The 288,358-nt window shown below is 38.1% G+C and overlaps 2 protein-coding genes and 1 long non-coding RNA gene across 5 annotated transcripts; 2 read left to right on the top strand and 1 right to left on the bottom strand.

Annotated features, from left to right (window-relative positions):
- Window positions 1–25,645: 25,645 nt before the first annotated feature.
- Window positions 25,646–39,791, top strand: LOC115597920. The gene is made up of 4 exons (XR_003987253.1): window positions 25,646–25,884; window positions 37,082–37,193; window positions 37,867–37,993; window positions 39,684–39,791. It is a non-coding gene; the product is annotated as an uncharacterized LOC115597920 (long non-coding RNA).
- Window positions 39,792–56,775: 16,984 nt separating this feature from the next.
- On the top strand, window positions 56,776–137,241 carry ZNF236 (zinc finger protein 236). Its single transcript, XM_030446023.1, has 32 exons — window positions 56,776–56,840; window positions 68,749–68,891; window positions 70,128–70,292; window positions 74,330–74,508; window positions 78,015–78,139; window positions 81,434–81,606; window positions 84,038–84,184; window positions 91,576–91,779; window positions 93,344–93,572; window positions 95,420–95,692; window positions 97,753–97,956; window positions 100,797–100,941; window positions 103,506–103,766; window positions 104,020–104,270; window positions 104,944–105,045; window positions 111,096–111,247; window positions 112,346–112,446; window positions 112,541–112,692; window positions 112,806–113,018; window positions 113,498–113,777; window positions 114,195–114,298; window positions 115,880–116,245; window positions 118,142–118,287; window positions 119,462–119,705; window positions 120,128–120,307; window positions 121,428–121,580; window positions 122,942–123,123; window positions 124,749–124,880; window positions 128,514–128,711; window positions 131,781–131,910; window positions 136,470–136,646; window positions 137,073–137,241. The coding sequence occupies exons 1-32, from the start codon at window positions 56,780–56,782 to the stop codon at window positions 137,198–137,200; spliced, it is 5,700 nt and encodes a 1,899-aa protein (XP_030301883.1). The 5' UTR covers window positions 56,776–56,779; the 3' UTR covers window positions 137,201–137,241.
- Window positions 137,242–141,377: 4,136 nt separating this feature from the next.
- Window positions 141,378–254,475, bottom strand: MBP (myelin basic protein). 3 transcript variants are annotated; one of them, XM_030444068.1, is made up of 9 exons: window positions 254,286–254,475; window positions 227,606–227,680; window positions 201,062–201,152; window positions 163,602–164,032; window positions 149,063–149,167; window positions 147,343–147,378; window positions 146,755–146,787; window positions 145,655–145,780; window positions 141,378–143,175 (listed from the first exon to the last, which is right to left on the bottom strand). In XM_030444068.1, exons 2-9 carry the CDS (start codon window positions 227,654–227,656, stop codon window positions 143,119–143,121), a joined length of 930 nt encoding a protein of 309 aa, XP_030299928.1. In that variant the 5' UTR covers window positions 227,657–227,680; window positions 254,286–254,475; the 3' UTR covers window positions 141,378–143,118. The 3 variants fall into 3 exon arrangements, with proteins under 3 accessions (XP_030299928.1, XP_030299929.1, XP_030299930.1); XM_030444069.1 differs by lacking the exon at window positions 254,286–254,475 and adding an exon at window positions 253,803–253,919; XM_030444070.1 differs by lacking the exon at window positions 146,755–146,787.
- Between the last annotated feature and the right edge of the window lie 33,883 nt (window positions 254,476–288,358).

The raw sequence follows: 288,358 nt of genomic DNA, 5'->3' as shown, positions 1-288,358 counted from the left end.
CCAAAAGATGTATGCCATCTCCTGGGAACTGTAGAAACTGCAAGCCCCTTGTATGGAACCCCCCCTGTAAATTCTATTTCCCTCCTGTTGGAGGGTATTATACAAACCAGGAGAATAAAGTCTGCATAGCTAGGACTACCCTTCATTTCTAAATTTGCTGAACCTTCCACATTTTACATCAGTAAAATTCACATTATATTGAAAATTTAATAATTTATTTTGTGTATCGGAAGATTTGGATGTATGCCAAATATTATGACAAGGTAAGATTAATCAATCTATGATACTAATCAGCTAAAAAGTAGTGGTGGAAATTACCATACAGTGACATGATATTTTAATGCAGGGGTATGAGTGCTGAAATGCAGCCCATGACGTCGGTCTGATGCATTTTGTCCTACAGAAAACACATTGGAAAAATCTTCCATAAAACATCATTTGATTCCTTCAGCACAAGAAAAACTGTATTTCTCTTAGCTCATAAACCGCAACATGCGTGTGTCAAACCACAGATTCATCTCTGCATCAGCCTTAGACTTCTTACTTGCTGCTAAAACACCATTAAGCTTTTCCATGTCAAGAAGACACTACAGGTATTATCCATGGATACCAAAAAATATATTTTTGTATTTTTATGTGTATGAATATAAAGGATGAATCCTTTGGTTTTTTAACTGGCTCTTAAATCAGGCTAATAATTTTATGTGGACAGGTTCTTGAAATAATGTATGTAAGCATGGACTGATACATAAAATTACTTTCTGAGTTATATCTATTAAATATACCAGCAAAGGACATAAACATAACTTTGTTTTCATAAAGATAGCACAACATCTACTTTCAGATTACTAGGGATGATACACTATGCATATTAAATTCATTTTTATCTGGTAAAAACTAGATTTAACAATAAATTTATAAATTTATCTTATTTCTAGTACTTAAAAATCTTAGTATTTTTTAAATCACTTTCTGTTTCTTCCAGAAACCTGAGGTATTTCAGACAAGAACTGAAATGAGACCTTTTTATGCAAAAAATACAGTCTGCAGCTGCAACCAGCAACATTACATAACAGCATCAAAAAGCAAGCACAGTCCTCAAACAAAGCACAGTATGATGTAGATCATAAACTAATGTCACTGTTCATCCTAGCATCCTTTCTGGGAGACACCAAGATTCAGTGGGAGATTGGGATTGGCAAAATTAACATTTAGGTTGCTGGTATAATGAGAGGCCACACTCATTTTGTAATTCACCGTCATAGGTGTGTAGCTTCTTTTGGTTGATTTAGTAAAGCACATGCACTCTTGTAGACACATCCTCTTCTAAGGAAAGCCAGTGTTCATTACACATACTCTTTAGACTGAACCGAAGAGACTAAAAAAATAGAAACCAGCAGTGACTTGGGAACAAGAGCTGACTTTGTGAGGCAGCCCCATTGATTAGCAGATGAGCTTCAGCAGAGGTCATCTCTTAACTCCCTGAAGGGTCAGGATACTCCAGTCCTTGTCACCAAATTCCCTTCCTACTTGTCTTCCTGGGATCTGCCAAGTGCCTCCAGCTGCCATTTGGGATGTCCTCACCTATGCTGGGGAGCAATGGACAGGGTGGGAGAATGCTCATTCTGGGCAGGGTGCCAGAGATCACTTGCAAAAAACAAGCAGGCTTTTCCTCAGGGTGGACCACCATCCACCTACACAGAACTTTCAATAAACAATGCTCTTTAATTTACATCCAGCTGATTGATTAATAAAATAAATTTTAAATCTCAAACCACAGATAAAAAATACTTATTTCACAGTATTCGTGGAAGTTGCTGCCCTGGGAAGTGGAGGCAGAACTTCACCAGACCAGATCAAAATATAGTGAAAGGGACCTGTGTCCCCCAGAACAGAGCTGGGACAGCTCAACACTTCTGTGCTACCCCCTAAACACCAACACAGGATTCTACAGTCTAACTCCCAGTTCTCTGAAATCCCTTTGGAACACTTTCAGGGACTGAGGTACAAAGTACTTACTCCAGCATGTCTTAAATTTTCAGTTTAGCAAGTGGAAGGAACTCTTTGCATGAGCAGGAAACTGTCTAAATTTGGGAATGCATCACCTCAATAATTCTAATAGAAGAATCACTAATCAAGAAGGAAAAAAAAATTAAGCAGGTCAAAATCCTGTAGTTCCCAGCTTACATCAAGATTTTTAATTTTGAGCAGACAGAACCTAGCCATAGTTAGGTGTCCAAAGAGGAGGTACCTGGCTTGCCTAAAAGCTGCTGATCTCCTCAATGTCCATGGCAACTGTGTGATCCTCAGTTTTGAAAATCTGATAGTTTTTACACACCTTTAGTATACTGTGAAGAATCTGCCTTTGGGAATTGACATTTCCAAGGTCTGGGCTTACCCATGGGAGCACTGCTCTGCCTGCCTGCTTATTCTGGCAAGGTGCAGAGAAAATTAATGGAAAGTTAGTACCATCTAAGTGGATTTCTGCAATGTGTTTGCTATGTGCTGTAAGCATTTACTTGTCTTTTGAGACCATTCATTTTATACATGTGGAAAGGGTAGCTGAGACAATCCACTCTTTTATAAACCATCAGCACGATGCAGGACACTGTTCCACGAGTTCTCCTTATAACGTCTGCATTGTTTGGGATGTCTCAGAAGTAGAATTTTGGAGAGTGGCCAAAACCAGAGGGAGAGTATATTTCTAAAGAGATATTATTGCTATGCATACTCCATCTCTGACTTGGACTTTTCTTTCACTCTCTCTAAAGCTGCTTCTCTCATCAATGCCCATATTTAGAATTACAAATCTTTAAATTAAGATTCTGTATTAGTGTGGGTGGTTGATGTATCAAATTCTGTATTGTGATTAAAGAAAAGCTATTTTATTTTATCCTGTTTTAATTTAGTTTGCTTTAACTTCTCATTTGCAAACTTCACTTGACAACTTGAAATGAAAACTCTTTCTGAAGCAAACAAACTCCTACAGTCAAAATTTGGCTAATCTTTTTGGACTGAGGCAGGATGTAGAATACTCTGGGTTCCCCATGCAGTTGCCTGGAATAAAATGCACTTCTTAGGGTGGTTTTACTTCAGAAAATTTGTTACACAGCTACCAACACCAGTCCCATCAGCCTAGGACTATTAGTGGACTATGCAATTCATAACACAGTATCTTCTGATTTTTGTTATTGTAATAAAGATAACCCTAGATATATTAAAAAGTGATGATATGGAGTAAAAGGGCACTGTTTCTATAGTCTGTGTTCTCATTGGATTTTTTTTACACTATGCAGGGACACTGTAGACAACAAGCTACAGGTGAGCTCTGCCTTGCACAGAGGAGTCACCATTATTTATGTCCCCACACCAATTCTCCCATACTGCATCCCTGACCTATTGAAAGATACAAATATCAGCTTAAAAAAATACATATTTTAAAGGTGAAAACTAAAATCACTAGGGCTGGACTGGACTGAACACTGAAATAATAAAAGATAATAGATAATAAAAGATATTAATAATAGAAAATCAGAAGAAAGCCCTCTGTCTTCATATCCTAGTGATTTGAACTAACAGTCATCTGAGCGTATTAAGACTGAAGAAGTTTGGGGTTTTTTATTATTATTTTTTTTCCTCTTCCTGTTTAATCCCACAAGCTGTTGACTGTTAAGTTCAGGCTCTCCAGGCTGCCGTGGTAAAAACTGGCAGGCATCATTACAGACATCTTCCTGCAGTGGACTGCAATGGTTAAACTTGCCCAGTGTTACCCAGTAAGGAAGCTTGAGCACTGGTAACATCAGCTGGAATGGCAGCAGAACTCAAGAGAAGGAGGTGAAAGGAAAGTTTGAGATATTGCAGGCCATTGAGATAGATACAGAGCATGGAAACAAAACATGTTTTATTTATTTAGAAGGTCAGGGCCCTCAGCTGGAAAAGAGGTTTTGGAAATGTGTTAGAGGAAAAGTTTAATCTATCACAAGCTCTAGCTAAAGCATGTTTAAATTCTGTAAATGAAGCTGTTTAAGTAAATTTGGGCAATTGGAGTTTGGAAATTGTAACCACATTTGTCTCATAGACTGCAGCAAGAATAATACCAGACAAAGTTTAGGCATAATCTTTTCAAAAAACAAACAAACAAAAGCAACAAAAAACCCAAACCAAACAAAAGAAAAACAAACAAACAAAGAAAACCCCCACAAACCTCTGTAAAAAGTAACACAGACAACATCCCAATTCCCAGATCACTTAAAATGCACATATTGACTGTTATGAATGGTGATGTAGATGAGTTACTTGACTTGAAACAACTATTGTCATAAGCCTTTAACTTAAATCTAAAAAGCCTGTGTGAAAGATGCAGGAGTCAGGCTTGCCACATAGCAATAAAATAAAAGGCTCTTTCTCTATTGTGTGTCTTTGATTTCCTTTTGATCAGCTTGGTTCAGTCAGGTGATTCTGTTCATAGTTATATGTATTTAGCCTTGGAGTAATGCCATCAAATTCAATGGCATTATACGGAATTATATCGCTTAAAGGAGAGGAAAGCACGTGTTACACCACTGGAGTTACTCTAGCAGTGCATTTGGCCCAAAAGATGCAGGTAATCTGCTAGATTATTTAACTGTTACTGAGATGAGACAGGTGCTGAGGCCATAATATAGCAAATATTATTTTACTTTTCAATGTTTTCCATATATGACTTTGTTCTCTTCCCACACACATGGGTGGGTATCCCTGAGGCTACAGTACATCCCATGCACACAGCATCCATAGTCAGTGCTCAAGAGGGTTAGGCAGAGGACATTATTGTGTGTTTAATATTAAAGGGGGAAATGGCACTTCAACCTGATGTTTTTGCAGTATGTCTTGCAGACTGCACTATCTTCTTCTTTGTGCAAGTATGCACTTGCTGTGCTTGTGTTTTCACACTCACTTTGGGTGCCAGGTGGTTGAAACTATCTGTGGGTTTATTACACCTATAGCTTGTCAAAGTGCACATGAATCAAGGAAAATAATGCAAATACAACAAGCAAAGAATGTATCCACAGATTCTGAACACAATCACACAAGCCAGGTTGGCAGTAATAAATTGTTTAAACATTCCCCACCATTCCCCATGATGGGGAAGTAAGAGAAAAGGCCTCCCCCACCAGCAGCAGAAAGTTTTCCCCCAGTGGCAGCTAGATTGTCATAAGGAAAATCTTCTTCTTCTGTCATAGAACTAACCAGTATTTTAAAAATACGCAGAATGAAGTAATCTGAAATTATTCTGATGAGTCAGAAGTGGCTTTTGAAGCACATCTAATCATAGTGCTGTTAGATTGATGATTTACAGTCACTGCACCTATGTGCATGGTTAGGTGTAGTGAAAATAGAAGTGGCCTGGTATTATAATGACAGCACTGAGTTTCCATTGTCTCCCTAGTGAAGGAAATTGGCCAAAAAAACCCCCCCACAACCCAACCAAAATAAATTAGCCCTTTAGGGAAAAAGCATAATTTACAGTAAGATAGTACATTATGAACATCCTGTAAGGTAAATTGTCAGTACAAAAATAGTATGTATGAAAATTGAAACTCCTCATGTTTACTTGTATGTATGAAAAGAAATAGGTCAGTGACTTTGTTTCCATGGTGACCATTATTGAAATAAAACAAACTGACACCAATGCTGATTTATTTTCCTATTCTGCACCCTTTTTAACAATCACTTCAGTCTGAGGTTGCTACTGAATGTAAACAGGACATCAGAGTGAACTTTCACTGTGTGATCTTCTGAGCTTCATTAAAGAAAAGACAGACATAGAGAAGGACCCACTTCAGAACAATTCAGCTTTCTGAGCAGGTGGCAATTCCTGCTACCCTGCACTAACAGAGCTGACATGCTGTAGAGTAAGAGCTCATTGGGAATTATTAGACAAAACTAATTTCAAACAGATTCATCATATCCAAAACATTTCCCAGAAGGATGGCAACATTTTCTTCTTAGGACATTTTTGACCGAACAGATTTGTCTGCTCTGTATTTTCCAGTCAAAATTGGACACAGAGGGATGGACTTGAGATTCAATAATTTGGCAACTATGAATCATTCCTGGATCTGCTGGCAGCTCAACCTCTGCTTTGAATTGGATGGGTGCTTTGAATATTCTGTGCTCGTGAGTGCAGGAATATCTTAATAGCTTTAATAAGCTTGGTCTATGTGATGCTTACTTTCTAAATATATAAAATGGTAAGTATAGCCATTACCTATTTCACAGAGGTTCTGTGAGGTTAGATTAATTTCAGATTTTGAGATGCGACAGGTTCATTAGGCACCTAGAAACATAATCTTGCAGGTTTTCAACACGACCTAGCAGACCAAGGATATCAGCCTTGTTATCTTACCATAGCACATGAGAAGTAGTAGAGATACCTCTACATTTGTTTGGCAATGTCTGTGGCACATGGATTGTCATGGATATAGAAATGGATGAAAAGAACACAGTGCAGTAACACTTGTGACAACAAATTCAGTGAATGAGTGCACATGGTTTATATTGTTTACCAATGTAATTGTTTTGATCTGTTATGGACAATAAACTTATTTAGGCAAGGTAACCAGCGAGGAGCACCCCAAGTAAAAGTTTTACTGGTTTTAACCTCCATATGGTATCACAGCAGCCCTACTGTTTCTGTTAACACATACAATAAAACAAATTATGAAGGAATGTATAAACTTGGGACGTGAGCCTGTAAAAGCAAAAAAAAATACAAAGAAGTGCATGTCAGAAAATGTCTGCCTATCTACAAGCACCTGAGTATCCAAGAAAGAGAAACATTATAGCAAAAGGAATGGCTCTCCCCCTTGAGCTCTGAGTTTAAAATGTCATTTCATTATATTTTTGGTCCGGATAAGTTTTTTTCTTTCTTTTATATCTCCTTTGTGAAAGTCTTTTCAGTTGGTTTCAAGTGGAGATCATAGAAATGGTTTTGGGTCAGAAGGGACCTCAGAGATCATGTAGTTCCAACCCCCCTGCCCATGATTAGGGACACCTCCCAATGGACCAGGTTGCTCAAAGCCCCATCCAGCCTGGCCTTGAATGTTCCCAGAGAGGCAGCATCCACAACTACTCTGGGCAACCTGTGCCAGCGTTTCACCATTCTCACAGTAAAGAATTTCTTTCTAATATCCAATCTAAATCTACCCTCTTTTAGCCTGAAACCATTCTCCTTGTCTTATCACTGCATGCCCTTATACAAAGTCCTTCCCCAGCTTTCCTGTAGGCCACTTCATGTACTTGGAGGCTGCTGTAAGATCTCCCCAGAGCCTTCTCTTCTCCAGGCTGAACAAGCCCAACTCTCTCAGCCTGTTTCCATAAGAGAGGTGTTCCAGCTCTCCACTCATCTCCCTGGCTCTCCTCTGGACTCAGTCCAAGAGCACCATGTCCTACCTGCATTGGGAGTTCCAGAACTGGAATCCAGGTAATTTTGGAGATCTGGATGCTGCAAAAGCAAAAAGCAGTGACAGATGTCACTGCTGCTCAGAATCATACTGATGGTATCCCAGTGCAGTTTTTATTTTTTTTTTTAAAAGAGGACCACCGATTGATCACATATCAATTTTATAGAGAAGAAAATTTATCTTTTAAATTCATTAAATACCAAACTGTACCAATCAAGAGCAGGCTATTGAAGTTCTTGAGTTATTGAACCATTCTTCAAGTTATTCTCTGAGTAAGTTGATAACAAAATCACAGTAACAAGAAGAGGTTGGTTTTTTTTTTTCCTATTCTCAATTCAGATACTATGTCCTGAATATTTCATGTGATGCTGTAGCAGTTATCTTAACCTCCAAGGCCTCTTCTTCCAATCTATTTTTTAAAGATCTATCTCATCCATTTTATTATTTTGGCTAAATACAGATTTCTATGAATTCCAGTAATTTTTGACAAGTTATTTTGATGCTAATGGTAAGCTAGATAGCTAGGTCTCTTTCTTAAGACCTCCTATCTCCTATAGATGTGTTTTCTCAGGAGATATCACCTTCCTATTGGGGAAGGAGGTGTACCTCTTGATGTGCAGCTTTCTGGGAGCTGTTGTTCTTCCACCATACTTAGGCTCACTCTTTTCCCTTTACACCTGTATCTCTTTGTTCAACATTTACTTGGATTCCTCTGATTTTGTTTCTACATGTCTTAAAATCTGGAAATTTTGATATAGCTAGAACTAGAAAGGAGTGAAGAACGGTCAATCTGGATGCTCTTTTCTTCAAGTTCAACCCACCAAAGTCAAGAAGCTAACATGAGTGGTTGATTGTGATTCATCTTGTAGCTCTTCACTAAGTCCTGCCTTTTGGGCAGGCAAGGACATTCCTTTAAATTCCCAGTGTGTATTACAGTGATAGGAAACTGTAAGTGTCTACAATTATTGGATATATTCAAGACAAAATGTCAGAGCTGTGAAGAGAAGCAGATGTCTTCTTATCAGGGATAGCTTCAGAAACATTAAATAAATTTTGCCACAATACCAACACATGGATGATTCATCACTGGTCGTTTACAACTGTAAATGTGCCATAAAGAAGTAGATTAGTTTTGTATAATATCCTTAGGTTCCCACAGTTCTTTCTTAATTTAATTGGCTTTTCCAGACTAAGACAGATAACAAACAAACCAAACCTCAGAAGATTATATCTTTTTTTCATTATTAAATTCTTTCCTCAAGAAGCAAAAATTCTTGTGAGCTGAGGAACGTTTCACTTGACTTGAAAATGGATCATTAATACTCTTCAGAGGAGTAGAGTGCAGAATAAGTTGAGAAGAAACACTTAAAAGCAACCTAATCAAAGTCTTTGAACCATGAAATTGCAATGGTTCAACTGATATAAAGATTTGGCTAATGGTTTTCTGATATGTGTATCTGATTTCCACACCTACATAATATCTGTCACCAAATGAAAACAGGGCTAGGGATGCCTCTGCCTTCATGTCAGAACTCTTCATGTATTGCACAGTGTAGCTTAATATTTTTAAAGTGTACTGCATTTTTTGTTATCTAATTACACACCCAACTTCTGTAAATAGTGCAGATGCACTCTTTCCCATTGTTAAAATTAGTTAGAGGACAATTTAGCTTAAAGAATTCTCCATATCTCACTTAGGGATACAAAAAGCCATTTTTTTCCTTGAAAACTTCAACTAAGCTATATAAAATGTAGGAAACATACAATAGAAAAGCTATGGAATTTGCCCACACTATAGTATGCTTTGTGTTCTAGACTATAAAAGTATAGACAGAATTAGGCTCTAGGTAAATGAGATTAGATGTTTTATCTCTGGTGATTTGTGATGATTACAGCACTCTCCCTTACCTGGAAGAAATAGAGGCATGATTTTCTAAACCTTGCCCTGAAATAAACCTTGGTCTGTACCTTGATACTGCAACTATTCTATTTGTACATAAACAGAGCACATACATAGTAGGTGAGAAGTTATTTAGGAACATTAAGAATATATGAAAAATAATCATTCCCATACTTGTCCATATTTGGCCAAAGAAAGAAAATAGCTCCTAGTCCTGCTGCAGGGCTTCTGGAGGAAGACACAGCATGGACACCTGCGTTTCCCTGAGCACCATCTGAGTGAAACCAGTTCAATGTGCAGGGCAATATCTCATCCCTCCCAAAAATGTTTTTGAGTAGCCAAGAGTATGACTAAGCCACTGTAGTGTTTCTGAGTTTCTAGGCCCAGGTGTGCCTCTTGGCAAGGTATGGACCCCATCCTGTGGTGAGGCATATAGATGCCTCAGACCCTCCTGTCTCAGTTTTTGGTCCAAAACTTGTGTGTCTGGGCTAGAGGGCACCCCAGCAGCATCTCTAGGGTCTTGCCTGGCAGCAGGTCCCCCTTATTTTAGCTAAGGGCAGCCCTACACACCCCAAGCTCTGTCTGCTTTCCCTCAGTTCACATAGAGAAAGGAACCCAAAATAAGTCCTGCTTTTGTAGCAAGTCATTAAGAAGGCTGTGAGGTGAATTGCACACTGTTTAACAGCTCCTGTGCTGTAAAGGATTTTTTGATTGAAGGTAGTTTCTAATTTAGGGGGGGAAAAGGCTCAAATAAACCATGAACCAAGGAGCGTGAGCTCCAGTGCATGTACACAAACATTAAACAAATGCTGACTAGAAACACACAAATAGTGATTGCTGAGGTTCATTAATTGCTAAAATGACTTGTGTAGGGTGAGCTAGAGTCAGAACAGGGTCTTCCTTAAAAACCCATGCCAGCTCAAACAGACATTATGTGCTTGGTTTGTTATTTATTGGATGAGGTAGTTTAGCCTCTGTTATGAAGAATATGTTACCAAAACCTATTAATTACTGAGCAGATCCTAGGAGGATTTCAGACTGCTTCTCCCACACTGCAGTGGGAAAACAACACTGTGTGTACCTCTTTACCATTTTAGGTATGCAGATAAACTGAATAATGCAAGTAGTGATGTATATTGTTTTAGACAACTTATAACTACTTCGGAGATATTCAGTAGCACTGACTGGCTCAATACACTAGTGTTTTTCATATTGCAACTCTAATTTTATAGTGGCAAACAGGAACTGTGTTTCAGCAAGACGTGATGCTTTTGCTCACATGGGTAAGTAGTTACTCACCTGAGTAATTGTAGTCTGATCCCAATGAGGTTGAGGTAGGGCAGAGTTCTATCTTTTCTGTGAATGCATCTATAGCATCATCTCATGAGGACATAATTCAACCATTTTCTTTCAAGTGCTTCTTTTCAGTATGGTGAATTTTTCACATGGTTTTCTTTCTTCCGTATGCCTGGTGCCATCTAGCATTTGGCCCTGAGGGTAATGAGCTGAGTGTGCAACATGGATGACTCACATGGACTGCCAGTTGAGTTGAAGAAGTCTGGATAAAAAGAAGGCCTTGAAGTGAGAGACTTGAAAATAAGTGTGGATGTGTGTATACAACAGAGGTGTATACCTGCAGCTTTATGTGATAGCTGGAAAGGGGGTGGGGATTCTTCAAATACACTTACAGTAATTGTCAGAACATGAAGATTAAGGCAAGGAGCTAAATTATTTCATTCAGATGTCATTTAGTCAAGAGAAGCTAAATAACCTACCCTGTAAGCCACCTGAATTAAAACTGTGGACCTCAAATTTCTCCAAGAGAGCTTGTGTCTCAGACACAAGCCAGCACTCACTGCCCAAGGCATTTGCATCCCTGTAGAACAGCTCTAGAACTTCTCCTGCTCTGTCTTCCATCCTTGCTAGCAACAACAGGACATAATCCAAACATGGACTGCACAACCTCTTGTTAACTGTGAGTCTTCAAATATCATTGGGAGAAGGTTCTGTTGCGTGGAAACAGCAGAACATCAAGTGCCAAGTAGTCTTGGCGCAATATTGGGAGCACTGGGTAATTTCTGTCCCAAAACCCCAAGGTACCTGTCCATGATGCCAACTGTATGGGGAGGGGAGGAAGGAAACAGCATGTGTCATTCCTTCCTACTGCAACACTTTGTTTTGGTTTTTATTACCACACTTCACTGTTAAAACTAAGCCAGGAACAAGTAGAAGGAGCTTACAAAGGTTTAAAAGCTCTCCTTAATATTTTTTTCTCTCTTTTTTTAAAATTTATTTTATTTGAATGTCTTTTTCTAAGCAGGCAACGTGTCCTATATTTACTAGGGACCTATTTTACTAGGGAATATTTTTACAAGGGATCTAAATGTGCTTCTTCAAAACCTAGTTTATTTAGTCTCCATATATCCTTCTGAAATAGATAAACCTTGCTTAACAAAAAGTAAAACCAAAGCACACAAAGGTTCACTGACCTATTCTGGTACAGCGTCTGTCAGAGCCATGAGGAGTATCTTTCCTGATTTCTGGTACTTTGTCCTAATCAAAACAGCACTCCTTCTCTCTGCATCAAACAAAAATCAGAAGACAGGTTTCTTTTACCTGAAAATGTGTTTCTATCCACAGAGAGCAGATATAATTTTTCACTGTGTTTGACTGATCAAACTATATATATTACATGCCTGCTGCCTTTTCTTTTCTTTCTGGTAGATTTCACAGGAGAGCCCAAAACAAATATATTAAACACAGAAGGTGTTAGAGTAACATTGACCTGTTTCTTGTGGGAATATTCCATAACAATCACATATACTGGCAGAATCCTCTGTACATCTTGAAAGCTAGCAGTGAGAAGGCCTCAGCTGGTTAAAGTTTTTCACAGTTGTCATTGAACAGAAAAAAGAGTACTATTGAGGTAAAACCAGCCACAAATATGTGACTCAACCACTCACTGTCACATCCTTATTCACACTCCGTGCTGTCCCTAAAAGGCTCCCTGAGCATAGGGAAGGTTGTGCAGTAGAGCATGGCAGCTGCTAATCAAATTGATGCTAAACAGAGAAGCCACTTTACTAATTTAACTGGAACAACAATATTACCAAAAAATGCTACTTTTTTGGCTGTAAAAAAGGAGAAGGAATAGAACACATACAGTTATAGTACAATTATAGTATTTTTAGTAGAATAGCACTTTACCGGAACTGCCTATTTCAGTTGTTCCATTGCTAAAATGAAAACTGGGACAATTCCCTCTATATATAACTGAGAGTTTACTACTGCCTTGGTATTGCTAAATCAATAAGAGAGGCAATTTATTCCTGGAACTGCTACAGGTATTTCTGAATGATAATTTTGTTCTATTTGGGAGAAAGCAGAGAGAAACAAATTTCAGGTATTCCCAAAAGCCACACTGGGATTGGAGACTTCAGGAATTGAATGCATGAATTTTTTTAACTCCACTCTCTTTTTCTGCAACAAAGCCCAAATGCAGAACACGACCTCTAATTGCACTAGATACCGTATTCTCTCAAGAGCTGGATATCTCATGAGAATTACAAGCTTTTTGGGGGGTTTTTACTAGTGGAGATTGAGGCATGTTGATAGCACAGCATGAAGAAAGCCACCACAGCACCTCCCTCCCACCTGCATCCTCACTGTTCTGTGAGCTGAGCTGTGCCATCTTCAGGCCCTCTCAGGTTTCCTCTTTGTTTTTACTCAGTAGAAGGGAGAGAGATGGAATTACAGCTGCTCATTGCAGATGAGTAAGGGCAAAGCATAATGTGGCATTAAGAGGTAGCAGTAGGAGGTGGCATTAGGAGGTGGCATTTGCCTTCTCCCAAAATATCTCAGAGCTGGGACTGAGGTGCATCACCTCTGAGTTTCTCATTAGCTGCCACACTGCTGCTGCTGTGTTTGGGCTCACAAGACTGCAGGAAAACGTCTGATTTAATATTTTTTTAATCAGGTTTGTACCTGCAATATTTAACAGATTCTCTTCACATCAGTCATTCAAAGGAAGCATATCAGCTAGTTGTATAAAATTTAAAGGTGGGTTTCAGCAGAGGAGATGAGAAGTGGGTCAGTTTGCTAATCTGAGTTTGAGGATTTTTGTGGGGGAATCTGGCTTGCAGGAACCTCTGGTTTCCAAATGGACTTTGCATCTAGGCAGTCAGAAAATCAGATAATTATTTCTCTGAAAAGAATGCCTCAGTCATTTGGCTATATACTGGCCATCTACATGGCCACTCAGAGAATTTTTTCCTCAGGTAAACTATCAATGCATAAAAAAAAATTTGAATGGAGAATAGAAAATAAGCATTTTTGTATTAAGCTGCTATAACTTTCCTTGTGCTGTGGTAGGCTTCAAGATAAATAACAAAAAGTGGGTGGAAAGGCAGAACCCTACGTTTTTAGGAAGCATGAATGACATTAAGTGTTGGCAAAAACTGGAGGGTGAGTCAGTGCTGTTAACTGCGACACATTATGTCCATCTTGCAGTCATATGATAGAGAAGGAATGCTGCTCACAACACACACTGAAATTACTTGTCTTGGCAGCACCAGCAAACACACAGCCCCAAGACATTACTGTGTAATAATTTCCCAAGCAGAGGAACAAAAACTATGACTGAAGCTTTCCCTGACCTTAGAAATTGAGTCAGTTGGCTAAAGTTGACCTATTTTGGACTTCCATTTTCAACTTCTTTAACTAATAGCTTTTTTTGTTCAGTGACATTGTTTTTTTATTTGGTTTGTGGTGGTTATTTTTGATCTAGGGAAGAGCAGTAGATCAAGGATAAGGTTTTCAAGCATGGAGGGAGAAGGATGAAGTTTTTCAGTATAAGTGGAGAAGGATTTTCCTTTGCAGATTGCATGTTTTCATATACCATGTTTATTTGCTGGTGAATTTATTCTGAAACTGGCAAGCAACACTTTTCGTTTATAACCCATCAGATATTTTTGTGAATCATAGTATCTATAATTATGAATCCTTAAACAAAGAAGAAAAGAGGATTACCACAATGTTATTTTGACAACATAGAGTGCCTTAGGCATGGACCAACTAGGCATTCTACTGACTCCAAAGTACTAATCTTTATTATTTGTTCTTATGGATTTCAGACTTTCTGTGAAGAAACAGGAACATTATTATTTACTCTTTCCAAGACAGAAGACTTAGGGTAGCTTACTCTGTACAATAGGAAGTAGTATTACCTGTGCTTTTTGCTAACCACCCAAGGCAGCTGCAGGCAGTCATCTTAGCTATAACAACAGGGATTTTCACAGAGCTATAAAACTCCCTCTCTGGCTAGAGACAGAAGATAGAGTTGCATTCCTCATCCATATGGGTGGAACCTCTACAATTACTCAAGGGAACTTTTACACAACACTACTGTTTGGCCTTTGGAAATAGGAAGACTTATGCTTTGGGTATGAGACTCTCTGGCTAGCCTTTTGCCTCCCACACATCCACGCTGGGACTTCATCTGTCACTGGCATCCAGTCAGTGACCCCCTAACCAGCTGCACCTGGGGCTGAAGGACATCACTGTAGTATGTTGCACCAAGGAGCAAGTTTTCTGGCAGTTTCGGTGTAGTAAGGAACTCTTTCTGAAGGCATGACTTTCAGCCATAGTCTCATGCCAACCAATAACTTGTTTAAAAAAAAAAATACTGTTTTTTTTTGCAACCAACTTAATCTACTCTGACTGAATACTTTTCTTTCTCATACTTCCTCCCTTGTTTGTGGGAACCAGAAGACATTCCAGAAATGTCAAGGTATATAAGAGCTAAATACATCCCACTGTACTGTTCTGACTTGATTTCCCTAAACACAGAGGCAGAAATAAAACCCAACACCTACCTACCACCATAAATGCTGGACAGTGGAAGCAAATTATTATATATTATGTATATGAGGCTGGCATCTGAGCATGAGAATCATGCAGACTGCCAAAAGAGGGGGAGGGCTGGCATCTGGCATAGGCAGAGAAACACTGAAAGTGAGCAACAATAGGCTCCTTCTTATGGTAATCTGAGTTACCTTGAGCAACACTGGAAGACACTACGTAAATATTTCTGTTTGCAGTATACTTCATAAGGGCTAGAAGTCTGAGACTGATTTGGAGCCTGGACATCTGCTCAGAAACTCTGTGCTAGAAGTGGAGCAAATTCAACAGTAAAGGTGCTTAACGAGCCAAGTGATAGTTTCTCTGCATCCTTACAATCTGCCAGGCAATTGCTGGCTGGGAGACAAGTATCTTATTGGGTGCTATTAACAGCCCAAGGTAGAGCAATCACAAACATCAAGTTTCCCCAGTGCTGGGTTCCTACAAAAGAAAGCAAAACTACTTCTACTCATAGGGAGCTGCAGTAAGCACAGGCAAGCCAGGTCCATGCTTCAGGCCAAGACATGTCTATTTTGTCAGAACTACACTACTTCTTTGGATACTTAGGCCAGATACTGACACCTTCAGAGCATACCACAGTGTTATATATTATGTATGTAGTAATCCTAATATTTCCAATTGGACTATTTGAGAGCATCAAATCCATATACAATATTACCAAGTATAAACTCAGAAGTCAAAGGATGTAAACCAATTTAAAACAGTTGAAAAACTTTTCCAAAATCTTTGTTTTTCCCTGAAGCATGTATAAAGTTTTAAATAATAATTGCTTTTGCTTATTTCATTGGGTGAGAGAGAAATTCCAATAAGCCTCAACAGAATCACAAATACAGGACCTCAGGACCTTTAGAATAGTCTGGAAAGGGATCTTAGAGGGCTGATTTAGAAACACTTTACTTATAGTGTTTCCTTTGCAAGGATGAAGAAAATGGTAAAGGGTGTAATGCTTCTCTTCCCCAAATAAGATTTTTTGGCTGGTTCCTGCTTTAGGTAGCATGGATACCATGTCAAACATCCAACAGATGATACTAGTGCAGCATTCACCATACCAATAGAGACTGGTTTGTTTCACTGTCTCTTTTCTAGAAAGAACTTAGATCTTTCCAAAAGAAGGACTATTTTGCAAGTAAATTAATTTCTATAGCTAAAGACATGTGTTCTCACTTGCTGCATTATCACCAGTCTCACTAATTTAGAAGACCTAAATTCCCATGCAATTTTGTAGAGTTTTCAGATTTAGAAATAAATAACAGTGTTCCATCTGAGACCTTTTTGTCCTATAAAGCCTGAACACACTCTGTGTCCCAGCTTTCCTCAGTCTTCACTCCCGTGCTTCATGACACCAGTGATGTTCATCAAATGAATAAGACTTCATGTACCCCAGAGTCTTCTCTAATCTTGTGTAGCCTGTGTCTCATGAATGAAATTATGAAAACCAGAAAGGAACAGAATACAGTTGTAGTGTTTACAAATTAACAAATTAACAAAAAAATTAATAAATTAAACAAATTAACAAATTAACAAATAGTTATCTGACTACATGGAAAATACCTGCTATGGCTTCTCTTCTGGCTTCACTTCTGGAACTGCTCTCTTTACTGCATGGATGGTTTATTTCTTAAGATATAATTTTATTATAAATCTGTATAGAAAAATATTCAGAATAATTTATTTGAATCAGTGGGGTAAATTCTACTCTTCTTTAGTTTGGTATTAACTCATCAATCTACTTCAGTGTTGCAGAGGTTCGAATTTGCCAGAGAATATGATTTTTTGTCACTCTAAGAATAGACTAATATAGTAATATATTTACTAGATTAATTAACCTAGTAATTAAAAATCTGTATAGAAACAACATTTCATTCATTCAAAGACTCATATTAAGTAACACATTTTTTAAAAACATATCTGAATGTTAAAACATTTTGTACCTCAGGAATTTTTGAACCTGTTAATGAGACAGGTTTTCTGTAGAAACATGGAGTAATGCAGGATGGAAAGACCCCTGGAGATCACCTGATTGAACTCCTTTCTCAAAATGGGCCAGCTGTGCTTGCTTCAGCCAGGATCTCAACATCTCTGCAGACTGACACTCCACAGCTCTGAGAAACCTCTTCCAGCATTTTACTATCATCCCTGTGGAAATATTTTTCCAGCAAGGCAAAGGATTAATTTGAACTTTTTAAGCATTAAAAAATCTACAGTAGAAATGGGAGAGTTCCATTATGGATAGCTGCACCATGGAAAAAACTCAGAATCTATTAGATCCTCAAAGATGCAGTTGCATGACCATTCACAAATCAAGCTTTTTGAATTCGGCTGACCTCAGAAAAACCTGTGGTGTTTGTTTGTTTGTTTTGGTCTTTTTTAAAGGATTTTAAAGTTTAGCAGCAGCATTCTCCTACAGCTTATAAAAGTCCTTGAGCAAGATCAACAGGACTTAATAATTTAAAATAATACGTACAACAGAATACAGGGCAGAAAAGAATTCCCCTAGTACCCTGGAAGTGCTAATACGTAGCAATGTAATGAGGACAGAGGGGTAGCAGGTATCCATATGTTCCTCAGCACTCTTCTCAACAGAGTACAAAAGGAGACAAAGACCCCACTGACTCATTACTTATTCTCCTCATGCAGGCAGGCAAGAGCAGGCAGATAGAGATTAAGGCAGGAGAAAGCTTTGCCAGAATGCCAGCCAGCCTATCTTTGGGTGTTTTGCATAGATTTGTTTACTCTTTTTCTGAACTGCAGGGAAGGGGTTTTCCTAGTTCCTTGCCCTGAGCTGCTTTCTGGAGCCCTCAGTGCTGTGTGGTTATTGGGTGGTCCCCCCAGCCAGTGGGTCCCAGCTTAATGCTGCAGTCACACCCCAGCTCTGTGAAGGTCAAGACCATATTTTCCTATTTTCCTTTCAGCTTTATGTTTGTGGAAATGAAAGCACGGTACGTGGTCTCAAAGTGTGGGGAAAGGCACCTACCAGCTTCTTTCCCACCTTGGCTAACTGGGATAAGCACACCTTCCACACAGCTTGGATGTCACTTGTGTAATCCTAAATTTACAATTGCTTTTTCTGACAATAAGCAATATATTCCATACATTTCACCAATCATTTACACTTTGTTAGAACTTTGTTGAGATACACATATACACGAAGGCATAAAGGAAATAACAGTGTGAAAAGAATCTCCATGCAGCATTATAGGGATGCAGAGGTACAAAACAAAGTACTGTAAAATTCAGTGTTACATTGTAAAACTGAAAAAAGTGTTCTTTTTTTAACACTGAAAAAAGTAATTCAGTCTCTTTAGCTCTATTCAGTACCGTCTACACCCCTTTCACATGCCAAATATAAGCCCTAACATATTCTTGTAAAACAAAATGGATATTTAGTGCAGAAGATTTACTGTGGTTGGGAAAAAAATTCCCTTTAAGGATCTCGTAACCACTAAGTGTGTGACCTTACATGTCCTACTTCACACCAGCACTAATTTTTCGCATGCGAGGCTCACTCTTGCAGATACACTGTATGGAGACTGACAAGTAATACTTTGTTTTAGGTTTTCAGCAACAAGTACTTTCTTTATTACTAAAGGACATTTCACAGAGTCACTTCAGAGAATGCAAATGAAATCACAGAGTAAATGTCTTTCATCCTACTCCATGTTGGAGGAAAAGTGCAGTCTTTCTAGAAAATATTCTATTTTGGCATCATTTGAAAAGAAAGCTTTAATTAATAGTACGTTCAGTTTTCTGATGTTGAGTACTATTCAGAAATGTGGGCATCTGCAGCCAGCTAGAGGCCATTAAACATGCTTTTGCACTCTGTTGACAGGGTTTTGCTTCAGTACAAAAAAAGCTCCAACAAAAGTCTCTCCAGCAGCTACAGAAAAGTGAAAGAGTAGAAGAAGACTAGGAAAGCATGTTAATATATCAGATAATGCACACAAGACCAAAAATGAAATTGTGAATCTGTATACACATGGAATTAAAACTTTATGTGAAATGGGAGCTCAGTGACTAATTTCTTAGTTTGCCAGCTGAACAACAAGTTCGCTCCAAAATAAATGTTATGTGGTTGTTATATGTAGGATGCATAGACAGAAAGCAAAAGAAAAAACTAAAACAATCCAACTTGACTCTTAAGTCAACTGAAATTGCTGATATGCAAGGGCATATTTCTAAAAACATAGTATCTGGAATAAAACATAAAAAAAAAAATTATACTTTTACATTGCAGCTAGTTCCATTTCTGACAATTTTGACTGGTCACTTTCAAAACAGGAATACTAATGTACTGTGAACTTGATCTGTAAGGTCCTATTATCCCTAAATTTGAAGTGACCTATTTAATCCATCAATAGACTGAGCACATTCTGAGCATCTGCAGGCACTTGTACAGTTGCATAATCCTCAGGAAAGAGATCCAGAAGGGAAGAAGGAAAATCTCTATGCTACATGTTCAATAATGTGATTTCTAGTTCTGTATTTTTGTAACAAAAAACAAAAAAAAAAGCCCAAAACAAACAAACAACCACAACAAACAACTAAATCCTTCAAATACTTTCACTTTTAACCTTGGTATCCCTGTCCATCAGGTGCTTCACTGTCTTCCACTGAAATGCTTTATGCAGCAACCACTGGAAAACTCCCCTGCAGGACTGATTGATCCTATTAATGCTGATGCATCTGCACGGTGCAGGGCTGGCACTCGGTTGCTAAGACGTCTTTGCAGATTCAGAGGCAGTCAGGGAGGCATTCACAAGATAGCTGATTTCGTTGCTACGCCTGCCAACTAGTGGACAGATGAACAGGAAGCCCCTTAACTAGCAGAATCGATGTTAAGTGTTTATTTTCTATATCTTCTTTCTGCATATGCCTTAGGTTGATTCAATACTAGGTAAAAATTTCTTCTCTTTATGCTTTCTATCTTGAAGTTGCTGCCCGTGCCTTGTTAAATCTCTGCTACTGAACTTGATGGGAACTGCAAGTGCTTAATTGTATGAAAACCTGGCCATTTATTTAAGTGCCTAAAGCTAGATCTAAGAATCTAATTTGGAGTAGTGGTACATATTGTAATGTTTTAATTTTAAATTTGTATAGCATGAAATTCACACACTGTGTAAGATATAAGCTTAGGAAAAAACCCAAAGCCTTTTGATGGTTTTAAGAATAGTAAAAAATTAGTCTGAAATGGGTCATATGTAATAACATCAGTCAGGGTGTCCATGTGTCTTCAGTGTCATCCAGTAACTCTGTCCGTGCCAACCATTTTTCACAAGATATTTTTTTGAAAGCATTAGATCAGAAGCAGCTCTTCAGTAATACTGGGATCAGAAATAAGATTTAAATTAGTTCCAGCTGGTTCCTGAAATGCTGGTTTATCAGTGGGCCAACAATGCTGATGTTGTTGATAGATGTGTTACAGACAGTTGGCACAGGGTGCAGAAGCACCCTTGGGAGCCCTGAGGTTTTCTAAATCTGCAAGGACATGTAAACACGGCTTCAGTGACCTTGAAGAGGCCTACAAATATATAGAAAGTGGCTGTGTCTCTACTCCAGCCTCAAAGCATTCTTCTTTTCAAGCCCGATCACAACTTTTAACACATACTGTTCTGGGTTGGTGTGGTGCTGGCTTTGGAAGCTGGGGAGGAGCCCCAGGGGCGGCTCCTTTGAGAAGCTGCTGGAAGTTCCCCCAGCTCCAAAAAGTTCAGCCCTACCTCTGGCTAATGTTGAGGTCATCAGTGATAATGGGTGCATCTCTGCGGTTATCATAATAAAGAACGGGAGCTCCTAGAAGACCTCAGGGAAGAGGATGGGAAGAGGCGAGAGCAATACCAGAGGTGAGAACAATGTCGGAGCAGAGATACCAAGCTCGGTGAAGAAAGAGGGGGAGAAGATGTCTGAGTAGAGGTTCCCCAGCATCCCGTGGAGAGGGGGCAGCTGTTCCCTGCAGCCCATGAAGGAGCAGCTTGTCAAGGATCAGAATGGAGCAGATGTGGACCTGAAGCCTGAAAATAGTGGAGTATATATGGATCTGCATCCATGTAGGACCCCGTGCCAGGGGAGGTGGCTGCCCGAAGCAGCCGCGACTCTGTGTGCAGCCCAGGCTGGAGCAGTCTGTGCCTGAGGGACTGCACCTGTGGGAGGGACTCGTGTCGGAGGGGTTGTGAAGGACTCTCTGCCATGAGAGGGACCCCGCGTTGGAGCAGGGGAAGGCTGTGAGGAGTCCTCCCCCTGAGGAGGAAGGAGCGGCAGAAACACCGTGTGGGGAACTGACCCTAAACCCCCCCTGCCCCTCCCTGTGCCCTGAGGAGGAGGCAGCAGGGAAGGGATCTGGGACCGGCAGAAAGGGAGGGGTGGGGGGAAGGTGTAAAGATCTGGCCATGTTTTCTCTTTCTCCTTGTAGATTAAATGAGGATTTTTCTTCCCAAATTGAGTGTCTCTGGTTTTTGCCCATTACCAAAAACGTCACTGCCCTCGTCTCAATTAAGGAGCCCTTGGGTGGGCTTTCACCTCCCTGTCCCTCAGTGGGGGGTGAGTGAGGTAAAGCATGGTTGATACCCACGGGGCCTAAGCCACGACACTCACAGAAGTCATCACCAAGACCAGTCACTTGCACAGTGTAAATACTGGCACTGAGAGCCATTTAGAGATACCATTTCAACTGATTCAACCAACACCTATAGCCATGCATGTGGCCTGAAGGGCAGCTTAAAAGGACCAAGATTGCTGATGTTGCATGCTGCTCCTTCATATGGAGCAGGGGCAGGAGCCCACCTGACTCTCTGCCATCCTGACATCTCAAAAGAGTTGGCAGCAGAAGGCTCTTTTGGCCTTTCTTCTCCACAGATAGTCCCTGCTGGCTGCTGGCATGTAGCACACACCTGCAGCAGTCTAGAGAATGGTAAAAAAATTAAGTACTCTAGGAAGTACAGAGCAAATCCACCATGGCCAACAGTGATGAAATTCAGATATATCACCACACCTGTTTGGAATAGTTGAAGGATGTGAAGGAGGTGTTCAGGACAGTTTTATGAGCTCGTCTGACTGTGTGAAAACTGAGAAAGTGGGCAGATAAATATGGATGAGGTGAGTTATTTGGAATGTAGGATGAGAAGTGGTCAGATCAGACAGCAACAGACTACACTGGGATCTAACCTACCTAACAAACACCAGCTGAGGACTTCTTGAGGATATTATTGCCTTTCATGGTAAATATCTACTTTACAGTTGCCCAAGACCTATACTAAAAGATCAGTGAAATTTTTTTTCTGTTTGAGAAAATACATGAGATGATCTCAGACCATAGTGTCTTGCTGGGAATATTTCATTACTTACAGTGTGTGTACCATCTCTAGAAATATTTATTTGAGGTTGACCATTAACTTTGTTTGAAAAATGATCCCTCCTGCATGATGTAAAACAAAAAACTTCTGGAGCAAGCCACTAGAAATAGACGTCTATAGCACATGCCTTGTGATTAATTTTGTAACTGCAATAAAATTAAGTTAATGCAGGACCATCCTTCTTGTTTGTATCATGTCTACTAATTTTTGTTTTCTCTCCTATGGACAAAAGAATGCCACCTAAACGTATTGGATAATATTATTGCACTTCGATCACACAATAACTGGGGTTCACAAACCAATACCTATTTTCACAGGTCTATTCTAGACAGCACTCTATTCAGCTATGTGATAACTGTCCCTTGCCAAAGAAAGTGTCAGAAATCTCTTTCTGTGATCATACATTCATTTTGCTCATGTAGCTGACCTGTGAAGGCCTTATTTGAAGCTAATTGGAATTGTACTTGGAAAAAAAAAAGGAAAAAAAATCAAGCTCAAAGCAATTTTTTTTCTAATACATAAAATTTCCAAAACTCAAGTGAGCATCCCAGTTTTTGTTCAAGCAAAATGTTTAGTAACACCACAAGGAACATGAAAGTTGTGCAAAGAACTGTAAAAATAGGAATACTTGCTTATCACAAAGGCAGTTATCTGCCCTATGAATTAAAGAAACCTAAACATGCCATTCCTGATAACATACACAATGCAGCACTTTCTCCTCAAATATACAAAGTGGTTGCAGGTGAAGATGGCTTTCTCCAGGAATTTCAAATATTTACAAAAACTCAAGATTAATTTGGGGGAGAGAATGAGAATACATACAGCTGCGGGGTTCTGCTGCTGATCGACATTTAGAGCAGCTTAAAATTGTTTCTTTAGCAGAAAAAGCAGTGTCTTTGTATGTTTTGCTTGAAGCAAACTTGAAATAAAGCACTCTGGAATGGTCTCCTCTCAATGCACAGAGGACCCTATACTCACACTGAAATATAGATACACTACTGAAAGACACACACTTCATTTCTTTTTCTTTCAGATTTTTTGATAGAATTTAATTTTGATATACTGAGATTTATGCCTCTGTAAATTACACATGCAAATCTTCCATATGTCAAGATGGGAAAATTTACCACTTGTATGTTGTACTTTATATGTCTTTCTCCTGACTAAAGTAATTTTATCAACATAATACAGGCAGCAGGGCAACACTTCATAAGCCAGATGTTTATTGACCTATGTGACCCCCCAAGTGTTTTCCTCCTGATTATTTGTGGTATGAACATAACAGATAACATCTGAAGTAATGTGGGAAAATGGGCCTATAAACCCAGTCACTTTTGATTTTTGTTTCAGCTCATTTTGATTTAATTGGATTTTGTTTCCTAAAGGTAAGAAATCATAGTGAAAAAGAAAACAATTGATCTGACTCTTAGAAAGTTCCTAAGTTCCACTGACAAATGCTGTAAGAGAGCACTAAAAATAGGATGAAATGAGAAAAAGGTCAGTAACTTGAGTCTACAAGAGAATTATATAGCAAAATAGATGCTGCATATTGTATAATTAACTTTTTAGTGCTAATTATGAAGTGCAATATATTGGCATAGTAATTAAAATAAGGAAAATAATTATTCTGAATAAAAAAACCTGAAATGCTTATTGGTAAAATGCATCTGAAGTTAAAGATATTACAGAAGAATTTTAGGTCCACTGAATGTTAAGGAAATATAAACAAGCAGGATAGCCCTTTGGAGAGCGTTGTGCCAAACACTAATTAGCTATGACCAGAAAATTATGTTTTCCTTTCTGGATGACATTTGAAACCTTAAAGTTCCCTTATATTACACGACCCCAGCAGAAAGCAAAACCAAGAGAAAGGGAACTCAGAAAGGAAGATGGATCCTCATTCTCATCTTCTTTTTCTCAATGAGCAGTGCAGAGCCTTCAGCTAAGAGTTTCCCACTTGTGACAAAAGCAATTGTAGAAATAACGGCAGCACCTGCTCCTCATCCCCCATCCCCAGGTATTTTAATGACTCTTCACCAGGAAACTATTGGCCATACAGCTGATTTAGTGAAAGAATCTGTGCACACCCCTCATTCCCTTCAGTGCCTACTCACCCAGATGCCATCAGCTATCATCAGCTAGGATTTAGGGCAGCCCAGCTGGTTTTATCCTGAAATGTTCAAGGTAGTGATTTACCACACCTGATTCATCTGCCTCATCTGAGGGGGAAGTAATCATGAACAGAAAGATAGTGAGACACAAATATTCCTGATCATGATAGGTATCTCTGAATTTGGCAGGGCATCACTCCTCATCTCTTTCTCAAGAACAGAGGGAAGTTTAATGTTATTTGAGTGTTGGCTTGTTGCAGAACAGAACAGTCTAATGAAGTGACCTTTCTGCTCTTTGCTCCTACTTCTGTTTAAAGAAAAGGAATTTCTGCATAATTTTTCATTGCACAAATTATATTAGTTACATAAGTGACTTGTCACTGATGTCTATTTCATATGAAAAATTTCAGCTGTGAAGTTCTGAATTTTGCTACTACTTAGCAAAAGAAGTCTGTCTAAATACTCAACACTGAATCAGAATACTTCATCTTCACTGAAACTAGCTGCCCTCAAACACTATTATTTTTCATTAATAGAGAACTGAGGATTAGGCTATTAGCTATTTAGTTTGCCCTAGATCTCATGGAAAACTTGTAAACTGATGAACAAACTGTTCTAATAGTTATATTCCCTGGACCAGAGAAGATTTTGATGATTAATTTCAAACCGGATATGAAAAATACCACCAGATTTACAAAAGTGGTTTCCAAGACAGACTTCACTAATTCTAACACTTTACCTTTCTTTGGTTGCCACAGAGACTATGGTTGAACTCCTGTCCAGTTCTATCCTTCATTAAAGACAGTGTTAATGATTATGCTACCATTATGCAAGGATTTGCTGAGAATTGATTTTTCAGTTCACCATCAAAATAAATTGCTGTGTTCATTAATCTGCCCACTTTTAATCAGTAGCTCATGGCCCTCACCCAGAACATGAGACTGGGTTTGACATCAAGTGCTTCAAACATGAAGAGCTGTTCTGATATAAATGGGCATTTGAGTAGGTTATACAAAATCAGGCTTGGAGAACAGCGTGGTGGAGGAAGATTCACTCTTAAGCAGCCAGATGAGTGACACTGAGGCAAGATTCAGAAGATCCAGACCAGTGAATGTTTGCCTGTTTATACAAAGAACAAAGAACAAAGTAAGACGAGGAGACCAACAGTAAGTACTGGCTCCTCCATTTTTGCATACTAAGAACTGCAGGTTTAAAGGTATTAGTCTGGATAGATCAGGCTTAAAACAATGCAAATCCAACCTCATTCTTAATGGTTGTTTCTTATTTCATCTTCAAATGCTTCACACATATTACCAGTGTTTCAGTCTTTGATACCTAAATTGGATATAAAAGAGACTATATTAAAAAAGCAACCATTTATCTCAGTTAATTTCCACAGATCACGGTTACTAACGTTTCTTAAATGAAGCATTAGAGAACTTTGCCTGGGGTATGTTATTTATAAACGTCTTCAGCCAATAAAGCTAGGATTGAGAAAGCTTTAAGTGTATAAATAGAAGTAGTAGTTGGAAGTCTTATTTTAGCATTAACATGTTTGAAATGAGATTATAGATAATATGCCGAGGAGTATAAACACAAAGCACTTCTGTCTGTGTGTGTATGTAAGGAATCACAGTTCCTCACGGGCTGCCCCAGCAGTGTAGCAGCAAAACACAGTTGTAACAGGGGCCTGAAAATGCCAGATGGACTCCAGAAAACTGATCTTAAAAAGGATTTTAGTAGTGTATGGGGGAGGGGAAGTATCTAGTGGACAATAACAAAGATTACAGTGGTGCCTGGTTGTGAACACAGAATTAACCAGCTCAGGTAGCATAACTTCACCTGCCTAAAATCCAAATGTAGAATACAGATGTAAGAGATGAACAATAATTATATTCATGCAGAAAATGTAAAATACTGCAGTGATTCTTCATGTAGGGAAAACAACCTTTTTCTACAGCCTCTTTCATGTTTCAGTTTGATGTCAATTGTTTTGAACAATAAAAGGGAAAGGAATAAAAATTTGGACTAAAGCCCATAACATTTAAAGAAATTTATGTGTAGGGAGGTACCAAAGACACCATACAGGAAGGTTTTTTAACAAAGCTGTAATGAAAGAAACAAAAAGTAGAAAAAAAGCATATTTTGATTTTTTCCACATTTCTTTACAACCTGATGGGATTTAGATGTCTGTATGACATATATATTATCTATCTCAATGACAAATCCCCCTTAATTCACATTCTATTTGGGTATTTGGTTTGGAAGAAGAACATAAAACATTACTGAGTGGTGATATACAAAATATATAAACAAGTAATTAGGTATACGTTTGTACAAGCTGGAATGGTGATTATATATTAAGTATTTGTGGATTACCATCTGTGTGTGTATTTACTACAAGCTTCCTGAATAAGGGGAATAATATTTTGTCCATTCTACAAACAATCTACCATGATGTTTGTCTTAATGTAACCTTACAGGACCAAATCAGCTCTGAGACAAATCCAGTCTTTTCGAAAGAGTTACATCTGTTACACAAGGTCTGATTGTGACATACTCCTCCAAACTTTCCTTGCATTTTCCCCTTTGCCCTGTATTGCTTCCTCCATTACAGCAATGTGTGTATAATGTTTAGTTTGATCCTTGAGACAGTTTACCTCATCTGTTTAGGAAAAAAAAATGTACAATTCATAACAAAATCAAAGACTTTTTTTTTTTTAATTGTAGCAAGGAAACACAATTTAATCACATCTAAGTAAGGTAAAGTTTTAGGATGACTTGTTCTTTAGCTCTCTTTCTACAGTCTCCTTCAGTGGGACATTCCCAATGCAGATACAAGAAAGCTTGCCTCAGGCTGCACTTCTGATTTACCTTTGCTTTACTCAGTTTGGCCACTTTCGGGTGTTTTGTGTGTACATTTATGGCATAGAAGATTGCATACAGCGTTTTGAGGCATTGTTTTAGTCTATTGCCTGTATTCAATCTACATTTACTCACCATCTCCATCATCAAGTCTGTGTCTCACACACTTCAGTTTCAAAGGTTGCTTGAAGAAGACCCTTATGTGTTTCATTATGCAGCTTAAATGTGTACTTCATACCTTCTCTCTCCTGAACAATGTAAGGAATTCCCAGAATTTCTGTAAGCAAATGCACCTAATTTGCAAATAGTGGAAATGTCATGCTTTGCCTCCACTACGGTCTAGGGACAGTGGAAGTTTTGGCTCCCAAAGTTCCTTTGCATATACAAAAAGATAATGACAGCCCCATTCTTTAATGGGCTGTCAGGGCTATTTACAGTACTCCACTCTTCTGGCTTCATCAGATCAAGGCATCCAGAAAGTCTGCTGTAATAGCCAACTACTGGGTGGCAATACAAGGAGCACAGTGCAAAGTCTTGTGAAATTAGCCTTGAGCCCACATTTAATTTTTGGCTCTCAATTTGCTTGGAATGTTTCTTGTGTGTATGCTTGGATCATTATCCTTTAAGTTAGTAGTAAAACAAACAGATTTCTATCAGGAATTTGTCTTTTTGTGCAACCAACAAATGAGCTTTTTCTTTTAAACAAGATTCTCCTTTCCCACAACTTTAGAGGCAAGATTTATCCCTCCACAATTAAAAGGAGCAGTGTTTGGATTCTCTGCTGCTCGAGATTTTTCCTTTGATATATGTATATTTATAGTAATGCATTTAGCTTTATTTATGGTCCTTCTCTATATGTTATATTTTTAATCAAGCCATGTATTTCATTCCTACTAATAATATTTTCCCCTGTAATTGCATCAAACATGCCAATAGCAATTACATTTGATTTTCTTCATTTTATATTTCTTTTACTAAATAAGAGTCCTCAGCTGTTTCTGTTAAGATCATTAGAGTGAAGAGCATTTAAGAACTGCCTGCTCTACAGGCTGATCATTAACTCAGTGTGAAGATATTCTCTCATGTTATAACATATTTTGACTTAACATTTACAACTACATCACTTTTTCAACAAACACTGAAGTAAATACTACAAGCTCATGTTCCTCCTTTTGTATGTTCCTCATTTGTGTTTATTTTGGGCTTCATGTGTCACAGTTATTTATTTCCCTAGAAATTTTTCTTTAACTTACAGTTATTTATTCTCTACAATTTCTTGTCTTGCATTGACCCTCTAAACAGGCACACAAGCCCAACATACATAAAAAGATCTGCATTTCAAGGAACAGGATACATGATGGTTTTTGTTATTATTTAACATTTCAAATTCTTTTAGCAGGAGAATACAATTAACCCTGTGTTCTCTAAATCTGTCTTTTTCACAAATGTATGTTCATCAAAACCCTTTTCAAACTCTGTGATTAAGGCTACAATTTATTTGGTATCTTCAGCAGGGCCTCAGAGTCCTTTTCAAGCTTTAAGCTTTTAAGCCTTAATTAAGACAAAATGGCAGGGAAGACGACAGGCCTGGCTGAACAAGGAGCTTTTACTGGGACTTAGCAAAAAAAAAGGAGAGTTTATCTCCTTTGGAGAAGGGTCAAGCATCTTGGAGTGAGTACAGAGATCTAGTTAAGTCATATAGAGAAAAAAAAATAAGGAAGGCAAAAGCCCAGGTGGAGCTCAATCTGGCTGTTGCCATAAAGGACAAAACAAAAAAGGTTTTTTTATCATCAATAACAAAAAAAGAGCCAGACAGAATTTCCATTCCTTATTGGATACATGGGGAAACATTACAACCAAGGATGAGGAAATGACTGAAATACTTAATGCCTTCTTTGCCTCCATCTTCATTAGTCAGACCAGCTACTCCCAGGTTATTTAGCTCCCTGGGCTGTAAGATGAGGACTGAGAGCAGCACAACCCCCCCATAATGCAGGACGAATCAGTCAGTGAGCTACTATGGCACCTGTATAGACAGAAGTCCATGGAGATGGATGGGATTCACCCAAGAATATTGAGGCAGCTGTCAGAGGAGCTCACCAGGCCTCTCTCCATCATCTGCCAACAGTCTTGGTTAACAGGGGAGGTCCCAGATGACTGAAGCCTTGCCAATGTGTTGCCCATATACAGCAAGGGCCAGAAGGAGGATCTGGGGAACTACAGGCCTACCAGACTGACCTCAGTGACTGGAAAAATTACAGAGCAGTTCATACTGAGTGCACTCACATGGCAAGTGCAGGACAGCCAGGGGATCAGGCCCAGCCAGCATGGATTCAGGGAAGGCAGGTCCTGCTTGACCAACTTGATCTCCTTCTATGACCTGGTGAGCTGCCTAGTGGACGAGGGGAAGGCTGTGGACATTGTCTACTACCCTGCCTGGACTTTAGTAAAGCCTTTGATACCATCTCTCACAGCATTTTCCTAGAGAAGATGGTGGCTCATGGCATAGACACATATATTCTTTGCTGGGTTAAAAACTGGCTGGCTGGCATGGCCCAGAGAGTTGGAAGTCACTGGAGTCAAATCCAGTTGATGACCAGTCACCAGTGGTGTTCCCTAGTGCTCAGTTTTATTTAATGTTTTTAAACTAATTTATTTAGTGCTCAGGTCCTATTTAATATCTTCATCAATGATCTGTTGGTTCCACTCACTGGTGGAGATCTTCAGAAACCACATGATGTTGCTGAGTCACAGAATCTCAGAACAGTTAAGGTGGGAAGGGATCACACCTTTTCCACCCCCACCTCCCTCATCCCTCCCAAAGCAGAGGCAACTATAACAGGTTGTTCCAGACTGTGTCCAGTTGGCTTTTGAAAAATGATGGCTCTACAATCTCTCTGGAAAGTTACAGGGTTCAACTACCCTAAGAGAAAAAAGTCTTTACGTTCAGGGGGAGTTTGCATATTTCATTTTGTCCCAATTCTTTTTGTCCTTTCTCTAGGTACCACTGATAAGACTCAAGCTACATATTCTTTACTAGTGCTCATCAGGTATTTATACACACTGATATGATCCCTCTAAGGCTTCTCTTCTCCAGGCTAAACAGTCTCTCAGCCTCTCCTTCAATGTTCCAGTCCCTTAATCATCTCTGTAGCCCATCACTGCACTCAGTCCTGTATGTCGATGCCTCTGAGAAGCCTGTGACTACACACAACACTCCAGATGTGTTCTCACTGGTGCTCAGTGGAGGGGAACAATCATCCCTCTTGACCTTCTGACAATGCTCTTCTTAATGCATCCCAGGACACTGCTGGCCTTTTTGCTGCAGGAGCACTGTGGCTGGTTCAGGGTCAATTTGTCCACTAGCATTCCCAGGTCCTTTTCTGAAAAGCTGCTTTTCAAGCAGTTGGGCCCCAGCATGTACTAGTGCATGGGTTTATTCTTTCCCAGGGACAAGACTTCACATTTCCCTTTGCTGAATTTCATGAGGTTCCTGTTGTCCCCATTCTCCAGCATGTGGAGATCCTCTTGGTGAATGAACCACTCTCCCCAGTTTTGTGTTATCTGCCAACTCGCTGAACATGCACTCTGTTCAGTCATGCAGGTCATTAATGAAGAACATTAATGAACAGTACTGGCTCCAGTAATCAACCCAGTACTACACTGCACACTAATGACTGGCCTTGAGATGGACTTTGTTCCACAGATCACAACTCTTTCATGCCCAGCAGTTCAGTCAGTTTCAATCCACCTCACTCTTCCCTTTATCTAGCCCATACTTTGTCAGTTTGCCTACAAGAACACAATGGGACACAATGTCAAAAGCTTTACTAAAGTCAAGACAAATCACATCCACTACTTCCTTTATCCACCAAGCCAATCATCTCATCATGGAAGGCTTTCAAGATGATTAATCATGATTTCCCGTGATCTTCTGATCACTGTCTATAACCTTCTAGTCCTTTATGTGTTTGGCAATGCTTCCCAGGGACTGAAGTGATGCTGACTTACCTGAAGCTCCCTGAATCCTCCAACTTGACCTTCCTGAAGACAGGAGTGACATTTGCTTTCTTCCAGTCCTCAGGAGCCTCTCCCAATTGTTATGACCTTTCTGAGATTATTGAGAGTGCCTTTGCAATGACATCCAGTCAGTGAGTCTTTGTGCCAAGCCTGTTGGGCAGCCCTTTTTCTTTTCAGCTTCCAGCTTGATCTGTAGATTATTTGTTTTCTTCTCTTGGTTCCTTTCTTTGATTACTTTATTACAACCATGAACTGTAGTAAAGGGCAAAAGTTTAGTACTCCGTATCAAGTACTTCACTGCTAAGTGCTCAGTCATTCCTCCTGACATTGATTAATAAAGATACACTTAATTCACTGACTGCCTTCATTCCCATACGTGATGCAAGCATAAAGTAATATTAATATGATATTGTTTGCCAGGAGTGTTATTTATGGCAATACTAATTTGACAGTAATTTAGGATATGAGTGGTGAGGGTGTGTGAGCTTTCTGGTTAATCAGGAACTTCTGGGATCTGAGTGTTACTTGGCTAGCTATAAAATAATCATTGCTTTGGCATGATAGCATCACTGCAGTATCTTATGCCTTGAGGTTTTTATTACAAGTATTTATACTCAGCAGCATGAAGTTTTATTTCAAAAGGTTTCGAAGTCTGGATTTACTGTGACCCTGACTAATTTTGTGCGTCATATTCACAGGATGCTGATAAAAAATTGGAAATGTTTTAGGCAAAAACAAATGCTGGTCAAAAATGAAATGCAGCTAAGTACAGGCTAAATGCATGCTAGCATTGGTGGACACAAGCTTTGCAGACATTATGCCCTGTCAGAGTACATGTAAATCAGTTTTGTTGCAACTTTCATCATGAAATAAGTAATTACTAACACTCATAATTCTTCCAGCAGTCAAAATCTCAAAAGGTCATCATTTTATGTTTTGCTGTCTCAGAGGTCATTATTTGATGTTTTGCTCTCTCAGTGACTTCAAGATACAAATACATGATCTGTTCAATGCAGAGAGTTAATGAGGAAAATGTAACAAAATTGTTGTGTAACAAAATGTAACAAAAACTGTTTGAAGTTATACAGCTTTGACACACCAACAAGGTACCATGGCTTAATGAATTGTTATGCATCAGTACCTGTGAGGTAATCATCCATACACACATTCTTTCTCTCCTGCAAATGTGATATTATCATAGGTAGTTTTCCTCTCAAATAAAGGATAGGCTACTTCACTTTTACTCAAGGTAAGAGAATGCATGCAGAGAATTCAGCATGAATTCTCAGGCACTTTACTATCTCCCAATAATTTGTCCATATTTTCTAACATCCTGCAGAGCACTAGCCAGCAGGTTTCACCCAGAAATCTCTAGAGTGATCTCAACAAATTCTTGATCTAGACTAAATATCCCACTATAAAGCACAGCACTTAAAAAATTGATTTGAAACACCTCCTAACGTGGCATTGGTTGTCCATTAAAAACTTATGTATTTTGCTGAACTGGACCTCAAAACAGCAGGGAATGAAGAATGACAACTTTCTTCATAAGGTTTTTCAAAAATTGGTTCACTTAATTTCTATTTTGAGTTCTTCTGGTATTATCTTGCAGGTATAATCCATCCTCTTTCTCTTCTTTATTAGTGCTGGAATTGCCGTAATCAGACAGATCAAAAGTCCATCTGTCCCTGTGACAGAAGGTCAGAATGGTTGCTTAGTGAGGCTGTTCCACCAGAAACATATCATGTGTAGGGCAACCTTACACAGGAATATTCTCACATATTTCCATGTAGATCCTGTATCAGAGACTTCTTTGGGGCTACTCTATTGAAAATCACAATGGACCTATCCTTCTTCAGTTTTTCCAGTCTCTCTTATTTAACTCCCTCACCCTCCCTGCCACATACTCATTTCTTATTACAGCTGACGGAGAAAGCTCAGCAGCTGTAAAGCTGGCACGATTACCATGCAACCCAGTAAGTTAGTTGGACAGCACTCCCATAAACAGGGAGTGAATGTGTGCTCTATCCTCACCCTGCTCCAGCCCTTGGGACAAGGCTGACAGTCACTCAAATGTAAATATGAGAACAATAGGTCACAGATTAGTTTTTTACAGAGCAGAATTTTAGCGCTTTTGGTGCTGAGAATAGATGCTGCCTCTAATTTATGGACAAGCAAAATGAAAAGGGCAATAGGAACTAGCTTTTCAACAGACTAACTGGAAGGAGCACGTAAAGGGCCCCTTTGGGGAGTGGTAACTAAGTAACTAACTAAATAGGTTGCAATTCAAGAAGATGAGAGAGATGGAGAAGGTCCCCAGGGTGCTGGGAGACTGATTATGGATGCATACATATGAGAGGAGTAGAAACCCAGAAGAAAGCAAGAGATGTCAAGGGCATACATATGTGAGCAAGACATTCAGGGCTATTTGGAGCAAAATTTCTGGAAAGCCAGACAGATTTTGATTATTGAACAAAGAATCTGCCTCATAATTATTATTTTGAGTGTTTCCTAGAAAACGGGATGCTCGGTATATACTTGTAAATTTCCAGGATTGTCACTATTGAGCTGTTCCCCATTTCTCTTCCTGTTGCAGAGAGGCTCTAAATATTGGCTAACCACTCCTACCAAAGGCAATCAATCTCTTCTTTATGTGCAAAACTGAGAAATTCCAAACTTTTATAGAGCTATGATCACAGCACTACTTTACAGCACAATAAAAAATATTTTTGTCATGAGGTACCAAAAACTGATGTGATAGATCAGATATATATGGAGATGTTAAACCCCGAAGGTTCACTGCTTGTGCTTTATTAGAAAATGAACTATGATTCAGTCTTTCCAGGGCACTATTTAAAAAACAATGAAACAACTACACTGATAAAGTGAGAAAGTATAATGATAATATGACTTTATATTAACAGGTTCAACTGTGATATAATAACTTCCTTTACTAGTAATTTAAAACCATGCCTTTTTAAAAAGTGTCATGCTAACTACTTTCAGGAAAAGTCGGCCCCAGTCTGGACACCTGTGGGTATTTCACTCAAAAGGGTTTATTCTGTCTGAAAAATGACTAATAATCTGATTAGGTTTTCCCACCAACCAAAATTTTCTTTGGAAAGTGACAACTGTGCCAAGCCTAAGACAGACATGGGAAAGTATTCACTCTCCAGATTAAAAATGGATGGCTGAAAGCCCACTTTGCCTATCCTCTCTCCTTCAAGGAGGTAATGTCATATTTATATTTATCTCAGTAAAAGCAGATGTGGAGATGCCAAAAATCTTTAGTTTCAAGTGCCTTGTGTTACATTAAGTATAAGGTTCTACTATCTGAACAGAATAGTATTATTTGATAAGAAGTTGTCTGTCGCCCTACACCCCCACTACTTCTACTGAGATGCAGTTTCAAAATAACACTACTCCAACAGTCAGAAGCCTGTTTCTAAATTCACAGCTTAAATCTAATTATGGTCACTTCACAGCTATTTGTTATTCTGCCAGCATTGTCCCTTAGCTGAACAGCTCTTTTATTCGTCTCGTGTTTTGCTCCCCCATTTATATATATAAGTCCATAGTGGCTACTAAGGGTGGTAAAACAACAGTACTAGGGTAGAAGCCATAGGGTAGTGCCTGTATTTCTCATCAATATTAGAATTTTACTTTAATGGTCATGACACAAGCAGCATCAAATATGTTGATGTCAAATACTTAGGAAGCACCAAAAATCCAAACCAGGACTGGAATATCATATAGATGTATAATTGTAAGCAGTGAAAAAATACTCATCAAATGAAATGCAACAGCTTAAAATGCAAGATGTTGTCTTTAAACACTAACAGCAGAAACTTTTGCTCTGGGAACTTTTGCTCTTTGTAGTTGTGGTTGGAAATAACTTTTTGCACATATTGATCACACATGAAGCAATAGGCAAAGGGAACACAGAACACACTGGGAAAGGCACTGCAGAGTTACCGTCCCTGCCACCCCCCAGCAGCACTCAAATGCTCCAGATTTGAAGGGAATGCTTAGAAGGACTGGGACATAAGTTAATGAAGAAGCCATTTTCTGAGACATTTGTTTGTTTAGCCTCAATCTGTGTTTTATTTTGTAATTTCCCATGCAGTTACAGCAAAGTATTAAATACTTTAAATCTTCTGAAAACTGAATGGGAGGACAGTGGGTGAAGATGTGGTGATTTCATCTTAGTTCTTCTAACCAATTTTTTTTTTCCCCTGCACTTTTGCCAAGTGTGGAAATTAACATGAATATCCATGGCAGTTTTCCCTGCTATGCAAGCAAACCTATCTTGTGCTCCATATTGCTGCAGCCAGGCTGCTTCCAAGATGTGAAGTAATCATGTGCAGCTACACTACATTTTAAACAGTGCTGTAAATATGAGAACAGCTTAAAGTATTTATTTTAGAACTCCTCTTAGTCAGGCAGAAGATCAGCACTCCCAACATGAAGTGGAGGCCATTTTCAGAGCTTCCTCTTCTCATAAAAAATTCTAAGTGGCTGTGACTGAACCATTATAACCAAAATTTTCCTCCAAAAACAGCCTTTAGAATCTGTTTTACTTTTGTTGGTTACAGAGACCACTGCATTTCTTCTGAAAGGATCAGAGATTTCTCTGTGTCCTTGTGGTGATGTAGGCTAACCTCATCTGTACTGGGGGAAGCGTAGCCAGCAAGTCAAATTAGCTGGCTTTTGTTCTTAGTTTTGTACTTATGAGACCCCATCTAATGTACTGTGTTCAGTTTAGGGTTTCCCTGTAAAATAAGGACGTGGACATACCATAATGAACCCAAGAGCCACCAAGATGACCAAGAGGCTGGGACATTGCATGCAAAGAGGTGATGGAGGCCCTGTTTGTTCAGCCTGTACACAGGAAGCTAAATGGGGGCTCTTCTGCTAATATAACAAGGACAGCTTCTTCTCGGTACACAGTGAAAAAGTAAGAGGCAATGGTCCTAAGTGGCAAAAAAAGGAATTTTGATTGAATCTTAGAAAAAATGCTTTCACTGGGAGATTGGTGAAACACTGAAACAGGTTGTTGAATTTTCATCTTTGAAGATATTTAAAACTTGTCTGGATAAGACCCTGAGAAACCTGATCTAAACTCCAGGTTAGAGTCAGCTTCAAAGTTGGCCCTTCTTTAAGAAGAGTTCAGACCAGATATCACCCAGAGGTCACTTCCAATTCAAAATAGACTTTGGTTTCAGCACAATCTGAGTTTGCAATTTTACCTTGTCTTTTTAATCCTTTGGAAATGTATGAAAGAGTCTACCAGTGTTATTTGTTCTAAAAGAAGATGAAGAGATTTTCACTGCCAGCATCTTTCCTCTGGGGAGACGTTTGGTTTGTTTCCAGGCCTACTCTTGTGACTCTTGCGTGTTAAAAAGGAAACTTCACTCATTTTGACCTGCTTCTCCCAGGTGTTAGATTTAACTTTCTGCCTTTTCCTTTAATATTTAGGTCACTCTGTAAGATGCCATCTGAGGGTGACAGAGGATGCCAAGTTGCCTCCACTGAAGAAACAACTGTATGCTCTCATCAAAATAGAACAAATACTGGGCTGTACTAGCAGGTGAGTGGTTAGAAGATCAAAGCAAGTTATTACCCTTTGGTTGGTGTTAGTAAGGCTATCTCTGGAACATAGTGTCCTCCTTCACTCACACAGTGGATCAGAAGGAATGCTGAGAAACTTGAAAGTTGAGAGCCCAGAAAAGTGGTATGAAGACAGAAAGGAGCCATGGGCATATCTCCTCACATATGTGGGGAGAAATTGGTTTGGTGAGGAAGAAAATAAGGTGTGAGCTAATACTGGCCTGCCACTATTTGAATGGGAAATCCAGAGGTGACAAACTTTTTGTGGTAGTTGCAGATAGTTTTGAAAGGGGCAGTAGCAGCAATCTGCAGTGTGAGAAGTTCCAACTGGACATTACAAAGTCTGGTAAGAGCATAGTGCAGCACTGGGGGAGAGAATCTGACTCTATCCTTGAAGTTCTTCAAGACTCACATAGATAAACCCATTGCTGACCTGATCAGCTCTTGAAAAGTCCTCCTTCAATTAAGCAGGTGGACTGGGTGATTTTCAGAGATCTCTTCAACCAACACAGTTATATTTCCTATATTTATTACACTGTTATCTCTCCTGCTATGTTCCCTGGCTAGCTGCATTTCCCCTCTTTTCTAGAGCAGTAACTCCTGAAAACATTCCAGAAAAGGAGTCTATTTCTGTCTGTTCTTGTGCATTTCAGTGATTTGAAGATTTTCCAGATCTGCTTCTCCTCCACTAGATCTCTTCTTCCATTTTGACCTGCTGACATACGTTTTTTTGGGTCATCCAAGTCATTCAAGCATCTCTTCTCTACGTCATCTCATTTAGTAGGTGTCTATGAATTCCAAATGCCCTCACTGCCTCCTCTCTCCCTTTCTTTGCCCTCTATTTTCATATCTCTCTTTCACCAATCCTCCAGCTGCAGTGCTAATCCTCAGATCTTTTCTCCTGTCTGGCAACACTTCATCAGAAGGTAATTCCCATCAGGTACCTATTCGAGATTAGAAAATACCCTGCAGCTTCTGCATCAAGTCCTTTTCATGCCTGTTCCATTTTTTAGTCAGATTTTATGCATTAAAGAATCTGTATTTCTCTGTCCCTTCCCTGTTTTTAATAGACTGTGGAAGTTTTTTTGCATGTCATATGGAGCCAACAACAATCTGTGCAGACATTAAAATACATAGTAACTTATGAAGACTATCAAGTTTGAGAAATATGATTTTGCTTGACCTTTTTAAAGACATGTGGTGTTTAAATTAGTTCTGTGAGCAAAAGATCAATTCAGATCAAATTTCCCTAAATTTAAAGAGAAAATTGTGCTTCCTTCATCTCACCCTATAAAAACATTTTTTTAAATGCTCTTTATTTCTTCACTTTTATAGTCCCTGGACTTTCCTCAACATTGGTTACTTCCATTGTTCAGTCTCAGCAGTTAACTGTCCATCAGCTGTGATTAAAAGCAGAAAGCCTCAGCTGGCTCAGCTGCATGCTGTCTGTGTAACACAGCTCCCCTGGAGAAAACCATAAACTACAAACTGCAGCAAACCACAGATCCCACAGACTCTAACCAAGCCAACCGAGTAACTCTACCACCAACCATTGAAACCTTTTCTTTGATTGGAAACTAAATGGGAAATGGAGAGAACATGCCACAGCTTTTGGTATTTAGTTGAAGCCCCCTAAATTATGGAGATTTAATGTGACCAGGTAGCTAGGACTGGTATCGCTGGTTTGAGATGTGACAGCAGGTGAGTAACTGATGCAAATTTCTAGTACTGTGAACATGTCAGTGTGTCATGATTGTCATGGTATTTGGTGATTTTCTTTTATACACCAGTTCCCAGAGACATAAGACAAGAAGAAAACATCAAGCTTTGCAGATTTCACACAACAAGGACACTGGCTGTGGTCTTTTGCTTGTTGTATAAACAAATTTACCTTGGTTGAGTCACTCCCACTGCTAAAGATCTGCCTATTGAACTGCTCTGCTCATTAAAATTGGTAATCATAATATTTGATTTATGCACAGTAGGTTTATATATATATATATATATATACATATAACAAAACAAAAGACAAAAGGTTCATGCATCACACTGTCCCAGCCTATATTTCTGGGCTCTTACTTTTGGAATACAGGGCTTGGAAATAATTCAGATCTAGATAAAACATCTAAAAATTGAGTATCCTATTCATCATTCCTAATTTTGTTGGCTACACAATTTTATGTCTCCTTTCACTAACTTTACATTAATAGTCTCACAATATTTTGGAATAGTGCTAGAATATCATGTCACAACATGGACACTGTGTTATTTGTAGAAGGAGGAAGGACTTAAATGAATTAGTTATGATGAAATAGAGCAGGAGGAAGAGTTTTAGTAACATTTTTTCAGTTGCTGGTAGGATATAGAATAACTGCATATTTCTGTACCATATATAATGTGTTTACCTTCAGTTTTCTCTTATAAAATCACTTTTCTTGAGTCATATTTACTCATCCTTTCTGTGTATCAGTAAATGAAGCCCTGCACAAGCAATGACACCACCTCATCTAATGCTGCAGATCTTCCCTGAATGCTGGAAACCAAAAGGCTTGTTAAGAACACGCTGTAATAAAAGTTGACATTTTCTTCCTGTTCTGACTTCTTTATGTTGCTTTATCACAGTTCTATGTGCTAATGTTCTGTAAATCTTAAGTCTTTGAAATATGCAAACATAATTTCATCACAAAAAGATAGAACAATATCCTATAGTATACCAATCCTTAGTTATCCTCATAGGGCCTTGGTTGTTTATCATCCTGATTTGGAAAAACTTACATAAAAATACAATGAAGGGCACTAGGGCTGTGACAGAAGCTTTTGTCTGACCTTTTGTGGGCTCAGGGGATTTAAATTACTTCTGTAAGTAAAGAGCAATTCAGATAAAGATACTTGAATGAATAAATAACTTTAAGAAAAAGGGAACAATTCTGTTCAGGTTAAAGCTGAATTATTTATGCTTGCTTTATGATGAGTTGATTTTCTTTTCCAAGAGAAAATATTATTAGGGAGTAAAAACCCCACCTTTTTTTCTCTCATGAAAGATCTGCAATCAGGATTGTAAGAAACAGGAAAAGAAGTGAAATTAAAGGTAAAGGCAAGTCAGATATTTTTCATGTGATAAGTGCTTTTAGTTTTAAAATTTCCTGGGGACTGTATGTTCCTTTTTAGCTAATTTAACATAGGACACAACAAGCAAATATTGTGAACATCAGAAAGTGGGAATTACGAGATTTAAAGGTGTGATAATTGATAAATTAAGATAATTCAAATAGGCAGTCTCTGCTCATACCCAGTCATCAAGTTAATATGGAACATCATTGTATTTTCACTCAATTCCTATACAGCGAGTGCAGTTAATTGCACAAAAGAAGTAAGCAATATTTTGCAAAACCTGAAAGTCTATTTTTCAGGGATTCTCTGCCAGCCTAGTATCATTATATAACCCAATCATACTTTTTAACCACAGGTGCTAACAACAGCTATAGATAATATGCTACCCCATGCCCCATATTAAGCTCTTCTAATTATAGTTTTAAAGTTACATCATCTTCTGAATATGTAACTGATATCAAAGGCAATAAAAGGTGTTGGGGAGAGAAGACTTTGCACCGAAGACTGCATCTGTGTATTAAGAACAACACAAAGCACTTTAAAGGTAGTCATCTACTCCTAAATGTGCCCCAAAGTTTACAAAACAAATTCTAAAACCTATAGGCATCCACAAGATACTCTGAGTTACTATGAGTAATTAAAATGTTGGCTTCACTAACAAGATAAATGCTACAAGATCAGAAATCCAGAGACAAATTATATACATGTTTCAATAGTTAAAAGGTTTGTTAAACCTGGTATTTGAGACAGGGTGAAATTTTAAATGTTTCCTCACCAATAATCACGAGTCTTTATTAATCTTTGTGATGTTTGAAAAAGAGTTTGTGGAATGCACTGGTGAACCTAGGGCTATGTCTACGGTAGGGAATTAAATAGTGCTTGTGAGCTTTCCCAGACACTGGAATATGCCTGCTCTGAAATGATTGGAGCGGTCCCTGGCATGCTTTTGGCCTGTACCAACTAGCAGGCTCCCAAGAAATTCCCAGGCATGGCTTGGGAGTTAAAAAGTCCCACAGACCATTACCACCAAAGGATTTGCATCCAGCCACCTTGTTCTGGAGGTTGGCTGAGTTTACTGCTGTGCTTGTCCATGCCAGTTGGCTTCCATGCCTGGGAATATTTTTGGGAATGATTTTATTGCCTCACATTGACATAATCCTATCCCCTTCCCACTAGTGATGAGGACAAGAAGGCAGCTTCAGGAAAGAAAAGACCAAATCAATAACATTTAACTCAGTTGAAATCACTTTTGATAGTCAAATCCATACAAATGGGCTTATGTCCATTTTTTTTTTTTGACAAACCACCTTCCACTATTCCTTTAATCCCACTGCGCCAGAGGTGATCCAGCATTCATCTGAAGTCAAAAAAAGTTTGAGAAGCAGCTTGTTTTTTCTATAACTTGATTAATCCCATGCAGCATGTCAGCCTGGAGTTACATTTTAAGGTAGAATATGTCAATATTCGATATTCTAAGTAATCAGAAATTAGTGCTTGCCACCTCAAGCACTGTCCTGGAATACAAGAGACCAGGCACAGAGTTGCTATCTTGTTTTGGGCAAGGCATTTACAGACCAATCCCTAATGTAAACTTCTCTGCCTCCATTACAATCCATTTTAGCCTGTGATAAGATGATGCCCTGAAGTAAACCACCAAGTACCCTCATGATTAAGGCACCCCTAGAGGGATGTAGGTTTTAAATTCTTCCAGTGGAAGAGAGACAAAATGGAAAGACCAGCATCTCCCATTTTGCAGGCTAAGTGCTCTAGTCACTAGGATGCCGTATAGAGGGTATAGAACAACCAAAGTTTACTTGCTCTCTTTCTAATTTTAAGCATTTATTCTCAGAGGAAATCCAGCTTTTTACCTTGCGGTCTTGATACAGATATGTAACTCCCAAGGAAAATGAGTTTTTGGACAAGCCTACATATTAACAGTACCCATGAGAGAACTTTAAGTAGCTTCTCAGAACATGATTTTATTGGGGGTTATCCTATCTTGGTCTAGTTCCCAAATTCTTAGCTTGGGATTCCGCTCTCGAGTCCCAACCTCATAAAACATAGCTGTGCTGAAATTACGGACACCCAATCACTGTAATAGCTCCAGCTTTCAGATCTCTGCTGCATTCACAACTGTCTTGTTACTTGGGGCCAGAGTCAAAGTACCTGGGGGAGTGCTTGCATGTTGACTATCACTTTGATTCTCATCTGGAAAATCAAGTACCTCTCCAAAAAAGAAATCTGAGGCAGAGAGCAGGACCGGTTCATACCTGAGCTCCTGCTCCTCCGGGCCAAACAGACATAGCTCAAGCCATTTGGTGCTTTGAATTCAAACACAGATTTCAAAGTAGGTAGAAATAAAGCACAGCCTTAATTCCCCATATATAATATAAGGAACAGCAAAACTTTTCTACCTTACGAGGTTTGGGAAGATAACACATTCCCACTTCAGAGTCACTCAGGCACCATGGGAGGCATACAAAACAGGCACCCAAAAAAGGTGTAACAACTTTGGTGCTGCAGAGGAGGGTGATGGAGGCAGTTATGGATCATTCATTCTCAGGACAGACTCCCACTGTCCTAAACTAAATGCTGGTGAAAGCTTCTTGATGCTGAGTACAGCTGAAGGGCAGGGTGCTTGCAGTTCTGCAGCACAGGAGCAGAGTGGGGCAGGAGCCAGGGAAGGAGGCTGCATGCCAGCTGAGTCCCTCAGTGCCAGGGGAATTCTCAGCTGGGAGAACCTGGCTGTCTTCCAGTCTTGCTCCTTTGAATATATACATAAATACATAAATATATGTATCTATCTATGTATGTATAGCAGAACTTTTAAAGGAATAGTTATCTTCAAATGTCTTCTAGTTTTACTAGAAGATTTTAATCTCATTTGTATTCTGTATCTGCAGCTGCCTGATCTATGATTACCCTCAGCTTTCACATAAACCAGATTTTTAAGCAGTCATGTTGACAAAAAATTCTATGCCTCTCAGCTCAGAAAAAAAATGAAGATGAAATAATCCGAAAGTGTAAAGATGGGAATACCTGTACTGGAGAGGAAATACAGGTAGGCAATCTGAAGATCTGAAAGAACAGAAAATATCTTTTCACACCTAGCACAGAAATATAAGGGTAAAGGCACTGGCTAAAAGCAGAAGGGAAGAGGGAATACCTACATGGATTTCAAGATGAAAGTAAGTGTTCATTGCTTTCACCATAATAAAACCCCTACTTTCCTAGTTACCAGGTGTTTCTAATTTAATTCATTTCATTAACTTCTTACAACTTGTTCAGCCAGCTCTGCAGACAATTGATTTTTATTATGATGTGCTTCAGTGACTTTCTACACCAGATTTTTTTTCCACTGACTATACAGTTCTTCAAATCTCTTCAAAATGATATTTTTTTTCTGTCTTCTCAGAGTGTAGTCTGAGACTTCTATAAGGCAAATTTCTCTTATATGACATAAAACATTTACATATATGTTTGCTACTTTCAGAGCTGTGATTGCAAATTTTTCATTATGCTGCTGCTGCTAGTGAAAATTCCAGACAAGACAGAAAAATAGCCTGATTATGATATTGTAACTATTTGATATATATCGGATATATCAAACATTAGTATTTGGAAAGTACTTTTGAATAACAGAGGAGCTTTTAAGATCCACAACTCAAGTTATCATGTGCTGAAACTTCTTAATCAGATTGTTTTCAATCAATTATAGATGCAGAGTTCATACTGACACCTGCTGTTAAGATTGCTTAACTTTTCCCTTTGTAAGACCTTTTCTCATTTCATTGTCAGATTAACTGTGTGAGCTGCTCTTTTCTGGGATGTGTGTCATCTGATTAAAATCAAAGGAGAAAAGGCAGTGATTGAGATTAAATGATTTTGTGATTTTCAAGAATCAAGTGGAGGATACGAGCTCACTTCATATGGACTCTAAGTGACTTCACTTCAAAAAAATCAGTTATCCACATCCCTTGGAACAAGAACTTGAAAATCAGCATAATTTCTCTTCCTGAAGTTCCTTAAAAAGTCTCCATAATTGGTCAAGTTAAGAGCCCCTAAAAAAATCAGATATTACACACTGATATACATTGAAGGGTATTAGAATTTTGTATAACAATTCCAAAACACCCTTTGTGAAGTTTACTTTTGTTTAAGTTACTGGCATCCCTAAAATTGTTATTGTTGAGTTTTCATCTGCTAAGACCTACATACAGATGATTTTACACTTTCTTCTTCTACTCATCCCCTCTCGGAGAATTTGAAATCAGGAAATTTGGGTTTCTAACCCCAAGTTTGCCCCCAGTTTTCCGTATGACTCTTGAAAATCCAGTACACTTATTTGCCTTGGCTACCCACAATGTCATTAAGATAGATATGAATACATGTGACCTGCCAGCAACTTACAGGGCTTCCCACATATACATTGGCAACCACAGTCTGGCCCAGATAACCAGATGCTAATGTAGCAAAGACTACAAATAACATCAGTAAAAGGCAATCTGCACTCTCTGTCTTTGACATAACACAGCTTGGCACTTACACTTTCCTTCTCCTGTACTTAGTTACACAACCCCAACATTTAATGGGCATCTTGCCACCTATCTAACACTTCATTAAGTAGCACACCTGCAGTGATTTTAATCACAGTCCATGGTATTTTAGCCACTAATGGTCTACATTACACTAGCAGTTGTAAACAGGTTGGAAATTATCTGGTTGTCTCAGTTCTATAGGGTGTTAAGATAGAAAATAGATTATTCAAATGAGGAAGAACATCATAATAAAGATTTGTTCTGATCCTGTATTTCTGGGCTAGTATATTCTTCAAATACTGATAAAGGTTAAAGAGAAAAAAAATCATTTGAACATGATATCAATTGAAACGTAGGAGTTTAATTAATTCAGTTTAAAACTGAACTATTATTAAACTATTATTATTATTAAACTACTATTATTATTAAACTAACTATTATTAAAACTTTAAGCTAATATTAGTCAGTATTAGCTTAAAGCCCCAGAAGGTGATCCAAAAGCTTTGTGTAGTGTTGGACTCTGAAATAAGTTAAAGGTATGTGTTTATAAGTTGGATTTTAAGAAAATAGTTCCAAGAGCAGAAAAAGCATACAATAACTGCAAAAAATGCAAATGTAAAATAAGTATTGAAATAATTGTATTTGGTTGAAAAAAAAAATTACTCAGTCCAGTATTTTGCATGCAGTTGTGGTCATATGCCTTGCAATGCCTGTGTGCACAGAACTGCTGAGCTGCATTCATCAAGATTTTAGATGCCCTCAGGGACCAACGGGTGCTATTAAGACGTATTCTGCTTAATATCTTAGTATCTCTATTTCTCTATTTTTATGGTTTTTAGCCTTTGGCTTTTCCTTCAACTCTTCTTAATTATGATGACTATTTCTTTTTTGCCCCTAGTGTTAATTTGGTTTCTTCCTGGATCCTTTATCTGTAGCTACCTCTTCTAACAGAAAACATCTCTTTTAGACCCAAACATCTGTAGTTTAAGTAATTTCTTATACTGAAGTTATTCTATATATCTGATCATTCTTGTGAATCTTGACTAAATCTTCTCCAGTCCCTTGTGGTTTTTTTAGGTGGTAGGGAAGGACAGGATCAGAACTGCACAAGATACTACAGGTATGTTAAAACCACAGATTTACATAATGGCAGAGTGATGTTCTCTCTTTTCTTCTTCATTCCTCTCCTAATGGCTCCTAACATTTGATTTACTCTTCTGATCACTACTGAGAACTGGGTGAAGTTTCTGTGTGACTATCTATGATAGCTCCCAACTCTTCAGTCAGCTCAGAGCTCATGTAAGTGAAATTAGGATTTCTTCCCCTTAGGTAAGTCACTGTACTTCTATCTACACTGAATTTCAGCTGTCATTTTATTGCTCAGTCACTAGGTTTTCCTATCCTGAATAAATTAATATCATCAAACTTGATTACCCCACTGCTAGCATGCTTTTTATTCATTTATGAGCATGTTGAACAGCAAAGGCCTTAGCACAGATGTTACAGGACCTCATCTGTCACCACCTTCCACTGTGAAAACTATTTATTCCTGTTTTCTAGCCATTTAACCATACAAGGTTCTTCTTTCTCATGATGAGGTGCTGGTCCTTCAAACCAGGGTCCCAACAACCCTCCAGCAGTAGAGCTTTGAGGTAGCCCCTGGGTGCTGCTCTGAGCCAGAGCTGCTCATGGGCTGCAGACCCTCCTGAGCTCCTCCTCACCATCTGCCCCACCACACAGCTACTGGTGGTGATCTCTGTGTTATGGTCTGAGGTAGAATTGCCCAGTTGCTGCAGGTAACTGTGGAGGCCCATGATTTTTGTATTTCCTTCTTTGACTGCTTCTTTGATGGAGTTAGGATACCGGAATCAGTATTATTATTTTTGCTGAGCAGTTGAAAAAAGCAAACATTTATTTTTTTTTTTAATTTAGGCTTCAAATTTCAGTCCATGTGGATTCATAAGGTTGCTTGATGAAGTGAGGATTTTCTTAATTAGATTCTGTTTTTTCAAAAAAATCTGTAACATTACATCACCACCAAGAAGGCCTACTTCATCTTCTGATATATGCAGTATGCTACTCCTTTCACTCAGGGCTAGCCTCATCCTGGATTTCAAGCACCTATTTCTGCCATATTTCCACTTATTCTTCTATGTCTGCTGGCTTTCTCATCACTTCTTCATTCACAAGCTCTTTCATGATATACCTTGTTTCAAGTGCCAAACACCCAGTTCCCTTACGAACCCTCTTCTGTAGTCTCACTGTCTCAAGGCAATGTTCCCAATTCCCAGTAAATCTGACTGATTTTTGCATCTTCAGTGACATAGAATCCTAGAATAGTTTGGGTTGGAAGAGACCTCAAAGATCATCCAGTTCCAACCCCCCTGCCATGGGCAGGGACACCTCCTACTGGACCAGGTTGCTCAAAGCCCCATCCAACCTGGCTTTGAATGTTCCCAGAGAAAAGGCACCCACAGCCCCTATGGGCAACCTATGCCAGTGTCTCACCATTATCACAGGTTAGAATTCCTTCCTAATATCCAATCTAAATCTACCCTCTTTCAGTTTGAAACTGTTCCCCCTTGTTCTATTATCCATGCCCTTATGGAAAATCCCTCCCCAGCTTTCCCGTAAGCCCTTTTCAGCTACTGGAAGGCTGCTATAAGGTCTTCCCAGAGCCTCCTCTCCTCCAGGCTGAACAACCCCCAATTTTCTCTGCCTGTCTTCATAGGAGAGATGCTCCAGTCCTCTGATCATCTTTGTGTCTCTCTTTTGGACTCGGTCCAAGAGCTCCATGTACCTCTTATGCTGGAGGCTCTGGCACTGGACACAGTATTCCAGGTGGGGTCTCATAAGAATGGAGCAGAGGAAGAGAATCCCTTCCCTTGACCTGCTGGCCATGATGCAGCCCAGGATGCAGATAGCTTTCTGGGCTACAAGTGCACATTGCAGGATCATGTTTAGCTTTTCATCAGCCAACACCCCCAATTCCTTCTCAGGACTGCTCTTGATCCATTCTCCACCTGTCTGTAACTGTGCTTGGGTTTGCCTCAGTCTGGGTGCAGGCCCTTGCACTTGGCCCTGTTGAACTTCATGTGATGGTTTGCATAGTTCCACCTCTTAAGCCTATTTGGCTGAGGAGATTATATTTGTGTTTGGTACCAGTATTATTGTGCTTGCTAAAAGCACAGCAATAGGTGGGCTTTAAAATGGGGTCAGTTCCATGATCTATTTCTATCATGTGTGTGGGGGGGGTTGTGTGTGTCCCAACAATCCTGCCAGCATAGCTCAGAGTGACAAGCACCGGGGAGAGGGAAATCAATGGCAGAGACAAAGAGAGGGCACTTCCAAGTGAGAACAGCAACCAAACATTTTACAACGTGCAGCTACATCCTCAGCAGGACTCTGTATACAGTAATGCTCTTTCACATGAGTTAACACTATAAACCCCCAAAGCAATTCATTATGTTGTATTATTTGCTATCACATGAGGTCCTGAAATCACTATACTGTGAACATGAGCATTCACATAAATAAACTGGCTTTAAAAATGCCAGGCTTAAGTTTAAAATAGAAACACCTTTATCAGATTTTTCTAAGAAATGCAATGTTGTTCAGGGTTCTGTAAATGCTTAATTTCTTACTCTCACTCTACCTGCAAGCACATGCTTCTTTTTGTGCTTTCTCACGATGGGCTTGCTTATACTAATGAATACCTCTGTGTGTGATACATCATAACAGGCTGTCATCAACAAGGAGGAAAAATTGATGCCTGTGAAATTACAAAAATCCCTTAGCTACCTATATATACAAAGTATGGATGAGCATTGATTGGTTTCAGAAGATCTCGTATAGCTGACTGAATCTGGAAATCTTTTTTGTTTTCTTCTTCTTCCTGAGGATCAAAGCATTTAGCCTATATTTCTATTTTAGGGTAACTCCTATGCATAGTTGAGTTCTAAAGTCAGTAAGTTTGTGTCCATTTAAATTCTGGGGGGCAAAACCAATTCCTGTGCACTTGAGTTGTCAAATTCTACAGTCTCTGCAGAATCCAGATAGCAGAGCTCAGTAGTGTGTCCAAATATGAGCAAATAAAATATATTTGAAGAAGTACAAGTAGTGTGATCAACTACAAGGATTAAATGTTATGATTTTTTCTGTTAAAAAAAAAATAATTCTTCATGAAATGGCCAAATTTCCAAACATAGTCTTCACAGTTAAAAAAAAAAAAGTAAAGGGTAATTTCTTTGACCAGAAAGCCTCATTTGTGAACTATTTTGCAGGAGTGGTCTTTATTGGTGGAGGGCTGAACAAAGCCCCAAGCCTGTACTCTTTCTTTCAACATTTGAAACCTGCATATGTCAGAAACAAGTTTACTCTTGCATGTACGTGAAATCACTGTAGACACAAAGATAATATGTGTAATAATTGAGTGTTCTTTATAACAAAATGAACATAGGAATCCATTTGAAAAGGCGTGTCTTGGCCATTCTTTGTAAAGAATGCTGCATATTCCTACAGCATCTGAATATATCAAGAGAAGACCAGGGTACTTCCATGTTTTAGAGGCCTAGGATTTTGCATTCTCTCAAGAACTTGTACAAGTGTTTTATTTGTTTAACAACAACTGCAGTCACGAACGTCGGACCTGTGCATTTCTAATTTATGTAAGCTAGCTAAATTTTTTAACTGTCAGATTAAAATCTTTATAAACAAGAAATATGAATAAAGGTATTCATTCAGAAGACTGAATGGAAAAATGCAAAAGCTCCATGTTAACATTATGAAGAGATATAAATAAGTGCAATATGAACCACATATCTGCAACTGAGCAGTCTCAGACATAACTTGACATTGTAAGACAGGAAAAGCACAGAAACATGGACAACAGCCTGCCCAAAACCTACCCCCAATACAAAACAGCATCAGAAAGCAACACAAAGAAGCAAATTACCAGACCACATAAAATTCCTTACGGTCTATTATGAAGGAAAGTCAGATGATGGATGGACCTTCTGTCATACACTTGTAGCAGAAGGAACTATCATAGCAAAACTTGCAGACAAGGTAAAAGGGAAGAGAAAATGACAGGGAAGGAAGAAGGAAAGAGAAAAAAAAAGGCCACAGAAATCCTAAACCTCAGGCTAGCATAAGATGTCAAGGCAAGGTAGGATACAAACAGGAAATTAAATGCCAAGTACACAGTAAGGCATCAGTGAATCCAGTAGATTATGAAGACTGCTATACTATTACTTGAGAATAGAGAGCAAAATTACACCACAAAACCAAACAGATTAATATTACACAATGCCTGATCACAAAACAAGGATCAAGTAATTAACCCCCCAAAAAGGGATACACAGACAAAACAGAGAAAAAGGCTGCAGTTTCAGGTAGTACAATCAACACAGAAACAAATGTCACTAAAATAAATCATGAAATTTAGTAGATTTCTGACAAATGACTTAAAACAGATTCAAAAGCAAAATGAAACCGATGCCCCACACCATCTAAAGAAGGCAACATACTATGACACCCCTGCAGCAAAGCTGCTGAAAGATTTGCAGGGTACATTTGAAGAACTGGAATGTCTTCCAGGCATATTACACCCACAAACAGAAAGCAGCTCAGCCAGTAGAGCACCTGTACCATAGGGCATGCATTACATTAAGAGAAGAAAAATGGAAGTAATAAATGCAAGTGAAAAGACACGAGTCATAGAGCCTCAGACTGATCACTGTAATAGCAGTAACTACATTCAGAAAGATGAATGACCTAAAACTCTGGTACCTGTGTAAAGTTTTGAATATGAAATTAGCCTTAAAATTCCATGGTAGGACCCAGCATAGGTAAAATGGTTTTGTGGGGATCCATAGCTATGCAATTAGGACTCAAACAGCAACAACATATGTGATTTTTATCCTTTAGATGATCAGTGTGGGTCAGTGCTCAGCTGACAGCATGTGAAAGTCACACAGACATGAGATCTACATTTAGTGATGATTATTAAAAGAAGCTGCTAGACTTGGTGCTGTTCTTATTAGATGAGAGGTCTTGGCCTCAAAATACAGTGGGATTTCACCTGTAATAAAGCTGTACTATCTCAGTATACTACAGTACTACAATATACTACCTCATTAGTCTAATGAATTTTCTCTCAAAATACTGAACTGTAAAGGCAGCCTTATGGATGAGAATTTTAGGGATATTATTAAAGTGGCTAACAGTAATTCCATTTACTTTTTAAATCATTACTTATTTTCTTTTGTAGTGGGTCTAAACATTAGTTTTTTACAGAGTAGTAATTTTCAATCAAAACATTGGTTTCCACTGGAATAGCACCTTTAGTAGCATGTTGGTTGACAGGGCTGGAAACCCCAAATACTTTATCCATACAACAGCAAGCCAAGAAAGAGTAGGAGGCATCCTTTCTTTGATAAATTAACAAACCAACCCAGCAAAGCAGAAAACATTTATTTTTCCTTGAAAATTAGTATTTTAACATTGGAAAACTAGTTAAATAATTTATACATATGTATACTGCAGTTTTTACAATGCATAATTTCAACAATTACATGCACACAAAATATTTATCAGGTTTATTCTCTTGCTATTATTGTAATACAAATTCTAATATGTAATATCACTGTTTTCATTGATGTTGCCACATTACTGCAGGTTTTAGTTCAGGTTATGTCATGTAAGAATAAAGTTGCTCCTCCTGGTACATCTTACCTCATTTTGGTAACAGTTGCAAATCAGTCCTAAGTGTATTTACTGTTCTATGCCTTCAGCAGGCAAATGTCCTGCTATAGCTATTGAAACACTCTTGCATGGAAGCCTGACTATGTTGTGAACATCGGATATTGCTGTGGCCATTATTTCTCTCACCTCTGGCTGAACACAGAAATACTTCGGTGTATCAGTACCCCCATCATGCTGGAATAATTGTGATTTTTTTTTTCTCTAAAGTGTCATTTCCCAAAGGCCAACTAAGATGAAAAATGCGTTCATTAGAAATACATTAAATTTTAGTTTACGAGCATTGAGACAGAAAAAAATTCAATTCATCAAAAGCTGAACCATGAGCTTTCAAAAGTTATACTTATTTCAAGGTCACAGTTTTAAGCAAACTGGGGAGGGATCTGCCAACCTGGACTTCTACACGCCTACAGCTTTAACTCAGGGAAAGTACTGTGCTGCCCCTGCTTGGAATATGTGGACAGAGAGATATAACGTGTCTGTTCCTTAAAATGGAAATTATTGAGCACATTCTAACCCAATTTTTTTAAACATATGTAAGAAGAGTAAGTTCGAGGTTTTGTTGGGAGAGAGTAATGGACTCATCGTGACTTAAAATTCATGTTAAAGTCAAAGTTTTCAATCACTGGTTTCACAAGTGAGTGCAGCAAATAATCTTTTGTGTTGTCTTAAAAAGAGGTTGAAACATACTCTGACAAACAGAAGGAGTCTGTTCCATTTGACCAAACCCAAAATGAAGTGATACAGCTGGCACGGGAATTTTAGTCCCAGCCATTTAAGAGCAGCAAAGCCATAAGCAACTAAAAATAGCATCTACAAGACTAAGGATCTGGCAACTGTAAAAATAAATAGTAGCCTATGTAGTAAGTAGCTTAACTGAGATGGTTCATCAGTTTGCCTTAAAATCCAGTAGCACACCTAGTACTACCAGTTGGTAGCAAAACCTAGAATTCAATCTGTTCTGTGGCCTTGTGTTAACCTTACTCTGTCACTATATTCTTCATCCCTACAAAAAACCCAAACATAACTCTTAAAGTTGCATATTCTAAAGGCTGACACTTTAGCTGCTTTTCTTCCTATAAATTAGTGATACCAGATAAAATTAATGGTGGAAAGAGTTAAAAGGCCAACCATCTAGCACTCTCTGTATTACATTACAGATTCCATCTGGAAAACAGACCCATGTTTCTTTCACATGGACAGCAGAGCATGAGTAATGGTCTGCTGCTCTCTAATCCAAGAAAGCACTGGGTTGCAACACCCCAAAATGGAGAAGTTTCCTGGGTAGCACCTCTAAAGTAGTGCCAGGGACTTGAAAGAAAAACTGTAGTAGGTTAGGTTATTATTGACAAAATGCAACAGGTTCTATTTATTTTGAAACATAAGCATCTCTGCAAATATAGACAACAGATTCATTAACAGGTAGAGCAATAGCTTCAGCTGTGCCTTTCTTCCAGGAGATACAAAGTGCAGGTGAAATATTATGTCAGTCACACAAAGGGAAATTACACAAGGTTTAATCAGTTTCAATAGACTGAAAATGACTGTAAATCAGAAGACAGTACTTTCAGCATATAGTTTACCCCTGGATTTCCCTATTAACAGGAAGTTATTTTCATATGTTCTTCAATACCTTTTCCACATACTCTTCATAAACTTCTGTCTCCCGGTACTACAGGCTTCCTGAGGACCTGAAGTAAAATCTGATGTCTTTTCCACTTCTAGGCTGAGCTAGTTTTGTACAGAATGAGAGTGATGCAGAAATGTTAAAAGACTGATAGGAAACCACAAACGTACCACAGAAATTTGGAACAGATGATGCACAGACTTTTGCACTACAAAATGAAGTATGATTGTATGTACTGCTGCTGGGAACTGAAAGGCATGTACAAAACAATAATGTAAAAAAGCCAGAGGAGAAATTAAAGTTGTCTTTCATGTTAGACTTGAAAATGAGGTATAATTTTCATTACTACCAGTACAGACAGAAGCTGCCCGCACACACAATCCCACTTCCATCCCAGTAAAATGTGTATCATTTTTTTATAAAAGAGAAAAAAACCTCAGATTTGAAGTTCATAATGCTAATGCAGAAGAACTCAACAACAACAAAATATCCTGAAAACAAAGTTACAACAAAATCAGTAGTTAACACAATGAACTTCCGCAAAGTATCTCCATGTATGTTTAGTGAGGGTTCTCTGTTTTTGAGCCCTGTGCCTAAAGTCTAACCTACATCATATTAACAACTGTCACCTCACCTCACGCACTTCTTGGTTTCGTTTACTGCTGAAGTGACCACCAATCTCAATTTTCAGCACAGAAGCAGCCTATAACCACCAGAGGCCACTGCTGTTCTTTGCCTTTTCCTTGCCTACAGCCGAGCTGAGGCAAGCAGGCAGCTGAAAAGCAGCTCCAGGCAAGGGTCACAGACCACCTTTCCATTTTTATCAGTGCTGCACCTCTGCAGAGTAAATTAAATACGGTACTTTTTACCAGTAGACAGAAAAAGAAGAAAAAAATCTAAATGTTGCCTACCCAACCTTAGCCTTCAGGAAGAAATGGAACCCTGCATTCCGAAAACTTGATTTCATTCTTCGACATGATTAAATTTGCTAGCTAAAGGCAAGTTTTTAGATGTCATTTAATTAGTTATCTGAAAGGCATTTTACTTGGAACTCATGAAAAAAAAAATAGCTCCATACTTTTCCAACAGAACAAGATATATGAACTGACAAAGCGGTAATTAACACTAAGCTATGAAAAACCTACCAAGTAATGTTTTGTTACTACAGTTTACAGGTACCAGTATGCAGCCTGCCATTATTTTTAATCAGTCATCTTAAGTATCTGCTTAATATGATGTGCAGAAACTACAGAAAAGGACCTTAATGTGATAATGTAAGGACAGGGCCATCCAGCTTGCTTAACCAAGCCTACATCATATTAAATGTGTTTTAATACACTGAAACACTGTATGGTTTGAACTAAAGAAACCAGCCAGGTGTTGGTCCTGTATGACCTGGGGACAAAAAAAAAAACCAACCAAAAAAGAGCATACCCTAGAGAGCAATGCAAAATTCAGCATTTTAACAGCTGGCAACTAAGCAGCAACCTAGCTCAGTAGATTTTGAATCACTCTTTGGGTGTGCAAAAACAAAGCCAAAGAAGGTGGTCCTAGCGCTGTAAGGCAGTTCTCTTGGTACAGAAATGCACACTTTGTACAAGGTTATTTAAAAATTAAGATGTAAAAAGCAAATGTAACTCAGAAGCAGCTATGGAATCCTAAAGAGGTTAACTACTGAGATAATGAAAAAAAAGATTCATCAAGTCACTCATCAAAAGCAAGTGTTTGATAATAAAAGTTTTATTGAGCAATAAAGAGGTGCCATTAAAATCTCACTTTAAAAGCTGAAACCCTGTGAATTCAAAGGTAACAGGCAGAAGTGCTGGGAACAAGCTATAAATAAAAATACCTCTATCTTTATACAGAGGATATCCAGAAGACATGCTATACACAAATTACAGGCAAGAGAATCATAGAATCATAGAATTGGCTGGGTTGGAAGGGACCTCAGAGATCATCGAGTCCAACCCTTGAACCACCATTGCGGTTGCTAGACTATGACACTGAGTGCCACATCCAGTCTCTTTTTAAATATCTCCAGGGACGGAGAATCCACTACTTCCCTGGGCAGCCCATTCCAATGCCTGATCACCCTCTCTATAAAGAAATTCTCTCTAATATCCAACCTAAACTTCCCCCAGCACAACTTGAGACCGTGCCCTCTTGTCTTGCTGAGAGTTGCCTGGGAAAAGAGCCCAACCCCTGCCTGGCTACCCCCTCCTTTCAGGGAGTTGTAGAGAGTGATGAAGTCTCCCCTGAGCCTCCTCTTCTCCAGGCTGAACAGCCCCAGCTCCCTCAGCCTCTCCTAATAGGGTCTGTGCTTGAGTCCCTTCACCAGCCTGGTTGCCCTCCTTTGGACCCGCTCCAGGACCTCGATATCCTTCCTGAACTGAGGGGACCAGAACTGGACACAGTACTCGAGGTGTGGCCTCACCAGTGCTGAATAAAACATCACATTTTATGATACCCGGAAAACCTGCTATTAATTGATCCAGCGATGGATGGCTACACGCACACACCCACCCACCACCTCCACACGCAGTACGTAACCCAGGCAGGCCCCAGGCCGCCGGGTTATTTTTCAGCAGCAACCCCTGACAGGGACGAGCGCCGGAGACAAAAGCGCTTCTGTGATGCCGGTGAGCATCCTATGGATCTCGCCAGCTAAACCCAGAGATCCCGCAGGACGGGAAGGCAGGGAAGGGCACACAGACAGCCCCGCCACACACACCCTTCCAGGGAAGGGCGCCCCGCCTGTTCCTATGCTCCGAAAGGAAACTTTCATCCCTGGAGCACCTGCACACAGACTCGCCGCCCCGGCTCTTACAATCAGGAACCCCGGAGGCCCCGAGGGGCTGAAGGGCAACCCCAGCTCCACCGCTAGCCAGACGGACGCCTCCACGCCCGTTCATCCCCCTCCCCGCAGCTCGATATACCCGGATGTAACCCCCCGCCCCACCTCCGGCACACGCAGCTCCCGCCCACCCACTACCGGTTCCCAGCGCATGCGCTGCAGCCTCCCCGCCCCTCCGTCTCCTCGGGTCCTCCCGCCCCCGCTACACCAACCCCCCCCCACTCCATCCCGCGTTGGCGAGGCGCGCTCATTGCGCCTGCGCCGCCGGCCCATGCCGTGAGTTCCCTCCTTCCCCTTTCGCCCTTTCTCCTTCTACCCCCGCCCAGCCCCGCGACGCCTGCACGGTATCTCCCGGCGCGCCTGCGCCGGCCCTCCGCCCGACCCCGCTCCCCGTTCCCCTCCCCGCAGCACCGCAGCCCCGGCGGCCCGTGTGTAGGGCCGGGTCGGCTCTCCCGTCCCCGCCCCCTCATCCACCCCTTCACCAACCGCCGCTTCCTCCGCCGTTGCCAAGTGTGTGTGTGTGCGCGCGCTGAGGGGGGGGAGGGAGGGGAGGAGGAGGGAAGGGGGGGGGCAGGGTCTGTGCGGGGGAAAGGGGGGAGGGTGCGCGTAGGGGAGGGGGGGGGAGCCGAGCTGGGAGGGAAGGAGAGGGGGAGGGGGAGAGGGAGGGGGCAGCCATGCCGAGGGGGCGGCCTCCCAAAGCCGGCAGGGAGAGTAGCGAGGCCGTCACCGAGTCAGGTAAACAGCGCGGCCGGGAGAACGCGATCTGCGCCCGGGGGAGGAGGGTGGAATGCGAGGACGCGGCGAGGAGGCGGAAAGCCTCCGCGGGCTCCGCATATAGTCCCCGGATATGGGGGAGGAAGGCCGGGTCTATTGTGCGAGTGTATAGGCGAGAGGGCGGAGGGGTGGGAGCCTGGCCCGGCCCTGCGGAATGATACCCGGCGAGGCTGCTCATGCCGCCATCCAGACGGAGGAGCGGGGCCGGGGAGCTGCTTGGCTGGATGAGCCCCGCCACCTGCCCGCAGCCTCTCGCCTCCCTTTGGGGAAGCGGCGCCTCCAATGGCTTCTCGCCTGCAGAGGGTGCGGGGGCAAGCTGGCCGCGGCCATTGCCTTCGCTTGCCGCCCCGTCGTTGGGCGAGGCTGCTGGCGGTGAGGGGTTGCTGGGCCCAGGCCCAGCTGCCTTGCTTTCCGTTTCTTCCGGCCGTGGTGCAAGTGCTGCGGCCGCAGGGTTCGGCGCCGGACTGGCTGGAGCTGGTGAGGGCCGGAGGAAGAGCCCGAGCGGGCTTGCGGCTGGCAGGACAGGAAAGCTCCCGAGTCCTTCTGTCGCTCTGTTACTTCCCCTCGCACTGTTCCCCCCCCCGTCTGCCTCCCTCCCACCCCCAGGCCAAATTAATGAGAGCTTTCAATAAAGGATGATCAACCGAGTGAAAATAAGGTTCAGTTCTTCTATCTCTCTGATTACAAGAAGGAGGGCTTTCTTTTTTTGAGGCTTTGGAAAGCACCCTTATAGTCGTTCTCTTTGTTGAGTATATGTGTACAAAAGAATTGGGCTTTTTTCTAGTACTGGCCTGTCCCACACTTCAATTTTTAAACTCTTGCTTGCATTTTAGTGTCGTTGATGTCTAGAGAGTGTTTCAGGGCAGCGTTGGTTTGATGGCTTTGGGTTTTTTTGACAGCAGTAAGTAGCAAGTGAGTTTTATGGCTCTTTTGTGCAATTCATTCCTGCAGTTGTTACTGGGGAGGCATGAGAAGTCTCCGAATAAAGCTCACAAACTGCAAAAATACTGTGTATTCGGTAGGTCTGAGGCCCTTATCAGTGACTTCTCTTTCCACTCAAGCCAGAGCAGTTAAGATACTTTTATTTTTTTACCAGATAGAATGGGGAGAGATTTCATAAAACGTTTGAATACCATGGTTCTTTTAGTTGCAAAAAGTCAACCAATTAATATTTGAAGTATATATTTAAAAATTCTGGTATTCTAAATGCTTTCATATGAGCTTTGACTGCTCAAGGGTAATGCGTAGGTGAGCCTGCTGTAGAATACTTCTTGTAGAATTGAAATGTGCTGCCACGCAAAGGAAAAATAATGGTGTACTGTTACATGAGTGTTGAGAAGTTGGATAAAATGCTTTCTTTAGTATGGAAAGCCAAATGGGCCACAGGTTCCTACCAGAAGTTTTTATTATATTTTGTTTGTTTTTTTTCTGGAGCTGTTGATCTTGGCTTTTGAATGCTAAATAATAAGTATTTAAAGAAGGCCCCAAAGAATCTTTGTCTGTTTGCATTTTTGAATGCTGAGGGTTTTTCAAGAGCTTTTTTCAGTTAAAATGTCTACTTAATTCCCTACTAGTTCTTACAAGAGTACACATGTATCACACATGTAAGCTCCTGTGATAATGGCACATTGTGTGAATGAGAAAAAGAAGAAGACTGAGACAAACTGTCCATAAAACATGCCTCGTAGCTGTATCCCTTTTGCTTTTAGTTGGACCTTGATCTTAGATCCTGTGACAGGTAAGAGGTGTGGCTGATAGGACTTAGTGTGAGTTTGACCATAGTTTGATTTTTAAAATACCTTTAATATTTTGAAATAATTTTTCTAATTTATTAACAAAATCATTTCATGGAAGGAGTTCGACTGTGGACAGCAGTTTAAAATAACAGGTTCTAGGGCTACTAGGGAGGTTCAGAGACTTGAGCAGTCTGCAGTTGAAAGGACTATGCCCTGCAGAGGCAAATATTACAGATTCTGGAGATCTCATCAGTTTGGAAAAGCAGCAAAGTCAGTGTTGGGAAGGATCATGTTTTCTCCTTCACTTAGATGTAGGTAAAAGAACATCATGAATTAATAAACTCTGCCTGAGCAGGACAGCTTCAGTCTGAGAATTTTGTTCTCAGGACATTTGCCTTTTTGACCCATTCACATACAGGCTGGCAAAATTTGAAAACTGGCTGTGAATTCCTTAGGTTTCACCTTTAGCAGGAGGGATTTTATTTAGAAAGTAGTGGTTCACTACAATACTTTGTATCTTTTGCTTGCTTTCTGCAGCTATACAGTCTGTATGGTTATGCTAATAAAGCTCTGTTTGGAAAAAAAAGGTGGATCAATCAGTGTTCTGTTTGGCATCTTCCTTAGACTTCTTTAACCAACATGCATGTCAAGTTAGTAGAACATGTTCTTTGTTTTAGGAAAATTAAGTAAGTTAGGTAGAAATCTCCACTCTAGGCACTGGTAGCCAAAACAGTATCTTGACCTCAGATGTCTGCTATTTAAGTTAGGTTTTTTGCCTTGCTCAGATTTTCCCAAAATTGTCTTCTTTTGTTTGTTTGTTTGGTTTTTGTTGTTTTTGTTTGTTTGTTTTTTAGCATCATCAAACTGTTCAGATTACCCTCTGAAAGATCAGAAGGTTCTGACTGAAAACCAGGTTCTGGTTGAGTGTTAAGGAAACACTTTTATACTGTCAGGTTGCCTGAGCACTGGATTTGGTTACGGAAAGAAGTTGTGGAGTCCTCTTCCATAGAGAGATTGGAAAATGATCTATATGCAGCTGCCTTTAGGTAGTCCTGTTTGAGCAGAGAGGTTGGACAAGATGACCTCCAGGGGTGCCTGTCCTGTGATTCCTTTGAGGTGGATGAAGTATGCAGTATGATCCTCAAGAAGCTTAAAAGAGCTAATCTTCTGTAATGTGGGGTTTTACTGCTCCTTGAGTCTAGCTCTGGCTGGTTACCTGTTGTATAGCAAAACATTTTATGGAGGTTCAGCAGATCATTGGCTCTTGACTTTTTGAAAATTTGGGGATGAGACCTTAGAATATGTATATAAAGCAAGGAGGATACATTGGAAAAAAAATGGTTCTTCTTTACAGGTGCTTTTAAAGAACAAATGGACAAGCAGCTCTTAACACGTAGTTGGTGTTAACGCACTAATAACGCAGTTACACAGGTCCTTGTGAAATAGCCTCTAAGCTGAGAAAGTAGTTAAAAAATAATTATTCATGTCTGTGCCCTCAGAATTTCCAGTGTGGCTGCTGTGGTTCTAAGTAAATCCGCATGACAGTATTTGAACTGTCAAGAGTTTTAGGCCATGTGAATTTTCTGTAGTCTCTTGAGCCTTGTTGCCCACATTGGAGGGCTGAGGGGCAGGTCTGTTTACTCGGTTCCCTTAGGAGTCTCTAAGGCACTAGGAAGAGAATTCCACTGCTACTGTGCAGCAAGGTAGCACAAAGAAAACATACTGGGGAACATTTGTTCTGTTCAGTTTTTATTGGTGTATGTTCTCTCATGTCCTTTTCCAAATACTCTTCTCAGATTTAAGTTTGGATATTTTAGTGATACCATCTTAGTAATAATCCCTCAAGCTGTTACATGCTGACTTTGCATAAAATATTCTCTGTATGCCTTCTTTAAGATACTAGTGTAATTGAAGATACTACTTTTAAATACGTAGGAAAAGTGCCTGAAAAATGAAAAGATAAAGAAAAACCCACAATTTTGGGAGTTAGAATATGATTTTGCTTTGAGAGAAGTTTTTAAAAATATGGCAGACCTCATATTGTAAGGGTGTTGTTATGAAACATCTTACTCAACTTTTTGATTTAATTAGAATTTAGCAATGAACAGATGCGTTTAAGCTGGAGTTGAAATAAATACCATGCTTTTACTGTTCAATTAGATAGCCAAAGAAAATACAGTGTTTGAAGATATTCATTATAGCTCCAGAATGATATTTTGGGTCTTTGTGGCTACTTTATTAGCTACTGTAGTGGGTAAAGGTTTACTGGTAGGTCCTGTGAAAACTTGAGGCTTTGTCACTGGTTCTTTCTGATAATTTGTGAGTTTCCTTTTGTCTCAATAAACATGTGGTTGTTACCATGAGTTGGTGGGTGCTGCTTTGCTATTTCTGTTATTTCATGTGTATGTGAAGGGTTTTGAGGACTCTGATACTGTTCTTGCACCCTCAGTTGTCTTCTCTTGCCTTAGGTTTTCTTTCCCCATAGTGAAGGCCCTTATTATTTAGTACAGTACAGCTTGTCATTGTTTCAGTAGCAGCAACATGAAATTACCAGTGTTCTACTTTCACAACTGTCTGGTCATTTTCAAATAGCAGAAGAGGAATTCCTTGAAGAGCAAACTGAAATATTTGTAGCGTGTACTGAAGCAGTTTTTAAGCATAGAGTGTATTTCCTACATTTAAATGCAAAGGCTACTTTTGCACAAGTTAAAACTGAATTTCTTTATGAGTTCAAGTAAAGCAGTATTTTGTGGCCATGAATTTTAGCAGAATTCATATATGAAGATTAGTAAATATTAAATACGCAAAGATAAGAAACATAGAGAAAGCAATACAGCTTTAAGTCTGTATTTTGTATTTAAGGATGTATTTTGTTTGCTGTCTGTCAGTCCCCTAGCATCAGTTAGGCTGTGGATATATTAAATTAGGGAAAAGTAACTTCTAAGTCTTTAACATTGCAGTTTTGTACCATTGAGGAAAAAATGCCACTTGAACTCACCAGTTTATATAAATTCAGGGAAGACTTACGTGGATTATTTTATTAGTTGTATACTAGGATCTTACATGGTGACCTCTGACTGACATGTAAAAGTATAGGTCAGTGATGTTGCATAGGCAAGAATGAAGAGGTTGTAGTGCTGCTTATGCAATATGGGCTAATTTTTTTCAATATGACACATATAGGTAAATTCTAAAACATATGGGGGGGGCAACTGCTGAAACTTTTGCCTGAGGAAAGATAATATTGAAGGTTTATTAATAGCACTTATGTTTGTACATCCCATGTTTTGCAGTAACAGAATCTAAGCTTATGAAGGAAGGGTATGTTGAGTCTCAGTGAGAAGATAGATTTTCACTGATTTCACTGTTCTTTAATTCCACGTTAGTTCCTCCATGTACTTAAAATATGTCTATACTTTTTCCCCAGTAACCTATACAGTTAAATAGCCTGTATTTTAGTTCTAGTTTTGTGAAAACTTCAGCCTTATTCTGTCCTTTCTCCTTAGCTTTCTACCAGTTGCATGTCTTCATTATTTTTGCTCCCTGTAGCAGTTGCACTCATACATTCGTACCTCAGTTATTCCTTTGCGTTTTTCCCATATATAAATAAATTGCTATTTGAGACCTCTCATGCCTTTTTCTCTTTAATTTTTCTGCTCCAGCTGGGCTTTTTTATATCTCGAGGGGGGGGAAGTTATCTGGCAAATCAAATAATATGAGTAATTCTTAAATTTCTGTTAACAGCGTAGTGAAGGCACAGGGAAGGGTCGAGGTCTCAAGCATGAAACATGCAGATCGTATGAAAACTAACAGCTGGAAAATGTTAGCTTGTTATATTGATGTGCAGCTGTCAAAAAAGGGTAACTACTTGGGAATATTTAGCAATAAATATAGCAATATTAATTTGAATGCTAAAGTAAGCTTTCTGAGTTGGTTATGGAATTGCCATTGTCACTTATTTTGTGTAGATTAGGATGATGTGAATGGTGTATCTATGTGGTGGGTTGACCATGGCCAGCAATCAAGCACCTACTGGCCAGCCACTTTTTTCTGCAGTAGAGTGGGAGAGAGAACTGGAATAGCAAAAGCAAGAAGTAGTTTGTGAGTTGAGATGAGGACATTTTAATAAATGAGGGGAAAAAAGTATAAAAAATCAACCAAGTGACGCAAAAGCAAACATTCCCCACCTCCCACAAGCAGAGGGATGCTCAGTCTGCCTCTGAGCAAAGGCTGCCTTGGAAGGACTACCCCCAGGTTCGCATTGCTTGAGCATGATGTTGCGTGGCAGGGAATATCCCTGTGGTTCATTTGCGTCAGCTGTCCCCTTCAGTCACTCACCCACCCTCAGCCTACTCCTGGTGGGGGCAGAGTGAGAAACAGGGCCTCCATGCTGTACCAGCTATTCAGCAATAGCTAAAACACTGGTGTGTTACCAGCATTGCTTTAGCCACAAATTTAAAACAGCATCACGTGGGCTGCTATGGAGAAAGTTAACTCTATCCCAGCCATACCCAGTAGAATCTGTTCAGGATCTAGCCAGCTACAATGGAGCTATTCATTCCATGTCCTGTCAGGCTTCTCTGCTGCCTGCAGTGTGTTGGTGTGGCTGTGCAACATCTTGAGTCATCTATTGTCCAGGGAGGACTGCAGCTGCTTTGTGTTGGCAACTGCTGAGCAATTGGCACCTGAACATCCACCTCAGCAGCGTGCTCCTGGAAGCTGAGTGTCTGAACTGGTACTGTGTTAAATTCCAGATTGATTATTGATGAAAACGTAATAAAACTACTTTGTCTTAGATTAGCAAATCTTGTTTGATTTCTGGCTTTTGGTCTAATACATGAACTGAGAATTGAGTCTTTCCCTTGCTCCTCCCATTGTAAGTCCTGAGCAACGAGTGTTTACTGCTTTGTTTAAGAGTGCTGAGCTATGTCTAGCCTGATTCTTTTAAAACTGCAGAACTAAGCAAAATGTTTTAATGATTTATAACCACTTGTGTTCTGTGACTTCAAGTGTAGTATGAGGAAACATCACTATGGCCGTCTTTGCTTTGTTCTGTTGTCCTACCACTTTCTATCCACCCACAAATTACTGAAGAGGTTTTGATAAGGTCAGGCCCTTTTGTCCTTAAACTTGCCCTTTAACTTCAGTGACAAGTTTGATCCGTGAATTCCACAAGCTTGAGTGCTGTCTTTGCAGTGTTCTCTGAGTCAGATGTGAAGTAGGCTATTTAGGATCTAGTAAGACTCTGCTGCCTTTATGGCTGAACGAATCCATCTGCATCTTGCAGAGAGGATCGCGGGTTGCCATGAGGCACAGTGCTGCTTACATAAGGAAGGAATGGTTGGGAGTGCTCTAATTCTGTCCTCCTTCCACATTGAGTTGTCATCAGTGGCTTATAGCAGAGAGCACCTGCTTGCTGACTCAACTCCTGAGGTCAAGTTTGCATGAAGGCTGTAACACAGAAATCTTTAACACAGAAGTCTGTAGCTGAGGTGACCAGAAGTTCGATTGCTGCTGCTCTGTGACGGACAATTTGAAAAGAACTTGAAGGTTATAGCTTTGAGAGTATGTCAATAAGTCCATCTTTAATTTGAAAGTCTGTTAGTATTGATAGCTAGTTTGCAAATCTGATTCTGATATTTTGGAGCACTTTGAAGAATACAGACAAAATGTGTGTTTGACAGTGCATAATGAGCTAAGTGCTCCCTCTCTAGTTGTGTTTATACTTGGTTGTCTCTCTCAAGCTGTGATGGAATAGGGTTTACTTATGTTACAACTAAACAAATAGGCAAATTGTAAAAAACAAAAAAAAAAGCTTTTACATTTTGCCTGTACACTTAATAATGGTAATATTTTAAACTGCAGCTGTTCAGTGAGGTTTATCATTTGCTGTAGTGTGTAGATCTGAAACTTTACAGGGGGTTTTCCAGTTCTTGGAAAACTATAAACAGACTCAATGAATGAGATCCTCAATAAAAAAAGCTCTTAGTAATGAACAAAAAATTGAAAATATTTGTGTTATTTTAAGTTTTATTACTCTGATCCTACTTTTATGTATTCTCTTTGTGTGTGTTTATGGATGCCAATTTTTGCCAGTGATTTTGTTAACACTATATGATTAGCCAGTTAATGTCTTCTGTAACTGAAATCTCAACCTCTTAATTCTGCATTGAGTTGAGTGGAATTCTTAGTTCATTAACACATACCAGACTTGTGTTTTCATCTGGACTGAGTATATCTGACACCAAATAGATTGCTTAATCCGTGTAGCTAATACCTATTTTTTTTTCTGGGAGCTTTAAGCACCATGTTAGTTATTTATGATTGGGTTGCTAACCTGATAAATGATGAATTGGGACCATCAAACACTATGTCACTTCTGTCAGTATTTTTTTTGCTTCCCTTTGGTAGACAGTGAAAGTTTGGAGATGGTTGTTTTTTTAAATGAACAAATTTGCAGGTATAAGTACAGGATCTGTATCCCATTGCCAGTGTCTTGAACTGGCATCATCTGCATGATTTTGAGCAATTAAAAATATTGGCCTTTAAGATAAATTAGGTGTTTTGCAGACCTTTGCTTGTTTCATGATCCAAGCTGATTCACCTAAAAGCATTTTTTCCTCTGGTATAAGGAAAGATGATTGTGTAAATGGGTTTTATTGCGAGTTTCTCTGAAATATGGTAATACAGGTTAACACTTTGACTTGCTATGATATAGAGGTATCAAAGTAAATAGTGTCTTTGTCTCATTAAGTCTGTCAAACTTTAATTTGACAGTTAAAGTCATAGTTCATGAGTCTGTGACACCTGCCTGAAAAGTCAAAATATAGCTCACTTGAGTTGAGCTGTATTTTGTATATGAGTTGTTACTTTTTTAGTTTGACATTGTCTTTCCTGTTTTTCTGCCTTGGCAATTCTAAACACAACATACCAGTTTTGTCCTTGCTGTTAGCCAACTGCATGATTTCCGTAGGAATATTATTCTGAATGCTCTCCTTGTTACTGGAAGAATAAAATAAAAAGTCACTTCCTGGATCTTTAATAGAAGGGAACTGTGCAACTCAGAATTTGGCTGGGCATAGAGGACCAAACTATTTTAATGGGAATAAAAGTGAGAAAAGTTTATTTAGACTCATTTTTCCCTTAAGCTACTTCAGGCATCATGTTAATGACTAAACAAATTTGTTTTAATTTTAATCTGTGTTAGGTCTCAGTCTTGCCCTTTGAGTGAAAGTGAAACAACTGAACTTTCAGATTTCTTTTAAATCCAAACTAATCTGTTTCTCTATTCCTACCTGCTGTAGCTACTTAGAGCAGTCTTCAACCTGATATTCCAATAGTTGAGCATTTAAAAATTGCTAGACTCCAAACTGAATGGGTTTGCTGTGCCTTATCCTTAAGAATTTAATGTAGGAAGAGTCCCCTGCCAAGTTCAGCTGGACCTCACAGTCCAGTTGCTGATTCTAGGGTGCAGTCCTCACTCCCAAAAGTTTTTTGCTCTTTAGCAATAGGGAAGATAGGATGAAAAAACTTGTAAGATTTGGCTTTGGAAAGAGTTACAAATTTTTGATAGAGTAATTTTTAACGTGTTACAGTCACAGGCAATGAATTTTGTAAATATGTGCCTTCTGTTTCTTCTTCCTTGGAGTCTGAGGGCCTTTAGGAAGGCAGAAAGGCTTGCAGGTAGCTCAGGGGTTATGGCCACCCATGGATTAGTCTTGAGAATCTCCTGATGCTTCAATACAAGGTGTACCATGTACTGAACTCCTCATTTCCCAAAGTTTAGGGAATTTCTTTCTTTCTTTCATTAAGATACATTTAATATAAACATTTTTTAATTCCGGAAGAAAATTCATAGCTTGTAGATTAATCAGTCTTGCAGATGATACAGATCTGATACAAGTTTCAATAAATAAATAAATAAGTAAAAATATGTTATTGACCTAAAACTCACTTGGTGATGTTATTCAGACATGAGTGAACATGTTACTTGTTCTATGTTTCAGATTTTAGGGAAGGGCTGCCTCTTTGATTATTTCATAGTTACACTTTCACTATTTCAGTTGCTTAGGCATTGTTTTTCTATGTTCTCTGGTGTCTTTGATCTCAAGAGTGAAAGTTTAAAGATAATAATCTCTTTGGTTCATGGAGAAGATTTAAAGGCCTTTCCAAAGTAATGGATTGGATCATTTTTCAGTTGTCAGTATCAAGTGAGAGGTCAGGCCTTGTTGGGGTTGAACAACTACTCCCTTTTCCAGGGGAAAGGAAAACTTCTTGCATTACGTTTCATATAGTCCAAGTATTAGAATAGATATTTTTTTCCCTGCTTTTTCTTGTCATGCTGATATTTACAGAAACTGGGGTGGTGCCCTTTATTCTCCTCAGACACATTTATCACAAGGACACTTAAAGGACGGTGTCCTGTAATTAAAGCTTTGCTTTTCAACTCTTGAAGAACTGTGATTGATTCAGAAGTGTTATTGATAGTGTCTGCATACACTATGAATTTACAGCTTTTAAAGAATGCAGTAGGTTGAAGTTTACATGGGTAAAGATTTGTTTATACATGTTAAAGATTGTGATACAAAGTATTTCTCTCTAACGGAAAGGTGTATTACCAAACTTTGCAAAAGTTATTGAGTGACTTTGTCCAGAATGGGAAGTGTAAGTCCCCAGAGCATTGTTTTTAGTTGTGATTTCTCCCACAAAATATCATGTGGAGAAATGTTTCCTAGGTCTTCCTCAACTACAGGCTCTTTACGTTTGTTTATGAAAATCTTATCAGGAAAAAAAAAGGTAGTGTGGATGTAAGAGAATGATTTTATTTTATTTTTTTTAAGTAGTCTGTTAAATGAGACAGGACTTTGATTCAGATGCTGTACTGAGCAAAAATACTGTATGAATCATAATCTTCGGTATCCTCTGAGGAAATGTAAACAGGATGCTGTAAACTTCTAGCTGTGTTACTTCCTGTGTCTAACTCTTGAGAACATGGTGAGAAGTCCTCACTTTCTTAAAGGTAAAAATTGGGCCTTGCATGTCTGGATAATTAAACAAATATTCCAATATTCCTTTTCCTTTTTTTTTTTTTTTTTTTTTTTTTTTCCCCATCCTGTAGAATTCTATGGTTAATGTACTTTTTTGAGTTGTTGCAGTATTTGAAACTGCATTCTATGCTTTTTTTTTTCTCTTCATCTGCAGCATGAATCAATTTTAATTTTGTTAATACTGTTTTGGGTGATATTACATGTTTTAACCTTTCCTGCTAATTGCTTTTCTTAAAATTTTTCTTAAAGATTACTTCCTTAGTAATACGGTATCTTCTCAAGTGAAAAATGTATTTAATTTACTTGGATTAATAGTTTCCTTGTATCTTAATTATCTTTATTATTATTACTTTATCTATTTGAGCAGGAGGATATAGAGATGCGCAACTTGTGCGTCGGAAGTTGTATGACTGTAGGAATTCAAAATGAGAAATCTTTATGGGCTTAGGCTGTGTCTGTTTAAAAAAAATACCTTTTTTTCCATTGAATTTATGTGCACTCAGTTTGACTTGCAGTTTATTGCATATCAATTGTTTGAAATGTTGATGTTGGCTTTACAACTTTAAAGGTAACTAACAAAGACTGTACATTGTCAGAAAGAGAAGATGCTGAAATTTTTCTGAAAAAGAAAAGAGAGGAGTGTAGGACAGCAGAAAATCTGTGTAGTGAGAACTGCTGACTGTGCTGTGTTAAAAAGCTTTTTTTAGAAACAGGCAGTGTAATGTTATGAAAGTAACCCCTGTCAGTATCTCAGTCCTACTAGTGTATTTAGTAGCATTTTATTTTGTTGCAAACTTGATGGGTGTTTATTAAACAGAGAGAATTTATTTCAAATTACTAGGAAAAGGTAATTATTTATCTCTTTAGTGACTGGCAGTTAGAGGGATGGATGCACTCTGTTGATCTGTGTCAGTGGAAGCAGTAATGTTTATGGCCAAGTTCTTCAAGATCATGTGAAGTTAGAATCTAGTATAAGGCAAAATTTACAGGAGTTTGAATAGTTTCTATTTGAAAGAACTCTGGTTTTTAGAACAGTAAGTAAACGGAATGTGACTTCATACAAATGTTTCCATGCTTGTTTTGCAGATGATGTTCTGACACCAAATAGAGAGAAGGCTAATTTTCCCTGCCAAGTCCCTAACTCCCGAAAGTGTGAGATCTGTTTGCTGTCTTTTTTAAAAGAGACCCAGTTCCAGCGCCACATGAGGGATCATGAGCAAAATGACAAGGTATGATATTTAGTAGATTTTTAATAGATATCACCTTAGAAAATGACAGTGTATAGTGATATGTTCATATGCTGACAAGTAAATCTAACACAAGACATCACTTTAAAGTTTTTTTAATTGCATCGCTAATCATTACTACTTGGGAACCTCAGAATTTAATGAGGTTTCTCTTTCATGTTTTCTCATATTTTTTGATGCCATTTACCATTTTAAAATTTTCTTTGATTTATAAAATATTCAGGGAAATGAGGAAATATATGATTTTTGTTTAGTTTAATTTGCAAACTGATTCCACACATAAGCAATAAAAAGAAAGTAATGCATATATCTATTAACTGGATATATATTATATATTTGTCTCATAGCTGTTTTCAATAATGTCAGACAACCTAATCTAGTTGTGTAGTTATAAGTTAGCCGATGATTGTGACCACTTTAGCAGCTTAAAAATCAAATTAGTGAAAAAATTAGAAAAATTGAGTTATGTGATTAAGACTGGACAAGTCTGAATTTCTGTTCCTCTCTATTTCACAAAGCTAAAACTATGTGTGATGGGTACATAGTTTTATTACTGTTTGAAGTAGCTGTAGATACAGATCAGTTTTTACAAAAATAATAGGATGTTCAGATGAAATTGAGTATATACAAAAAGATACTTAGACAAGTTTCAGTCTTGTAAAGTTGATATATAAAAAATGGAAGTGAATATTGTTAAAACCATTTTGTTGCACACTTAAGCAAGAGTGTTTATATCTAGTAGTGAAGGTGCTCTTAAGGAATGAAAACTGGTGGTGCAGATTAACAACTGAAGAGCAGTCAGTCCTAGCATAAATTAAGCTCTTTGCTGGTTTGATTATGGAATTTGTTTAAGGAGAACTCACAATCTCAGGTAAAGTAGGAAAATTTATTTCCATCTCTTGCTCATTCCTTGCTTCTGCTAACTTGACTCTCCTCAGACAGTGTCAGTTTGGAGTCTCTGCTTTCTTTTAATTCTTCTGCCAATCTTCCTTTATATGGTCCTGAAATGCTGTTATTACCATTTTCAGTAGTGAGGTATGCAGAAATGAAAATAATTCAGACTAGTATTATGAAAGGTCATTATCATATGTAGGTAACTTAAACTGCTCGTTTTTATTTTGAGCATTTTGGTTTCTGAGGTTATGTGTGTCACCTAGGGTATATGTAGCTTGTGGGAAGATTAAATTTTGTCTTTATTTTTGTGATTTAAACAAACAGCCTCACCGATGTGACCAGTGTCCAATGTCATTTAATGTTGAATTCAACTTGACACTTCATAAATGTACTCACAATGGTGAAGATCCTACGTGTCCTGTGTGCAACAAGAAATTCTCCAGGGTAGCCAGTCTGAAAGCTCATATAATGCTACATGAGAAAGAAGAGGTAATTCATTAAATCTCATAATTTGAATTTTGAAAAGACATGTCATAATGGTTGTACTTAATCTTATAATTATATACCCCAGAATGGAGAATTGAGTAAATGGTCTCATTCAGAAGAATGAAGTGAGGAGTCTGTTTTACTAATGGTGACAGAAATTAGTAAACTGGATATAAACAAGTGTTCTCATCCTGTCTTTACTAATGAAGAGAATCTGTGTGTGTTTGATAGATGTTGTATCATACATGTGAACATTACCTGACTGACTTTATATACATTGATAAGCCCAAATGTAGTAGTTAGGGTAATCATTTTTCAGTGGCAGATGTCATGGTGAAACACTCTCACTATCTATTTCTTGCATCATGAAATTGTTTTCTATCTAGAAATCCCACTACTTGTATGAATGGTTATTTCTCTTGAGAAGACTTCTTGTTCCTTCTCCTCTGAGAATTTAATTTTCCATTTTTTTAAGGCATTGGCTAAATTCTTATCTGTCAGTCAGTACATAGTCTTATTTTGCACACTTCATAGTTATTACTGCATTACTACCCTTGCCAGACTTGATATTAGTGCCCAAAATACCAAATTTTCAATCATGCAATTGTCTCATGTGTGAAGGTTTTTATAAAATTGCAGTTTGCATTGGAGAATTGGAGCTGAGTCAAGAATGTACTTTTATCACCAGAGCTCTGTTCATAACAGTTGTTTCTCCATACCAACTGCTGCCAGCTTACAGCAGCTTTGACCAGGAGGTTTGAGATTATAGTCCTGCTCACATTTTTCCCTAAACCAGGCAGAGAATGCCATCTGTAGAGAATGTATTTCTTCTTCAATCTTGTTATCAGTTAATTTTTTATAATCTACACAACCAAGTTAAAATGAGAATACTTGAGTACAATTTTGTTGCATGTTAATGTATCTATGATACATAGCTTAACTGGTGTTTATTCAGGGAACTTGATTTATGATTGCTAAAAATGTCAGAATAAGGAAACTGAGCATCAAGAAAGATTCCTGAGAGATTTTAGTATTAATTTCTATCAAAAAGTGATTTTCCATACACTTCAACAGCTATGATATTGATACTTGGTGCAGATGTCAGAAGAATAGGTTGTTTGATGCCTTTCAATTTAAAATTGAATTTGCAGCTTGAAAATGAAATTTATGAGTATGAACACCTTTCAATTGCTAATGAATATATTATTAAAATACCCTGTAATCCTGGATAAGATGAAGGTAACAGTTCACTCACAGAGAGTTTCAGGAAAGGCTTTCCCGGTTGTTACGCATAGAGCCTGTAGGAGAGCTGGAATTTGAACTTGAAGCAGAGGGTCTGCACGATGGCACTAGCTTTCATTCAGGAGTTTTTCATAATATACAGGGTAAGAAGCTAAGTTGTCAGTGGAGTGCATTCTCACTTCTGTTTGCTTTTCTTACTTTTGCTGTTAAAAGGGTTGAAAATCTGAAAACAGCAAAAAATAAGTACTCACTTCGGGGACATACACAGAATTTGAGATTGCTGCACGAAGCTGAATTTTGGGTAACTGCTGCATCTACATCTACAGATGGTTTCAGAGAAACTTGTGTGGTTAGCTTCTTGAGCTCTCCAGTTATGTTTGGGAGGGTGTATGTGTCTGTTGAAACATAGATTTTCATGACTGGTTGCTCCTGTGAGAAGATGCAGAAGGAATATTTGGGGCTTTTGAAATCAAGCTTACATGAGACTAACTTTTCTCCTCACTTTCTTTGGTGATCTATATATGAAAAAAAAGTGTAATAAAAAAAACCAAACCACAACAAACATGAAACCCCTGCTTTTCAGGTAGCTCTCTCTTAAGAGGTGATAAAGAACATACCTTGTGTAAATAGGTAGCATCTTGTAGAGGGTTCATGTGTCCACTGAGGAAATGGATGATATATCCACTGCCACTTTTTGACCTGGTGAAAGAGGAATGCTAAATAAAATGTTGAAAAAGATTAATTTATTGCATGTGATCTGCTAAGGTATCTTTCACCATGGGCATGAGGGTTTTTTGGGCTTTAGGAAGATGTTACTAAGTTTAAAAAGTTAAACATGGTATTCTGTGGACACAAGGTGAAATTTTTGTGGTTTGTTTTGGGGTTTTTTGGGGTTTTTTTGTTGTTTTTTTAAGAATGTTCACTGATAACTAAAGATAGTTAATGCAGTCAGATTAGATAAACAAAGCTTTAGAAAATTATTTTTTAGTTTGGGAATACATCTAGCAATATATGAAGAGCCCCTTATGTCCAGTATTAGAAGGTGAGTTTACCCAGTTAACAGTATGCAACTTGTTCTGTGTGTGCTGCTGGACTTTTTGTTTGCTTGGGGGGCAAAAAAAATCCATCTGGTACTGCCTATTCCACAGAGAGGCTATTGGACTTGATGTATTGCTGGTTGTTTTGTACAGTTTTTCTTTTTTGCTATGACTTTGCCTTCCTTCAGCAAATTCTGCAGTAATTAATAAAAACACATGAATTTCAGTGTCTCAGATACTTCTTGGACTACTCTTTTTACAACTTGATATCATAGAAATGTGTCTGAAAAGTGTCTGAGGAGTGATTGCCTAACTCCCAGTTTTGGGGTCCATGACCTTGGTATATTATGCATTGTAAGCTTCAGATAATTTTTCCCAACTTGTATGAAACGATTGTCATAAACAAAATTTGTTGTGTAGTAATTCAACAAGAAGTAGTCTTACTCAGATTTGAATGTAGATCCTGGAAAAAAATTAAGATTTAGCATTCCACACTGTACCTTGAGTCCCATTATAGTGATCTTTAGGTTAAGCTAAACAAGTCACTTCACCTCAGAATTTTAAGGGTTTCTGTGGAAATGTCATCTGGCAAAATTGCATATTGCAGGGGTTTTATTTTTTGGTTTTTTTAACTTTTTCAATAAGTTTACTGTCAATAATTTAAAAAATTATACTGCTTAGATGTATTCAGCTTGATTAAATGATTCTGGACAATATCTTTATTTAAATGAATGTTGGTTTCTGTTTTTTGTTTTTTTCTCTCGATCATTCAAGGAGGAAAATAAAGGGAGTAGGATAAAATGTTTCCCTGTGCAGTGATAATCACAATTACTGCAAAATGATCCGAGAAAAACTGGAGTTCTGCACAGCAGTAAGGAACATGTAACAGATGTATTGCCAGAGACAGTGAATATTTTTAGACATTTAATCCTAATTCTGCTTAGATGTTGTAAAATAAAGGTACACTGAATACTAAAACTAATGGTTTTGAAAAGCAATAGGAAATAAAATAAATGACGAGTTTATAGTTCTCATTGAAATTATATTTGACTTTGATTCTTTCTATGAATTTCAGAGCAATGGCAATGCTTTTGCAGTAAAAATTACAAGTATAATTTCCATTCTAAATGGCATGGTATGCCAATATAAATGGAAAGAGACTTGTTTAAAACAGTAAAATTAAGAGATTGAAGGAATACCTGTCAAAAACATTGCATCCATATTTATTTTTTATGTCTTCTCTGTGAAAATAACTTGAAATAATAACTTCTGATTATACTGAGGTGGGATTACTGTGAATAAATAAATTACCATCTATATAATTGTAACCAGTAGAAGTGCAAAATCCCTAAATCTACAGCTAAGAGCGTTTTGATTAGGAAGTATTATTTTTTACAAATGTGTATATAGACCATAGTGTAATGGCTTATGAGTAAGTTCATGAATGTACCAAGGAAATAAGGAGCAGTGGTAAGGATGTTACATAACTGATTGGTTCTGCTACCGTATATAAACTTTTTCAGAATTCAGTTTCAGTGGAGTTTCTTAAAATATAAATATTACCATTAGCTTGCAGTTATTATTGCTCATGATTTGTGTTATGGGGCTCATAAACTTTTTTCAGTTGTATATTTCTGTTGCTGCTAGCTTCCAGCTGCCAGTGTCCATAGAAGGATATATTCAACTCCTTGAGCAAAGTTTGTGCATGTGTACTGCTGTTTGGGAATCTTTTGAAAAATCAGTCTCTATTCTCTCTTTCAGAATCTTATCTGTTCAGAGTGTGGAGATGAATTTACTTTACAGAGTCAGCTGTCCATACACATGGAAGAACATCGTCAGGAATTGGCAGGCAGTAGGGTCCACAGCTGCAAGTCTTGCAAAAAGGAATTTGAAACTTCATCACAACTAAAGGAACATATGAAAACTCACTATAAAACAAGGTGACAATCACAGAATTGTAACAAAATGAGCAGATGTTACTGTTATGGTGATAGTTGGGAAAAGGAGTAGCATTTTCAGTCAGCAAAGTACCTTGATCTATGCAGATTATTTATTTCCTTTGGAATGCTGTTATGAAATGTTTTTTTTTTTAAAGAAAAACAAACTTTGCTGTAGTGGGTGCTTATTTTTGGAGACCTTTTATTTGCCCTGTGTATTCACATTTAAGCATCCATACTAAGCATAGTTCTGTCTGTGAACTATTTGTAAAGTCAGGTTGTTTGGATACAAAGTGATTTTTGGTGTGTTGATTTATGATTTTAAAGGCTAATGGCAGTACAGTGAAAAAAATTTATATTAACTTTACAGAGCATTTCCTGTAACTGAAGTCCTAATAGTTACCTTCTGCAAAGAGTTAAGTTGTTACTTGAGGTTTAATTGCATTTTGCAAGTGGTTGTCTTCACAACCTGAAATGAGTTTCTTGTAAATCTGACAAAGCACAAAATAAAGGGAAAAAAGAGGCCTAATAACTGCCGTTCTTATTTGTAGTGAATATTTATTCTTTCCTTCAGCTCTCTAATTTAGCTATACGTTTAGGAAGGTAAAAATTACTTCTAAGTCAGAAGAAGGAAAGAACAAAATTCTGCTGGTTTAGTTTATACATTAAGAAATCCTAAAGTTTTGACAGCTGATATATCTTTTAATCTTTACACTGTTTCCATAAAAAATAGAAATATTCAGTATTTCCATTGTTTTTTACTAGTAGATGATACAGATTGTAAGATCTTAATTACTGTGTTCCAGAAGGTTTTAAAAAACTTGTAGATTTCTGTTTGCAAACTGAAAATTGAGGGTTTGAAGTATACAGCTCTATTTGTATTGAATTCTATGAACATATACTGTTACACACAAAAATAATTCTTGTTGTTCAAGTTAGGGTGAATAAATAAAGAATATAGGAGTGAATATGTCATGGAATAGTTGGTGGGAGAACCTGTGGGAGGACCCCAGACTGAAGCATGGGAGGATAGGAGGACTCCTCCCTCTGAGGAGGAAGGAGCAACAGGGCAGGAAGGAGATAGAGAAAATGGGAACTGAAGTTGAGCCCAGGAAAGGGGAGGTGAAAGCAAGGTGTTTTAAGCTTTTGCTTTATTTCTCATGTCCTTCTCTGATTTGATTGGTAATAAACCAATTTCCCCAAGTTAAATTTCTTCTGCTCTTGATAATTGGTTAGTGATCCCTCCCAGTCCTTGTCTTGACCCAGAGGTCTTTTGATACATTTTCTCTCTGCTGTCCAGCTGAGGAGGGGGATTTGATTCAGCAGGTGTGGTAGGCACATGTTTATTTTCCTAAACATAGATTGATTTTGGGTTTCAGAGCTTCCTTATGCGAGACTGACCTTGTTTATCAGAAGCATGTTATGTTGCTGCTGTCCATAACAGTGCTTTACTAAGGAGTAATGGTTTTAAATGGAAGGAGGGTTGATTTAGGTTAGATATTAGGAAAAAATGAGGGTAATAAGACCGGAATAGGTTGTCTAGAGAGGTTGTTGATACCCCATCATGATGCCCCCACCTGTTGAGGCCAGGTTGAATGAAGCCTTTTGCAGCCTGGTCTAGTGGGAGGTGTCCTTGCCCAGGCAGGGAGGTTGAATCTTGATCTTTAAGGTCCCTTCCAACCCAAACCATTCGATGATTCATGCATGTGAGCCAGGTTAATGAATTGCATAAGTGATCCTGCTCCTCGTCATCACAAAGCTAATGTAGCTTAGACTTTGTGTTTCAGTAAAAATTATCTTGAAAGATGTGGATATTTGTTTTGGTTTTTTTTTAAGTTGACATTTTCTTGTATTGTTGAATATGGAAAGACGAATTGATGAATTATGAAAAGTTAGTGTTTGATCTAACTTGTTTGACTGTATACATTCTATTTAAAGTTCAAAGGCACACATCAGTTTGATTCCTGCTTTTCAGTTTAAAATAATTTGCAGATATTTTTTAGGTTTTAAAATTAGGAAGAGCTTTTTTCCCTTACATTTTTTGAATAGACTGGTTGTGCTTTCCCTTCCCCAAAAGGTGCTTGTTCTGTCTCTGAACTGTTTGAATGGAAAGCTATTATGAAGTTAGAATTTAAAATTTGGAATCTACCTTTTACTAAAAATAAAATTGTCATCATAGCTCTAAATGATTAAATCCTTCAGAAGGTGATCTGATCTTTAAAGGTTGTCCCTGCAATTGCTTCCAAATTACATATAGTGCTGCAGCTATAGTTGAAACAGATGATGTTGCTCATCAAAGAATGTATTCTGACAGTCAGGCTGGCCTAGATCTGTCCTGAGATAGGAAGAAGGGGTTGTAATATTTTTACTGTTCTTTTTCCTTTTTATTCTTCTGTCAACTTTACTCTGGATACTTAGTGAATTTTAGTAGACACAGTTTACTTGTAAACCAAAATCAATTACCCATGCTCTGTGCTCCCTCTGCAAGAGTGTAAAAAGAGTTTAAAAATGGATGTAATGTTTATTTGAAGTACCTGGCAGGGAAAAGGTGCTTTTCTTTAAATATACATTGAATATCTCTGTTCTGGGAGTATATGCAGCATTTGAGCAGAAGTTTAATGATTGCCTGTGTTACAGAACAGGCTGCCACTTCCCTGCTATTTGTTACATTGCTACACCAGCTTGTTTTTCAAGTTGGTGGTGAAGTTTGCACATGTACCCCACATTAGCTAATTCTTTCAGTTGTTCAGTAAAACACCAGGTATCTAAATTTGTGTAGTATCAGTTAGCTCCAAGCAATACTGGATTACTGTATAAGTGTAGATAATCAGGCACTGTGAAAAATGTGGAGTGTTCCAGATACCAAAATAGTTTGCCTCCTAGTCTCTACTTGTTTAGCTGTGTTGGGGTGGTCTGTAAGGTCTAGGATTTTGGTTTTCCTTCTTTGCAGCATAAAATCAGATGTTACTTCTCCACATTGCTGTTGATGTTTTTCAGCAGTTATTGAAATAATTAGCTTGATTTATAGATGGTACTATGTCTCTGTGGAGATTGTGGTTTGTGTTTGAGGGGAGTGGTGAATATTTGGGCTGTTGAATTCTTGTCCTTGTTAACTTCAATAACAGCATTGGTACTCTAGTTCATGAGATCTTGATATTCTAGTTAAGAATGCGAGTCTTGCTACATTCAGGCAAAAGAAATGGAGTTACACAGAATTGAAAATTCCCATTAAAATAGAAGTTATGAAATCATTGTATATTTTTGGAAAAAAAATTTCCGTGAAAATGTCCCTAGAGAGCCTTTAAAATGTGTCAGTTTTATTACAGAAATGACTAAAATTCTTGGTTCTTGTACCTACTTAGTATCATAAAAGACTTTGGTTTTAACTGTTGCAGTTGTTACTATATTTTGTCATCAAATTTACACTGTATGGGGTAAAATAAGCCTCCTCACAATGATGTTTAATAATATTAATGTTATTTATTTATTTATTCATTCTTAAATGGCAGGGCATCAAGTACCAGATCTTACAACAGAAACATTGACAGAAGTGGGTTTACCTATTCCTGTCCTCACTGTGGAAAGTCTTTCCAGAAACCGAGTCAGTTAACACGACATGTTAGAATACACACAGGTAGGACTGTGGAAGTAATTGTTTCAGTTTGCATTTTTTTTACAAAATTCAGTTAACCCATGAAATTTTCCCCACTGTTAGTACTTGAAATATTTGGCTCATTAGCTGCTGTTACTTGTTTTTTAAAACAACTGTTAAGCAATTCCTTTGCTTGGGAAACTTACATGCTTTTAAAATTTCCAGATGTATATCATTAGAAACAGTTTAAGAAAAAAATAAGTACGTTACAGGTCTAATTTGTCTCAGTATATCAATTTTGGTACTTAAAGTTTCAATTCAAAATTAGAATCCCTAGATAAGGTCCAAACAGCTACTCTAGATAAAGTCTTAAATACTCTGGAGAACAATTTCTAAAATTTACAGTCCCCAAAAGAGTAGAAGTACATGTGAATGAATAATACTTCTAACATAAGTGGGTTTGCTTTTGTTTTTAGAGTGATTTATTTGAAGTTACTGCCATAAATTTTCTGTACTTACTGTAACTGCCATTTTCAGGATGTCCAGAGTGACCTTCGAGGTGATAAGTCATGACTGTAATTTTGATACTTGGAAAAGTATAGGTGACTGTTCAGATTTGCAGAATAAATAGAAAGTATTTTTTGCTGAATTACTCTAATAAATATGGGTATATCTAACCCTTAAGCAACTGAAAGAACTGAAAAATGCCAAGCATAAAGTAATTCAAAACTTTCTGAAGTGTACAAAGAGCTATAAGAAAAGTTCTTAGGTTTTTAACCAGTTATACATAGAATGATAATCTTTGGCTTTAAACAAAATCTTCATTGGAGGTGCTCCAGTGTATGTATGTACTTTGCATCTTGTGAATAAATTAATGTTTGCCTAGTTTTTAGGGGATTCAAGAAGTCAGTTATCTTAGGTGTGCCATGTTGTTTGCACCAGCAGTCTGTTCAGACAGTGATGTGATGAGCTGCCATTTACAAGAATGACTTAGTTTAACAAGGGAGAAATAAAAATTCCATTGCGTGAATAGGAATCTTTTGTAAGTTTTATAGATCTAGTTATTGAACAGGATCACAAGAGGTCACCCTTGTACCTGCTTTAAAAGTTGCCTTAAAGTGATATCCAAAAAAGTAGTTGAAAATTACTGTACTTATTTTAGAATCTTGTCTCTACTGGAGACATTATTTTAGTTTATTCTAAAGTTGAAGAAACTTATTCAAAGTTGAAGAAAAAAGATCACAGTTGAGGACACTTTCCTTAAACCTTCAAAAAGGTTAAACCTTCAAAAAAAGTTAGAGTTAAACTTTATAGTTACTTTAAAGAATAAAAATACATTTGTTTTTTGGGAAACCAGAGGCAGAAAATGCAGTCCCAATCTGCTCATGATGGTGGGTCGTTATAAGTTCCACATAGCTAGCAAATACTTACTTAATTTGTGATGTATGTTATTACTCTAAATCCGCAGACAGCCTGTCTGGCATCCAATTGCTTGAGGTACTGTATAATATGTAAGAAAGAAGAACTCTGCGTTAAAGAATTTAGTATACTTAAATCTTTAACTGTCTAAAGAGCATGTCTGTGCTACATGTACAGCATTATGTTAGTGTCTTTATTGCTGTGCTTCTTTTATTCATAGCTATTAATTTCAAGCACTTAGCACAATATGGGATTGCAATTCCCATATTAACAACTAAGTAATGAACTTCCCATTCCTCCTCCCAAATCTGTATTTTGTTGTTATACTCCAGAAATACAAAAATTCCAGTTTTCCACACTAAATTGAAATTGTTTTTATAATGAAATTTACTTAAAGAGGCAAACTTATCCTGAAGCAATACTTCCATGCAACCACCAGCAGCTATTAGTGGAAGCTAAGCATTTTGCTTATGAAAGCCAAATCAATGTTCTGATTTTTAATCAATATTAAAAAAACATACATTTAAAACTTGCAGACCTTAAAGTATCTTCAAAACCCATAAGCAGCAGAACAAAAAATACACATTCTTTCAGAGCTATATGCTCCTGTGTGAATTATATGCATGTAATCTATTTCAGAAAATAGCTATTTTTATTTCAGGCAATTTGAATTTAATTAAGAATTAATTATTTCAAACTAGCTGTAATTGCAGATATATGATCAGAAGTTGCATAAAAACATTTTAGTGTACACTGCTTTAGTGCTTTAGTGTTCAGAATATTTAGCACATGCTAGTACTCACTGATGTAGCAGACAGCTTGGTTATAATGCTTTTGCTATAGAAATGCAGGAAGGCAAAGTGTGAAATGTTTTTAAGGTCCTGGAGTTACCACAGCTGTGGTAACTGTTTACTAAAAGAAAACTAAGAGAACTTACTAAAAGAAAAAACAATATTGAGTTAAGGGTAGAAATTTTCTGTAGTCAGTTAAGACACCTGGTTATAAGAAATTGAACTTTGTTTTTGTATCTGTGTGTTTAAAATAGGTAGCTTTGTAAGATCTTAATTGAGTCCATTATGTTTTGTTTCTGGAGAGTTTTTCACAATTAATCTGTTCGTGTACAAATAACTAAGTATGCACATCACAGAGAGCCCTGAAATCAGAAAATAATGACTGAGCATTCCTATATCACTATTGTCGAGATTTTCTTTAATATTTTGTTGTAATATAAACATTCAAGGTTTTAAAATTATTTTTCAGCAATACAGTACCTCGCATAGTAAAAACATTTTATTGCACATGTTTATTAGTTGGTTGTAAAGAATGGCTATTCATATTATCTTAAAATTCGAGAGCAGAAACCAAAGACCAACTTTTGCAGTGTTTGCAGCAGAAGTTTGCAGAAAATTAAGATTTTACACTAAAGAAGAGGTCAGATTTCTGATTGCTCGTTATTTATTACAGTCCATTCCCTCCTGTGCTCCCCTCTTTATGTCTGTACAGGTATACACATTTCGTAGAATTTTGTGTAAATGAGTGTTTTGGTTTTCTTTTCCCGTTTTTCTTTTCCTCCAGTGGTTTTGCGTAGCAGCTGTTGAGATCTTGCAAACCACAAGTTAAGGGAACCTGTTCCAAGTAATTTTGTCATACAGGTTTAATTTATTTTACCCTTTTTAACCAATAATCATCAGCTAGGCCAGAAAACATTTTCATCGGAGTAGATGCTGAGATTATTGATCAAGGTAGACAATTAAAATTGTCAGAATACCTACTGACGTTTATTTCTGTGTTTATGTGTGTAAATACAGATATGTATTCACAGGATTTAATTTAGCTGATACAGTTTTTCATTTCAGATACAAGAAACTGCTAACGTTGGTTTAAAGCCCCTCACCCTGCAGTCCTCCTTCCTTTCAGGTGAAAGACCTTTTAAATGCAGTGAATGTGGAAAAGCATTTAACCAGAAGGGGGCATTGCAGACCCATATGATCAAGCACACTGGCGAAAAACCCCACGCTTGTGCCTTTTGTCCTGCAGCCTTTTCACAGAAAGGCAATCTTCAGTCACACATACAGAGAGTACATTCAGAGGTAAATACAATTATTCATAAAGTGGTTGGTGCTAATATACTGCTTGTTTCATTTTCAGCATGTGACTTGTCCTCGTTGCTATTCCTGTGCTCTCTTGTGCTTTCTGCAGTCACTACGGATTTACCGCTGTGGTACAGCTTGTAGTTTTTGGTTTTACCTGCTAATTCAGCTTTCCTAAAATAGCTTAACGTCAATAAACGTATATAATTAGCAAAGCCTTAATTCACCATTGTATTTTCAGGACATTGATGGATTAATAAATTATTACTGGGTTTAGGTGGATAAAAATGTATCTGTGTCAGTCGTGTGAGAACGAGGGCTAGCATCAGATGAAAGTAAACCAAAAGCAGCAAAGCAGAAAATGGTGAAAAATTTAAAGGCCAAATAGCAACCCACTAACTCTTATCATAGAGCATACTTGGCAATTTATCTTTGAAGTATGTATCTTACAGCCTTTTCAGAGGTTTTTCAGTTACAGTGAGAAGAAAATTACAATATAAGATAAACAATTTTGGTTCAGACCTCTTTATGCTGATTTTTTTTTCTTTGTGACAGACAGTTTTTTAAATTCAGAAGGTACTGCTGTGGTAATGCAATATAATCTTCTGAGCAACCTTGGCTATGCAACTTTATTCTAGTAATTTCCTTGCTGACTTAAGTGATTTGTGGTGGGAAATACCTATAGAAAGAGACCTAGTTGTGATTTGGAAGGTGTAATGTGATAAAGGCAGCTTCTTTTTTCCTTGTTTTCCCATGCATACAGAATATCATCTCTGCTCTCATTCTTTCCTCCAGTTCTGTCTGAGATTTTTTTCTCGTTTTCTATTTTTGTGTTACAACAATATCTCTTTATTTTTTGGATTTTTTTTTTACTAAGGTCTTTTTATTGTACTAGAGGTTTTTACTTTTAGGATATGGTACTTTTTTACATTTCATATGACTGTATGGTTAGTCTTCCTCACCATTTTCATCTTTCTACAGGATAGCTTTTGCTACCAAAAAAAAAAAAAGTAAGCATTAATTTCATCATTCACATTGTTGTTTTTTTCTCTTTTCCAATATGGCAAGATTGGCGGGCATAAAGCCAAAAATATTTTTCACTTTTTGGTCTTTTACTTTTCTGTAAGACAAAAAAAACGTGTAATTTGTATACTTATATATATGTATATATATACACTTATGCTTACGTATACTTATATACTTAAATATGTATATGCATATATATGTTATATATATATATACTTACAGAATACTGCCTCTTGATCATGGCTTTTGCTATGTTCTGTGATGCTGAGTGTGTGTTTTAGTTATTCCCTTGCATGATTTGTTGCTTTTTTTTTTTTCTTGCTGTCACAGTCTTTACTTGAAGACTGCATGCAGAGCCCTGTGCTTCATTCTATCCTGAGGCGGTGACAAAATGTTACAGGCAATAATGAAACATATTCATTTTCACTTTGTAGATCACTGCTCAATTGAATGAATGCTTTATCAGTTGATGATTTTTTTTCTGAAGGTCTTGTTACCTGTTTAAGCTAATGTAAGAAAATACAAAATTCCATACTATATTACAAGCAGTGCAGTGGCTTTCTTCTGAAGACTTTGTTGTTTCCCACATAGTGGAAATACTGCACTGGAACTCACTGGTATGTGATAGACTAAGGAGGAGGGAGAGGTGAGGATGGTGGGTATCTGCAAATTCGTTTGCTTTAGTTAACGCAACCCCTTAGCCTGAAAGTTCCACAGAAATTGCTGCTTATCATTTTCTCATTCTTTATTTTCAAATATAGGTCAAACTATACATTAAACTTCTTTGTTCTTGACTGTGTTGGTTCTTTAGTGGATTTTGTGGGGTGGTGTGTTCTTTTTAAGCAGTACCTGTGGCCCAGTCTATCTTACGTTCATTCTACTTTGACCCAAAAAAAGGTGGGGTTTTTTTAATGGAAATTTATAAAAGATACGTTTTAAAAGTAAACAGAAAAGAGCCAAAATTTGAAGAAAATTTATCTGTTTGGTTGTTTTTTGTTTTTTGTTTTTCTAATTTCCAAACTTCCGTTTATGTATGACGTTACATCTTCAGGCACACCCTAATAGATAAAGTTGCATTTTGGTTGTGCTGCTAAGTGTGTAATGGTAGGAAATTGTAAGGAGGGAGAAGTCTGAGGCCTCACTTGCCAGATGACATTTGTTTTGCTCTCTTGTGCTTCCTAACACTGAGAAGTAGCAACAGGATATGACAGTCAAGCACGTAATTACAGTTGGTTTGATGTGTAAGAGATACCAGGCTGATTCCATATATCAGTAACTTGGAAATAGAAACCATTTTATTTCTCATAAACCCCAGAGTTAAATGTTACATGGATAAATAATGGAAAACTTAAAATTTGATAGATTTAGGGAAAATGCACTCTTCTGTTTGTTTGTTTTACTGAAGGTGAAGAATGGCCCTACATACAACTGTACAGAATGTAGCTGTGTCTTCAAAAGCTTGGGCAGTTTAAATACACATATCAGCAAGATGCACATGGGTGGTCCACAGAATTCTGCAAGCTCTTCAACAGATGTATCTAATGTCACAACGGTAAGCTTTGCTATTATGAAAATGCATTTATTAGTTTAAATAAATCTTATTAGTTTAAATCTATATCATGATTCTGGTAAGTCTTCAAATAGGTTAGAACTAAAAGACCTCTAGCTGTTTTCTGTATATTTAAATTTCTAAATTCCCATTGATAAACAGTGGCAGAATGTAAATTGGTCATGTATACGCAAAAAAGGATTTACAGTTTGAAGGTTTAGATGAAAATACAAAGTTTTATTCTAAAATTAAGTAAAATATGATTCTGGTGCTTGCAGATTGTGTTGTGGAGGAATGCTTTCATCCCCAGATAACAAAAATAATTGTCAAGTTTTGGAGGAACAAGAAAATCTAGAAATATTCAAATTATATATTAGTTTTAACTTATTTTCAGAAACTGTTTATATAATTCTTGCTGATATAAAGATATAGTGCATTATTCTGAGTAATTCTTGTAACTTTTTTTAAATATTAGATTTTTTTTTGACGGATCATAAAGAAAAAATCTTAGATTTAGTTGAAGCATTGAATATTGTTACTTTTTTTGGTTTTTGATTCAAGAAGCTACATTTCAGAAAATTCTTCTGGTTTCATAAGAGCCAGTGGATGTTTAATGCATCATAGTGTTTTTTATTCTTTTTGACTAGAACAAACTCTTCCACCTTTATGCCATGGTTTCACATAATTTCCAATTTTTATACTTTAAAGATCAATGGCTAACAAGTAATATCAGACTTTGAAGCAGATAGTTATAATTTAGTGTCTCAGTTTTACTGTGCAAACCTATCTTGTTGAAAACAGGCATCTAGTTGTGTTGTTTGAAGAACCATTTTTCTTTTTTAGATTTCATAAAGATTTTTTTATATGGCAGATGCTATATGCCTCTTCAGGTGAAAAAAAAAAAGAAGACTAATGTGGCCTGTTTGTTTGCAAGTACATATAATGCCCACGTCTTTTTATACACCTCTAAATTCACAAGCCTAATCTTAAAAAAGTAGAATACTATCTCATGTCTGCTTTCCCTGGCTAGCAGTGATTTTCTTGCTTTGTTTTGCTTCAGTACTTTGCATTTGCATTGCACACTGATATTGCAGAAATGTGTTGTCATTATCTTTGCTGCATGCATACTTTCGTGCTTGCATCAAGGAGGGGAAAAATGAAGAGAAACTCCATACAGTAGTATTAGCAAAACAGGAGAAAAAATGCTCTTTCTAAAAAAAAGATGCCAAGAAGTTTAGCAAGGAAGAACAAAGATGACTGAAAAGGCCATTGGATTAAGAGTTTTACACTTCAGTGTGAAACTTCAGAGAATTAATGATTGATGGATTTTTATTGCCATAACAAGATATTACATTCTGAGATTAGCACCAGCTTTTTTAGATTACAAGTGACTTCTTCATTCTTCTTACAACTTCCAGAGCTTCTTTAACAACAAATCTCCAGTATAATAATAATCCTGCATGGAAGTTTACAGTTTCTGTTATCCCTGGTTATGTACCTTGGGTATGAACAATGGCTATGTCCTTAATGTACGTGTTCCTAAACTTGAGGTCTTCTGAATTGCTGTGCTACCTCAGAATGTATTCTTTTTTGATAAACAAATATATCTTGTAAAATACGCTTACTGTGCACCTGCTGTTTGTCTTTTGCTTTACCAGTTCTTCTGGTATATCTAAGATATCAGTTTATGTAACTTGTGTTTATTTAATGTACATAAAGTATGAAGCAGTATTAGTCAATCTGTGTACTTTTGTATCTCTCCCATTGTCTCAGATTTTTATGTCCCCAGTCTCTGTACTGTGAGAAAGTTAACAGTGCTAATGTTATGAGTTATAATAGCCATGCTTTTCTTCTTTTTGTACAAAGACTTGAAATACTTTATATCTTTGTAGGATCCTGTCAGCCAGCCTTTAACTACATCCCCTGCTAATCTTTTGCAACCTGTTGATAACAAATGGAAGAATGTAAGTGTAGAGTTTTTGTCCTATTTTTGTGTTGAGGCTAAAAATGTGAGAAACTACATGGAATTTTGTAAGCATTCATTTAGCTGGTGAAAAAGGATATCCAACAGTTCACTGTGATAAGTTGATCAGCTAACATATGAAGGCAAATTTGTTGGTGAATGCTGATGGTTATTTAGGAATGCAGCAGGTCTTGAATGGCTTCTGTTTTGTCACTCATAATACAGTCATGATTTTGTATATGATTCTGTTAATTAGGCTTTAAAAATGGAGGCATATATTTTCCTGCATAAAAAGACCAGAGGAGAGTAAGAACTCTAATAAATAATAGATTATTTAACCTTTCTCACTTTACTTCAGAGATGCCGTGGTTTGTGTGGAGAGGGACGGAGCGGTGTTGGTGCTGGTTCAGTTGATTGGAACTGAGGCAGTAGGGGAACTGTGGGGCACAGGACAAGCCTCTGGAGCTGTGGAGGGAAGGATGATGCAGAGCTGGCTTTCTGGCACCCCCCAGCAAGCAGTCTTGATATACAGACAAATCAGGTCTTGATATGCCAGCCACAGTGAGAGCACTGGTGTGTTTTGTTGCAGCCATGTGTGCTTGCGTTGTTGCAGTGTGTTGTCAACCATAGGCTGCAGCATGGTGTCTTAGTGACAGACTAATTGACTTGCATTCCCCTCTGTCCAACTTCAGCCAGTCTTTGTTTTCTCATGTGCTACAATCCTCAAACCCAAAGGCTTGGAGGTGCTGCAGTATTGCTTTGAAAGTCATCATTACTAGTCTGCCCGCTTTGTTTTTATCTTTTACTGTGAATTCTCTCTCTCCATGTGTACGTGTGTATCTGAAGAGAAGATAATCACCAATTGTGCCACATTGTGTGGTGCCTTGTTCTTGATTCAGTGCCAGGTTTTTCCCTAGTGAGAGGTGCCAGCTGGGAGCAGTGATCCTCCCAGAATTGTCTGGTGCTCTTGACTTTGAGTGAGAGAAATGGCCCAGTTCCATACTTAGTCTTAGCATCTTCAAACCTGTTTCCTCTGCATAGTGACAAAGTGACTGCTAAGCCACTAAAGCAATTAGTACCTTTAGAGTCAGCTTCAGCTTGGATATGGCACATCTAGGAAATCAAGCAAGGAGAAGCCTGACTTTCTAGTCTACTAGCTAGAGCAGAAACCTGAGTTCTCCTACTGCTATTTTTACAGTAGTAACTATATATGGTAATATATGTATGGGAGTCTTGTGGAAAAAGGAATGCGTGGCTTCACCTCAAAACTAAACCAGATAGACCCCATTGCTAAGGTCAATCATCAGTTCTGTTTGGTGTTTTCAGATAGTCCTCCTTTGATGTGCTATGTGCTTATTTCCGTGCCTTCAGATGCACAGCCTGCTTGCTCACGTGCAGTTGCTGTTCATTTGTTAAACTTGGATATGTGCTCAGATTCATCATGGGACTGTACCATGGTTTTAAGAAAATGTGTAGGTATTTTTATTTAATGTTAGCTTTTTTGTAAGTAGAGCTAGTGGCGTCCTTAATGATTCTTTTCCTCCTTTTAATGGAGGTAATAAAAAGCAGGGATATGATTTGTATTTCCAAACAGAATGACATATTAAAATTAATGTGAGGCACCATAAGTTTTTTTTAAGATTTTCAGAGTGAACTGGTAAAAGAGGCACACAAAGCAATAACCATTGTTACCGTTTTCCTGATGGAGTACCTAGGAAATTCAATCTTGAGCCCGTACTACTTAATATTTTATCAGTGACCTGGAAGAAAATGTAAAATCATCACTGATCACGATGATATGAAGACTGAGGTAATTTATGAAGAGTTCAAATCACATTTGATCTGATCTGATTTTCTTGGTGAGCTTGGTGTACCAAGCCATATATGTTCTGATATGTCCACGAATATAATCGTGGATTCAAGAAAAGGAAAATCAGGCCATATTCATAAGATAGGAGTTTTCAAGGACTGTAAATTCCTCTTGTAAAGAGGGATGGAAGGGGTAATAATTGATATATCAGATAAAATTTAGGATTTCATTGCCTGTAAAGTTAATTTTGGTCTTTTTATTTATAGAAGGAACCTTGTGTAGAAATGAAATGCTTGTATGTCCTCTGTGTTTGATTCTGGAAGTTTTTTCTGTTGTGAATCATTTGTTTACTGTGTTCATTAGTCATGAACTGTATTCAGAGATAGAGGAAAAGCCATCAGAATTCTTTAATTATGATATGTTGTGTTTTATTGTTGGAGAGATTCTTGGTACATTATCTTTTTGCCTAGCAGATAAAATATTCAAGGATGAGTCAATCTACTCTTTTGAAGGAAAGGGACAGATCTCGTGTCTTTATTAGAGAAAAGTCTTGAAGGTTGAAGCTAGACAAATTCATGCTCTGAAATAAAGCATGGGTTTTTAGTGTGGATAATTCACTTTGAAGTAACTTATTGAAGCTGGATAGTAACAGAAAAAGTTAGCACAATAAAATATTTGATTTAAAGAGCTGCTGTTGTTTCTGTGCACTTACTTGAAGGAGTAATTGACTCGGAGCAGTCATGTGGTCTGTGTTACACAGCAGATCAGACAGACCAAGGGTGATCACAAGGTCCACTATTCTAACTGAACAAATGTGAATTTATGAAGTAGTAATAAAACACTTCATTCTCCAGGCTATTTTAAAAATCAAAGATTGAAGTGAGACCTAGAAAGAGACTACTGAAACTTTTTATAATGAAAAGGGTACGTTAACAATAATGGTAACTAACTTCACGTGTGTGCGTATTAAAGATGACCTCTGTGAGACTGTATGTAAACTGCTATGTAGTACATGAACAGCTAAGTACATGTAGTACTGTGGTTTTCATGACAAATGTAATGTTGAACAGTTCCTTCATTAACATTTTTTTTTCTCTCACTAAATCTTGGGAGAATTTTATAGACTTAGTACTGTGGACTCTACTAAAGAATGTTCCTGCATTCTGTTGTAAGAAACTGAATGGTCTTCGTGGAAAACACTCCTCTCAAAATGCTTAGCTTCAGTTCCTGTTTATTGCCATGTAAATTGGCATATAGTGTGTTTTATTTTGTAAAATCACTAGTCACTAGTGGTGTCCCCCAGGGATCAGTGTTGGGCCCGGTTCTGTTCAATATCTTCATTGATGATTTAGATGAGGGGATTGAGTCCATCATTAGCAAATTCGCAGACGACACTAAGCTGGGGGGAAGTGTCGATCAACTGGAAGGCAGGAGGGCTCTGCAGAGGGACCTGGACAGACTGGAGAGTTGGGCTGATTCCAATGGGATGAGGTTTAACACGGCCAAGTGCCGGGTCCTGCACTTTGGCCACAACAACCCCATGAGGAGCTCCAGGCTGGGCACAGAGTGGCTGGAGAGCAGCCAGGCAGAAAGGGACCTGGGAGTCTGGATTGACAGGAAGCTGAACATGAGCCAGCAGTGTGCCCAGGTGGCCAAGAAAGCCAATGGCATCCTGGCCTGTATCAGGAACAGCGTGGCCAGCAGGTCCAAGGAAGTGATTCTGCCCCTATACTCAGCCCTGGTGAGGCCGCAGCTTGAGTACTGTGTCCAGTTCTGGGCCCCCCAGTTCAGGAAGGATATCGAGGTCCTGGAGCAGGTCCAAAGGAGGGCAACCAGGCTGGTGAAGGGACTCGAGCACAGACCCTATGAGGAGAGGCTGAGGGAGCTGGGGCTGTTCAGCCTGGAGAAGAGGAGGCTCAGGGGAGACCTCATCGCTGTCTACAACTACCTGAAAGGAGGTTGTAACCGGGTGGACGTTGGTCTCTTTTGCCAGACGACTTTCAACAAGACAAGAGGGCATGGTCTCAAGTTGTGCCAGGGGAGGTTTAGGTTAGATATTAGAAAGAATTTCTTTACGGAGAGGGTGATCCGGCATTGGAATGGGCTGCCCAGGGAAGTAGTGGATTCTCTGTCCCTGGAGATATTTAAAAAGAGACTGGATGTGGCACTAAGTGCCATGGTCTAGCAACCGCAACGGTGGTAAAAGGGTTGGACTCGATGATCTCTGAGGTCCCTTCCAACCCAGCCAATTCTATGATTCTATGAAAATCCACGTTGAAGTGTTTAGAACACTTCTGCTAAATCTGAAGAGAATCGAGTCTTTCCATCTGTCCCCTTGGTGAGGTCAAAAAAGACAGTGATGGCTAAATCAGCAAAACAGCAAGTGCTGTTCTTGCATGCAAGAGAAATGAGATGAGGGTTTTATATCATCTCGTGAGAAGATATTAAGAATACTTTGCCAAATTTGCAGGGTATAATTCGAGTGTAACTGATTTTTATTAATGTATTTCTTTGTTACTGTCCTCAAATATGGCAACAGTGTCATTTTAAGTGTCTGGTGTAATGTGTCAGTGTAAAGAAATTCTCATAGTAATTTTCATATTGGAAGAAATATCCTTGTGAATCCTAAAATTATTCTTTGGTACAAATAAACAAAAGTAAGATAGTGTTTTATATATGTGTGCACGTGCATGCACACACCTGGAAGGGATTCTTTTTAGGGAACAGAAGCGTACATTAGAAGCAAATATCCAGTGTGTTTTAAGAAACAGGGCCAGCACCTTTCTGCGGTGGAATAAATGATTGAAAACACTTTTTTCAATAGTGGTTTCAACTTAGAGAGTTTATTTGTTATAAAGAAGTTTATAAATTAAGGAGAATGGAAAGAATCTTTATTTCTGATTCTAAAAAGACATAACAAGGCTTTTTCTCACTTTCTTTTATTTGTTACTAAGGTAGCCTAAGATATAATTATCAAATCAAAGGTTAAGAAATTTGATTTTTAGACTTAATTTTTTTTCAGTAATTTGACACAGCTCCATGTGCATTTACATTTTTAGAGTACTGAGAAATTATTCTAAAGCAAAGAGATTTAGAAGATTGAAAGCTGAAGGGGAAGAAAGTTAGGAGTTTGATTGTTCTGAAAGGTTTTAGTGTAGCAATGCAAATAATTTTATACAAGAAAATCTTGACTGATAGAGGGTTATTTTTTCCAAAGGTCTTGCCTTAGTTGAATGTAAACTTTTTAAAAAGACAACCATGCTAGTGGCGTTTATTTGTTTTGGAATTACTTTTGGTGTGGCCTCTATATGTGGAATTCAGTAACTGATCTCCATGATTTGTAGACTGGTTGAAGGTCCAGTAGTTACGATAAACTTAATTCAAACTGTAAGCTTAAAGTTATACAGCTTGGGAAAGACTTCAGAAAAGTGATATACGAAGCAATTCTTTAGTGGAGTCAGCAGACCCTTAATGTAAAATAATCCTTGTGGCTTATAGTGGACATACAAGTAAACATTCGTGCAGTGGGCAGATAACTGACATTTCAGATAAGGGAGATGAACAGATCTATTTCTATGTATTTTTCATCTTCCTTTAGATATGTACTGCTGTCTTTTTCAGGCCACACATTTTCGGTCTCCACTACTTCAACAGACAGAAAACCAGGTGTCTGCAGCTACTGCTCACCAGGGCCAGCAGTCTGTAACTGATGTCATCCAGCAGCTTCTTGAATTATCAGAACCAGGACCTGTAGAAAATAACCAGCCTCAACAACCTGGTCAGCAGCTCAACATTGCAGTGGGAATCAATAGAGATATTTTGCAGGTAAGAGCTGTGTGTGAGAGTAGCTTTACATTTTAGTGGATTCTTTATTTTAAGGAAAATTGTTCTGAGTGTTTTGCAGTTACAGCGTTCATTCTGCATTTCTAAAGGATTTATCAGTTAAGAAGGAAGTGTAAAGGTGTACTGAAGAACTATGGAATGCACCAAGTTACCTTGGTATACTACCTTTAAGTTTTACAAAAGCAAGGCTGTATCAATTAGATGACTTAGAGGAGAGCTTCAAGTGTATGCACTCATACATGGACATTTTATTGATCCATTTTTTTTCTTGTAGCCTAGAAGCAGCTTGTGTCATTACTTTAAGTTATGACATGCTTAAAACATGATGACATTGAGGAGGGGTCTTTTTTTTAGAGTGTTTTGTATGCTTAAGAAAGGAGACTTTATGCAGGGCCCTTATCCTGTTCTATTTAATTATGATGATTTGAGGATTTTCTGTTGGTTCAAAGAAAATTTCTGGATCAGGCCAATGTTGTCTAAATCATTACATTGTTCTTCATACTGGCTGGAGGAGATGCTGCATAACACAAGTGATAGAGGCAGTAATTCAAGTGTCTCTGCTTGTTCTGCAGCATCCACTGCATAGTGGAACAGGTCAGAGAATATTATTCTTTAGCATTGATGGTGGCCTGCTAGTCTTTAAGCTATTTTTTTCATTTTCAGTCTTTTAATTGCCATTTACATTTCTTTTTGGAAGTCTCAAATGTTACATGGCTATGTGCAGGTTCACCATGTTACCTCTTCTGTGTTCTCTCATGTTGGGAACATGATGTGCAGTTGCACCAAATTATAATGCAAAATGTAGATATTTTTGTGATAATTATTAAAAAAAAAATATTTAAAATTGTGTTTGAGGTTGGTTCTTTAACTTACTGTATAAGCATTGCTAGCCATATTGTTGTACAAATTAAAAATAAAATGTAAAATTTTTCCAATAAAATATTTGCACATTCCTACTTAAATGAGTGTTGAGTTCTTAGAGCCTTTTTCAGAAACAACAGTATCCATAAAGATGCTTATACTTCAGTCCCTTCTATATGTACATAAAAGTGAGTGCATAGCTTTCGCTTCAGTCTGATAGTTATCAGTGGTTTGGTCAGAGGGGCTTTTCAGCTTTCCTGAGCCTTTCAGTGGTTGAGCATTCTTCCTTTTTCTTGTTGATCTTTTTTTTGGTTTTACTTTTTCTTTCTCATCTATAGCTTCTCTACAAGCTGACTGGCCTCAAACTTGACCTTTTAGGGGAGCTATTACCTCATGCAGCAGGCATAAGAGATAGCTATATATTCCTGGCAAATGCTTGATCCTGGAGAAACACTTGGCACTTTTCTGACAGGTAGTTGTTGGCACTTGCGTTACTTCAGGAAATCCAACTTCAAACCTCACAGACAATCAGAAGCCAGTGTTGTGTAAAGATGTTTTTGCCAATTTGAAATCCAGCTAAAATTCTAAGATGATGAGATACTTAATTCCCTAATGATATTTTTATTATATCTTCTAAGTTGAGCCAGCTGTGGAATGTTAATCTAGTTTTTTTGTTCTCTTTTAGCAAGCTTTAGAGAACAGTGGGTTGTCTTCAATTCCTGTCTCTGCACATTCTACTGACTGCAGCCAGGCAAAAACCCCTGGGGTCCAGGATCAGAACCAAGACATCTCAACTCTCTCAAATCATCAGGCTGACTCTAATAATGCAGAGCAAGATAAGGAGCAAGAGAGTACAGATAAACTGGATAAAAAAGAAAAAAAGGTTATTAAGAAAAAATCACCGTTTTTACCTGGTAATGTTGCCACTGCTTGCTACTTTTTGTGCCGTAAGGACAATAGTATTTTATGGTTTGTTGATGGCATTATAAAGGGATTATCCCAAAATGTATTGTGCATAGCTTAGCAACTTTGTTTACTCTTACTTAAAAAACCCCCATGTATGTAAGTTATAATTGATAGCATTTTAAATATTATACTAATACAAAACAATGTTGGAATGGCATTAAATGGAGTTATATTGTTAAATCTTCTGGATTTAGATCAGCAGATGAGGGCAAAAAAAGAAATAATATGACTTTTTTCCCCCTCTTTTGCATTGTCCCTCTCTGAGAAGGGTTGGGTTTCATGGTGTGTCCCAGAGCACACAGTTCTTGCAAGCACTACTCTTCCTCTTTGGAATTGAGGCCTCACAGAGGCAGTGCTGCTGCTTCATGCAGCTCTTCACTGATCTAGGCTATGAAGGTAGGACGAAGGTTGTGGATCACTTTGTATCACCTGTGTTTGAAGTCACATGTGTATGCTTTACTGGCTAGTCTGGTAGAGATAGATCTATAATAAGCAGTTACTGCGTTCTGTCTGTGCTACCTTTATAGATACATTGATTTGCTTATTTTTTTACAAGGGATTCACAAATTGATCTAAAGTCAAAAACTCCTCTTGACCAGCATAACAATGGTGAAAATCAACATTAGGGTTTTTTTCCTAGCAATAATAGGGGTAATAGTTTCAAGCTTAAAGAGGGTAGATTTAGATCAGGTATTAGGAAGAAGTTCTTTAGTGTGAGGGTGGTAAGACACCGGCACAGGTTGCCCAGGGAAGCTGTGGATGCCTCGTCCCTGAAAGTGTTCAAGGCCAGGCTGGATGGGGCTTTGAGCAACCTGAACAAGTGGGAAGTGTCCTTGCCCACATCAAGGGGAGGTTGGAACTACGTGATCCTTAATGCCCCTTTCAACCCAAACCATTCTATGAATAACTTTTTTTGTTCCTCATGTGGAACAGTGACAACTTGCTCAGTCTAAATGCAAATAAAAATAAAAGGTCACTGCTGTACTGTCAAATGCAGCTGCCTTTATTTCTACATAAAATAACAACCTCCGTGAATCGACATGGTTTATGGAGGAAAACACTATGGCAACGGATTTTAATGAGTGAATGTCTGATTGTGGGTGAGACATATGAATAAAAAAAACCTTTTTAAAAAATTCTTTAGTAATTTTTAAGAAGGGGTCTGCTGTTGCTTTAGGACAGAATTTAGGGTTCTTTCATCATAAAACAACTTCTGTGAAAAAGTAGTCTTAAATTGTAAATCTTTCAGATAGTCTTTTTAAGAAATTTTTCCTCCTTAAAAAAATTTATAAATTGCAATTTAAGTTTGAATTTGGAGAAGAGAGGCCCATATGAAGTACTATATCCTGTGAGTTAGATGAGTGCTGCTTAAAATAGTTTGGTGTGGTTATGGCTGAGGAATTACATTCACTGATAAGTTTGTATCAGATGTGGTATTTATAAGTTAACTGGTATATTATATTGCATTACATCTACATTCCATATTTCTGAGTGGTGTACAAATTGAGTTCTCTCTGTTCTGTGTAGTCAAGTTTCTTAGCTTTACAGTAGCATACAAACAATTGATTTTTCAACAAGATTCTCTTAGGTTTTTGGGGTTTTTTTTGTTAAGTAGACCGTTATCTAATAGAGAACTAAGTTGTCTACAGAGTGTGTTGTAGTGGCATCTATTTAGCAAATAGATGTTATTGTAACTTTGTTCACTGCTTTATATAATGGTGTCAGTGTAGTGGAGTTTTGAAGGACTGTTAAAATGTCTCCAACACCTTCGTTTTGTTGTTGTTCCTTATTTTAGGTTCTGTACGTGAAGAAAATGGGATCAGGTGGCACGTTTGTCCATATTGCTCTAAAGAATTTAAGAAACCCAGTGATCTGGTGCGCCACATTCGCATCCACACCCACGAGAAGCCGTTCAAGTGTCCCCAGTGTTTCCGCGCCTTTGCTGTGAAGAGTACTCTCACAGCACACATAAAAACACATACAGGCATTAAAGCTTTCAAGTGCCAATTTTGTATGAAATGCTTTTCCACCTCAGGGAGTTTAAAAGTTCACATTCGTCTACACACAGGTAAGGCCTCAAAATTGCTTTTGTATTTTCTGTGCTGCAGATGAGACCTTGAATAACAAAAAAGGCATTGTGAAATGTTTAAATCGTGTCACTGATATCTATGAGAAAAGGAACTGGTTTTACTGTCTGCTGTGACAAATTTAAATTTTTCTCATAACTTTCTAGTTTTTCATGACTATGAAAATGTTTTGGCTTGTGTAAAAGCCATGGACATTTATTTTAATGATGATGAGTTAGCTTTTTGCTCCCTTTTAATATTGCTATTGTGAGTGTATTTAATTTTGCTTACTAAACAGTCATACTGTTAAACATTTGAGTTTTGTTTTTACTTATTCCCGGTCATCTTTCATATTACTCTACATCTTTTCTTCCCCACATTTTTGGTAACTTCACTGTATTGCACAGGACTATTTCCTCTGTTCATAAGGTCCTCATTTACAACATTTATGATGTCTTCAGTACCTGTTTTTCTGTGGTTGAGCTTGTATCCTCTGCATAAAGAAAAACGAATTTTCCAGTCTTGTGCACTACCTGGTTGGTTTCCACTTTTTCTTTCTTTGTTCTTATCTTTCACCAAGATGAGCTTCTAAATGTGGTGCTCTTTCCTTTGACTCCTGTTTATATAAGAGTGCAAAAGTATCATTCATAGGTTATGTGCATTTGTTTTTCAATATGTGTTATAGTCAGATACCTTTAATCCATGAGATATCAATATTGGATTCCTCTCCAGAAAGTTTTTTGGGATTTTTTTTCTATTTTTGTAATTTTGTAAGCTAGTATTTTGTTAAATTTATAGCCAGCCTTACTTTACAAAGTCAGACTCATTCAAAAAGCACTAGGTGGCTTGAAAAATAGGCATCCCAGTGTTTACGAAACTCCAGCATGTAGCTAGTCTTTGTTCAACATGCTTGGTTTTCCTGTCAGATAGTTACTAGCAGGTTAGGGTCACCAAGTCAGTTAGACATTCCTCTAGCCCTATATGCTGTCTCTGATGGCTGGGTGTGGAGGGGGAGCATACAACGAGCTTCCACTGATCTTTGGGTTGAAGGCTTTTGGAAAAGTGCTGTGCCTCTGCTCTAAGCAACACTCTGTTGATTTTTCTTCCAAAGAACTAAGCTAATTGATTTTGAACAATCTAGTGCAATTAATTCAAATGTTGAGCTTCCTGTTGATTAAAGTGTTTTCTATTACTTTTAATATTCTACTGGGTGTCATATGATGATTAAGTTACCACTCTGGTGAAAAATATCGCATTTTATTTCTTGTGCATTTTTTCCACCTGTGATTTTATAGAGCTTTCTTCATAATATCCAGTCAAATTTCCTAGCCTTTGAAGTCCAAGGTTTCGCCTTGAGCAGAAGCTGAAAGTATGGCAGCCTTGCCTGTGTCTGTAACTTAGAAAGTTCTCCACTGTCCTTTCCAAGGGAGATTGCTACCAAATTTTGCATTGCAGAAGTCTTTCTTTAGTAATTCCTGTTGGCATACTTCTTGATTGCCATCAAGCAGTGCTGATATTTTCAAAGACCTATCTGTAATTTGTTTAAACTTTATCAGATCACTGTTCCTCTGTCTTATCTTGATATATCTAATTTGTTGGTGTGTTTCTGATTATTTTTTTTCTCATAGTTTGTTAACGGTTTGTTTTGGAAGGATGTGTGACCTGCTATCTGCAATATTTAGGATAGCTTCTGAAACCTTTTGAAAATTGCTCTAATTTTTGCATTACTGAGTTTCCTGATCACAAATTGCTCACAGTGACGTACTGCAGCCAGTTAGTAGTTCAGCAATTTGATATTTACCTTTGATTGGATTTTATGGATCTGTTTTGAAAATCTAATTAACAATAAATACCCTGAGAAAAAACCAAAATCAAACCAAACCAAAAAACAAATACAAAACAAAAAATAAACAAAACAACAACAACAAAAAACCCCACCAAAAATAAACAAACAAAAAAAAAACCCAACAAACCAGAAAAGAGAATCTGCATTCCAAAGTAACATTTCTACGCCAGTGGAAATAAAATTACAAACTAATATAGTTTTTAAAATCTTTTTCAGGTGTTAGGCCTTTTGCTTGTCCTCACTGTGACAAAAAGTTTAGAACATCAGGCCACAGGAAGACTCATATTGCTTCACATTTTAAACATCCTGAACTTCGAAAGCTGCGACATCAACGTAAACCTGCGAAAGTTCGAGCAGGAAAGACGAATGTTCCAGTACCAGACATTCCTTTGCAAGAGCCCATACTCATTACTGATTTAGGTAAATAGAGAATAAATCCATGCTCTCTTGAAATTTAAATTTCTCTGAATAACAGAGGTTGCTGTTTAATCAAACAGATCCTGAGCTTCCTCAGGAAGATGCTTTTGAAATAGTTTATCAAACATACTCAGGCTTCAGGGAAGTGCCATATTTTATAGTTCAGTTGCACTAGAATTAATATGAAGTCTTTTTTTATTTATAGAGAAACTGTACAATCCTTACCAGAAAAAGATATGTGCATTTTTACATTACATAAAGAGAGAAATTTAATTTATCTTTTGTTAGACCTTTGCTGTAGAAAAGATGGCAGACCTAGACTCTTGTAATGATCATGTTAATTCAGTTTACATATATTCATATTTGACTTAAGTGTATTTGGTATAATTGTGACCTCAGCTGAATTAGTCATAATCACTAGTGGTAACATTTCAAAAAAGGGCAGAATAATTCCAAAGCATGCTATAGAGAATTCATACAGTTATTTTAATTTTGTTATAGAATAATTGGTACAGCGTTATATAAAACCACTATTTGGAAGAAGACAAGTTGTACAGCTCATTCAAGGCAATATTTATTGTCCAGTGGAGGTCAATGTCATGCACAAGGCATTTACACTTCATTGTTGTTTGGGTCACCAGTCTGCTAACCCCTGTGTTGTCCTGTAGTCACCTTTATAAAGTAGAATATTACATTGATAATATAGTTAGACTAAAATCTTTATCACTCTTTAAAAAATCCTTTTGCTTTTACTGCTTCCAATAGTTACTGTATGGGAAAGTAATCCTTATTTTATTGTGCGTTATAAGAAAACTCAATTTTCAGAGTAGCACCAAAATTGGCTGACAGATTCAGATCTTCAGATCACATAGTATTTCTTTGAATGAACCCTGGAAACAGCTCTTACTCCTAGCTTTTGTTTTTAAAGAAAAAAACCCAAGGTTTTCTGTTTGTGGTTTTGGACTCTTTTTTTTTTTATTTATTTAAGAGAAGTGTTTTTAGTAGGTGAAGGAATTTATGGCATGTAGTTTTTTATAATTATATATATACCATACATATACACACAAACTTTCTCAAGTCTGAGATAGATAAGCTTTTTCTTTTTTCATTTTTGCCATCTCTTTTTAAAATTGAGAGAATTACCTCTCCTTCACTTTTGCTCTTTTTAATTACATTTGAAAGTCAGCAGAAACCCTTAGATCTTTCCATTCTGAGTATGAAACCTAGCATGCTAGATGAAGCAGTCTGAAGCAGGGAAGGAGAGCATAGAAAGCTTTTGTGGTGAATATTTAGGATCATAAAGGGATCTTTTGCATATTTGCTGAAACTTTGCTATGTATGTTAGTATTGCTGTAGGTACTTTCAAGTTCAGAGATCATAGATTCATAGAATGGTTTAATCTAGAAGGGACCTCAAAGATCATCCAGTTCCAATCCCCCTGCCATGGGCAGGGACACCTCCCACCAGACCAGGTTGCTCAAAGCCCCATCCAGCCTGGCCTTGAACACTTTCAGGCATGAGGCATCCACAGCTTCCCTGGGCAACCTGTGGCAGTGTCTCACCACCCTCACACTAAAGAATTTCTTCTTAATATGTAACCTAAATCTACCCTCTTTCAGTTTGAAACTCTTCCCTTTGTCCTGTAGCTACATGCCCTTGTAGCGACTCAGGTTTTTTTGTAGGCTCCCTTCAGCTACTGGAAAGCTGCTATAAGGTCTCCCCAGAGCCTTCTCTTCTCCAGGCTGAACAACCCCATCTCTCTCAGCCTGTCTTCACCGGAGAGGTGCTCCAGCCCTCTGATCATCTTCGTGGCCCTCCTCTGGACTTGCTCTAACATCTCCTTGTCCTTTTTTGGGGGGCTCCAGAACTGCACACAGTACTCTGGATGGGGTCTCAGGACAGCAGAGCAGAGGGGCAGAGTCAGCTCCCTTGACCTGCAGCCCAGGGTACACTTGGCTTTTTGTTCTGCAAGCACACACTGCTGGCTCATGTTGAGCTTATCACCAACATACCCGGTTCCTTCTCAGGACTGCTCTCAGTCCATTCTCTAACCAGTGATGATGAGTTTGTTTACCTGAGAAATCAGCTACTCTTCCCACTCTGTCATGGTGTGTGGATGATACCTGTCTGTTATCTGCTCCTGAGACAGCATACTATAGCAGCTGACCATTTTGTAGTAGGAACTTTAAACTGATTTTCCAAAACATCACTTGACTGACTTCAGGGACCAGTGTATAAATAATAGTAGTTCAGAAAATCTGCTTTGGGGTTATTGGGTTTTTTTCTGAGGTACTCAGAGAACTTAACTAGCAAGGCTGACTTATTAGCCAAAGTAGATGTTGTACAAATGCAATAATTTTAATTTTTTTTTTATCCTTTAAACAAAGGCATGCATATATATATATATATGATAGATAAGTTGTTTTGCACTTTTCACAAAATGCATATTAAATATTTATCAAGTTATAAATCTGGGGTACATTGATTACATGTTATTTGGTTAAGGTAGAAGATGAAAGCAAAATATTCCTTGATGAGCAGTGAATTTTGAAGTGTCAGCTTTGTAAAAGTTAATAGTTATTTTACACATATTTGAAGCTTAATGTAATGGGATGGACCTGTGGATAAAAGACCTATCACTAAAATAAGCTGCATGTGCAGTATAATATGTGTAATGCTAAGTGGATGCATGCATAATTTAAAATAAGTGCTGAAAACATGCTCATTTTTTTATATTGTTGTATACTATAAATTTATTTACAATACCAGCTCTTTGGACTACTGCCACTTTGGAATAACATTACCAATTATTTTTTCCTTTTTATGTTTGTGTTCATGTACAGGTCTTATTCAGCCAATTCCAAGGAATAGCCAGTTCTTCCAAAATTATTTTAACAATAACTTTGTGAATGATGCAGACAGACCATATAAATGTTTCTATTGCCATCGAGCCTATAAAAAATCTTGTCATCTTAAACAGCACATAAGGTAAAAAAGCACAAAGAAGAAAGGAATTGTATGTAATAAATTTATGGATTTGGTGTTCAGTGAAAAGACTTCTTCTGTTACTGTCTCTTAAGGAGTGATAATTTCTTTTAAAGTTGGAGAGGCTTTGGAGAACTTGTACTGCTTTTTCGATAAATTATGTATAGCCAAAGAAAAATTTAGGTTTGAGGGGAAGCAGTGGGGGTATCTAATTCAACATTGTTTTCAAAGCAAAGTGTAGATTCAAAGATCAGGTTACAGTTTTACAGTCAATAAGCTTTGACATTTACAGGAGTTATCAAACAGTATTCCCTGGCTTATAAATTAGAAATAGTTGGAGGAGAAAATTTAAAAAAAAAAACACTTAAAGTTGCTTAATAAGATATAATGAAAGCACACAAGCAGGTGGCAATATGCTTGTTTTTGCAATGTAAGTGCTTTACCACTTTTGGTTGTGGTGAGTTCCTCATATTCTCCTTACAGATCAAGTTCTCAAACTGGTTTCAAACAGTTCATTGTTTCTGTGTGCTGTGTTAATGGGAGATGGGGAAGCCTTGCAGTATCACATCTTGTCCTTTTTTAATACCCCACCAAGATTCTCTCTGCCTTTGTAGATACAATCAAGCTGGATTGATTTAAATCAAAATAATTTCAAATTATTAAGAATTGCTGATTTGCATCTTTACCACCTCCATTGTCCTTCATTGAAACAGTTGATTTCAAATGTGTTTACAGTTGCCTTTTGATTTTCCTAAAGGGAGTGTAGCTGTCATTGGTTGGTTACCATCAAAATGTTAGTTGCCACTAAAGAAGGCCTTACCTGCCTATGGATGGACTTAGGTAGCCAAAATAGAAGCTAAATTTATGCATATTTTACTGAAGCATTTATGTAGTTTACAGTTTTATGTATATTCATAATTTTTCATCTTTCTTTTGTGTTAGAGAAATGTAGTTGGCTTATTTTCCTACTACATTTTTCTTTTATACAGTTTTGTCAGGATTCTTTGAATGAAAGCTGAAAGTGTTTTAATGACACAGAACATGAACAGGTTATTTCTCACACACTGGTTTACATGCACTGAATGCTCACAATTATTTTTTTTTCTTGTCAAAATACATTTTGCATTTGAAGATTCTGTTTTTCAAGTACCTGGGCTTGAATTCATCCTGTTGTTTGATACAGATGTACTCCAGCTCAGGATAAATTATCTTTAACAGCCTCATTACTTATTATGTGAATCTTTGGTTTTTGGTTCCTGTACTGAAAATACAAAGGTGTGATGGGGGGTACCAGTCACTTGCCTCTGTGCTTCTTTCTGCTTGGTCTTTGCAACAAGAATATCGAGTGAAGCTTAGCCTAGCTTGGGCTTTGTAGAGAAGTTAGAAACCTTTCTCTTTTTCCATGTTTGTTCTTTGTAAGTTGGCATCTAAACTACTGGACTTGACACCTGTGTAGTCAGCCTGTCTTCATGGAATGGTGTTGATCATTGCTTAGAAGGCTTCCCTCTGAAACCAAGGGAAATTTGTAGTAGGGATATGTTCAATAGAGCAGGGACTGAACAGCATGGCAGATTCTCTCAGAAGCACACCAAGAAAGGACTGGGATACCCTATGGCTGATTTTCATATTGGTAGCAAAACAGTAATCTTGAAATCTGTAACACTTCTTCACAATTCTGAAGAAGTCAATTGTGACTTCACAGAAGTCACAATTTTGTCACTTCACCACATCTGTTGTGGTGGTCATACACTTCTAAGGATAATACAATCATAAGCCATCCCTAACTTTTCTCAATTAAGTTATTAAATTCTTTCTTTATCTTCCATTTTCTAGCATTCACATTGCCTCCCTCCTAGTTCTTACTGCTGGGATCCTATAGTCATAAACCTTAAAATTTTCACTGCACTTTGCTTCATTTCCTAACCTTTCCTTCAGCTTGTTTTGTATCTTGATAAAGTCCTAAAGGGAAGGTCCTCTAGCACCTCTGGAAGGAAGGACATAGTGAATGGGATGTATTGGTTATATAGGTGAGACAGTTTCCCCACCTGAATATTGTTTTCATATACAGTCTGAAAAGCTAGTTGTACTGTGCCTTCTCAAGGGCTATTCAGGATAGGCACAGTTCTTTTTCCAAAAGTTTCATTATTAAACGTAGTAGTAGAGGACCATACATTTTTCTCCAGCTTTGATAGACATTGTTTTAGTTGAATTGAGGAAAATACATGTTAATGATAATATATTAGTCTGAAGAATTAGTATATTATGTGGCATGGAAAAATTTGACCCAGTTGTTTTAAATGAAGCAGAGTATGATCAGAAAAGGAAGTTGGGCTATAGAACATGATTAAAACTGCCAGATGGTATTGTTTCTAGCCCTGCCAGTGGCAATATGCAGGTTGTTAATAATTTTGCTAAATTTTAATGAATTTTCTTAAGTGAGGCCTCTACCATCCATATAGCAGTTAACATAGTTTGGTCTATTTTACTCAATTTAAAAATTTAGTTTTTTAATAACTTTGTAAATCAAACTGTTAAGTCTACTTCAACTTCTGCTTTCTCTTAAAAAGGTCACATACTGGTGAAAAGCCCTTTAAGTGCTCGCAGTGTGGAAGAGGTTTTGTGTCAGCTGGAGTTCTGAAAGCACATATTAGAACACACACTGGATTGAAAGCTTTTAAGTGTCTTATATGCAATGGGGCCTTCACTACTGGTGGTAGCCTCAGGAGGCATATGGGGATCCATAATGACCTGCGACCATATATGTGTCCATATTGTCAAAAAACATTCAAAACATCACTAAACTGTAAAAAACACATGAAGACTCACAGGTATGTTTGTCATTTTATATGAATCCTTCAATGTATTTCAGTGTCCCTGCCTTAGAAATACTTGGAAAGGTATTTTTTCCCTGTAGCGAATGCTAATAACTGGATAAGGATGTTTATTTATGGGTAGCAAACATTTTGGTACATCTTAAGTTACAGTAAATGATAGTGTATAATAAAATTTAAAAACTGTTCATGGAAATATGGTAGGTCTCTAGCTGAAACCATAGAAAGCCCTTCTTACCTTTCTTTGCAGATATGAGCTTGCACAGCAACTTCAGCAGCATCAGCAGTCCACTTCAATAGATGATTCTACAGTAGATGAGCAGAGCATTCATGTTTCTACACAGATGCAGGTGGAGATTGAAAGTGATGAGCTGCAGCATTCAGAAGCTGTTGGAACAGATCAGCCAACTATTTTAGAGCTAGATCAGCAGCCAGTAGTAGGCACAGAAGAAACAGCATTAGAACAACAATTGGCTGATCAGCCTTTAGAGCAAGATGAGGGTGAGTATTTGAAATGTGGTACTCTTTATAATAAGGTGATCTTACAGTTCTCAGATAACTTTGTCTTCACAAATTTCAATGATTTGGGGTTTCACAACGATGCACATAAACAATCAGAAAAATGCATGAAGTAAAAGCCAGCTACCTAAAATATATTGTTTAGTTTCTTTCATTCATTGTTCAGTTTTACCATTAAAAATATAAAAAGGTTGTTTAAGATTTGCACCATTTAGATGTATCAGACAAAACTACTAAACAAATATACAGAAAAGTAATACTGTCTGCACAAAACTTTACCACATCACATTTATTATTAATAAAAGCACTGCTGTATAGTCTGCTGGGAAAGTTTTGAGGTGGGACAATACAAAATATTTCATATACTTATTTTATGAGTAATTGTGGAACAAAGTATTCTGCCTTTGCTTATTTGTTCTTTTTCATGGTGTAATGAGTTAGCAAGTTATACGGTGGAAAATAAATAAAGCCTACAAAAAGCAGAGATTTAAATATATATATTCAACTAATACATTTTAATATATTTTTAATGCAGTAAAAATTTAGAGGACCAAAAATTGTTTTTGAGAATAACTGAATTACCTAGTTAATTACAACTTTTTTCCTTGTTTTATTTCCTTTTTTTCTTTTCTTTCCCATTCTTTCCCCCTTGCAGATAGATTTGTGACATCCCAGCATGCTTTACAGGAAAACATCACGCAGTTTGAACAACAGGCTATAACACAGCAGCCATTTGATCAACAGGGCTTATCACAAGGTTAGTAATAAATAAAAGTTTTTCAAGTGATTTTTTAAAAATCTGTCTTTGCAGCATAGTTATCATAAAGTATTTTAAAAGTGAGCATCCACACAGTCCAAGTAACTGTGATGCTGAGACCTCACAAAAACTTTTAAGTTTCTATTTAACTCCAGTTTCTTAAGTTACTCCTATTTGATAGCATATTTTGAATAGTTAAATAGAAATAGATTTTGCTTTTATGAGCTAATGTTTGGCCATTACAGAATGGGGTAAATAATCAGTCATTTCTTATTCTTTCCTTGATTGTGTTTGAAAATGCTGTGGCTGGAGTCAGTTTATACCACTTGTCCTCTAAATATATGTGCTTATGGCCTTAGGTGATCAAAAACATGGCCTAGGATTTGACTGACTCTCTATAGGGATCCATTATGGAAAAAGACAGTGCAAAATACAATTATGTTAAAATTGTACTTTCACCTAACCACAGCTGTTTACTTTTTTATTTTATAAAGCTACAGAAGTAACAAATTTAGAGATTGTAAGCATTTGGAAACATTTAGGTTTTGGGTTGTTTTTTTCAATGTACAAAATCCTGGTAAATGTGTCTAAGGCTTATGTAGCCTGGAGAGAATTAACAACTAATTTCTTTGCTTTTCATTGCTAGATTTCTTGAGTTGTTGCTTGATTTGAAAACTAATTTTGGTTTGGGTTTCTTTTTTTTTTTTTTGAGGGGGTTGGGAAAGGTTTGCATTTATTTTGGGTGGGAACATACCTCAGTGTCTGACCAGCTGATCTCTTCCTACTTGTTTCTGACTCCAGCAAATAACATCATATTTATATGATTGGTAACCAGTAATTCCATCTGCTTAAACTTTTCTTACTTTCACACTCTGTTGAACTGTATAGTACCTTTTTAAAAATGTAATTGACTATGCTAACTTGCATGACACTGTGAAGAAGTAGTATATTTTGTTTCAGGTTTTAATTCTCTAGGTTGTGCTTCTTTGTATGTAAACTAAAAAAAATGTATCTGCCTTTATTTAAGAAGACTGAAACAGGTCCTGTTAAAAAACTATGGATTATATTTATTGATTACCCTCACCAGTTTTCCAAATGCATAAAAAGAAACTACAGAAAAAAGTGCAACTTTTCACTCTTCAGGGTGGTGGTGGGGTTTGTTTGGATTTTTACAGCTCCTTTGAATATGAAAATCCAATCCGTAAGCCTTGTTTTGTTATCTTATGTAGACTTCATTTTCTTCTCCATTAAATAGATATTGAATACCGAATGATTTCTTGGGCAGTGAGACAATTCTAGGTCTCACGAAACAAGTCTTTCATCATAAGAAATCTAGACTTATAATCGGTACATCATAAAATTGGTACAGAGAATCAGGACATATTTGGTGTGGATTTTTTTAAAGTCTCATTTGTATAAGATGTCTCCTATTCTACTTGGAATCTCATCCACAGATTCCCAACTCTTTGAAGTTTCCTTGAAGATCCTGGAGCCCTTCAAAATTTTTGAATTTCAGGTAGGTAAGCATTTGCGCGGATGCATGCGTTAAATTGGTCGACCCTCTCCCTATGTCTGCATCTGTGCTTCATGCTCCTAATTTCTTCTTCCTATTGGCTAGGCAGAACATTGAAGCTGAAAACACTGTCTTCTTTATCCTTGATATTTATAGGCTGTATTCTTGTAAACATATTTTTACTCAGTGTTTATTAATAAAACAAAGTAGGAGTTTCTAGTAATCTTCAGTATTGTTTTTTGGTTGGTTTTTTTTAAGAAACAAAATCCTTGCATTTCAGACAGATGAGGCTGTTCTCTAGGTCTGCACAGACCTGCAAAAACTTAACTTTATCCTTTCAAAATTTTTGCAATACTTCTACAGAATTTCTGGTTTGTTCAGTTTTGGGTTTTTTTATTATTGATATGTTCAGACTTGTTAAGAAGAGATCTTATGAGGATGTATCATAATATATTATTCATTTGAGCTAGATTTTAAGACTGAGGAAAAGTGCTTCAGTGTTCTCTATAGTTTTACATATTGACACATCTTCACAGAACCACAGAATTGTCACAGTTTGAAAAGACCTGAGGTCACTGAGTCCATCCATCAACCCAGAAAAACTACCGAGTTCACTGGACCATGTCCTGAAGTTTCCACATCTTGCACCATTTTTGAGTACCTACAGGGGTGGTGATTCCTCCACGTATCTGGGCAGCCACTCCAGTGCCTGACTACTGGACTACTCTTTTAGTGAAGAAATTCTTCATAATATCTAGTCTAAACCTCTCCTGACCAGGCCATTTCCTCTAGTCCTAGTGTTACTTACTTTAGAGAAGACCAAACACCCACCTCACTACAGCCTCCTTTCAGGTAATTGTAGAGAAGGATAAGGTCTTTCTCTTCTCCAGACTAAACAGTTCTGGTTCCCTCAGTTTCACCTCACAGGACCTGTTCTCCAGACTCTTTATCTCCTTGGTTGCCCTTCTCTGAACTCACTCCAGCATCTCAGTGTCTTTCTTGAGGCAGAACTGAACACAGTACTCAAGGTGCAGTCTCACCAGTGCTGAGTACAGGGGCACGAACACTTCCTTTCTCCTGCTGCCCACACTGTTTCTGATACAAGCCAGGATGCCCTTGACCTTCTTGACCACCTGGGCACATGTCTGGCTCACAGCTGGGTGCTGACCAGCACTCTCAGGTCCTTTTCCCCTGGGCAGCTTTCCAGCTATTCTTCCCTAGCCTGTAACATTGCTTGGGGTTTTGTGACCAAAATGCAGGAATCAGAACTTGGCCTTGTTAAATGTCATAAAACTGGCCTCGTCCCATCATCCCTGTCCAGATCCCTCAGCAGGTCCTTCCTCCCCTCAAGCAGGTCAACATTCCCAGCCAACTTGGTGTTTGCAGACTTGCTGAGGAAGCACTCAATTCCCCTCATCTGGATTGTTGATCAAGATATGGAACAGGACCAGCCCCAAAACCGACTCCTGCGGGACACCATTGGTGATCACTTGAATTTAACTCTGTTGACTACAAGTCTGGGCCCAGCCATCCAGCCAGTTTTTAACCGAGTGAAGTACATACATGTCTATGCTGTAAGCCACCAGCTTCTCTAGGAGAATGCTGTGGGAGATGGTGTCAAAGACTTTGCTAAAGTCCAGGTAGACAATGTCCACATCCTTTCCCTCATCCACTAGGCAGCTCACCTGGACATAGAAGGAGATCAGGTTGGTCAAGCAGGGCCTGCCTTTTCTGAACCCATGCTGTCTGGGCATGATCCCCTGGCTGTCCTGCACTTGCCAAGCGAGCACATTTGAAGACTTTTTAGTGAGGTCAGAACAACTAAATGGATCTTTTATGAGATTATGTCTTTGGGCTATATCAAATATGCTTTCATATAGATTGTCATGTTTTCTTCCCTTAAAGTCTCCCTGTAAACATGAATGAATGTTAATAATTCATTTAGTCATAATAAGAGAAAAAAACCCTACAAGAAGTCTAAAACCTGTTATTGTGTAGCCTATATAAGTATACCCTTGCCAACAGACTGCTCTGCTTTCCTGAGAAGTTCATCTGCAGTCTCAGGATTTGGATTCCCATTCCTTCAGTAATTATTTACACATTTATTCCAGTCAAAACTGTTTAATTGGTTCCAAAAGTTGCCCAGTTGCACATTTAATTGTGCTAGTCATTGACCCCCACTGAGGTGCACACATGCATATAGATATGCTTGTAATGTTAGAAGTCAAATGGTCCATTGGTAAAGACTTCTAGTTTTGTTTAAATGGAAATGCTGTATTTGCTATGAACTATCATACTGTTGTTTTCTCATTCTCATTTGCAAGACACATCTTTCCACTAGTAAACTAATTACCTGAGTATTCTTTTTTCAGTATATTTTGTTAATGTAGAAAAGAGTAGGCTGGGTGATGACCTAAAACTAGGAAAAAAAAATCAATGCAAATAATTAGATGTATTGAAATGACACAAAATTCAGTCCCAAGTTTGGAGGACTGTAGTAAGAGACTCCCCTCATTGTACAGAGCTCAGATTCTCTCTTTTCTAGGTGATGAAGGAAAAGCTTCTGGGAAATGATATATAATGATAAAAGCAAAAGCAGAAAATAAAGGTTCTGAAATCAATTTCTCTTTCAGACTGAATGTCTGTTTTCTGGTGGTTTTCAGTTGGTTTTAGGTTTTTGTTTTGGGATTTTTGTTTGGTTTTAGTTTTGTTCTGTAGAAATGTTACAGTGGTAGCAAATGCCTTTTGCTTATCAGAATGGTCAGATCCATTTAAAATTTTCAGTGGAAATCAACCTACTTATTCCAGAACTATTTTCAGAAGCAGTGTTTCTTTCTTCAGTTTGTCCCAAAATACCTCTAAATTCAGAACTTTTCTTACTCAGCATTTTGCTGCATGATCCTGGGAAATTCTTTAGGATGTCAATAATTGCCTTTATTAAAACACTGAAGTGAAACAGATCATGGTGTGTAGTAACATCTTTTTTCCTTCTTAGCTATTAAAAATTGCTTACTGATTTAAAAAGAGATTCCTTATTTTTTCTTTGTATGTGTAATACTTCTTTTTATTTATGTAGGGTGTGTAAGTAGCATCACTTTTTCAGTTTCTTGAGGCTTGTTTTTTTTGCTGTTTTCATCAAGTGTAACAGGAATACCATTTTGCCATAAAGTTCTTTTCAAATATATTTGAAAATAGAAATTAACAGTCCTCGTAGCATTGTAAAGCTTTTAATTGCTGGTCTTCAGGCTACTTTTTAATTTTGCCATTTCACCAAGTATAATGGAAGTGCAAGGTTCAGCTTGTTCAATCTTCTTTTCTTGTAATCTTGGTAGTTCTAGAGAGAAAACTAATACACAAGCTGCAGCATTAGGTTCTGGGATGTTACAGCTTTACTAGTAATGCTTTCAAGATATGTTAGTTTTCAGTCTGTGGTGTTAGCGTACAAATAGGTTTTTTTCCTCTATCTGTAACAGTATTCTTCTGCTGTGAAGAGTATCTTTTGGGAAAAATTGTGCTTAAATTTAACACATCCCAGTTTTTGATATATTGTAATTCAAAACATTCTTAAGCCTTGCTTTTTGGCCTTTGATGCTGTGATCATCTGATGTGGGTTTGTTTCTACCCTGTTTTCATCCTTTTTGTCCACTAAAGGCAAACTGCACAGAAATAGTAAAATTGCTGCCCTTAATTACCGATACTTGTGGTTTCATTTTTTTCCATGTAACAGTTCTATTTTTTAATAATACTTGGAGTATTAAGGCTTATAGAGGTTGATAAAAGGGCCTCTCTGATTTCATTTAGAAACCCTGCAAGCTGAGCTATGCTTCTCTGGCTCTGAATCATGGCTACTACCATTTCATTCAATGATTTAGAAAAGGAGATTATTAAGATCTTGTATTTCAGAAGAACAAAACTGAACACAAAAAAATTCAGGTCTTGATACTGGAAATATGAATAAAAATACTTTTACTTTGCAGTTTGTCTTTGAGAGGCTATACTATACTATTATCTAAAGAGTGGGAATATGTGGAGGAGATCCAAAGTAGGAGAAAATGGGGTTACTTTGTCAGAAACTGGAGTTCTCCTATTGGGTCATCTCCTCCACTCACCCTCCATCCTCCCCACTGAGCTTTGCATCCTTGTGATCGGCTTCCAGTGTAGTTAAGGGAGCGTGGTACCAACATGGATAAAGGGAGATGGGTCAACCTGTTTGACACATGCATGCTTACATACAAGAAATTCAAAATTTCAATGGCTCTAAGGTAATTGTGGCACCCTGAAGAAACTTCAAACAGTTTTTCTGTGGAGGAGATTTTCCAATAGAATTCCAGCTAATGGTAAGTAACCCTATTCTGCATATTACATAGATGCCAGAAACATTTTTGTATTTTGACACTCAGCAGTGAAGAGTATAAAGTGAGTATTACTATATGGTAATACTCCTTAATCACTTTGAAGGTAGTCTTAAGAAAAGAGTGGTGTTACTCGAAATCCAGTTCAGTGTGTTTTCTGTTCGTGACTGTTCAATTTCTGGCAGGTTTTCCAGTGAATGACAGCTACAATCAACAGCCTCAGTTTCCAGCTGTACAGCAGCTGCAGGATTCAAGCACACTTGAATCTCAGGCTCTTTCAACGAGTTATCATCCACCAGCCCTTCTTCAGGTTCCAAATACAGATACTATTAATGTAGTAAGTACTGCCAGAAATAATTGTTGTGTGTTCAGTGATGAATTTCTTTAAGCTACTTAGTTGGTGATTACGTAAACTGACAAGTCAGAGAAGTTTAATGATTTCTTATTGCTAATGTTCTACAAACTGAATATAGAAGGGCAAGTGACCTGGCTGCACAATTCTGAGAAAGAATTGTACATTTTGATTCTCTACGCTTGAAAAGGATAAATTGCTATAAAATTGGATTCTAAGTCTAAATCTAAGGAAAGCATCTAATGATATAAATTAACTTTACATTACTGCACTGTATTCCGTAGTAAGTCTTAAATTTCTATGGATACACATATAATGAAGCAATAAAAATAATGCTACAGATGTGTAGTGATAATGCGTGGAGCTTCCATATTGCAGTTTATGGTTGTCATCTGGTTAAATTTGTAAAAAAGCTTAGTAGATGAAAATAGAGTCTAAATGAAACTTTTTGTAACGGTAAGAGTAGATAGTATGAAAATCATTTCTTATAATGTGTTTACCACCATGACCTTCATTAATTACTGTCCTTTCATGCTTGTTTGCAAGCGTCAGAGAACTGAGGTGGTTTTTAGATCTGGAAGAGTTTTGAGTAATTTCACCCTACAGGCTTTGGAGTTTTCCTCTCTCTTCAAATATTCAAACATGTTGTCACTCTCAAGAATTATTCTGTGTTGGGTTTTCCTTAGATGAAAAGCCTGTGCAGTAAAAACCCTCTGGCAAAGTCTGTCAGTACCGCTGTGCATTTTGCAATTCAGGTTGGGGCTCATAGTGTTTAAAATGGCTGCTCTAGTCTAGTTTAACCCTGTAAACACCAGAAAATCTTCAAGACTTGAGACACATTTTTGTTGAGGTTCACAGGGAGATGCCAAGTCTGTTTGTGCCAACTCAGTAGGTGCAGATTTTACTGCTTTCCTTCTCACTATGAAAGAGTGAGGTATCACTGCACTCTCAATTTTTTGTGAAAAATTTCTGAAAGCATACATTTGGTCTGGTGTTGACTGCAAATTCTGTAATATTTTCTTGCCTATTTGTGTGACTTTCAGTTTTGTGTTACTGAAACTTACTTGGGGCTTTGATTTCTAGACTACTCGCTTGATACAAGATCAGTCATCACAAGAAGAACTTGAATTAGAAAGGCCTAATTTTCTAGAGGATAATGAAGATGAGAGCAAGCGTTCATATAGGTTTGTTGTACTTTCAAGTTCTGTCACAAAATTTCTTGAATCTTCTAGGGCTAGTAGTTATGTGCAGCTAATCAAAACAATTTTCTTACAATAGATGTGAATATTGCAACAAGGGTTTTAAAAAATCCAGCCATTTGAAACAACATGTACGATCACACACTGGTGAGAAACCTTATAAATGTCAGCTCTGTGGCCGTGGCTTTGTGTCCTCAGGAGTTCTTAAGTCACACGAGAAGACACATACAGGTAACAGTATACCAGCTCTGTATTAGCTTAACTCACATTTGGGTTTTGTAAACGTCCTGTGTAAGTAAACTTAAACAAATGGCATGCTACTTATTTGTTTCTGTTACTTTAAGGAGTAAAAGCATTCAGCTGTAGCATTTGCAATACCTCCTTCACAACTAATGGCAGCCTTACCAGGCACATGGCAACTCACATGAGCATGAAGCCTTACAAGTGCCCATTCTGTGATGAAAGCTTTCGAACAACTTTTCACTGCAAAAAACATATGAAAAAACATCAGGCAGTCTCCTCAGCTGTAGCAGCAGCTACAGAAACAGGAGGGGGAGGTAAATTATTTCATTTTTATTCTTACAGTCCTTCTACGTAATGAGTACAGATGTTTCAGTGGATTACATGAATGCTATAAGAGTAACATTATAAATTAGCCTTCCAGCATGGATAATGTCTAATGTCCAGAGCCACTGAAATTGCTGTTATCTAAATTGTTTAAAGAAATCAGTCCTCTAGGAGTCTATCCAGTGTATTCAAGGTATTGTATGTTACATAATTATTTTAGTGTGTCACTAAAGTAGAACATTTTTTTGCTTAAATTACTTACATGCATATGTAATTACTGTAAAAATGAGAATTGTAATTCCAGCTTTATTTAAAAGTACAGACATGAAGTAGCTAGACCTCTGAAAGAAATGGAAGTCCAATCTTGTCGTGTACTGGCTATGTGTTTAAAAATAAACCCTTCTATTTTTGTATTTTCAGCTGACAGATTAAACTAAACAGATGTGCATATTGGGTTTTTTTCTTATAGTTGCATGTGTTGAAGAAAATCGTGAAAACTCTCAGAGGCCTTCCAGAAAATCTCGTCCTGGTGTCATAACTTTTACAGAGGAAGAAACAGCAGAACTGGCAAAGATTAGACCTCAAGAAGGTGCCACTCTCTCAGAAAAAGTTCTTGTCCAGTCTGCTGCAGAGAAAGACAGAATTAGTGAGATGAAAGATAAGCAAGCAGAACTGGAAGCAGAGCCCAAATATGCCAACTGTTGCAGTTATTGCCCCAAAAGCTTTAAAAAACCCAGTGATCTAGTCAGGTAAGGAAAAGTTTTGTCTTTTCAGTTTTCTTAAGTTTTTCATCAGAAACTTAGCAGAAAGTTTTTATGCCTAAACTGGAGTTTGACTCATAGTTACCTACTTTTTTTCTTTTTCAGAACAGTTTAAATATACATGTCAAAATGTTACATATTCTGAACATGACTCAGTTAGCCTTTTTGAATTTTTTTTTCCACATAGTATTAAAATTACTATTATGGAGTTTCAGAATAAATAATTTTTTTCTCGCTATAGGCTTTTCTTATAAAAACATGTAAAGATTAGTTTGAAAAAAGGCAAATGGTTAAATCATCCTTACTATTTCTGTTTAATGCTAATATAAGTATTGCAAAAAATAAATACTTGTGCAAACTGACAAAAGTAGAAATTCACATGCGTTTGTATTTTGGAATTACTAGACATGTTCGTATCCATACTGGGGAGAAGCCATACAAGTGTGAAGAATGTGGAAAGAGTTTCACTGTAAAATCCACGCTGGATTGTCACGTTAAAACACACACAGGTCAGTGAGATTTTGAATGTCTTTGTTTAGAAGCTTGTTACTTACTTGAAAAGTCTGTTGGAACTGAGGATTTTGCAAGGAATCATCTGTGTCAGTATCACCCAGGTAATGGTGGTATCAATGGCAGGGCTAAGTGAAATTTGGTACTTAGGCATTACTACCTGAATCATACTATGATAGTTTTAATAAACCATATTATTACAGCCTTCCTTATCAGTAGGCTTATAAAGGAATCAGTCTTAGCACATGGGAAAAACTGTTTATGTATATAATATTTTAATTTCAAATCTCCTGTAGCCTTTCAATGCTATATTATTATCCTGAGCATGAGGGTGGAGTTGGAGGATTTTAGAAAATAAAGTTGAAGAAACAAGCTATAAATGTTAATGTTTGTGCTGCAAAGTAGATTGAAAAATAAGAATACAAAAAAATGAAGTGTTCAGCTATTTGGATTGTGCAATGTCAGTGTAAACCTTTCTGTAATTTACATTTGTACCATAGTTTCTTTGTATTCCTGAGAGGCCTGATTTTAATTTAATTAAGTAGTATTTTTCAACTCCAATTTAGTGTAAGATAAAAAATTAAAAAAAACAACTCTAATACTTTCATACTTTTCTTCTTACCACGTAACTTATGTAATAAACCAGTTCTAAAATAATTAATTTCTAAAACTAGCTACAGTTTTGCTAAGGTACATGATAAGTTCCTTTTAAAAAATGAAAAAAATATATTACAGAAAGCTTTTAATGCTGTGATATATTTATTTTATATAATATGTGATATATTTATTTTGCTTGTGGGAGCTCCTTTCCACATCTGTGTATTCATACTTCATACTGTTATTTACTACAGTTGTGCAAGCAGTTAATGAAATTAACTCGGTAGTCAACTGTTGTTATTTGTAGTGTATTAAGGATTCTATTTGAGATCAAGGATTTTTTCAAATGTTATGTACTATGAAAGGAGGTGAGAGAAAGAGGACTGAAAGTGTATAGCCCAGAGGACTGAAAGTGTATAGACTGGATTTCTATACTTCTAGATTACTTTGAATGTGGTTGGTATTTGTTTTTTAGCATACTATCTCAGTTACAAATTTTATTGGTTTCCTACTCGTAATTTATTATTACTAGTCAGTATTGAGGTAAAGGCTGAAACAGTAATTCTGTGACTGTGAATTGAAGAGAAGATTGGTGGCTAAGTAAGGGAAAAGACAAATGTTGAAGAGGTTGATTTCAAACTTTTAATTAACCTTTTATATGAGCTGTGTAGTTGAAACAACTTGATTAGGTAGGAAGGGGAGATGAGGAAGAGGAAAAAGGCATCAAAGTGACCAAAATAAGGTTCTACATGGAAGTATTAGCAGCATATTGAGTTTTGAAGTAGGAAAAGAATTAAGATCCTCTTCATTTCGATTCTTAGATCATTTGAAAAGCAGCCAAAATTGTTAAAAAAAGGTAGGTTATTTCAAATTTAGTTTTTTCACATTAGTTTAGAATCTGTATTTTTTTTTTACTGTTGGTACAGTGCTATTGATTTTTAGAGGTTTCATCACTTATCTTTTTGTTTTTGAAACATTTCCAGGCCAGAAGCTCTTCGATTGTCATGTATGCAGTAATTCTTTTTCTACGAAAGGGAGTCTAAAGGTCCACATGCGTCTGCATACAGGAGCAAAGCCCTTTAAATGTCCACACTGTGATTTACGGTTTCGTACTTCAGGGCGCAGAAAAACCCACATCCAGTGTCATTATAAAACAGAAACAAAGAAATCTAGGAAGCCTGCCACTCGTACTTCAACTGAGGCATTACAGCCTGTCAATCTTCTCAATTCATCCTCAACTGACCCGAATGTTTTCATCATGAACAACTCTGTTTTGACAAGTCAGTTTGATCAAAATTTACTTCAACAAGGACTTGTGGGCCAGACTATCCTGCCTGCTTCAGTGTCAGGTAAAAATGGGTGACTTTTTAGTGGTGGTTGAGAAAAGTACTGAACTTTGCTTTCTATTAGAGTTCAGAAAATTATGCCAAATATTACTTCCAAGCAAGTAAGAGTTGTACTGAATTTGATGACCCATGGTGACATGAGTAGAAATTTATTTACTTAAAAATGAAGGGAAAGCTTTATGCAGTTCACCTAAAAGGATCTCTTCAGTTCTGCTGTGGTCTTACATTGCAGGAAGGACTAAAAAACATGGCAGCTAGTAGCTGCAATACTCATATTCATTTTGATACTATGCCTTTCAAGCATTAAATCATAGAGCAAGGAAATGGTTGCATACAGTAGCTATTTACGCAACTAATGAACAGAGTGTTCTAAGGGCATGTTTTCTGATGTACATTTGTACATAGTCCAAAATAAAAGGAAAAAAACCCACATACTGCAAAAAAAACTAAACAAAAACTGAAACACTTCAGCAGCATAAAAGCCTACTGATGTAGACATGAAAGTTAAATAATTAAATGCCTAGAATGTGAAGTCTTACTGACTGACAGTGACTACATCTGCATTAGCACATTGAATGTGCCACAGACAGTTCTTTTACTCTTAGGCTGTGTGACACAGAATATCCAACATGCTTCATGTGGTAAAAAAATGACCTTATGAGAATCTTCCTTGCTAATTTCTAAATTGCTTTCAGGATTTGTTTCCGTAAGTGTTAACCAGGTTCAGGAAAGTCGGGACAGAGATGGTTTTTGAGAGCAGAATAATGTTAAGGTGCTTGTGTTCCCTGGTGTTAATGTACTCCTTAAATTGTGGATCTTGACCTGTCACTTCTGAAAATGAAAACTTGATTTTCTGTGTTTGTTTGGCACTTCTTTCAGTACATGTCTATGATTTTGAAGGCATGCTCACAAATTCACAGTTATATATCAGTATTTTATTTAACTGTAGCCATTCCAGCTTATCTAATTTGATCTAAACTATTGTCCAAAACCAACAAAATTATGGTTTTTCAGGAGACACTGGTAAATGTTATTTCACAGGCACAAATAGTGATAAATTTGTGCTTAAAAACTGATGTTTGCTTGGATTTTTGAGTGAACACATTAAGGAGGAGTCTTCAGCATGGTCAGATGTCCTAGAAAGTGGCTGGTTCCTTCTTACATAAAGATTAGTGTTGTGGCTTTTGCCTGGAGGAGGTATTTCTTGGGTACCTCATGGAGCAGATTTATTATTCAAAAGGATTTTGAAAAGGGAAAAATAGATGGTTTTGATACATCAGACAAAGGAAACTGATAATACTTAAGGTGTTTGGAGAAGAATGTACGTCAAACAGAAAGTGACTTTTTCCTTATATTCTCTCAAGACTTTTTGTAGAGATGGTCTCTTTAACTTCTGAAATTAGGAGCTTTCTAAGTTACAAAGATTTTTGGATTTCAAGTGCTGATGTATCTTTATTTCCATCCACAAGAGTACATAGGATGAACTTTGATACCTTCTTGAACAATATTTGTGCTGTGTGAAAAATGTGGCAGCAGCTTTCATGTGTATATTTAGATTCAAAAGGTATATATCACGTGTGAGCGCTGCTTGTATTTAGGTGTGACATGCTCACCAAGGAAATATATGCCAAATTTCTCCAGCTTTCCAAAACGACTCTGGAGAGTGATTTGTGATTTGTAAGATGCTAGCTAGTGCTTAAAAACTAACAGTCCTGAAAATACATAGATTCTGTGAAGCTTTGAAATATTCATCATCTTCAATTTTTTTTTTTTTTTATTAACAAATATGTATGTGTGTATAGCTTGTGTATTGGTTAAATTTATAAAAATAAATAAGCTAAAAGAGGCAATCAGTAATGATAAAGAAAACCATCATAATATAATTGTTTTCTTTGGTAGCTGGAGGTGATGTAACTGTGTCCTTGACAGATGGTAGCTTGGCCACTCTTGAAGGAATACAGCTACAACTTGCTGCTAATCTAGTTGGACAAAATGTTCAAATTTCTGGAATAGATACCACCAGTATTAACAATATAACATTGCAGGTAAGTTGCTTATAGTTTCTTGCTTTTAATTTTGTAGTCACAATGAGGGCAAGGAAGTTTAAAGACCATACATAATTCTGGAAGAGTTCCCTTGAGCTGAGTAAGGCACAAAGCAATACCATGTTTTATCAGTTATACTATGTTAGAGGACTTAAAGAATAGCTGCACAGTGGGGCTTTTCCAGGTTTGATTTCTTTCTTTTTCAGTTTTTTTACCCCTCTGGGATTTCTTCAGATGGCTTTAGAATCTGTGATTTTTTTTTTCCTTTTAATTGATTCAAATCGATTAATTTGAATCAAATGATTCAAAATCATTCTAGGCTTGTCACACAACACCTCAAAAGAACACCACCAACACCCTTCCCTCCTCACTCAGTGCCCTACCTCCATCCCCAGAAAAAAAACCTGAATTATTACACAGAAGGTTCTTTTCCTTAATGTAAGACACCTGCATTATTTGGCAAACTTTCAATATTTTGATTCACAATTTAAATTTCCAATGAGTTTGTGAAACGAATAACAGATAAAGGTGAGATGATTACATTTAAAATTCTATATTTGAAGTGATGTGAAAGAATGATTTTTGTGGTCTTTTTGTGACCTTTGGAGATCACCAGGTCCAACCCCATGCTCAGGGAAGGGACATCTTAAGAGCTGTTGGGTTGCTCGTAGGCTCTACACAAGGAGTTTTTTAGCATGGAACAAAGAAAGCTGTATTCTTCGATTCCTCAAGCATGCCTAAGGTGTAAAATGTATCTTCAGTTATCAAGACTGTCTGTTTGACTGAACTGGGCCCTACATAATTTCTGGTGTCAGTCTCCTCTCTGTTCCATGTCTTTTCACTTTGAAAGACCTGAAGACAGCGATAAGCATGAAATTCATCAATAAGGCAGTACAGAATGCCACTAGTGTGGGTAGCTGGTGCCCAGCATGCTCATATGTAACTGTAATAATTTCCCAAACACTTGGCTGAGGGAAGATAGAGGAGAATGTACAGGTGAAGCTGAATAAACTGATTACACAGTGACTTTGGAGACTGGCTATGTATGGACACTTAAAAAATAAATTTATATTCAAAATGGTTTATTATGATGTTTTATTCTGGATTTCTTTTGAGAATATTCATTACACTTGACCTATATTTGTTGACTTCAGATTGATCACTTACTTTTCAGATTGATCCAAGTCTTCTACAGCAGACTTTACAGCAGAGTAATTTGCTTACACAGCAGCTAACTGGAGATCCCAGTATGGCTCCACAGAATCCCTCTCTTCAGACAGCAGAAACTGCAGTGCCAGCGAATGTGGTTATTCAGCCTATATCAGGCCTGTCTTTGCAGCCCACAGTAACATCCTCTGCTAATATGACAATAGGATCCCTATCTGAGCAAGAGTCTGTGCTTACAACCAGCACTAGTGGTAAGTAGTGTCAATAGTTTTATTGTGTTTTTAATTTCTTAGTTTTACTTAGAGTATTACCTACAGTGAGAAAATCTCACACCACCACCCCCAACCAAATTATCTCCTTTAATAAAATAAGCATGCAGTTCTTGTATGAGCATCTTCAGCAAATTTTACAACTTTGTTACCTTTTAGAAAGTGGACTATATGAAGAACATACTGAAGAATATGTATAGTCTTTAGAAAAACAAAATATTTGTTCTTAAGATACCAACCTGCAGAGAAATAATATGGACATGACATTAATTCTTTGTTGTGTACACATTTTAGCATCTGACTATTTCTTACAGCAATTCAGAAAATAATATTAATTGCTTTAAAAGTTCTTACTATTATAAGGAAAGGTTATTAATGATTTTTTATTTTCTGCTCATATTTAGGTACACAGGACATCTCTCAAGTCATGACTTCACAGGGTATGGTATCATCTTCAAATGGACAACATGAAATAACATTGACCATAAATAATTCCAGTTTGAGTCAAGTTCTAGCTCATGCTTCAGGTTCTCCTACTACAAGCGCATCAGGGAGTCCTCAAGAAATCACTCTTACAATATCTGGTTGGTATTTTAAAAGATCTTTATTGGTACCAGTTCTCTATTTTATAAGATAGCTGTACAGTAGCATTAGAGGATATTGTCACAGTCTGCAGCTTTCTCATGTTGTATTTTTTTTATATTTTCATATTGACATTGTTATATTTTTTTATATTCATAGTTTATATTATGTGTAACAAGTTCCTACTTCCTGGCTGTGCCTCACTTGGGGTGGTGCATCTCCTCAATAGTACTGGCGTGGGAACAGACAGAGAAAGCATTTGGAATGAGTTTATTTAATCTAGTTTTCTTTAAATGCCTGTGGAACCATGTTCTAATAGATGTTATAATAATTTTTGGAGGTGGACTATTCAGTCTTTATAATACATATAATCCATAGTTAATATTAAGGTCTGAGTGAATTTCAACTGAGTTTCTTATTGCCTCTAAGAGACTGATCCTATATACAATATAAATGTCGTTCTATTTCCCCCAAAGAAAGCTTGCATTTTGTATCATAACATTTCTTTAATGGATTCAGTATAATATTTAGTGCTTTTCTCATTCTTTTCCTTTCTTTTTTTCTGTTTTATTTTCCTTTTTTTTTCTTTTTCCATTTTCTGTACTATGCTTAGTGTTCTTAACTGTCATGAATGTCTGTCTTAAAGTGTCAAGGTCCCCCATCTCTGCTTCTCTGCTTGTTTATGGCTTTTTTTTCTGTATGTTCTATGTTGTTGACTGTTCCACAAATTTAACAAGTGATGTTTTTACAAAAGAGGACATGTTCAGTGCAATTCATTATACATATAGTAGATATAAAAGATAAGATTTTAACCATTAGCCTTTAGTTTGCTAGATTTTTATAGTTTCATTAAATTTGGTGCCTTGAATCTAGAGAGGATCAATATTTGTCTAAATATTAATAATCTCAGTTATTTCTGTACATGTTAGTATCTAGGTATGCATAATCACATATGTATTAAGAACCTGCCGAATCTCTGCATAAAATCTTGCATGTGTAGAAATGAATTTTGTTTTTTAGTTGTATTTTCTGCTTTTATTACTTTGTGATCATGTGTTTAGAATTCTAAGTACAGTAGCAGAATAACATTGAGACGTTTCAATGGGACTAATTTCTGTTCAGGCCAAGATCTTATTCAGCATAATTCTGGAAGCAGTGATCTGAATAGTGGCTTAAGGCTGACAGCCCCAGCCATCAACAGTCAGACTACAGGTGCTACATTAACTATCAGCAATGATCAGCTTCTTTCTCAGACCACTTCACTAAATGCTCCAGGTATGCATGCAGTCTTTTTTATAATTAAAAACAATAGCATTTTTAAAAAACAAATACTAGACTGGGTAACAGAATTTGAAATAGTGTAATCTTGCACACTATGATTCAGGAAGTGCACAACTTTTTGGGTTTTCTTACTAGCTTTAAGTTGTTGAAAATGAAAATGAGGTATCTAAAATTTGTACTTTGAGGCAGTTACAGGAATATTGAAGGACTGTTTCTCTAACTTGGAGGATGAAGAAATCTAATGTTTGCTGCAGACAGATGATAAAATACCCTTTATATGAAAGTTGCTGCAGTGTTTAAATGTTGAGATGTTAAAAATGTATATGAATTTCTACCTGGATCTGTGTATACACACAAACAAGTGTGGCTGTATCTAGTTGTTCATACTTTCAACCAGTGCAGCAGTTGCATTGGTTACACTGATTGCTTACAGCAAGTTGCACTAATACAGACTTATTACTGGCATGTAAATTTTTTTTTTCAGTTTTACGACACTAAATTTTCTTTTGTCTTCCTTTTCCTTTTGTCAGTCTCCGTTCATAGCTTCCTTTAGTGCCCATATGTCTGTAAAGCAAATCTGCTTTAATAGTATACTTAAGGAAGCCTTCCCCAGAATATCCTGTAACATCTGAAGTTTGAGGCATGCTCTTGTGTAAACGAATTAGTAAATGAAATACTAATAACAGACAGTTGTATTGTAGTTTCTGTATCATTTTAGGTTTTCAAGGCATACATAAACTGAGAGCTTTGAGGCCCTAGTAACATGTTGAAGAATTTATAATAAACTCTTATGCAGCTGTTATAAGACTGTTATGAAATACATATTAATAATAAACTGGCTTTTCTTGCTATTATGAATTATCAACAATGTTGCAAGGATAGGGTGAGAGCTAGCAAATTTAGGTTTTACTGCCATGAGTCACAGTAAATTTCATAGAGACTACAGGAACATGTAACCTCCACCTATTTCAGGTGTTTTTTAGTAACGAGTCATCTCCCAATTGTCAGGTTACAAAGTTACTGGTTTGTAGTATGATGTCCATCAAGCTACATTTAGATGTTTTTCTAATTATCATCTGACTGACAATTTTTGATGTGTGCTTAGCCATTTAACTGATTTATTTGCTTCTGAAACAGTAAGGCCTACTAATAGTGTCATATTCCAAAGGCTGGATTCATGGAGGTTCTTGTTCCTGGCCTCTTCCTGAGGCTTTCAGATCATTTGAAACAAACGCATAACTTGCTATGCCCATTATAATGAGAAACAGAAGTTAAGTTCAATTAAAATAAATTTGCAGCTAAGATTTTACAAATGTAACAGGTAGGGTTTTTTTACTATTTTGCATATGTTCCAGAACTTAATACAACAGGTGGAACAAACCTTCAGTCCACAACACCCATGTCTCAGTCTACAGTTTCTGCCCAGAATTTGGTGATGTCTTCTTCAGGAGTTGGTAGTGTCACCTTGACTCTTGCTGACACTCAGGGAATGTTGTCAGGTGGTCTTGATGCAGTTACCCTTAATATCACTTCACAGGTAAGAAATGTTTTTTCTACTGAACTGACAGATGAACTGATGTTGCTGTTTTACAAGGCAGGAGTTGGAGATTGAGCTTAAAAAATAATTTTGGCCTTTAAATACATAGCATTTGAGAAGTCGGGCAAATTTCCTTCTTTCTGCCAATAATGCGTACAGAGTGCCATCTAGAAGCATAAACTAAACAGAAATGCAGATATATTTTGCAGGTTGTTTGGGTTTTTTCTTGTAGTGAACAGATAGGTTCTACCACTGAGATCAGTTTTTAGTAATAAACTCAACTGTGTACTTAATCACTATTCAACAATGCAACTTCATATTGCTAAACTTTTGTTGTTTAACATGGTAAATTTTTCTTTTCTTCTTTGTGAACATGAGAACTGAAGAGCAGTTGTGATCATTTCTTGCATAGCAAATAACAGGACAAAACCTAAATTAAATTGACTGTCTTTAATAACAGATAGCATTGTAAGACATCCAGTAGGAACCTGTTGACTATCATCTCTCCAGTAGCTTTAGCATTACTTTTGTTTTAATCATAATTTAAGACTTCTAGTGGTGTCATCAAGAGCCAAAGACATGTTGATAAGTAGAATGCATTGAATGAGGAGAAAAAAAAACCCAAACAATCAAAAAATAGTATTAGAAGACTGGAAAGGGAAAATTTAGGATCGTTGTGTGATTGGCTTATCAGTGTGGGTATGACATCTGAAAACTTGGGCTGTTTCTTCTACTTTCTTCGGTTAACTGGATTTAGATTGATTTTATTTACTTCTTGACCCAAATGAAAATGTGTAAAAGTGTATAAATGAAAGACTGTTTTTCTAGCATATGCTGTGATTAAACCTGGCAAAGTCTGTGGGGATGATTGTGCTGCAATCTCTCTGCAGTTATGCTCAGGAGAGAAAGAAAAGACTTCTTAAGTAGTTCTTACGACACATTTGCAATTTCTGGCATTACAGAATAACAGAGCATCATGTCTTTTCCTTTCAGACTTAGTAATGTATGCTTGACTTTAAGAAAAGAATAAATAAAAATGAAACAGTGTTTTAAGGACTGTATAAACACAGTTTGTGTTGCAGGAATCTATAAATAGGTAGTACATAAAGATACTGCCTTTCCTGGGGAAACTGTAAAGTCTTCAATATAGAAATAGAAGCTGTGTGGATAGTAGTTGTGTATATTAAGAAGTTATTTTGTGCCTTGTTTTAATGTATTTTGCTAGTAGGTTAATTAAGAGATTTTTTTAAAAGGAAAATATTTTGATAAGACTAGGAAAGAAAGCTAAATAGAGGGGTTTAAAAAAGTATCAACTGAAGAGACAAAGATGGGGAAGGCTGAGACATTCAGCAACTGATGCAAGTCTAGGAAAAATTAATCAGAACTGGATATATACTCTTACAGAATTCCAACTGTTGTTAACCTTAAATTGGAAGACTTAACAAGGAAAGAAAAAAGGAAAGAAACAGTACTATTTCAGATAGGAATCTGGAATGGACTTTTTCAAGGGGAAGAAAAAAAAAAGTAGTTTTGAGGTACAAAAATAATTTACACTACTGCAATTAGCTGTTTTAATATAGTTACTGTACCTTGGTTTTTTTTTTCTTTTATCCCCTCTTTGACAGGGTCAGCAGTTCCCTGCTATACTCACAGATTCCAGTCTCGCCAGCCAAAGTGGGTCAGGCTCACAGCAAGTCATACTGGTGAGCCATACACCCCATTCAGCATCTGCAAATTCTGATGAGATCACATATCAGGTAGACACAATATATTTCTGTATCTTTTGTGAGTAGAGTACATTATTAATACAAAATACTGAAATGATTCCTCTGTATCCTGAAGTAAGAAGGATGATGTCATTTGCAAATGAAAGTTTTGAGAAGAGGTTCATTGTGACTTCCTAGTCACCCAGCTTCTGTTTTAAGTTTTGAGTTAAAAACACTTTTCATATACAAAAAACAATGCAATTAATAGTTCATGTCTGTATACAAATTACATAACTATTCTCTCAATACTGACTGACTGCTCAAAAAAATTCCAAGTTTGTAACTGGATAATGAAAACAGGCAAAATTCAGCTATACCTCTCACCTTTTCTGTTTGTATCAAAATTGCTAAACATAAAGTCTTTTCAAGTTCTTATTTCAATAGAAACTTTAATATGTGTCGTATCGTGCTAATATTTGAAAAAGTAGTTCAGACTTCCCTTGCTGAAGGCAAAATTAATGTTTTCAAGCAACCTGGTAAAACAGGAAAAGTGGGAGGGAGAGGTGATGACCCGCAATCAAGTGAAGAAGCAGTGGACTAGATGAGCAGTATGTCGGCAAGTTGTCGGTGATACAGACAAGAGAAACTTCAAAAACAGTAAGGGCTGAAGAGAGTGGGCCTACCTCAAGTGTACTGTAGCAAAGGTGCTGAGATGACAATGCATTAGAGGAAACTTGCAATGCTCTTCTTGGAAAAATTTTCACAACGGTGTGGCTCTCTGAAGTGCCCATACCCTGGTGCATGCAGTATGGGGAAGAAACGGGAGGAATTAGAGGTTGCAGGGCTGCCATCTCATTGGAATCAGAGAGAAGGTGCTATACCTCAGAAACTAAAGCACTGCCATGGCTGGATTTAGGATCTTTGGGAAGGACAGGCTGGCAAGACGGGAGCAGGAATGCATGGAGCTCTGCCTGAATGGTTAGCTAACTGACACCCTGTGGGTACAGATGGGCAAGCAGACCAACATGGGTGAATACTAGCCATCAGCTACAGATAGTCTGACTGTGAAAAAAAAGAAGATGAGATTTTCATCTTGGTCTTGGGCAACTTGCTTAGCTGACCCTTCTTCAGTAGAGGAGTTGGACTAGGTGATCTCAAGAGGCCCTTTCCAACCTGAACAAATCTGTGACTGTAGTCCACATGGGTTACTTCCACATGGGTTACTTCTGCATGCTTAAGATCTGCTGGAAGGGCAACAAGGAATTGGGAAAATCTCTGGAGAGAATTCATGATAACTCCTTGAGAAGACTGAGAAGCCAGCAAGCAGAAGCATTCTTCAGAGCCTGGTAATTGCTAACTACGAAGAGTTGATTGAGAACGTGATGGTCAGGGATGTCCATTGCTGCAGTGACCATGGAGGCGTGGAGCTCAAGGATCCTGAGGGAAGAAAATGAGGCAAACAGCAGGCTGAGAGAGTTGGAGTTGTTCAACCCAAATGAAGATGGCTCTGGGGAGACCTTATAGCTGCCTTCCAGTACCTGAAGGGGCCTACAGGAAAGGGAAGAGACTTTTCACAGGGGCATGTAGTGGTACAACAAGGGGGAATGGTTTTAAGCTGAAAGAGTAGATTTAGATAAGTTATCAGGAAGAAATTCTTTAATGTGAGTGTGGTAAGACACTGGAACAGGTAACCTCCTCATAGGTAAGCTGACAAATAATGAACTAAATAAGTTGAGGTGGATTGAAAACTGACTCAGCTGCTGGGCACGAAAAGGTTATGATCTGTAGTACAAAGTCCATCTCAAGGGCAGTCATTAGTGGTGTTCCCTCAAGTACAAAAACTGGGACTAGTACTGTTCATTACTGTTCCTGATTAGTGACCTGCATGATAGAATAGAGTGCATGTTCAGCAGGTTTACAGGTGATAGAAAGCTGGAAGGAGTGGTTTGTGGACTGAATGGGTGTGCTGCCATGCAGAGGGGCATCAACAGGCTGGAGAATGGGCCAACAGGAACCTCACTAAGATCAGCAAAGGGAATTGCAAAGTCATGTCCCTGGAGAAGAATAAGTAGACTACACTGAGGGCATCAGGAAAGCAGCTTTTCTGGGAAAGACCAGGGGTACTGGTGGAGAAGTGGTTGTCTGTGAGCCAGCAATGCAGCAAGAACGGTGAAGAGCATCCTGGGGTTAAGAAGAATTAAGAAGAGTGCTGCCATCTGTCCAAGTGAGTTGATCCTTCCCCAGTGAAAACACAGTGTTGTCCTGGGTCCAGTCCTGGGGCCACTAGTACAAGAAAGAGATGGATATACAGCAGTGGAGGGCTACAGAATTGATTGTTGGAACATGCAACATTGAAGGAATGGCTGGGAGAGGTGGGAATGTTTGCCATAAAGGAGAGCAGGCTCTGCCTGGGGCAGTTATCAATGTGCATAAATACATGATAGGTGAAAGTAAAGGAGATGGACCTGGAGTCTTCTCAGTGATACCCAGTGAAAGGACAAGAGGCAATGGGCACACATTAAAATAAGTCAATCTGAGCGCACAGAAACTCTTTCACTGTGAGGCTTGTTGAACCCTAGAGGAGGCTGTCCAGAGAGGTTGTAGAGTCTCCATCCTTGCTGATACTCAGAACATGTCCAGAATACACCCTGAGAGTGTGCTCTAGGCATACTGGACTGGATGATCTCAAACCATCCCCTCCAACTGGAACTAATACTGTTTTAAATAACATCTTGTGGGTGTGAATTTCACATTTGCATATGCTTATGAGTGTGAGCTTTTAACAATGTTAGTGTTCAAATACTCTGCGAAGATAGATGTTTTCAAATTCAACATGAACATGTTTTCTTAGTCTTCTGAATTTAAAAACAGATTGTGTCTTTCAGTATAAATGCTTTCATAAATCAAGGTGCCATTTCTTAAGGCTTATTATAGTGACACTTGTCAAGTGTGACTTTGAGTAGTACTATTGTAATAACAGCCAAAATGTAGCACTAATGGTACCCTAGTTTTCTGTCATTCTCTTTTATGTTGCTTGTGTTAGTCATGCTGTGTTGATTGACCTTTCAACATTAATTCTTATATGTTTATAAAGCTGAAGGATTTTGTGTTACTTTATTTGAAGAAAGTGAAATTTTTCCACAGACTCCTCATTCACTTAAAGCAAAAATGCAGCACAACCATATGGCAATTCTCTCAGCTTTTCATTGTGTTTCAGTGATTCTGGAACTTTATGGTACTAGCTAAAAGCTTAACTTCCCTATGAAAATAGAGTCCCCACTGAAGAAACTTAACAAGCAGAAAATATTATTCTCTGTAAAGTCAGAGTTACACATTCTTTTTTGTCTGAAATGTTTGGTCTTTGAATTTTGTTCAGTGAGACATTTGAGATGCTCAAGAATATAAAACTGAGTGTAGGAAAATATTAATACAAACATGTTCTATTTAAAATGTGTAAACTTAATCTGTCCAGAGTTATATCTGTTTTCTTAAACTACATGTGTCATTATTAAGAGAAATTAGATACAAACTCATATTTATATAAAACTTACCTTCTTTGTCCTGGTAAGTTGCTTGCAAGTGCTGTCAAAAAATCAGTCACGTTAAGATGGATTTTGAAAAATCAACCACTGTTGTGGATGTGCCTATGAAATTATTTGACAGTGTTTTTTTAAATTGTTACAGGTGACCCAGGTTTCTCCTAATGTGACTAAAAGCAGTCAAGCAGAAAAAGAAGGTCGTGTCCACCAGTGTTTTGAGTGTAATCAGACCTTTGCTTCAGCCACCACGTTGATGCACCATAGTAAAGAAGTTCATGGCAAAGAAAGAATACATGTTTGTCATGTCTGCAGTAAAGCTTTTAAGCGAGCAACACATCTCAAGGTATTTGGCAATAACTGTTGATTGCTCTGTGAACTCATTCTTTTGGATTTTTTGCAATATTAATGAAAAGGACCTAGTATCTCTTTACATTTCCTTTCCTTTTACAGTATGAGAGGTGTGCATCCAGGAGAAGGAGTCTAAGTGATAATCTATACACAGATAAGAGTATTATTTCCTGGACCTCAGAGATAATTTTAATGCATATATTGACTACAGAATGAAAAACTTGAATGCCTGTCATGGAAATAATAGTACTTTAAAAAGATTTTAGTTAATATGCTTATGTATGTCATCATTGCTAATCCTGATTTCCAGATGAGCTTTTGGAATCATAGAATCATAGAATCATAGAATTGGCTGGGTTGGAAGGGACCTCAGAGATCATCGAGTCCAACCCTTGAACCACCATTGTGGTTGCTAGACCATGGCACTGAGTGCCACATCCAGTCTTTTTTTAAATATCTCCAGGGACGGAGAATCCACCACTTCAGTGGGCAGCCCATTCCAATGACGGATCACTCTTTCCGTAAAGAAATTCTTTCTAATATCTAACCTAAACTTCCCCTGGCACAACTTAAGTCCATGCCCTCTTGTCTTGTTGAAAGTCGTTTGGTAAAAGAGCCCAACCCCCACCTGGCTACACCCTCCTTTCAGGTAGTTGTAGAGAGCGATGAGGTCTCCCCTGAGCCGCCTCTTCTTTAGGCTGAACAACCCCAGTTCTCTCAGCCTCTCCTCGTAGGGTCTATGCTCGAGTCCCTTCACCAGCCTGGTTGCCCTCCTTTGGACCTGCTCCAGGACCTCGATATCCTTCCTGAACTGGGGGGCCCAGAACTGGACACAGTACTCAAGGTGTGGCCTCACGAGGGCTGAGTACAGGGGCAGAATCACTTCCTTGGACCTGCTGGCAATGCTGTTCCGGATACAGGCCAGGATGCCATTGGCTTTCTTGGCCACCTGGGCACACTGCTGGCTCATGTTCAGCTTCTTGTCGATCCAGACTCCCAGGTCCTTTTCTGCCTGGCTGCTCTCCAGCCACTCTGTGCCCAGCCTGTAGCGCTGCATGGGGTTGTTGTGGCCAAAGTGCAGGACCCGGCACTTGGCCGTGTTAAACCTCATCCCGTTGGAATCAGCCCAACTCATATCATAGGAATCATAGGAAGCTATCTGCTTTGTACTCTATAGTTTGATTTTTAGATGATCTGCCCTGTGAATAAAGTAGCATCTGCTGAGGAGCCATTTGTTTTAAAATATCCTTATATTAATGCTCTCATCTAGTGATAATTTCTATGTAGTTTTCTTTAAGTTATAAACAACCTGATACTTCCAGCTGTTTTCAAAAAATTGGTAGTATGCTTACGTTTTTTATGAGATTATAAAATATTCTTGTTAGGAGTATTGGGCTACACTAGACAAGGGATAAGTCTAGGCCAGAATCATATGTCTGAGAGATAGAAAAAAATAAGTGTTTTGAAGAAGTGTTTTACAAAAAGAGCAAACATATAGTATAACTTGGCCAGAATTTACCTAGACTCCCAGAATCTATAGCAAGGAATTTCTGGGGTGAGAGGCAATGCCTTTCTATTAAGTAGGTCTTAGGACAGATTTTCAATGCATTTTCTTTTACTTTATTAATTGTAATTTTAGGAATAGACTAGAAATATTCATAATTTTTATGAATAGACTAGAAAAGAATATCCACACGCATTTTGGTAAGTGGACAATTACTCAGTGCTGTTTCATGTACAGTTCTTGATTACATTTTCAAATCAAATATGCTTGTATTTGCTTTATTTTGTGATCTGAACTGTATCTTGGTATTTACAGAATCACAGATTCACAGAATTTCAGGGGTTGGAAGGTACCTCTGAAGATCAAGTTCAATGTCCCTACCAGAGCTGGACCAAAACTGGGGCAGGTCACTCAGCAATGCATCCAGATGGGTGTGGAAAGTCTCCAGAGAAAGAGATTCCACAACCTCTCTGGGCAGCCTGTTCCAGGGCTCTGTAACCCTTACAGTAAAGAAGTTCTTCCTCATCTTGAGGTTGAACTTCCGTGGCTCTATCTTGAATCCATTGCTCCTTGTCCTGTCACAGGGCACAAGTGAGAAGAGGTTGTCCCTTCCTTATTGTTGCCCAGTCCTCATATATTGATACACAATTAATTAGATCTCTCAGTCTTCTCTCCAGACTAAAAAGCCCCAGATCTCTCAGCCTTTCTACATAAGGCAGGTGTTCCAGTCCCTTAGTTATCCTCATAGCCCTCCATTGTACTCTCTCAAGTAAATCCGTGCCCTTGTCTTTATAAAGAGGGTTAAATGAAGCATTTAATAGGTAACATAGGACATGCCTTTAAATTTATAAACCTTCTGGGCCCAGCATTAGTGAATTAAAAACACTGAAGTTAAAACTGTTACTAATACTTATTCATAAACATAAGACAACTTGCACTTTTGTTCCGCTTCCTTACCTATAATGAATTTAGTGATTTTTATTTTTTGCTTAACTTAAGACTTTGTTGTGAAGTGGTTCCATTTGCACATTGACATTGTGTGGCTTCATGTGTTATGTTGTGATAGTCCCCACTTTGAGGTCTCTACAGTTTTAAAAAGATAGTTATGCAGGCACTGAATTTGAATACCTATGGGTATATCAGGCAAGGAACGGAGATGAATACTGAAGATAGGAGGGAAAAAAAATTCCAGTATTAACTTAAAAAATCTACTGTTGTCTGAAATCCATATTTTTAAGTGAAAAAAGCATTTCACAAGCTCTTTTGCTTCATATGAATAGTGAGGTGACTAACGTATAGAAGAAAAACCACAATGCATGTGGTTATTGGACAGATTAATGCAAAGATATTGATTCATCAGCCTTAGGAAGTCTGGATATACAAAAACAATTTCTCATTTAAAAGGAGAACAAGAAAAAAGCAGATTGCCATCTTCTTTGAGCTTGTTTACTAATGGTTAAGATCCTCTACTTTTGTCTCCAAAGTATGAATGTATTTCTACATTAAATACTGAAGGTTTTTTTAATGGTCTGAAATGTATTTTTTTCTTTACGGGCTTAGGAACACATGCAAACCCACCAGGCTGGACCTTCACTGAGTTCTCAGAAGCCTAGACTGTTTAAATGTGATACTTGTGAAAAAGCTTTTGCTAAACCGAGTCAGCTGGAGAGACACAGTCGCATTCACACAGGTAACACTGGAAATTATTTTCATCCTGCAAGATTTTCTAACTAATGTATAGATAGGTGTTCTTTTCATTTGAAGTCCTTGCTCATGGTTTCAGGTAATGGCATTTGAATATTAACTTACAAAAAAAAAAAACAAAAACGTAAATTTCTAACAAAAAGTATTTAGACATTAAAATGAGAACCAGCAGACTTGAAATCTCAATCTGTGATTTGTTTAGAGCCAGAACATCATGCTTAGTGGTGTGACTAAACTTCTCCATATTTTGGCACTTTCAGTACTCTAGGAGTAATGTGGATGCATGAGCTTCTATCTGAAAGTCTTTTTTAATCTCTGAAACAGATTAATGAAAGCAAAATTTTAAATATTGTTTAAAGTGATGTAAAGAAACAGGATATGATCTTCTTTAAGCGTATAGGAGAATGTTTAAATGAGTGGGTGTGTTCAGTGAAGTTAAGTAAGGGACAATCTTGACTGCCTATACAGACTGCTCTATGCAGTGCTTCCTTGTCATTGAACTATTAGGTAATCTATTTCTAATGCCAGTACTTCTAAATTTTTTTTATGTGGTTTTCTGCTTAATTATTATCTTCAACTTTTATTCTATAAAAAGACTATACTGACTTTTCCCAGGGAGCATTTTCCCTAAAGTGCAGGTTGCAGCTTCTGCGCTGTTACAAATTAAAAAAATTAACAGCTGTACTTTGATAGCCCAGCTGCCCTCCTGTGACTCAAGAACGGTGTTCTTAAGAACATGAATTCTAAATATAGGAGTCAATTCTTCTAAACAACAACTCTCTTTTCCGTACCACTGCTACCAATAAAAATGGCTGTTAGGGTTAAAAAGTACAGGGAAAAATTAACTGTGCTGCTAATAAACTGGAGAAGACCAGGGAATTTGACTGGTTGTGCTTGTAGCAGGAGAAGACTTCTGCAAAAGATTCTTTTCCAGAGAGTCACCCAGAGGTTTCTGTTCCCCCAGTATCAATTTCTGGTAGTTAGCTTTTGGCTGCTTTTCATGTATTTAAAGCAAGATTCCTAATCTCTTATTCCAGTTATCTTGTTAACCCTGTCATTTTTTTCTTGGTTAGCATCACTTGCCATTCTTGGGTTATGTAATTTGGGCTTCATCTTTGAATGAATCTTAACTTTGCAGCTTCATATTCAGTTTTTAATAATAATAATTATGTAATTATATATAATTATATATTATATTAATAACAGTTTTCTGAATTATGAACTTGCCTATATATTTAAGTGGGAATGTTGTCATTTCATACATCAAAACTTTTTTTCTCTGGCTTTGAAAACTGCAGTCTTATATAAACACACCTATACTCTCACATGCATTCTACCATGCTGTATCAAATGTTTATTCAGTAGTATATTTGAATTCTTTTTGTGTGTCTGTATGACATCTGATAGGATGTTGATGTCTTGGTTTCACAGCCTGTATTGCTAATTTACATTATTTTAATGTGTCTTACATACTGGTCTGTCCATTAATTTATTTTCTCTTAGTTTTATAGGAAGTTCTTTAAGGTAGAGTTTGCTCTTTTTTATGAAGCAGCTCATATAGTGGAGCTTCAGTTTGTATCTAAGGCTGTGTACTGCAATTTTATGAATAATAAATGACAAAAGGGCTTTTAGGGAAGACAGAAAAAAGTAGATGAAGCTCAAAACATGTTAAGATTGGCACAGTCTAGGAAGCTGCTTTAACTTCTCATATAGCAGTGGTCATATAGAAAAGTCGTTGTTAGATGATGTGTTCATACTTACTTTACCATTGTATGCAATCACATACTTGAGACATAACTAGTCAAGACAAGGTCATACTTATTCTGTCTGTGCTTTCTTACTGTTTTCTGCAGTATATCATGAGGTTTGCAAACAGATTAATGTAGTCTGAAACTTGTTTTACCATGGAAAAAGAAGAAAAACTATTCCATAATTCCAAATGTTGGGGGGTGAATTAGATGAGGCCTATATGATGTGTAGCCTGCTGTGGCATTTTTTTATGTGTTCTGTTAAAATGAATTTGGCTTATTTCAGATGCCTGATTCAGCTTACGATATGTATACTGGCAAAGCTAACGAAGGAAGAGTAATTACAAGAGCTGTTGCTCTTTTAAACTTGAGTATTTCAGCTTTGAGTTGTTGGAGTTTGCTAGGCACCTGAAAGGCAGGGAGATCCCAGGATCTGACCGTGACTTCTTTTCATATTTCATTCAGTTGCTGACAACTCTGTAGCAGGGAAGGATAAAAGGTTTGACAGAGAGGATTCATTAACTCAGTGAATTTACTGTTTGAGTTCTTTTACTAGGGGAATCCTGAAATCTGGGAATCCAGGAGGTTTAGAGATCTTGCATTGAGGGCATGGATAGATATAGGAGGTACTGGGCATAAAAAGCAATTGAAGAATGTGTATGTTCAATAAGCTGGAAAGGGATTACATCCCTATGTATCCATTTGTGAAGTACTGTAGTGTGAGTGATATGTGTTAATTATGACAACCAGAGAGCATTGTAGCAGGGGGAGATGTTTTCAGTGTGTATGAAATGGGTTAGACTTTTAATATTGGTGGGGGTTGTGTCATTGACTTTCAGCAAAACTTAACTCCTGGTAGGTAAGCAATACCTTGATAGGGGTAATGGGTATTTGTAGTTATTTGTCAGCTAGTTGCATTCATGGCTGATCAATAAGTTGCAGTTACTGTAGTATGGGTGTGTGTACTGATTGAAGGCAATTACTCATCTAAGTATGAGATGAAACCGATCTGGTGTACTGGAGCTGGTTTTATGTGTTTGGGGTCTCTGCTGACCCTGTGAATTGTCACCTAGTGGGCTGACTGCTTGTACTTCTCCATCCCCTGCCCCATGAGAAGTGGTGACTGCTCTTCCTGAAAGTAAAACTGAAGAAGGGGAACAGCTGCTTTGTGGTTATTGTGGTAGAAAGAAACATTCTGGTCATATTTGGGGCAGCAAAAGAGCAGCAAGAGTTACAATCCAAGGAGATAAAAAGGTTTTTAGAAATTCCCCAGTAATTTGCTTTCTGCATAGCTGACTGAAATAATACAGACTTCCAAAAAAAAAAAAAAAGGCAATGTTTTACTTAAGAGTTTCATAAAATAATCTGAAAGGAAAGAAGGCCAGTTTCCTTTTTCCCTGCTTTGGTTCATGGTGCTCATTGTAATGGGCATAGAACACGTCAGGAATTCAGTCTTCTCATGCATCTGTTTCTCATAAATCTGCACAAGGATAAGAAAAGTTTTGGAATTGTAATTTTCTCAGTAAATCTTAATATTTTGGGGTTTCTTGTATTTGGGTGTGCATGTACTGCAACAAACTCTATAACAATGCTGCTATATTTATATTCCTGTTGTCTGACATTGTTGAAACAGCTACTCAATCCACATGGTAGTCATTCTTTTAGAAGACAATGTTATAAAAATTTCCGAAGACAAGAAGTGTGAAAAATTGCTGCACAGAAGTTTTCAGATAGATGTTCAGATTTATTAGTGAAGAGAAGTTAGGAGAAGTGTTGCTGAAATCAGAGGGAAACAGATGCTTCCAGCTTTACTGTTCATCTTAACAGAACAGAAAACCTGGAGTCAAAAGTACCTGAGGAAATGTAGATTTGACTTCAGACTAGTGAAATCATTAATAACAAAAAAAGGAAGAACACTTCTTCATATTGAAGGACTTTGTCTGAGAAGTTGGATTTAGCATAGGAGTTACAGTGCATATGGGGACACTAACATACAGGTGATGAAGAGAGAAATTGGTCATTCTTAGGAGAATTGTATAGGAGTGTTTATACTGCTGTGTTCGTGCTTTATTGTGCTAGTAACACCATGTTTCTTTACGTTCAGAAAGTGCTTTTAGAAGTCTTTAATGACATACAGCAATGCCTCTTGTGTTGATGTTGGATGTTGTGGTGTTGAGTGTTGAACCAAAGGTCTGCTTTTCAAAGTAGATATTATCAAATCTTTAAATCTGTGTTCTTGAGTTTATATTTAGAGATGAGTAGTATTCTTGAAAATTTGGAACAATATGCCTGCTTTGCTAAGAGACAGGAAACACTAGTAGCTATTGGAAGAGAGGGCCACAGGTACCATGTAGAATTACCAGAACTTTTTTAACACATTTGACTTCCTAGTTTCTTGTAGACATCAGCTTTATTAGTTCTAGAATATTCCTTTACATGCATTATTCTAAATTATGTAAAAAGGTGATGTTTTCCTTGAGTACAGAAAAGCCAGCTGATTTTTTGCAACTGTATTACATAATTTACTTAGATAAAAGTTGGATAGGAAAGATAACAATATCCATGGTTTAGGACTTATGTAGATGCGCTGATGTTTTTATTTGGGATGTTTTGCTGATCATATGGAGACATAGCACTGTTTGGAGAGAGTCTCAAGGGAAGAGATCATGTCTACTTAGTTCCTAGTTCATCCTGATTATTTTTCATAGAATGGAATAGAACTAATTTTTACTGAATACTAAATTGTATTTTCATGTTGAAATGAGAAATTATTAAATATGTGTTTGTCTTTTATAAGGGGAACGACCATTTCAGTGTACGCTATGTGAAAAGGCTTTTAACCAGAAGAGTGCTCTTCAAGTCCACATGAAAAAGCATACAGGAGAGAGGCCTTTTAAATGTGATTACTGTACAATGGGATTTACACAGAAAAGCAATATGAAACTGCACATGAAACGGGCTCACGGTTACACTGGTACGTAGCATAATAGTAGTAATGCTGAGTGCAAAAAGACAGAGGCTTTAGTAGGAAAGCAAAAAACACTTCCCTTAAGTTATTAAAGGAGTTAGGCACCAAGATCAGAGTTGTTAAGCTAGTAGTCAGAAATGCAACCCAAAAAACAGTTTGAAACAGATTGGTTACTTCTTTTGGTATGATGTTTTCCATGTGGAGCTTTGTAGTGCACAAATAGACAGTTCAAAAATTATTGCAGGAAAACAATTGGTTATATTAACTATTTTTAAATTATTTTTCTAAAACCTTCTAATGAATTTACAGAATCTGAAGTAGATGTGTAGTACTTTTTCCACGGCCATTCCTTTATTCACAAGTACCTTTGCATTTGTCTTACACCAAACATCAAGTCATACTCACTCATCTTTTCCTCTTGTACTTTGGTAGGTCCTGTACAAGAGCCTGCTAGTCATCAAGAACAAGAAGGGGAAGATATTAGTCGTGCTCTGAATTTAGAAGAAGTGGTACAAGAATCTTCAAATGAATGGCAAAGTATAGGCAATGTTTTTCGATGACACCTTAAAATTTGGAAGCTAAGAATGTTTCTGGGACTCAAATTTCTTGAAAGAAATTTTCAGAAAAGTAAAAGATGATTTTACATTTAAAGCTTCAAGCATTGGAAATATTAATAGAATAATATATTATAGGGGTTTTTTTATTATTATTTGCAAAAATTACCTAAAAGAATCATTCTTTTTTTCTAAGCTTGTTGAAGACTATTGGGAAAACATCGTTTAATCTGTGCTAAATTGTCTGTGAATCAATGAACTCAGGTAATACTGTATACAGTTTCATCTTCTAATTCACAGCCAGTTTATCTATTTGAAAAATAAACTGGAACTTTGTATCAGAATAGAATGATTCCCATTTTTAAAGGAGATGAAGAGTAACTTAATGGGAAAACTATGAAACTGTCAGCTTTCTTTTTTACATGTTTAAAGAAATAATTGAGGTTGGAAAAAAAATGTTACAGAGTAGATGCATGCAGTATAAAATAGTTTTATGGGGGTTTTTTGGTTGTTGGTTTTGTTTTGCTTTTATTTACAAGCCACAAGAAAATGCTGTATTTCTGTTTAAGTTTGTCAAGTACATTTTGAGAATTTGTTGGAAAAAAGTAAAATGCCATGAACTTACGGCTTTTCTTGGCTTAAACTGTTCAGAGGGAGCATGTTCATTTCCATTCCAACCACAGAGACAGTTAGTTAGCCTTTGCATTAGAAGTCTGAGGTTTTAAACTCAGCAATAATTATTTAAAGAGAATCCAAACTAGAAGAGGTTTCAATGAAAGCCTCTTCTTTTATGTTTGCTGTATTGGATCAGCAGGTACATATCTCAGTATCTGTGGAAAACACAGCCATATACTGAATCTGGGAAGTAAACTTCAAATTTGTGTTAGCAGTAAGAAAGTTAGATGCACACTAGGTCACCTTTATTACACAGTATTCCCCACTGCTGTAAACAGTTATCATTACAAATCTGTAAATTCCTCATTATTTTCTTTGTGAATTTTGGAAACACTTTACTTTTATTTGTTGTTGCTTAAGTCATTGTTTCAGCAAAACTACCTAGTAGACTAAAGAATGCTTTGAAGGGTGTCACTTAAGTATATTGGTAACAAAGAAACACTGGAGTAAAAACAGTCATCTTTTAGACATTCCAAAGACAGCAGCTCTTATTTTTACTTTTTTCTTTTTAATTTTATTTATGTTACATATATATAGATATATATATGTGTGCTTATATGTATATATATATATATATTTAAAGTTCTATGAGCCTCTGTGTGGCTGATCAGTATATTTTGTAAATACTAATACCAGTTGCAGGATGTTCATCTTTTCGGTTTGCTGCAAGTACTTCTAGATTGGTGGTGGATTTGTTGTACTATAATACAGAGCTGGATTTTAATTTACCTTCTGAAAGATAATTGCTCTCAGATCCAAAAAGCCCTTTCTGTAAATATTGTCTATACTTCGTGTATGATACAAACTAGTTATTTCAGAATGCTGAAGCAAGAAATCACTGTTGGTTTTCATGGGGCATCTCTTAATTCTTTTGTTAACTCTTTGGCATATGTATATAAGTAATATAGTTGGTGACATGAAAATAACACTTTTGTTATGTGAAATATTTAATTCAAGAATATGTTAAATAATATTACTTTTTTCCAAACTCTGTTTCGTGTGGTTTTTTTAAGCATTTGATTCCAGATTCTAGGAAATTCTAGAAGCTCCATTTACTGGAAGTGCATGTCTCAATATTTTATGTAAAGAATGAATGTGAAGTTCTTCCAGCAGCGCCTTTTCCTCCCAACAGCCTGTCATAGAATCACAGAATGGTTTGGATTGAATGGGAACTTGAAGATCATCTCATTCCAACCCCCCTGTCATGTGTAGGGACACCTCCCACTAGTCCAGGTCGCTCAAAGCCCCATCTGACCTGGCCTTCAACACTTCCAGGGAGGAAGCATCCACAACTTCCCTGGGCAACCTGTGCCAGTGTCTCACCATCATCACTCTAAAGAATGTCTTCCTAATATCTAACCTAAATCCTACCCTCTTTCATCTTAAAACCATTACCTCTTGTCCTATCATTACATGCCATTATGAAAAGCTCTTCCCCAGCTTTCCTTTAGGCCCCTTCAGGTATTGGAAGGTCTCCCCAGAGCCTTCTCTTCTCCAGGTTGAACAAGCCCAACTCTCAGCCTGTCTTCACAGGAGAGGTGTTCCAGCGCATCTTTGTGGCCTTCTTCTGGAGTCCTTCCAACAGCTCCAAGTCCTTCTTATGTTGGAGACTCAAGAACTGGACACAATACTCCAGGTGGGATCTCACAAGAGCAGAGTAGGGGGGCAGAATCCCCTCCCTTGGCCTTCTGGCCATGGTTCTTTTGATGCCACCCAGGGTACACTTGGCTTTTTGGGCTGCAAACACACACTGCTGGGTCCTGTTGAGCTTATCAACAACCAGCACACCCAAATCCTTTTCTCAGGAATATTATTCAGTGTTTCAGCTGTTCAAGACACACTATTTTGCAGTTGTTGGAAGGCATGCCAGCCCCATGGCATAGTACTCAGTTTAATAATATCATATAATGTGCTGTGTTGCATGTAACGTATAAAACCCTCTCCCTCCTCTTGCAGAGAATGCGGTATAAATGCAAAGCAAATTTTCATAGACTCCTAGAATGATTATGGTTGGAAAAGACCTTTAAGATCACCAAATTTGTTAGAGTTTCTTTGCAGCCTAGAGGATGACATTTTTCAGAGGCTGCCAGATCCAGTTTGACAGAAGATGATTGGCAGCTGGTCACATCTAGGTACAAATACATCTTTCATAATGGAAAGTCCCCACTTCTCAGAGTGTTATGTCTCAGTTAGGGGCATTGAGTGTGTGCTACAAGTTCTGGAAGTGTTAAATAAGCACAGAAAGTTATGGAGTCAGCTGATGTTTTTCTTGAATTCCTTTTTCTATTCTAGCACTTGGAATCCTGTCAGTTACAGTAAAAAGACTCTTAAAAAACTTTTTTGTAATGTGGTATTTGATTTGTTTGCCTGCATCCTCCCCCCTCTTGAACTTCAAGAATAATACACTCTTGAGTATCCTGACACAGAAGCTTTCATTGCCTGGGTTCCTTAGTAGGATTGAGTTGGAGGTTTTCAAAGCAGTGTATCTGTTGATTTCAGTACAGACACTGTAAACAATAGATTGGTATTTACAAAAGCAATGTTGAAGTAAATGCATTTTCTTAGGAAACAGAAATAACTCTTCTTCAAAGGTTTGTTGGAAGAGTTATATTTTGTGGTGGGTAAGTGAATAATGCTTGGGAATGTCTCCTTCCTGGTGTGATACAGTAGTAGGCTTACAGTAGTAGCCTCAGGCTTTTTGACTTGTGTCTGTTCAAGTATTTCTTTTGTTTTACATCCATTCCTTCAGTACAAGAAAGGACACTCCCAGTACTTGTTGTGCATTCTTGTTTCAGGAAAAAATCCTTTGCTTACAGATCAGATAGCTATTTTAACTGAATTTTTCAGCAAAAGTACTGGTGAGTAATTTAAAGCATAAGTTTCAGCCTAAGTTCTAGTCTCTTTTGGGAGACTTGCATTGGTAAAATAATGCTTTAAAGTATTATTTAAAGACCTTTCTTTCTATATGAAATACATTTTAAAATGCCACTTCCAGCTTCCAGAAAAGATGACAGAGGGGAAGGCAGTGATGATGGCAAGCAAGAAGTTTTGGTTAAGTTCTGTAGTCCTATAGTGCAGTATTTTGAAATCTGTATGTATGGGGGTTTTTTAACCATAAATATTCTTTCCCATTTTTGAAGCTGCTTTAAAATTAAGATTTTCAAATACCCAGTTGATAGAAGATACTTTGTGCTACACTTTGTTTACAAAGGGCAGGATTCAGTTGGCTGTACATAGGCTAAAGACCTTCTGGCCATTAGCTGCCACTCCACAAAGGCACTGGGCTCCTGTGTGATCCTGTCAGCCTTGAGAGCAATGCTAAGTCACCAGCAATGTCACTGGGAGCCTCTGTGCAGGCAGCTGGGTCCTGGCTCCCCAAGTGTTGTTTTCTAGTATCTGAGCATTACTGATAAATTGTGGGGAAAAAAATAAGAAAACCAAACAAACCACCTCAGAACTTTAGATATATCATGATCTTCTCTGTTGTAAAAGACAAAACTGGTCCAAGTTTCATTTCCAGTTGATTACTTTATTTCAATAATGAATATTTTTAAAAGCTATGTTCCTATAAGAACAATACGTATTCAAATTAAATCAACTACTACGTTGCAGAGTATGCATCTGAATGAAGCTACAATAGAAAAATACACATAGCAACCAGTGTAGGTAATAGAAGTTGTAATACGTATGTGTACGCTTAATAATTTTGGTGGTTTTGTTTTCTTTAGTCTATGTACTTTCTATCTTCTCATTTTTCATTGCTTCGTATTAAAGGATGCTGATTTAAACCTACAATAGATATAGATGTGAAATACAATTAACATACATATTTATAGGTAACTTGTACTGGGCACTTATTAGGAATGCAGTTTCAAACTGGGAAGCATTAACTGTAGTCTACAGTACATCAGCTAAAACTAAAAAAAGAACACAATTAATCAGACACTTAGATGACAGCTTGAAGAAATCGTAAGTTTCAGTAATAAAACAGTGCAATTCAGAAGAGCCTTTTATTTCCCTAAGTGTGGTTGGAAATTCCACTGCCAACACATTCGTTTTAGTAATTTGTGAACAATTAATACCTAAGTCTAACTCAGCTTAATTTCTTTCTATAAGGCAACTACAGTACAACAGTTAAATGTTCACAGTAGTTTACTATGAGTTTGCTTTGGTGCACTGCCCTTCGTAGGCATCCAGAGGTTACTCAGACAAAAGATGAGCCTACTGACTATAACACTGCTGCAATACCAAGAGAAAGGTTTGAAATTCTAACACGAGATGTGCAGGCTATCTGAGATACCAGTACTGAAGGGCTCTCTTTCAGAAATTAGACTTATTTGTTTCTATATTCATTTACTTATTTATTGTACTGCAAAGTTAAAGCTGTTGCAGCAGAGTTTGTGTGAAGCACCAGTGACGTCCAGTGGTCACTTGTGCGACCTTAGATGTTTCTGCTCTGGGAATATCCCTTGTTTCTTAACATTAGTCTAACTCAAATTTGAAATCCTCATTCTCTCCCTCATCTACTCTTAATTCTAATGGTTTGGATGCGATGAGCAATTCATGGTATGGACAGAATTTCCTTATAACTGTTGCTCCGCATCATATTGATTCTACAACATCTGCCCCCTCCCGCATTTCACATACCTTGAACTCCCAAAGTTTGGTGACCCTTTCCATGACTGCCTAATCCTGTTACAAAAATAAATTATTCTGTGAGTGAGAGAAGGAAGATTAAAACAAACAAAAAAAAACCCAAATAAAAAAAAATATTTGGATAAACAGTCCTTACAACTTCTGCACATGGTGGTTTTCTTTTTTTAAACAGCAGTGTCTGAGAAATTCACTAACAGCAGTGCTCAGTATCCAAGACATTAGCTCTTTATTTATAATTCTGATGTTCACTAAAACAAAACCAGAAGGCTTCAGCTTAAATTAGGTGCTCGGGAGAAGTAATGAAGTCCAGCATACAGTTAGGGCATCCTGAAGAAGAATGAGTAAAGTCAGAGATCTTGTTACTTCACATAAAATAAGGAAAACATCTAGTAAAGCTACTTCTTGTGTTCCTTTCATTCAACTGTTGGTCAGGGATTGCCAATAGAAGTTTGTATCACCTACTGCATGCATAACCTAATTGGCATTAAGGTAATGGATTGCATCTATCTAGATAATTGTTGTAGTTGTTATTCATTTTAAGGCAGTTACGTTATGAAGCAGAGTACATAATCCTTGGGTGGCATCTTGGAGCTTCAGCGCCTAGCAACCGGGGAACCAGACCGAGATCCAGGTCGGGACCCAGAGCCTCCCTGTGAAAGGAAGAACAGAGTTAATTAAAAGGTGCTGGATATTTGGGGCTACACATTGAAAAACATTAATCTGGAGTACAACACAGTTTTACATTTTAAGTATTATCCAATAAAAATGGCTTGCAGTAAGTTAACAAATATTAATGGAATTTTCAATTCGAAGAGAGGATTGCTTTTCATGTATTTTCACATAGGAGTAATTTACTCTTGCCCTATTTCTACAGGGCTAGGCAGTCTCTTGTGAATTATTTGTACGTGCATGTTCTTATTCAGGCTTCCCTAAAGAAAGCAATTTATTTACTTGGACAACTTGGAAATTTTCCCTTCTGTGGCTGTCCCTGAACTGTTTGTATACTTAAAAAAACTGAAAACTAAAAACACCAAAACCAAATCTCTGCAAACCTTGCATACAAGGAGGAATAGTTTCACATCTGAAATAATTGAAATGTTATAGTTTTATTCAGTAATATTTATCAGGGCAAATTGTTAATGTGGTTATGGCAATTTCAGCCTTGTATGGACAGCTCGTATGCAAATGTAGGAAAGAAGAAAAGATAAAGGGCTGAAACCTTGGCCTGTTTTTACAGGAGGAAATAAGAAAACACCAATCTAGGAAAATAAACCATGTGGCAATTCATAAATCTGCCCTTAAGCAGGTGCCCTAAAACACTACTGCAGTTTTATTGCAAAGATGATCCATGCTGAAATTTTGCTGTTTCATTTTCGGAAATTATGGTTGGGCTAACTGGGTGGGTTTTCCTAAGGCTTTAGCAATTTACTAGGCAAACATGTATTGGTGCACTTATGAACACAAATGTGAAATATTGAGGTAATTGTTACTGTAATCTGCTGATAACTGAACTGTTCACTTTAAAAAAAAATAGCTTTATGTGTCCTTTGGGATTTCGTTTGCTTTATTTATATTCTTCTCATGTTTCAGTGCTCCCTCCTTAGTTTTACTGAATGATTTCAAGGAAAATTAAGCATAATGATTAGGGAATTGGCTTTTTTCTTTCAAAATTGTCTTAAAGTGTGTATAGCTTCTATGTGGTAAAGACTGGAAAACTATATGAAGAAATAGTTATGAATGTCTCCTGCTATATCGGATCAAATGAGCCAGAATAAAACTGATAAAGACCTCAAAAGTTATAATGGCTTGGGAAAGGCTATCTGAAAAGTAGAACAGGTATATAGATATCATCTGACACCTATAAATCCAAGCTAACATGCTTGTGATGGATATGTAAAAAAGAGAATACTGTTTTTTTTGAGAGAGATTATTGTGTGACATTGTCAATGTTTGAAAACTTTGACAGTATATATATATATATATATATATATATAAATGTCAGTATATAGCCATGATGGTTTTGATGTATCTGAACTCCACTAAAATGCTACAAGTGTGCACCATGAAAATTAAACTTAGGAGGAAATGTTTATTTTTTTACCTGGGCCTCTGAAAAGTTCATTTCCTTCCCTAAATTGCATCATAAGAATTCTTACTATCTTCTTGAAGTTTGCAATCTGTCACTTGCTGTTGCGTATGTTTGAAAACCAGCTCTACAATGAAAGGCCTATACCCTAAAGGATTTAAAAGTGAAAAATGTGGGTTTGCTACAGGTGATGGTGCTGCTTTGTCTCCTGTGGAAGGTTTGTGAGAGCCTGTGAAGATCAGCTCTGCTAATGGGATCCCTGACCCATTTTGGGGTTGCTGCTAATTGCATCATTCATGTGCAAGTAAGTATACTAGATGATCTTTTACCTTTGAGGAAAGAGTGTCTTAGTTTAAAGCAGCTGCCAGGGGATATGATGTCCTTTCAACATGTCTTTTTCCTGATACAGACTGTGAAAAATCATCATGACTGACTTTTTTTCCTGGTGTGTTTTCACTCAAAATAGTGAACTCAATCTGACCAAATGTTTCTTTTTCATATGAGGCAGTTCCGTAATTTGCCCAGCGATGCAGTGTCACAGCTCCCTGTACTGACATATTGTAGGAGTTCTCCCACCTGGGGTGGGAACAAGCAGGGACTGTTCAAGTCATTGTTGCGCCTCAAAGAAGTATTTGTCCAGCACTGCTTTGAGCAACCATTCTGTAGCTTACCAGTTCACATTCCTTTTCATTATCCTAAACAATTTAGCAGTGGCAGCATCAAGTGTGTCACCTCATTCATCTTCTGTGTTCCAAGTAATTTGCAAGCTCAGTAACAATCCAGATCCTGGTGTGAGGTTCTGTGGGTCTTGGACTTACCTTCTTTCCTGATGGTAACTGACTGTATTTTTACCTTTGTTTCCTATCATGTAAATACTTGTAAAGCCATGAGATAACCTTCTGGTTTATCCATGCAAGTCTAGTTCCTTCAGAAGCCTTAAGGAAATATGGTTGTTTCAAACAAGGCAGCTTCTGGAAAGGTTTGGGTTCTCTTTTTCCTTGACTCAATTTTTTGTACTTATAGTAAGTTCAGTTGTACTTTACCAGTTTAAAGATTCTGGAAAGAGTGCCCTGGCCCTCATGATAGGATCCCTTATGTCCCTTATGAGCAGATTTATGCTCATAGAATTTTCCGCTTCCTCCATATCCTGGCTTGTGTCCTTCACCACCCTGCAAAGAAAGATTTTCATATGTATTGCAAATTACCACATTCAAATTATCAAATGCACAAAATTGTAGTCTTTGTTTGTCATCACTGAAATGTAACGCTCAAATGAGAAATTTAGAGGTCATGCAAACAAGTAATCTTTTACATAATAAAGAAGGATGAAGAAAAGTGTCAGAAATTTATCTGAATGTACTCATATCTAAGGGAAGCACCAATCTGGAAAAGAGGAATTAGTAATAAAAAAAATGGATATTCAAAAGGTTAACCTGCATGACAAAATTTTTCAATTTTATGTGGTCTTAACATGTCAAACACATCAAATAATTTGTGTTCTTCCAATAGTGAAAGAAATGCGTAATGACTTTTTTGTCTTAAAATGCAGGTAATTTACATGTCCATCTCACATCAAATCAAACCTGTGGTAGAGAAGCAGAATTTAATTAGTTGTGAGATATAACTGTGGGAAGAACTTCTCTAATAAGTGTTTAGGTAGGTCACTTCTTACTGAAAGGGGTTGCAAGGCAAGGAGGGACAAAAATACATGAATTAGTGAGGGTGTTAATAATGCAGACTTTATTGCATAGGAACCATGGGAGCTGTGAAATAAGTACCCTTCCCATCCCGGCCTTCCCTCCCATTTTTGTCCTTTCCAGGAAAAGAAAAATGCAGCAGACGAATCTTCCAGGAGTCTTTAAGGGAAGAGAGCTTTGCCATGCAGCAGATTTTGCTCCCTTCCTGCTAAAGCAAAAGAAATTATGGCTGCAAGGCTGTCAAGTGGCCGGATAAGAGCAAGCAACAGAATTGCCATCTAAAATGCTGTGGGAGAAGCAAGGAAAGGGCAACAGGAAAAGCAAAATAGCAAAATTGAGACAAAACAAAATTATCATGTTGCTGCAACAGCTTGAGGCAATAGAGCAAGGTATGCTTTGGCCTGGTAAATAAAATGGTTGTTACTGAAAGCACAATCATCACCTACCCAGCTAAATCTGGTGAGGGATAATCCTCTTCCCTGTACATGCAAGAAATAGAAACAATGACATGATGATCACTATGGAACATAGCATCTGGGTCTACTATAGACAGAAGAAGATGAAAATGCAAGAAAAATAATGAAATACTGGCTGGATAATGAGGAAGGGGTTGAAAACAACAGTCAGTGTACTGTCATTCCATGAAACAAAAAAGGCAAAAATCCTTATAATTACAAGAGCTAACTTCACTAGCCTTGGTTTGTTAAGTATTATGTATTTGGGAAGCCAGCTGAGTTTATGGTGAAAGGTTAGGACAGTTTCTGGTGGGTGAGGCTTCTTTGAAAGCACTACCTATTATTTGTCTATCACATAAAGCAATCACAATATAAATTGAATTTAAATATCTGTGTGAGTGGCTTGCAGCAAGACAGGAAGGGCATGAGGAAGAGAGCTATGATTTTTCTGTCTTTGTCCCTTGCTTTAAATATTCCCAATGGTAACTTCAGAAAATGGATCAGGCTAGCAGTTGAACTGATCTAAATTAGCCCAGAAATAAAATCTTGGACATTGAAAGAGCCCCTGAAAATGCTTACCTTTGCTTGCATTGGGGGAGGTGTACGAGGTGACACCTAAAAAAACAACACAAAAAAGGTTTTAAAACCAAGGCAACAATATATGTAAGGATTCATCAAGCCTCATGTATATTATCTATGAGTTAATAGGCCTTATGTATCAGTTACTGTTTAATTTCATCTTCTTTATTGCCACCTGACTATTTCAGAATGCTCATTAAAAAATGAATCAGAGGATGGGCAATTTTCCCATCATAAAAATGTTCTCATTATTGATGATTTTTAATTTTAATTTTTTAAAGCTATGGCAGGTGCTACACTTCAGATCCAATGATGCCCAAGTTCTACTCCAAGCAGATAGCATGTTCCTTTCATTTTTTTGTTATCAACCTTTTGTGTAGGTGGTTACTAAGAAAGACTGGTACTTTATATACTTCTGTCCTGTTAAAGTTACCATTGTGTTTTGGAGGTTCTTTATTTAGCATTTGGACATCAAATTACTGAGGCTTCTGTTTCAGGAAAAAACAACCAAAAAAACCAATTGACAAATAAATTTGGCAAGGCAACCTGTATGAATCAAAACAGGAGTATGGCAAGTGTAATATGTAGAGTCTCTCTTTCTGGATAGTCACTGTACAGTGTTTTAAATAGAATACTACATGTCATTATGTATTTACACAATGCTCAAGAATTTAATATCTGAGGAAATGCCATATTTCCTGGATATTTTCTTTGAAAACTCCTTATTGCTGTGAAACCAGCCTATTTCAGAGCTTAAATAAAATTGCTGTTATCTCTAAATGAAATCATCAGGGAAAAAATGTTGGGTTGTTTTGCTTATGCTTTCAAATTATATCCAGAAGTATATGATGTTTCATATTTGGGAGTGAATTTAGCATGTTCATTAGGTGCTATATAAGTAATTGGACTGAGAGGCTCCTGTTAGGTTTTGCCTAGAACACAATGGATTTTTGTTTCTTTTTAGTTAAAAGATGTACCTAAATACAGACACAGACACAGACACAGAATCCTAGGGGTTGGAAGGGACCTCGAAAGATCATCTAGTCCAACCCCCCCTGCCAGAGCAGGGCCACCTAGAGTACATCACATAGGAATGTGTCCAGGCGGGTTTTGAATGTCTCCAGTGAAGGAGACTCCACGACCCCCCTGGGCAGCCTGTTCCAGGGCTCTGTCACCCTTACAGTAAAAAAATTTTTTCGAATATTCAACTTGAACCTCCTGTGCTCCAATTTACACCCATTACCCCTTGTCCTATCACTGGTCACTACTGAGAAGAGCCTAACTCCATCTCCCTGACACTCACTCCTTACATATTTGAAAACATTGATGAGGTCACCCCTCAGTCTCCTTTTCTCCAAACTAAAGAGACCCAGCTCCCTCAGCCTTTCCTCATAAGGGAGATGTTCCACTCCCTTAATCATCTTAGTAGCTCTAACAGCCAATGCTGTTGACAAACCCTGTGAATGGTGGAGCTGTATAATTGGAGTGGTTCTTGTTGAAATTTGTCTGTGGTGATGACCTACTTCTTTGTAGCATTTCAGTATTGTTAGTGTTTCCAGGCAAAAATTATTTTTGTTTCGAATGGCGTGACGAGCAAAAAGGCACAGTACAACTTAGGAGGATCAATATGATGGCTAATGATTGGCAGGGTATTCTGTTACTGATGGATCAAAACCAAAATATTTCAGTCTGGTACATAATGAGAGGAGAGGGTACTTACAATGTTCTTGAAGAAGTGGACTACAGGGTTGTCATCACCGGGCCGGCCATGCTGAGCTCTCTGGGGGATGGAGCCTACGTGGTGAGCTCTGGCTGCATGTATATCCTGCAAAGCAGAACAGATCTCAGGTCAGCTGGGAAGGAAAGGTAATCTGTGACTGTATGAAGAGACATTTTCACCAGGAATGAAAAGAAGAAAAAAATGCTTTGGAAGAAAAAAATGACAGACTGCAATCTGAAGTTGTCAATGCGGTGAAGTAGTCAGTGGCACATACACAGTATGTACATGGACATATGTTGTGCATATATATATATGTGTGTGTGTGTGCATGTTTTTAAAGTTACTGTGGAATTAAACCTGTTATTGGACAGTTCTGGTAACAGAAACCTTACAGTTTTCCTTCTTTCATAAGCATGATCATAGAATATAATTTTAGAAATGAAACCTAAAATGGAGGAAAATGTTGGGTGATTTTCCATGTGAGAACAGGAATGGACCATAAGTAATTATATAACTTCCTCAGTTCTCAAAGACTACAAAATGCAGGTAAACTGCAAGAGCAACTTTTTTTTTTTTTTTTTTTTTTTTTTTTTTCTTAGAATGGGGGAATCAAATGAGACAGAGAATACTTTGTATTTCAGTGGTGCTTCCTGAGCTGTAGTGAAATGAGGCAACCAGTTGCCACTAATTGCCAGGGAGTGGCATGAGCTTGTGTTAAGCCCACCTGTGCCTGATTAGGGTGGGCCCCCACTGCGCATGAGCAGGATTAGGGGGGCAATAAACCCTAATTAGGCACAGGTGGGCTTAACACAAGCTCATGCCACTCCCTGGCAATTAGTGGCAACTGGTTGCCTCATTTCACTACACTGAGCAATACAGAAAGTCCAGTAAGCGAAGGAAAAATAAATAAGCAAAGTAACATAGTGAAGAGTGAATCCTTTGGTACTTAAAGCATGATGGATCTGTTGCAGTAAAAATAGTATCAAAAATGCTGTGTGGTTACTCCGATCTGGACACAGGATGACAAAGTTTCAGAAAGAACTGTCATTTATGACTGACCCAAATTACATATGATTGCCCAGCATTGCACATGCAGAGGCACAAGGCTGCACATTTGGCACAACAGATCCTAAGCATGTTCTATGGGGAACAGAGAAGGGAGGAGAGAATTAACAGTGCCACAATGGTTCTCTTAGTGTAATGAATTCTCTGAGAATAATGGGAAGCATTGTGTGGATATTAAAAATTTTTATTGGGCTCTAAAGATGAAATAGAAATCCATAGTGAGACAGTAGCTGTCATAAGTGCTTCCCTAGCAGCACAAACTGAATAAGTATTTGACTATAGAGCAGTATGAGTAGTTATTTTAAACATATTTTTCTTTCATCACATGTAGAAAACCATCGATCAGCTTGTCAGGGAAAAAGCTTAATCTGATTGTTGGAGTGGGACTCCTGGCTCATAAGTAGTTGAGTAATTTTTGACAAATAAGTTAAAACCCATAGCACAGACTTGCAAAGGTTTGAAGAGTCTTTTTGCATTTTCAAGTGAAATCTGGTGACATCAGTAGCTTTCAGAATGCCCCAACTGCCTCAAGCTATTTCTACTAAAAAAGGCTGTGCAGAGATTTACATGTCCTAAGACTCTTCACTAAAAGGTTTCATGAAACCATTAAGAGCTCCTGCTCACAGCTGCTGCATGGAAGTTTTATTTTTAAGCAAGTGGAGTCAGATGTAGTGATCTTGCATGAATTAAATGGATTTATATTCTGTTGGATCATCTGAAAGGAGAGTCAGAAGTATTCAACTTCATGTGTGGCCTTTTAAGTTACATGAGAAGAAATGAAATTCAGATATAATATATTATAAGTTTAATTTCATTGGGGAAAAAAAATGAACCAATGTAGAGATGTACTGTTTAAAAAGCAGGATTTTCTGAATTCTACTAGATCTCTGAGATTTCCATAGTGTTGGGCAGTCAGTCCAGCTCCTACTTCTGCAGCAGTTTTACTTTTTGTCACTAGTTCCAGTATTGCCAAAATATCCTCTGCTGCTGTAATTAGGAAAAGGGAGCCAGTAAGGTATTGAGTCTGTTTAGAGCAAGTTAGTTTAGCTGTGTATTTGTCTTTTTAATCTACATTCAAATGAAGCATAGCTCGCCCTTTGGAACCAGCTGACTGCCTTGTCTTTAGGATAAATAACAAGATAAATACCATGGTGTGGCAGATCTAAATGTCTCCCATGGACAGGAGAAATTGGTCACTGTCTAACTGCAAACTGTTCCAGTATGTAAAGCAGCAAACTTCAAAATTAGGTTTGATTGCATGTAGCCTCCAGCTCTGCAGTAGGCTATGGATTGCCCCCAGGCACAGAGAAAAGCTGGGATAATAGGTTTTTACAATTTAGATGAGGTGAAGTTTTCTGAAGTTAACATTCTGATCAATTATTAGGTGCTAATAGGTTGGCTCATTGAAAAGGTTACCATGCAGTAAATACAAAGTTTCCTCTGCCTGTGGGACCAAATGTCAGCGTGGTCTTTGGGTTCCCTGGGAAAGGGTATGAAGCAGCAGCGAGTCCAAAGCCATTTTTTAATGATGGTTCTCTCAGAGTTTAGTATCATGTGTTTCCTTTTATATTATCATTTCCCTCTGGTCAGAATCTTCAATATTATTCTCAGTTTGTGGCAGGTGATTACACATTTCCTTTCAATTTAATGTTGGAATTACTCTTACACCTGCAGTTTGTCCTATCAATTTTGGGGCTCCTAGAGGCAGGGAGCAAAATCTGCTGGGGTTTTGTGCTGAGATTGCTCACATTCATGATTTCTGAAAACTTTCTCTCAGAAGAGTAATAACTGATATCTATAGGTATTGAAAGTTAAATTTCAGTGGATTCAGATCATGCTTTGCTGAATGAAATAGAAAACAAATCTGGTTTATTCTGTTAGGACAGGGGTGCTGAGGTGGTGGTTTATAATTGGACTTTTTTGAGTGAGCTTATCTATCAGTCATTGCACATTTCACTAGTATGTTCTAAAGACCACCGTTTATCTTCACATATGCTTTAAGCCATTGATGTTAAATAATGTTAGTACCAAAACCTAACGAGAATACAACAGAGCAACCCTGTTTTAGGAAGGGCTGACATTGCCTTGTTCTTTATTTGTGTTACAGGTCCCTATTGCCTGGCAGCTGCAGAGAGCTCTCCCCACACCTCTTGAAATGTGGTCAGAAATTTCAGTCTTGAGAGCATTGCCTGTGAAAAGCAAGGGTGGGTTCTGAATCTATGTATTATGAAATGTATTTGCAAAGTATGATCCTGAATTCAGAGCCCTTGGGTACTGTTTGTGAAGTTTAAAAGAGAAGTGCCTCTGTTTGTGCCCTTAAAAAAATTTTAATAATTAATTCTAGAGTAACTGAATAGTTTGCAGTCATAAGTAGTCTTTCTTAAAAAAAATAAAATAAGTAATGATAGATGAGAACACTCAGCCTTTTCTGTTCTGAAGTCAAGTTTATGTTTGAACTTAAAGGATCCCTGCTGAGCCAACTTTGTACTTTCATAAAAGCCAAAAAGGAAAGAACTGTTAAGCTGAATAATCTTAATTATTAGGAAATGTTTGTCAATACAGGAAATTCAGGTGGTATCTGGGAGAACTGATGAGACAGATGCAGTCTGCAACTTCACAGTGAAAGTAATAGTTCTGAGGATTAATAGTGCAAATGAGAACACTCTTAAAACCATATGTAAAATACCTAATTATCCTGTGGTAGGGAGGGATTCAATATTAGAATGTTTTGCAGTTCTTTCTGGTGGTGCACAGGAAAGCTGCATTGTTTGACTGTGCCACTCTCCCTGTGTGTGTTGGCCACTGAGACAGAAGAAAGGGAGTGACTTTCAATGTTGTGCAAAGAAACCATACAGGTATTTTAACTATTAACTGTAGCTAGACACTGGCACTTCATTCCCTGTGTTAGCCATGTAATTCCACATCAAATTCATTAAATTTACTAGCACAACGTGTATTCATATTTTGAAAGGGCTGCTGGAAAAGAAGATTGCCACTTCTCTAGCGTGGTAACAAGAATTCATTCGTAACTCAGTGTTTGCTCCATTTTGGGTTTTGTGCAAGATTATTCCATTTCTAACTGAGGTGGAGATACCCAAGTATTTGTACTCTTCAGTGTTCTGAGACAGCAGAACTGACTGAGTCTCTTGGTGTGTTCTGTGGCACTTCAGAAGGGCTAAGGGGTGCTGCTAGCTGTGCTGTAGCTCTACAGAAAACTAGAGAAGATGGAGACTGTGCTTCTGGCTTGGAAAATCATAGACTAGAACCATAGGATCATTTTCAACCTTTAAGGTCATTGAGTCCAACCATTAACCTAACTCCACATAGTCTGGCTCTAAACCATGACCCTTAGCACCATGTCTACACATCTTTTAAACATCTCCAGAAATGGTGATTCAACCACCTTCTAGGTAAGCCTGTACAATGATAACCTTTCTGTAAGAGTAACCCTTTTGTACATTTGGACACCAGGTCTGGTGATCCAGGCTAGTGAGCATCTCTGCATCTAGCTGCAGGTCTGGTAGAATTTGGGGGATTAAATTAATTTTCATATAAGATACTTTTTATATAAGTTATGTATTTTATCTTTTCTCCTCAGCTTTCAGATTTGATGCAAAAGTGTAAAAAATGTGATTAATCAGTAAGAGACATTTTAAAATTATATTACGGGATCCCATATAATACGTACCTGACTTTGCTTGATCTTGCAGCTCGTACTCATTAAGGGGGACTTTCAAAATGCATGTTATAAGCTCTCACTGAGAGCTCTCATCCTCCACAAGGGGATTACTTATAACTGAGGATTGCTTATACATGTAAATATAAATGTAAAGCTCTAACTCTCAATCAGTAGGTGATAATAATAGCATTAAGGTATTTTTGGTTTGTAGTGCTGAATTTACAGCTTTTCCCAATTCCTTTCAGTACCATTATTAATGTAGTTTTGTTGCCTGCTTAGGATGTGAGCTGAAAATCTGAAGAACATCACATGGTTTTTTTCTATAAAGGTAAAAATCCAAATGCATACAAAATATAGAAATAGCCAGTTTAAAACTCAATCCAAGTAAGTATTTTTGACATTAGTAAAAATGAAAAACCATTTTAAAAATCCCATGGGTTTCATGGTTTCAATCAAGATGTCTGATGGGCTGCTCTACGTGAATTTAAAAGCAATCGTTCAAAATATACAAAGTTCAAATTCATATATATACAGAAAGTACATTTAGATTGCCTTAGAAAACCAACTGTTCCACAGCCTACAGCATTTAATCCTTGAGGTGATGGTACTGTTTGTGCTGGTTTGTGGGAAGAGGAAGATGAAAGAGCAATAGGCAATTTGTAAGGCCCTCAACTAATTTTGTGTGGACTCCTAATCCAGCATCTAAGGAAATTCCGACCCAGGTTTGAATCTCTGTAGCTAGTCCCATTTCCAGGTAGGAATTGAGACACATCCTTTCAGTAAAATATATAAACTTGATTTTGTTTTACACAGGAAAACTTATTACATAGGGTCTGACTAGAGCAATCACGGGAGATCTGACAGGTACTTGTATACAGCGACTGCTTCATCGTGGGATTTAGAGGTGCTTTGTCCTTGGTATTTTGTGTCCCTGGGCATAGCTGACACTGTGTCAGATCTTTCCTGTGCTGTGTCTGATCAGGCGGCAACAGAACATAGAGCACGTGTGTAGTGTGAGGATACATTTCTACACACTTACATGAGTAGTATTATACCTACTGCAGTGATGTGCTGCTGAACCAGAGCTTTGTTATGCTGGTGATGTTGCTTCCATTTTCATTCCTGTACAAGCCAAGTACTGAATTGCTGTGGGGGTGTTTGGTCCAGATTACAACTTACTGATCTGTTACAAAAAGTGATGGAAACGCTGATGTCTTCTCCACTAGCTCGTCTCATGGTGGCAATAGAATTAATTAGCTAATTCAGCAGGCTTTTCTCATTGCTTCAGAAAGGATAAATTTTACCTTTCTCTCTAAAGGTACTGTTAATTTTTTCTACTGTGGAAATTTAGACAAATTAAATTACTTGCTCAGAGTTACAAAGGAGAATTGGTGGGAAGAGGGATGTAGTGTCCAGGAGATTCAGCCTTCTGGCATAGTGCTTAGATGAATAATATAATTTTTGTCCAAAAATAGGTGAGCAGAAGAAAGAGGAAGAATTCTTAGCAGAAAGATGGGAATAAAAAACATGGGAAGAAGGATTAGAGATGACTGAAAAGTAAGAAACCCAAGGAAAGTGAGAAGAAAGAGGAGGAAACAATGCAGAACACTGACCATCAAGAGAGGTAAGTGTTAACAGATAAACCAGAATGACAGTTCTCCACAACCATCTTACTCCTTGGTGCCTTGATAATTAGGGTTCACAAATTAGGTGAAAGAATTACTGGGGAAAAAAGAAGAATCAGGATACTTGTTCAGGACAGTAGTTCTTTTATAGTTCTTTAGTCTCACCCTAATGAGAGACCAGGTCCAATGTACCTCCTTGGGTTTTTTTCTGTGTCCAGTTTATTCTATTGCTGCAGTAAACAGTTTGAGAGGCAAAACATGGTGCTTTGATTTCCCTTTGCTTTTTGGAAGTATTTTTCTGCTTGGAATTAATAATTTTAGTCAAATATTCTTTGTAAAAAAGGTTCTTTATCTGCTTGGATATAGTCTCTCGTGCATATGCAATGTTGTCCTCTGTGCTGTTTTATCAGTTTGGTACCAATGACGCAGATTAAACCTTGTTGAAATGATCCACCACAGAAACTGAATGCAAGGCTTTGGGGTTTGGGGTTTTAGTTTTTTATTTTTGGAAAGATCACTAGCAAAAAAGAGACTTGGGCTAGTATGTATTTTCACTGTAGTTTCTGGGGTAGCTTCTGCTACCAACAAAATTTACAGGCTTAGATGTGTATTCACAATGAGTAATAGATGAGTATTCACATGATAAATTTCTACTACATTATAGAAATGTTTGGGTTGGAAGGGACCTTGAAGATCATCTAGTTCCAACCCCGTGCCATGGGCAGAGAAACCTTCCACTAGACCAGGTTACTCAAAGCCCCATCCAACCTGATCCTGAGCAGTTCCAGGGAGGGGGCAGCCACAGCCCCTCCAGGCGACCTGTTCACACCTCACCACCCTCACTCTAAAGCTTTTCTCCCTAATATCTAACCTAAATCTACTCTCTTCCAGTTTAAAGCCATAATCCCATGTCCTATCACACCACGCCCTTGTAAAAATTCCCTCCCCAGCTTTCCTGTAGCCTCTTCAGGTACTGGAAGGCTGCTATAAGGTCTCCCTGCAGCCTTTTCTCCAGGATGAACAATCCCAATGTTCTCAACCTCTCTTCTTAGGAGAGGTGCTCCAGCCCTCTGATCATCTTCACAGCCCTCCTCTGCACTAGTTCCAACACCTCCATGTCCTTCCTGTGTTGGGGCTTCAGAACTGGACCCAGTACTCCAGGTAGGGTCTCATGAGAGTCACCTGCCTTGGCCCCCTGGCCATGCAGTCAATTCTGGGCTGCATGTGCACCTTGCTGGCTCCTGCTGGGCTGCCCATCAAACAGCAGCCCCAAGTCCTTTTCCACAGGGTTGTTATCAATCCATTCTTTTCCCAGCCCATAATTGTTCCCTGGTGTATTTGGTAGAGATGCATCTGTTGGTGCTGCTACAGCAGAATGTAACATCGTGGGTATGGCTATCAGTAAGAAAGCCAAAATTGTTAAAAATTTTTGAAAAGGCCTGTTGTCTAGTATTTTCATATATTCATGAACCTCATACAAGAAAGGAAATGATAAGTATTTGGAAAATAAAGCTATAAATACCAGGTGTACAGTATTGCTTAACAGCTTCTGACCAGAAATAAAGAGGAAAAAAAATGTTACAACTTTAATTCTCCAAAATCCTTAATCTCTCAAGTTCAACACACTCACCTACCTACCCACCAACTATTTTATAGTTTATAGTTCTCATCTTGGAGGGTATGGCCCCAATTTTATTTCTTTTCCGCCTTTCACAGGTAAAAAATTACAAGCTAAATTATTGTACAGGTTGTCAAAAGGTATATTATCTATGTGAGCATAATTTATGATCAGAATTTAGTATTGCAAAATAATTAGACATAGCATGGTTAATAGCTTACTTCTATGAAACAAATTCTACCACTCAGAGGTATAATTTCCACTCATGTAGTCAGTATAAAATGTAGCTGTATAAAATGGGGGCAGAAGGCAGACAGACCACCCAGACCTAGATGTCTGTACAGCTTCCAAGGCACATTAATTGCATAATGCATCAGAAATAAAAACATAGATGCATTACAAGGAAAAGGTGAAACACAGCTAAGGCTGACCTTGGGTCTGTATCAGTAGTTCTGCAATATTATACAAATATTTTAAAATTGGTTTGCAAGAAATTCAGTAGCAGCACCTGTAAATGGCAGTGGAGGATTTACTTTTTGTGTGTGTGTAGCTCAGAAATGAAACCAAGTAACTGTAGAGTGAAATGAGTAACGGGAGGTGTCTAAGTGTAGTCCATTTCAGGAACAAGGTGAAGTACCTTGGAGCAGTACACAAAATAAGAGCCAGCAATTTTTGCTAGTAGTGTGTGATGGTGGAGGTACCAAATGAGGTCAGGAAAAAAAAATAAATTAACTTCTGCCTCCATTTTGTATTGGGCAGTGCTTACCATTGTAGGTTATTAATTTTGACACTGTAGGGTGGAAATAATAACAGTGTATATTGAGCGCAATCTCTTTATACATTTGTCTCATCTGCAGAGAACTAAGCACAATGAGAAAACAATTAATTTTAGAGAAAATGTTCAGGCTGAAGTTTAAATTCAACTATTTTTGGCTTCTTTATGTGAGTTTTAGGGTTCCTGCCTGCCCTTTTCACTTGTTTAAACAAACACTGCCTCTGCACTGCCATCACACTGGGGCTCTGGCAAAGCCCATAAGCAAGGCTGTGACTTCACCAAGAGCTCCGAAGAATCCTTGGAGCTCTTCTTCTGAGCACCCTGTTGGCTTCCTCTTAAGCAGATTACGATTATGCCATCATACCAGGGGACAGAAGAATCTAGAAACAGTCCAGCAAAGACTGAGCTGCAAAATACTGCTAGAAGCTTAATGGCAAGGGGAAATCTTTCGGAGGAGGTTGATTAGAAACAGTGATCTTTAAAATGCTTCTGGTTGGTTAATTGGTATTTTAGCCTGAATGTGTTACTAAATACAGTTCTGAACTCAAAAGGCAAACCCAATACCATATAAAAGACAGTAAAATCAGTGAAGTGCATAGGCTTTTCCTGTCTACCCAGCTGAGATGTTTTTCTTCAACTTCTAACACAAATGGGTGAGCCCTGGCTGCTTCATCCCATCTCAGAATAAACCTTGCCATGCACCCACAGTCAGGCTGGGCACAGAGCATCAGTAATTCTTCATCAAAACTGCTTTCTCTTCTAGGTGGCCCTCACGTGGCACTTAACCTTGTCTGACTTCCAAATTCCTCTTGTAGTTTGCAATAATTGCTTCCAGATATAATTTCTTTGCAAATATGAGATAATTAGTTCTAGTGTTAATTAGTGTTAATTAGTAAGCATGTATAATGTTGCATAGAGTTACATGTGTGCTGAATGAACATGTCAGAATTAATCCTATGTGATGCTGGCTCCTAAGCTTCTCACTCCTCATGGGCTGTGCAGTACTCACCTGTACTCACTTGTTTTGTACAGATGATTCTTTTTTTAAAACAGACACGTGAAGCTCAGTGAGGATTACCATACAAGCAACATGTGCTTTAATCAAACTGGTAGTTCCAGTATATGATTTCATTTTTAGGCTACTCATTACTATCTGCTATGAAAAATAGAGGCCAGATTCAGTTCCCATTGTCATAAAGCACAGACACGGGATTTACCAGCTTCAGATATTTAAACCCCAGCCATTTCCTTACAGGAAGCAAGCCTCATCCATTTCTGTCCACACACTGCTTTAGCTAAATGCTGTAGGATGCACAGACTCTTTTAATAATCTGAAACCCTATCAGGTACAACAAAGTAGTTTGTTGCAATGTCTGTTAATGGATTAAAGTTTTTAAAACAAATTAAATCATTAGTACACTGGTTTTGTGATGAAAACAGTTTAATGAATACATAAAGCACGTACAAAGCAAAAGATTAAAACAAAAGTATTGTTACAACCACCAAAAAAGATATTTAAATTTTTTTTACAAGCATTCTGCTTGCACAGCAAGTTTTACAAAACAGTATACCACGAGCAATACCACACCCTGAAAACTAAGACCTGGAAATAAAAAAAATCACAGTAAGTGTTTACTTAAATCACATCATATACTAGTTGGACTAGCACTGATTCAACTACTTCTCAAAGTCGTTGTGATGCTGCAGTATACATTAAAGCTCGCACAGGAAATATGAACACAGTTCAAGTGCAAAAAGAAAAAAAAGATGCCTGGATATTCTGATAAATATATCCATCCACGTCATTATTTAAAACTGTGGCTCTTACACTTTTTGCCTTTGCATGTTTATTGCAACCCTTTTTGTAGATGCCCATTACAGCAACTGCTGAACTCTGGGTAGGTTTGGAACTGCTCTTTCAGAAATGCTGATCCAAAACCCTGGTTCTACTCAGCTTGAGAGGAACTTCTGTCTAGTGCTCCTCATATCTTGTACCTGTGTGTAGGAAGGAGAAGTCCTCTGTCAGCCTTCTGTATTCCTTGCACCCAACCACATACACATTGGGAAGGAAGCACAGGAGCAAAGCTTCATACAGGCAACTAGAGAACGGTGCAAGGTTGCGTACAAAAATGAAGCAAAATGTAAAAGAAAATTGGAAAGGAAAATTGGATTTAATCTTTCAATGAATCTTGCTCAGCCTGTATTTGCTGTCACTCACAACATTTTGGTTTGTTGCTGCATGTGAATCACAAACATAGTTTAAAGTTTAGTACGTTAATGCGTTATGTTAAACCACAATAGAAAAAAGTTCTTGTTTCACAATCCAAACTTTAGTAAGAAAAAAATCATAAAAAAAAAGAATTACAGAAGCATAAACAGCAGCAAAAAAGAAACAAAATGGCACTTAGTACATTCTGAAGTTGAATAGAGGCTAATATCTAGGAGGCATGAGAAGAATTTGATCATTTTAACAAATTTGCTTGTAAGCTTTGCAGATGTTTAGATAAATATTTTATAAAATCAGAAAGAAAATAATTTATAGTCACACTACCGTCTTGCATGCTTTTTAAAAATGTCTGCACTGCAGTTTTTTTTTTCTTTCCTTCACCCTTTTAAAATTTCTTTAATACAATTAAATTTAGGCTGTACACAACAATAGTTTTGTTTGGAATATTCTAACTTCAAAAAAACCCAAACTCTTAAAAGTACAGAACGCAAGCTGATTTTTACTGAGTTTCAGTAATCTAAAATCTTGATGGGGCAGGGATGGGGGAACAAGATCAAATGCATTTGCTGCCCCTTAGAAGAGAAAGAGTATTTCTTTACATTCCAGTATTTCTATTTTTATTTACTCCCATGGAACTCCCACACACTCTTAATTTAACTTCAGAATTCCAGCGTAAGGGAGAACCTGCTCCACAGGAGAAAAGGAGGCCACGAAACAGTCCCTGCTTTGTTCCTACCCCACCTTTCTGTACACAATAGTGAATATTATTCATTAATGTACTTTTCAGTTGGATGGACACAAGATGAAAATGCCTCCACAAAGAATTTATAATGTGTTTTGTTTGAATGTCAGCCCTAAATCTGTACAAAGAGCAAGTGTTGTCTTTGCATTCCAGTGCTTGCTGGTGTGGGTAGTTGAGATACACAGTCCCACAGGGGCATGGGCTGGCTGCAAAAGGAAGATTGCAAGGAAGGCAGCTGCAGAATTGCTTTGAAATGTTTCAATATTTAATCAGAAAGAAGTGCAAGCAAATAAACAGCACAGCCCCCAGAACTTTTTAATTTAAAGCCTTTTGAAATACATCCTTTAAGGTGCTTATCATGCTATCTTATTTACCAAAGACCTGTTTACTTAGATGGAGTCTGGAAAACTGCCAAGGGACTTCATTCTATTTCAGCTCATCCATGAACACCTTCAACATCTATCAGTACTCTGACACTCTACAAAATTCAGCAAGTGACGACTATTTAGGTTTTAAGCACAAATAAGACTAACAACCATTTGGGTTTCCTCTGTATACAAATGTATATAAATAGAAGACACCACAAGACTTCCTTGATACAAGAAACTGAAAGGCATTGATTCAAAGGCTAAAATAAATAATAATTGAATTAACTGTCTGTGCCACTTCCTCAATATTTCCTGCACTGAAACCCTCCTACAACAGAGCTTCCTAGGGCATGTTTTCATGCATCGTATTGTCACCATGTGAAATACAGTGCTAGAGATCCTTTGGCACTGGAAGTCCTAACATCACAGACTTTTGCCAAGGTAATAAAACTTCCAGCTGAGACCTGCAAGTCAGAACTCCAAAACATTACATGTTATTGTTATTAAGAAAAAAACAAAACAAAACCACTACAAAAATATTAGAACTGTCCATAATGCTATACTGTTTTGCAGACATTTAAGTGCTTCAAAGGAGCAGTATACTGAACAGCAGAGAACACAGCTGATACCCTTTCCTCTGATACATCATTACATAGAGACCTGAAGAGAATCATAGTGATCACGTTCATGCCAAAGGACAACATACAGAATCTGTACAACTTGCATTTTTTAGTAATCGCTACTAAAAAGTGAGTTGGTTGGTTTCTTTTATTGCTAAGCAAGGATGTACATACCTCTGTATATTCTGTAAGCAGAATCTAAGTTTTTGGTATTGATTCCTTGGTATATAAGGAGCATTTCATATACTAGTTTTCATCGAGTAACACAGCATGTGAATAACAGAGCAAGAGTTGAGCTAGCCAACTTGGTTCCAGAAAACAGCAGTCATATATGCAGTAAAAAGTAAGAAAAGTGATTTGCTTCCTTCTCACAGCAACTGCTTGTTGCATGTGGGAACGTTATATACCTACAGAAATTACTGCATGATTGCTAAATCTTTGTCATGAGCTTTACAGGCCCCAGCTTGTATATGTGAAAAACAAAAAGACGAAAGTAACCCAGCTTTTTTAGTACTGGCTACCAAATATGAGAAGCTTCTGGTTTTAAGTTTCTAGAGTATTTTTCATCCAGTGGCCTACACATTACAACAGGTCTTCAGGGAAGGGCTATAACACACTGTGCTTCCCAGTGCAGAGCTGTGAAGTACACTGACAGCCTTCAGCTCTTGTATGATCTCAAACCAGTTTTAAGCCACAGAGTAATATGCATCTTGTCCCAGTGCAACACGAGGGGACAGCAATTTGGGAAAGCTGTCTGTGCTGACCCAGTCCAGCAAGCATCACAAATCAGAACCACTGAACAAGACAGCAAAGGTTGTCAAAGGTTATTGAAAAATTTGGGCCCAGCCAGCACCGATGAGCGTTGATTTTTGCAACACAGCAAACAATATATTCAGTTAAAACAAAGGTTTTACAGCCCTACAGTAGTTCCATTCAAATGCTTATGTAGTGTGTCAACACACAAACACAAGACTTCACTTATCATTTACATGGCACGGGGCACAGTGAAAACATCTTAAACTTTGCCATCGGAACAAAAGTGAACTAACATGCCATCTGTATAACTTATCAGAGGAGGCAGGTTAGTCCTGGAAAAGGAAAGAATTCAAGTAAAATCATTTCATCAGTCCCTTGTTTTTCAATTCATAATGAAGAAATGGCTTGTTACACAATGTCTAATATGAAATGCTTGGAATGTAAAACTTCACTTCTTGCCAGAATAGAGCAGCTGAACTCTGTTGTACACCTGGGATTCAGGATAATTTCTGTCAAGCCATCTCCTCAGAAATGCTATCAACTGACCTTAAACATCCTCTTGTGCAAGCAGGCTGAGAATCTGGCTACAGCTCCTTTTCTAACATCTATTTCCAAGTCTGTCCCTCAGCTAGTGCCAAGCTATCCAGAGATTGTCCCGCATTTAGTGCTCTCATCCAGCTTCGTTTTGCAAATATTTAGGAACAATACACAAAAGCAGACTGAAATTTCTCTAAATGACACAGCACACAAATGGATACCACACTAACTGTTCATAAAAATTTCTCCCAGTAATATTTCTAGAGCCACCTGGATTTCTAATACTCCTCGTTACCCCCAGAATAGCTCCTCTTTTTTTTTTTCACAGATTTTTTTTTTGGTTGTTGTTGTTCTTGTTGCTTTCAGTTTAAAGCCAAGCATTAAGTTACACATCTGCAAGCACTGTCTTGCTGGCTAAATCAACTCTTGCATTATAGCAGTTACACCTTCCTTTCAGTCCCACCCTTCCTGTTTAATTGTACTTTATTCTCCTGTAGCTGTGCAGTTCTCTACTCCTCAGAGCTCACCTTGCCTGAGCCCCGCCGGGGAACGTGTCTTTCACCTCCAAAGAATCTGCCCAGCGAGTCAAGTAGACCCGAGTCTCTGTACCTTGGAGATCCATGTCTAGCATGGTCTGTAATACTCGCAGATGCCATTTTTGATCCGTGCCGGAAAGAGGAGCGTTTTTGTGAAGCCATCAAATCCGAATTCTCTGAAGCTGCTGCACTGTCCTCTTGGATGGTCTGTAGCTCGTCTGACTCTGAGGGCCGATCTTTGAAGGTGTTGTCTTCTCTCCCTGGGGCATCTCGGGAAAAGAGGCGGATCAAGTGGGGGCGACCGGTTGTGTCAGCTGGGTTGGCCTCGGGCCAGGCATTCTTCGGATCTGCTGTGCCTTTGGAGTCTGTCACCGCTGGGCTCTTCGTGGAGGTCCCATTGTTCTGGTTCACATCTGCCTCTCCTGCAAACAACAAGGATGAGATATGAATACAGGCCTGTGAAAAACAGCCCTGGAACAATGCTGCTTTCTTTCCCTGGCCTTGAGATACTCATTTCATACAAAACCCATAATATGTGCGGTTGTAATGAAACTGTGTTCTCTAACAGCCTTTGAGAACATTAAGCTGTCTTGGAACCAAAACCGGGATGATGTTCTCACACAAATTCTGCAGTGGTTCTAGGTGGTTTTTTTAATTAAACACATTTGTAAATAGACCGATAGGTTGTTCAAAGCACAACTGAAACTAACTTTGATTTATTGATGAGGAGACTGTCACTGAACAAACAGAATTCCTGTCTCTTGAAGACCACAACTCTGAAATGAGCTGTTTTTCTCCAAAATAGGGAGAGAAAATAAATAATTAAAGTGACATTGTAGGACTGTGCCTCCTCAGGCACACATTCCCTTTCCACCACGTCAGAGCTTTTGTGCCTGAAGGTTTTATCCCCATTTGGAATTCCTCGCTGTAACTTTAATATTTATCAAACAAGTGTGATGAGGGGAAGTTTTTTTAATTATTTAAATTTTTGTCTCCTCAAGAAGACAGAGGACACTGAACTGCAATTCCTGCTTGAGCTCCCATGACAGATTTTCTCCATGTAAGTTCCTGGCACTTGACGTACAATGTCCCAGCGCTGATGCTGAAGGCCTAGAGCAAAACTTGGTGATTTGCATTTAATGCTTGTGAAAAGTGACCAAAAACTTATGAGAAACTGATGAGCTTTTAGCCAAGAAAGATGACGAGACAGATGGTGATGGTGGAAGCGAAATGTCTGCTGCCTCCTCCACTGTTGTGTTCTGATGCACATGGTGCAATATCTGAAAAGAATCAGCTGCAGCACACTTGAACCTTAACCTGTAGTAGCTCCTTCTATCAGCGACAAAAAAGATCTATGGCGGTTTTTATATACATCATTATTCCCACTGTTCTAAAGAAAACTGCTCCTATTGGGGAGTATGCCTTATTTCCACAGAACACTAAAGAGTATTAGTAGGTCATTGTTTGAGAAGGAACCTTCAGAGCGGACACATCCCACACACTCTGTGTTAAAACATTTTTTGGAGTTAATGGGACTCAGCATTTCAGAAATAAGCTACAGTTACTCATACGTTACCTTTAGGGCCCTCCTCATTACATCCCCATTTGATTTGGTTCTTGTTGCCAAGGGAGGGATAGGATCTGGCAAATAATGTTACCTTTTCAAAATACTATGAGCTCAAGTACACTGCTGATTCACCACAGCAATTTTAGGCTCCACACTATCATTTCATATGATTTCACTCACCCGTAGGGCACTAAAGAAACCTCTTCTGAGGCTGAGAACAACTCTGAAACAACTTTATGGATAATGACACAAAATAGTTAACAATGGCTTCTGCAAATATATTTTGGTACTTAAGTTATGATTTGTTGTAATCAGCCTGGTACAGTTTTTCATGTGCAGTTTTGCTGTGCAACTTTTTCTTCTGTGAAAACTATTTAGAAAATGTTGGGGAGCAGTGAGAATATTTTCTGTGATTAAAACACCTGAAAGTATTTTTTGGGAATACTATTATTTAACCAACACTAACTGTCACTGAAGACCTCACCAGTGGAGCATAGGAAATATTTGCTGGCAACTTTGGGACTTTTTGTTTTCCTATGAAGATACTTTCAAAGTTATTATAAACCATTAAAGCTCCCAAATTATTTTCTTACTTGTACAAAAGAGAAAGTAACTGACATGAATACATGACACACTGTAAAACTCCAAAACATTTAAAATAGCAACTCTAAGCTTAGTTTCTATACCATAATAAAAATCCATTCAAGGACAGAAAAAGAAAAACAAACAAAAAAGCTATTGTATTTAATTAAATGCATTAACAAAACACCAGAGCATCTGCATACTAATAATTTTTACAACAGTTGTTCTTTGTGTCACTGAATACGGGTATTGGTAAGCAACAAAGAAGGGTATTTTTGCCACAAAAGTAGCTTCTCCCAATGCATACGCAGTGAGCTATAAAGTAGAAATCTTTCTGTATGCTTTACTTCAGTAACGAAAGCACACATTGAAGTTTTCCTCTAGATTTTCTGCATGCTTAAGTCTTCTCTAATATGTATATTTAGAAAGCAGTGGTTGTCATTATTTGAAATACAAGTGGGTATTTGCCCTTCTCTACTTTTTTGCTCCCAAGCCTTCTATAAGGCAACAAACAGATAGTTCAAAATATATAGCAGAGAGATATTGTTAATAGTTGAGCTAACTAATCCCAGTCTTCAAGTGCATTTGGAGGTCACTTGATTAATAGTCTTAAGGACATCCAGAATTAATGGAGCATGCTAATATACTCTTACCTGTTCATTTAGAAAAAAGTATTTAGATGACTTCTATTAAAACCCTTTTGAAATTCTGTGCATGCGATACTGATACTCGTTGTTTGTTTGTTTCTCCCTGCAAGATGAAGCTCTCTTGCTAAAACAGAAAACTGTTTCTGTACCATATCACTTGTAGAAGAGAAGCTACATAGGAAAGAGGTGGTCTTCAGGTATTATTGTTTTTCTTTTTCTTTTAAACCCTTGTGAAATGGGTTAAGGAGTAAGTGCAGCAGAAGGCAGCACCAAAGGCATTACCAGAAGGCTATTAAAGCGTTGTCTACTTACATTTAAGTGGGTAAAGTCATTGCAAGCTGCACACATCCTCAAATTAGCCCAAAAGCAGCAGGAGGAAGTGAGAAGCCGAGCAGGCATTTGGCACTCCACTTGGCCCTGAGGGCCACTTCCAAAAGCATCACCACCTTTCCACTTCCCTGTGCTCTACACAGCCCTGGATCCTGCTGCTGGCACAGTTTTTCCTGTGCGTGTTGGTCAGAGTGAACACAGCCATTTGTACCCCTGTATACACAGTGATTCCCAAAATGAAGGAATATGGATGGACCAAAAATTCTGAACACTCTGTTAATGAAACAAAACAGAAATTCCAAAGGTGCTTTCAATGTAACAATATTAAATCAAACCTCCCACTGCATAGGCTTGGATAAGTATTTTCAAAACCACTGTGCCTTTAATATTAAGTTTAATAGTTTATCCCATTTCTAGAAAATCAAAACACTTTTACAGAAGTCTATAATTAGCTGGGACCTCTCCCTCCTGTAGTTCAAAAAAAAGCTACTATCAAGACCATAGAAACCTGTTCTATACAAAGTACAATGTCTGATGGAGAGTCCTGGGATACAATTATGCTTTTTATGGATCCTTAGTAAAGCTGCTCTAAGTCCCTCCTTGTGAACAGGGAAGTCTGAAGTCTTTTTCCATACAGAGGACAACCTGGAAAGAGGCTGTTAAGCTGAAAGTTTTAACGTGTTAAGTTTAAAATAAAAAGGAAAAAAAAGGACCTCATTTTTTTCACCTCCTCCCACTCCTTTTCAGTCTTGCTTTCTTGCAGATACTTGTAATTCCTCTCACATTCTTATTGCTTCTCTCTCCACACGTTGCAAAATAAATGAGGAAAATGAAGCTGATAAAAGCTGAAGCACATTCCCCTACTTTAGCTTCTCAAGAGAGGCTTCATTCAACAGTCACAGCATATTGCAAATAATGGTTGAAATAATACATTACAGCAGCTTGAATATTTGTATGAAATCTTAAGTGTTATTTACTTGTTACAATCAAATTGAATATTTAATATATTTTATAGTAACTACAGATTGCTGTGACTGACTACTGATCTCATTTTTGTTTGCCTTCTTTTCTCAGGGAATGAAAATGAAAATTATCCCGCTTAACTTTAGGGACCTTTTGAATCAACTTTTCATTTTAGCTTAAGTCATGTATATTTCGAAAGCAGTGCTTGTCATTATTTGAAATACAAGTGGATATTTGCCCTTCTCTACTTTTTTGCTCTCAAGCCTTCTATAAGGAAACAAACAGATAGTTAAATATAACAGTACATTTCTCAATTCTGAGCCAAATGTATGTCAATGTTTCCTGAAATGCTAAAACTAAAAAATTAAATTAAAAGTCTTGAATTTTGCACTAGCTTACCTGTTTTTCTTTATGTGAACAGCAAAAGGTTAAACCTAAAAATTACTGAGCTTTGTAACACCTAGGATTTCAGGATCTTCAGTAAGCTATAGTAGTAAGGCATACGTGTAAATTAGTAGTAATAGTTTGCCCTGCATCTTTTAAGAGGCAGAAAACCACTATTCCAGATCACATCACTTTTAGTAATGTTCCTGCTAATATCAGGACATTTGAAAGAATGTACATTTCAGAAAAAGCACATCCATCATCACTACATATGAGCTGCAGTTGATGGTTCCAACTCTGCATTAAGATAACTGTTTCCCAACGTTTTGCTTTTACTTTTTATTCAGTTAAGTTCTCTAGAAAAAGGACCTTAAGGAATTGTTTTGCAGGAGTTACAGCCATAAGGCACTGCTGGCAGCCTTAGTTTAATTCTGCCTCTGGATACTGCTACAAAGTCAGACACCCCCGTTTCTCCTGCACTACCACATACCTTGCCTCAAACTCTGAGGTTCTTAAGGAGATGGGACAATGGAGTTTTGGGTTCATCCGTAAAGGAGGAGGTCTGAACATGCAGCAGTAACTGCACACTGTCATCTACTACCAGAGCCAGGATCAAATAAAAATCAGAGAAATTTAACTGAAATTAAGAAATGAAAACTGTTCATCCTGCAGACCAGTACAGCTCATCTGTCAGAAACACCAAGGCCAGTCTGGGCTTCCAGACAGATGTCTACTGCTGGAGATGCCACCAAGGAGCACTGCCCAGCTTAGCATGCTGTGGGAGCATCTGTTGACCAGACTATAAGTTAAAAAAAAGGATGAAAGAAAGAGTGCAAACAGGTAAACAGGTGCAGAGAAAGGTTCAGTGAACAAGGCTACTGATCTCCTGGTCATCTACTGAGTAGCTTAGAAAATATAGGAGTTACCTGACGAAAATGCTTTCATTTTTGCCCTTGAGCACCAGTGAGAGGTAGAACCCATCTCCTGGTTTGGACTTTTGCTGCAGTGCAGCTAGCAGCAAAATAGAGTGAGTCCAGCCATTAGGCTTCACTACGAATGTATTTGGATAGAGGGAGGAACGAATTACATCTGCATTGTTAAATCTGAACTGCAAAGCTTGTTTTATCCTCATTATGATATGACACTGCAGACAAAAAAAGGCTCTCAGCCTAACTTCACTAATAATGGTTAGAAGGCAACATGCCATCAGACAGTTCACTTCACTGATCTAATTACTGGGGTTGTCTGATGCTTGTCAAACTGTTGGAAATAAATTTTGAACAAATATTTCTGTTTGGAATAGATAGCATGAAGGGTAATTGTGAAACAAACAGTTGGTCATAGCTCTGAACACAACTGGAACTGATCCACTGATGCATTTAGCCTTTACACAAACATTTTTTCCCATTTGCTAGCAGAATGAATGCAGAGAGAAATGCCAGTGTGTCTCATAATACAGATTCACGGAGTTTAACACTCCTACTGCAGTTTGCCAAGAGATCTCTTCCATTACCGATCACTCTCCTTCCTTCCTTCCTCACTCCCTCCTTGCCCAAAGCTTGTCAAAGGCAAATTTTCCTCTATAGTTTCAGAGTAGAGAATATTTTTTCCTGAAGGAAAATAATTTTCTTCACAAGAAACTCAGCTTTTTCATAGGGGATAATCAAACTCCATATCAAAACTCCACAAAAATGAGAAGCCATCTGCTAAGCATAACATGCACTCCTTTGACTTCCCTCCCTCGCTGCATATATTACACATACAGAGTTGTATTTACTTCTACTGAACTGAGTTTAATAAAAGACCAAGTTTAGTTCTGTACTACCTCTTGGTTTAATAAAGATCACTGTCTAAGCCTGCTGAAAAGGATTTAATTTCTGTTGGTAAAGACAGCACATTTTTAAAGACGACATTACGACTGCACTACTGTGGCCAGATGAATGAAACTTCCACTTAAAATTTTAAAAGAACCTGACAAATGCTGCTTTTCCCAAATCCCTGATGCCTTCTGGAATACTTCTGGAGTTCCTAAATGTTTTCTGCAGGCAGCATTATGCCCCCATAGAGATACTGCTGGACTGAAAACCCATAGATCCAAGAGGATCTATTAATTGCTAGACCTTTGCTAATACCAAAGTCTTAGTGCAGTTGCTTTCAGACTCATGAAAGATCTCATCTCTCCAAGCCCTCCTTGGCCTCCTCCCACTGAAGGGCAGACACTGAGGAAGCAGAGCTTGGCATTATAGCAGAGCTCACCTGAAAACACGAAAAGGTTTCAATGGAGAGAAGGGAAGTGCCAGTTTGCATGCTATTATGGAAATAACCTGTCTCTGCAGGTTTAGCAGGAGACAGGAGCGAGAGTTTGCCTACTGTATTTATGCTCATATTTTGAAGGAAATAAATATTGCATCCATTCAGTCAGAACATTTTTTTTTTTTTTTTTTTTTTGCATAAAAGTATACTGTAGGGAAAAAAAGTAAAAATTGCACAGGAGAATTCTTTCAGGTACTAGTTACTATAGCATGAAAAAATAAGTGCAATTTCTCTCACTTCATTTCTGATACTAACCTAAAATATGTTCCAGATCTGCTGAGAAAAAAAATAAAGCCATGAGCACTGACATACTTTGGCATCAATTCACAAGCAGTTGTTTTACTAGGTAAGACAGCCAGTAAAATCTCTCTTGAAATGACTAGCAACCTCCTTTCCAAGGGGCCAATCAATGAAAAACTTGCTGGCTGCCAAAGGTTTCTGTAACACTAGTGCTGTTCTTTTGACACTGTGATGAATAAACCTTCCAAGCTGACTTGACACTTTCTTCTTGGTTCCCTCAGTGTACCAGACAGTAGGTCTTGCCATCATCCTGAGAATGTACCATTTTCAGGACTTCCCTCAGTTTCATGAAAGATAATTCTCAGAGTGCAAGATGCAGAAATGGAAAAACCTACCCATATAATAGTTTATCCCAAAGGCTGCCAATATGAGAGAAGATCTGACAGAAACATTCTTTACTACATAGAGTCACTGTTGAGATATGTATAATCAATATCATCAACCCCTTGCTGGGGGAACAAGAAAGGACTTTTAGCTTTAATAGACAAGGCCCAGTGTATGCATTGCTTGCACAAGCAGTACCAGTTTACATGGGTCCCACAGAATCTGGTGAAAACAAATACACTTCTTTCAATATGGCAGCTACTGTTTCAAAGCCATATTTATACTGAGGCAAACTATAAAATTACATAGAATCAGAATTGTTTGGGTTGGGAAAGACCTTTATGATTGTCAAGTCCAACCATTAACTCTACCAAATCCAGTGCTTAAACCGTGTTCCTACGCACCAGATTTACATGCCTTTTAGACACCTCCAGGGATGGGGATTCAATCACCTCCCTGGGCAGGTTGTTCCAGTTTCTTCTAATACTTATTCTAAATCTCCCCTGACACAACTTGAGTCCATTTCCTCTTGTCCTGCTGCCTGTCACTACAGAGAAGAGACCAAAACCCACCTCACTACCACCTCCTATCAGGTAGCTGTAGAAAGCATTAAGACCTCCTCTTAGCCTCCTTTTTTTCCAGGCTAAATAACCCCAGTTCCCTCAGACACTCCTTGTAAGACTTGTGCTCCAGACCCTTCCCTTCAGCAGCTTGATTGTCCTTCTCTGGACTTGCTCCAGAACCTCAATGTCCTTCTTGTAATGAGGGGCCCAGAACTGAACACAGTACTTGAGGTGTGGCCTTAGCAGTGCTGAGCACAGGACAACAGTCACTTCCCTTCTCCTGCTGCCCACACTATTTCTAATACAAACCAGGATGCTGTTGGCTTTCTTGGCCACCTGGACACACTGCTGGCTCACATTCAGCCACCTGTCAACCAACACCCTCAAGACCCCCTTCCCATGGGTGGCTTTCCAGCCACTCTTCCCCAAGCCTGGAGCATTGCATGGGGTTGTTGTGACCCAATTGAAAGTTCAGTACTCGGCTTTCTTTAACCAACGTGTAGCTAGAATCTAGAATGGTGACACACTAATAAGCATGCCTAAGTCTGATCTCAAGAATTTGAAAGCAGCACATAATTTTTAGTTTTGCTGATAATTTAATGATTTGAGAAGGTTCTATAAAATAAATATGAAATCAAAACGAAAAATACACTGTATATTCATTACAGGTTGTGCCTGTCATTACTATTCCACTCAGGGCAACTTTTACATTATCATCACTGTGTAAAAAAGCAGTCATATTATCTGAGCCAGAAATTTTTGATATACCATCACCCAGGGTCCTCTTGCTGGAAAACTCCTAGTAAACTGTCACACTTTTCACTGAGCCACACACACCTCCTAGCAGCTGCATGTCAGAGATGTGAAAACACCTGCAGTCTGTGCAAGTACACAGCCCAATGCCGCAGCCTGTGCCCAAAGTCTGGATATAAACAGGCAGCATGTGTGGTTACTGAAATGTGTTAATGTCCTGTCACCCACTGCAAGGGGCTGCTCTCTGGCAGCCAGGTTTTGGACATGCTGGAGATAAAAAACATCATACCTTCCTCCAACTCGTACGTTCTATATTATTTCTGTCTTTAATTAATTATCCTCTTTCCTCTCTTAGTGAAGAAACTGAGGTCTTCACACAGATGCTCGATTAAAGTAGCAAAATGAGGAGTGGCAGCTGCCACAAAAGCCTCTCAAATAGCCATGTTTGCTATGGCCACATCAAAAGGAAGAGATCAAAGCAAGTCAGATAGCTATGCATTTCAAACCATAGGAACTTTAGCAGTAATTGCATACCAGCTCCATGCATTCTCCCATTACAGATGATGCTGAAGTGTAAAACAGACAACAACAGACCTTTTTTTCTTAAATCTACCCAGAAAGTCAGACCAAATCCAGCAGGCAAGAAATTAGCTGGAGGGCCTGTGTTACACATTGTTTATAACTCCACTGAGCTTAATTTCCTCCTCTTCCCCTGTTCTAGAGAGGTTTTATAGAGTATCTATATTTCTCTAATTCAGATGAAATTATGAGTTACTTGTAGCTTCTGAGGTCTTCTGAGGTCTTCCAGAAAAGTTTTCTGATGAGCATTTTGCTGCCTTTCCCTAACTGCCTTGTCCAGATCCATGGACAGCTATTTGGGAATACCTGACACAAACCATAGCAAAACCAAAACTTCTCTGGACTTTGTTATTTGCCTCATGGTTGCATGGAAGTGTTGTATGCTTACAAGCATATTTAAGTAAAGAAACAGACAAGTAAAAGAGGCAATACAAAAGAGTTAAAAATATCCCCTGGGGGGGGAAACAATTTTTGATCTCAAGATTGTAATTAAAACCAATCTATTTGATTGCATGAAATGCCTTATACTCTGAATGTTTTCACAGAGTTGGACACTTGGTTATCTGTGCCCCTGATTTACAATGAAGAGCTGAAACAAAGCCCCCACGGGAATGCAGCAGTGTAGGCCCAGCCTGCAGCCTCTCTTTCTTGTTCTCCAGAACTTCTGGCACTGCCTCCATTTGCTGAGTGTTACAAAGGAGACTACAGAAAACAAAAAAGCCTGTGGTTGAAAACAGTGGGACTTGGCTATGGCAGAAATTTGGAATCTATGAGAAGCATGTGGCAATTCTCCACACAGCCCGCAGAGAGTTTTTAAAAACTTAACTGAAGAATTTTATCCACCCACCGGTTTCAAAGAGAAATGTGTCTTTGTGTTACTAGAATATATGGGTTTGTTTTATTCCTGAGTATCTCACAAAGGATCCTCCCACAGGAAAGTGAGCTGGGACATCATTTGTCATGAACAATTTCATGTACTAAAGCAGAAAGAATTAAGTCACCTGTTTGATCCATCAGCATTCGGCTTTTGTAAAAATTGTGCAGCTGACTAGTATTAAACAAGATTGCTTGACTGTTCATCATTTCTGCTACAGTCACATTAAGCGTGAATAGTCATTAGGTTGAAAGACCTGTACATATCCCACTCACCCCCAAAGTAACAGCACAAGATGGCTGTCACTTACTTCAGAGTTTGCAACAACTTTTAGTCTTATATTTTCCACATCAGTTGCGTTTTTCTGAAAAATAACCTAGTTCCATCACTGCAACAAAATACACATTATTACAATTAGATTTCTTTCATAACACCATAGACAAACAGGGCATTTAACCCAGCAGAAAAAGAAATGTTGGTGAAACAAGTGAGGAGAGGACACCATCTGGTTAAAAAGGAAGATGCTCAGAGCATGATAAGCAGTGCAAAAAACCAAAACAAACCAAGCAACAAACAAACAGCTGCAGAATAGTTTCTTTTAAAACCCATCATGTAGCCTCACTAAAAGAGGGCTTATAACATTGATGTTTTTTCTTGACCAAGGATTAAGTGTCTGAGTGGCAGATTACTATTTGGGAAGTATTACAACTATATTTTATTCTGCAATTTATACGTTACCAAAAATGCTAACTTTAAGAAACACTGTTTCTTAACTGTGCCCACAGGAAAACTACTCAAAGCATGAGGCTACAAGCCTCTGTTTATGTGAACAGTGTTTCAGTCCTATAGAATAAGACTGTTCATGTGTGTCCAGTTTTTCCAAGACCAACTACCCAAACCTAACCACTGCACAGTAGTAAATACAGCCTGAATTAATGTATAAAAGTTCTTCATACGTTAAATAAAAAATATGAATGCTTGTAGCTACCCCAAAAAATAATGCACTGATGCATTATGGCCTGAAGCTGCACCAGGGGAGGTTTAGGCTGGATACTAGGACCAATTTCTTTACTGGAAGAGTAGTCAAGCACTGGAACAGGCTGCCCAGAGAGGAGGTGGAGTCACCATCCCTGGGCATATTCAAAAACCTTACAGATGTGGCACTTCAGGATATGCTGTAGTGGGCATGGTGGTTTTTTTCCTGGGTTGAAGGTTGGACTCTATCTTAGAAGTATTTTACAACCTTGACAATTCCATGTTTCTGTGAGCTGCCAAATCCACAGCCTTAGGTGTCTGGATGGAAGTCATCCCACTCTGAAAAATAGTATTTGCACTTCCCATTTGTCACTCCATCCTGCTGCTCTCCCATGTCAGGCACCCTCTCCCTCTCTGACAACTCTGTGATCCATACGAGTTGCCAGACCTTCCCTCCTGACTCCTCTTTTTCATTAGCCTCTTGGACCAAAGCTACTATTCAAAAACACTTTGCCATGCCACCAATCTCACACCCACAGACACAGAGATCCTGCACCATACTGCTGAAAGCTTTGGCAGGCTTCTTCTGGACCAAATTCAAATTACCTCTGTGCAGCAATTCACCTCTGAAATCTCTCCTGGCCACAAAGCCCACCTGCCCAATACCATTTAGAGCTGTCAGAAGCTAGAATGAGCAGACAACACATACTCACTTCTAAATCAATTAAAGTGCTACCTCTCCTTACACTGTCCAATACTTAAAACCCATGTACATCTTCTCATACCAGGAATTAATACAAAATGCCTCAATTCAGAGGGTTATGACTTGGAAAATAAATGCTACCTGGGCTTTTGCCATTTCTCCAGTCCTTCTGCTGTTCTGGATTACTGACATTTGACTATATAAATGAGTAGCTGACTGGGTCATTTCAGATGCATCCTTCTACCAGTGCCCCATCAACCCTCTACAGCTCTGCTAAAGGAGCACTGCCAGATCACCATCTGACCACAGTTCTCTTACCCAACTGTAAGTGGAACCTGCTTGGTGCAACACAGTGAGCAGCTTTTGGAAGTTTCTTCTTTCTGACATGAAAGAAGTGATTTCTCATCCCTCCCAGGGGAATTTAAATGGCTGTGCTGACACAACAGTCATGCAGTGATGCCTCCTCCATGTCCCAATTACAAATAGCTTTCTTACCATTTCATTTTACAAAAAGGTCATCTCTCCAGGTGGTATAGAAAATGAGAACAAAAATTTCTAGATCCACTAAAGGAAGGGACAAAAGTGCATGATTACCAAAGTAGCCTGGCCCATTGGTACCATCTGCAGCGTATGAAATCTCACATTTCTAAGAGACAAATTTACATGGTGTTTGCTAGACTGAAGGCAAATATGCTCTGCCCATGCATCTATTCAAAGTTGTCTTGTTTGCCATATACTGGAGGACAACCAGAAGTTGTACAGCTTCTCTGTGACATAAGGCATGAGCAGTTCAGTCCAAAATGATCCTGATAACTCCCTGAAGCCTAGCACAGTGTTAGTGTGGCTTCCCTCTGGAAGGAGGGACTACTACAAAGAAGTCAAGCTCCAAGTCTCATAGCATTCTTAAAGCGGATGAAAGTGTGGTGCACAGACTTATTGCAGGCTCTTTCCATGGACTAAATCCCAGCACACATCATGGGCAATCACTACCTGCTCAATATTCTTCTGCTAGAAGATCAAAGGACAAACAGGAGATGATCTTAGCACAGAGGTGGCAAACTTCCACTAATTTAAAATTTTTAAATGCAGCTCAGCTGCTGTTCTTTGCTGGAATTATTTGTAAATCTAGTGCATGACTGAATTTTACACTGTAAAGTCTATCAGTAAGAACAGCATACTTTTATAACATACTATTTATATACACATGTACATGTACTTTTTGTCTACTGACTGAAAGGAGAAAACCAAAAATTCTCTAGCTGTCTCACCTTCCCATGTTCATTTTTACTTGTTTCAATTTCAACAAGATAGATTCTTTTAAATTAAGTCTTTTGTTCTCAAGTCTGCTTGCAGAAAAAAGATACCTCACTTTTCACCTGCTTTATACCGCTACCAAACCTCCTTACAGAGCCAAGTTCAAACCTTCTCGCACATGCTCCAGACAAACATGGTTGAACATAAAAGCCATAGGTCATCACAGACCAGTCCCTCTATTAAGCATTCAGTGGTCTTCATTATAGCAGTTGATTTAATTTATCTCACTTCTTTTTACTTATCTGATCAATGTTTTGCCCAAAACACGCAAAATAAAGTAGTCTGTTTCCCTTTGCTGGATTCCCAGGTACAAACATGCACACTAGGAAAATTTCCTTTAAACTAAAAATTGCTGTCAATTCATAGGTTTCTTTTTTTTAAGATAAAAACTAATAAAAAGCCTCACATGAATGCTTTGCTTTCTCTCTACAAAATTAAACCTCTCGCATCTCCAGCAAGTGCTCAGTGTTTCCAGCTACCAATATTTCAGGCTGTTTCATCTTTGAAAGAAACACTTCCTAGGGTCTCAGTCCTATCTTTCCTCACACATTATACCAATGATTGCAGATTAGTTTATATATACAAGCTGAGGCATGCTTAGATTAGGGAAAGACAGTAACATATTCACAGTGCTAACCAGCAGTGATGGTAATGTCAGTCAGCATCCCCACCAATGCACAGAAAATGTGTCAAACAAAAGCAAAATTCCTGGTGGAATCCCCAAAGCATGTTCATCAGTTTGTTTAAATCAGTGTTATATTAGAAGAAATATATCAAACCTCAAGAAAATTTGAATCCTGTAGTAGCTTCAGGATTCTCTGTGGCAAAAGCACAGGGTAATGGGCCTTGGCAGCATATCTAGAAGAGCACAATGAATTCTGTGGCACTACAGGAATACCAGTCTCAAAAAACTACCAAACTTTATATAATTTACCTCTTTAATTAAAGACAAATATATACACAGACCTAGTGTTCCAGCTGGATTTTATCTAAGACACAACATACTCTGAGAAAAAAAAACAACAACCCCCCAGGAAATTAATAATTTGGGGATTTCCCAGTAAAGTAAAACAAGACAAAGAACAAAAGTCCATTTCTGCCTCTAAAGTTACCATCTGCTGGAACAGCATTTTAGATCTCTGCTTTCATATTTCAGTATCTAATATCAGCTATTCAGGTCTTTAGAAATATCCCACTCTCCATCATTACAAACCATGTTATTTACTTCTAAACATATTAAGAAACCTGTTCTTATCTATACAGGTCACCTTAGACATATTTTCTACACACTAAAAATTACTGATATTTGAATATAAATATCAAGGGTCTATTTTTAAAGCTGGGACACACACACCACTTTCTTTTTTCCTTGCTGAACATTTGTGAGCTGTACCATAGTTCTAAATGTGACTCAATGCTATATGAAGAACAATGGTGACAAACTGTATAAAACCGTGGCAGTGATCAATGGTACTTTACACAATATCTGCTTTTCAGTAGCAGCAGTCTAAGAGTGAAAAACTGCTTGCACAGTACCAAGCCTTGTACCAGTTTGTGGGAGTTACTGTTATTAAAAAAAGAAGAAAGGGAGAAAAAAGAATTCACAAACTTTATTTTGCTGTTTAAGTATGCCTATAGTCACTTTCTCTGTGGTGAAGAAAACTCACTCAGCAAAAAGAATGATTATTCTGAAGACTAAAAGGACAGTACTATAGAGAAACTCATGATTTGAAATATTGTGAACAGGCAAGAAATGCTATAAACACATTTTTCACAGTGCAATTTGGCTATGTTCCTCTTAATCCAGCCAGCAACTGTGAGAATGAAGAAAACCACCACTTTTAGAACAATTTATGAAAAGCCTGAGGTGATTCAACAGGCATCACCTAAAGGAATATCACGGGGCAGCACGAGTATTTGAAGGATATACCACACATTCTGTTTAGCCTAAGTGAAGATGCAGCCCAAGGAAGTCAGGCAATGCCTTTCAAGGGCAGAGACTGCTCCCCTCACACCCTAGGCTAGCAGAAGTCATGTCACAGCCCTCAGTGCCATGGCCACCCCAGCTAACAAGATGCAGATGACTGGAGTGGGTTTGATGCTACGCTAACCCGAGATTCACAGCCTTCATTCAGCTGGTGGTTCCTCAGGTGCAGCAGACTTGTGCCTGCCTGCAAAAGGCTGGACAGTCAGTAGTTCTAAACAATGCTCCATTTGGACATGAAAAGACAAGAAAAGTGGCTGCACATCCATCTAGGCAGGAGCACCACTCGCGAACCACTGCATGTTTCCAAAATAAACCAAAAACTCTGCCTCAGCTTTCTCAGCAGGAAGTTTTCATTTTTCTGCCTCATAGGAAGCCGTGCAGAAACCTCACAAAAGGTAAAAAGGTTCTGTGGGCATATATATCTTATATCTGAAAAGAAAAGGTAATTTATTTCCCAGGTAAATGCTCTAAGGGCACTTCTGTAGTCAAAAGTTGTAACTGGCAAAATAAGAAGTCTTCCCTATTCAGTCTGTACTGTTCCAGAAAATTATTCAGTATCCCTCTGAAATATATAAATAATGCAATCTATTTACAAAGCCCTTGCAGTTTCATTCAGTTCTCAATTTAGGAAGTAGTCCATCATAGTGAATCACTTTGGTTATCCTGCAAAACCAGGATAGCAGCCTGCCAAGGGGGTCCTAAAAACTGTAGAAGCCTAATGTGCTGGAAGAGGCAGCAGCAAAACTGCCTGTGTATCTCCAGATTTGTGTTCATGGCTTACTGAGGGTCTCAATTTCACCCCCATCAAAAGCCTTAGCTACTGCAATTAAGAGAGCATGGTATAAAAAGAGGCATCCACAAAAAAAATAAAAAGGAAGAAAGCTAACCCATCTTTTATAGCTGTGAAAAATAGTTTTAAAAAACCCCCACAAACAATAAACAAACAAAAACCATGGCTCAAGGTCACCTTCCCACATATCTGGGATTCTATTTGCCCATGTCCAAGGCCATCCCCTCTATGGGGTGGCTGTAACACAGGCTCAAACTATTGGGAAACAGCCCAGTTTAGGGAAGGACTTGTGAGAAGCCTTTCAGGTGGCTGGAGTAGAGGCTCATCTCTTGGCTTTTGGTCAGGCACAGCCTTATATTGTGCAGAGATCCCCTTGCTTGGATACCTGAGGTGCCTCCCTTGCTTGTCACCCTGGGTCCCAGCTGACCCCCACTCTGGGCAGACCAGGCCACTCCTGCTGCTCCCTGACAGTCTAAAAACATTAAAAAAAAAAAAGCATTTATTTGGAGTCCTCACTGTCTTTGGCCTTCAAAAATTACTGAAAGAAAACTAATCTGTGCCCAGTCTGATGAGTGTAAGAAAACCAGAGGGTTCCACCTCATCTCCACCTGCAATTTCAGTATATAGAACTGTCTTCAGTTTACATTGAATTATCCTAACTACATAAATAAAACAAGATACCTAAGAGAAAGGACTGAACCCCAAGGATATCCCTTCCCTCAGCAAAAAGCCCAGTGAGGACAGTATTGCCTGAGGAACAAAAGTGTAAAAAAGCAATTGCATACTGATTTACAAACCAAGATAAAAGTTGCACCTGTAAAATCCTCCAGCTCTGACTTCTGGCCTTTCAGAAAGTGCCATACAGAGGCATTTAGTGAAACAAACCCCCTCCTCCCTACCCACATCTCCTCTTGACAATTCTTCTGTGGCATTAAATAAGAAAGGGCTATCAAGCAACTAAGAAACTAGGAGAAACCTAATATTTGGAATAGAAGAACATACACCCCATTTCTGAAATCCCATTTTTTTATTCTGGCAAAGAAAATATTTTTCACATACCTGAAAGGAAGAAAATTATTTTTTGCACGTGGCTGGCACAACCTGGTTGAAATCAGCAACTGTCAAATTATCCTGCATTTACACTGATGGTACAAGCAGTCTGTTGTGATCCATACAGACATTGAGAAAAAGGTACAAGATGACTTGATTTGGAGCTGTACCATGCCATTATCTGGCCATTTACTCTTTTTCATACAAATCTAACTCATGATTTGCTACAGTTTGAGTAGATGATTGTCATCTGAAGTCATGCTGGTTACATCTTCTTTCATTGCCAGGTCTGCTGCGTGTAATAAAAGGCTTCAAGCTTCATGAATACAATGAAAATGAACTGAAAGCTGAGTTCACATTTAACTAGTGCACAGTCTGTGCAGTCCTTGGAAGTTGTATGGGCATAGCTAAATGCTAACTATCAACTGTCAATCTCATCACTAAGCAGCAAACCAAATTCATTGTCTTCAGAAAACCAGCATCACTCATCTCTTTGCACTGCAGTACAGATCTGATAATTTTCTTTACGATTATTTTGGCTTATATTCAATCACTACGAGCCACTTGTGCTTATATGAGTGGCAGGATCTATGACATCCAGCCTAGATGTTACTTTAACATAATTGGATAGATGTACAATGCTGTATATCCAAGATGTGTCTTGAACACAGCCACAAATCTCAACATGGTTGAGCCATGCTGTGAAAAAAACACATTTGCAACTGTGCAGCTTTAAGTCCGCCCAGACTCCCAGACAATAGAGACCTATTTTTTAATAACAAAACTACCAAGTTCTGTAAGCAGAAGCCTTTTGTCAGCACTGTCTTGCATGTACACATACACCAATTTCATGTAATTAGTAAATGCCTACCTCCTTGCTGCCTGAACCAAGGAATTAAGGCAATGCCCTTAAAAAACATAAACTCTAAGCAAATTAATAAATGTCAGCAAAAGGCATGGGTAGATGTACTCCAAACACAGAGGCACCTCCCTGAGGAGTGAACCAGGATACCTTCTGCCAGTGAAGCTTCTCATAGTGGGCAGCACCTACACAAACATGAACAGTAATAGCTCAGGAGTACCAGCAGCATAAAGCCTGCAGAAGGATAAGCTAACAACTTTCAAATATGCCTCAAGTGGTAGCCAGGAAAGGAATCAAAGTGAAAGAAAGAAATACATTTAAAAGGGTCAGTGGCTGGAAGAAGGAAATTTATTCACAGAAACCATCTTTTCATGTTTCATACCACCAATTGAAATAGAGCAAGAGGCTCTGCTTCTGAAAAACATAACACTCAATGAATACTATTGCACTTGAATGCTGACTGGAGGGATGCCAGAGATGCCAACGATACCAGAGAAACAGCTACAGCAATGTCTTTTCTACAGAAAGACTGCTTGCCCTACACGATCTATAAAAAGTCTTTAAAAATAACTGTGTGAAGCTCTGACCAATCATACATATCACAGACTATGTGCTTCATTTCTCTTACACAGTAAGAGAGACTACACATTACACAGTATCATGATTCAGAGCTAAGCTGGTCCATGCTTGGGAAACATCCAAGCACTTTTTTTTGCAGCTATTTTACACAAATTGAAAACTGATCAAGGCCAGTAATCCCTGCAGATGATTAAAGAATTAGGAGGCAGCTTTTGCCATTCTCTCAATGTCCAGACTGTAGAAAAGCAGTTTGTCCTTTTTGTTTGTTCATATTGGATACATTCATCTCATACAGCTGAGCCAAGGCTATGTGGCAGAAAATGAGCTCTAACATCCTCTGTCACCCAGCCTGCACATTGAGGCTTCTTGGACATGGGAACATGGACAACAAGTTGTGCAAGGTAGAAAGCAAAGGGTCTGCACGCACATGATTGCAGGGAGACGCCAGGACTCAGCCCTGAGAAGGATCTGGGAAAATGTTCCTGGGGTCCTGAAATTTAGAGGGATCCTTTGTATCTAGTTTTTCCACAATTTCAAAAGAAGCGAGAAACATTTCTTTGTTTTTAATGGTGCACATGTAAAATAAATCCTTCACTGAGAAAGAATTTCAGAGTACAGAAATAAATCTTTAGATTCCAGGATCAGTTATGTGCTTGATCAGCCAACTTTTCTATCCCACTTAGGATGTGAACACTCTGGTATTGTATCTGTCAGAAACAGTGCAAGGAGCCAAGTACTCAAAGCTTTCCACCCATGATCACGGGCAGTGTGAGACACATGCCATGAGTTTCAGACCAAGACCCAGCTGCAGAGAAAAGAAACATCCTGCCCCCCCCACCAGCAGAAATGTACTCTCCATACCTGCACAATTCTTTTGCTTCCCTTCTATTTCTGTCCTATGCAGGCAGAACAAATAAAACCAACTCCTATGTCTCTTCTTTCACTATACATACTGTCTCAGAGCAATTAAAAAATTACTCCTCTCCAAAAATGAAATTAAGTGGTTTTATTGTGCTAAAGGTTACTACTTTAAAATGCCTCCCTCTCTGGAAAGGGCTTTTGCATGACTTTGCATCAAAGATGAACATCATTACTTGTTAGCAAGCCAACTTTCAGTCTTGCCAGTAGTACAACCAGGTTGTTTTGGCAGCAAAGTCTCATGGAAATTAAAAGCAAACAAGCCAAGTGTGTGAGCACTTTACCCTAAAAATAGGCTTTGTTTGAAATGGGTTTTATGGAAGAGCTGGCAGCAAAGCAGCTGCTATCAAATTCTGCTTTTGGACTACTATTGCTTACTTAACCAACCATTCCAAACATGTATTACAACATGCTCAAAAAAAAAAAAAAATTAGAAAATTAGTAGCAAAAGATCAAATCAGTGCCTAGCTGAGTGAAACTGGGTGTTACAGACAGCTGCTAAGAATATGTGTCCATTTAGCCATCTCTTCTGGCTGTCCCCGCATCATCCCTGCAAAACACACAAGTAGAGGCACAACTACCAGCAAAACTGGGAAAGTTTAGTGGTGTCAGAACTTTGCCAGTCAGGTCAGAACTCATATACAGTCTGTCATCAATTATTTTGACTGTCAACTTAAAAAAAAAAAAACCCTGCACAAACTCCCAAATGTCAACAGCTATTTTACATTTCCAATTTCCCAAAACATGTATTGACATAGGGTGCATTACTAATGCTTTCATGGTCCAGATTTTTCTAGTCCTTTCCTTACATTTACAACCTTTTTCTTAAGGGCTTGAGCTGTGAATGTGAAAATGCTTTAGAATATTCTGCAGAGATCACCTCTGTGCTTAGTGTTCTTTGTTATTTCCAACATACAGAGGTTATGAGCTTTCTGATAATTTTTTCAGAGTAAAAATTTAAAAATACACAACATGGAAATTGCCTACTTAACAGTTTTACATCTGCTTTTTATTTTGTACCAGTTTCATATTGTAACAGATGCTGTCATTTTATCACCGTTTCATTTGTATTTGTTTAATTTTAAAACCGAAGCAAAATACTAACCCACAGGACTCAATTAAGGAAAAAAAAAGGTCAGCAGACATTAAAACTACTTGTCTATGTACTAAAAAAATCTTTCATCAGGACATTAGGAAAAGTGGCTGTGCTAAATAACCCTCTGCAAGATAAAAGTAAACCAGAACAAATTTTCCACCTCTGCAATCTTCCTTGGGAGCACAGTTATGCAGCATTTTGTTGCTACCTAAATACCTAAATTCTGGACCCATAATCACATGGGTTCTGCCCCATCATGAGAAAATCAGATTGAGAAGGGGTAAATGTGTGTGGCTGTTACACAGCATAAAGCACACCTTGTGCTGGGGTTTTCAGCGTTAGTAAACCTGGTAACAGTGGTGCCAAACTTACTTTACTAGCTCTAAAACTTCTCTCAGTCAAAATCTGAAAATTCAGTGACCAAGGCACCTACATATAGACATATAAATTGAATAAATATAAAGTTGATGGAAAGAGAAGAACACATAACAGTGTATAAGGAATATAAATTGAATATCAAACTTACAGGCCCCCATTTTCCCCTGTGGCACTCCAAAAATGTAAAATCAAACCAACTCTGTGCTTCCTAACTATAAGCAGCTCAGAGCCAGCCACCATAGGCTCTTTTACTGGGATGAGCTGGAAGAAGGGGAATGTTACCAGGCTGTCTGTCCTACAGCATCGGTGGTATCATCTGTGTGAATGGATGCCTTTGTTAGTCATATACTTTAAAGCAAAGCAGAGTTTTATTTCAAAATTTTCAACCTGGGCAGAGTAATGCAGCCCAAAAAGAGCACAATAAAATCTAGAATTCTGCAGGATGATGCCTCACCTGAGAATACAGAGCACAGTGCTGAGGATAATTAATTGCAAGGCAGTGGAAAGGGAAAAACCAACTGTAAAAAATATCTTAAGCTCAAAGCCACTTTTACCTACTATGACTCTAATATAAAAACATGTTTAGCCTTCATCTTTACCCATAAAAACCTACTCAACTTCCACTGGAAAATCACCTGCTGGAATACCTAGATTTAAATTTTAATTTTAAGCAAAATAAAACAACACAAGAAATTCACAGCAATTACTTTTATGGAAAGAAATGTCTAACCTTTATGCAGTTGAATAAAATCCTCATTAAATCAACTGGCTCATTAGAATGCAAACTACAGCTGTCTCAACCTACACAAGGGAAGCTGCAAGCATCTGTGAGCCCGATTTGGCTGAATTTAACAGCCCCGAGGAACTCAGAAGCAGAGCAGGACCAAATACGTATTGCATGCAGGTAAGAGCTGGCATTGTTTTTTTCTGAACTAATAAGAGCAAAGGGATTGGAGACAAGCAGAATGCTTTAAAATTACCACCAGAGTAAAAAAAAATCTCTTGAAGAAGTTGTGTCAGTAGGAAGAGCTAGTGAGGACAGGCTCCAGACACAGCAATAGGTCGTATCTAAAATCTGTGGCTAAAGATGGAATTAATTTGCATTCCTAAAAGTACAGGCAAACCTGAAATATAGATAAATAGGATAAATACAACTGTAAAAATAAGTTTCTTGGTCTGAAGATGGTAAGCTGGCAGCATCAGTCTAACTAGCAGTGAAAGAGGAGGGAGGGGAATAATAAAAAAAAAAAGGCAGTAAAACTCTAATGCAAGGAATATGAATACTAAGTTGACTCCTGTATCAATGGCTAAGAACTTAAGCAATTTTGCTTAAGATGATACCCTTTTCTTTTGATCTTAATGGGGCATGGCTACACTAGCAAAAAACATAACCATTTGATCTTCATTTTAAATGAATGTAATTCACTGTCTTTTATTTTCATTCTTCTTTATCTACGATGAAAAGATTAAGTGATTTGAACATCCAGGAGAACACAGAATACATATATATGTTTGTGTTCATTCTACTGCTGTCTAACTGTGCAACACTTGTGTGTCATACAAATACATGATTGTGTACACACACACACAACTTCAGAAAATACTGGCATTGGTATTAGCTTTCATACACAAAGAAGAAGAATTCCAAACCTGAAATAAAATGATTCACTTAAGAATATTTAAAATATTTAATGAATATTTAAATATGTTAGGTTACTTAATTACTTATCCTTTTATATACATACACTCAATCATTGTACATTAGCTAAATGGTCAACTACATGCTTAAGAGACTCATGGCAAACCAATACTGCTTTCTTAAAGCTTCAGCTTTTCATGGGTGCCATATGTTTGTCAAAACCATTTAATCCAGGTTCTGATAAGAGCCATAAACTCAAAATATCTTCATTCTGTTAGTAGTGACTGCAGTGGCTCTGCCACAGTAATTTAAGATCTGTGTACTGGAATGTACAAAAGATTTATGGCTTACGAAAGGTACTTTAGGACACATATACTTCAGTAGCATTTTTATAGCAGAAGTATCTTTTTTTTTTTTTCCCCCACTGGTGTAATTTTAGTTTTAAATGGCTAATATGTAAGCAAATAAAAATAAACTGCCTGTGTCTAGCTTGTGGTCTAGAGACTACAGTTCAGATTCCAATTTCAATCAAGATATATTTTTCTATTATTTATAAAACAAATAGACCAGTGATGACAGTATTTTAAGTTTTGGACTGTGTGACCAACTTGTAGCATAATTTACCCAGAGTCATATTTATAATTTATTTTGCCTTTTGGAAGTACAGTACACTCTTATTGATTCTGAGTCTGTATCTTGAGCCCAAAATCTGGTTAAAGACTCACTGACTACAAAGACTTTTATCACAGAAGAATATAATGGATTAGAAGAAACTTTCCAGAGAAACTTCCTTTTTCAAGAACATGCTGCTGCAGATGATGTCTCAAATCTTGACTAGAACCTGTTATTACAGTAGAATGGCCACAACAGCTCTGAGCAGTGCTATTAGCCCAGCTCATCTCACCCGTAGTCATCTGTTCAGGGCCAGAATATTTGCTAACATGTGACCTGCAGCACCTCAAGCAGCTTATATCCTATATGCAGCTTATTATAAATAAGGAGAGACATCTGTCTTTTCAAAAATAAAAAAAAAACCTGGATAACTTTAAAATTGACTGTTACCTTACTTTTTTTTCCTTTTTCATATGTTCAGAGATGCAAGAAGAGAGATGTCCTGGCTAACACTGTGTAGTATGGTTGTAGTAACATCCAAGTTAAGAATCAAGAATCTCAGTGAGAACAGAACTTTGCGTGTTTGTGGGCAGAATAGCTGCTAGAAAGAAGCTGAGGTAGATTTAACCCCTGGTAGTAAAGGAAGATCATGAAGAGGGGAAGGCAGTAGTGAAGGAGAGGAAGAGGCCAGACAGTTGGAAGGATGCAAATACAGCAGAAGAAAGTCTGTCAGAAAGAAATGGATAAGTAGGTGGATAGAAAATACGGGGAGAAAAGGACAGGGAAAAGTCTGGTGACAAGCAAAAGTGGAGAACAGCAGCAAATTTACCTATTCACACAATGGAAATAAGATTCAATAAATAATAAAAATTATAGTTAGAGAAATCACCTAGTGCCTAAGAAAAGCACAATGATCCACTTTCTGCTTATATCGAGAGGGGTTTTAAACTGATTAATGCAAAGCAGGCAGGCCAGAAAAGGGATTGAAAAAGTAAACCAAGCACTAGACAGGTAACATCTTTGTAAAAATTTATGGGTTAACAGGAAAAAAATCATGACCACTTATTTATGCAGCAGGTTATTCCACCAGTAACAGGGATTTGGCAACAGACAAGGTTCCATTCCTTGACTGCCAAAGTGGTTTAATTTGAGATTGTAACAACAAGGTAACACACAAACTCTGACTTTTCTCCTCAGAAAGAAATCATGGCAACCAGTGATCCTATTGTGCTTTGTTGTTGCATAATTGTTAAAGAAATGCTTTCCGATGCCCTGTGAGAGGGGGTTCTATCTCGAAAACTCAAAGGGATTGTTCATTTGATCACCAAGCACAGTGTTATTCTAAGCACTCATGAACGCAGAGAATGCCTCTATTCTTATGTTCCCCTGAGAGTTGAGATCATCTGAGATATGTTGCCTATCACATATAAATGCTGAGGTAGTACTGCTGGCAAGACATTTTAAGCCAAGAATTTTCACCAACCTGGAATTTCTCTTCTGCCTTTTCAGCCAAGAGTTGAATTTTCTGACCACTTGGCTAATTTAAAAGTTTGAAGTGTACAAATGCAAACCTTTAAGTAAGGATTTCAAGCTTGAGAGTTTATGTGTCAAATGGCGAAGCAATTTGAAGAATGACAAAATAGATACAGATCCATTGTCAGTTCTCAAGGGCAAATACCTATAAGTGCATTTGATCCAAGATTCTCAGTACAAGCAGACACTACCATAAGACAACACCCCCCCAAAGCACTCCAAAACATAAGCAAAACCCCTACACTCAAATCCTGCACATTAGAGCAAAATGCTGCACATACAGAGAATGCAATTAGCAAAGAATAAAGTTACTCCATGCTGTCTTCTCCCACCTCCTAAGAATGAGATTTTATTTCTGACCTTTTAAAATTTGCTTTACAGCATTCCATTCAAATTATAGTCATGGGATGCACCTTAGTGATCCTTGAATTGCTTTGTTGAAAACACTACGTTGTTTGCCAGTAATCTCAAAAATGAAATGCCCAGCCTCTTACTTAATAAGATAAAAAAAATCCACCTCTGAGTCATGACACTTCAGCTCAAGCAGTCTGAAGGCAAAACTTGAATCGGTACTGTGTACAAAAATCTACACTTTCCAACCTATGCTCGAGACTGAAGGAAATACCCTATGTATCTCCACTGTATATATATTACTGTTCTCCAAGTTAACATAGAAAACAGCCTAAACACACTAGGAATTAAACGGGTGCATCTACAGGACATAAATAAACCATATCAAATTCCTCCCCCTAATCTGAGTTGTACTTTTTTTTTTTTTCCCCAGTGGAAAACATGGCTTTCTTTCACATTTCTTACATTTGTGTATAAGTAATGTCCCTAAAACAAATGAATGATTGTAACTACAACATTTCACAAAGGCCTGAGGGATTCTAAAGACATACACTTCACCAAAATAAACTGCAATTTTCACCAAGCTGTGATCTTGTTAAAAGTTCTACAACCAAGAAATGTTAGGATATTTAACATAGATGAAAATGTCATCATTTTGCACTGGTTTGCTTTTTTTTTTTTTCTCTTAGCACTATAGGTTAAAAAAAAAAAAAGTATACCTTTACAACATCCTGAGAACCTCAAAATATAATCTCTTTTTATTGACTAGTTAAAAAAACAATAAAACACCTGAATAAAACCATCACAGGGATGAAATGTTTCTACACTCCCTCAATGAAATCTGTTAAATTAAGGGTGTCATATTTAATTCAGAATATTTGAGTTATGAATCTGGCCCTTAATAGAATTACGTTGCAGTACTGCATGACAACTATGTCACCATAAGCAGACTGAAATACATGGTGGAGAAAATTATCTAATTTTAAATAGTTTCCTATGTCCAAATAGCTTAAATTCATCCTTTTGCCACACTTCATTCCTGATAAAGAAAATGATTATGAGACTTTGAAAAGCACAGGGAGATGACTTGGAAAGTGATTTATTACACAGAGGTCAGGAGTCCTGATGATGAGCCAAAGCAGTGTGTGATTTTGAGTACCATGCTGATTGCAAGACACTTCTGTTTTCTTGAGGAAGCATCTCTGAATGATTTCTTTTTCTCATTCTATTAAATTAGAATCTTGAAAACAACTTGTAAGAACATTTAGACTTGGAAATCTTGTAATAGGTAATCTTAGGTAGTGCTAAAAAGGGTTCTATTGCAAGAGAACTAAGAAAATACATTAGGAAGGGGCTTGTATTTTCACTGCAGGAGACATCTGTAATCAGCACATATGCTAAGCAAAAAAAAGTGGGTGGGAAAAATGTAACTCAGAAGCTAGAAAGACATTTTTCAGCTCTCACAACTATTTAGAATTGAAAGAAAAATTACAAGTCAATATAAAGATTGTTGATGAGAAGGGCTGGTGTAAGAAATAAATGTTTGCCTTCAAAGAGAAGTCATAGCAAAACCATATTGGTACAGGTGTAACATTGCAGCTGTAACTCTGTATGAAGCAGAAATAGCTTCTGGAGAGGGTGTGAATAGAGCACATATTGGAACAGAGTAATTGTGCTGCTGTGATTCTGCCACTGAGTTTGCCGAAGCAGAACAAGCTTTATCCTGAAACTTCGGTTCATCTTTAAAAACTGGAGAAATCTGACACTTGCTAACTTGTAACTATAGTTACAAAGCAACAAGTGCCTTGCTGTAAAAGCAATCTGCCTGGCAGAGGGAATATTTACTCTGAGAAACAGGAACTGGCTGCAATGGCCGCAGAGCAACTTTCTTCCAGTCTTCCTTCCCATTATGTTTACAGGTCAATAGGCTTAGCAAGCTCCTAGTCCTTCACCAGGTGCTTTTGCAGCATGAATAACAACTGATATAATGCTAGAAATGAGTCTGTGCTAGGATTGTGGTACTTTAGTCATAGAAGATAAGTCATGTGCACCATAAAAATAAATGGTGCAATTAAAAAGGAAAAAGAAAAATACCAAGCATGCATACCCTTAAAGGTCTTACCTCCTGGGGTTCTTACTTTCAGCAAATCCTGTTAAGTAGGCTGAATCCCACTGATGGGTCCAACCTACATGTTCTGAAAAGAGTCCACTGAATACAAATTACTACAATCAGGTGAGCACTGATTTTGGAATAGCACACAGATTTATTGCTGCATATGGAAACAGAGGTAACACATCTGCTGGAGCTCAGAGGCATTTGTCACAGTGGGAAAAGAGCAAAAAATTTGCCTAGTCTTCTGATTCTCACTTCAAGCCCAGACCCATCAAAATATCTATGTCAAAATCTGGATAGCATTTCAAAGTAATAAAGCATATTCCTAATTCTGCTGAAATCTAGGGAAATTCCTGTTTCGTTTCATTTATCCTTGTCCATTTGTAGGCTGTTCAGTTTCATGACGATGTTGACCAGCCACTAATGGCTCAAAACAAGGGGAGAGTAATTTGGTGGAGGGAAGAGAGAAGCTTTAATTTTTTTGAGAGCTCTTGATAGTTTTTGGTTGAGGGTTTTATTTCCGCATTGATCTTGAGATTAGTTTGCCTTCAGTTCTTATCAGAATTACGTATTTTGAAACAATGCAGTAAAATTATTTCAGTAAATGTGGGCAAATAAACTGAAACAAACTTTCAGAACTTACATCTAATGCTGAGTAGGTGTTTCAGACTGAAATTAGGCTTTCTGTATAATTGGTATCCACACATCTCAAATTTTCCATTTGATCCTATTTTGTAATGGATTTCTTGTGTTGACAAATGAAGAAGGAATGTGAAACAATGGCAAACAAGAAGGTCTGGTGATCATTTTAAGGATGGCAAACTTATATACAAGATTGAATATGAAACACAAAGGATCTTATGGCTATGTGAAGCAGAAAGAGGCCACAATGTACCATATGTCTAGAACTAATCCCACCCAACAAGGCTTTGCAAAAAATTCAGTCCACTCATGACCATAAGTGTCAGACCTGCATTTAAAACTTAGCCTATCAACAGTTCAAGAATAAAATTTTCTTCTCCCATTTGACTGTGGATTGCAAGACATTTGGAGACAAGAAAATGGAAATGCTTTTCTGCCTGAAGCTGCTTCAGTGGCATGCAGGACACCTGATGTAAGAGATGGCTTCCTCAAGCCTCCAGCCAGGCTGAGGATGAAGTACCAGAGACTGAGGATCAGCATCTTTCTTGGTAGGAACTCAGGCATAAACACTGCACAGCTCTACTGAAATCAGCAGAGTTACTGTGCTGAAAAAGCAGGATGCCCTGCATAGATAAATCAAGGCAAAAAGAATGACCACATCCTGATAAACATTCAGGGAAGCCCACTTATTTCAAGGAAGGAATAGTTTGTCAGATGCTATTTTAGAATCATCAATATTTGAATTTGTCTCCCCTGAGTTCAGTGAAACAGTCTTTTCAAGGTAACCTTGCGTGGTGGCTTCATTAGGTGTCACTTTTGTTTCAAGAGCTTCTTCAATCACTTTTCCACAAGCAAAGATTAAAAAGAAAAATCCTATTACAGATCTTTCTGCACTGAAATGAGAAGCCCTGTGAATTTCTTTTACCTTTATACAGTTTCTACTGAAGTAATTTGAGATGAACAGAGATTTAGAGGTATTTTTACAACAACATCCATGCCTGTTAGTTTAAACAACTGAGATTAATCTTTTAAATACTGATTTCTGCTGCTGTTCTCCTTGCCAGCACGACCAGGGACACTGTTAGTTTCCATGTTAGTGTCATGCACAGCAGAAATTTTAAGATTTTTCTTCTTCCAGATTCCTTCTTCCAGGAAGACAGCTCAAAAAGAAAGAAAAAAAAATTCACGATGGATGGCAGCTACTAAAAATAATTCAGACTACCTTAAAAATCCAGTTTTGATGGAGATACTTTGTATCCAGTAGAAAAATGGTTCCCATCTAGTGAAGTGGGACTATTAAAAGGTCTAGAGAAATTCAAGCTTTTCATTGGCAACAAGGAAGGGAAGCACAAGGAAAGCTCTAGAGAGGGAGCCTGCTACTGAACAGCACTGAAAATAAAGCACAGCATTATCATGGCTGTTCTCTGCTCCTTGCAAGGCTTGTAAGTGACTGCAGTCTTGTCACCACCAGGATGTTTCTGCACAAGCACCAGTGTGTACACATCAGAAAATACTAGTCCTTTTCACTCCTATTTTCCTCATCAAAAATAGACACCTCAGATGTGAATTTCTGCTCTATGCCTCCTTGTCAGCACTGTCACACACTCTGGGGACATTGTCAGACCCATAAAAACCTGAGTTATTGCATAAGTATTGCCAAGCTATGTGTTTGAAGGAGTTAACCCCAAACCCCAAACAGCCTTCTTGAGCAAAAGGATAAGAGCAAGCCATAGCTTCATGTTTGGGTTGGATGTGCTGCAGGACCCATGTCCTGGAGCCCTGGAGTTTCACAAACAAAGGTCCAGGGTACAGTGATGTGTGTGCAAAGGGGAAGGCACCAGAAGCCAACTCCTCCACATTTTCATTCACTCCTTCAAAAGCTCTGCATTCCTTCTTGCTTTCATTCTTCACCACCACTGGATTTCTTATCAGTCTTATGGACACAGTTGCAAATGTCACACATAAGGCTGAAGGATAATTTCGAATAACTCAGCATAGAAATAAATGTATTTTGTCAAGGTCATCACCAAAACAGTTTGTGTGGGGTGTTTACAGTACACTGTCATTCTCTACTTTCATAATGCTTTCATGGTAGTCTTACTGCTGCTCTGCTCTCACATTCCAAGTCTTACACTTTCTCAGAAGAGCTGTTGCTGGATGGGAGCATGCAGCTACAATGTCTCTATTGCTACCCTTCCACACTCTGGGCAACAACTTGAATTTAACCAAATCCCAAGCTCTTTTCATACTCCAGCCCACCCCTTTAATGCTGGAAATTGGTGGATTTTTTATTTTTAAGCTCAACTGACTATAATTTTGCTAAGGTCAACATAGGAATTTCAGAGAACTTCCTTAAGTTCGTCAACACTCAAGTCTTAGTGTTAGTGGGAAGTATCACCAAGAAATCCAACCCAGAATTTATTTGATCCTTACAAGGAATTAAAAGGAAATAAAATATCACCCAATCAACAGCACACTGGATGGGAAGAATCGATATTGACCTACTGTGTTTACAAGGGCAAGATGTTTACCTTTTTTCCCTGGTTTCTGTCTTCTGCATTTGGATAAGAAAAAATCTGGGTTAGGATCTCTTTCTTGTGTGGTATGGGAGGTCTAATGGAGACTGGTCCCACAGCCAGAGGTAATTACAGGGGATAGACCATCAGCAAAGTGTCTCTTTTTAACAAGAATAACTTACCACTGTAAGCCTGAGGAGAATCTATCTGACACTTTTATACGATTCTTGCAAGCGCGCATCATTCTGGCTCAAATCAGATATTATGGATTTGATCCAGTATTTACCTGATGAAACTTCGTAGTATTTATTCTGCAGGAAGCCAAAGTTGGCCTTTTTTTTTTTTTTTTTTTTTTTAAGACACAAGAGGATTATCAATCTCAGTGTTTCCATATTCTTCTAATAGATTGTAGAAAAACTCATTCTGATTCTCTTCTAGCCATTGAATTAAAAAGTGAGTCACATTGCAATTAAACTTTAATGACAGCATCTGTTTCAGCTAACAAGACAGAAGAGCAGTTGCCACAGAGGACTACTCTGCTTCTTCTTTCACTCAAGCCTGAACTGTTTATTCAGAAATGGGACAACAGCAACATCCCAGCTACATTCCCCCAAATAAAGACCTCTCAAAAGTGCTTTTAATTCATTTACAGATAAAATCCTGCCTTAACCAAACGGGATGGCACATAAGGATCACTGATGGAGAACACTAAGAAGTCTGTTTCTTCTATGTGAACAGAATATTCCCTTGGGCTGCAGCCTGCTGACTGGACAAAGAAGACAAAATACACTGGAAAAAGAGTAACTTGTTTTTATGGCTAGCTAATTAGCCAAAGGCCTCATATCACCACCCATCAGCATGTGACATTAGCCCATCCTTAGCCACCCCCTTTTACAATCAGTTACAATGTGTGCTCTGGAGAACAATAGGATGGTAAGTGCTTACTGTACTTCTCCCCATCTCACATACAGAATCGTATTTACTGAATGAAAAAGGAGAAAAAAATTCAGAGATCCTGTACATTGTATAGCAGGCATTAAAATAATGAATCAGTTGTTCACTATCCTGTAATTGTGCTCATTAATTACAGCCAGTGCAGCTCACCAGCCCTGCACTGCTAAAAATACAGCAGCACTGTCTCAGGTCCCTGCCTACACTAATGAATCCAGTAACATCTCCAGGCCCTATGAAAGAATGAGAAAAACCCAAACCTCTGTTATGCATATAATTGCATGTGGTACAGGCAAAAAGAAAAACAAAACAACAAAGAAAAATCATACCTGGTCAGTCTTGTTAAAATGCCCTCAAGTGCTTGTTCACTAATTTTGTGGTAAACAACAGTGCCTTGCTAAAAGTAATCTTAAAGGTTTAGATGTTGCTGTAGAGCAGCACATTAATTATAATGGCATGTTAACCAGTTAGATACCCAAGAGTTATTATCACTGTTTAAAGCATCAGATGGCATCAGATGGCTGTCAGAGAAAAAAAGTTGGAATGCTACTGTTAAGAAAACAAAACTGATAAAAATGAGCCATAACCAAACCAACCACAGGGTGATAATCAAAATGCAAATATCTGTATTTTAAAAAAAGCTTCAAGCCTTAAAATAGCAAAAAATCCCACCAGTTGGCCAACTGCTTCCTCTGACATCCTGTGGGTCTCTCTCCACCCCAGCAGTGTCTAGACCCCCTGTCTCTAAACTTCAGTGTCTGTTTTTCATACACAAACAGGGCAAAGTTCCACACACACAGTATGAAAAAAAAGCATTTTGTGAGACATAAGATTATGCAAGAACAGAATTTCAGCCCTACTTCTGAGATCCAACAACCACACCAAAAATGTCTGAGTTTTTTTTGTTGAATTGTAAATCTATTTTTTCCATCTCAGAAAGCTAATCCAGTCTTGATGTTGTATTTTTGATAAACCAGTATTCTCTGGAAGGAAGAAGTCGGGCCAAGTCTTTCAAAAAACTGGGGAAAGGAAAGATGTGGTGAGGCAAAGTGGAAATGTGTGGTCAGTTGGAAGAACAGAATCATTACTTAGCTTATAATGAAAAACTACAGGAGACTAAATTCCCCCATTTACCTCTCATGCAAGAGGGACTAAGTGCTTGATGGTAATAACACCTATTTTAGAACAATTTGCTGTCTCACCAGATTGATTTTTTTATGTAAGCTTGCTGTTATTTTGCATTTAAGTCATTGCTTGTGTCCCAGAATTGATTGTGTTTACAAAGAGAGAAGATTCCCAGTAAGGAGGTCACTGAACTACAATAACCCTCAGTTTTTAGCAAGCTCCTGGCTCAATCCCATCACCTCTTGATAAAGGCATTGTGCAGGCAAGAGCTGCTAAATGCCTTCCAGCTCCTCCTTTAGGTTTCTGCCCCCTCTTTTTCTTAAATGCAAATGTAATAGCAAAAATGGATACAAGAAATTATTTAAATCCGTACAGATAGAGCACTGAATCATATATATTTCTGCTTTGTAAGTATATTCTGTATATTCTTCTTAATTTGTAAGAGGTTGTCACTGCCTGTTATTTCAGAATACGCTTCATATATCATCACTAAATACCCAACTGAACAAAAATCCCCCCAAACTGGTATCTGACACAGAGCATCCAAAAATTTCTACATGTGGACAAGGTGCTACTAACTGCAGCAGCCTTCATCCTACCATGTTACAGGAAGCCAAGGGTGAGTGTGACTGCATCTGTCAAACCATTACAGATGGGACTCTCATGACAACAGAAGTTCCTCAACCTGCATCAGGATATATAAATATCCACAGGGTATATATGATATATATGATATATGATATATATCCACAGGATATATATCCTATGTAGGACACAGCATCGGGGGGTCAGCACAAGCAGTGAACCAAGGTCAGTCAGGGTTGATGTGGAATTCTGCTAAGTGAACCTTTTCCAACTATATCTCTGAGCCCTGCACACAAAGGGTACCTCAGGGTGTATCCAGCACTGCAATTAGAAACAGCAGTACTCCACTGTCACTTTGCCAGACTTTTTGATGGGAAAGAGGAGTTGATTTTGCCTTTTCTTATTAAAACAAAACATGCAAAAAACTCCACCACCACCACCAAAAAAAAAAAAAAAGGTTAACAGGGTGTATCTGTGGAGTACAACTCTAGCTACACAGTGCAGATCACTGGAAAGCACTAAGCATGGAGAACCATGGCCACTTTCACAGATACAATTCTGGAATTGATCTGTTGGATAGAAATGAAACTTGAAGAAAACTGTTTGACAAGATCAAGATTTAATGTAGCTTGAAGAGTTAGTACACTTGGACTTTCCATTGTCATCAGAAAGAGGAATATGTTGTCAACATATCATAGTTCTCCCATGGAGAATTCTTCCTTAATTGTAATGTTATGCGAGTTCAACCCTATGGAAAAAACGTACCAATAAAAATCTGGATTTGTCCTTCTCCAAGTTATGCAGTAAATAATTGCATCAGAGGCAGGTCCTGTCCTCTCAGTCAGAATGCCAGGCAGTCTGGCCCTCTACTTTTGCCTTACTGCTTGTAGAGTAGCAATGGATCTAATAAAGCTCTGGAAATTATCTCTGGAAGTTAAGGTCAGCAGTCCCCTCCTTTCTTTAAATGTATAGCACTCTACCTGGAAATTTTCTTCTCTTGCTTGGACTGAGATGTCATTCACAATCCTTTTCTGACTACATACTGGTCACAACAGAGACCATGCTGACTACGTGCAAGTTCAACAGAAGTGTGTAGCAAGCAAGACATTCTAGTTTCACATCACAGATGCATATTCAGTATATATGAGACAACAGAACTCTGTTGGGTGTCACAAGAAAATCCTTTCAAAGGACAAACAAAACTAACTCTTGTTAATTCAGATTTTCATAGTTACAATTACCATTACTGCAGAGATAGCATTTCTTCTCTCCCATATCCTTATCCTCGTGCTCCTTTTCTCTGCTCTGTCCTTTCAGATAAAAAGGTTTATCACCTTTGAGAATGAGCTTGCAAACACAGGACATACCTGAGGTGTTTTTTTTTCACAAAGCAGCTGGTACAACACCACTCCATTCTTGATAAGGACATATCAGCACAATAAAAATTAATATCAAAGAGAAATGCAAAAAAATCCTCCAGAGTGGTAATTCCCAAATTAATCTCATATGAAGAGGAAGAAGAAAACTAAGACATTCATGTTCACTCACAAGTGGTCCTCCACAGCAGTGGATTAATCTTTACTATTGTTCACAGAGTGTTCTTAGGTCTTGCAGATTTGAGAGAGGTATGCACACCTGGCTCTTTATTACCACATCAATTTCAATCAATAGCACTGTGCTTGCCTCCAAAACTGCACCCTGTTGATAGGGACTGCAGAAACCATACTTTGGAAGCAAGTATTTCCAGCAGAAATAGTGCTGTATTTAAGCAGCACAGCTCCCTCAGGTATCTTCTGTGCAACAGTCTCTAGTAACTGCATCTATCCCATGCTGTCCACAGCACAGAAGGTTCCCTGCTCTTAATAAATCACATTATCATCTGATCCAAGACAGTAACAGCCTTGGAGAGGGGGAAGACAAGAGCAAAGCAGGAGATTCCTGCCCTTAATGGCAAAGAAACCTTTTTGCTGGCAGTCTGGGAGCTCTGGTGTCCGCCAGGGACTGGCAGCTGCTGCCACCGGGTGGCTCAGGGAGGAGGGGACAGCCAAGGGTTCCCCAGGGGACCCGGCTCCTCCGAGCTCCCGCTGCACACCCGGGCACCAAGGCAGAAGAGAAGTCAAGGGATGCTGCACCTCTTGCTGAAAGAGGGCTCAGTGGCAGGAATTGGCTTCTCTGCTGCCTGTGTAAGCTTATCGCATTGTCCAGATAAAACTGGGGAAAGTGATCTTTGTGACAAACTAGTAAATCAGGCACAGAAAACAGTGAGCTGGGTGAAAAGGGAAGGCTGTGCTGCACCCACTCAAAGAGACTGGAGGCTATTTAATACTCTTCAGGAAGGGGATTCTAGTCAAAGCCGAAGCTATCAATGAACCAACTCCAGTGCATCACTGGGAAGAAAGAAAGAAAAATTAAATGAGGGGTAGTTTGAAACAGATTAAGCCAGAGGGACAATAACTGAGCAGGATCTGTAAGCTAATAATTTAACTCACAGGAACACCAATAAATCACTTAGGGAAAACTGTTTCAAGCTTATAATTTATCCCCTATGAGGCGGATCTGAATATCTTAAGAACTTGCCCAGAACCACAGGGAAAGGAAGGTACATACAGCAGCATCATTTTCAGAGGCATAAAACTTCTATCTGCTACAGTATCCTCCCATACTCTCAGGGTATCTCATACTAACGTGACTTCATTTGCACCTTCAGTCCACTTTGATTTCCACACTTGACCAGGATGAAAAAGATTCCATTTGCACCACAGTTCCTCTGGATTTTTTTTTTCTCTTCCATTTTTATCTAATCTTAAATAAACCTAACAAACCAGACTTTCATTTAAGTGTTAAAGAGAATGATGCAAGACATTTAGTCCAACTTCTTCTGGAGGTGCAAAAAACCTTCCCTTGTAGTGACAAGTTACCAAAGGTTGATCATTGACTCAGATAAGCAGCTCAGTTCACGTATTCAAAACACAGAAATGGCAGCAAATCATTAGCTTTAAAGAACATTTTTTGACCTTAATATAGCAAAAGAATTTGTAGTGAGGGTGTGGATTACTGGACTTCAAGTCTACTTGATAGCTTTTAATTCCCACTTTTCAAGTTCATGGTTCCTATATGGACCACAGGCCTGACTAATTACTGGCTTAGCTCACTGGCACTTGGGGCTGGTGATCAGATGAGACGAAAGATCTAAGAAGCCTGAGATTTTTCTGATAAAAAGAGGCAGACAAAGGTCTCCCTTCTTTGCTATCTCCAGCCTTCGCACAGGACAAAAGCCAGAGAGGCAGAGTTTGAGATGCACATTAGACAGTGCCGTGGGGCTCTATAACCAGAAACACTGGATCTACTACAAATAATTGGTGGAGCAGATGTAGAGGAAATGAGGTAATAGGCTCACTACTGAGCTAATAAAGTTGAAATCTAGTTCTTAAGTCCACTTAAGTCCATTTGCAGATTCTTCAGATGCTGGCATTACAGGATTAGTGTGGGAAACATTCAGACCTGGAATTCAGGCTCATATGCCAATCACACTACATTATCTCATAGAAGAAAGATGATTTTAAACAAAACCAGTTTAAATGGCCACAAGCATTGTTTCCATATATAGTAAGAGATTTAATTATCCACACTCCACCCCTTTTGTACCTTGAAAGAACAAAATTCCTTCCTGTATTCATAGCTGACTCATCCAAAATTTTTTAAGCTAGTCAGCCTTAGTAAAATCCACATGACTTCTGCAGATTGAGTTCCCACTCCAAAATATAATGGAACTATACACTACAGCAACTGATAAACTTTGAGCCTTACCCTCACTATCTTGCATTAATGATAAGACAACTGCTTTTTTATTTGAGCTCTACTAGCATAAAATTAATATAAATTTGAAATAATAAGGTTTTCCTTGCTGTTTCATAATTCTAATGCAGAAGAAAAGGCCAAATACAGCTTTCAGATCAAATAATAAAACTACCAGGAGAACCTACAAGGGAGGCAGAGAGGAATTCACAGAAAACTATCAAGAGGAGCTCATTTAGAATCTAGGCTCCCAGGTACCCTCAAAGGTCATCTGAGTGCCACAAGATTAACTACATTACATCAATTTAGACAGTTCTTGTTTAACCTGTTTTTAAAGGCTTGCAATGATAAACCTCCATACTTTCCAAATGATGTATACCAATGCTTCAGTTTTGTTTTAGGATTCCCTTCACGATATTTAATAATTTTTTTCTGCAATTTAAAGAATTCTATGCTTTTCATATCTATCATAGACAGAGAAATTTTGTTTTCTGTCTTACTTCATGTATCTCTAATTTTGTTCAAGACTTATGCTCGATCTTTCTTCTCTGTTGTAACCAACAGCAAAATCTTTTCTCAGAGACAACTTATTCTACCTTTGATCCCTCTTTGTTTTCTTCTTGGTCCCATCATCTCCTTTTCAAGACTGTTTACCACATGCACACAGGAGCCACACATCAACACAAGGCCTTTGCAGGAACACTCTTTTCTTATCTAACAGACCAAATAACATTTTCCAGTTGTCTTGAGTAACTCACCAAATACTTCATTGTCCTCTGAAGACTGCTGTGTTAATCTGGCTGGTTTTGGACTCTCTTTAGCTGCTTCCTCGACCTTGGTTTCAGCATTCTGTAAAATAACCATTTTTTCAGATTAGGTCTTTTTTTTGTAGTTATCAAGCATGAATATACTTCAAACTTCTTAACTATGCACATATTGCATTCTTAATGAATAAGGAAGCATTAAAACAGTGGGTTTTGGTATTGTAACTACTTTTCAATTAAATACTTGAGTTTGCAAAATATTAGGGGCAAATACTTTCAGAAAACACAGATTTTTAAATGTTTTGATTATGTTTCAATCTGACTAGAGGACATAAAACGGAGGACTAGAGAAGACACCTAAATAAGAGGGACACCTTAAAAACTATGACAGACCTGTAAGTTTCCACCTTTGCTCCTCCTATTTACTTTTCTTTTTATTGACATCTTTCATTGTTGACTTAGTGAACCAAGAGATCAGAAGATAGCACACAAATATTTCTCCATGCAGAGCAAAGGAAAATGAGCTACCAAGGGCTATTATTGCTTAGAAACATCCATCTTCAAAGCCTTTAATCAACTTATGTAGTTACTTTACAAAACTGAAGTATTTACTTATTCCTGAAGCAAATCTGCCAATTAGCTACCTCATGTTAGACTGGGTCCAGAGACATGTCAAAAGCTTCAGCACTTAAATTGCCAGAAATCAAAGCACTTCATCCCCTAGCTAGAAAATATAGCCTATGAAAAAATGTGCTTTAAATATTTATAGTTCTAATAAAGAAAAAATAACCCATCCTTTCAAACTGATTTATTTTAGTACTGAAAAGAAAGTTATATGCATGCTTCCCACAATGCAGACAATAAAGTGAATATGCAGTCTGCTGTTGAGCAATGGCATGATGTGACCAATGCAATATTAAATATTATTGGAAGGAGTTGACCAAGAGCTGAGGATAAGATTAAAACAAAATTAAAAAATAGTATGCCTATGCTTTTTAAAGGACAGATATTACTCTATTCAGGTACCTGCTCATTCAGAAGACTTTCTGCAGTGATTTGGAGAAATAACCTTTCTACAGTAATTTGGAGAAATTACCTTTGTACAATTTATAAATTCTAACTTATGTTTTGAAAATTCTGCTATACAATCTGTCCATGGAAATCACCAGTCCTACCCTCAGAAATGTTCTCTATTTCCAAACTGTTAGTGACTTCCTATTTCTGCTTATTAATAACCACACAGAAGATATAAGACAACAGGAAGATAAAGTCTGTCCACCTGCCTATAGAGAACACAGGAACATGTAAATGCAAGAGACTTTTAAGCAAAACATCAAACTTTGTCTGGAAAAAAATGAAAGGAAGACCTAGGAATAGGAAGCCTATTGTCACAGAGCAGCAGACAAAAATTAGATAAATCAGAAAGAACAGGAAAGAAAGAAGAAACTGAGCTTCAGAGAAAAAAACACCTGCAGAAGAGAAAGAATTCTGCACTCTCTCAATGTACCAACCTGGGCATCCCATGCAGAAAACCCAGCAGCTAAGACTCTATCAAAGAAGAGGAGACATTCAGTTTCAGCAAATCATCACTTAATTTTGTGTTAACTAATGTTTCTTGGGAAGATAGAGGGACCCAGTCACAAAAGAGCAGGGCCTATACTGGGAGACAACCTGCTTTGGGTAAACAACCTTGTTTTCAGCACAAATACTCGGGCTCTGTCCCCACAGATATCTTTTGCAAGCTGTGGATCCAGCCAGTTTGCAACATGTCGAGTGCTGTCCATGCATACAAGGGACACGTCAAGGTCCACAGCATGTACCAGCTTACAGAACAACTTGCACATAGAGGTCACTGATTCAGTAAGCTGTATATTGAATTTGGGTTCTCCATCCTATTTTAGTTGCTCTATAGTGAGCAGAAACTCAGCTACATCTTCTTTGTAGAAGGAGATGGAATACAGCCTTCAGCTCTGAAAAAGGTAGAAGAGGGCACCTCCTACAACAGAGTGAGCCAATCCCAAAGCAAAAATCCAGTAAAAATTGTGTCATCATGGATTAGATGAAATTCATACAATTAGATGATCAAACCAAGCTCAGGGCTTTCTCAGATGAAGGGGACATCTGAACTCGTCATCAGACTGTTGCTCTAGGTTTTGTAAAGTCTTAGTGCTCTGTCAGCTCCATTTGCAAATGTGTTCCATTGTATTTAGTACATGGTAAAGCTGGTGGTGCAGGAGGAGAGGGATTGCTGTTCCCCATCCTCCTGTTTCTCTTAGGAAACAGCTGAAAGAGTCTGAAACCTGCTGCAAGAGCAGTAGCAACAGAATGCTGTCCAACTGATACCCAGTGGTGTCTGTGAAACGAGTTGTCACTCCAAGTTCACACTAATGTATGTTCGCATCCCTTACCTTAAAAACATGGTTTTGGCAGTCTCAGAAAATCAGAGAGACAGCCCTGAGACATTTTGTTTCAAGTTAAATTACTGAAAAAAACCAAAAAAAACCCTAAACGGCAGCTGTGCTGTCTGCTCCCTGGATAAGCTGCAACGTTGGTGTTGACATATGTCAGCTCCAAAATGTTGACAGGAAAATTGTTTGATATATCAGTCTAAAACATGATACTGTGTGGTTGGGTGTAAATCTACTTCACATAGCTTTTTACATGGAAGTAAATGGAAATGGAAGCTTTAAAATATTTCAGTTGCTTTCTTATTTGCAGTAAAAATATATTATTGCTGGTATACTTAATATTTATATTACCAAAACCACAAAAATCACTGCAAAAGAACAATCAATGACCCAGATTCTCTAAAGCAAGTTATATTGTGAAAAAACATTTTAAAAGACAAGATTTGGCCAGTTGCTTAATTCTTTCTTCCAGTTTGCTGAAAATTTGTAAGTGCCCCTATCAGTAAGGAGAAAAACAAATACACATTCCTTCACATTGTCTTTTTGAAGAGGGATTCTTTACCTACAGTTATAAAGTGACTGCGGTGAGTTATAAAATAAAGCCCCTTAGTACATAACATAGTAAATGTAAATCTATGTAGCTCTTACCTTCTGGTAAAGCAATATATGAAATCCCAGAAGTGATGAGAGAAATGGGTTTATTGTACTATCAGTTCCCAAGAACTACAGATTATACCTGTTGTAAATATTACATAGGCACAAGAAACCCTCTCCCTAAATTGTGCCTTCTCGATCAATCCAAAAACATAGCCATTAACTGGAATTAAAGTTTTTCAAGATGAGACCAGCATTCTTAGTGTGCTTAGACCCTTCTCTGAACTAAGGCCTCCAACCTGTACTTCAGAACAAGTGAGAAGCCCATGCCTCGTTCTGCAGATGTTGGCAAAGAAACCACAGAGCACCAGGATCACTACTAAAGCACAGTGGAGTTGCATTTCTGACATCAATCAGGCCACTCCTGTTCCAGGAGACCATAAAACACCTAAGAAGCAAGCCAGCATCTGCTGCATCTTAACAGCTGGTTACAAACTAGAAATACTTGCATCATTTTTATGAAACAGTTACAAAATGAGATGTGTGTCTATGCTGCAACTCTCTATATGTGAATACGTACATATACAGTTGCTCTTGACTCAGCCCTGATAAAAATTAGAAATATGCTACACTTTTATGAGACATTTTTGGCCCAGCTTCCCATTGTAGCTGCTCACCAATGTCTCGTGATCCAGTTTGCCTGCTTTCCCATTATCCACCAAGTAAACAACACAGTCTCTGTATTATACAACATTTTGATAGGTAAACATAGAAATAACAGGTAGCTATCCACATATTTACAACAAAGAAACAGCAATATCAAAAATCATGTTTGGGCTATATTTGCACCTGTTAGTGCAAGAAACAAGGTTAGTTGTATTTTGAAGCTATCAGTACTATCTTAAATGATTTGTAACTAAATGGAAAATATTAAGAAATGCTGAGCTACAAATGACTTGTGTTCTGCAGGCACTGTAGTAATTGTCCAGGCTAAGAAGTGCAGTGAAGCATATTGTATTTACTGAAGCAGCTATTTCCTCAAGAAAACATAGGTCTTGGAAATGGAAAGCTGCTCTAGAGTGCTCAAGTCAGCTTCTTAACTACCTTGCCAGTTCTGCATACTAGTTAGGAAGGGCTTGTTCCTCAATGATTTTATTTTGTAAAGGAAAGACTCACAGAAAAGCTCAAAATATTAATCAGAAATGGAGCATTTTTTCAAGAAGCATGAGTGTTTTACTTAAAAGGGAATAAAAAAAATCATTCTGAAGCAGAGATTCATATTGCCTGTGCTCTCATTTCTGCCTCTTACAATCTATTCTGGTTTTTTTATTACATACTCAACCAGTAAATGTTTAGCTCCATCCCTACGGCACAAATAAAAAACAGAGTGGAATTTCCTTTATTCTCACAAAAGTAGCACATTGACATCAAAAGTTCTTAACACAGCAAGACACCTTCCTGTATTTAACCACTAACTCCACAAGACCTGTCAGAACTGGGGGCATGGTAAAACACTTGATTCCTCCTGTACACCAGATTTATGAAATTAAAATTGTCTGCAGACACAAACTCAAATGAGAGACAAGAGTTTCTAGTGGATAAAACCAGATTTGACTGGCACTATTCCTCCATTTTGGAAGAACAGAAAAAGGATAAATTGTTCCAGGCAATATTATAATAATGTAGTATCTTAATCTGTACTGTATGCATAGAAGTAGATCATGCAACTGCAGATTCCTCAGCTGAGGAACTCAGTAAAACACTTATGATATTCCATTTCTATAGTGATAGTCAACATAATTCTACCATGCAGGGCTGACTTTCATTTAACATTCATATAATGTATGTGTTACAGTACATCTGTAGGACAATACATATGTTGTTATTTCTCAACAGCACTAAATGATATATCACAGAGTTCCAAGGAAATATATAAATAAATAAAAAAGAACATCTTTAAATCATGAATATGTGCTCCCTCAAAAATGTGACAGTAAAGTGACGGACAGAGATGGATATAAATTTGTCAAATCCACGAACACTGCTCTAAATACCAAATACTGCTGCCACGGGCAGGACAGGGTAAGTCATTCTTAATAGGAATAGTTTTCTTTGTCACTTTTGCCCCGTATTCTGCATCCCTCGATTATATACTAACAAAATTGCTACCATGAAAGTTGGACAAGTTGCTTTTTATTTTCTTCCCAGATACCCCCCAGTCCAAAAGTTTTTAGCTCCTGTCCACTGTGAGGAATTTTACAGCAGTTTAACACATCCAAACAGATGCTGTGGACAACCCTGATTAGCAGCAAGAACTCATGGAATGGTAGTTGGCCCTTTTCAGGTGGGCAAAGATCTCTGGACCTGCATTATTGACCTCATTCTAACATCTTCCTGAACTGACCCATTAATTCTTAACTCACACACTACTGAGCACCAGACTTCTTCCACAGAATGTTAATGGTGAATTTTAGCAATTCCACACTGGCTAATTACTAATCCCCTGGGCAAGATTACTGCCATCATTCAGAACAGTGCTACACCAGACTGAAGGTGGACTCATGTTATATCTACAGCTTCAAGCCCTTGAAAATGTTCCAGGAAATCCTTCCTAATGACGCAGGAGTTCTTCAGTCTCCACCAACAATGAGAAGGATTCAGATTTTCCCATTAGTTTCAAGATAAATACAATAACTCTTTCAAACAGCAAGTTAATGAGAATCATACCCAGTTTTCTGGTATACCTCATATTCTCAGTTTAATTTTTACTTTTACTGATTGTTTACATTCAATTTCTCAAATGCAGTACTCAACTTATCCTTTACTTGGTAACTTCTATATAGTATAATCATTCTTAGGTTCCTCTGCATGTTTCGAAATCTTATTTGAAATATAAGGTAAAAGACTGGGGAAAAAATGACAGAGCAATGGAAAGGCGAGGTTTTTCCCAACACAGTTTTCTGTTCCTCTCAGCTTCAACAGTAGAGTGCTGCCACTGCTAATGTCACCAATGAGCAATCTCAAAAGAAGTTTCAACAAAAGGATCACATCACTTAACGCCCAAGACAGACAAAGACACTTTGAAAAAGTCACTTAAAAACTACTACTGTCTGTGGGCAAGTTCTCACAAATTGGGTTAATACACAGGGTAACTTGCCCTTATAGCAATTTTGAGAAAAGGTTCCTGACCACAATGGGGTTCTTATTTTTTATAACTGAACTAAAATGTCTTCATTTCAGATCATAACAGTTAAGACAACTAATAGCTCCACAGTATTAGTATGCTACTAATCAGCTTTTACTAGTCCATTAGGTATTCCCTCAGTGCTGAGGATGGAGGCTCAAGTATGCAACAGGGACGAAACAAGCAACTACATTACTGTGTCCATACCACTGAGAAAGGGTAATTCTATTTGGGAACACAGTGCTAAAATAACACAGTTCATTTGGAAATTAAAACAAAATAAAAAAATAGGGCAGTAACCCTGTGCAAGAATCAAGGTTTTCCCATGAATACTATGAACTGGAAAAAACCCCAACAAACCCAAATGCATGTACTCTACACATAGGAGAAGAGGGAGAGGAAAAGTTATGTGAGTGACCTGTTACTCCACAGGTACTCTAATACACTGCCAGATCAGGAATTCTCATAAAACAGCAAAGAATTTGCAAAACAAGTCAAGACCAGGCACAAAAATATGCTCCAAGTCACTATTTTCGATTTGAAGCAAGAATCCTGTCACACGTCTCTCACTTTAGTCCTAAAACCACACACACAAAATCTGAAAGTGAATCACATAAAATTCAGACAAGTACAGACAGAGCTATGAATTGCTATTTCCTCTTCCATTCCCATCCCCAGTCCTACAGAGCAGGACAACCAAAACCACATCAGCTGTGCAAGCAGCTCAGTGGCACACACAATACAAAAAAAATACAAACCAATGAAGATCAATATAAGGATCAAAACTCCACTTGGGAACACTGAGTTTTCACAGCTTCCATGACACTTGACCTGAAACCAATGTTATTAAAGCACATGTGTTGCCTGCTTTGAACCCAGGTGTTTTTTTCTCTATAGTGCCACTGCAAGCATCTGGCTAGCACACTGATGGATGCAGCTCTTGACCCAACAAGTCAAAGAGGAACTACAACAACACTCAATGAACTAAACCAAAAATAGGCACTTTGGACATGAAGCATACAAGCAAATCTCTTTTACTAAAAGTGTTTAATCAGATTTCTAGAATAGTCTAAAGAGTGACAGCTATCAACATTTATGCTTTCACAGTCCACTCATAACCTTTAGCCCATCTATGCTGTTTGTTAATTTGCTTTCCTTTGAGCCCTCATTTTAGCTGCATGCTGAATACATACAAATACTTCACTCTATTTTTTCCAGACGAGGATGTGGTTTTAGTCATCAACCCATTGATGCTGTAGCCTCAGCTCTCAGTTTATCTCTTCAAGGGCTTTATAATACATTGAACAAAGGCAGTGTCTAACCCTAGCAGACTAGTAGTTTTCAAATGCTGCTGCCCGAGGTCTTTCTGAAGTGTAATTACAAAAAAAAAAAAAAAAAAAAAAAAAAAAAAAAAAAATGCACAAAAGAAAACCTGTTTCCTTCTGCTGAGTAAACCATTTCTATATTCTAGCATATTGATGAATTCTGAAAATAATTAATATAGATATCTGATACTATATAGATACCCACATAATAAAATGAAAGTTGTTACAGAGCATCTCAGAAATATTCACTGTAAAAGTGTGGGGCCTAAGAACGGTACAAAACTATTAGAAATAAATGATTCCACTACCTTATCAACAGAAAGAAATCTTTCCTGTGCCCTCATCTGTGAAAACCTGGCTTTTGCAGTACTCCAACTAACAGTGGAGAGGTATTCTTGACAAAATCCAAAGAGTTTACATCCTGACCCTGCAGCCAACATTACCTTTATTTAAAAAAAAAACAAATAAGGTTTCACGTGTCAATATAAAGGGCTGACCCTCCAGGCCTGCAGAAACAAATTGGAACATACAACTATGTGAGCTACAAATTGCTGAAGCATAATCATGCTAATTAAACACAGAGAGAATGAACTCAGGTCCCAGCATGATAGTTTAACTCTGCCCAGTTCCCTATCAGCAAAGCTGAATGCAAGGAGGCCAGAATTTCACTTCTGGTATTTTATTCTTGGTTCTATTACAAGCAGGAACCAGTCCTTCAGTGAGCAAAATAAAGACACCAGAATATCCAGTTGGGTCATTTCACTATGTAGCTCAAGACTGTCTTTACTGGGTAAAAAACCTATCTTTTAGGTGCCTGTTTTGTGTTAGGAGTGTACCACAAAAAAACCCAACACAACAACAACAAAAAGCAAGCAAACAAACAAAAAAACCAAAACAACTTTCAAGGACTTTCTTGCTGTTCTACTCACAGTGATACAATGCACTAATCCAAATACCCTGTGAGCTTCATGAATAGGAAACACCCCCTGAAACATTTCCATTGCACACCAAAAATGGGCTTTCGTTTTCTTTATTTTAATTTTAATTTCCAAAGTCGTAGCCCATGAGGAAAGAAAGCTGACAAAAAAAGCAGTTCAGGTTCAAAATCACACCCCTTTAATTTTCTAAAAACTACCAAGGCATTTTCAGCATTTAAAAAGCAGACTTTACACTAATTTTCCAAGAATTAGAAAGAAGAATTAAATATAATATGGAGCTGTTAATTTTAAAAGGGAAGTATTCTAAAAAGATGATTTGAAAGAAAGATAATTTTCAGAACCTTAGGTCACTTGGCAGTTTCTAGCTTTGTGAATTGTATTTCTAAGCGAAAGCCAAGAAAAAATTTTTACACAAATTGCTTGATATTAAAATGTGTTTTATTTACCTACAAGGCCTTTAGGTGCAAGGGACATTTTGATCATCATGATGACCAGTGGATTTTTTTCTGCACTGTGACAAAATTATCAAATGTTTCTTAAATCTTGTAGTAAAAGGGTTTGGGGTTTTTGGAGAAGTAGTGAGTTGTTGAGAAAAAGACACCTTTGCCTGTCAAAAGAGGCAGAATATTTTAACCCAGAAAACCTAATGCTTCAGCTCCTTGTGCCATCCTTTGGGTCTGTGTCCTCCCTCTTCACAACCTCCTCAAGCTGAGATGCTCCAAGCACGTGCTGGTCCCTGAAGGAGCTGGATGGTGCATGGGAGAGAGGCTAAAAATAATTGTTTTTAACAACATGATGGGAGAGAGAGGGAAAGAACTGAATGAGACAGACTCTCCAATCTCATCTACCACACAGTCCCACCCCTCTCCACAGGTTTAATAGAAGAAACAAGTTTTGCTACATGCTTTTGTTTAAGGGGGAAGCTGCCATGAACTCATGTCTGGTCTCACAGCACGGGGTCTTTACATGAACTGTCCCACTCAAGATAGAAGGCATGGATTTTGGAACTGAATGGCACAAGCTTTTTCATTCTTCCCTTTTTGATTTAAGCAGGACAATATTAAATGCATGATCTTGAAAGAACTGGAGTTTTACTATTACTCTGTGCTGGAATGAACACAGGTCCTCTGTCTAGTGTAAATAAATGCACAAACACTCCCTTTAAAAGAAAATACTTCTAAATGTCAAGTTTTAGGGGGGTGATATTTAAAAATCAATTTAAAAAATTCTTTTCAAATAACAGTTATGAAAGGCAATTAGCATGAAAGTTTTTTGGGTTTTTTTTTGCTTTTTTTTGGGTAAAGACACAAAACAGATTGCATAATTGTAAAACACTGCTATGACACATTTTAACTCCCACTTCAATAAATTAAAAAAACCCAAACAAGCAAGCAAACAAGAAGCTGCTATTCACTTCAGAAGCGTATGGTTTTGTAGAAGGCAAGTTGAAGCTTAAGTCATTAGCACAGAATAGTGATCCAGAAAGGGTAACTATCGAGAACGGGGACATGATTTCCTGCAGTCAGTCTTGATTCTCTGTTTTATTCGAAAAATAAGTGCATCTAGCAAACCCTGTAGGTGTTGAAAGCCTCCAGGCCCAACAGTAAGAATACATCTTTGGTTTCACTAGTTCTACCCTAATGTTACCTTCAGTATTGATGCCTGTCAGAGTTCAAGGAGCATCTATATGATGCTCTTAGTTACATGGTTTAGTTTTAGGTAGTCCCATGAGGAGCAGGGAGATGGACTCCGTGCTCCTTGTAAATACCTTCCAACTTCAGATATTCTATGATTCTATCATATGTGAAGATAAGGCAAAACATTGGTCAAATGATCAAGGATCAATTCATCAAGATACTAACGTGTCAAAAATAGTTCCTTGCTATAAGTCTACCTAAAAATATACTACAAACATTGGACTACTAAGTCTTATTAAAGCCTTGAGTCTGATGGAGACTGACCAGGAATGTTAGATGCTAAGCAAAAATTGGTATTTGTTGAAAGATTTCCCACAATTTTGTCTTCAGCCTTGTTGTATTGTCTTTGAGGTTTTTCTTGTTCTCACCACCCTGCACCCATTGCTTGCCAACTCTAGTCCACCACTTCCTCACTTGCTTGTGGGCTGCCAACTTCCTCCTTCATTGTTATTTATTTAAAGTTCTCCTCTCCAGGCTGGCCAGCCTGTTGGCAGACTTTTTTGCCCCACTTGGTAAGGTAGATCCAGTCTCTTCTGAGCAGTTCTTGAACCTCAAAGAATGTCTAAACACTGATCAGGTTATCACTCAGAACCTGACCTCAGCAAGCTTTCAGGTAACAAATGTTTTGTTATACTAATTCCACTGCCACCTTCAGATACTGGTACCCTCCTCTGAGACTCTAATGCAGCCCAGACTGTAACATGCAGGTGTGAAGAGTTACTTTGCAGTCATATTACTGGTTATCCCAACTTTGGTAAAGTGGCTAGTTTCTAACACATTTTAATGATTTCATATGCAACAAGTACAGGTAGAATGTTACATTTTTTTCCTACAGATCAAATATTTAACACATTTCTAACTTTCAAAAATAGTCACCTGAAGTTAACTACTGCTGCTTACCACCATGAGCCACCATTTATCCAATACAGAAGATGGATAATTGGTTGGACAAACCCTCAGCCCCCAGAGAAATTACTCAGATTTGACACTTAGTGCCTCTTCACTCCCAGGTGACACCTGATTCACCAGCAAATACACACTATTACTCACCTGAAACTGTAGAGTTAATTGCTTCCATTCACACACCAAAAAAAAAAAAGTTCAGAAAGCACTTACCAGAAATGTGTTCAGATGTCTAATATGATTAGATATATACTCTCTAATATAAATGTTTCATAAGGCTGTTCTCATACCTTTTGAAAAGATAATCTAATCACTGAATAAGAGATGTGCCATCTGCACTATAAATAATTCTGGTTCTTCAAGAGCACTTTTTGTTTTGTTGTTGGTTTGGGTTTTGGTTTTATTTTTTAATTAAACTGTTTGCAGGGACAGTATTGTTTTGAAATATGTAAAGTCAAACAAAAAATACAAACATAAAGACCAGGCAATAGAAATTTCCAACAGAAATTTTCTTCTCTACTGCCGACTTAAAGAAATGTCAGAAGTGATGACAATGAAAGATTCATATGTCTGTACAGACGGAAGAAACAGTAATACCAGAAATACAACCACACCTATGAGAAGCCATGTTACCACTCAGTGAGCAAAAAAACAAATAGAAACTGACATTTAACAAGATGATTCAATTTACCAGAGTTTGATTCATTAACGCGGCTCTAGTGGAAACCCTGCACACCTTTAGAAGTATCATTGTGCAGGAACGAAGGAACAAAGAGATCTCAATCAAGTTGAAATTCAAAAATTAGACAATAAATAAACAAAGATTTGAAATAAATGTTATTTTTACACCATTCATTGTCATCCATGCAAGCTCCAGACTGTGAGGCCTAATGAAGCAATACCAGGGAGTGCTTCTGTTCACTGTGGGGGTCTGTCTCAAACTCCAGGCAGGAACACTTTTCTTCCACTCCCGCCTTTTCCTTCAGTGCCTAGTTTTCATATCTTTCCTCCTTTAAAATACTTAATAAAAGCCAACAAACAACACTGCAAAAAAGCAAAAACAAAAAAACCAAAAACAAAACCCAATCCAAACAAAAAAAAAAACTAGAAAAAGAAAAACCCAACCAAAAATCAACAAAACCCCAAACAAACAAAAAACAACCAACCAAACAAACAAAAAAATCAAACAAAAAACCCCACACAACCCACCTTAGCATAACAAACCAGTGCCACCTTTCTTCTGTGACTACTCAACACTAACTCTGTACCGGTAAGGATTTCCAGGTACAAAACTAGTATCAATTTGTGAAGTCTTTGTGAAGCTGTGATCAGTGCCAATTTGTTGCAAACGTTTCAAGCAAGCAAGGATCATCATTGAACTAGAAAGTACACTTCATGCCTCTTCCCTTTGTTACATAGATTTCTCTTGAAAGAAAAGGGCCTCCTATCTGTTATATTTTGGTTTAATTATCCCAAAATGCAGTAATTTATTGGAGTACAAAAGACTATCAAAGGTAGAGTACATTATGTGCTCAGCAGAATCCTCTTCATACACAGTGGAGGGGTGATAATGTATTGGTAGTGGGAGCTTTACTTCATCAACAGCCTTTTAAATGCTTAGCTGTTTCTATCTTTTTATTAATAAAGGCAGCTGATGTAACAGTTTTAACAATTGTTCTGCATGGACAAAAGGAGAGTAGGAATAGCCTGCCTGGATTTACCAAGGGCAAATGGTATCTGCCCAGCCTGATAGCTTTCCATGATGAAATGACCAGCTCTGTGGAGGAGGAAAAAACATAGCATCATATCCCCTGACTTTAGCACAGCCTGTGACCCAGCCTCACACAGTCTGCCACTCTGCCCTTCAAGTCAAACCAAGAAGATAAGGTTTGAGTGGGTGGAACACAGGAGGTGGATAATTGATTGGACCACCAGGCTCAGAAGTTTGTGAGCAACAGCATCAATTCCAACTGGCAGTCAGCAGCTGCATCCCTCAGGGTCAACACTATGGCCAATATCATTTAATGTCTTTAATAAAGGCAGAGATGATAACAACCTGGGGGACTGGTCAGTACATGGAAAGGCAGAGCTGCTACTCAGAGAGGGCCCTTGACAGAGAACAAAAATAAACTGATGAGAAGCTCATGAAGGTGAAGGAAAAGGTGAATTCAAAGGCTAGCATCTGAAATGGGACAACCCCATTCAGCAGTCCAGGTTAGGGGATAACTGGCCAGAAAGTAGATTTGCAGAAAAGGTTTTGTTTAGTTTTTGCACCCATTTTAGATAAACAACTGTAAACTGTATTACAGATGATTGGAACTGATGAACAGCTCCTGACACATGTGGCAAAGGCCAAGACTATTAGCAAAAAAAGGTTCCATTCTAGTTCTCCTAAACTCAGGCATCCGAGTGAAAAGGTGTACAAAAAGAAAGGCACCTGGAAGAACATATGTACTTAGAGATCTGCTGACAAATTTTCTCACCTTGTTCTGCTCTTTTTCTTCTATATACTTCAAAGATAGTTTTCTTAGTCAATAATGTCATGAGAGATGACAGCCTCCTGAGGGAAAAGCTGTGGCTAATACATCAGTTTAAAACCCCTTGAACATCACAGCTGGTCACAGAGCAAAACAGGAGTCTGGCTGAGCAATGAAGAAATCAGGACTGATTTCTGCCCACAGGGAAAAGTTTCTGGCCTAAACCCAAAAATGGGTGGACTGTATGAGAGACTACAGAAAAAACCTCTGATACTGCAGTATCTTAAACACAGGCCAACCCCCCACAACTTGCTAAACATACTGATTATGCATGGAAACCTTTATTATGTCATGTTGTGCTATATTAACAACTAAAACTTGGTATAGAGAGGATGAGGTAGAAGGGAAAAATGGGTTTGATCTCCTGTCCTCAAGACCAGGCTGCAGAGACTCCAGCTCAAGCTACACTGCCATTGTTTTACCCCAGGTTTTGCTCACACATAGCCCAAGGCAATTCCTATTACATTAATGTGTAAAATCTATGTTAATGTACTACTTGGCTGGCAATTTTAAGTGCCTAGACCTCATGCAGTTAGACTGCATCTCCCTCAGCAACTGTTACTTAGTAACCCTCTGCACATAAATAGAATTTTACATTGCTACAAATATGTTGTGAAGGCTAAAGCCCATGCTTCAATTCTATAGGCAACCAGGAATTAAAAGAGTCACATAAGCCAAACTTGCACCAGCTATATTTAAGTGCTTCATTAGGCAGGAAACTTAAATGGAGAGAGAAAACCTGTGCATCAACAAAGAGGTATTTCCATTGCTATTCTTCTGCTGGTATATAATAAAAATGAAGCAGGTACAACTCCAAAGAAGTGAGACCTCAGAAAGACTTTCTGGTACTATTCATTTAGTGTGCAGTGAAGGCTTAAGACGTGAGCACAACAGACGAGGCAAAGCTCTTCACCTCTTCTGGAGATAGAGTAATCCACTGGCTACATAACTTGGAGGAAGATTTAGTACAGGAAGATCTACAGTAAAAACATTACTAAAAAAAATCTGTGCAAAATATACACAGGGCCAAAGATAACAGGTGGAACATGATGGGCTAAGAAAAAAGAAAGAGCAGATTAGAGTTCATCAATGCTAAATACAAAACTCAAATAGCTGTACTGTATTCTTTGATGTATTTGATCTTTCCCACATGCAGGATACTTGTGGATTGAATTACAGCCTATTCAAGCCACTTGAAAATCTATCAATACGGGACTTCAGAGTCACTTTAGACCAAGAGACTGTCTTTTCAGAATTGAGCAAAATATTTGGCCCACAAGAAATACCCAGGCATGTTCTAAATTCAGTTCTATAATATGTCAAAGAATGTATTATCCTTACTTACCTTTGTCCCATCCTTTTCCTTAAGCACTCCAGTTTTATTTGCTAAAATGATTTACTGTAACAAAAGTGCATTGCTTTGACACAAAAGCAACTGAGTTACATATATTGCATTTCACAAAAATATATTCTTATGAAGAGGTTACTGGTAAACTGTAGCTGCAGTTATTATACTAAGTGTAAGCATATAGATAAGCAAACACATTTCATTTGCAACTCTACTAGCAAGTTTGCTCTCCTTTACAGCCTAACATGACTTCCTAAGTGCAGCATTCAAATAATCATTTCCAATTTCTTCCCAACAACTAAAAATAATTATCCTAAAAAAGGATTCTGAAAACTCTAGCAAACCAAAATACTCTCCCCACAGATTTCCCCCACAACTCCTGTCCTGTAATAAGTAACTCAATAGATGTAAGTCCTCCTTGCAAAATCCCAGAGAACCAGCCCTTCAAAATACGGCTTTCTACTTCAGGTTTCTTCTCTGTCCAACCATATCTTGCTACTAAAAATATAACAAAAAGATGTCCTAAGTCAGACTAAGAAATCTTTACTCCTGTTGAGCATCAGGTAATTTCTTTCTTTCAGGAAAAGAAAAAATCCAGCTAGGAGCCATTTCAAGGCTTGAAACTGACCATGCTAAATCTTAATTAAGAGAAGTCCAGATGCATAATGATTTCCCTGAAGTCCTCATTTTCTTAAAGGCACTAGACCCAACTTGGCAGCACAGCAGTAGAACTGAGAACTGGAGACCTGGCCAAGTCTTACTCAGTGATTGGGACAATTAACTGGCCACCTGGCTCTCTGCATGGAAGAAAGCAGCTCTGCATCTGCTCTGCCAGCCCATGGTTTGTAGCCTAATTGCTTAAAGCAAGCTGATCAGGGCAAAAACCAGAACAACTTGTCAACTGCTGAGACCAGAGTACAGAAGCTGGGATTGAAGCCAAGCTCCCCCTGCTCCTGGTGGAGCCACCTCCCTTGTGGGCTCCATGTAAAATGTTCAGACAGTCTCCTGTCCCTTATATACAGCAGCATGAGGCTGAATCAGAATGGATCAGACACACAATTTAGTTGACACACTGCCTATGTATCAAGCCCTGTAGGTTTCAAAAAAGCCACAGATGCCTTATTCTCCCCTAATCGGGTGCCTCAAGAGCTGCAATACAGTGTTATTACAAGATTAACTGCACAATTCTATTGCATTATCACTTCTCTCTGTAAAATCCCAGAGTAGAATCTGATGCCTGAAAGATATCAGTATCCCTTTTCACAGGCAGCCACAGCATTCCTTCCTATGGCTGTTGATGTATTTTGAGTTAAAGGTCACTGGCCAGGACATCCAATCTTGTGAGAGGGTATCAGCACTCAGGGCCTCCCATCCCACCTGAACACATTCACTGCCAGGGACCTTTTGGCCTCCTTTCCCCCATGCTCCCATAAAGCTTTCATTTTTTGATGGTTTTAGAGCCTATATGGCATAGCATAATAGAATAATAACAAAAAAATAAACAACAAGCAAGATGCCAGAGGAAAGGATGCCTTTCCAGGAAAGGAAAAGGGTGCTACAGGCAGAAGCGGTACACTGAAGCAGTTCTAGAATGAAGTCATGCCTCCTCTCCTCCTAAAGGAATTGCAGGAAAGAAGAATACAAAGCATGGAGGTTAAAACAAGAGAAAAATGCACCAAAGCAAATATTTTAAAGAAGGTATTTCTCCTATTTTTTCTGCTCGCTGATATCTTTCCTTAAAAGGCAAGAAATTAGGTAAGAAAAAAAAAAAAAAAGAATAGCTTCTTCTTATGAACTATATTTTCTTGAATTGTAGGGGAAAAAAAAATCAACATTAAAAGTAACTTATCAGGTAAATGAATCTGAAAGAATCCTAAGGCTAAATGTTGCAGGTCTACATTTGCAGCACCTATAAAATGAACACACTTCATGTAAATCACTCTGAATGTAATGGATTACATTGAATCAGATCTGTCTGAAATAAAATATGTAACAAAAGTTTTTTTCTGAACACAGATTTGATTACGAAGATGAAGATAAGTACCATATCACAGGAGGGAACCTCCTCCTATCAGCTAGTGTCCTGCAGTGTAAGGCAAGTTTTTATATCAGTGGAAAAATGTGTAACTTTTAGTCTTCATTATGTACAACTTCTGATCTAGAATCTCATTTCATGGGACCAAGCTCCAGAAGTAACACTGATCATCCTAAACACATTAAGTTTGGTAAGAGTACACCAAAGAAAAACCAGTTGTTACTTTATGCAGTGGGTCTCACCCACTGTGAGCTCTAAAGGCTTTCCTTGAGCACTAAGATTTATCTATACTAGTACTACATAGTTTTTAAATATAATAAAGATATAAAAATTTTAATCAACACATAGCATTAGTAATTAATGAAATATCTTTAAAATATTTTATGATATAAACATTACTTAACTGTTGCAGGCACTGACTTGAGATTCTCAGAGTCCCACATTCACCAACCTTTTATCTGCCAAGTCTCAAAAAACCAGGATTGTCTGGAATTTCAGGCATTGGGTTAAAAAAACAAACAACAAACAAAAACCAGCCTTAGTGATACTCAGACTTTATCACAGTGCATCATAAGGCAAGTTTCATATGCAGGAGAAAGCTTTTGTTCAGTGTTAAGAAAACATTTAGCCTCTAGTTCACAGGGAAGATGGGAATGTGTAGATAGCCAGACTCCCCAGGGGGGAAGGCTTCTTCTCTTGCTTTTTGAAACTCATATAAGGAGGACATTTGCAGACATACAGGGATATAAGTAGAGCATCCCTCTGTATAGAGAGGGAGGGATATAAATAAGTATACTTGAATATCCACTTCCATTTGTAATTTTTAAAAAAATATACACTTGTATGTTTTATATATGGATGCGTGCATACATATATATATATATATATATATGCCCATAAGAAATTAAAGTGAGATTTAAAGTTTTTGCACACAGTTCCACTTCACATTGACAAATTCTAACCATGTTTCCCCAGAAGAATTCAACAGGAATTCTTCTGTTTTCTTCATAAAACAAATTCTTTAATAGGTACAAGGTACCGATGCACAAAAGCAACAAATTTATGGCAAAACAGTACATATATGACAATGACAGCTGGCCATAAAAATAAGAGGAGACAGTTTTGATTTTCAACATTCAAATATTGGCAATTGCACTACTTAATTGCTACTCTGCTAGGCTGGAAAAGTTGATGCAGGTCATATGTTAACATGGAGGGAGAGAGCTAGCTGGAACCATTTTTCAAGACGATGTGCACTGTCAGAAAAGTGAAATTTTTCTCTTTCTTCTAGTGTTTCCACCTTCCTGATCAGACTGCCTGCTAGCTGGCCATCTCTTCACCATTTCTCAGCATGCAACTGCACTATTAGCAATTAACATTCTTTCTAATGCCTCAGAAAAATCAGAACATGGCACTGAATTTAGACTGTGTCTGAGATGGAGATGCTGGGAGAAGAAGGAAACTGCAGGTAAGGAGTAGAAGGAAGATAAAGGGAGGAAGGAAGAGTGTGTGAGAGAGACTGGGAAAATGTGCTAAAGATGTCAGTTATGAGCACAAAAACAAGGAAACAAACAAACCAACCAAACAAACAACCAAACAAAGCACTCAAATTTTAACCAGTCTCAGATAGTAACTTCTAAATGAGACTTTTCCAGTATATTGGGATTTTCATAACTCATCTGAGGACTTGGGCACTACCAAACAGAATCCAATCCTGAAGCTCTCACACAGAACCAGAATAACTGAGGACTCAAAAATAGCAATAATTGCTTTGATAAGTGATTTGTTTAAGGATAGATCACACCGGTGGCAAACTTGCTAAGATCTCTGTCTTTTAGGTCTTTTCTGTGAATTTTGGGCTGTACAGATTTCATGAGCAAGCCAAGTGCCCCCCTGCCTTCCTAAATTCATCTTTCATTTCTAGCTAAGTCCAGCTCTATCAACGTGAAGGTCACTCTGTAGCACTGTGACAAAAATGCAAGTTCCCATCATTGCCTCTTCTTGATTACATCTGATGCTCTGAAGTCCCCTTCCAGGGGACTATCCAGGGTAAGTGGTATCTATCTTGTGGCTCTCAGCTCTATGCAAATTTTGATACTTTTACAGCTATATGGGATGCTGCACCGAAAGATCAGATTGTTTGAGAGGGAACCATATCTCAGCAATAAAAAATAAAGTTACATTACTATGCTTAGAGGTTTTTTTCTATTTCCTTTTGCAAATTTTTTTTTATTTTTTCTGGGTTTTTTTAAGTCCAGAAAATGCTACCTATTTCCATCAACTTAAAGCACAGGGCATGATAAATTAAGTAAAAAGGAAAAATGTAGTGACACTTTAGCTTAAAGTGGAAAAATCACTTTCTGAACTGCATCTGCCTACAAGTGTATGAATAACTAAAATTAGGTATGAAATTTACTTTCAGCTTCTGAAGTGCAAAAAGAAGCTACAGTTAAAGTGATACCTTGTATGGGAAAGCTTTGTATCTTTTTCCTTCTGATGTCCATTTTACATTTGCTGAATTTACAAAGGAGAGCAAGATTCAGCTCACCCTAGCAACAGGGAACTCATCTTTTCTCAAGGTAGAACAATTAGCATCAGACCTAAACAGAACTGGGGCTTTGTCCTGATGCAGAATGTAAAACCCTATCTCACAAGCAGTTACACTGACCTAGCTGCACAGCCACTTACACTATCAAAAATGCAAGAGTATGAAACTGAAGCTTAAAATAAAGCATGGCTCCAGCACTCTTCTTCCAGCTGCTGCCGAGGATGACCAAAAGCAGGACTAGCATTAGGAAAAGATGACAACAAACTTCAAAATGCACTTTTACCAGGCTACATCTGTCCTGTGGCCTGCATCAAGGTATTAAAGCTTGGACAGACAGAGAGCTACTGGAGAGGCTGCTGTGATTTAGTCCCAGGTACCCATAGGTAAAAGATCAGCAAGCTCTCCAATAGGAAGAACACACTTCACAGTAGCTGATTCAGAAATATAACCTCATTCTAAAGTGCTACCTTGCTACAAAAGATTTTTTAGGCTGTCATCATACATAACTAATGGAAATTCTAGCTTACTTTGACCTATCTCACCTGTTTTCAGAGCAGGTAACATCGTATCACTGCATGCTGATCTGTGAACCACCACAACAATGAAAGTATAAAAAGGTTACGTGAGAATGGAAGGTACTGCATGCTTTCAGGATTTCTATGCCACTTCCTGCTGCCTCAATATTAAAAATATAAACAATTTCACCTTCATTTTTCCTGTGTGAAGATGCTAAAGCACTGAAAAACATGTTTGCAGAATGAAGTATGGGCTGAATCTTAATAGAGAAGTCATTTCAGCAACTAGAACAGTTCACAAGGAGTTCACAAAGAACAAGCACTGCACACCCCTACTCTTCCAGCTCCTTGCTGGCACTGTCATTAAACTCACTTGAGAGGATGTTTATCCAGTTCTCTATCAAAGCTAACAAGAAAGGAACTATAGGAAACCATACCACAACAGCATGGCATCTGAAGCACAAGACCTTAAAAAACAGAGTACTTCTCTCTTCTTCTAGTCAATCAGTTCTCCAGGCTGAGGGCAGGAGAACAAAGCCTAAGACCAGACCTCCTCCCTAGCCAAAACCACAGCAACTGCACCTCTTCCTTTTACACCCAGGCAAGCTCAACCAGCCTGAGACCTAAATCAAGAAATGCTCATAATTAGCAGTTATGCATGCAGCAAAAAAAACACTCTCTGAGCTTACTTCAAATAACCATTACCTATGTATTTAGTCATGTTTTCACTGAAACGCAGATCTAGTGACATCCTGCCAAGATGATTCAGTTCAGGCAACTCCTTAAACACCAGCAGCAGGAGCTGTGGCACTGACCAGAACTTGTCCCTCACTCACATTTGCCTTACCTCCCAATTCTACCTCTACCATTTGCTCTGAGCAGCAGAGGCCTCTACCTTCAGTGGCCTTCACATAGAGGCAACGAAGGGAAACATGAGTATCAGCACTGATCCAGACACAGATTATCTTCTACGTGTACTTATGATGATCTTAGCACACTTCAGATGCTAGAAAAACTAAGTATTTCAACAAAAATTGACCCTATTAAAGTCAGCATGTTTAATAAGCATTCAAACATGACTTAGATTTACACACATATGTTGTTCCCACTAACTTCATAGTAGAGCTACTTGCCTACTTAAACATCAGACATAGCTTCCAATACCATACTGAATGCTGTTCTTAAGGTTGATCTTTGAGAACCAATGTCATAGCTATTGCATACTTGACATTCTCAGAGGATTCACACCCTAGTCACTTCTGTATCACTACTGTATCATCTGACTAGTTGAAGCCCATTAGTGCCTGAAGGCTCCACTCAAGGTTTCCAAGCACTGCTATTAATACAGAATAACACTGTGTCTACCAGGCATTAAGAAGTTAAGAAGTTGAGAAATGAAATAGGAGGATAGAGGGAGCACAAAAGGATTTGCTCCAGGATAAATCTCAGTTGATGGCAGAATGTGAGGAAAACAAATGCCTATCAAATTGAACAGGTCTTGCTTAACCTGATCGCCCAGAACTTCCCTTCACACCCTGAAAGGGGATTTGAATCTTCTAAAAGTAGCACTTCCTTCTGCCAGGCACTGGTTTAACCAGACACTTGCTGGTCATGCAAACTTCTCCACTGTGTAACTCTGACACTGGCTGGTAAAAAACCTCATCAAATATCTCACACAAAACAGTGGAACTCTAAACTATTTAAGTTTTTCTCTATTTTTCCTTTGCCTTCTAGAGAGATATTTGCTTGAGAGGGAGCTACCAATATAACAAATTACAAAAGTACACACCACTATAGCACCTATGCTGTTTATTGCTTTACAGCAAAAAGGTTAAAAGCCTGAGAAAACACACAATTGTATCTAGAAAATAAAAACAGTGCTATACAAGTGAAATAGTTCATATACATATATATATATATATATAAGTTCACAGTCTAGCAACCGCAATGGTGGTTCAAGGGTTGGACTTGATGATCTCTGAGGTCCCTTTCAACCCAGCCAATTCTATGATTCTATGATTCTATGAAAAGGCTGCAATCTGATAAACTTCTGTGTGGTAATAAGACCATTTATTTAAATGTAATAAAATCAAATGCCACATTTGATTAATTTTTTTGACTGAAGTGGTTTTTTTGGGTGGGGGTTTTTTGCCTTTTTTTTCTTTTTTTCCCCTCTTTTTTACAGAGAAATATATGCGAGACTTCAAAGTCTGCATAATCTGTAAGTTATTTCTCTCAAACTATTAAGTGCCAAAAAATAAGCCTCTATCTTACAAAAATGACATTTCAGAGAAATTAATAAAGCAAATAAAATTACTTCATCTGTTGTTTTTTCTTTTCTTGGTACTTCATGCTGCCTACCAAGAGGAAGCACCTGGTAAAAACCACACATATGGCTCAGGTTTGTCTGTAAGCAGTCTCAGCCATAAGAGATAGGGCATCAGATGAGATCAGTGTGAAAATCCTTTTGCTTGCCAATTATTGAGCATTTGTGTGGTGAACAATGAAACAACCTACTGAGACAGCCATCTTCAGAATTTCACCTCCCTTTTGTCAGGGAGAGACAGAAAAGTTTGTGTCAGCATTATCAGGAACAAGGCTGTGCAGAGTGCAAATTTGTGAACTTTAGCAAGGCAATTGGGGAAAAAAGAGGAGACAAAAAGAAGCTCTGCAGAAGCAGCATAGAAACCACTTGATTAATTAAGACATGCTCACTATATCAATTTAGCTTGATCTAATTATGCTGAGATTTCCTTAAACACTGTGAACCAGCAATTTGTTTATTAAAATTATCAACTCAACAATTGCAAAATACATTACAGAATCTAGGTATATACACAGGGCAACTGAAGGCAAGATTTTTCTCAAGTTCAATACACAGTGAGATGTGGTCATTGTTGGCAGATAGCTTTTAGGTCAAACAAAACATTAAACTGTAGACTGAGTGCCTTATCATCACTACATCTGTTTTCAATTTTTGGCCTGTGAGAAAGACATACAGTCTGGCAATTCACATTTCCTGAAGTTTTTCAGAGCTAGGTAGCATAGGTAAAATGGCTTTGGTTCCTTGGAGTTTATTTACAGGACACCCCTGGTACATAAGGATATGAAACAGGTAGATGAACCAGTATTTCCAGATATCTAACATGTTCCAGGCCTAAGTTCTTTAAGCAGTCCCCTGACATGGCAAAGCAGTGGGGGATGAGCTTTTATTATAGTCCAGAAGCTTGATTTCCAGATCCCCACAGTAGTACTTTGTTTGTGACTTGAGACACATGGAAAGCATCCTCTGTGGACTTGCTGCACTGAAACCATCCTTCCAACCCCTTTTCTTGAACAATAAATGAAGTGACGAAACAGTTTTGTCAGGTACCAAGAAGGGACTCCAAAAAAAAGACCAATAAAACTTCAGTCCTCTGCTCTTCTGTTCTACATTTTGCTCTCTGAGAACTTAAAGAAACTAAGGGCATGAAGGACAGCCCATTCTTTTGTTTTTGTTGTTCTTAAATATATGCATGTAAGCATAGACCTCAGGATTAACACTAAGAACAAAGTTAAAGAAAATATTTGCACATTTACTGATGCATTAAGCAGAATGTGAAGTCTAGTATCATCCAAAGTAAAAAGAAAGATAAATTGCTGGGTTTATTGAATAGTTCTTTTGTATCTTACAAAACTAGAAAAAGCGCCAATCCATTAAGAAAGAGAAAGAAATCTGACAGATATGAGATGGAGTAGAAAGTGAGGGTTTTGTACATATTTTCAGCATTGTTTAGGTCAAATAGACCAGCTACACTTCAAAACATCCAATTAATTTCAAAGTATCTTGTTATTTATTAAACAATCACTGTAGCCTGGTACATTTACAAATCAGAAGAACAACATTTTGAAAGAAGTATCACAACATGGGAATCGATCTTCTTGTCTTTGGCATATTTCCCAATATGAAAGCATCTTGGTGTCAAGTTAGACATTCGATGAAATAATTGCTTTCCAGATCTCCATTTCTAATTTTCTAATTCAAATACATGAATTTACTATAAGTAAAGCAACACTAGATGCTAAAAAAAAAAAAAAAAAAGAAACCTAAAACAAACCCATAGGAATTGCTGTATGATAGCACATTTATAGGACAACTAAGAGTTATGATTGCTAGTTTGGGAACAGTCTCTCCAATTTTACTGCACATAAAATAGCCACCTGCAGAAGGGCTATCAGTCTCCCTGTTCAGGAGCTACTACAGTGTTTGTGCAGCAAATCTGACATCTCCAATTCAAAGCAGCTGCTTTAAATGCTGTTATTCTTTGGTATTGCATTTTTTGGAAAGGAAGCACAGAAAACAGCCTGAAGTATTACATTTCAGAAAGACCTTAGATGAGATTTTAGCCTCTTTCATTGCAGTTCTATTGCTAGGGGCAGGGAGAGCCGGCTCAGCATTTCCACTGTAGCCTCTGCAGCTCTTCAGCAATTATCTCCCACACCACACTACAAGACTAGTGGGAAAACAGTTCTAAGCTACAGCTATACTGAACAACTGCAACAACAAAAAAAGGCAAAAAAAGCTACTTCATACTTGAAAAGAAAAATGTATGACATATGGTTACGACTATTGTTAAGAACTTCAATGCTGCCTGTAAGAACTGATTTAAGATTGAGTAGTTATGTGGAATACATAGTAGCACCTTAACCATGTATTTCCTGCTTTTACATCATTTTAACCTTATCATTTCTTGTGACATGATTCTCTCTTACATGCATAAAAGGAAATTTTGATCAAGCATTGCCTACTGTAAAGTTCAGGTGTTTGGTGTTTTGTTTTTTTGTCACTATACAACAAGTATAGTGATATTACTAAGATATTATATAGATAGTGATATTATTAAGATATTACTAGAGAAGTGAGTTCCTCCTTCAAAAGTATTTTAGGCAAAAGAATATTACTTTGATTGCACAATCAAGTACTCCCCATGAACTATCTAGGAAAAATAATTTTAAAAAATTAAAAATTGCAACAATCCTTGCAGGCCTGTCTTACACAACAAGTGAAAGAGTCGTGGCCACCTGACTCTGGCTCATCACCACAAACTTGTGCTTATTGCATAGGCTGCTACAGTTGAAGAATCTTTTTCTTTCTGAGGCTCTGTGTGCCCAATAACTCGCTCACCTGCCACCCAGATGCATCACACACGTGAGCCCACAGCAGGAAAAAGGTTCTATTGTGTTTTTCTAAGCAAGTTTTGTCTTCAAAGACCAAAGTAAGGGATAAGTGGTGTGCAACAGCCCATCAAGCTCTGTACACCTGAGCTATCTTATCTGCAAGATCTCACACTCTTGGTCAGAAACTAACAAAATATTTTGCTAAATACATCTCTTTGCTGCATTTGACTTGACACAACAATGTTTTCTAGAGGGGAAGTCTACAAAACCAGTCACTATAAGACCAGACCTTGGGTCTCATGCTATTATTTGTACTGAAGCTTTGGGCCACAAAAATGTTTTGCAAAATACTGCACAAACAAAAAACAAAGTCATATGTAGCCAGTTGTTATTTCCTCCTGCTGTTTTCTCCCTATTCCTTCCAGTGTGCTCATACATTTCCCTCAAGGAGATGGCAAAGTACAAATAGCTGCACAAATTCTAGTTTGCATGCCAGTTAGCTGCTTATCTGCCACAGTAATGCAATATACCCACATTCCTCCAGATAAAGCACAGACCTATCTGTTTACATCATCTGTCCAATGCAAAGGGAAATAGCTTTACACAATGTGGGCTCAGACTGTAAACTGTTATTTTTGGAAGGGGATGGGTGGAGGGAAGTCAGCAACAGCGAGCAACAAGAAGCATCTTTTATATTTTTATACAGAAAGGTGTCTTTTTTTCAAGATATGTGTGATTTCTCTTCCGGTACAATGTAGAAAAAACAGTACACAAGGTATTATCACAATGCAAACAGAATACCACATTATGTGCAAAATACACAACAGTGTCAGCAGAGGTTTAGAAAACAAATGAGCTTCTACTGAACATTTTGACAATTCTCAGCTTTTCCCTCTGGGAAGATTGTTAAACCTGTATCTGCTCAGAGTGACAATCTTTTCCTTTGGAATTCTCTTATTTTATGTGTTTCTACATGGTTTCTTTTTTATGGGATAAAGCCAATGACTATCCAAACGAAAAGCTATCAACACGTAATTCAGATTACTGGCTCTTTAAAGATTACTGGAATATCATGCTTCTAAGACTCATCTCGGTCCTTTTCACCAGGACTCAGAAATTAACCAGAAAACATCACACCTTTCATTGAACAGAGCAGAGCAAAATCCTGGTTTGGCCAGATCTCATAGACCCTCTTTAAAAAAGTAGTTATTTTATAGTAACAACTACAAAACAGTAATGATGAAAATGTTCTGGTAAACACACTACTTTACTAAATATATATGTATATATACACTTCATAACCTCCATATTTCTGAAGTGGCTTTGCCTCTTCAATTTTCTGTTCTTACCTTGGTTGTCTTGTCAGTGCTGTGTTCTCGTTTTCCTACATGGTTCCCCATGATGGATCAGCAGAACTTCAAATTCTGAGAAGATGAAAACAAAACAGCGTTTTTGAAACCAGCACATTTGTACTAAAATACAAATTAATTTTTCATGTGGCACAGAACAAAGAATTCTCTAGCAATAAGAATTTTTACAGTTTAAGGTAAGAACTGTGGAAGATTCTAAGGGGAAAAAAAGCTTCTCTGGTCTATTTTGCAAATCTAAGCAGTAACTGAAAGCTCTCCTTCTTCTAAATAAAGAAAAACAAAGGAGAAAAAAGTGTTTATTAAGAAATTTGCACACAAACCAAGACTAGATTATAGATTAGGTAGAGAACCTGTCTTTCAATATTACATTTACAGCACCATACAATGTTATATGTATCAAATGATCTGTAACTCCAAACTTACATAAATGACCAAAATTCTTTCAAATTCACATTTGCCATCATAGAAACAACAATTCTGAAAAAAAGCACCACACTAAACTGCTAAGAATTTGCTGCAGAGATGAGACTGGGTATGTTCTTTAAAGCACACACATTCATGCCAATCACATAAGAAAAGAGTACCAACTCTTTCTATTTTCTAGCTCATCCTGTTCTATGTCAGCTCTAATAGAGCTTATGTAGGTTAAACCACAACACTCAAATTTCAGCTTTTAGATTACACTTGTGGTTATGCTGCACATTTCTCCTCATGGAGGCATTGGTTTGCATAGGATGTTATACACAGCTGCTGCCTTCCCCCCATATAAATGCAGTGCAAGGTAGCATCTAAAGTCCTAAAAATTAAAACTACATGCAAAAGAAGTTTCAAGGAGGCTTTTCCCTCTCAGAATTATGAACTGAAGTTTCAGCAATAAAGTTCGATTTCTGGTGCTAATAAAAACACCTCATTACTTTGGAATAAACAGAGGTATACACCATAAAACCTTAGCATCAGAAAACGTGGCAAAACCCTAACACTAAATTATTTCATTAAGAATAAACTTCTGAAAAGAACTTGACCTCTGCTGTGATAGAAAATGCATGAAGTAAAACAACAGGCTATTAAGTAGTTATAGCCAGTAAAACATATATAGTTATAGCCCAAGCTACATGCACTCCCCTGTGCTCAGTGTTTTGTGGGGTGCAGAGTGGCTGTTCCTCGAGCATTACTCCAAAGCCACAAGGGAGACAAAGGGCAGGCAGAAGGACACTGATCTGGTTTGCAAGTGTTATGTTGGCTCCATAATCTGTTTAATTAAACATAAGTGTAGTACAGACCCATTGGATAGTTAATCTTTTGATAAATGACTGGAAGAGTAACACTAGCTATTAAAGAGCTAGCCCAGAGGTGCTTTATTTTGTTTAAAATAAAAATAAGTTAGCTACAGATACCTACTGTTAATCTCTCACCTAGAGATGCAGATACTTTTTAGCCAAAAGCAACCAGCCAGATAGCAAGAATATCCTAAAAGTTACAGGATTCCTCATTCTACCTATTAAGTGGAGAAAGGTAAGTAATCTGTTGGGGAAAAAAGGCTTTCAAATTACCTGACATTAGTAAGGAAAGAAAATGTATAGTGCCAACTGTTCTTTAAATAACTGATTAGGAAGCAAAACCATACATATAAACAAGCATGTAAAAATGAAAATAATTTATAGAAATAAAAAGGCCTATTTTTTCCCTCCATCCTCCAGAACAAGTCTGCCTTGCTGATTGAAAACTGAGCACAAGGTCTTTTCACTTCAGAATGCAAGTACATCCTGCAGTGCTAAGACCTAAACTGAGATTTTGGTTCTTGCTGTTCTGAGCAGACCACACCACACAGGTTCTACCCGTGCTGATCTTTATGCAATCAGCTGAATCACTGACTTCAATGGGATTGCTCAATGTGCAATCCCTGTAGTAACTTGCAGCCAACAATTAAAAAAATCTGAGCTAGAAAAGATTGATATTTTCATTTTGGTCACCTTCATAACATAGAGGTTACCAGACTAAGCAGCTCTGTATACAGCAATGAAGCAGCTTCTGTCACTTACTAACAAATGTCAGTCAACTGATCAACATTCCTGTTTGCAGAGGAATTTGTACATGCTTTAGCACTGATAAACAGCCACAAGAACAGTCAAGAAGCTTCAAAACTATGCAAAACCAGAAGTGCTGTAGAAATGCAGTAACATTCTTTGAATCTAACATGAATCATATCTAACAATAATTTGCCAAAACAGGCCTGAGCATGAGACTGAGTTTATCACCACAGTGGCATTCTCCAAAAACCTTCCTGGTGAAACCCTGCAAGTTTTGTAAATCATTTGAGATGAAAAATTGTACACGTGAGCATTGAGTCACAAAATGAGAGGGGACACTACACAGGTCTGCAGCAATTGGAGTGCAGGACCAGCTCCCCTATAAGACTGCCCACCAAGAGTGTGGGGGGTTGCTATCAAAACAACTGGCCATGCTGGCAAACTGGTTTAACAGATCTAAAAGTTGAAAACACTTCTGCTACTTAACAACTCTTTTGGGTGAAGTGAGTCAGGTATGGAAGGCAGCTGTGAGCTGCCACTGCAGATGGCACCAGCAGTAACCCAGCCACAACCTCATACCCAGCTGAATCAGCTCTGCTGCCATGACCTGGGCACTTCCCAGTCAATGACTGATGCAGAAATAACTCCAGTTATCCAGAGGTTGCTTCAAGTAATTCCAAAAATAGCCCAGGGATTTCGCCTGGGGAAATAAAACAAAATGCCTCCTCCCATCAATTTACCTTCTTACAGAGACAGTCTAACAGGTAACCTGATGGAAGCTTAGACCAAACTCCCTTCCCACTTTCTTCACTAGAGGAAGCCACCTTCCCACTAGAGAAACTACAGGAATGTCACTGCCTTGGCCAAGGAGAGAAATTTCACCTTGATGTTTGCCAAACACAAAGTAAAACCCAAACAAATGAAAACAGGAATACAAAAGCTCAGTTCTGCCCATCACATTCATAAACAATACTTTTAGAATACACAGATGTTGAGATCATGTAACTTACTTCACTGATTAAAAACAGGGGTTTTAGAAACATGTATCATATAATTTTTAGCCCATTCTAGTCTACCTGCTGAAATTAAATGGATATTTGTAGTTAAAGAGGTTCTACTCATCTTCCCATATGCACATACTATAGTTTAAAATTTTCATTAAAAGGTAGCAAAATGTTTCTCTAAACTTGCAATCGTATCACTTTCTTCAGCTTATGCTGCTTTAAATGCAAAATAGTATTTTCTTATTCATGGGAGCCTGAGAAAAGTTCACCACTTGTCAATGCCAGACTCCAGAGTGTCCTTCCCCTGTAATATCTCACAGAACATTAAAATTTTTGTATATTTTAAATGCGAGCTATAAACCAGCCCAGGAGCTGGTTTGCAGTGACAGCTCACCAACTCTAAGTCAGGAGTTGCAAGAGGCTACAGGCTACCAGCCAGTGCACCTGGAACACCTTTATTGAATATTAATGAGTACTTTGTATTAAAATACATAAACTACCAAATGCAAATTATAGGATGCTGCAAATGGATTGTTAAATATGATCCTTGAAGAGTAATTTAGTTATGTAAAATAAGGGTTTAATCTTAACATCTTCCCACACACTTAATTATGACTCAACAGGACTACACATAATAATAAAGGTATGCAAGTTCTCACATATTTAGAAGTATCAGAACATAATTATTACCTTGTCTAGAAATACTTATTCACCAACGAATAATGTTGGGTAATGGTGCAGAGCTACAACACAAGATACAGTTACCAAGTATTCTTGGCCTTACTCACCCATGGGAAGGGTAACCACAGAATATAAAAATATTTGGGAAATTTACTTAAAACTTCCTGCTAAATTAACAATGATTCTTATCCATGTAAATAATCGATTTTGTTACCATATCCAGTTCTTCTTACTACACTAATTAAAGGCATAATTACTTTTAAGAAATGTGCAAGTTCTCTCTTATTTCGGTAGCCCTCTAGTGTACACTAATTACAAACATACCCAGCAAAATGACATGCAAAGGATTTTTTTTTTTTTTTCTTTTGTAGCATCTGGTCCAGGTTGTATAGTTTACTGGGAATCAAGCTGACACATTGCCCAGCACGGGCTGCCAGCTAGATGGAAACTTTTGAGTCTTTTTTTTTAGTTGGTTGGGTTTTTTTAGGCTCTCAGTGTGATATACATCTTTGGAAGGAACCCCTTCACTTTGGCCTTCTTTCAAAACTGATCGAGACACAGTCTCATCTGTTTCTTCAGAAATCCCTCACTGTGGTACTCCAGTACTCACATGCACCATGTGAGTAACCCACAGCTAATTCCACCAGCAGACACGCTCAGGTGCTTCAGAGTCAGATGTGAGCAACCACACAACAAAAGTAACCTGCCTCGGGGGCAAACTCGCTCCTAATAATCCTGCCCTCTCAATTCAACTGGCAAATTATTTCATAAAATATGGTGCATTAATTCCCTTGCAAGTTTCATCATTATTTAATGCAGATTTAATTTTTCATTACAGGTCAAAGTGTGCAATCCTTGCTAGATCAACTTTTATCTCACTTTTGACTTCTACGATTGTATTTCTCTGCAGAATGCTTCCTGAAAGAAAAAAAAAATTATTCCAGGTAAATTTATGTTGGTGAATGATCAAAACCAAGATTTCAGTGGTGAGCATGATATTTAAATCAGAGAACACACCAGGAGTTTAACATGGGTAGCTGGATTTAACCATGCTTGTACAGGGACCTTCATATCAGAGTCCTGCCCTTGGCCTATCCAGACATTACAACAATTTCCATGTTTACAGACATCTATATGTGCCTTACAAAGGATGCTAAACATAAAACACCACCCCTTGGAGAGATGGGCCAAGGTCTGAAACACTGCTTATCTGAGGAAGTACTTCCCACTGCTAGCTCATTTGTTCAATAATTTTCATGCATCTCATATCATTGCAAAGGACTTCAAATTATTTTATTTTCACTAGAATGTTATGCAAATGTATGACCTGGGAGAAATCCTACAACACTGAGATAGAATACATTCTGGAAAAGAATGCTGTTGTAAACAATTTCCTAAAATTGCCATGGGGTAACCACAGCAGACAGAACCCAAGATTTTAAAACTATTTTTCTGACTGCTTTGATTATAGTTTTCCTCGATCATATGCTAATCAGAAGAACATTGCCTTTTAAAAATTTTATTATTTTTTATAAAAGCATGGGATTTTCAGGTATCTCGCCTCAGCCCAGCTAAGGATAGCCCAAACTTGAGTACAGACAGCATTTTGTAAAAACAATTAAAATGAAATTGCTAAGCAACATATTTATTTTCTGCAGCTTAGCTTTCTCTTGGTTTTTTATTCTTTCTTCCTTTGACCCACTCCGCTCCTTTCTGGAATAAAATCAGCCTCATCTCACTTGTTAAGAAAAAGAAAAGATACGATTTTAAAACAAATTTCTCAACAGGACTTTTCTGCTTCCTTTCACAGACAAATACCCACCTAAGGTGACTTAGCATACATCCATATCTGTACTCCCTGATATAAACACAAACCAGCAATGATTATAGTTAAATGCTAATAGCCACATGCTTACGGTTTGTCTTCAAAACACTAGGATTAGTGGATTCCTGTGACCTCTATGCCAATTCACCTGCAAGGTGATAAGGAAATTCCCTTAAATCACCTCCACTTCAAAAGAGAAGCCAGTGCATTTGATGGAGGAGCTAAGTACCAACCCAAAGTTCTGGAGCAAGGTACAGATGTCCCCAGCACATCCAAGCACTTCACTATGCCATTGCTTCTGCCTGCTGCCCATCTACCCCAGCATCTACACCTCATGGGCCTGACAAATCATGGATTTCCCTGTATGTCCTCCACACCCTTCCTGAGATACTTGTGCCTCACACCTATTCCCAGTCTACACAACAGAGAGGACCACAAATGTGTCTAATGTCCACATCCTTTGACCTTATACCAAAAAGGAAATTTTTATCTCAAGTCACTTACATCAAGAGATTTGCTTACTTTACTACATACTGTCTACTACACACAACACCAGAACAAAACGGGCTGATTATTTTTATCTATTGGAGGACTGCTAGGCCTGCATGGCATACAAACCTAGGAGCAAGGATCAGTTTTTCCCAGACACATAATAATTGGTGATTTTTTTTCCCTAGCACCTGTGTGCTGCAGAGACAGAATTTGACACTGCAGCAACATAAATTACCTGATGAAAAAAACCCCAAAAAACCCCTGACAAATAAAATAACAACAAAAGAAACCCACAACCAACCCAGAACAGCAAAAGATATGCCAAGAATGGCTGAGACACACCATAACCTTTTTCCATATATTGCAAAGATACAGACTTTGCAAAGATGTAAACTCCTAAGACTATAATTCCCCATTATCATTGTTTCTAAAGCACTGTATTTCTTTTAGGAATACACCTCCACAGCTGTGAACTTTGCCTCTCAGCCTCAATTAGTCAAAAATGAAAACTCATTTCTTAAAGTATTTTTTAAAAAGATAAACCAGCACACAACATGTAGCATAAATGCAGTATTAACCAGGAAAAAGAGAAATTCAAATTCAAATCATGAAAAATTTCAGGCCAAAGTAATAAACTTACCAGTAGCAGAGAGGGAAAAGCACAGAGCAATCACAAAACCACACAGACGAGAACCGTGATTTGTTCCTTGGAGACTTTCAGGCTTTGATATTAAGGTACTCTGAATTCAGACAAGACCTAATGTCTATTTTCACATAAAAATGAAAAGACACCATGAGAATAAGATATATTTGAAGACTCACATTTTGTTTCCTGTTCTCTGCTCAGGAAAACACGTGCTCTGTAGCGGTGAGTGGTATATTCTCCCTTTTTAAAGCGAGATAGGTTGCCTGAGCTTCCCACAGCCCCTTTGATCATCAGCATTTCATTAGCACATAGCAGCAACTGCTGACAAAATGCACACCTGCAGTTCTAAATGCACATGCAACAAAGGCACTGTATGCTGGCTCTTATCTTCCCTTATCAACAGGCAGATATACGGGACAAGATGATTCACCCTCTCCAGACACCGTTACTTTAAGTTTGCTGTGAGAAAACACTGAGCCGCTACATCCTTCTAAGTTAAATAACTCTACTGAAAAGAAAAAAACAAAGCCTCTTTCTCTGCCCAGTGCTTCTCTCTGATTGCTGTCTATGTATACTGTAAACATATAAATCAAGAGATTGGTTTCCTGTAAAGGCACTTCCCTTACATTTGGCATAAATATTGATATTATGAAATGGTCTGACTTTCACCATACTCCAAGTCGACTCCCTCTTGGCTCAATGTCCCTCCCTTCCCATAAACACACTGCTAAACAGGCACAAATCCCAATCTTTCCTTTCTGACATAAAAAAAAAAAAGGAATCCTTAACTATATGCTTGTATTTCTCACTTTTTGTGCATTATGTTTCTCACTTCTTTTTGCCTTCTCTTGTACTGGCTTGCATTTCTGAGGGTTCACACATGAGATTATGCTCTGAAAGTATTTTTTATAATAATTTGATGAAGATTTAGTCCTTTGTATTTTCATTTGTGAGTATGGTTAAGACATGTAACAAGAGTCAAGGTCCATGTGACAGTCTCCTGACAGCTTACTATTACTCACAGTTCACTAGCAAAAACACAGATGAGACAATTCTTAGTTCTCCAGTTTAAAATGGTTGCCCATGCAAGTTGCAAGTGACATCTCATGAAGTTTAAGAAAGGATTTATTAATGCTTATTAAGGGCCAGCTGGAAACACAGACACTAGGGCACCAGTTTGGGATTTTCTCTGGCTGTGATATGATGGTTTGCTTTCCCTTCAGAACAGGGAAAGCAAAAATGTTTTCTGCTAAGGATAACTGTGTATCTGATAAATGAATAAATCTCCTTTTCAAATAGAATTTTAGTCCAGGTATTTTGGGCTCTAGTTGATTAGGTCAGAGGCTTGGCAGGTTACAGCCACTAAGCTGTGAGTTGTTGCACTTGGAATTTTAAATAATTAATTAGTAATTAGCAGCCAGCCTGGCACTGAAATCTGCATGAGAAACCACTTGAGTCTTTAAATCACCCTGATACAGTTACTGTGCTTGTGTGCTTCTTCAAATATGCTTTCAAGTACTCAAACACTGCCTCATTTTATCTAAATCCCTAATTTAATGCACTAATGGTGCTTTCCCAACCTTCCTCCAGGCTAAGTACAAAGACAGTATGAATAGTTATTACAGAATTACTATTGAAGAGAACAATGACAGACCCAGAGAAAAATTGCTATTTGAACATGAGAATGTACAAAATGTACACAAGACGATTATTTTCCCTTCTTTCACTACAAAGAAAATCAGACTGTTTATTTCATGTTAGAAGGAAGACAAAAGGATGCGACAAGCCAAATACTTGTTTCTTAAGCAGATTTTCCAATTCAGTTCACCATTTACACCAAATTTAGTGTACAAAGAAAGACAACAAAATCTGGCAGCAAGTCAAAACAGTGCAGTAAGAAAACATGTATTTCAGGAAGGAGACTAGCACTGTATTAATTTTTATGTATTTATAATTCAGTATGATTTTAATCATATTTCATGATTATACCAAAATACACTTCAAATCCCCTATATGAGTAAAAGTTAAGTAAGCATATATGCAATATTCATATCACTCATCACAGGAATATCTTGCTTTTGAAGAAACTGTATTTGTAAAGTAGGGGGATGAAGTATTTTATTGTTAACTGAATGTTTTTAGAAGAAGAAAACCTTTGAAATACCATCATTAAAATCCAGACAGGGTGCACAGCCTTTGACCAAGAGCAGGTCTCCTTGCAGACAGGGTGAAAAGACAAGCAGGGAAGTTCATTCCCTAAAGGCCTTGCAACATTAAGTATGCAAAACAATTGAGTAGTGGGTAAACCTTTCTCCCATCTTACAGATACAGAATGATGGCAGAGATAAGGTAGGGGCAATATGTGAAAAAGTACTTACAGCCCACTTGAGAAGTTCAGACAGACAGCAGACATTAGAAACTTAAAAACTCAGAGAGCTGTCATCCTGAAAACCTGTTCTAAACTCCTACATAATGCCAGGGTTTGTAATCACAACTGACACCTCCTTTCTTCTTTTACAAGTGCTTCGTGGACTTCAAGTTCTGCCACCAGTCACACAAAACAACTCTCCAGCCACAATGACACCGCCAAGCAGCTACACATGAGTTTGCATCAGAACCTCATCAATATACAATGAGTTTATTACTCTGCTACCTCAGGCCTTAACTCAGCAGACTTCCTCAGACACAGAAAATGCTAACCATCAGGCTCAGGCTTATCACAAGACCGAGTGGAAACCACTGTAACACCCCCTTCCCTGCCTTGTTTTAAACAGCTATAGCAGGAGGTCACCCATATTCTTAGATAATAAGCTTGTGATTAGCATGCTCATACAGGATGTGGGAAACCAGGGATCGTTTCAGAAGATACTAAGGGGAAAGATCAGTCTGACTTGATCACAGGATAACAGTGAGTCACCACCGTGATCTGACAGGGGGAAAGAAAAAAAAACAAAAACAAAAACAAAAAAACAGACCTACTTTTGAATCATGAGGGGATATTTCCATTCAAGACAGGGGAAAAATAATGTCATAATAAAAGCCACTAGCATAATCTCAGATGAAGACAAGGCACAATTCTGGTCAGCCATATTTAATAACGTGAATACTTTACTACAACTGATGTGATGAAGATGAGAGCAATAGGAGACAGTTACACGGGGATAAGAGAAAAAGCCTAATTACACATCAAGCATAGCCAAAGCTAAATGAGTGTGTGAGAAGAGGAGAAACATACATGTTGTCCACGTATAAATCTAGCTGAAGTCAGAGTGTTTCTAAACATTAGAAGAGCAGGGCTCTGAAAAAAGAGAGCAGAGTATTAAACCTAGGTACTTCTAGAAAGCAACAACGTGACTTCTGTATTTCAGAGACCGGGAAATGGCTTGGTTCTTACCATGGCAGGACAGTCCCAAATGACACAGGTGAGTTCTTTTGCCTTAGGATATTCCAACCCACAATTCTAGATGTTATACCTGAAGCATTGCAGGGAAGGGAGGGAACAGAGAAGGACTACCTTTTGCTGAATCTGTTCAGATGACTTAGTTTATAAAAAGATTTTTTTTTCTAAGTCAAAATAAAACCACAAAACCAGTGACACCCTAGAAAGAGGGAACAAAAATGAAATGTGCTAGCTTTTAGCCAGCTGAGTTTCACTGTGGTGTGGAACACTAAACTGAGAGTTCATTGATGAGTTCCTTTATCAGTATACAGTATAGGGAAAGTGCAGGTCTGGACCCTTTAGGAAAGAGGCAGATTTGATCTCCATCCCAGACATGTCATAGTAGGGTCTTGGCTAGCCAGCTCTTCTGCAAGTTTGTGGGCATTTGCCTTCAGGAAAGGGTTGAGAGACACAGACACAAACCCCACACCTTGTGCCTCAAAGCTCTGGGAACAGGAACAGCAGCATAACACACTTTGGATGGTTGGTTATGCTGGATAATAATCAGAGACATAATTGTCAGCACAAGATAGACTAGGGGATTTATAGAAGGCTTGCCAAGTCACTTTACCCACCTTCTTCCCCCAAATCATCTGCAAGTTGACCACTCTTTTCATAACATTCCATCAAGACTAAATTACAAAATAGTCCTTAAAATCCCCTCCTCTTCTTGAGATTCTGCAGTAAATGCTCCACCATGGTAAACCAATGAGGAATAGTATTTCTAGTCTTTGACTGACACTTTGTAATCACACACATACAACAAACCCTCCAACAGTAATATTTAAATTTGTGTGCATTGTATCAATGATGTCGCTCATCTCACATCTTAACAGAGTAAAACCTTGCAGAACAGAGGCATTGAGCTGCTGGTGCAGCTGAACTTCTTGCTTTCCCACCTCAAACAACATCCAACCTGCTGCTTTCAACTCTGTCTACAGCACTCTCAGGCAAGAACACTTCATAGCAGTCACTGCTGTTACTTTACACGATACCTGGATCAAAATCTGTTCTTTAACACCTATGTGCATGATCTATGAGTGAAAACAATGTTAGTTTTGGCTAATGTAGCATCTTACTCAAATCAGTTTTCATTGACATTATAAGGCATCAACAGTTGGTAAGCAATTACGCTATATTGACAGCTTTTAACTGGTTTAAAAACCTTTTTAAATTTAATTTTATTTTTAGTGGAAATCCAGCTATCCTAAGTTAGTGGTTATGACTTGTTTGAGGTGTTGCAGCTGGAGCCTTTTGCTCCCAAATACATAGGTGATAATCCAAAGGCAGAACCGGTCCTTTCTGTATACCAACACTGCCCAGCTGTTGCCCCTAATATTTAGTCTGTGGCCTTTTAAAATCTTACAGAGAATCTGAATCACCGAACTTGCCCTTCCAAAGCCAATGCTATAGTTTCAATCACTGTCTTCTATTGGTGCATCAGCTAAGTCCCATACATTTCCATTAGTAAATCCACTGCTGGTTTGGTCTTTGAGCATCTGCCAAAGTTAATGCCAATATCCAAAACAAAAACAAAGCAATGCTAGGAACTAAAAAATGTTTTCCCCACATATCATCTTGAAGCACACAATATTAACTTAGAAAAAAAACAAACAACACCCTGATCAAAAAAACAGCTCTACCCGCAAACCACAAGCTTCAGAGTATCTGGAAGGGATGTTTAAAAAACATAAGCTCAAAGCACTGCAGACTGAGTATGTTTAAAGTTGAGCAAAGTAGAAAGCAATTACCACCAAAACTGCTCTTTTTGTTTTGTTTTGTTTTGTTTTTAACATAGCTTCATGTAAACATTTCATCAGTTTAGATACATCAGAGTTCTCTAATATTCACTCTTAAATTGAATTAGTAATGCACATAAATTTCCCTTATATCCATATCTATATGATATATCAACTACATCAGAAGAATAGCCAGTCCTAAAGCACTTAAAACTTCACTTAAACTTGGTTGTCTGCTAGAATGGAGAAGGTTTGTAGATCACACCACAAATGCTTTCTCAAATGCCACATGGGGAAAGGTATAACTAGAATCAAAGAATAAACATACATATAATGGAATGAGATGTACAGCAATGCCAGGCCCATTGGGATCCAAACATCAACAGGATGATAAAATAACAGTATCACAATACAGCAGATACAAGGGCACCCAATAATTTTGGTACCGATCACTATTTTGCTTATTTCAAGTCATAACAATCCTGCAATACCAGTATTTTGCTCATCACTTGCTCATCCTTTGCATGCTGCAGCCTGCCCATGCCCAAACAATTCAGAAGACACAATTTTTCATGCTCCCCTTCCCCAGCCTGCCTGACCTTATATTATACTGCCTGACCTTACATTATAAATCACAGAATCACTGAATACCAGGTTGGAAGGGACCTCAAGGATCATCTGATCCAACCTTTCCTGGCAAACACATGCTCCAGACAAGATGGCCCAACACCCTGTCCAGCTGCTTCTGAAAAATGTCCAGTGCTGGGGAATCTACCTCTTTCTCATGGAGAGTATTCCAGTGGCTGATTTTTCTCATTGTGCAATCTTCTCTTGGCCAGAAACATTGTATGTCTGTCACATGTCAGTGCCACTCAGCATTCTGTTCAGTCTGAACCCTTTAATTTCCCCTTAACATTTTTTTTTTTCAGGTGAAGAGGTGCTATTTGTGTGACTTGCCTGCTTAAAGAGCTCAAACAGGCTCTTTGTTATGAATTTCTGTTGGCACAGAAATCACAATCTCTCTAATGAGGAGCTAGAGCAAGCCTTGTTCTTTATGACAGGGGTTGAAGTATAAAAATTTAAGTGTATCTTTTAGTTTCACTTAACGATACCTTAATTTTCAGGAACTTCAGTGATACCAGACCTCATAAAAATGATAATTGATGTTAAGTTGGACCATTTGATGAGAAGTGACCATATTTTGATAATAATGGTGTAGGAGTGGCAATTTTAGTAACAACAAAGATTGAAATCTTTTCATCGACTTTGAAGCACAGTGTTACCAACCAAATGCAAGTAACAATAATTTCAAATATGTCTGAATTGCAGCTTTAAATAAAGAATACTAAAATGTTTAAAACAATAATTGACAAGCAACTTATGCAACTGACACTACAAGAGGAATTTTTATACAAACAGAATGTAATTGTAAGATGGAATTGAGTAAACAAACTCTAAGCCAATGCCTGTCTCAATCAATAAAAAAAATAATAAACACAAGAAGGTTCAGTCCCACAAAAAGTCATATGCAGAATAAACTTTAAATATTTAAATCAGTGTGACAGCAAATATTAACATCTTAAAATCTTCCATTCCTTTGATCTTACTTATTTGGGTGGTCTCTCCTAACACAAGCAAACCCACGGAGGACAGCTGTAATATTTTGCATCATGAAGACACTGCAAAACCAGCTTTCATGCTGCCTGTGCCAGTATTAATGCTGTAATGCATGAGTGATTATGAACTTACCCAACTGCTCTCTTTCGAAAGCCCTGGTTGTTTCTCTCAGGTTAAAGTACAGAGCTGTCTGATTGTGAAATACCTTTAATCATTTGGCCATCTTCAAATCTAATATTCTACCGATGCCATATTCTCATGTTAATCTTTCATTTGCAGTGATTAATCTACTAAACTGGGCAAAAGGAAAATGCTATTTTATACTTCACAAACAGTAATAGCATAAAAATAGCATAAAAACAGGTTTCTAAAATATATAAGATATCAATACTAGAAGTAAAAATATGAACTTATGTATCTAAAACTTGTTATGGAAGTACTATTTACCTTATAGAATCTGACTTTTTTCCTGGGATGCATTTTTCAGTCTCAGTTTCAATATCATCAACATGATTTAGGGGTTCATGTAAAATTGAGTTTAAATACTGGCAATGATTTGCAGTCCATAATGATGTTTTTTCTAAAATATATGAAGTCTTAATACAATTCATTACTATTTGAAACATTAAAACAACGAGATTGTTAGACATGCCATTTAAAACATATTATGAAAGCTGTAGTTCTGATAATTTACTGCTCACAAGATTGTTACTGGAATATTTCTAAACTGTAAAATGTAACTCTTAACATTCTGTTCAGCTACTGGTCCTGGAGAAATGTTTCATTAAGCATATTTATAACCTTACTCCCAAGATGCTTTTCAGAGACTAAATAATAATGAAATTAATAAAAATTAAAACCTCAACCAAAATTTACATTTGTACAGCATGAAACTCCAAGGACAACTATCATAACATGACAAAATTATTTTGATACACCATGAACTACACAGGCTGAGCAATGTTCATCAAGAATAGAAAAAGTTCGAAAATTACACATTTGAACTAGTAAGGCATGTGGTACCAATAATAGAAATTGGCAAATGAGAAATAATAAATCCCCCCCCGAAGTCAATGTGAACTTAGTGCTCAGCACCATGCTGTTCTTCTTACTATGTATTAAAGCCTTACAGCTTTAATGTGGGTCTTGCTGCATTTGAGCTTTGCTGGTGTTTTCCAAAGACCACTTAAAAATTATAAGTAATAAGATAATATTGAAAAGGTGATAAGACAAAAAGAAAAAGCCACTACATGACTGGAGAAGTTTTAAATGCATATCAGCAACAATGACAACAACAACAAGAAACTTTAAGCTCATGTTAGAATGTACACAGAGATTATTCACATGCCCTCTCACTGACACCTGCATATGTTTCTTTTTATTATCAATCTAACAGCAAGATTATGGAACTAAATCAATATAAAAGAGAATTCAAGACAAAGCCCGCAGGCTATAAGCCAATTACCAATACAGTGATCAAACCAATATAATTATTAAACTTACTGTCACTTTTGCTGCCACCTTCCTTTCTTGCAAATTCCTCAAACACACACGGAGTAAGAACCACTCTAGCAACAACATCCTGCTCCTAACAAGCTTGTTCCCCCAGGTCACATGAAGTCCCAACTCATTCATCACCACATTCCCAAGATGCAGGTGCTCCATCCTGTGACCAGCATGCACTGACTCACCTGCAGATGGACAACAAGTAGGAATCCACAGCAGGGAGGGGATTATGCACAGGTTACTAAGTCTTAGGGATCACTAGAAAAGAAAGCATCACAGTCCAGACTAACTGTTTCTTAGTCTGGTCCCACAGGATGTTCAGATATATGCCCCCTCTGGATGTAATTTCTGGCATAGGAAGGAGAAGGTGGTGGGAATCACTAGCATGGATTTCATAGATTCATAGAATGGACTGGGTTGGAAGGGACCTCAGAGATCATCAAGTCCAACCCTTGATCCACTACCATTGCAGTTACAAGACCATGGCACTGAGTGCCACATCCAGTCTCTTTTTAAATATCTCCAGGGACGGAGAATCCACTACGTCCCTGGGCAGCCCATTCCAATGCCTGACCACCCAAGGTTAAGGATTTGCCAAGGTTAAATCAAGCCTGACCAATATGATTGCCCCCTGTCATGACAGGATTTGTGGATGACAGGAGATCAGGAGTATAATCTACCAAGATTTTAGCAAGACTCAGCATCTCCTGCAGCTTCTTTGAATGGGTAGACTATTAGGTGATAAAAACCCCTATCTCCATCATTAGGCTCAAAGAGTAGCTGTTAATGGTTCACAATCTGCCCATAATCTGGTTGGATTATGTCCAACTAACAAGGGGACAGGTTAGTGCCCCTGTGCTATTTAATATTTTTAAGAGTGACCTGTCCAAGTGTACAGAATGTATCTCAGTAAGTCTGCAGACACCACCAGACACAGGGGTACACCTGATACACTGGAAGGCAGGGTTGCCTTTCAAATTATTTAGACAGGGCTGACAGAAATGCCATGAGATCACAGCCTGAAGACTGATTTACTGAAAATAACCTGGGGGTCTGGGACTAGCCCAGAGTAGATTAGCCACCAATCAGCATTCCACCTGATGAGAGAGCTAACAACATCCCAGCTGTAGCAACAGAGGCACAGCCAGTGGGCTGAGGGAAGCAATTGTTCTGCTTCATGCACCATCCAGGACTCTACTGTCTGAACTACCAGGTCTGCTTTTGTACATCCCCTGTGAAGCATCAGTCAACTGGAGCAAATTGGGTCCAAGTCCACAAGAACAGCTGGCAGATGTAGCAGATGCCCTGTGAGGGGAGGATGAAGACATTGGGGCTGATCAGCCTGAAGAGGCTTTGGAGCATCCAACAGAGGCTTTTCAGTATCTAAGAGCAGATTACTGAAAGGTGCGTGGGGGTGAGAATGATGTCAACTAAAACTAAGGCATTTATAGATATTTATAAGGGGAAATATATAGATATTTACAAGGGGAAATACATAGATATTTACAAGGGGAAAATATAAACTATGAGGATAATCAAACATTGGAACAGATGCACCCAAATACAGTAGACTATCTGTTCGTGGAGATTCTCAAGATCCAACCATAGCCCCAAGCAGCCCAGCCCAGTGTTGCACATGATTCAGCTTGGGCAGAAGAATGGACTGTAAGTCTCTTGAGGCCTATTCTAACCTCAATGAGCCCACAAATCTCTGTTGGAATTGTGTACATATATTAAGCGGAGTATGCACACTTAGGCACAAGGCATTAAAGAAGAGAAACTTCAAGCATACTCAAAACCTACTGTGCAAATGACCTATGTGTTTGCAGCAAACTGAATGCCTTCATTATTCTCCGAATTGTATGCACATAGGCAGACCAAAAAAAAAAAAAAATAAAAATCATGTATGCACATAATTTATTCAGTCATGTGAGTGACAAGGGCCCCACGGATCATTTCCTTCAAATGCCTCTACAAGGCTACTTGACTCACTGAGCCAAGAAGATGGAACAACCTTAACCACAACTCATCCAAAATTCTCTTGGTCAGACTGCAGTTATGGGGCAGGGTGAGCCTCCAAGACCAAAAGCTAATTATAAAGAAGAGCCTGCAGGTAGAGCACACACTTCATGGCTGCTACAACAGTCCCTAATGGTAGATCATAACCAGAAGTTAAGAACTCTGAATATAATGTTACTCAGCATTTAAGTCAAGGAGCATAATTTGGTTGTTGCTATATGCTGTTTGTGGTAGGTATGTTTTACCCAGTTGGACAAAATATTACCCAGAGATTAAATGTACAAACCATTTACCATACAAGGCCAGTAAGAAGTAATGGGAAGCATTTTGCAACCCTTCTCATGCTTTTTAGAGACACACAGAATTATTCCTTGTGGCTACAACTCCAGCCTTAGAACTCAATTTTTTCATACAGTGCTTTCATTAGTGAAAAAGGTTGTGGCATTCAGGAGTTAGAATTTAAAAAAAAAAAAAAGAAAACCCAATAACCACACCACCACATACAAAGTTTTTTACCACAGGAGAAGAATACAGGATTTCACAACATCAGTATTTACAAGTCAGCCAAAATTTAAGAGGAACATTATCATCATCAACAGTCTCGTATTTGGCTGAAAAGCACTTTTTCTTGAGATTGTAATACAAGTTCTTACCCATTTAAAAGGAATATTTTTCTGAAAAACAAAGTGAAATTATTACCTACCCTCCAGGTAAACAGTGCTGAGTCAGGCTTTGCTGACAAACGCTATGCAGAAGCTTATACTTACCTCTTCTCCCTGAACAAGTCAGGGCAAATTAATAGCACAGATAATAGATTACAAAAAAAGAAAACAAACAAACCCAAACAACAAAAAAAAAACCAACCCACAACAATCAAACAAGCTAGAGTGTTTCTATTTGTAGAAGCTACACACTTTGGTTAGCAAGAAATCCCTCAATATAGTAACTACCATCATTTGAGGAAGGACTCTAAAAGTTAAAGGTCCAACAAGAGCAAAAGTAAAAAGTAATTGCAACTGTTTTGTTTTCCTCTAAGACAGTTCCAACTACCTGAGCACCCAGATTAAGCAAAAAAACAGCCATGAATAAAACATCACTGGTTTGTTATCATTCTACTTGCATAAAAACAAAGGATGAGTTAACAGCAAGGATGAGTCAAGAAATGTAAAAATGTCCTGCCCACCTTTGCTATCACCAATTTTGCTGATATATGAAACACTCCAGGCAACCATTTCCACAACATTTCACCACAGTCTTTCGGTCTGCCTTCCAGGCACTGTGGGTTTGTTTTGGGGTTTTTTTTTTCCTTTGAACTAAGCAATGTAGAAATGAAAATACCTGGAATCAAATTGCTGCATATTTTTCAATGACCATTTCACTGGACTGTCAGACTAAAATGCAATGTGTGTAATGTGACAGTATTTTGAGGGATTCATGTTTTCCTTCCTTTTTAGCTCTCTATGGTGTGAGCTGTCATAACACAACAATTGAAACAAAGGGTCAAAAAGTTTCCTATTCTAGTTATTATACCATTCTTTATGTCTAAAACTTTGAGGGACACATCTATTTGCAAAATTACTACATCGTATTATTTCAGCAGTATTTTATCCCACCCCACAGATCTACTGAAAACATTGGCCAGTTATTTTCCTTCTTTGGGCTTCAGTCTTTGCTGCCATAGCTTTTGCAGTAACAGGTCACTTTTGGACTCAAAGTTGTACATCTGTCCTTCACACACAAAAAACCCCAAAGTGCAAACCCCTGCAAAGCCATCATAATTCCTTCTTAACTTCTGTACTCCAAGGGGTTTTATTTTTGCCACTCCAAGCTTTGTCTGAGCTAGATTATCTGATGATATTCCAACATTACTTTTCATCCAGAGAATTAACAAGACCTGACAAGACAGTTTAACTAAAGACTGTTTTTTTCAGAAACAGAAGAAGGATGCTGACATCAGGGAAGTAACAGGGACAGGGAAAGATATGTCAAAAACATTACAACGCATTACACAACATTATAAAGCAATATTTTGGTATTACCCAGAAGATCTTGCTCAAATGAGCTGAAAATCTAGGTTACTCAAGGAACTTGTCACAGATTCCAGGAACACTTCTGGGAGTCAGTACTAAGGAAAGTTCTAAATTATATTGTGAAATATATCAGCCAGAAGAGAATGGCTGTGAGCTAGGGCTACGCTGATGACACATTTAGGAACACACACTGATTGTAAGGCCAGGGGACAATGACAGCTATCACTGGGATCCACAGAATTGCAGCATTAAAAAAAATAAAAATAAAAATCTAGATAGTATCTTCATCAAGACACTAACCCAGCCTATACAAAGTCTGGGAAATAAATGAGATTTGGCCAGTCACAGGGGACAAGACGAAAGTGATACTGTTAGGTTGGTGAGAAAGAAAATTTTTAGAAGACAGGAAAGAACATTTCTACCATTTAAGCAATCCAACCCAAATTACCACCCTTGAAGCCACTCTATCTTCTGTACAGGAAATCCACCTGGCAATGAAAACTATACAGAAACCAAGTAAAGGGTACAGCACAATTGTCCTTAGGACTCTATAAAGTTGTTGTTACACTGGAACACTGGATGTTACTGTGACTGTTGTACCAGTGAAACACCTTTTGTTCCCAGGTGAATCTAACTCTGCATTAGCTTCTTACCACCATACCATACTTTGGCAATACTACACCTGGAAAGGGCTGATGGTAGATCCGTGGGCACAACAGAAGCAGCAGCTACACACTGTTCCCAGAAAGACCCCTGGATATGCAGAATACACACCTGAAAATCTCCAAACTATAACAGTCCAATTTATAACTGAAAAAAATTAGCAGGACAAACAGCTAAAGAGCAGGTGTATGTAAGGGCTTTCTGAATCTTTGGAAAACAAATATATTCCCATTGACAAGAGACACTGCTGTTGAACTATACAAGTTATAAATCAAACCTCTTCCATTGCAAGTAGCCATTGCTTTCGTGGTCTTGATTTATTCAAGACCACAATTAAGAAAATTGTCTGAAAAATACAGCCAAGTGCAAAGAACACATTAGTATATTTGATAACAATGTGCCTTCTCCTGGAAAGTCTCTTTGAGAGAGCCAAATATTAAAAGCAAACAATAAAACCACATACAGGGGTTGCAAATGACACAAATTTTCTCCAGAGGAGTTTTGTTATGTGTCTGTTGGGACAAATCTTTCACACCACCAAGTCTCTTTTTCCAGTCTCCAAATTCCAAAGACAACTGTAATTCCTCCAACTGCATTGTTTTACCTAAATCTTGTGAATTCTAAAAAAGAAGTATGCTAAGGACAAGCATATTTTCACTTGTGATCCAAAGACTCCAAGTCTTCAGCAGAAGTCAAAGATAACGCACCAGGTGAACACAAAATTACACTACATGCCTGAATTAATTTTAGGAATACACATTGGTGTTAATTTGCTTTTATATTCTTTTCCCTCTTACTATCTAGTAATGGGTTCCATCGGTTACTTCTTTCACCAATCTGGAAAGTCTTGAATTTAAACATTCCCAAATGTGTAAGTGTTCCCAAAAGTTTAAGATACAAACTATTAAAAACTGCAATTACATACTAAAAAATTTGCAAGCCCAAAATTTTGCAAATACAAAGAAGTAAGATTTAAAAACAACCTTTCCTTTCAATGTGAAAAATTAAACTGGTATAGCTGACACATTGATCAAGAACTTCTGAAATTAAAAAACAACAACAACAACAACAAAACAAGCCAACTATTGTACCTTCAGCCAGTGTGTATGAAAAAGAGAGAAACTCTGATTTGATCAATCTTTCAGTTTTATTGCTTTGCCTGTTTCTCCCCTTTGAAAGGCCTTACTAAAGATTCAGCGGAAAAAAAAATAAATCAATGGTGAAGTAAAGATTAAAAAAATTAACTTCTTAACTGAATTATTTCAAAATCTCTTTGGGACAGAATTAAAAAAATACTGGCTGGAAATTTCCATGTTATTTCTTGCTTTTGTCCCACTTGCCCTTTGCATGGGTTTTCCTGGGAGATGTCCAAGATGTACAGCTATTCCAAGAAACAGAGCTGAGATTTCACAGCTAGTGCAACTGATGCAAAAAGCTTCATAGGACCAGTCCTGCTCTGTATTAACCAAAGAGTTCTCTGATTATTTTTAACTGAGCATTTCAAGATGTGTAAAGATTTTTTTTTTGCTGAATATGAGAAAATGGGAACATTAAAATCCTAATACTGCTGTCAGAATCTGCTTTAAGTATCTTATAGTTATAAATTCTTTAGCCATGAAAAAACGTTCCTAATAGTTCTGAATCCTTTAAAGAAAACAGTAGGAAGTTGTATGTGAACCTCTATAGAAAAGCTAAATGCAAGATGGTCAACCTTTTCCAGAAGGCTAAGTCTCTGCGAAGATCTCAACTAAGAAGATAAGGTATAGAAAACTGAGATGAGGGTGACTGGTATCTCCTGAGATCAAGAAAATCTATTCTCTCACAAAAACCCAAAAGCCAAACTCTGAAAACAGCTGGTAAATCAAGAAAACATGAGTACAATTTGTTCTTCAGAAAATTTAAACAAATTGCTAATCAAGTAGATAACTGACATAAAAATGAATTACTACTATACCCAAAAGCCCGTGTAATACAGCTGGTATTTTAATGGTCATTAGACACTAGGAGAGAGCAATTTCTTCATGTGCAACTAATACATGAAAATAACCAGAGAAACATGTAGAGAATATCCTTAGAGATTTGAATGAGAAGCTTACATAAATACAATTTAAAACTGAGTGTGACACAGCCTTTATTTAATGCCACTGAATATGTAAGATCAGACACTCTATCTGCCTCACTGGGGGTGAGCCACCAATTAATTTTTATGCAACTCTTTCCAACCACAGTTAATTCTACAGTGCTTAGTGCAACTATGAGCATCTTATCTTAATCTTTGGGCAGGCAAAACCCCTAGAGAACGACCTTTTGATTGTGTCATTTTAATTTATAACCAAGTGAGGATGACCATACTGTGCTCCTTCAGTTCGAAGGCAGCATTCCCATCTTGTCTCGTCTGGGAGAGAACCATCTGCCTGCAGAATGATTATTACAGAGAGACCCAGAAATGAAGGCTACAATAATACAGTTCTGATGTCATTTCTACTGAAGTCAGCCACTGCCTTTGGCAACTGCATCGGACTCTCAGAGACCAACTTGTTCATTTTATATCAATTATCTAATTAGGTTCAGATTAAGCAGTTTGTGCAGAAGGCTGGGTGCCCCATAAAAAAGCATATTAAGACAATGAATATGCAAATAAAGGATTGGAGCCCAGTGTTAGATATCTGAAATTCCAGTTGTACAGGTTATTTGAGCAGCCAAGCTCTAAAGCATACATACTTTTCCTGATTCTGTTTCCATTGGTTGCTTGCAGCAGGTCAACAGAGGTGATTCTCCCCCTCTAATCTACTCCTCTCCACTGGAGTACTGTGCCCAGCTCAGGAGCTCCCAGAACAAGAAGGCCACGGAGCTATTTCAGAGTCCAGAGGAGGGCCACAAAGATGGTGAGAGGGCTGGAGCACCTCTCCTATGAGGACAGGCTGAGAGTTGGGGTTGTTCAGCCAGAAGAAAAAAAGGCTCTGGGGAGACATTATAGCAGCCTTCCAGTACCTGAGGGGGCTGGGGAGGGACTGTTTGCAAGGGCATGGAGTGATTTGCCAATGAGTAATGATTTCAAACTGAAAGAGTGTAGATATATATGTTTTTTCCTTTTTTTTTTTTCCTTTTATATATATATATATGTATATGTATATGTATGTATTAATTCAGGCTGCTTCAGAAATGACAGTGTTGTGATTTTTTTTCTTGGAGGCACCTAACAATCACGACAACCATAATGACTTTTCCCATTTCCATTGTCAACAGAGAATTTTAAAGAAAACAGTCAAATAAATGCCTGTTTTATAAAAGACTATAAGCAGTCTGTAGTTTATTCAAAACTGTATCTACAGTTCCTGTCCAATGGCTGCTTATCAGTGGCATCCTTCATTTAAGAGCCTCACCACTGGAAACAAAACACAGTTACAATGTGACATCACATCTGAGAAAAAAACTATTCAGGTAATTATCCACCACAGGACTTGGCACATCACCAGTGATCCAGAAAACTGTTCTATCCTTTAATCAATGACAGCATTTACACTTTAAACCTGTACGCAAGGTCAAGAGTCTTAAGCTGCAAACTTCCAGCCTTCTCCCCCACTAAACACTGGTGATGCTTTCAGTGCTTTAGCCAAATACTACATTTCATCCACACCATGATGTAAAAAATGTTGATGTAAAAATGATGTTTGATGTAAAAATGATGTTTTGATGTAAAAAAAAGGTTATACTCTCATCTAAAGTAAATCAATTTAGTTCCAGTAAACAAAAATTTGAAGCAAACTTCCCAGGCACTAGTATGTAAGCACTCATCTATTTTCACAGTACATTTTCTTGGCAGGTAAGGAGTTAACAGAAAACAGCATATCATTATTTAACGCTTAAAAGCTTTTGCTACTTGTGCTGCAACTAAGTATCAGATGTGTATTTCAGTTTAATCTGCCTTCTCTCAACAGTTTATAATGAAAGTGTTCCTTTAGTCATAACAATCTTGTAGCAAAGTAATTAGAGCCTAAACTGTAATGATATGTTCTATTTGATGGAATAAACAACTGAAGTGGCTATTTCAACCATATGGGTAGTTTATATGAATTACTGAATAAAAACATCACACCAAAAAACCCCAAAAACAAACAAAAAACCAAAAAACACAACAAAACAACCCACAGGAAATTTGTGCATATGGAAGTATTGAGACTCAAACATCTACCAAAATCGATGACCCTTTGAGCACATTGGAAAGAGCCAGGCATTCCCACAGGACAGGTTACTCTCTTGCCATCCTACCATTACTTCTTTAGTTCTTTAGCATGGTATAAACTCTCAATTCTGCTCTCCTCTACTTGTTATAAATCCAGTGAAGTTGACAATACATTACATTATACAGATTTTCAGTGATTATGAACTCGAATCCATTTCACTGGGATACATAAGAAGAGTATAAGACTCTGTCTTTTTTTTTTTTTTTTTTTTTTTTTTTTTACATCACAAATATCAAGGGTTTTTTTTTTAGATCATAGAATGGAATATCTATAGATGGAGCATCTCAGACTTTAATGTGTGAATATTTCTTGGAAAACAAACCATTAGCACAACTTCACACTCAGGCCTTTGCAAACCAGAAACTGCCCTTTGGCCATCTTATTAGTGACAGATAATGTCAGTAAAGTACTCCATCTGGTTACCTATTTCCTCAGATACCTTCCTATTATCTTCATAAAAGTCCATACAGTTTCAAAAACTACTGTGTAAGACCAAATTAAAAAAACAAACAGCAAACTGTGTCTGTCAGGCACAAAGGCAATACTCCTACCCAAAGGAATCCCTAAGCCTTAGCTGCCTAGATAGAGGATTCTGAGGGAGCATCACTGCAAGTTTTCCCTAGCATGGTCCTTGCTTGGCACCTACTCTTGAATGCTACCATTAGAAACTTCATTATATCCTGTTCTGGCATTTTTAATGTTCTCATAGGGACTCTTTAGAATAATTCAGAATGCATATAGGCAGAGCTGATGTAAAACACACAAAAAAAAGCATATAATCCCTGATGCTTTAGAGCTTTGACAGACTCATACCAGTTATTACTAAATGCTCTAAGACCACTTACAGGCTTTAGAGAGCTGTTTCCTGCACAGCCATCAACAGTTACCAAACCATGAACATAAACCAAGACTGCTCTCCTACTCTTATGATTCACCTTGACTGACAGGGAGCACTTCCATATTCTTTATCAAGGAATTTCAAGCTAGCTATATCAAGCCTTTATACACAATCACCCCACAATGTGTGGCTTAATTTGTTTTAATCTGTGAACTACTTCCTAGTTACATTTACTTATCTCTGCATTTTAAAAATTATTAGCAGATGTAACAGAAATAAAAACAATGCAATCTACACGCTGTCTGTCTTGATCTTGCCAGACTCAATTCTAAGCCCACCGAAAAGGGGGAAAGCTTGAGTATCCAGCAGGGAGCCTTTCTTTATATTTATTTTAAAATTAACATTACTCCAAACGTAGCATCTGTTATACTGATATACACACAAATGTGATGCTCGGAGGAAACACTATCGAGACTGACCTACTTAAAGTGACAAAAACCACACGTTTACATTCGTCCCAAGGCAAATCATGCAGTGATTTTTCTGAAAGACTCCATGAGCATAGGAAGAAACTACAAACCTGCAGCTAAACACACACACACAACCCCGGCGTTATTCTGAACACTGCCAAACCCTCCACAGACACGCCACCACCTGAATACAGGTGACAGGGACACACACCAAAGGTACGGCATCTTCAAGCCATCCAAGCCAAGCCGGTATGAGAGAGGTGTGGGGGTCCCGGAGACAGGACCCCGGTGGCCCCTGACTGGACTCTGGGCTGGAAGCATCACAGGGGCAGCCCGCAGCCCCCGGCTGGACACAGCCCCCTCGCTCCCCACCACCGCCTGCACTTCGCCGCTTGCCTCACAGAAACTCCCAGGGAATCCCTGAGAGGAGCCCCTGAGTGCTCGGGCAAAGGAGGGGAGTAGGAACGGGGGGCAGCCCCGGTGGGATGACAGTGAGAGATACACCTGCCCCACTCCTCAACTCCCCACCAGCGCTTGTCTCGCAGGTTTGCGCCGTGATGTAAAAAAAGAGAAGCTGACCGCTTCTGTTTAAAACTCGGGCACAACCACAATGTGAAACCGGAAGCCCGCGGCACCGACTTCGGGGCTGCCGGCCGGGACGCACCAGGCGGTGCCGGTGCCCCCGCCCTCCTCCGCCTTATGTAACGCACTGGCGCAGCCTCCCCCCGGGTAGGGGCTGCCGCCCCCCCTCTTTCCCCCCTTACCCGCCCGCGGCGGCGGGGAGACACCTCCATGGGGCATGGCTTCACCGGGTTGTTGTCCCCGCTGCCCTGCCCTGCCCTCCCCTTCCCGGCTCGCTGTGGCTCGCCCTGTTAGCAAGTACCTGTCCCGGAGGCGGAATCAAGGTGCGGAGGGAGCCCAGGGGCCACCACCTACCGCTGTCTGTCTGTGCCGGCGTCACCTGCTCCAGGTGTCCCGCAGCACCGCCCGCCGAACCTCCCTCCCCCCCCTCCGCCCCGAAGCCGAAGCCGCCCCGCCGAGAAGGAGGGACGCGGGGCACACACGGCGAAGAGGAAGAGAAGCAAGACGATAAGCTACCCACCTCCCCCCTCCCCCCCCCCCAGCCCTACACTCCGCCCCGAGTGAACCCCTCGCTCTACTGCCTGCTTCTCCGGGGCGCAACAACAACAAACACGGCGGAGCCCGGCGTGCGCGGTGGCCACAGCCCCGGTGGGAGTACCGGGGGGGGGGGGAAGCTCGCAAGGCCCCCGGCCTGCCTTGCTCCCCTCCCCACATGGCTTCTCTCCGCGAAACCGCCCGGAGAGAAGGGGAAAAAAAAACCAAAAAACAAAAAACCACAAAACCAAAAACCACACCGCAAAATAATAATAAAAAAGAAAGGAGTAAATCACAACGCACCCTGCGTGTCCTCCTGGGCTGCGGCGCTCCGGGGGGTGCATGCAGCGGGGACAGACGAGGTGCGACAGGGCAACAGCACCCCTCCTCTACCCCTTTTCCTTTCCCTTCCACCCGCCGGGAGAGGCAGCGGGGAGAGGCGGGGATGGCTCCAGGAGGGGCGAACCCTCCGCTCCGCGTTCAGGAGAGCGCCTGGGTCCCCACCGCGGCCGCCGCACAACCGCGCCTCCTCCGCCCGCCGCCGAGCGAGCGGCTCGCCCAGCTCCGTCTCGGCACTTCGCGGTTTCTTCCTTCGCTTTTTCCTGCCCTCAGCCCTCCCCAATCACGGTGGCTATCGACGCGGCGCTGACACCACCCCCCTCCCCGTACCTGAGCGGGATCCCCCCCCTCCCCACCGCCGCCCGCCCCTCGGCTGCCGCGCTGCCTGCAACCAGGAAGAAGCAGCGGGCGAGGGCAGACTCCGCACCCCGACAGCCGAGGGGGGCAGGACGGGGACCCCCGAAAGCGGGTTCCCCTCTCTTGCTGGGTAATAGGAAGGGAGTGGGCTTGGCACAACGAGAGCTGGATGTGACCACGGCTCCGGACAGGCAAGCGGTGGCAACCTGCCTGCCCGGTCCGGCTGCTCGCTGCTCTCCCCGGGCCTGGTAACTTGTCCCCATAACTTGGTCAGAGAGGTTTTGAATAAAGCTGTCATCTGGAGGGAGGAGAGGGGGGGAGAAAGCTACCTGCAATTTTAGACTCAGAGTTCTGCACCCGCAGTAGGCAACCAACTCTGTGCTTTGCTTGCCCTGAGTTATGCCAGGGAATAACTCCCCGTGTTCCGACACGGGGACAGCGCACGCTGTCAGCGTGGGCTTCCTGCAGCCCCGTCCCCCCGTGTCACCTTAGTGTGAGGCATAGGTAAACCTCGACCTTCGCGGGAAGAAGTTTCGCAGCATGAACCCCTGCGGGGTGGAGATGTTTGGAGTTAGAGGGAAGAGAAGCTGCTCTGTATTTGCTGTAGCTTTGGGGAGAGAGCAGCTTGGTTTTTATGAGTACTTTGGACAAACAGTATTGCTTTCAATTCTGTGCAAAAATGCAAAAGCATGAAGCAAATTTGTAGATAGTTGCTTTTGCTAGGAAGTCATTTTATTTGGAAGGTTCACTGGTGATCACTGTAGTTATCCACTGCACCTGTTAAGTGGCTCATGTCTGAACTTCAACAGATGGAGAGCTATGAAGTCAGCTGGCTACCTGCTAATTCCTCCATATGAAAAAAATTTCTTTGGCTTGCATTCATCTTTGAAGATCGAGGCAGTTTTAGAAAAATATTTTGGACCCTATTACAGGCTGTATGTTATTGCGAATATACAGTTATTTGGATACATATTTGCTTTGGTTGAATGGAACATCCTACCAGTAATTCATTACAGTGCAAAGTGAGAAGTTTGCAATGTATCTATTATAAATGTGAAGACCACCATACAGCATGAGAAAACCTTAAGATAAAACACTGGAGTTAATGCAAGATAAAACAGATCACAAAAGGAAGGAAGAATTGCAGAGGCAAAGAATAGATGGAGTATCACCAATATGAGCAATTCCAAGTCTGGAATTTTATATTAAAGATACAGACAGCACTGTTTGGAATTACTCTCTTTCCTTGCACTCCTTCACTAGCAAAAAATGTCACTTTCTTTTGGGAATTTGAGGTACACATTAAATGAGTTTGATAGTTAAGCTTTATGCATATTTTTACCTTTAAATTTTAACTTTGTTAACAAGCATGACAAAATTAAACCAATATTTATCAGCTTTAAAAGGCAACATTTCAGTCTTCAGGTGGTCATCTCAGGGTGAAAGTAGATAAAAAAACTTATCTGAACACACTATGAGGGCAGATGAAATCATGGTAAAGAGCCTGGAACCTCAATCTTGCATACTTCATATTACATTAATCTTTGAGCAAGAATAACTATCTTGCAGGTGGAGGGTCACATATTTACACATGAGAACACATCTTTGCATACACATGTGCCTACACAAGTTAGACAATTTTATGTATATATATATATATATATAAATGTCTGTATATGTGTGTGTCTGCATACAGTTATGCATGGTTACTCTGTTGAGGCCTAAAGGTGTGAGGAGAGTTAGGGTTGCACTATGTGGATTGTCATAGAGTATGTGGGGGGAAAAAGGGTTTGGAAAAATTATTCCCCTTGGATGGATGTGACATGTGGAACAGCTGCTTCACCTTCCTCTCAATGTGTTGAATATCCACTACTTTTTTGTTTGTAGCTTCCCTTAGTGTCCCAGGATTTTTACATGTAGGCAGATGTCAGTATGCTCATTTACATATATTCATAAAAATTCTGTAAAAGCACTAGACAGCATTGGTAGCTAGAAACGTAGAAATTTTGATTTGTCCCTTATAATTCTTCTCCTAGTGAATTCCAGGACCATAAAAATCTTCATGGAGAATGCTAGTGTGTATGTTCAGCAGCAATGCTTCTGGGCCCCAGTCTACAAAGCCAGCATAAATTCTTCTTTTGTTTGCTTCCTGTTGCATGGAGAAAAGAATAATATCTTATTTTAAAATATTCCCCACACACTACTGGACCCTTGCTCTCTAGGCTGCTGTAAAGAGCTCTACCTGAAGAAACAGCTGTACGGAGAAAAGTGACACAGGGAAATTAATCTTGATTTTTTTTTTAATTAACTAACCATTAAGAATTGCTTGAGACAAGTGTAACGTCTTCCTTTCATAAAAGGAATCCCATATGATTCCCAAATCATAAAAGGGAATGGAAGGAAAGAAAAATTTGCACAGTGTTTCATATATACTTTTGTACTATTTATTATTCCTAATGAGAAACAATTGACCTGGCTGGCCAAGAGGCTAGACTTAGTAGGGAAGCTATAGTTTGGATGTGCAAGCTTCATAATGGATAACCAGACCAATATATAAACTCAAAGAATGATTTAGTTAAAATTCACAGTGTGCTATTGAATAAACTGAAGGAACAGCTATTAACTTTCAAGAACTGAAAATGGCAAATGGCAAAATGCCATAAGGATCCATCCGTGATCCAGGGGTGATTGCAAATGTAAGATTAATGATATCAATCTCTGCATGCAGAGGAACATAATCTAGGCCCAATTATGAACTAATTTGAATTTTTTTCATGAACGGACCCTCAGTGAACTCCAGATGATGACACTTTCATTTAAGTCTTAAACTCAAGTCTTAATTGTAAAGATTTAAGAGGTTGCTGTATTTCATAAACCTTTTATGATGCGTGTTTCATAAAACATTTTATTATGTATGAGGCCTTGAAAATAAAAACACAATGCTTACAGTACTCTTGTAACAAGTGCTTGGTAGGTTTGTTTTTTTTTTTTAAGATAATTCCAGTACAAGAGCATTATCTCAGCAAATACCTATTTGAGTAATCTCAGACTGTGTATGCAAGCAAAGAGAACACCAATATCTGCAGATGATGATATCTATGGCAAACTAGAAGCCATGTGTTAGTAACTGATAAATCCCAAAATTAGACTTGGTTGCTGAGAATTTTCTGTATGGTCATGGTAGATAAACTTCAGAAGATCTCTGAAATATCTTTAGAAAAATAGTTCAAAATATGTCCTTCTTCAGCAGACATGTTTGAAAGGATCATTAAAAAAGTCACTTTTTCTGAAAACTTTGAATCTTAAAAAAAAAAAAAATCATTTTAATTTTCTAAATGAACAATGAGAATTGAGGAGGTGTTCTGCAGCAACAAGGGAACAGATTCTCTTCAGAAAACATGTCAGGACCCATAATTTCTTACTACCCAAGGGTATTAAGGTGCATGACCTTACTGTAAATATGCATTGGAAAGAAAGTCTTTCTCCTGCTAAATTGTGATTCCCTACTAGATAAAGACAGCAGTGGATGTATGACAATGCCATAGAAACTGACAGTCCTGGCAAATAATATATTGCAGCCTTGCCTGAATGAGAAAGAAAAATAATAATTTACAGAAATACTGTCATCTAAAGATCTGAGTGATATTATATTTTAGAGTAGAAACAGCACAACTAAGGTCAAACAAGACCTTTTTTTTTTTTTTCTCTAGAATTCTTCACCTAAATATTTTCTTTTCAGTTTCTAAAGCATTTTGCAAGAGATGAGTATTATTTTTATGACATCATCAATGTCCTGTTTGTGATAAAAAGATCATATAGCTCAGTAAGATGTGGCTGTAGTAGCCCAGGACTGTGAAGAGAAATGGCAGATTTTCAAACTAATTTTCTCCATTTTGAAGGTTTATTTGTCTCTGTGTAATTGTTGTCTCTGACAACTGAGATTTCTGTAAAACTGATCATTTCACAGGATATTTCAAATAGATCTCACGCCCTGCTGCAATATTGGTCAAAATAAAATATTGGTCAAAAAAGTCCTGTGATAAAGTGAGTTTTACTCTACTGTTTCTTCTAATGCAAACATTACAGCTAATGGTAAAGTTAGCTGAAAACATTTGATGTGTTTAAATGCTGTATTAAGCATATAACCATGTTTCTGGTTTTCACTAGCACTTAATCAGAAGAGAAAACATGCCTGATGTGTGCAATTTATTTAAAAAGGGATGAATGGAAAACAAGCCTGCATAGAAATTCCTCTGCCTCCACAAATTACAGTGCCTTTGTTCTCACCAGTTACTTAGAGATGCTCACACACACATAAACATGCGTATGATACATAAATACCTCTTTTTTTTCTTAAAGCCACAAAAGATTATGCTAAAGGCTTCTGTGGGCAAACAAAAAAGCTAACTTGAAGAGAGGGAGAAATGGATGTATCCAGGGCTCTACTGACTTTGGACCTCTGTTCTTCTCATTTGCCCCTTATTACACTTTAACTTTTGCATGTTTTTTAACTGGCACTTCTCCTTGGGATGATCAGCACAACACTTCCTCTCTATGTAAATGTTTTTAAAATAGCAGTCCTGGTGCAGCTCAGTTGCAGAGGAAGTTCTGCTTCGCTGCGTCTCCATTTGCAATATCTGTTTTCTCAGTGCAAAACCTGCAGTGTGTTGAAGTGCTGGTTTGTTTCTACTACGAGTTTATTGGAGCCATTTGGAGAAAACAGCTTTATTCCAGAGATGTGAAAACTCTGCCTATCACACTGAATGTGGAAACAAATGTCAAATGCAGAGCTGTCCTTTTGGAAGTGCTTTTACTTTTCCTCTTGGAAAAAAAAAAAAAAAAAAAAAAAAAAAAAAAAAGAATGCTTTTGCTTAGTTTAAAAAAAGATTTAAAGCTCCCCAAGTGAAAGTTTCCAAAAAGGGTAACTGAAAAAAAACAGGTTTAGAAAATGAGCTTTGATTTAATGTATTTACCAACAAGAATGATTGGGTGGCACCTACAGTGAAATAACTTATTTGTTGTTCTTTACATACTTACAAGATTTTGATATTTGCAATTAAAAATTAACTTTTATTAGGGTAAGGAAGGACGTATCAAAATTTGGTAAAAATGACTGTATGATTTTGTTTGTTAGAGTGTAATCCTTGAAATGAGTGAAATGAAAATCTGCAGAGGCTAAGATTTGTATTACATGCAATTTGTGATTACCTACCTCTTGAGTTTACTGGATTTTGAAACTAAATCTTAGAATGCAGATGAAGTATGCTATGTCTTTATGGGAGAATCTAATGTGTGCTCAAATAACTTACACAGTAAGGAAAACATATCCCTTAAATCTCCAACATGATAGCTATTATTACATTTTCTCATGTTGCTAAAGAGAGAAGCCGTAGTCACTGTGTGGGCAGACATGTACAAAGCTCTGCTTTATTCCTATTCAGCTCCTTTCCAATGAGAGGAAGTCAACCAGTCTCACACGTAACACATACTCCAGAATGCCTCAATACAGCAGAGGCAGTTTCAGCACAGAAAATTCAGCAAATGTTTCTAATGACCAGTCTGAGGCCTTCCCCTTCTCACTCTTTCCTCTTCTACTGCAAAACAGACACATTTTGCATGTGGGTTCAAGCCTACAGCTTTATAGGATAGGAAATCATGGCAACTTTCTGGTTTGCTATTGCATAGTCTAGAGGGATTTGAAAACAACAAACAGTTTTCAGTACAGATCTATGCAGGGTGCACTATTATAGGGCTTGCATGTACAAGCTTGCACTGCCTTCTCTTTTTTCCCCACTGGGAAGTACTTTTGCTTTCATACACAGCAGCCTGTTAGCCACTCTCTTATCTTGCAGTCAGAGCACATTAAATAACTTGAAGGAATTATGTCAATCAACTATGCTTACAGTGCTTGGTAATAAAGTGCAAATGAATTTGTTCTGCTACTGGCTTTAGTTAGAGCTGTCAATATGTAACATTCCTTGCTCCAAAGTCTACATTTGCAAAGTGTTTTAACTTAGCAAATTGAGGGTGAACATAATTTGCTCCTATAAAGTTTGTTTTTAAAATGGAGGATATGGGACTTTTGCAGGGTGTTGCATCATTATACTGAAACAGGTCCAGAAAGCATAGGTATCTGTAGCATTCTTAAAGATAAGCATGATAGTATCCCAAACTGTGCCAGAAAGTGTTCTTCGTGATCACATCTGATTTACAAGTTCGTATTGACTCATGCTATGGGGTAAGCAAATAGTCAAGTAGAAAGAGAGAGGCTTTCAGTAGCAGTAAATTCCTTCACTGTGTGCACTTCACTGTACTGTATTGATTAATACGAGGGGTTACCCCAGATTCAGAGAGGGTGGATAAAAGAATGATTCAAACCTTAATCAGAAATCTCTGCAGGTTTATACACTTAATAAATTTAACCATAATAAAAGCCTGCTCTTTGGACTGGCTGAATTAGACTGTGACAATAACAACAATTGTGAAGTCTGAATTATTAAGAGATATATTATTCAGAAACCACTGTAAATACAGTTCTGATCTTGTCTTCCTGAACGATGGTTGATTGCATAGCATTGCCTTCAATTATCTTCATATTATTTCTATGATTTTTCCACACATCAGCCTTCAGGAGACCTTTGGAGTCACAATGCAGCAAGACTCAGCTTTGAAAAGCTGACAGACTCCAGATATTCAGATGATACAGGACAACCCTGGAAATTTCAAAGAAGTTTGAGCTGTTTAATTGTTATCTTGTCTCCACAGTCAATTCTAAACAATTCATCTTAGGTTAGCTCTGGATTTGATGGTGCTGAGCTTTTTACATTTCTTATCCAAAACAAGTATAAGGTACGCTAGGAAAATGCTACTGGGTAGTCATTTCAACCTGGATGGTAGATCTAAATTTTATATGCTAACAAGCCATGTGGATTTTTAGACATACATTGCAAAATCCAAGTTTTCTTGTTTGATGTTACAGGGAGAAAGCAATTTTTTGCACCATGTTAGTATAAGAAATAGCTCGAACAATGATTTGGAAGTAGTAGCATTTAGGCATAGCCCAAATAGTTTTACCAAATAATTAAAATGGGGCAAAATTTTAAGTGGCCAAAGCTGAGCCTTCCAATGATCACTAGCCACCTAGCAATAATTCCAGGTGCATCTATGATCTCTTCTGTTGCTAATTATTAAGCCTTTCACAATGTATTTGATATAACTATCTTGTTAAAAATACATGCAGTCTATAATAGGAGTAAATTAATCCATCTCTTTCCCAAATTACACTAGTGTATAGATTTTAAGAGATCCTCTGATCTCTGTCATAATGCAAACCATACAGCTTCTTTGTATTTAGTTGTTTCAGTTATTGAAGATGTCTCTTGAAGGAAAAACAACAGGCAGCTCAGCACATTCCTGGTAAGTTTTTCCATTCCTGGTAATCTTGAGTTACTAGTATGAAACACAGGAAATTAAAACATAGGTGGTAGGATGGAATGTGTTTGTAAGAGGAGGTACACTTCAGAAAAGATGAATAACACACACAAAAAAGGAAAAGAAATGATAATGGATTAAAAAAAACCCAAACAACAAACAAACAAAACCCCACGATGGTTCAGAGAGAACTCAGGCTTGCGTAGATAACAGAAGATGGAAGACTTAGTGTCTATTCCATGAAATAAAGATTTACTTGACTGTAATTTCCAGTGAAATTAACTCATAGCTCAGACTGCACTGATTCTGTAGGAGAAACAATGAATTGCTGATGACTAACTAGATTTATCTGTCAGATGAGATGTATCTGATTTTTAGCTACTGTTACTGATCACTGACAAATTGACAGAATAATTTAAAAATTCTCTTATTGATAGCTAGTAATTATGAACCTTTTATTTTAATATTTTGAGATTAATGAACAGGTATGACTTGGTCAAGCAAAGAGTGATTATGTTTATTGGCACAAGCTTGTTTCAAGGAAGAAATCCTAAACTTCTTAAACTTTTCTACACTGCGAACTGAAGAAGAGAAAGAGCTTTCAGGTTTTTCATAATTCAGTTATATGAGGTTTTTTGCTTCTACATATAAAATACTATCATTCTTACATGTCCACTACTTTGTGTAGTAGCCATTGACAGAACTACACAAAAATGGATTTTTGAGAGTAGGAGTATAAAATGAGCTCTGCATTCCATATTAAAGCACCTGAATCAATTTGCTGAGTTGCAGTAGTATAGTAGTGCACTTCAGCAACAGCCAGTGTGATATCAGAGGGGAAGATTTAGGACAGATTATGTAGGGGAAGATTTAGGACTCAGATGCATTTCAACAGGGACATACTCTACAGCTATGTGTTTGGATTCCTTCCTGTTTAATAGGAGCCCAATAAAAAGGATGCCCATAAAATGGGTGAAAGATGCTATCTGAGAAAAGATGCAAGTAATCTGTTAGGTCAAGATGAAAATAAAACTCCTGAAAAAAATTAAACCCTAAATCTTCCCTAGGCAATTCCTCTTGGAAATAGAAAAGAAAGGTATTAATACAAATGACAAATTATCAGCAGTACTGCTGGAAGTGACTAGGGTTTACAAGTATACCTTTACCTTCATTGAATAAGCTATAGGAATGAAACTGTAAATCTTCCATTGTGTAGAAGATTGTTATAAGCAGAACAAATAAGATTTGGAAGAATACAGTTTCACTTGTAGCAAAGTAATTTGGGAATAGAGAACACTAAAAGCAGGGGATGAAGTACCAGAATGAACTCCTATGGCCCTGGAGCTGTACTGTCTGCAACAGTGCACAGGTACCACCAATGATCTTTCTTCATGGCCCTGTAGTTCTCAGGCATTTGAGCTGCTGCTGACATGCATGCCATGTAAGCCACACACATTCGGCCTTTCTGGTAATCCAAAATATCCTAACGAGGACTAATCAAGAAGTGTAATGGTGCTCAGTGTGTTAAAGAATGTATCCACAGTGCCAGACCACAACTGACATTACTTACAGCTCTTGCAGTATTATAGAGACAATGTCAAGTTGCCCAAATAGCTGGAAAAGTTCTAACCTTCTTCAAAAGACCACACATTATAAGAGCACATATTGGGAAGAAATATATGTTTAAAATTTCTTATGCAAGTCTAGAGTAGGGGTTTAGTGACACTAGCCAAGAGAGCTATTAGTCAGGCTAAGTGTTTTCTTTCTGCCATTTTTTCCTGAGTAAAACCATTTTTTGGAGGAGGTGTGTTGCCTTAAAATTGGTAACCAAAATTACTTGAAAGATAAATATTGTGAGAAAAATAGAATGTACAATAACTGTATCTCTCTTGCAGTACTGCTTGGTAGCTAAAAGAAAGGTGTCTGTGCATGTAAATAAATGATGGCCACGAAGCAGAGGGGTGACAGCAAAGTTGAAAGGGCACAACTAGCTACTTAAATATTGCATAAATGACTGTGTACTATCTTTGGTTAGTGGGATGAAGTGTCCAATGTTTTAGAATGTTTTGGAAGAATGCTCTTTTTCTACAATGAAATAAAAACAAAGTATACTTTGTTGTAGACCTCACACAGCTGTGGAAAGACTAAAATCTGATGCATCACCAAAAGAGATGATTTAAACTGGAAACTTGACATTTCAAGGGAAAAAAATACTTAAAATGGAAAACAGAAAAAAAAAAAAGTGCTAGTTACTTGTCTACACAATGCTGAATTTGAATTTCCATGAAGAAACAAAGTAAGTAGAAACGAAACAGATGTTTTTGTAAATGCTTGTCTAGATGTTTTTGTAAATGCTTTTGAAACTTAATAGCAGCACCTCTACTGAGGAGAAGCTAAATTCAATGAGTAATTGAGTTTAGAATTAAAGTGAGTGTGTTCATCATTTGTTGTGTATTTTATTGGTTTCATAAAAATAGTAAAAACTTAAAGTTTTAGCCCAGAGCACTCAGTTTGTGCATGTTCAGGAAAATCTTTATGAATTATTAAAACTGGGAAGGCCAACATTTGTAATTATAAGTTGTATTTCTGTAACAATAGATGTAATTTACTGGAAAAATCAATCACATCTCAACAGCTGCCAGTGGCTGAAACTATCCCAGCGAAAATGCTAGTGTGAGAAGTTTTTTGTAGACAAGGCTTATCTGTTGTTTGGCCTTAGCCCAAGGAAACATATGTCTAAAACCATCTCTTTTTTACTTATCCTTATTACGCTAACATTATATATGTTGTCTTCATATTACTTTGTGTAGTAGTTCCTTTACTTGTCATGAACCATTGCATGTATTTCATTAAATTTGGGTAATACAAGAGTAGGACATGGCTCCGTTTCTCTTTCATTAGTTTTCATCAACTCATTGAAAACCTGCAAAAATTTTCCTTAGTAGTTAAAAAAATTAAAAATTGTTTCTCTATGTGCATTTTAAATAGCATTCAAATAATAATTGCAATAAGAACCTACTAAAATAATTATTACACTACCACTTTAAGAAGATAAGCAAAAATGTACAGATTTTACTCATTACCATAAAATCATGGAATCTTAGAATGGTTTAGGTTGGAAGGAACCTTAAAGATCATCCAGTTCCAACCCCCTGCATGGCCAGGGATACCTCCTACCAGACCAGGCTGCTCAAGGCCTCATCCAACCTGGCCTTGAACACTTCCAGGGATGGAGCAGCCACAGCTTCCCTGGACAACCCGTTCCAGTGTTTCACCACCCTTACACTAAAGAATTTCTTCCTAATGCCTGACCTAAATCTTCCCTCTTCAAGTTTTAAACCATTTCCCCTTTTCCTCTCACTCCACACCCATGTACAAAGCCCTACCCCAGCTTTCCTCTGGGCCTCCTTCAGATATTGTAAGGTCACTATAAGGTCACCTCAGAGTCTCCTCCACTGGCTGAACAACCCCAACTTCCTCAGCCTGGCTTCACAGGGCAGGTGCTCCAGCCTTCTGATCATTTCAGTGGCTTTTTTCTGGACACATTCCAGGAGCTCTGTGTCCTTCTTATGCTGGGGACTCCAGAACTGAACACAGTACTACAGGTGGGGTCTCATAAGAGAAGAGGGGAAGAATCACCTCCCTTGGCTTTCTGTTTGTGCTTCTTTTGATGCAGTCCAGGACCCAGTTGGCTTTCTGGGCTGCAAGCACACACTGAAGGCTCTTCTTGAGCTTCTGGTCCACCACCAAGTCCTTCTCCTCAGGGCTGTCTTCAACACTTTCTCCTCCCAACCTGTATTTGTGCATGGGATTACCTCGACCTAGGTACAGAACCTTGCACTTGGCCTTGTTGAAATTCATGCAGTTTGCATGAGCCCACTTCTCAAACTTGCCATCCCTTCCCTCCAGTGTGTTGACTTCACCACACAGTTGGGTGTCATCAGCAAATTTGCTGAGGGTGCATTCGATTCCACTGCCCATGTTGCTGACAAAGATGTTAAGTGTGCTATTTATGGTCTGAGTACTGACCCTTGAGGAACACCACTCATCACGTCTCCATTTGGACACGGAGCCACTGATCATAACTGCTTGATCAGTTCCTTATCATACAAGTAGTCCATCCATCTAATCTCTATTGTTCCAGTTTAAAGTTCAGAATGTCACACGGGACAGTGTGGAATGCTTTGCACAGATCCAGGTAGATGACATCTGTTGCTCTGCCTTTGTCCACTGAGACTGTGACCCCGTCATAAAAGGCCACCACATTGGTCAGGCAGGGCTTGCCCTTAGTGAAGCCGTGTTGGCTATCACCAATCACTCCTTTGTTATCTGCTTGCCTTAGCAAATCCTTCAGGAGGATCTGCTCCATGATCTTGACAGGCACAGAGGTGAGACTGACTGACTGTAGTTCCTTGGGTCTTTGTTTAGTTATTTTGTAAAATGGGGGTCATGTTTCCCCTTTTCCAGTCAGCAGGAACTTCACCAGACTGCCATGACTTTTCAAATATGATGGACAGTGGCTTTGCAACTTTATCCATCAATTCTTGGAGGAGCTATGGATGAATCCCATGAGGCCCCATAGATTTGTTCACCTTCAGGTTGTTTAGGTGGTCTCGAACCTGCTCTTCATCTACAGTGGGAGGATCTTCCTTTTTCCTGTCCCTGCCTTTGGTTTCTGCAACATGGAGGCTGTGACCAGAGTCCTTACCAGTGAAGAGAGAGGCAAAGTAGTTATTGAGTATCTCTGCCTTCTCTACATCTTGGGTGACCAAGTCTCCTGTTTCATTTTGGAAATTATGTGCCCTCTTCCAAGCAGACTTACTGGCAGGGCTGATATCTATCTGTACACATACCTTCCTGCTGACCTGTGATTCTATTCCAGGCCCAAGGCATCTGTTAGTGGCTCTGTCTTCAGTGGGGTAAAAATTTTTCTTGAGCTGAGATATCGGTTTCATCCCTAGCATTATCATGCCATCCCTAGGCTCATCTCTAGTGGTCCCAGTTTTATCCCCTCCCTGCTTAAAACCTAGTTTAAAGCCCTGTTGATGAACCCGGCCAACTCCCAGCCAAAAATCCTTTTCCCACTTCTGGATAATTATGTACCATCCTGTGCCACCAGGTCTAGTGCCATGTAAACATCTCCATGATCAAAAAAAACAAAATTCAATCTATGGCACCAGCTGACATGATTCACTATTCTACTGTGACCTTTGCTCAGAGGTAAGTTTTACAAAGGTATTACTGTAAATCAGCATGTATCGGAGACACCTGCCTGTCAAGGATAGCAGAAGATAGTTGTATTTTTTATTAGTAATAGAGCTAGTGCATAATTTTTACATCAAGTGTCAGCATCTCACAGCATGAGAAAACAATGTATTCAGAAAAGACATATATTACAGAGTATAAAATATTAAAGTGTTGAAATGTAGAAAGCCTATTAAGGGAAAACGTGATTTTGATTACAGTAACGACCCATCAATCCATGTTAAATCAGGGATGTATTTAATACTACGAAGATGCTAAAACTGAATACCTCTTTATATTGTTTAGTTTCCAGGTAACAAACACCTCACCCCCATTACCGAAGTGCCATGCAATTGGACATATTGGAGAGCTGAACTTCACCAAAATGAAGGTAGGTGTGTCGTATGAAGTGGGAATGTCTGAAACCAGTTATTTTCTACTTAAGTATTTAACCCACTAAAACCAGCACAGATCCTTAGAAGGGAAGGTGGAGACGATGTTGGGAGATTACCTGTGCCCTCAATTCTTCCTGTAAACATCTGCAGAGCTGTCTCATTATCCTTCCTCCGGTTGCTTTAATACCTTCAATTGCAATGAAGCATATGTTGAAAAAAGCAAACAAACATGCAAAACCCACTCCCTCCCTCCCCAGATACAAACACCCCCCCACACAGCATGGTTGTGATTAAGCTCCTGGTGTACTCAGACAACTGCCAGGCAAGCTGACCACTACTATTTGTGACTGATAGTATTTGCCTCTTTATACTCCTTCCCATCTGCCTGCCTCCATCTGCTGTCTTGTCTCTTATTTAGCCTTTGTGGCTGTCACCATCTTTTACTTTCCTGTCAGAATCAGCATTTAGCAGAAGGTGGCTTTGGGTTCATTGTGACCTTAATAAACATTAAAAGTTTGTATGTTTATATTACAGTGATTTTTATTTTTTTCCTTTAGACTACATCATCTTCTCATGTTGTGGGATTGTAGTTCATGAAAAGCTTTGAAGAATTCTGTATTACCTACATTTTTAATGAAAATTGCAGCTCCTGCTGGTTTGGCACAAACTAAGGGCTCCAATACAATCAAATTTGCAGCTAGATGGGGAAAAAATAGCTGTTTTAACAATGAGTAAATATATTCCATTCATGGCTATATGTGACCTTCTGCTTTTCCCATCAAATGGCATAGAAATTACTTAAATTGCTGTTTGCAAAGCTTATGCTCATCTATAAAATTGACTATAAATGTAAGAAATGAGATATTTCAAGACTACGTTTCCACACTTGCTTTGTTCAAACTAAACTACAAAAATTAAACTGCTTCCTTTCAGGTTCAGACTTATTTTGCTGACCCTGAAGGCTGAACAAGCCAAACAGAATTTCTCCAGCCTCACTGGAAATTCTGTGTTTTGCTCTGCCTGTGCTGAGTGCTCCGAGTGGCACTGGAAAACATCCCACTTCAGTGGAAAGCATCTCTGAGTGAGGGGAAAAAATGAGTGATTTAAATGGGTGTTCCACTTGTAAAGAACAGCTTGTGGAATGTCATCTTGCACTTACATCCACTGGAGCTGCCTATTCAAAGTGATATGTGACTGTGATCCTTAACTCTAAATCTGGACTGTTGTAATCAGGCTCTTTTTCTGAAGTTAGTGAGCAGATCTACACTGATTTTGATGCCAGCTTAATCAGACTTTAAGCTCTTCAGGGAAAGGAATTGAATTTTCTGTGATGTGTGGCATCCAGCCTTCTCTGAGATTTAATTCAGGGTGATGGTTACAAAAAAAAAAAGCTGGAAACCATTTTATTAAGTAGAGTATTTCAGTGATAACCTCTGTCATAAGGCTGCTGTTCAAGTGAAATATAACATTAAAACAATACATATCAAGCATCAATGAACATTTATGGATACTTTACTTGTCTCTCACTCAGTACTGTCTATTAATGAAGCCTTCTGTTTCTCCCAAAGAGAATAATACCAATTTCACATTCTCTGTTATTTCCCTAGCAAACTACTAAATTTGGAAGAAAATTTTTTTTGTGTTGTCAGTTTATGTATCCCTGTATCCCTGACTTGAATATTAGATCACAAAGCAAATAAATAATTCTGCTTTATCCAATAATACTGAGACTTAGTGACACAATGTATCAGTGCCTGTACTTGTACAGTGCTAGGACGAGGAAAAAACTCAGTTTAGCCATAGATCCTGGAACTTCTTAAAGCAGTATGGAGGACTTATTTTTACAAACACAGCTTTTAAAAAATATTACATTTGTTGCAACATTATTTACTATGTGACTGTTAGGATAGGTGAAATTGTTCAATGATCTGTTTTGCCAAGCCATTTAAACACCTAGATGCCCTAGAGAGGTACCGAGCTAATAGGTCTATAGAAGTGATGTCTGCCCACATGATTAGAAAACTATAATATAGATGCACTGCCACCTGCCTTCTTCAACAGAAATTGTCAGTGTCATTCCATTTCAAGGCTATCCATGAATTAAGTCCTCAGCTTCTATGACCCAATTCAGTGTCCACCTTCTGCTGAGATGATAATTAACTTTTCAGGTATAACAGGCTTCAGACTGAGCTTACTCTGAAAAGAGATAAAAATAGTGGATATTAAATTTTTCTAGGGCAAGAGAGAAGATATTATTTTCTTTTGGTTTATTCTGAGATTTTTTTTTATTTGGGAAAAACGTAATTTGCCTTTTGCTCTTGAAAAATGAGTCTTATTGAGGAAAAAATCCAGCTACTTTCTTTCATTTTTCCTACCAAAAAGACTATGATCAGGAAATAAAGCAGATGATTTGGGAAAGGATAATCATCATGCCCCACACAAAGTTCATGTGCAGATATTATCAGCCCATTAGCTCTTGATTTTTAAGATCAGTTTTATCTATTATGAAACTTCCCTCCCTCAGATCTATGAAATTAAAAAAATCGATCTCTATACTGAATAAGATGAAAAGTTAGCAAAACAGTGTAAGTACTGCCTGGGCTTTCTCAGTGTATTCAGTCAAGTAAAAAAGAGCCAACAAACCCACAACAAACATATATTAATTTTCCCATATATATCTTCATTTTTATATACAGTTTGCATGCAGGAAGAGACTTCACTGGTTGAGGCTTCCTGAAATAAATGTTTGGCACCAGCACCTTGAGGAGTCAAGGAGGCTTAAAAAGAACACTTGCATAGTTACTCACTTTTGAGAGACCTTTGAAGAGGGCTCTTTAAGCCTTGTCAGAGCCCTGGCAGAGAAGGAATTAACAAACCCTGCCACTGATCAGCCTTCTTTCTTCATTACTGGGAAGGCTTATGCATAGAGAGTGGATTGCCAGCAGTGACAAGAGGAAATTAAAATTTGCATTCAGCCACTTACACTGTCAGGAGCTTAATTCTTCTAGGAATTATGCTTCAGGTAGAGGACTTACACACCCTCCAAATCAAAGACTGTCTAGAAGACAGCATCTTCTGGATCTCCCTAACCCTTTCAGGGCTGAAACAACTGTAGGGATTTCCAGTTTTGGAGGATGAAAAAAGGTGCAAGATTTGAAAAGCAGTTCTACAAGAATTCTGCCCAGCTTTACTCACAAAAGACATTAAAACACGTGCTTACAACAACTGCAGAGGGATTCAGTCACATCTTCTAATCAGGGTGGATATCAATGATGTTCAGAAGAATCAGGGTCAATAAGCATATATACTCAATTAGCAATTGCACAGCGATTAGTTTTTCTGACTCATAAAAAAACCTTAATTTTGAGATGCTACTGAGTAGGTGGAAAAATCCTTTTGCAATCAAGCCAGAACCACTTAGTAAATTTTAAACAGATATTGAAAAAAAAAAAAATGGAAACTTCTGACAAGTTTAACCTCACTTTCTGTTTATCAAAGTTCCTAGTATGAATTATCCTTACAGCTCTGTCTCACAAATACTGTTTTCCTGCCTTAAGCTGGTTTTCAACAGTAACAGTATCACTTTAGAAAACCTCTCATTTTCACATCTGAAATGCAAGACTGAATTACCTCCATGCTGTATTTTTGATGGTAGTCAGTGTGTCTAGTCTTCAAAATGAAACTTTTTACACAGATCTGTGTATATCTGAATATAAAGTGCAGTAAAAGCTACATCCCACAACAGGGCCAGCAGTAATTAAAGAAAGGAGGAAAAAGTTTTACTTGTTGAAGGAAAGTATTGTCTTCCAGCTAATTGTATATAGGCAAAAAACCCTTGGCTAACAAAGCAATATATATATGTTGAAGGGGGAGACACAATTCTGGTTTTCATAAATAAGAATGGACTGATTATCTCCTGCATAAGCATGGATTAACATGAGTTTTGGAGCACAAGAATATGTGTCTGGATTTCTTTGAATGGGAGAAGAGCTAATACTCTTCCAAAGGGTAGGACGGGGAACAAGAGGAGATAGAAGCATACCTGACGCTACACTGTGAAAGTGTTCTCCTGTTGGAAGCTGAAAGAAGTTGTAGTGGGCAAGATTTCGGGTTGCGGCCACTGATCAAAAGCAGTCTGAGACAGGAGGCGAAGACCCATGGCCCAAGGAGTAACTTCTCAAAAGAGACATAATATTAAATGAATAAGAAACTTTTCTTACATAACCTTGCTTTAAGTTCACTAGATAAGCTTTTGTTTCACTTCTATATGTGTGCCTTTACATAATGATTTGTAACTGAGCAGGTTTCGATGTTGTGTTGTATTTTCATTCTACCATAAATGAGCTTGAGTGGGATTTAAGGTAAGTGGAAGACCATGACACTACTCACCTAAAAACAAATAATCTACATGCTGAATTACTTCAAGCCTTGGTGACAATCCTCTAAGTCCTATACACAGAGGGTAACAGAAAAGGCTACATTTTAGTCAAACGAGTCAGATGGAGAGATCACACAACAGATGTCATGGGAGAGTCATGGTTCAATGTGAGGCTTGTAGGGAAAATGTCACAGTATCAGTACTGGTTTCCACTGTGGTGAAGGCTGAAAGATTATTTAAAAAAATAGACCAAAGCCACATGCTCCCCAAGCTGCTCAGTAACTTTGGAGAGAGAATTATATAGGAGATAATGCATAAACATTTAACGAACCCGTAAGCCTACAACATCATCTTCCAATGCAACAGGCTCTTTCCAAAAGGTTTACAATGCATTGAACTTGCTTGCCAGAGGGTTTATTTCCCTTTTGAACACTAAAATTACATGAATTCCAAAGGCAGCATATTGTTTAAAGGGAGAAGATGTTTCATTCAAAACCAAAATAAGGAAGCTGTTGTTGTTTAGCTGACATTTAGACTTTACATTTATCTGTATTATGAGAATCCATAGCATGGAACTACTCTTCCTTCTTACTTTTTACTCTGCAAGTGCAGGCTTAATCATTGCTCTCTGATGCTCAGGAAAAAAAAAAAAGAAAAAAAAACCCACAAAGAAATGTCTTTTTCCTTAACAGTTCTATGTTCTGCAATAACTTATAAAACCAAATTTATTCAAGTCTATAATGGCTATTATATTTGTTATTAATGTTATTACAAAATTGCATGCAAGATGCTGATAAGATTATGTTTGTCTGTCATAACAGCAGTCAAAAAACACAGTAAGGGTCACTGTGTTGAAGAAAAACTAGCCTAGGTGGACAAGCTAAATTAAGAGATAAATGGATGCAAAGACAGATGAAATTGATTGCTTAGATCTGCAAAGCTTGTATGTGATGGTGGCTGCAGAAAACCTGGATCACACTGAAAGAAGTATGTCAGATATAACAGTCTATTAAGCTTTGAAAAAGTTTGTCACACATCTGAAATCCACACCGAATCTCACCTAAATTTACAAAAAAGCTATCCAGGGAAAAATCAAAACCATGAAACCATGTTCATACTTTTTTTGGCTTTATTAAATTGCTTCTCTATTCCTCACCAGTCCCCTTCAGCTTAGGGATATCTTACTCCAGATATTGAAGAACTGCAATATTCTCTACAGAAATGAGCTTACAGACAGATTCATTTGGGAATCAGATGACTCTGTAGAAGCAAGTTGTCCCTGAGGGACATGGTCACTGGTGAGGAGAAAGCATCATGTGCTACAGAATCCCTGAGTATTGGTTGCTGCCTCAAACCAGGAGGAAGGCACCGTGGCACATTCAGCTAAACCTGAGCAAATCAATGTGGGTAGGGAACATGAGCCATTTTTCATAAACAAAAAAATAGCTAGGTCTATTGCTAGATTTCCCATGTATCATCTGAAGATGTACTGTTTGAGGCATCCATTTCTGAGGCAGAAATACCAACATAGAATTAACATACTGTACGTCTGGCTGAGTACTTTGTGTGAACAAAGCAGAGAAGGAAATCAAGCAAGGTTTCAGAAAATGTTTCCCCACTTAATTTTAAATGCTGTGCAGTGGGAATAGAGCAAAGATGCATTTCATTAAAAAGCAGTCAAAAACCTTGCACATCCTTGCATCCTAAGCATCCTTGTCTTACTATGTGGCCTGGACATCTATGAAGATGTAGAAGGTAGTCAAGGAGCTGTAGTCAAGAAAATAATAGTTTGCTCTATTCTTTACATTTTATGAACTGGAAAATACAATATACTGTATTTCTGTGTGCTTATTATGTGAAGAGCTTTAGTCCCTTAGTGGAGAGCTGTTATTGAGAAATGTGATCAAATTCCTTTCTTAAACTTCCAATACTGCTGTTACAAGAGTGTGAGGAAAAGAAAAGATATCAGTGATATGCAAACTCAATTACAGGTTTTGTTTTCTAAAAAGACATTTACCCTGCATAAATTCTTCACTCCCTACTGTATGTAACATAACACCTGGTTTTATTCTTACAAGCAGAAAAAAAATGTTTGCAAATCATAATTAGGTGGATATGCATAATCCTAATTTTAATTTTTTTTTTTTAGTGTATTTAACATACTTCTATTATTACATGCATTGGCATCCAACTATGGCAGGTTACCAAAGCTCTAGCCAAACTTTCAGGACAAGATTTGGGAACAAACAGGCCCTCTGACACTTGCACTTTAAGAAGGTTTTCCAATACATTGTTTTGAAGCATGTGACGACACTGAGAGTCATGATCTGCTCTGATAAATTAAGAATTTCCCTTAGATGTGTGGTACAAGTTCAGCTCCACTCCCAAGTGACTAGCTAGCAGTGTAATATTGAAAATCCAAAAGGTCATCTCATTAGTCAAACTAAAATCAATATGACAAATGCATATAATGGAGCTTGAAAGAGACAGAGTTCAAGATTGCTCACCCTGTCTCAATCATTTGCATACAGTCCTGTGCTGCTCTCTGTAACAGAGCATCACTGGTACACAAACAAGCATGGACCAGCATAAATAAGACTCTCTGTGCCAACAGAAATGGAATGTACTGCCCAAATTTCTTCTTCCCCTGGAACCTCACCCCCAATTTAATATATATGTTTCACTACAGGGGGGTTCTCATGCAATCCTAAAAGAGCCAATATTATGCCACCACATGCCACATATCTCACCTTTCTGTCAGTGCTCTGCGACTGCTCCTTGGCAGCATGTGTGCTCCTCTCCTCACTAGTGCAGGTGAACATCCCCAGCAGTGCTAACATTTTCTTGGTCTTGTTTATACCCAGAGTGTTTTTCCTTTGGTAGGCAAAAACCTGAACAATATATTTTGGTTTTAAAAACAAAATCATGGCCTGATGTCCAGAGGTACCATCAGCCTGGCTGTCCCTGCCAGGCCCCAGAAAACAGTATGAGACTTTGATTGCCTGTGCCACTCTGAAATGATGAAGGGAAGGAATGGAGAGAAAACACTAGATGTAATAGGCAGCTGGGAAAGAAAAGACCCTGAGTGATACACCACAGCACAAAATGTTCTGCCTCTCCTGCCTTAAATGAGAAAAGCAAAATCCCTTCCAAATATGAGAAATTAGATGATGCTAAGGTGGACATCCTCCAGGTCCATAAGCTGTCCTTTCCTTGGATAAGAGAGTAAGCAGAGGATATTTAATTCTTCCTGTAATTTTTGTTTATTTATTTTTTTGTTTTTTCATGGTGTTCTTTGTTGCTGTTTGTTTTTTTGTTGATTGGTTGGTTGGGTTTTGTGGGTTTTTTTTTGGTTAACCTACTCCTAGTTCTCATTAATTAAATGTGTTCTCATTAATTAAATGTATGTTACCTGATGGTAGTCACCATCACACAGAGATGAGCAATATGAGAACAGAATATTAATAGCTGTGTCATAAGCAGCTCTTGCCAAAGTACATTTAAATTAATGGGTCTACAAAATTATTACTCTTCTAATGAGAATCCTTACACATGAGGTAGAATTTAAGCAACAACTGAAAAGGTGTAACAGATTGTCAGTAATTTCAAAGCCTAAGCAGCAGTTTGAACAGTTACTTTCCATGGTAAAATGTAAGAAAAAATGTAAAAAATTTTCTAAGAAAAAAATTTATGGGGCAAAAGTCTTAAAAAAGATAAAGTATTTTAGAGAAGAATTAGATCTACAAGTAAAACTGTTAACAATTCTTGTCTTGGGACTATCAATTAAAATAAATGGGACTAGCAATTAAAAGCCATCCTAGAGAAATTTAGCCAAGTGAATATATGCAAAAATATAATTCTTTAAACTGAAAGAATCTGTGAGCTAAATAGGTAACAGAAAGGCAAGAACTGGATAATACAAGCAAGCAAACAGAAACAAGCAAAAGGCAACTGTTATCACCATAGTCTGTGAACTTCATTCATTATCCAGCCAAAAAGTTGACCCCTGTGAATTAAAATAGTATTTAATAATGATGCAAACATGGAAAGCTTGGGAGCCAGGGAGCAACATCAGTGGCACACAATGAAAGAATTGCTGACTGCAGAAAAGTTTCTAGCTACCTTCTAATACTTTCTTGTTGCTTTTAGCTGGCAGCTGTCATTTGACCCTCTCCCAGAATGACAGGATGTACGATAAATACCAGAAAATCAACTTGGCACTTAGCAGGATGCTGAATCAGCTACCACCACCTCTATTTTACTGTATTTTCTGTTACCCACCTCCAAGTATTTCAGCTGAAGATGCGAACTATTTTACAACACAAAGAAAATGGTACTGTAAAATTCACAAATAGTCGGGGTACCCAACTTGATGAAGGTTTTGTTGCAACACTGATAATTGCCTGACACAGTAGTTCAGATGCACCAGGTACTTAGTAGTGTGAAACAGCACTGATGTGGCTGCATGCATAAATAATCCTTTCCTGAATCCAAAACCCAGACTTGATCTTCAATACATGCAATATTTGGTAACCATGAGGAAGTTTCACTGTTCAAAAAATAGCACCTTTATGCATGTAGGATTTTAAGACTTTGAAAATTAGTAATAACAAAGCAACATTTGTCCAGCTACAGTGTCAAGAGTTACAAAACTACCTATCCTATTTACTTACCAAGATTTAGAGGATCGTGAAAGATGACAGCGAGCTCTTTCTGAATTGAATACTTCCATTTTGCAGTATTTTGGCTATGCTGCTGCAGGAATATGGGGAATAATCCTGGGTTTCACATTCAATTTTGCACAGAGGTAACTAGAGCCATGCCAATGATACACAGTGATGAAGAGATAAAAGTTATATTTCTCAAGAAGAATGTAAGTTGTTAGTGTTGATATTTAATGGTGGAAAATCCTATTCAAATTTGTGAGTATGAACAGCCTTCTAATGGAATAAATTCTGATTAAATCTAGAAGAACTCTTCTATGACATACTGCAGCTGTAACAGTCTGAAATCAGATTCAGAGATCCTGGCTGTCTTTTTCTGGCACATTAATTAATACATTGATTTTTTTCTTCTGAACCCCTAACAAGGCCCAGCTTCCCCTGCCCACACAGAGGGAGAATCTTTAGTATGACTTAATTGCTAACAGAAGTGTGAGTCAGTATATTCATTATCCTTAATGTCAGTTTCTCCAGAGCAGGATACTAAGAGAAGCATAGCAGGAAGGAGGACCCTCTGGACAGAAAATCCCAGAGACATATCAGTCTTTATCCAAATAGTCAATTTAGGAATGCATTATGCAGACAATTCCATTTTGTTACAATACTCCAGAGCAATTGGTTTGCATCACATTTACACTTTAGGGAAACTGCAGGTTTTCTCCTAGGCATCTGTATTCCTTTAGCAGAAATAACTCCAAAGGGTTCACATAGTTCCTGTGAAAGACTGAGAAAGCCCAGTGCCAGCAGAAATCAAGAGAAACACACTGGAAACCCTACAAGTCCCTGAGGTCTGTCAAGGAAGTATATTTATTTCATGAATCTTCTGTTGCAGTCAGGATACACAAACAGCTGATGATTTAAGGGGAAAAAAACCTACTAGTATCTCAAAGGTCACAGTAGAAGGTGAAGACTGCAAAATTCAACAAAAATTGGGAATGGCTTCTATTCACTCTTCAGTAGAACATTGACACCAATTCTGTCTTAATTCGGTCATTACTGGACTACTTCTCCAGCAGATAAATTTTGTCTGGTGAGAAGAAACCTTTTTGCACATAGTAGAAGTTTAATTTTAAGGCACCAGTTTATAGGTTTCAGGAAAGTAATCAAATTAGAGAGAACTGAAGATCTGCAGATGTTTCTCATGACATTATGCAGATCCAAAGACTGTAGTGTGCAACATTTACTTTTTAAAAAAACATACTACAGGCCCCAAGATATGCCTATCGGCTGCACACAGTATATCACTCAAAAGGTATTTAGTGGAATAATTAAGTTCTGGAAACTAATATGATAGAAATCAGTACCATTACTTGCTAGAGAAAAAAACTTTAAATCTGAATCCCTTGCCAACCTAAATTTCATCTTCTCTGGTAGTGGTGCCAGTGCTCTTTATCTGATCTTATAGCATCCTATAGGATTTCAGAGGCTGGAGTTAGAGCACTGTTCCCTGTGCTGGATCTGTTTCATCCTGTTAAAGCTGATTGCTCCATTGGACCATAGATTTGGAACTTGCAATATTGTTAGGCCATGAAGCAGCGTTGTGAGCCAAGGATTTGGTTTGGCTTTTTGTGCAATGTTTTGGTTTTCATTGTGCATCTGGATTATTCAGCCAGTGCTGGGGCAAATAAGAGTCAGAAGCAACTTAGGAGAAGGAACAACCTTTGAGCAGCTGTTTCAGTGGGAAACATTGACCAGACTGAGCAAATTGCATTTGGCTTTTTGGGTGAGATGTAGAAGCACAGCCCTACCCAAGTCCCCAGTAAAAAGCTCAGTTCTTTAACTAGCTTGGGAAACTAAGGAGCTTAGGCAAGCACAACATTACTTTACACAGAATATAAAGAATGAAGGATTTGTCCACAAACTGCTGTTTGCAGCTGGCATAGAATGGAAAAGCTCTGCCCCCTGTCCCGCTGCAGAGGAAAGGCAGATGCTTGGAAAAGGCAGGGCTCTACACCATTAACTTCTGGTTTTTCTGCAAAACTGAAATGTGGACAAACCATGTACACCAATCATATCTGGTGCCTCAGGTTATTTACCATGTGAACCTGCTTGTTTAGGCTGCTGTGAACTTCTGATTCAAGAGTATAGCACCAGGCTTCCAGGGATACACCAAAAGATGCATCTCAGATTATATAAAGATCGTATTTAGGATTAAGAGCAGTCATACCTCTTTTTACCAAGGACTGTATTTGTATAGTGTACAAACTAATACCTCAATTTTTCCCCAAGAAATTACCCAGCACACAAGACTTGTTTAGCCAGCATTTCTGCACCCTTATTCTGCCTGAGGTGTTCTGTTGCTGCAAGCAGTTCTTCCTTCTCTGTTGCTTAAGAGGCCAAGATGAGTCAGGTAACAGAATACCACCTGAAGGCTGTGGCTTTATTGTGGTTTTCTCTAAGGAACTGAATCAAGAAAAAATTTCCTTCTATTGCCCAACCTTACCAATGTGGTTAAGTGTCCACTTGGACCTCCAGCAGCAAAATCTTTTCAGTTAATTTATAAAAATAATGTGTGCAGCAAGGTTATAAGAGCAATTGTTCAGACTATGCAGCCACTCAGCCAAGACAGAATTTTCCAAAGCCTTTTTTGTTATTACCCTCTGGATACTCTAGCCTAGCAGGATGTAGCAAGAGAATTAAACTGAGCAGACTGTCAACATACCTGCTAATTAACTTTGTTTAACTTCCTCCCGTATCAGTCTGTGAGCAGTTTCAAATAATTAGGCATGTAAGATCTTTAAAACTTCATTCACTGTTTCATTTTCTTACTGTTGTGTATCAGATGAATGATTTTTGAACTCTTTGGATTTGTTTGCACTTTGTTAAGATACTGAGAAAGTACCCCTGGAACTTCCTTTCTGTAGGCAAGAGGAATTTTCATCACATTCCTAGCTCAGTTTAAAAGAAGGGATGCTGAGCTTTACAGAGCAATAGCACAAAATAATTCTACATAGTAGAAATGTAAACCAAAAGGTCAAGCAGATTCCCTTCAACTCTGGGAACACAGGCTGATCTGTGTACAAGCACAGACTTAAAAATAAAAGCCTTTTCATAAAAAATTAGGAAAGGAACATGGCCTGTAGCAAAGCTCCCTCTTTGCTACTCATTGAATAATCTGCTGATTCTGCCAAGAACTAATTCCACAGTAATCAAGGAAAAATTTGATGATTTTTCTAGATCATTAGATAAGTTGGTCTTTTGTCTTTGCGGGGGGAGTTCTGAGATTCAGGACAGCTGGACTGAGACCATAGGGCTCCAGTCATTGTCCTTCCCCTGGAGACAAACTTTCTCTGGCTCCAAGATAAATTATTTCCCTCCGGATAACTTCTAAAAGTAATAAGAAACATGTAGTGTAACAAGGCAACCAGGTGCCACTAATTGCCAGGGAGTGGGCATGAGCTTGTGTCAAGCCCACCTGTGCCTGATTAGGGTGGGCCCCCACTGCGCATGAGCAGGACCAGGGGGCCAATAAAAGGTGAGACCTGAGACACAAGCTCAGCTCAGTCCTGAGCAAGCCAGCAGAGAGATCAGTTGCTCTTGGAGCAACAGCACCAATCTGGGCTAGTCAACTCTGAGAGCCATAGGCTTAGAGTATTGCTCGTGAGTCTCTGCTGGAACACCTGGTTGGACCTTGAAGCGCTGCTCCCTAAGAGAGGTTCGTCTTGCTACAGAAACACCTGTTGAACAAAGTGGGGAGGTCATAAACAAAAAAGATGCAGACAGGTAAATCAAGGCTACCAGAGATGCCTTCCCCAAGCAGGAAGAGGAGCAAGCTAGTGTTGTAGGTCTGTGCTGACACTCAGACCTGGTTAATTGTTTCTCAATTTGGGTACCAAAGTATCTGTTCCTTCTAACTGACGGAAAATTGCTCATAATGTCAATCACCTTCAACAACATAGGAACATCCTGCATGTTCTAGGTGCAATGCAATTCTCTTCCTTACACAAACTACTATTTACTTGCAGTAGACTGTTGTATTCTCAGATTTCTTATGCCCAAATACTTTGTACCTCTTTTAGCATTTGTACTGTTGTGCTACTTCAAGTTGCCATTCCAACCCCACATAAAACTGGGATAATTCTCAGCTTCAAAAATCTAGAAAAAAGTAATAATTTACTGTTTACTTATATGCTTTTGTTTTATATTTTATTTCTACCTCCTTTTATTTTAATTTTTACAGTAAAAGGTTTGTGGATCTATCAGAAAGGAAGCACAAAATCACAGAAGACCTCCCCCACAGAAGGACATGCCAAGTTTAGCAAGGCATCAATGTGACTTTTTTTCTTAAACTCATGCGTGGGTACATTTTCCATCCTGAAGTGAAGACTTCAGTTTAACTCTTGTTTTTTTTTTTTAACTCTATGTGGCACTGAACTGTCTGTTATAAAATCATCCACCGGTCCCTAAACTAGTGTCCTTTTTTCCTGCCATACTGCACCTTGAAGATAAGCCATCACAAGATAAGTAACTCCTCTTACATTAATGCTCCATGTTTCCAAAGCAGTAAATGAAAACTTCCACACCTTCCCTGAGAGGCCAACATATCCTAATGGGAAACAAAACTTGCTAGGCCTACAATAGCCAAAACACTCCAATGGGTAGTGTGACATTAACTTGAACATGTGGTGCAATTTTTTTAGCATGTCTCAAAGCAGAATTAAGTCCCAAAATTTTTAAGTGCATACCTCACAATTTGACATACTGTTTTATTGAGTAATTAGTGGTTTTTCCTGATAATGTAACTGTACAGCCAATATTTTGTGATGGGGAAATCTTGTCTTCCAACTGCATGCTAAATTCAGAATGTAAACGAATAACTTGATATGCAGAAACATGTGAAAACAAACATCTTGCCAAGGACAGCACTAGGGAGATTTTTTACTCATCCATCTCTACTTTTCTTTCTTAAAAAAATCTCATGTATTCTACAACAGGAGGGGGAAACTCAAGTCCTGGCTGCAAACCTCCGACAGATACAAGATTGGGGAATGGAGTGTGAGACTGAGCCATGACTGCTTGTCTTTGTTTAGTTGTCAGGGTGAATCAAAACACAGAACTGAAGTGTTCTCTATTACTCCTGCCCCCACCCTCCCAGGGGAAGATAAAAAGGGGAATAAGGAAAAGATATGTCAAGGTTGGAAATTAATGTTAGAACAGGCTTAATGGAACAGGGAGGGGAGAGGAAAGTAGGAAGTAGGAAAGTAATTTAAAAATATATATTATATACATACATACATACACAAAATCTGCTGTAGCTGATATAAGAGTCCCAATGTCTTCTGTGGCAGAGCTGAGGTGGGACATGTGAAAAAGGGCCAATACTCCTCTCAGCAGTGAATGGAACTGGGTTCTGCAGAGCACATGGAGACCTGAAAACTGGGAGATAGGAGTCTCTTTCCAAGATGTCTGCCTCAAGAAATAAGAGATAAACTCAAACTTTCTCATGATTCTGGCTTTTTATAGGGTATCGCAGAAAATGGGAATACCTATGCCCTCTGGTTAGAACTGGCTTAGAACTCACTGGGGTGCAAAGTAATGTCTTCTGTCTCTCTTGAGCTTGGCCAACAGAGGTCATTGTATCAGTGCCATAAGCCAGTTTCTGTCTTCTCAAGCCATAGCACCGGAAGAGTGGTAGCACCTAAAATGATGACACACTGGTGGGAGTGAAAAACCCAGCCTTGATTCTAAGCATCTCTACTTAAAAGGGTCTCAATTTCAAGGAAATATATTAAGAAGCATAAAAGAAAAGTAGAAACATGGATACCCAGATGAGGACAACAGTCACCATATACAGAAAGCAGGAGAGGAAAACTTAGTGTGTCCACCTGAGGGGCCACCATGTTTCCCACTCAAATCACATTGCAGTTCTTGGCAACACCTTGTTGATACACCTGCTCTACCTCAGCATTTCTCACTTGAACCTAGTGATGCCCCCTCAGAGGCAACTTGATGCTCCCCACCCAAACCCTGCTGTTGCAATGCCCCAGTCTTTCCCACCCTAGCCCTGCGCTCTGCCCCAGAGTCACCTCAGCCCCTCTGGGCAGCCTGAGGCATTGTCCCAACCCTCTGCAGCCATAGGGTGTTTCCCACTCCAAGTCCAATCCAGCTGTGCCAGCATGGGACCTGTAGGATAAGGTAGTCCCCATCATGGGCCTGAAGAGCACTGGCCTCACACCTCAGTCCTGCTGGGGACCCATAGTGGGTGCCCCCACTTGTGGAGCTCCCATCTCTCCATCCCCATGCCGGCAGGGACTGTGCCTCCTTGCTGCCCCCAGCAGCCTGTCCATGTCCCACAGCAGCTCCCCATGCCAGGGTGGTGCCCTCTCAGTGACACCCCCAGACACCTTCCAGTGCCACTGCCATGCTGCTGCTTCCTTGTAAATGAGGTAAATTTTTTTATGTTGGAGTTGTATCCACACACTCATGCTGACATGGCACAGGGTTAGCATATGACTCAAAAATAGTTGTGAGTCCACCAGTATAAACCTCACACTTTGGTGCTTGTTCTTCATGAGTGAATAACACTCCTGTGTCCTCTTTAAATAATAAAGGAACCTGGGGACTTTTGCAGTTTAGAAAACAAGAACATCAGCAACTTTTCCACTGACTGCTGCTAATACAATCCTTCCTGTATTCATGGGCTATTGCATTTTGCAGGCAGAAGAAATTCTGCAGTTGTACTACACATGGGATTTATTAGAGAAGCAGCGCAGGGACTGTGGCAGCAGCAGGAGCAATGATAGGAAATCCATATTGTAATACTAATTTTATTCCCTGTTTGTGAAAGAGACACAGTAAGAAACACTCTTGTTTATATCACTCCGTGAATGAGAATAATTTTGCAACTGGTGGGAGGAATTTATCATTGCATTAGGAACAGGACGAAAGTCTTCAGATAAGAGAGTTCTGCATGAGAAGATGCTCTTCTGCTTAGCAGGCCATATTGGGTTTGTTAGCTATGATTGTGGAGTACCCAGGAATATTCAGCGCACAAGCTTCCAACATAGACAAGGGAGATATGCTTTAATTGGAAAAAAACTCTCTTTCCTAAGAGTAAAATAGATACAAGAAGCATGTGCTACAAATAAACTGTGTTGCAAACATTCTAGGGAAAGCCCTGGAAAATGACTTTTCACTGGAAAAGAAATTAATCATCACCATTTATCTTTATGTCTGGTACATGTACTTGACTATTCCGCAGAATAAATCTGCATGCATGTGCCATGTCAGATGCTGAATATTTCCCCTGTCTATTTGATGTTTCCCATCTCACGTGATACAGACTGGTGTCTTGAACCACCTTCTGTGACATCCATGGATCTAAATAAGAGCCTTATAAGCCTCACTTGCAACTGGCATATGCAATTTTAAGCAATGTAAAAATAATCTTTACTGTAGCTTAAATGATCTATGTAAAGACATCAATTACTTGATAACTTGCATAAAATTATGTGGGCTGTCTTCATGACAGTTTTAATAGAGCTTCCCCTCCAAAGAAATACTTAGTGGTTTATGTTCTGGTAAGTACAAGCAGTGGAGTCACACTAAATGTAGAACAAGTTGTTCTCTGCAATAACATACTCTAAAAATGCATGTTAGCCTTTGTGCATAGAGAATGTGTGAATTCACTTGATTTTCCTTCAAACAAAACTCAGTATGTGATAAAAGCTTAGCATCTTTGCTTGGAAGCAGCCTAAATTGCAATCACAACCTTCGCTTTGCACCACAGTGGCAACCTGCTAAAACAAATAGAAATACTGTGCAGCAAAAGATACTTAAGAAGGACAAAATAAACAGCTAGGCATTATATATGATATATGATAGATATTATATGTGATATATGATAACACTTGCTGTGCTCTTGACAAGGGTAACAACATTGCCAACAGCAGCCCCTGCCACATTCCTCCTGTGCTGCAGCATCTCCTTACAACTAAAGGGAAAGCAGCAAGCAGTGCCCTGCTGCAGATTGTGCACAGCAATCCAGCTGGTCAGCAAGGCTTCTCCAAGCAGATTTTGACTGACCTTGCCATTTCAATTAGGTTTTCTTTTTTTCTATGTGAAAAAAAAAAAGCTACTTCAGTTTCAGCAAGATTTCCTGCTAACAAGAACTAAAACGATGAATGGTTCTTCATTGCATAAAGGTGTATTTGTTTTATAAAACTTGACAAATTACATCAATGCAAATGTCATTACATTCTTACATTAATTTGTGACATGTAAACTTGTGTTACATGGTACAATTTCAATGAAGGTGTTTGGAACAGCAGTAAGTAATATGGCATGGTATGAAGTATAATAGAAGCAGTCCATCAAAAGAGCAATGTCTCTTTTAATATATTTTTTTTGTTAACCATTAGGTGAAAGCATGTCATAATTCCTGCGAGAAAGGTATATTTAAACAGGCTTTTCTTCCTTTTACAAGTAAATTAAAAACATGAAAGATTTTCATGGAATTAAAAAAAAACTGTTTCAACCAGTTCTAATACCAATAAACTTTAAAAAGAATTCATTAATAACTACATAGAAAAGCCAAATTAAGCCTCATGATATTCTGTTAAATATATTATCCTTATTTAAACGTGAAGGAAAAACAGATGACAAATGAGCAATTCCTGTGAATTCACCTGGAAAACTAGTAGAAATTTGGTGCAAATAGCTCAGGAAACATGAAGGTCCCAGATAATGTAGTATTATGACATCTTTCTTCTTCACAGTTGTATAGTAATAAAAATCAATGCTTGCTTCAACAGTAAGAGTTTATCTCTAGCACTGAGTATTTTTCTTAAAGAAAAATTATTCTTCCTAAAAAAAGACAGTCCACATTTGTATATGAACAGAAAAGACATTAATGGGCCGCTAGTTTGTGTTAAAATTACTTCTTTTAGAATATTTTTTTGATATCTTGTCAGTGTGAAAATGGTTTCCACTTTATTATCCTTGGATGTGCAACATTTCTGTTAAATGCCCTGCATCATATATGAAAGAATTTCCTTATAAAATTTCTGAAGCTGAAGAAAGACAGTTTCTTTTCCTGCAATTCTCATCAGAACTTCAGTTTAAATGCTTTTAGTTTAAAATGCTTTTTTTGTAGAAACTTTGCCTGAATGTGTGTAGTTTTTTCCTGCACCTGAGAGTTTGAATAAACCTTCTGTCTGTTTTGAAAATATTATCTTCCCTGAGCGAAGGAAAAAAGAGACAAGGATTTAAACCTCTGTGGAGACAAAGCAAGTTGTTGCAGGTATTTAAAGTTATAGACAAGATGAAATTAAATACCATAAGTGGTATGAAATTTCTGCAGTTTTCATTGAGAACTGTACTGTTCCTTATAAAACCAGTTTCTCCTCAAAATCCTCAAAATCTCCTCAAAGTTTCAAGGGTTGGACTCGATGATCTCTGAGGTCCCTTCCAGCCCAGCCAATTCTATGATTCTATGATTCCAATTTTTGTCTTGAACATCTGTGGAAGACATTATCATCCCTTGATACTTTATATCTAGAGCACTCTTAAGCCCACATATGACCACAATTGAAAAATTATATTTTAATTAATTTAATATGGTAAAGTTTTTTCAAACTAATTGTTTAAATATAAAACTATTTAATACAAAATACACAGCTGTTGAGACAAGCAGCAATGAATGCTATCAGAGGAACTGTTATTATGTGCACTCTCTTTTAATAGTATGTGGTAGGGCTTCTTTTCTTACTGATTTGATCTGTAGTATGCAGGATACACCAACAGAAATAAAAAAGAATTTATCAGGGATATGATTTAGGGATTATTTGGTAGCCTTGGCTAATGATGATGAGTATACAGAGTGACAAGGTTTAATGCTGGACAGGCAATTGAAGAAATGACAGATGCTCTCTACTAACTCCTCTCCCTTCCCAGCAAGGGAAAAAAACAGAGAATAAGGGAGAGAGACTTTTGGTGGGAAACTACACAGCTTTAATGAAAACAATACTGAAGAAAAAAGAAAATAATGAAACGTGCAAATATATACAAAACCACTATGGTGGTCCCCTGGCCAATAATGCTCACGTCACCACCAAAGCTGCAGCACAGGCCCTGGGAAAGTCCTGGGCTGAACTCCTGAAGTCAGCAGCAGGGAGAAACTGGATCCAGTAACTGGGAGGATCACAGGTATGATCCCTTTACTGACTTTCTTCTTCAGTGTGTAAGATGTTTAGCAGAACCTAGGAGTGCCCTTGGTTTCTACTGGAATAAGTATGAATAAGAGCCTTTCTGCAGACCGTTCTCCAGCAATAACAACAAACATTGAGCATTATCAGTCCCGCAAGCAGACACGGACTGAAACCCATGCTGGTAATTTCAGCAAGTGCAGTTACTTAGAAGAGACTTAACTGAAAATTAAAATCACTAAACCAAAATTTGGTTCTGTCCTGGCTCAAACCAGGTACAGAGGAGGGAAAAAAAGATTCAATTTGAGTTAAACTAGCACTAAGCAGCAAAAAGGGCAGAATTCTGGTTTGATGCCCATGGATGAGTTTTGGTGTAAGTGAATGGCTTTAAGCAAAGATCCTGTTTGTTTTTCCTTGAACCACTGAAGTACCAAAAAGGTTATCCTGACTTCAGTGCATTAAGTGCTGGTCTTGACACTCCTACATCCCCATAGTCAGCCATCAACAAAACATGAAAATGTGGACCATGCCAAAGGTCTTTTCCTCTGTCATTATAAGCAAGGCTTGCACTCCTGGAGGTTGCACAAAATATTTTTTCCATGAACACTACCAAGAAGCATTGTACAGCAGAATTCACCCAGCACACTCTCACTGGAAAATCTCATGGTCTCAAAGGAGAGAATGGAGAGAATGCTTATACATTTGGTACTCTTTTCATAGAAACATAAGGAAAACTCTTGTCTACAGCTGTTGTTGTTATTGTTGTTATTATTATTACTACTACTACTATTGTGTATTATTCTCATCTAAAATATAAGACTCATAGAATAAATTAGTAGTTTTACTCAAATCTGCAGTTTCTGTTCCAAGCATTTTTTGAAAAGACCTTTAAGCAATGTCTTTGTAAGATGTGATATTTGGGTTTCCCTGCAACATAATTCCTCTATAAACTTGCCATACTTCCATTTCATTCCCTTTGAGACTTTTTGCTTTTTAGTAGAAAGCAAGCACTGAAGATCTCATCTGTCTTTGAAGGTGATAGGGAAATGCTCACAACTGAACCACAACAGGAATACCTTTCCAGAAATAAAAGTTTTGTCTGTGAGAATTGGCAGTAGCTTTCTGGACTCACATAATGCTTACATGTGCTTGAAGAATGTTTGAAGAATCTCACAGAGATAAAAAATGAGTCAGGTTTCATAGTGCCATAGACAAAACAGCATGAGGAAGTACAGCCTGAAGCTTGCCCTGCTGTGTCTTTTGAAGATACAGGATGCCTTTAAAAGAACAAGTCACCCAGCTCTCTGTCAAGACCTACAACTCTTCCCATAGCCTAATTACCTGTAGTTATCTGAGTCAGCTCTGA

This window comes from Calypte anna, chromosome 2 (assembly GCF_003957555.1).
Source record: "Calypte anna isolate BGI_N300 chromosome 2, bCalAnn1_v1.p, whole genome shotgun sequence".
In the NCBI taxonomy this organism is placed as follows: Eukaryota; Metazoa; Chordata; class Aves; order Apodiformes; family Trochilidae; genus Calypte; species Calypte anna.
Note: the sequence above shows the minus strand (reverse complement) of the source record. Positions and strands in the feature narration are given on the sequence as shown.

Bases quoted from the DNA above. Each gene is read 5' to 3' on its own strand.
- ZNF236 (XM_030446023.1), top strand. From the start codon at position 56,780: ATGCCGAGGGGGCGGCCTCCCAAAGCCGGCAGGGAGAGTAGCGAGGCC. The intron at 103,767-104,019 runs GTATGTTTGTCA...CTTTCTTTGCAG, and splicing joins AAACACATGAAGACTCACAG to ATATGAGCTTGCACAGCAAC. The intron at 121,581-122,941 runs GTATGCATGCAG...CATATGTTCCAG, and splicing joins CACTTCACTAAATGCTCCAG to AACTTAATACAACAGGTGGA.
- MBP (XM_030444068.1), bottom strand. From the start codon at position 227,656: ATGGGGAACCATGTAGGAAAACGAGAACACAGCACTGACAAGACAACC. The intron at 147,379-149,062 runs GTAAGTACCCTC...TTGTTTTTTTAG, and splicing joins TCCACTTCTTCAAGAACATT to GTGTCACCTCGTACACCTCC. The intron at 146,788-147,342 runs GTAAGCATTTTC...TTGCATGTACAG, and splicing joins CTCCCCCAATGCAAGCAAAG to GGAAGAGGATTATCCCTCAC.